At 38.4% G+C, this 273,666-nt stretch overlaps 3 protein-coding genes, 1 long non-coding RNA gene and 1 pseudogene across 18 annotated transcripts; 2 read left to right on the top strand and 3 right to left on the bottom strand.

Moving 5' to 3' along the window:
• Positions 1–7,558: 7,558 nt before the first annotated feature.
• Positions 7,559–47,171, bottom strand: SAMD13 (sterile alpha motif domain containing 13). 5 transcript variants are annotated; one of them, XM_034437102.3, is made up of 5 exons: positions 39,892–39,961; positions 38,782–38,834; positions 35,501–35,585; positions 29,818–29,929; positions 7,559–8,763 (listed from the first exon to the last, which is right to left on the bottom strand). In XM_034437102.3, the coding sequence occupies exons 2-5, from the start codon at positions 38,810–38,812 to the stop codon at positions 8,620–8,622; spliced, it is 372 nt and encodes a 123-aa protein (XP_034292993.1). In that variant the 5' UTR covers positions 38,813–38,834; positions 39,892–39,961; the 3' UTR covers positions 7,559–8,619. The 5 variants fall into 5 exon arrangements, with proteins under 5 accessions (XP_034292993.1, XP_034292992.1, XP_034292996.1 ...); XM_034437101.3 differs by lacking the exon at positions 39,892–39,961 and adding an exon at positions 39,564–39,659; XM_034437105.3 differs by lacking the exons at positions 38,782–38,834; positions 39,892–39,961 and adding an exon at positions 47,021–47,171.
• Positions 8,675–24,712, bottom strand: LOC148114639 (dnaJ homolog subfamily B member 6 pseudogene; annotated as a pseudogene). The gene is made up of 2 exons (XR_015733138.1): positions 23,722–24,712; positions 8,675–8,763 (listed from the first exon to the last, which is right to left on the bottom strand). The product of XR_015733138.1 is annotated as a dnaJ homolog subfamily B member 6 pseudogene (transcript).
• Positions 24,962–41,604, top strand: LOC117677130 (uncharacterized). Its single transcript, XR_015733139.1, has 5 exons — positions 24,962–25,074; positions 33,108–33,190; positions 36,543–36,638; positions 39,887–40,026; positions 41,427–41,604. It is a non-coding gene; the product is annotated as an uncharacterized LOC117677130 (long non-coding RNA).
• Positions 47,172–59,546: 12,375 nt separating the features above from the next.
• PRKACB (protein kinase cAMP-activated catalytic subunit beta) lies at positions 59,547–138,561 on the bottom strand. Of its 3 annotated transcripts, none has more exons than XM_034437097.3 (10): positions 137,860–138,561; positions 81,023–81,084; positions 78,492–78,620; positions 75,489–75,587; positions 73,620–73,702; positions 71,313–71,439; positions 70,462–70,557; positions 69,635–69,757; positions 64,814–64,978; positions 59,547–62,614 (listed from the first exon to the last, which is right to left on the bottom strand). In XM_034437097.3, the coding sequence occupies exons 1-10, from the start codon at positions 137,903–137,905 to the stop codon at positions 62,489–62,491; spliced, it is 1,056 nt and encodes a 351-aa protein (XP_034292988.1). In that variant the 5' UTR covers positions 137,906–138,561; the 3' UTR covers positions 59,547–62,488. The 3 variants fall into 3 exon arrangements, with proteins under 3 accessions (XP_034292988.1, XP_034292987.1, XP_034292990.1); XM_034437096.3 differs by lacking the exon at positions 137,860–138,561 and adding an exon at positions 118,291–119,915; XM_034437099.3 differs by lacking the exon at positions 137,860–138,561 and adding an exon at positions 93,157–93,294.
• Positions 138,562–148,504: 9,943 nt separating this feature from the next.
• Positions 148,505–235,691, top strand: TTLL7 (tubulin tyrosine ligase like 7). Of its 8 annotated transcripts, none has more exons than XM_087889879.1 (23): positions 148,505–148,624; positions 151,229–151,325; positions 162,762–162,854; positions 167,471–167,636; positions 168,386–168,517; positions 170,117–170,238; positions 172,839–172,906; positions 178,573–178,731; positions 179,558–179,774; positions 180,596–180,760; positions 181,219–181,377; positions 191,932–192,026; positions 193,514–193,661; positions 193,763–193,836; positions 198,398–198,533; positions 200,120–200,206; positions 209,718–209,907; positions 211,430–211,695; positions 214,891–215,019; positions 219,275–219,355; positions 223,791–223,951; positions 224,731–224,904; positions 233,705–235,691. In XM_087889879.1, exons 4-23 carry the CDS (start codon positions 167,612–167,614, stop codon positions 233,817–233,819), a joined length of 2,703 nt encoding a protein of 900 aa, XP_087746005.1. In that variant the 5' UTR covers positions 148,505–148,624; positions 151,229–151,325; positions 162,762–162,854; positions 167,471–167,611; the 3' UTR covers positions 233,820–235,691. The 8 variants fall into 8 exon arrangements, with proteins under 8 accessions (XP_087746005.1, XP_087746007.1, XP_087746003.1 ...); XM_087889881.1 differs by having other exon boundaries at positions 148,522–148,624; positions 167,541–167,636; XM_087889877.1 differs by having other exon boundaries at positions 148,522–148,624; positions 168,383–168,517.
• The last annotated feature ends 37,975 nt before the right edge of the window (positions 235,692–273,666 follow it).

Below are 273,666 nucleotides of genomic sequence, written 5' to 3'. Positions count from 1 at the left end.
CCCAGCTGAGTTCCCTGAAAGCCTCTGCCGATCAGGGAACTCAGCTTGGGTCATCAGAGCATTTAAAAGAAAAAAAAAACTTTTCTTCTTTTAAATGCCTTTGATGAGCAGCGCGATCATCAGAGGCTTTTTTTTAATTTTTAAAAGCATTTTTTCAACCAAAGTTGTAGAAAAAATGTTTTTAAAAGTAAAAAAAAGCCTCTGATGATTGTGCGGCTCAGCTGGGCATGGGGGGGTGGCGGGGATTTTTGCTACCGATTCTCCGATCCAGTCCGAACTGGGAGCATTTCACTCCTGGTCTGGATCCAATTTAGTAACATTGCAGAATTTCTATATCAATTAACCAGGGCTCATCAAGTAAACAGATGTGCTATATGGGAAGCACCATTAGCTACTTTCAAATGATTATTACTGAGTTTATCTTCACTGATTTTGAAAAGATGAAGAAAACAATACGTTAAGATCCCATTACTTTCCTGAATTGACTAGCGCCAGAGATCTAAATTTCTCCTGCCCGTTTAATAAATTCTGTATCGCCTATGTAAGTTAAATTAGACTAACAATGTTAAAAGAAGCAGAAGACTTGCAGTTTTGCATATTGTAAATGTTATATAGTGTCAAAAGTTCAGAAAATGCCTACCTTAAGGTTGCTGGATCTCTCTCTCTCACACACACACCCTGGACAAAAGAGGCCTTTCCAGATCTCCTCTCTGGACTCTCCCCTTCTCTAGACTTTCCTCTCTGGATCCTTCAAGGCCTCTGGGGCCTCAGAAAATTGTGTGAGAATGCTTGCATGATTTTTGTGTGCCTCAGAAGCTATGAGAAAGCAAGGCCATGTGGCTTCCAGAGGGTCTGGAGACCTGGTGTATCACCACAAATGTCTTTTATAGGTTCGCCATCACTATCATAGTATAACTATGACTGTTGACGGACTGACACTCAAGTAGTACAAATGTGATTTTCATGCATTTTACTTTCGTAACCAAACCAGGGAATGCATGTGAGAAAGTAAATAGCTATGCATTTACATAATCATAAAACATACTCAAACTACCACCTAGCTCCACTCAAAATATATGGCTGCTAAACATTGACATACAATTTACTCAAAAAAATAAAATGAGTTGATTCCATATTAATTTTTATAAAATATATATTAATTCAATTAAACAGAAGATTTCAGAAGATCTAATTCCAGATGGAAGGAGTCAGATGAAAAAAACTATTTTTACAATATTAACTGTAGACCATGTTTTTAACAAGGCTTCTGATATTTCATGATTGTACATAAGATTCAATTTATTTACTTGCATAAAGTTTCCTACAAGCAATAGTCTTAAATATATTATAGGCAGACACCTATACATTCAATAGAGAAATTCTGGGTGGCAACCTGAACTTTTAAAATCAAATTTGAAACTGATTGCCAGACTACCTGTCAAAACACTTTAGTAGCTTGCCATATCATTTAGAAACAATTTGTTCAATCACCTTCCGCAATTTGTGCTCGGCAGATAGATAATAATCTATCATCAGATTTGTACTTCTTCAGGTTTATAAAATTACAATCCAACATGTTCTACTGTCAAAGCTAGAGGCTATTCAAGGAAACCTGTAACATGATAGGTTAGCCACGCTTGTCTCTGCAGCTTTCCTTGTCTTGTACTAGTTTATCTTTAAACAATAATATATCAACAACAAATCTGAGATAAACTTTCTTTAATCTGCTTTCAAAAATAAAATAAAATTCTAGGAACTGTTTGTAAACCACCCAGAGTCATCTTATCAGTAAATTGGGAGGCATAGAAATTTAATAAATAAATAAATAAAACCCTTTTTCATTTTAGATTTCATCCTTTGTAGTAGGATTGCTTGGAAAAAAGTTATCAAGGATTTCAGTCTTTCAGAACAGGCCTTTTCATCATAGGCAATATTGAACAAATTTATTTAAATGTTTTCGTTTACCATTCCTTTACTTATTAAGGTATAAGTAGTTTTCAAGTTTCACTTGCTTTCTATGGCCTGTTCTTTAGAGCTAAGCATTCTAAACTGGAAGAAATGAAAATGTCTATAGCAATGGGTAAAAAATTTCTAGGGGCCTCCTCTGTAACAAGTCTTTTCTTCATTTACAAATCTCAGAACAGCAGGAATATTTACCAACACCTTTAATACCTGCTTTTTTTGGGAAATATATATTAATGTTGCATTCTTATGAAATGGGAGAGTTTGATTAATGTGACCTATTGGGGAAAAAAAACTTGTTGGCCACATTACAATTTGGGGACACACCCACTCTAAAAGAAAATCTACATATTACTATTAAAAAGTATGAAAATGGCCTTATCAACAACAAGGTTTTTAATAAGAAAGCCCAGAAGATTCTCCAAAATATGAGTTAATTAATATCAAATAGCATCATCATCATCCTTTCTGTTGTTCAAAATTTGACTGCATAATTTAATCTGTTTACTTTTTTATTCTATCCTATCTTTCAACTAGAGAATTACTAGAATTAATATTAGAATGTCTCAAATGTCTTGTTTCGTTACTATCAGTTTTTGGTTCTAAGGTTTCTAAATTTCTAGTTCTTTTATGGGTGAATAAAGAGCAAAGACAAAAACAAATTGAATCTGTTTATTCAATTAAATATGAAACTCTGTAAGTATCAAAACATAAACATATTCTAGAGTCATACAATTCCTTATCTTGCAGATGAAAGCAACAGAGTTGAGATGATGAATTTAGTCTATGGCATTGATATATGAAAGCCAAGAGTTTATAATATTATTTCAGAGTAGTAGTTTGGCTGCCTAAGATTATTAATTTGTTATGTTCACACTCATGCACTAACTAGGATGTGCCACAGGGGGCAAACTAGCTCCGCAACCCAGAGAAGCCAACAGCATTCCGCAAGTGTGTCAGCATCATCCGGAACTTTTTCCTCTGCCTTTTGTTTCATATTCAGGCCAGTCTGGCACTGGTTGTTTTTTTGCTTCTGCTGTTAGTCCCGTCTGAGTGGTACCTTAAACTTCTTAAATCTGAGTTTCCAGGTGTGCCTTGTGAAGAGGAGTGGGGTGCTCTCCTCCCGAGTCATCGGGTCAGCCTGTGCTGTTCCTGCCTTCTCTCCACTCTCCACGCTCAGGGATCAGGAGAGGGCAGTCCTTGTTTATTGCCTGAGCTCCGTCGCTTATGTCCCCTGCTTGCCTTCTCTCGGTCATCCTGCCCCCGTTCCTCCCTGCTAACAAGCTGTCACAATCCTGAAGGGCCCTGGGCTGACTTGGCACACTCCTCCCCACATTCCTCTGAAGCCACTGAAGTTGTCCCCTCAATCTCTCTGTCGGCTCCAGCTCTGGCTTGTCTTCGTCTGTAGATTCAGACTCCGACGGGGGCATGACAGGACACTAGGAGAAAACATTTATGAACTGCATTTGCTCTGGTTTTCCTCTCAGTCCTTGATTTATCCTCATCAAAATCCTATGATATAACTTGGGCTGTTTGTATATATGAATATTATCACTTCAAAGTCATTGCGTAGTGTTATAGCTGATTAGAAATCTGAATCTTGGTTATCCAAATCACGGCCAATCTTCTAACCACTACTCCATTCTCTTCTTTTTAATTCCTTTCTCTCACGATTGCTGTTGGATCTAAGGTAATAGAACAGCATAGCTCTATTCATACAATCATAAAATGGTTAGTGAATTAAACCACTTCTATTTTCATGCAATTATCTTGAGTTACAAGCTAGTCAAATAAGTTTGTTCACACAATTCCTTAAGGACAAAATACAGCGGCCAAAGAAAAATGAATTGAGCTCAGCAGTGTCTACAAATGTAACCCATTTCTGCAATTTGTAACCGCCTTGAAAGAGTCGGTGGTGAGGCCCCTCCTCAGGAAGCTTGCTCTGGAACCGGCTGTTTTGGCTAACTATCGTCCGGTCTCCAACCTTCCCTTCTTGGCGAAGGTTGTTGAGAGTGTGGTGGCGCGACAGCTTCCTGGGTACCTGGATGAAGCTGTCTATCTGGATCCACTCCAGTCCGGCTTCAGGCCTGGGCACAGCACAGAAACGGCATTGGTCGCATTGGTGGATGATCTCTGGAGGGCTCGGGATAGGGGTTGTTCCTCTATCCTGGTCCTGTTAGATCTCTCAGCGGCTTTTGATACCATCGACCATGGTATCCTGCTGTGCTGGTTGGAGGGGTTGGGAGTGGGGGGCACCGTCTTGCGGTGATTCTCCTCCTATCTCTCCGACTGGTCTCAGTCAGTGTTGGCAGGGGGGCAGAGGTCGACCCCGAGGCGCCTTGTTTGTGGGGTGCCTCAGGGGTTGGTCCTCTCGCCCCTTCTGTTCAACATTTATGTGAAGCCGCTGGGTGAGATCATCTGTGGCTTTGGGGTGGAGTTCCATCAGTACGCTGATGACACTCAGCTGTACATCTCCACCCCAGGCCATCCCAACGATGCTCTTGAAGTGATGTCCCGGTGCCTGGAGGCCGTGCGGATCTGGATGGGGAGTAACAGGCTTCGTCTCAACCCTTCCAAGACCGAGTGGCTGTGGCTTCCGGCGTCCCGATATAGCCAGCTGGTGCCATCGCTATTGGGGGCGAGTTATTGGCCCCCACGGATAGGGCTCGCAACTTGGGCGTCCTCCTGGATGCACGGCTGTCTTTAGAAGAGCATATGATGGCCGTGGCCAGGGGGGGGGTTTATCAGGTCCGCCTGATTTGCCAGTTGCGTCCCTTTCTGGATCGGGACTCCTTACGCACAGTCACTCAGGTACTTGTCACTTCCCGCCTGGACTACTGCAATGCTCTCTACATAGGGCTCCCCTTGAGGAGCACCCGGAGGCTCCAACAGGTGCAGAATGCGGCCGCGCGGGGGATTATGGGAGCCAGGGGGCGCTCCCATGTGACACCTCTCCTGCGTGAGCTGCATTGGCTTCCAGTTGTCTTCCGGGTGCGCTTCAAGGTGTTGGTTACCACCTTTAAAGTCCTCCATGGCATAGGACCTGGGTATTTGCAGGACCGCCTTCTGCCGCCGATAGCCTCCCACCGACCAGTACTTGCCCACAGAGAGGGACTCCTCAGGGTGCCGTCAGCTAGGCAATGTCGGCTGGCAACCCCCAGAGGGAGGGCCTTCTCTGTGGCAGCTCCTGCCCTCTGGAACGATTTGCCCCCAGAGATACGAAGGATATCGGATCTCCGGGTCTTTTGCCGTGCCCTGAAAACTTTTCTTTTCCATCAAGCAGGGCTGGCGTGAACCACCCCCCCCTTTTTAGTCTTTTTAGTTTTTTAGTTTTAAATTGTCATGGGGTTTTAAATTGAACTGTTTTAAATTGGGCCAGTTATATAATTCTTTTAACAATTTTAAATTTTGTATCTGCATGTGTTTTAGCTCTGGCTGTTCACCGCCTTGAGTCCACTAGGAGAAGGGCAGTATACAAATTGAAATAAATAAATTTCCCCTCAAAACAGATTTGGAAAGAGATAGGAGCTGTGCCATTTGCTCATCCCATTTGGAATGCCCTTTCTGGGTCACTGGGAATCTTCTACCTCTTTTAAAGAAAAGTTTGGAGGAAATTCTATTTGATTTGAAATAACAAAAGTCAGATTTAGGGTTAAGAAAGACCTTGCCCCTCTCCTCTCCAGCTGCCACCTATGAAAAATAGGAGTGGGGTGTACAGACGTGCACAAAACTTTTTATATTCTCTCATTTGCTTAAACGCCAATTAATTTAATTTGCTTGCTGCTTGTATGTACACTGAGACCTTATGCACCGGAAACAAATTCCTTGTGTGTCTAATCACACTTGGCCAATAAAGAATTATATTCTATTTTGAAATGTTGAAACTAAATATGAATATGGTACACTATATCATTGTATTGTACATATAGTTCTCCTGTATGTACAAAATATCATGCAAAGACAAAATAAAGGCAAGATTCTCTTTAAAAAGTACATCAGCTAAACATCTTTATTTCCATGATTGTCACACAGATTTTCTTTCTACAGTCTGCTCATCTTCTTTTCCTTTCTTTTCAACTCTTCCTCTCACCCCCAATTCCCATGAATTTTTCTCTCTTTTCTTACAAGGAATTCTCCAGTGTATCCTTGTTGTGCTTCAATAGTGTGCAAGTGATCTGCTACCCCATGGCAAATCCAACTGGGCCTCCTAAGGCTGAAGATTTCTCACATATTCTTGTTTTGTGGCATTAGCACAGATATTTTTCACTCCTCACAGATGACAATGGAGCAAGCAGATTGCTCTCTGCTGCCAAAATTGCTTTCCTTAGCTATTAAATGGATATAAATTAGATTGAATTCAACAGAATTTAGACAGAGTTCAGTTAGCAGCTTTCCTTTGGTGTATCTTTATAACATGATGGAACTTGCAACATTCTTGTCCAGTGAGTCTTTAATTTTATTTAAAGCAGACTTTGTTGTGTCATCTCTAAGCTTTGGTGAGGAACTGCCTGACATGCTCAAATAACTTAGTCATTTTTTATCGTAAGCTGCTGAAATATTCCATTAAGTCAGCAGTTACAAGTAAAAATAAAAAGTAATTCAGGGCTAACATTGCGCTTAAGCAGTACATTCAATTAATGTGTAAGAATCATGTTTAACTTATAATTTCTTCTTGCATTTCTTATGATATCTCAAGCCTTTATCTTTGAAAAGTGGCACATAGAGCCAGAGGCTAAAATCTGCTGAGGTAAAGATAAAAGGATGAGATAATAACAATTGTTATCACAAATTGCTATTCACCAATACTGTAAGACAATTTCGCCATGAAAGAAATTTGCAGGGGTTAGGCAGGAAGTTTTTACATTTTCACATGGTGACATAATTCTAGATAATACATTTTTATTGATTTAGAAATGATCTCACATTTTATGCCTCTCTGGCTTATAGGGGGGGGGGGAATCAAAAGCCATCTAACACAAAATGCAATTAGGAATACATAGGTCTAAAATTTAGCAAAATGTGTGAACGTCACATGCTGTTGAGTATTCAAATGTCTACAACTTGCAAAGTTATATGGTCATGTCAGTAAGATAAATTGCTTACCCTTTGAACTGATTCTGTATATTATTAGTAGTATCTGGGTGTTCTAGACAAGCTCTGATATTTTCAGATAGCTCAAAAAGCTAAAAGGTAGCTTCAGGTAGCTCAAAAATACTGTTTCTCATAATAAATGTAACCACGATCAGAATAAAACTAAACGACTTTTGATGACTGGCAGGGAGCAGATTATTAATCTTCTTGGTAATGAAAAACCAAATAGGATGGAATAACTACAAAATGAAGTCAATGAAAGAGACAGGCCTGGAGATTGTATTTATAATTTCTGCCTTTTCTTAAAGTTGTTTTCTTTTCTAGATTTCCCAAAGTAAAAAATACTCCTAAGTGGAAATAAATAAATTCTTGCATGTATTCTTAAAAGAACAGAAGTCCTATCAGCTCAGCTGAGTCTATTATTAACATGAAAGACACTCAGTAGAAGACAAGATTCTTCACAAGAAAGTCAAAAAACAAACTGAATCAGAACATAGGTAATATCTTTGTTGATGCAAAATATCTGTAATTAAAATCAAGAACTGGTTGAAACAGTTTGAAACTACAGGTCTTCCCTTAGCAGGGTTTCACAGTTGTAAGATAGCATTCTTTAGTTTTTCAGAAATAGATATTTGGCTCATGAATCAAATTACATATCAATATAATTCTTTATCACACCACAAACTGTAGTATGTAAAAATATGCAGGGATTTACATTTTTTACACAACTGTAACAAAACTTTTAACATATAAATTATAAATTAGAACATGAATTTTGTTTCACAAAGCAGTACAAACATTCTCTAAAATTTCCTTCACAGAACACCCTTTCAAGTTCAACAAAAAACTTACAAAAAAAACCCTTTACACCCTCTGTATGTAGCTTTTGCCCTTCCCAAAAGGTTCAAAGACATAGGTTGCACAACTTTAAAACATTAGTCTATGAACAAACATTAGTAAGATAAAAATAGGTGCTCCCTCTGGAAAAAAAAAGTTATTTTGGCAAATTCAAAACTTGCTGCTAATGTTATGAAAGAATTGTGATTTTTACAGAACTTCTAGAAGTGTCTCTTGGTCATCTAACACTTTCCCGATTTCCTTTCCAAATTAGGAACAATTAATTTGAAATAAAAGGGATCTGTGCAAAGATATAACAGCGCTTTAGTGGGCCTTGTGCAACAACAGAGGTGGTCATCCTTCTGTTTTAAGCAATAGTTTAAAAAAATCAAGTGTATCCATTTTAAATACTTCTGTTTCCAGTTACCATTTTGTGACTCCACAGAGTTACTAAAAAGAAGCATACTGAACTGATCTTTTGCTTGAATAATGAGAAATTCTACACCCTACCAGTTCATTTATTAAACAGCATATTGCTAAAGTTATCCAATAGGATATGTATAAATATAAATATATATTTATTTCAGTGCCATTTGGTTTAATTTCATTATGCACACATACAGGTTTTGTGTTGTTATTTTGTTTTTAATAAAGTTCCAGTGCCAAAAACCAATGCTGCTTGTTTATTTTGAAGAGCAGGAAGAAAACACGGTCCAGTTTGAAAATCCACTATAGTGAACTGTTCTTCAGATGCTGTGTCTGTAGAGGCTTTACATGATATTCATAGATCTTCAGTGCAGGCCCCAATTTTAATGAAAGTCCAGTGAGTACATCGTTCCTTGTCATCAACAGTAAAGACTTCCCATCAATTTCCTAAAACAAAAATGAATAAAAGCTTAAAACAATCTAGAAATGGAGAATAGGTTCAACAGCCCTTTTATTGTTTGTTTTTAAAGGTACTTGGAACGTGGGACATTTTTTTAGGTTTATCAATAGTTCTTGTTTTAATGAAAAGGACTGTAATTATTGAATCTAAAGCTTCTGTGATGGCTAGGGAGAATTTGAGGCATTTAGTAACCATCCTGACTTCTTATCCTGAGAAATACTTAATCAGGTTCATTGGTCCAACTAGCAGCCACCGTGCAGGGTTTCAGGACAAACCCACATGAACACAATTGAGCCCAAAATTTCTGTTGCTAAGAAAGACAGTTGTTAAGTGAGTTTTGCCCAGAGGTGAAATGCTCCTGGTTCGGACCGGATCGCCCAATCCGGTAGCGATCGTGGTGGGTGGTTCAGAGAACCGGTAGCGATCGTGGCGCGAGGCTCTGCCCACCCGCCCAGTTGTTGTTACTTCCTGATTTTAACCAGGAAGTAATGTGTTTTGTACCCTCTGTGCATCCGCAGAAAGTTTTGCTTTTTTGCTTTTAAAAATAAAAAAAAAAGGCTCTGACAATCACAGCTGTGCCTCGTGGTTGTCAGCGCCTTTTTTTTAACCTTTTAAAAGCAATTTTTTTACAACCTATTTGGCCAAATAGGTTGTAAAAAAAAATGCTTTTAAAGGGTAAAAAAAAAGGCTCTGACAATCCCAGCTGTGATGCGCAATCATCACAGCCTTTTTTTATCTTTCAAAAGCATTTTTTTACAACCTATTCGGCCAAATAGGTTGTAAAAAAATGCTTTTAAAAATAAAAAAAAAGATCGCATGCCACAGCTGATCACCCCCCCCCGCGCGCGCTGTTCTACTTACCCCATGCCTCCTTTTGGCGTGCACTGTGCCCGCGCGCATCTTGCATTTGGCGCACGGCACATATGTGTAGCCAGCGAACCGGTAGTAAACCGGTTCAGATTTCACTACTGGTTTTGCCCCATTTTATGACCTTTCTTGCCACAGTTGTTAACTGAAAACACTGCAGTTGTTAAATTAGTAATGTGGTTGTTAAGTGAATCTGGCATTCCCACTGACTTTGCTTGTATTAAGAACACAAAAAGGTGATCTTATGACCTTGGGACACTACAACCATCATAAATATGAACCAGTTGCCAAGCATCTGAATTTTGATCACATGATGATGGGGATGCTGCAATGATCATAAGCGTAAAAACCGGTTATCTGAAAAATTTCTTATAAGGAAGACAGACAGCTAAGGGAACTTAGAAAGGCTTAAAGTAAAGAAAGGCTGTTGACACTCAGAGGAAAATAAAAGAAAACTGATGTAAATAAAAGAAAAAGAAGAACAATGGTATACTTTCTAACAATTTTATAATTAAGTGCTCAGTTGGAATATTGTTAGTATTTCTTTTTAAAGAGAAACATTTTATATCTTACATCTTCATACAATGATTTTCTTAAAATTGTTCACCTACCCGCGAGTTAATGAAAGAATAAAATGTCCACCAACTCAAAATACTATGACAGCAGGAAAAGAAACAGCTAAGAGATGTGATAAGAATTCTTATCATTTTGGTCCCATATTTGGTAGTAAAATATTGTATGATATTTACTCACCTATAAACTTCTGTCCAAACACACTGAGTTCCCCTATAATGCCCAAATTATGCATAAAAGACAAATCCTAGCATAAATAAAGTTTGATTACAATTTGTTGTTTCCCAAGGGAAAAAAGTCCTAACTGACCTTTAAAAATGTACAATACTACTGGTTTCTTTGTTTTAATTTAAGAAAAAACATTTTAAAAAATTCTTAAAAAACAAATAAAGTCTTGTCAGTCCTCCTGGGTAAACTAGACATGGAACCAGATGAGCTAAATCTACTTTATTAGAAGGCTACATTAATTTGTAATTCTGAAAGTACAAACTTCCTGCCTGCTACTTTTAACTCCTAGATCCATTAGGGCAGGTTCTTTCTTCGACTGTTAACTGATTGCAGTCCTCTTTTGTCTAATGATTTCCTAAGCAGCATCTCTTCTCCTTTTTCCTCAAGGTTAGTCATGTATTCCATTACAAATCCTTACCAGACTTCCAGCAATGTGGGCTCTCAGCAGAGATTCCGGCTTCTTTCAGCACTTACCCGTGTTGGACCAGATCTTATTTTCTTTTGGGTCCCAAAATAAGCACTAGGGCTTATTTTCAGAGGGTGTCTTAATTTTTTTCCCCATGTACAGGAGGATCACTTCTGCTTGCTCATGGTGGGACAGGATGTGTGGTGTGCCAGTGCCATTGCCATGAGGTAGGGAAATGGAGCTGCCCCATGTGCCCTGTATTGCCTTACCTCAGGGCCTCTGCAGCCAGGCCACCAATGCCCTGACACCTGCCTCGCCTCATGGCCACGGCACCAGCAGCCTCGTCCAGCAGGCTCCCACAATGCATTGGTACCACAGCTACGATGTGAGGCAGTGAAGTTGCCCCGTTCACCCCGTCACCTTCCTCGCTTCACGTCACCATCACACAACTCAGCCTCCTGCTCTGTTGTGGCCATGATCAAGCAGAAGAAGTGCGCCAGTGGCCACTTGGGCTCCTTCTGCACGTATGTTCTGACTTGGCTCCCAAACAGGACAAACCCTCTTTAGTTAATTAAACGTTCCCTTTATTAGGAATGCCAGTAGCCCTGGCAAAAAGTCTTTCTGTCAGGGTTCCAAGTAACACCCCCAACCAAGTAAGACTCTGAGGCAAGTTGACACTCTTTCTCTCACACACAGGTTAACATGTCTTTCAGTGCCTGTGGAAAGCAGAGCTCGCTCCCTTTCCCCCTGAAATGGCCCCACACACCAGGAGTCTCTCTCTCTGTGTGTGCTCACACAAGAAGTCCTGGAAGGTGCGCTCGCTTTTTTCCAGCAGCAGACACACACACTCAGAAGGCATGCCCGACTCTCAGCGCCACCAATTCAAAGGAAAGAGTTTGATAAGTCCCAGACAGGATTCAGAAGTCAGTGGCTGACCAAGAAAAATGAATAGTTGTCTGCCACACCTATTCATCTCTGCCACCTGCCTTTATCCCCAGAGCCAGGATGGGGCTTAGCTTGTAGTAGTGGCTCTTCCTTCCCAAGGATTGGCTTATAGATTCCCACTGCTCTCCTCTCCTCTGCCTTCTGTGCATCCGCACATCAGGCGCTGGACTCAGCTGTTCCTCCTCTTCCTCATCAGCCACCTCTAGACCTGGGGGCTGTGGCCTCTCCATCTGAGGGCTAATGGATGGCCCAGGCTCTACATCGGTCTCTATCTCTGACAGCTCCTTTCCCTCTTCCCGCTTGGAGCTCTCAGATTGCCTTGACACTGGTCCTGACTCCCACGCCTCCTCCTCATCTGATTCAGCTCCTGGAGGGGCCAGCAGCTGACGGGCCACAACAACATGGTTGCTGGTGCTGCCTCTGCAAGGCAGGTGTCAGGGCATAGATGGTCAGACTGCAGGGGCCCTGAGGTAAGTCGGTGTGGAGTGCATGGGGCAGCTCCACCACCCCACCTTGCCTCATGGCCACCGCACCACGAGCAACCAGACGGAATAGGGAGGCTGCCAGCTGAACGGGTTCAGTAGCACTTATTTTGGGGGTAGGGCTTATATTAGACACACATGTAAAAAACCATGTTAGGTCTTATTTTCAGGATAGGTCTTATTTTCAGGGAAATGGGGTATTTGGGATGAATGACTATGAACCTCTGCAAATCTGCAGTCACACGATCATTTCAGAAAGTTCAAAAGAGCAAGAGCAAGCAGTCTATGGAGAAAATATGACATAATTCTAAAGTGTAGCATTTTTCCTATTAATTGAATATAATGAAATAGAGCCCTATTATATGTGTTGCATACACGTAATCTCATTTAGTGTCTGCAATTGGGGCTGTCTGAACAGTAATTAAATGAAAAAAATCACATGACCATGACTGTGCTTATAATTTTATTTCAGCTTTCCTTTACGTCACAGTATTGGAAAGTTACAACTCCAAAGAACTGAGGGAATCCAAATAGTGAGGAGGGTTTCTGGAACCTGTCTCATGCAAAACCTGGGTAAAAGGGCAACTTTTAAAACCCTTTTCCCCCATTGTCCACTTTTTGGAATGCTTACTCTGGTGTTGGGATAATTAGCAGTAAGAGAATTAATGTTTGTACTTAGATTCATTGGAGAGGAAGGGATTAAAAAAGACTAAGCTGGTATAATTAGGCGTGTCAAATTTTTCAGCTTTCCAAACATTAGGGGTGCTCAAAAGTTGTGATATGCCTTGGGGATTGTAAAGAAATTTTGGTTACTTTAATATAATTCAGACATGCTTGGTAAATAACTACATAATTATCATAACTTTTCACACCAGCAATTCCCAAGCAAACAATTCAGACCAGCAATTCCCCAGTACCATCAAAGAAGAACATTATTCTGTGTGCAGTGAGCTAGGTAGAAGATATCTTTATCATTTCACTCCAGAGAAAGGCTCAAAAACAGGAAAACCTGCTCAAGTGAATGCAGATAATCTTGCATATTTCATGAAGAAGAAAGGCACTTACAAATGTTAATACTGGCTGTGAAGGTGGTGCCATGCACTGGGTAGCGGTCAAGCCAGAGCATGCACTCTGTTGAAGCTGATTGACTGGTCTGAAGGTGTATATGAAACACCTTTGACATGAAAACTGACTACAGCAGAAATAAAGAAGTTTATTGACGAACCAATGCAAGTACCACAGTGGCCCTGTCATGCCCAATCAGTAGAGAGATGTGTGAAACAGGTCATAGAGGCAGCAAGCAGAGTATATACACATGAAAAACGTGAAGGTTATATCAGAGGCCAAGAAGTAAGTCGGCAACTGGTCGAAGAACGAATCAAAACAAGACTTGAAACTCACAAACATTTTTGTAACTCAGATAATTGCTTTCTGATGTTAGTTTATGATTGCATGGCTTATTTTTTGCTTAGCTACTGTAGATAAGATTAATGCAGAAAAAAACTTTAATTTTTGTAGCACAAGATATAATTTTGAGAACATAAAGTTAACAGTATTTGTGGGGCATATGATCAGACAAGGATTTACCATACCAAGCTAAACGTTGTGCCATTGCAAAAAATACAGATTTGAATTATTGGTATAAAAGCACCTACAGTATTTTTAGAACCCCATCACCTCACTGAAAAATATCTGCAAAAATTAATTTTCACCCCTTTAAATGACACACCCTACCAATGGTACATAATGGGCAATACACACAGAAAGGAATGCGCTAACAACGACTGTTTGCCCAACATGCTTGCCATGAGCTACTTAGGAGTTGAAAGAAAGCCTTTAGTGTGAAACTAATTAAGGTCTTGTTCATTTTAGGCAGCAGCTGTAAGCCGACAGGAAGATTCTAATCAAAGTAATTAAAGTGACAAAGCTGAGCTTTTTAATTTGTGGTTTGCACTTTTTAGGGACATTCTGTGCTGCGGAGAAAAGCTGCTCAGGAACAGATAGGTTATTCAAGCAATCTCTTCATTCTGTGGGTGTCAGGCCTCAAGAATGATATGTGGAGTTACCTCTACGTAGTTTCTTTATTCTTCTTCACTATAGACATAATCTTGCCAAACCAAAGTAACTATCTGAATAACTATATACTCTGGGAACTGTTAGGGAGGAGCCATTTTAACCCTCTTCCTGTTGACCAAATTTTCCAAAAGCTCCACTGTCTCTTTGTCCTTTGGGAAGCAGCTCCCCCCTCTCCTGGGAATCCAGATCACATTCCACTACATTGGGGTAGGAGAGGGTCAGGAAAAAAAAGGTCAGGCACAAAATGTGTACTTATTGACCGTAATTGCAAACACATGACACAGAGAGCGATCTTGCAAAGGATGTAATTGCGGACATTGTTTGCAAAGTTATCACATTGTTAAACAAGGATTATCTGCATTCAGAAATCAAGTATGGGCCTGTACTGTTCCTAAATTAAAGATATGCCATCCAGTTTGTATTGACTCTTAGCAACCATAAAGATAAACAGGATAATCTGTTCCAACATGGCCTTTTCAGACTCCCAATGTGAGTCACTAATTGAATTCATCTATTTGGCTGCTGGTGGTTGCCTTCTCTTCCCTTCTACCTCTCCCAGCATTAGGATAACTGTGCCTTCACACAAAGTGCCAAGCTCTAGTACCAGTGTCTTGAATTAGAACTCTGGATTGATTTGCTCTTCGATTCATGATTTTGGCTGCCCACAATATTCTCAGCAGAAGATTAATCAATTTCACATAGTCTACTTTTGTTTGCCTTCTAATCCCTTTCCCGCCCTTTGGAATGCTCCCTACAATGCTGGGATAATTAACTAGAAACAAATTAATGTATTTACTTTCATTGAATTACAGGAAGGAAAGAATTAGAAGAGAGTAAACAGGCACAGAATGGGGAATACACCAGGCTGTTTATGTAGCATGCTCAGGGCTGCCCACTGTGTGCCTGTCTACTCTCTTGACTTATTCTCCAATTTCTCTACTCTGCAGGGTTAGCAAAAGGGGGGAATGGCAGGTCAGGCACAGGACAATGTATACTGACTGGCAATCACATGATTAAGGAATGCTGCAAATGTTGTAAATGCAGGTATTAGTTATAAAGTTATTTTTTCAGCATTGTCATAACTTCAAATAGTCACTGAACAAAGCAGTCAGTAAGCAAGGACTACCTCTACAATAATTCTTTGTTGTTTTGTAGTGATTGTCTGTATTTCTGCAGCCAAATATGACAATCCTAATTCATGGTAATTCCATATTACAGTCATCCTCAATGCAATGCCTTGAGAAATTTTGGATCTAGAACTCCTAAAATTTTCACTCACGTATGTGGTTAGCAATTCCAAACATCTGGAAATGATCAGATTTCAAAGGACTTCTGCAGTTTATCAGATTCAACAGGCATAGGTCTTAGCAAGAATCATAAAGTCTGACTAATAAAGCTAAGCTATGAAATTGGGTGTGTCAAAGATTAATCACTGGCCAATTTCTGTCCTGAAATTCCATTTAGCTAATATTTATTGTAAACAATTAGGAAAAAGTAACACCAAAACATTTTAACCAAATCTTAAACTTTTCGCTATAAAGCGACCAAAATGTTATCGATAGATTTGTGGAATATTTCCAATTAACTGTATTGGCAGCATGTGCTAGGTTATGACAAAATCATGTACATGAAAGGTAATATTGACAAACTAGACCAGTGATGGCTAACCTTTTTGCCATCACATGCCAGGAGGGGTGTCGGGGGGGTGGGGGTGTCGTGCGCACGTGTTCCCACACTCATAATTCTATGCGCCCCACCCCCGTGACTGCCCCCCGCTTTTCCCGCTCCTGACATGTGATGGCCCGTTAGGCCCGTTTTTCTTTCTCAGCTGGCTCCAAAGCCTTTCTAGGAGTCTGGGGAGGGCGAAAATGGCTTTCCCCACCCCCCCAGAGGCTCCTCTGGAGGCCAAAAATGGCCTGCTTGCCACCGGAAGTTTCCTGCCTCCGGAAGGCCTCGGGGGAGGGGGAGTGGGGAAGGCCGTTTTCGCCCTCCCCAGACTCCTAGAAAGGCTCTGGAGCCAGGTGAGAGAGAAAAAAGGGCCTTCCGCACACGCATACACACACACACAAGGCCTTCCAGATGCAGGAAACAGCCTGTTTCCCTACTTCTGGTGGGCTCAGAATGCCCGAAATTCAGTTGGCCAGCACGCACATGCACGTCGGAGCTGAGCTCGCGTGCCCACTGATATGGCTATGCGTGCCACAGGTGCCATAGGTTTGCCATCACGGAACTAGACCCACACTTATTTATTTATTTATTTACCTACTTACTTATTACATTTAAGTGGTCATCCATCTCACAAGAAGCGACTCTGGGCAGTGTAAAACAGTCAATAAAATAATATGTATAAATGTAACATGTCAGTTAAGAGACCTGCCTACTATAAGCTCGGATCTTTCAGACTGCTGAACAAATAGAAAGTCATAAACAAGTAAACTAATTATGTAACTATATAAAGAGAAATTGAAAACCCATATATTTATTTGTAATGAGTTTAGGTTAGGGCTCTTAAAACTCCTGCAAGAAGTGCTCCAACAAAGATAAACATTTTCAAACAAATGTCACTAAAAATGCCACATTACAATACTAAACACTCCAGTATAATAGTGAAGGGACATAGTAATAATAGAATAGTTAGAATTAGTGGGACATAATAGTAGAGTCAGTAGAATTGGTTTGACTTGCTGTTTTGCTTCTGTAAGAATTGCTTTGCTAAGAACTAGAATTGCCTCTGCCATTTGCTTCTACCAGTGATCTCACCTCTGTGTTATCTTGTTTTTCTGTACCACTCTGCGCCTGGTGGCTATCTCAAGAAGCAGGGTTGCTAGGTGCTCAGATCCCCTGCTCCTTTTCCTTGCTGCACAGCCAATGCAGGGCTACAAGGAGGGCATGGGCCAGGGGGCCAGAACTGGGTACTAAGGTGATGTCTCTGAGGGTATAAAAAGACGCCATACCTTCCCCAAGGGGTGGCTATTCCTCACATACATTGTATCTGTATGTTCTGGATATAGTCCCACCCATATTTTGTTTTTGGCCATAAATAAAATCTGTTTCTTTTTGCAAGCCTGGTCTTGAGTCTCTCTCTTTGGCATTCTAGTGACTCAAGTACATTTTGGGACCTTACAATAGTAAAGGTTCCAGTGATTTTAAGCATTTGAATATTTAAGCAAGAGCATATATTTACAATGTGTTTTTATAACAAGTTCATACAATAAACTAAATTTAACAAAATGATTAAAGGTTTTGCAGATATAGGCAATAAGCTAAATATGGAAGATATGCATGAACATTTTGCCCACATATGCAAGTTATCTGATACTTCCTTCCCCCCCACCTGTTTTTTTACTTCCTTCATGGCACAAGCAATAGGAAGCTCCTAATTAACCAATTTCCTGTTTTTTTCTAAATTGGGGAACTATACCTAGAGTTTCAGAGAACTCTAGGATATTAAACCAGTTTGAAACTTGTTTAAAATGCCAAGTTGTTCCAAAGCTGGTAAGATATTTCCTGGTGAATGAAACAGGAAACAATATTTAATTGTTATCTGGAGGCCTTCTTGTGTGTTTTATATTATAAAGGGTGAAACAAAACAATACATGTAGTAAAAGGGATAATTTAGACATACTGAGTATGTCACAATATACACAAATACAGATGCCATAATTGGGACAATAAAAATTGTTCATGTCATTTAAGGAAAAACATTGAGGAACAGATCTTACTTAGGATAAGTTATATCCAAACTCTGATACAGTGTCATGATCATGGAAGTAATAGTCTGTTCTATTCTGCACTGATCAGACCACATCTGGAATACTGTGTCCAGTTCTGATCATAATACAAAAAGGAGGCTGAGCAACTAGAAAGAGTGCAGAGAAAAGCAACAAAGTTTGTAAGGGGTCTGGAGGCTAAATCTTATGAAGAGCGGTGAAAGGAACTTGGTCTGTTTAGTTTAAAAAGAAGGCTAAGGCTAAGTTTTCTAATATATGAAGGGATGTCACAGGGAAGAGGGAGTAGATTTACTCTCCCTAACACTTGAGGGCAGAACAAGAACCAGTGGGTGGAATCTTTATAGTGAGAGATCCAAACCTGAACTAAGGAGTAATTTCCTGACCGTGAGAACTATTAGACAAAGGAACAGCTGGCCTGCTGAATTTATAGATACCCCAACACTGAAAGATTTCAAGAAAAGATCAGGCAGCTATTGGTCCAGAAAGGTATAGAACTCCCGCCCAGTGCAGGAGCTTGGACTGGAATCTTCCAAGGTCCCTTCCTGCCCTATGATTCCATGATATACTTCATCTAGTAGATGACATCTACCATTTTCTATGTGCTAAAAGATTAGGAAAAGATTCTTATAAGTTCTTCTTACATCAATCATTCTAATGAAATAGAATTCATTACTCACGAAGTTGGAAGGTAATGTCCCTGGTTCCTACATCTGATATCATTTACACCAACTCATTTCGTTCATATAACAAACAATAACCCTTTTAGGTGCATGCTTGCATGCTACATATGCAATAGTCTTGGTTGTTAGAATTGAGCAACAGAATGAGCAGATGCCTATCCATGGGTTACATGCAGTAGAAAAGTAGAGTGTGTTATGTGGACTAATCCAGTGGCCTCCAACCTTTTGGGCACCAGGGACCAGTTCCATGGAGAAAGGTTTTTCAGAGGACCAGAGGGGGCATAACCCTAAACCTGCATTGCGCGGATGGAGCTTCGTTTGTTTCCATGGCCCAGTTGCTGGCATGCCATGGACTGCCATGGACTCCTGGTCCATGGACCGGGAGTTAGGACCCCTGGACTAATCTGCATTTAGTTGCTAGGGTGATATCCTTGCTTACCATTTAATGCTCGTCATTGCTGGGTGACTCAATGTGATTCAATACTTTGTTTCTGGACCACATTCACTATTTGATCAATCTCCTATGTCAGGAAAGGGAATTCTTACATACATTTAATCTTTTCACCATCAATTGTTATTTTGACATGTCCATTCCTCAGTGGTCATGAGCTTGGTTTTTTTGATGTTCAGAAGGCGGCCAAATTTCTTGCTTTCCTTTTTAATCCTTTTTATCAGATGTTTTAGGCCTTATTTGTTTTTCTATTTGGTTTGAGAGGAGAGTTGTTTTTTTCAGCTTATTGTTGATGTTCCTCCAGTCATCAACAATATTTCTGCATACGGGCTGAATAAAATGGATGGAAGAATGCAACCGAGCCACACTTTTTTTTATCTTGAACTAACTAATGTCTCCATATGATGTTCACACAATAGCTTCCTGATTTATGTATAGTGACTGCACCAACCTAACCAGATATGTTGGCACACCCAGGTCTTCAAGGGACTTTCACAGCTTGTCTTGATTAACCTAATGAAAGGCTTTCTTGTATTCAATAAAGCAAATGTAGATGTTCTTTTGATATTGAGATTTTTAATGATAGATTTGCAATATAATCACAAGTGTCTATGACCCCTGCTAAAACCAGTTTGGTCATCTGATAATCCCCTTTCAATGGCTAGTGTCAGACATTGTTGTATGATCTTAAGTAGAATTTAAGTAGAATTGGAGCAACTTTTGGAGTTGCCCTTTCTGGCCATGGAATGAACACTTATCCTTTCTAATTCTGTAGTCATGTGTTCATTTTCTATATTTTTTTGACCCACAGCTGTGATGGTTGAGAGTGGTACAGGCCTCAGTAATTCTGTGGAAATGGTATCAACGCTGGGACCTTAGTGTTTGGCAGCTGGCTCATTGCCCACAGAACTTCTTCCTGAAGAATCACTGGTTCTATTTCCCTTTCCTTATCATCCTGAGGATGCCGGGCCTCTTTGTTACTGGAATTCAGCTTTTCTGTATGTTCTCACCATCTATTCTTGGCACCTTGTTGGTCAGACAGTTCTTTCCTTTACTTGCTTTTGATGTGCTTTTATGATCAGTAAATGGTATTTGCATCTTTTTGATTTGTACACGTGGAATTCTGGTATAGCTCTTCATGCAGTCCTTTCTTACATGTTCCTTAGTTTGCTTATGAAACATCTACAAGAAAACCATCAGGCTCAGAGAGCCTCAAAGACCTTATATCTCTTCTTACTGTTTGCAATGCTAGTCCCAGTAAACTTTGTTGTTTTACCTTGCTGCTCTTTGGAAATTCGTATTCAATCTCCTTGCTTGCTCCCATTGGCCTGCTCTTTGGTTGCTTTTCTTTGCTCAGCTATTCTGAAGGTTTCATCTGACAGCCACTTGCGCTTTTTCTCTAGCTTCTTGTATGGTATGTGTTCAAACTGTTGCTTCAATGATGGTCAATTGAATTTCTTGTCACGGTTCATCTGGCATCTTCTCAGAAGTTGTCCAGCAGTTCAAACTTATTTTTTACTTCAGTTGCATAGGGATTTTGGAGATGTCTAAATGTTTTGCTAGTATGGTCTTTTTGATATTGCATAATTTCACTCTGATCTTAGCCACCAACAATTCATGATCTAAACTGCAACTGGCACCCAGATATAACTTGACAGCCAGGACTGAACTGGACCATTGATGTATGAATAGAATAGAGTTGATCTGATTATGGTGCAGTTTATTTGGTATTGTTCAAGCGTATAAGCAACACCTGTGCTGATTGAACCAAGCTCCCAACTTTTGCACTGAAAGCATCCAGTGTGTAAACAATGTCTTTTTGGGGCACTTGTTTTAGCACTTTTCTTGGCTGACATACAAGCTCTGTTTCAAGCTCCATTGCACCAGTTGCTGGGGCATAACTTGGACAATTGTGATGTTGAATGGCATAGATTCGGATAGTCATAATATGATAATTAATCATCAAGAAACTTTCCATTGCTTAGGCAAATTCCATTCCATTTATAACTTATATATAATGATTTTCTCAGAATGGAAATATCTGTTGTCTATCCTGTGCCACTCATTGATGCCAACCTGGTCAGCTCCCACTGGATAACGAATTTACCTTGGACATTCCACATTGCTATCCAATGTATATAACTTTGTTTAATTCAAATATTTTTCACTATAAAGTGTATTTATTAAATTTTATACACAGGGCTTATAAACCAGCCCTTTCTGCTAACTCTGAGTGGCATACAATTCCCTAATACACATTGGGGATTAAAACTGACTAGTTTGAAAAATAGTAATTAGAAATATTTCTTTCTATTATTGTTAATGTTTTTATTGTGAATGAATATTGTGAATAAAAACATCAACAATAATAATAAAAAAAAACCAATCTCAAAACTGAGAGGCTATTACAATACACCAGTTACTCTGGCTTGGTAGAAAGTTTTCTCAGTTTCCTAAATACTAGAAGGAAGGCTTGATCCACATCGGGAGGAGTGGTATTCCAGAGCAAAATGGCAACCGAAAAGGCATGGTTAGTGTGGTCCCAGGAGGTGACAGTCTGTTTCTGAGGAGACATAGTGGCTTTGACCTACTGGATCTTATCATGTGAGCAGAAGTTATTGGCAGAAGGAGGTCTGAGTTTGAGCTATAGTCTCAAGAAGGGCTATAGGTCCTGAAGCACCCCCAAATTGCAGGCCAACTGCATCCAAGGGTATAAATCTTATTCAGAGTTAACAATGGAATTTCACTGAAATTAGCAGTCCTTCAAACTCACAGCCACTCTACTCTGTATGTTCGGACTGAGTTCCATCATGTTCCTCCAGCCACCATCCTCTCCAATTTAAAACCAATAGCTCACCACCTAACCATTCTGCTGATCACTAGGTCAATAGAGGGACCTCCTTTCTACAGGTAGTCCACAGCTAACATGGTAATTGGGATCAGGAACTCTTGTCACTAAATGGTCATAGTGGAATGTCACGTGACTTTGCTGACTTACAATGGCAGTTCTGGCAGTTTTTGTTGCAGTTGTTAAATGAATCCTGTGTGGCCCTTAAGCATGACATCGTACCACACACAAATTGCCACCTGCAACCTTTTGCCAGCTTCTCCACTGACTTTACTTGTCAGAGGTCCAGCAGTGAATGTCACAAATGGTGACAATGTGATGCAGCCAGTGCTGAAATTGTGCAATCATGTGACTGCAGGGATGCTGCAATGGCCACAATTTTGAGGACTGATTGTAAGTCTTCTTGTTCAACACCATTGTAACTCCAACTAATCACTGACTAGTTCTTGTTAACCAAGAACTACCTGATTTATCTATTCTCCTGTCTGTCCCCACTTTCACCAAGGTCCAAATGGGAAGAGTTCAATTCACTCCCTCTATAGCTTTATACCCTTCCCTCTTCCAATTTTTTTTAGTCTTCTTTTCTTGTCATATCTGTACATTATCTAGCCTTCCAAACACAGCATAATTTCTCTAGTAAAGTAATCCTCATCATGCAGTGCTTGGAGAAAACCACAATTAGCTGTTTTCCAGGCACAGATTAGTATTCTGGGAAGCAGGAACGTGAGTCTCTCTAACCCTGGGCTCTTGTCAGCAATTTTAAAAATGATATATGCTCTGGCAGATACAGTCAGCCACAGCTATATTGGGGCTTACTCAACAAAGGCCTGACTCTCAATGTTTGCTGTTGATGATCTTATTTTAGGCCCAATCTGGCACAGAATGGTTAAAATCAATCCAGTCCAATTCCTCTACAGTTTTTCCCAACCCTTGGAAAATATAATCTGCTCTGTCTAAAACACCCACCACCAGCAGCTACAAGGCTCAGACAGGCTGCCTCTAATATTGTTTGGACAGTGCTAAGGCAAATCCAGCTCATCTCTACTTTTTCTTTTTGTCTGATCTAAATTCTTGTATGCTGTCTCACTACCTCCAAGGAGCCTTGACACCAACACAGCCAGGACAAGGTTGGCATTTCAGGCAAAGTTGACCTTTTCTCCATCTTCTGAACAAGTTCCACTCTCTCCTCAATCTCAGCTTCTTAATCTTAAACCACTTTATGGTACCGTTGCAACATCATTTCTGACTACTCAACCACTTTGATTAATGTTCACACTTTATAATAAATTATTTTTTCTTTTTCTTTTTATGTTTTTTAGATTTTTTGTTTTTATGTTTTCTAACTGGTAGAATTTTAATTTTATTTCTGTTTTTTTTTTTCCTTTCTAAATTTTCTGTACCCCATCCATCCTTATGCTGGGCCAAAATAAAGGTAGATCGAGTGATCAATCATGATGTTTCATATAGTCCACATAATTTAAAAGTCACCAAGTTTGGAAAAGACTGTTCTAAAAGGTAACTGGCATAATTCCCAAATGTTAGTGTATGGCACAATAAGCGAGCGCCCCAGATCCTGGGAAGAAATGTATGTCAATCTGCCCACATGCAAAATAGAGCATATGTTTTAAAATAATTTCCAGCACAGCAGCTGTCCTTACCTGGAATAGCCTGAAAACACTTCAGTGACAGATGGGTTCTTCGTCTTTTTCAACACGTTCTTTGCCATTTACTATCGTTCTCTTTGTGATGATTTTCTTGCCACCCACAATTTTGCTGGTTGTGATGATGGAACGGAATTTGCCAGTTTTGCCCCTGTTTAGAGATGTGATGGAGGAGCGGGAGCAGCTCCCTGGGATGTTAGAACCAAAGGATGTGAAACCAGTTCCTACAATGGGGGAGACACCCGTGATAGAAACCGAAAAGCTCCTGTCAGTTTTGCTTCTACATCTGCGGGGATTTAGCCGAAGCCCAGAAAAGTCTTCAAACAGATTGTCAAAGATATCTTGAGAAAAGGAATCCATACCCATCTGTATGTTCAGCTCTGGTCCGAAGAAGCTGAATTCAGGGTCCGCCTGCCTTGTCCTACGCCCTTTGTCCCCATGGCCACTCCTCTGCACATTTCCAACTCTACCTTGTCCTCCTGCAGGTTTTTTTTCATTTAACTTCTTTTTGCTGGATTGATCGTAGGCATCTCGTTTTTTAGTATCAGATAAGACTTCATACGCTTTAGAGATTTCTACAAATTTCTTTTCAGCTGCTTCTTGGTTTCCTGGATTCTTATCAGGATGTACTTTTAAGGCCAACTGTCGGTAGGCCTTTTTAATATCATCTGCAGATGCACTTCTTGATACTCCCAAAACCTCATAATAATTTACCATCTTCTTCAAATGTTGATCACAACAGGCTGGTCTGAGACAAGTAACTGAACAAAGTCTAGAGGCCTTTTTGGAGCTCTGTCAGTCTCACAGTTGAAGTGTAAAATACATTTGAAAGCAAACAAAAGAAACATACACTCAGAAACCCCTGAGCCATAATACTGTTAAATATGTATCATGTCAGGGCTTTTGGTAATCTTAACTGGGATAATAACCAATCAGCTCAAGAGAAGGAAACTGTTGATTTCAAAATTATTCAAACTGTTCCCTGTAAAAGATTGTGACATCATCACTAGATAAGCTAAATAACGGTTAGATTTTGTTCATTTGCATACTGCAGCCCCATTGGCCCTGGGGTGGCTTTAATTTATTCTACATGCAAATCAAATACAAGATATGAAAAGGTCCATATTACTTCACAAACTCATTCCAGCTTATTACCAAAACCTACAAAACTGTAAATATCAAGCAGAGGTACAGCATTTTGGCAACTGACTTGGTAATTTTAGTGAACGGCACATCTGCAGATAATTTTAATCACAATTTGAAATTTCATCTCCATAGTCTCTTTTTTACACTGGCATGAAAATTTGAAGTTGAATGGGGCACAGATATTAACTGAAAGGAATATTTCAGGTATAAATAGTTTTTGCCTTTTTTTTGGATTGGCTTATGTTTCCATTTTGTGCAAAAAACCTTTCCGTTTGCTGATTTTCTCTTTATATTTGAATGCCTAACTTTAGCTGACTGTGTATTTAAAAATTAAATGACATCTGAAGAAAACAATTAAGCATATATGCCATTTTAAATAAATATCCTGAATTTACATCTCTTGATCCCATTTCCTACATAGCCTCTTTCAAGTGCCATTTTAGTAAGATGATGTCATGCTTTCTAAGTCTGTTTCTAGAGGACAATGTTTGTCCTCAGAGATATTTACTTTAAGCAGTTTAGTGGAGGGCAGATCAATATTGCCTACCCATATCAGCCCTGTCACTCCTAAAGGTACATAATGGCCATATTTTATGTAACTTTAATAGCCAAACATTGCAAGAACTCTATGATCTCCTGTCTATGGAGATTCTCAATCATCCAAGTCATAGTTGTCCCAGATGCTTTTATAAAAGATAACTGGACTTTCTTGGGTTTTTTCCTTGAAAATATTTTGCTTCTCATCCAAGTAGCTTCTTCAGTTCTCCGAATACCATGTTCTAAATTTTATCAGTTGAAATTTAATCAGTCAGAAGAGTTTTTTTAAAAAAAAATAAAAATAAAAATGGATATTATAATTTTCAAAAGATTCTAATATAGGAAGAAACACTTCATTAAAAATGGATTTTTTTTATCAATCACAGAAGACAACAATTGATTTAATTACTGCAAGAGAGGTGCACTAAATACACTCAACCCCAATAATGTAATTCTGGGCAGTACACATCTGAAACTTCACTGATCTGTTCTGCAAAAAGAAAATCCTCAAATAGAGTCAGGGTAGTAGAATGGTAAAGGTATTTACAAGTAAAAAATAATAAAATCCACATAAAAATCCATACAAAAATAAAGTTAAAAAGACAACACCCCTCCCCCCCCAAGTGTGGATCTTCATGCTAGCTGACAGAGCCAAGCCTTAGTTCTTCTGCAAACCCAGCAAAGTGAGGGCCAACCTCACCTCATGGGACAACGTTCTCCATATACCTCATCTGTTAACATTTTGTAACTAATGAAGTCTGCAACATGAATCTCCTGTCTGGCCAGGTGAAATGAGTTTGACAAGGAGTCCCAGATTCTAGTCCAATTTCAGGTATGGAAACTTACTGGCTGCCTTTGGACCAGTCCACACCTAGAGTACTGCATCCAGTTTTGGTCACCACACTATAAAAAAAGATGTTGAGACTCTGGAAAAAGTGCAGAGGAGAGCAACCAGGATGATTAGGGGACTGGAGACTAAAACATATGAAGAACGGTTACAGGAACTGGGCATAGCTAATCTAGTAAAGAGAAGGACCAGGGGAGATATGACAGCAGTGTTCCAATATTTGAAGGGCTGCCACAGAGAGGAGGGGGTCAAGCTATTTTCCAAAGCACCTGAAGGCCAGACAAGGAATAATGGATGGAAATTGACAAAGGAAAGATTCAACCTAGAAATGAGGAGGAACTTTCTGACAGTGAGAACAATCAATCAATGGAACAGCTTGCCTTCGGAAGTTGTGGGAGCTTCATCACTTGAGACTTTCAAGAAGAGATTGGACTGCCATTTGTCAGAAATGGTGTAAGGTCTCCTGCTTGAGCGGGGGGGGGGCAGTTGGACTAAATGACCTATAAGCAGTGGTGGGATTCAAATAATTTAACAACCAGTTCTCTACCCTAATGATTTCTTCTAACAACCAGTTCACCAAACTGCTCAGAAAGTTAACAACCGGTTCTCCCGAAGGGGTGCGAATTGGCTGAATCCCACCACTGCCTATAAGATCCCTTCCAACTCTATTAATCTGTTAAATCAGACACTCTCTATCTGCCTAATCAACCTGACAGGGGTGTTGTGGAGAAAAAGCAGGAGGTGGGAACAGTATGTATGCCACCCTGAGCTGCTGACCAAAAGGAGGATTAGAAACGTAATAAATAACATAAAAGTCTTACTTTAAAAAGCCATTCAAAGGTGTTTTTAAAAAGCTGTCCTTTACACAAACAATGTCTTTCAACATGAGAAGTTTCAGTAACAATCTTTAAATGCAATATCAGCTGCTGAACTTCCTTCAATTTATGATATGCTAAAACAATGAATCAGGGATTGAACTGAACTGAAAGTAAGATACTCACAAGTGCAAAATGGGGGTTGTGCAGGCATTAGCAAGCATGATTTTCAATTATTTGTTTTAATCCAGCACTGCAGAAGCTGATGAAAATATTAGAATCCTACGCCTGGAACTGATCACAAAGCCAAAAAATGAATTGGTCATGATTTGGTGGGATCAGGACTATCTGCTGTGTGTGTGCGTGTGCACGTGCACGTGCGCGTGCAAGTGTGTTGTTCTCAAATAAATTAAGATGGTGCAAAGTCCTATCTCTCTTTTATCTGCATTGCATCTGCCCTGCCCCCCAACATCTGGGAAAGGGAACGATTCAAGCAATTGATTCTAATCATGCCAAAGCAGCCTTTTAAATGTTACTGCAGCAGCAATAGATGATACGATAGAAAAGTGACTCTTGTAATAATGTGTAAAAGACAAGAAAGGAAAAGAAGGACATATGAAATATCTAAAAACTGAAGGTTTGGTTGAAATATCTACAATTCCTTATCTTTGGAAAGTTGGTATCACAGAACAACAACCCCATTTGAACCCCAATTTATCTAGATGAAAAGGATCTTTGTTTTTTTAAAAATAATCTCGGTATTCATAGTCTCTGAAATTGATGTTTTCCCCATTTCTGTACTTAAAAGAACCATTTTCCTTATGGTTATGACCTTACCACCATCATTGTGCAATCCTATACAAAACCAGAGTCCTATCAAGGAGTTAAAGGGATTCTTTCCAAAATATGGACAAACTACATGGGCATTTAGCAGATAGCATCAAATATACAATTTTCCTATGGCTCTGGGATCCTGCTTCAAAACCTGGAGCTGATGCCAATTCTATTACTCATCCTGCTGTTTTCCCTGCTGAGTTTCTCTAGCAGTAAAATCTGAAGGGTACTTAAAAAAGAGCACTCAGTTAATAATGAGTACTGAGGAATAAATAAGTGGTGCTGCATTAACAGCTTTTCATTAGACAGCCATAGCACCTAGTGGCAATTACAGGTAGTCCTTGATTTACAACCATAATGGTGCCTGCACATTATGGTCCTAAATCATGACAGTCATAAAGCAAATCATCCACATGATCAACTGAATTTAATGAATTGTTTTTGTGACAGTCATTAAGCAAGTTCACGATCTTTAAATCCATTATTCACTGTGGTATGTTCATGCCAAAAACTGAGGTAAACAATGTTTTTCAGCAAAAACACTGTAAATTGCAGTCACGTGGCCACAGGATACTACAAAGAGCCATAAATGTGAGCTGGTTACCAAGCACCAATAATGTGGTCATGTGCCTGCACGCACACACACGCCCATTGGCTGATGGAATTTTGGAACTGAGTTGTATCTCTGAGGAATTGTTGCGGTCCGCCAGCGGCCTGCGGAGCTGGTAGCAGAGTCTGACAGTGAGGAGGCTGGGGAGGAACATGGCCAGTCCTGGAGTCTGGGGAAGGCTGGGACGAGGGCTCTGCGTCAGAGGCAGAGATGGGGCCAGGACCACCTGGGAGTTATGTGCGGACTCCGGAGCCTCCAGAGTCAAACATCAGTGAGGCAGAGGAACAGGGGGAGCCTGTTCCCAGTGTGCGCATGTGCAGAGCTGCCAGAAGGCAAGAACAGTTAAAATAAAAGGGTCGACTCGGGAGTAGGGCTTGGAGATGATAGGCCCCTCCCGTAAGACATAAAAGAGGAGCAAAGGCACGTGGGCCTTTGCAGGAAGCAACTGTTGTTCGTGCTGGCCGGTTTCAAGACTGCAGCTCTGTGTTGAATCTGTGTTCCCTGTGGCCTTGCAAAGTTAATTGCCAATTAGGTCTTGGCAGAGTGTCAAGGGAGATAAAGGTGGGTGTTTATCAGCCTTATCAGAAGAACTGTGGCAGACTTCTGTCGGACTCTTTACAACTATTTGGGACTCATCTGTTAATATAACAGATTGAGAATGAACAGTCTCTGAATGAGCAGAATTCATAGCTGTTGAAATAAAAAAAGGGGTTTTGGGACTCATTGTGTGCTTTTATTGTATCAGGAAGCCTAGGTCAGAACAGGAATCTGTCATAACTTTGAACAGTCACTAAATGATCAGTTGTAAGTCAAAGACTACTTGCATATAGTGAAAAACCTGTCACCACTTCCTGCTCCCTTTCATTCATTTCAGATGTGTTAGTGCCAACCTAAGGAAGCCTATCAAGGGAATGGAAGGCTACAGACATTGTCCTGGTAACATTGTGTAGGTGACTGACATTCCCATGCTCATTTTCTACCATGTAGCTCAATTTTAAACTGCCAAGCAATTCACTCTTAATTGCATTCCTTGAGTGCTTATTTTATTTACTTCTTGCATTATTGCTCTTTTCATTTATGAGTTCAGAGTACAGGCAGGGTGTGTGTGTGTTTCATTTTACTCTCATAACAAACCTGTGGTGTACATTGGTCTTAGCACAACTGGTCCAAGGTGACCCAATGTTATTAAGAAGAAATTTGAACCTGGATCTTTGCAATGCCAAAAATATGCCTGTAATTGTCCCTACTCTGAAATCTCCCAAGCTGGAAATTAAAAGTAAAAAGCTTTGTGCAAACAGATTTACCTGTTCTTGAAAAGCATTTGCTTGTTCTTCAAAGCCCACTGTTCTGAAATAATTCACCACATCTGTAACTGCCCAGTCAGCCGGATCAGGAGGTCTTCCATTCTCTACCAAGCTACGGAGTTTTAAGAAATTCAAACAAAAATGAATCTTTGGCATGGATGTACAAACTAGCACAAACTAGCTACTCAACTGCTCTCTCAAGAAAAAGAAAACCATCAGGGAAAACCATCTTACTTGATGATATAACCATCTTTTAAAGACCTTTTAAACCACCTGTGTGTCCACTTTCTCTGTATGTCCATTTAGAGTCCACTTTAAATCCTCTCTCCTCGAAAGCCTAAGCAGCCATTGTCAGTTTGGTATCTGTTTTGTGTGGTAGTATTATCTCTACAACACATGGCCTTCTTTCACCACTGGTCTGCTGATACCCTTTGTAGTACCCTCCAAAAAACTGCCTTGTAAAGATACGGCTTCCTGAGTGTCCTTCCATATCTTTTTAGGTACAATGAAGTACCATGCAGGTTGGCCAGAGAGATGGCATAAAAAGTCTCCAGGCAAAAATATTAGGGCTAACTGAGGTTTTGAGCCTGCCTTATTCCAAATCTAGCACTTAAACTGCCAGACACACGCACATGCATACACACAAAATATATGTAATTATAGGTAGAAAATATATATACTGGTAATTTTAATCCTATAAGCATGAAGTGGAAAAATTGTATCTTAGAGTAGGGTTCGTGTTAGGCCTGCCCTGAATTGAGTGAAGATAAACTTTTTTCCTCCATTAAGCAACAGTAAATGCCAAATGTTTGGGTGCACTGTCTCATATAACTCTCCCAAAGTCACGTAGTGATCTTCTTGTTTGAATTAAAATTTGCATTCTGCTCTTCCTTTTCCAAGTCTGCTTTCTTTTTCGCTATAACACTTCCTAGCAAATGTTGTCAAAACAGTATGGACTAATAAGGAGCCTATGGCAGTAGGCACACTTGCTTTCTTTATTGTAAATGCCAAAGAGCCCTTTTATTATTACTTTCCCCCAATAATGCAGTCTTATGCAGACTAAGCAACCTAATCAACGAAGAGCTCTGAATAAAGTTTAGCATTAAGCTGGACAGGACTAACTGCACCATTCCTGCCTCCAAAACAGAGATTGAGCATTGACCTTCACCTCATTCCTCAATTTAAGGAATATTTCCTCCAACATCTGCATGATTCAGAGCAGGGATGGATATGCAGACTCTGTGATAAACAATCAGGTATATTCCAGCTGAGTTCACAGCAACACAGTTGCTAAGTGAAACATCATGTGACTGTGATAGACTTAAGATGTCACTTTCCATTTGGTTGTTAGGTGAGACATCTGGTGTTTTTACTGCCAGCTCCTCTGTTGATGCTATCTATTGGACGCTAGTTGCAGAATAAGCAAAATAGAAATTACCTTTGCGCTTTTTATTTTTTCTGCTCTATTTTCTTTTAGTTTGTTTCTACTATTGCAATTACTATTTAGTTTGTTTCTACTATTACAATTACTGTATAACTTTTAATACAATTATTTTTTAAAGGAAATGGTTTTCAGAATTGCCAACCAAGTGATATGTAAGATTTCTTACTCTCTGCACTTGACTTCTGCACTTATGTATTCTGTTATCCCTATAGAAACATACACACATGCTTACACACATACCCAGTGCAATTTCCTCCCCCTTTTGCTATTTGCCCTTTCTCTGCTGTTCTGTGCAACAATCTTTTTTAAAATAGCTATTGCAACAGGAAGCTCACAAAGCTCACCTTGTAAGTCTTCAAACAGGAATGTGCTAGCACAAACATGGTAATAGCAATTGCCCAATTCCAGATGTGTACTCTGAGAATCATCTGCATGTCAGCTCTCTGTTAATCTAAAACTGACCCACGCAGATTCCATGGGTAAAAAGATTGTCGGTGTATTCCTATGCTAACTTGGTTCACACATGGGCATGAGACATAATTTTTAGCTCTCCAACAGCAATCACATTTGGATGCTAAAACCCAATTCTTTCAATGATCTTAGAGCCACCTCACCCAATGTAGTACCTACCACTTTGAATCCAGTATAGCCATAAGTTAGTAATAATAGGAATTGAAATCCTACACATTCAGAGAATATCTGGTTACATCAGGCTATTTTAGAAGTATGAAATTAAGTAGACCAACTTTATAAAAAGACCTTATATAGTGCTGGTGGAACATACTCTTAATTTACTGAACTTTATCCAAACTTCTTAGAATAATGTATTTTGACCCAACCTATATGCTAGGAGTATCCAAGATCACCCACCGCTTCGAGAATAATATAATAATTAGATAATCACATTTTACTTAAATATATGCCTTGGGTTGTGTCTATTTACTTGGTGATTGCTTTAATTTAATTCAATGAAATCTACTTTCGAGAAAATGTGTATCAGATTTGAATCCAACCAAATCACTACTTTTTAAGATTAGTTCTGCCATTACTATACAAAATGAGAAATACAGAGACCTTTAATTATAAGTGTAAGAGATTAAATGGGCTCTGTCTTTGAATAACAGTGCAATGATGCTATGTAATTGTCCCCCAAATTAGTTGTAAAATAAAATCTAAAATGAACCTGCATGGTATCTCTGTAGCAGAAACTAAATCTTAATTCTACACAATGTGGTGAATATACTATACATGGGAGGTAACCTGAAAATGTATTTATAAGGCTAACATGGTATAATATCAGGTTCCATCCAAGAATCCTACAGTTGAATACAGGCTCACATTTCTGTGCTATTTTGTTGCTACAGTGACACCTACTGGCAAGCAGTTTAAAATACACCTAAAGGAGGCCATGAATTCTTAAATTGATTTTTCACCTGCTTGAGGTTTCTCCAAATATATTGGACAGAATGGACAAAGTTGAACAGCTGAATTTATGTTGTTTACCCTGTCACCTAGTATCTGACACCATCAAGTCTTTCAAGGGGAAAGATAGCTTGATAGTATCAATTCCCCGCCTCAGGCGCTGCTTGGATTTTTCTCTAGCTTGATTGGATATTATGCACATGGTATGAAGAAAAAAAGATATGGAAGGTGGGAAGTGCACATTTTTTTAAAAAAATAAAAGCCTTTTGCATAGTTGAGAGATTGCAGGGTTTTTTTATTGCAGTACTCAAAACATGTAACCATTTGAGACAATCATGAAATTATTTTCGTTCTTTGTTATTTCAGATGTGTGAAAATTTATTTAATTTAACAAATTTTGACAACTGAATTTTTGTTTTTACAGTGGGAGTTGTACTGCAATTTATATGACACTATACCACAACTTATGTTTTCTGCTGCTGAGCTTGTGGATGGTTCTTCCAATTGGTAAGAATTCTTGCCCTTCTGGTATCAGAGTGATCAATATTCTTATCTGTTTTCACCACCCAAACCAGAGTTTCAACATTTTGTTCTTGGGGCCTACAACAAATATGGGCAGTTCTCGACATACGACCACAATTGAGCCCCAAAGCAAAACATTTGTTAACTGAATTCTGTCCCACGTTCTGTCCCATGTTCTTGCTACAGTTGTTAAGTGAATCATGCCTCCCCATTGACTTTGTTTGTAAGAAGGTCGCAAAAGGTGATCATATGATCCTTGGTCATGGCAAACTGTCATAAATATGAGTCAGTTGCCGAGCCTTGGAATTTTGATCACATCACCATGGGGATGTTGCAATGGTTGCAAGTTTGAAAAACGGTCATCAGTCACTTTTTTCAGTACCATTGTAACTATGAATAATCACTAAGTGAACTATTATAAGTCGAGGTCTACCTGTGCTGGGCCTTTCTTTCCTTTAATCCAACAGTAAATGTTCTCTGCCATTTTTGAATTAGCAGATATTAGCGGATATACTATATTGTCATGACACCTGTTGCCTGTTGCCAATGTCTGCCCTGCCTCTATCTGCATCTGTTCTGATTCACTGCCGATTAGTGGGGTGCTGATTTTATGCATGCATGCAGCATACGATAAGCAAAATGCTTGGCTGAATCACCCAGTTGTCATCCCTTATTTTATGCATCTCACAAGCTGGCAGAAAAACACACTTGCAAAGCATGGGAGCTATAACAAGAATGGGATGTGTCTGGTTGTCATGTCTAGGGTGACTTCCAGTGCTCCTTTTCCTATACCTCGTGCTGTCATTTTAAAAAAATCGTTCCCTCTATTACTTCAAACTGAGTTATTTTTTCATAGGGTTCCTGCACCCCTTTTCTTTATGTAAATAACAAATGCTGACTTTTAGCTTTCTCTGCACTCTTTTCTGCAGGCAATGGAAGGTGAAAATGGGGTTGACCCTATCATTCCATTGTTTCACTGTTGAACAGGTACGCTCTTCCTGTTCTGCTGACAAAGCAACCTTGTGTTACTGAACAATTTTGACAGATCACTACGACAGCACTGTATATTCAGCACCTTAGAGAAACCATAGTGAAATGGTGGCCAATGAGCCAGATCAAGGCCCAGTGAGGAGAGGAGTGTACCCAGATAAAGGGAAACTGGCCACATTTTGCTTCCACCTACTATCAGTCACCTGATTGTATTTATAAATTAATGAGAATCCATAACAAGTTTAAAACACTGAGATGGTCAGTGGATGTTCTTTGGCTTAAGAGGAAAGTGACTGCTTTCACACCATGATAGGTTCCCCTGTAACGGGAACATGACCAAAAAAACCCAGATGAAAATGGGGAAGTCCACTTCTTTAGCCACTGCAGCACTATCCAGCCACGTTATAGCTATTCAAGAGAGGAAACGATGGCAAAATCACCGAGATGCTCTTCTTTCATCCTCACAATTTTCAAAAAGCTATTAGCAGCAGGAGGAATGCCAGCTTTGAAGTCAGACATTTCCCTCTTACAACCACCACTAGATTTCATTTGATTGTGTTTACAAAGAAGGAAACAAATGCATACCATATAAATTAAAACTACAGATGAGGCAGACCATTAGCAATTATCTTTTATCTCCCTTTTGTGTGAAGAGGTAGTGAGAGGATTATTACTTGTTACTTGAGGACTGGCAACAGCTTAGAAGATACTTAAGTGATGTCATTATTAGTCACCTAGAGGGAACCTGGTGGGCTCATAGCAAACCTTATATGTTCTTAAGTGGTAGGTAGTCAGCATGAACTACTCCACCAATCTTTTTGTTTTATAACTGTTGATACCATCCATGATGCCCCTTAGTAAACAGGCTCTTTAAACACTTAGAAGAGTGTTTCTCAACCTTGGCAACTTGAAGACGTCTGGACTTCAACTCCTGGAATTCCCAAACCAGCATGCTAGTTGGGGAATTCTGAGAGTTAAAATCCATACATCTTCAAAGGTGAGAAACTCTGCCTTAGAAGATATACTTAAATATGCATCAAAAGGTTAGGATTACAATTGAGCCTAGACAGTGATGATATAAAATACTTTAAATCAAAGATATGCTTCAGACATGATGTCCGTAGTCCATCAAAGATTTCAAAGTCAGAACAAACTCCACTTGTACTGACTATATTGTGAAGTTAGCAAAATAACATTTTAGCAATCTTTCAAGATAAAACTACAGATGTATACCATTTTTGGTACCCAGAAAATTTAAACTTCAGCTTTGTAAATCAATATACAGCATTTAAGAGGACCACTTACTTTTCTTTGTCCAGAGATCCATTTTCCTTGTTTTCCATGTCAATGGACAGCATGGAGATGTCAATGGGATCTTTTATGTCAGGAACTAAATCAATAAAGAAAAAAGGTGCATATATTTACTAGCATTAGTAAATGTTGTATGTTACTAGCATTAGTAAATGTTGTAGAATGTATTAAACCTTGCTTTTCCTGAACTGTTTTTAAACAGAGAGAAAGAACAGACACAATAGATTGTCACACTGTGGAACTTTAAAACCAACTTCAACAGTTTAAAGAAAAGGTCTTTTAATAATCAACAAAAAGTTTCCAACAGGTTGCATATTAATATATTTAGCAAGGATTTTCTTGGCCAGAAAGACAGTGGAGAGGTTTCTGCAAGTTATTATCTTTTATCCATTCTCCATTTAGGAAATGCACAGGTGAAGGCAACAGGCACTCTAGACATGTCAACACCTCCATTTCCACATAACGTATTGGTATTTTTCTTTAAAGTTCATCTTCTTTTTCAACATTTGGCCCTCTATTTAAATTAGTGCTCTGGGGAACTGGATGGACTCTCCCAGGCAACAGGTCTGACAACAATACTGAGGAGATGGATAAAATATGGGCATTAATAGTAGACTTTGAAGTCTACTATTAATGACTTCAAAGAATAAGAATCTCTGCCTTCTTATTCTTGTAAGAATAAGAAGGCAGAGAAAGCATGCAGGGCATGCCTTCTGGAATTCTTTCCAACTGCTTAATAGCAACACCATGGGTTATGTAACCAGAGGATTGGGGGTGGGCTGAAGAACAAGGCAATCAATACTGTCACAAGTTGCTGCCCCTCTGCCTCCCTTATAGGGAATGTACTGAGTTGTTTTGTTGTTGTTTTTCTTTGCAGGTCCTGGTCAGATCGAGTCCATTTTCAAAGTCTGTTTTGCTCTGACTAGCTTCTCTCCCACATCACATTTGGTCTAACTCTATTTTTGGAGAGCTATCCTGATGACACACAGACATACAGTAGCTCTAATCCCCTGTATATATTTTCTTTCTAACCTAGACCTCTTCCAACAATGGCTTATTCCATTCCATCAACATTATATATACCGACAATCCCCTTTGGAGGATTGAAGATATAGTTATTTCAAGTTTACAGGTGAGATTAAGCACAATATTGTACTGATAATCAGTCTGAAATCACATATCTGAAAGATAACCTAATTGGAAAGATTGTTGTAGCCTTCCTTATTTGCCTTAATAATTTTTGTTCTCTTTTTCAGTATCTTTTCTAGCTCTGTCTTATCCTTTCCTAGGTTTGGTGCCATTACTGATTGGGCCTGCCAAGGAAAAATAGATTGGGACTAAGGTCTTTTCTACAAGAACCTTTCCAGATCCCATACATAGCATGTGATAAATTAAAATTTTTACGACAATACTTGCTGTATATATATAACAATCTAATCCAATAATACAATATAATGTGAAATTAATTTTTGTTGGTTCCTCCAGGTTAAGAAGTGGAAAATAATGGGGAGAATTTAGAAAAAAGTAGTGCTGCATTTTTAAAATTCTTTCAAACCTTTCTTCCCCACCCACATGCAAAAAGATATGATGTGTTTCCTAGTTTTTCATTCAAAGCGCTGCATAAATTGTTTAAAATGTGAGAGGTTGTATACAAAAATATTGTGCAAATATAATTAAGAAAAAAACTAAAACTTTTATTGCAAGAACAAGTAACATGAGAAGCTTATTTGAATACAGAAAATACTTCAGTTGTCCTACACAGAACGCAGTTACAGGACCTATAACACACTGCCATCCAGATTTGCTACAATACCTCTTATTTAGGGGGAAAACCCCAAGATAAATATAAGGTATTAAAATATGCAAAGAAAATAAGAGGATTGGCCTTACCAGATACGAAACTATATTTTGCTGCCCACTGTTAGGTTTAGATGAAAGAGTGGGTAGTGTATTGCAAGAGATAGGCAGCAATTGGTGTGTAAAGTCACTATTTTGAGATTTAGGTGGCATGGTTATCTATGGTTTCATAAAATTAATATAAATGTAGACTTTAAAAATCACTATGTCAGGCAGGCTATTCTTAGAATATGGAACAAATTTAAACTTAGATTTTTCTGAAAACACCTTTGTGGCGTTCAACACAAGAAGCATTTTATAGACGAGAAATAATAAATAAAAGTAAGTAGTTAACACAGCATGATGTATTAGAATTTTCTCAGGGGGACTGCAAAATGAAATCAAGAGATTTGATAACAGAATACTCTTGTCAATGATTTTCTTATGTACAACCGACAAAAAGGTTTCAAGTGAATAAATATTTTATGGTTTGGAACAGAAGTAAGACCGAGTTTGAAACAGAATTATATAATAATGATAAATGTTATTGCTAAATTGTATAAACTGTTGTTGAAATATGAGACAGAAGAACAAGGGAAAAATGAACAATAAAATTGGCTAAAAATTTGGCTATTTGGCTAAATTTTTCATTGGAATGGACCAATGGAAAAACATGAGGTTGAAAGGCCTGAAACTTAACATCAGGTAGGTTTTAAGGTTTTAACCTTAAAGAGCATTTTAATAAAATAAATAGTATTTCTCACCAGAGAAATTGTTTAGCATGTATAAAGGCATTTTGAGTCTTTCCTAGAAATGTGAAAAGGACAATTTATCATGCTTGAGACATGTAAAAAAAAATGAACCCAAAAAAAAAAAAAGATACAGATATATTAATTCAGAATATCTTGAAATCAGAGACTTTTCTGTCTAATCATACCTGTATTCGATGCAAAGGAAATTAGAAACTTCTATTTTTTTATTTGTTCTTTCTTTTCCTTTCTTTATTCTGTATTAGTTTGGGGTAGTTTTCATGTTCTCTTTTAATAAAATGTATATAAAAATACCTCTTATGTAGGGAAAGTATCTGTTTTCTTGGTGAACAGCATTCAAGATCAGGAAATTTAAATTATTTAAATTAATCTAAATTAATTTATTCAAGACTTTGGGTATAATTTGAACCTCAAGAGACTTTTATTTAATTAAGGTAGATGGATGTTTTCAAGCCATTTACTTCTGTGCCTTGAGCTTCAAGACCACGTTTGTTGTGTGTATGTGTGCGTGTCTATTCTATTAATTATTTTAAGTAATCCCACTGTTTTTCGTTTTCTTTTCCCAAGTAGCATACCTATTCTCTCCTTGATCATCTTCTTGCTCCAAGCATGATCAAAGAAAGCCATTTTTAGCATTCGTAAACAAGTCTCAGCTAAACTGGGCCTTACCTTTCCTACCATTATGTTTTGAATAATCCATTCTTCTTTGGTAATATTCCTACCTGTTTAAAAAGAGTCTTTTTTATTAATGAGTCCTTGGAGATACATCTGTTTTTCCCCTTTCCCCTTTACTAATTCTTGATATAACACAAGTATTTGAATCCTTAAAAGTGGGGGGGGGGTTTCCTATTTAATTTGGAACCATGGGTGCTTTTTAACTTTTTTTCCTGAACTTCTAAAAATCAGCTTTCGAACTACCCAATGAATTTATTCACCATTAATATTACAAATTCCCAAATGGCATGAACATTCCTCTCTCCCTACATATTGCTTATAGCTCCACTTTATCAATCACTGTATCCAAGTTGGTCAGGATTACGTTTTGGCAGACCTTGTTCTTTTCTCTAGCTGGGAGCTGAAGTTGTCAGCAAATTGACCCCAAAGCATATTGGATATTTTAATCCTAAAAGAGTTCCTTCCAGCAGTGTCAGTGTTGCACGAAAAATGCTATTACTATCATCTTGCTCATCACTGTCAAAGTTTAGAGGCTGCTGAGTTACGCATATACAGTACCAAGAGAAATATAATTAATGCAATTTCCCAATGACTTTTTCTTTAAGCAAATGCAGGAAGTTGCTAATTTAATAATTTGACTAGAGGCAAAGGAGTCAGTCCTGTGACAACAGCCAGTTCTATATTAATTCTTTTATCTGGCATTGTTATCACTCAGACCTGAAACATTATCATGATCAGCCTACGGCTCACTAGAGGTTCTTGTACTGTATTCTCACCTTTCTCTGATCTGATTGGTTGACAACTTCTGATTTTGACCTAAATTCAGTCGCTGTATCTGGTGGAACCTGGCCTATACTTTCTCCCTACAGTGCTTAGGCTTTAGTTTTGGACAATGGGAGCATAATTTTAAAATAGGGAAGAAGTAGGCAAAAGGTTTGATTTCACAGCACTGTGTTTGCAACTATTGTTCAGCCATTTTAGTGTCAAAACAGTGTTATCTGCAAGGATAGGATGGAAGGGGACAGAAATCTTTCCAGCATCTTTAAAGCCACAGAAAACTGGATTGCTTGACAAGTGATTCTCTTGTTCCTTTCTCCAGTTTACCTTCTGGAAGAACAGCAGGAAAAGAAGAGAAAGGAGACAGCAATCACAGCTCCAACATTTTTTAGCCTGTGCTGGCACGAAAAACAAAAATAGAGGAAGTATTTTCAGGCAAATAAGAGGAAAGGATCCAGAAAGGTGAATAGGTTTGTTTGTTCCTCTTGTCGGTAATTTTAGGGATGCCACAGCTTCATTAAGCCTGAGAAAATGTCGACTCTTGCCCTTGGACTGGGTGACATGTCTGAGGAAGTGTATTTCCCACACCTGTGAAAAAGGAATGCTGAAGCGATTCTAGAGAGCTTTGATACAGAACCATGTAATAATGGCAGGAATCTGAAGGGAGAAAATACCATATTATGGTTTAGACAGCCTTTTCCCAACTGGGAACTTGGAAATTGTCATTTGGAAACATCAGAAGATTTGATTTCTGAGGAAGGCCACTCTAGATTCTAGAATTAATTCTTTTAATGCCATCCTAACCTAGGGACTGCCTACCTGACAATATAGTATGGCTTTGCTTGAATTTCTCTGTCTTCCTTAGCCTAATACATCTTGCAGCATTGTATGTGTCTAGAAAGAAAGGGAAGATGGTAGCATGTAACATACACCAAAGACCTATTACACAGATGAGGGAAAAAACTTCATCTCTGTGGTGCCATAACGTATGATTAGATTTCATATATTAAAGGAAGGTCATTAGGAAGAGGTAATGATAAGAGCATGTCTACTAACAGTTTAATTGTATTGTTTTTCTATACCTGCATATTACTGGAGAGTTTGGTCTATTGGTTAAAGGCACCAGGTTAGTAAGCAGGAGACCATGAGTTCAAATCCTGCCCCAGCCATGAAAGCCTGCTGGGTGACTTTGAGCCACACTCTGACCTTCTCTCAGCCAACTCACCTCACAGAGTTGTTGCTGTGGGAAAAATAGGAGGAGGAAGGGGTATTAAGTATGTTTGCCACCTTGAGTTATTTATAAAAAATAAAAAAGTGGGATATAAATATATAAATAAAAATAAGGTGAATGATTTCTCTCCCTCACTAGAGATTTTCAAGCAGAGACCAGATATACCTACACCTATTGAAGTATACACTAATTCTACATTTTGGGGCACCAAGGAGCTATTTGCATAAGCTTACAAGTCTTTCTCCAAATTCTATGATTCTGTATTTTGTAACCATAACACATCTTAACACATATGTGTGTTCACTGTTTTCTTGGGAGCCAAAGAGAACAAGAACTGCATTTTTAAAAAATTAATCCTTCAACAAGAGGCAGGCACGAATTGGCTATTTAGGTAAACATGATTCAGAGGTTGTATTCAGGTCTTTCTTTTATGTAATGTCTTCATTTACTGTAAAACCTTTCCCAGCAAACAGAAAAGTGAAAGAAAATATTTCACTTGCTATGTGACTGTTTGAAGTAACAGAGTTGAGAAGGCAAGTTAAAAAATAGGGCAATTCTTGCACTTATAAATTAAAGGAAACCATGACAGCCTTTGTTGCGTTTTCAATAAAATTCCTCCTGTCTTTTTCAGAACAGCACACGAAGCTCCAAAAATCCAGGATTTGCTTATGTTTACGCAACCCAGGAGAGAAGTTTATTTTATCACTTTACACCCCAAGCCACTTTCTTTGGATTGTTTTTTTTTCTTTAACAGTAACCATAATGTTTGCTAGTAGGAAGATTCAATAAAAGCAAATGGCTTGAAGAGATTGAAAAGAGCAAAATAATATATTTTAATTTTATTCTGTAGAGAGAAGATATACAGATAACTTCCTTACAGATAATGCTCACTGACCAGATTATTTCAAACCGATTCACATTCACATACCCCTAAGGACTGTTATCTACGGCTGTATACACATTCCTCAACTGGTATCACATCAAAAAATTTATTCTCTTTATTCACTGTATTCAGTTGCATAAGAGTGAGATAGGAGTCAAGGGGAAAAACCATTTCTTTGAACATATGTAAGTAGAAAACTGAAGAACCAGTTTGATGTAGTGGTTAAAGTGAGTTCTAGTCTTCCTTTAGGCATGAAAGCCATCTAGAAGACTTTGGGCCAGTCATTCTCTCTTAGTTCAACCCATCTCATAGAGTTGTTGTTGTGGAGAAAACAGGACGCAGGAAAATTAAGTATCTATGATGCAAATTGACAAAAAATAAAGGCAAAACATTAACAAAATTAATAAATACATAAAGTAGGGTTTTTGTAGGGAGAGAAGTCCAAAACTTAAGATATGCTTGCTCCCATAGAAGCTTATCCATTTATTATTTACAAGTAATCTTCAATTACTGACTGCTCATTCAGGGACCATTCAAAGTTAAAACAGCTCTGAAAAAGGTTTATGACCAGTCCTCAAACTTGTAGCTGTTATAGGGTCCCTGACATCACAATTCAGATGTTTGGCAACATCATGCAGTCACATGATCACTATTTATTACCATCACAGCCAGCTTCTGAGAAGTCAATAGGAAAGCTGGCAGGAAGTTGCAAGTCATAGTCATGTGATGTTGCGCTTAATGACTCACAGTGATTCTCTTAATGACTGTACTGGAACTGATGTCAAAAATTTGGCACGGTCATGTGATGTTGCATTTTATGACTGCATTGCTCAGTGGTAGAATTCTTAGAACCAATTGCAGTCAGTAAGACTACTACTGCAGTCAGACTACTTATAATTTTTCCATCTTGTCTTCACTGTTGCCATATACCTTATGTGCGGAATGGGAAGGGCAATGTGAACTGGAGCTATTGACTCCATACTTCTGCAGCAGTACATACAGAAGTCAAGGGAAAAAGCATTACTCATTTTGCTTAGACACTAATTATCTGCACTTTAAGTGCAAGCAAGTAAGAAATATTTGTCAAGTGCCACATTAACTGTTCCATCATGTGTACACAGTTCTATAAGTTTGCATTTTAATTTGGTTTTCTGTGATCCTTAAGCATTCCCTAGGGTGTGCTTTAGTTTTTGTAAGAAAGAAATACAGGTGCTTGCCCAAACCATCAACAGTGTTGTTGAATGCTTATCACCGGTCAAGGTTCTAGCTTCCATCTGCTGTGATGCAAACTTTGTTGTGCATGGAAGTTACCTCCTTCTACAAAACCTTGTCATCACGGCTGGTGGAATATGAGACCACATGCAATCAAAAAGACCCAGCAAACTTTCTCCTGTGATCAGAATCCATGCCTGTAATGCTCTTAATCCACATAGGGTAATTTCTGAATTGAGGCCCTATATTCTTTTTCTCCGTATTTATTTATTTTTTCTCTCTCCAATTTTGAAATAGACTTCTGCAAATCTGGAAGTCACCCTAAACTTACTGATATCTTTTTTATGTACCAGAAGGGAGGGGGCAGAGGCAAGAGAGGAAGATTTGACTTCATTAAAATGTGCGTGCAATGTTTGACCACCAAAAATAGAAGGAGAGATGAAAGGAAAAATTGTAGGCATATGCTGAAAACTGTCTGTTTTAAAGGCACTAAATATCTGGAATCAAGAGTCCACTTGCTAAAAGAGGTTAGAATAGTTAAAAATTAAAGAAGCTGAAGTATAATATATCTGGACAGCATCTGTGGAGAGAAGGCTGATTTAGAATTTGCAATGGTAACAGCAATAATTTTTTCTCTTAAAGGGTTTCCTAAGCAGTAGTCGAAAACATCATTAAAAACACTCAACTTTTTAAAAGACAACTTTAAAAACTATTTAATCGACTGAATAACAAAGCTTTAAGACATAACACACGACTGTCTTTGCTTAAATTCTGTATTATTCTTCCTTACTACTTTGGATTCTATAGTAGGTTTGAGTGTTCAAAGTACTGTACCTGCATTTCTTTTTGGACAATCACTTCAAGGATACAAGGATTCATTACCTATTTGGGATTGGGAAAGCTGAGACCTCCTCTATGTAGCCCCCCGTTTGGTGTTGTGTGCACCCCCACCTTCCACAACTGAAAACACTGGGTAAAACTGGTTGTGTAGCACTCAGCAACTCTTCTGAGTCTCTTCTTGAATTGGGAAATGATTCTTCCCACTGGCCAATGAAGGAATGCTAAAAGCAACAGTTAGCAAGCACCTTGCATTTCCCCTATTATAGTCTATTTTTACAGTGCAGAAAAGTAGTTTAAAAAACCTGACCAGCTATTTGGGGAATGGTGGGGGGAATTAAATTGTCCTTTGCCACAATGTAAAAAAATAAAATCTCTTCCTAATAAAGTCCCAGTCTGTGGCCAAGGAAAAAGTCCTGCTAACCCCACCTGATAGTCTTTGGGCTACCCAGCTCCCTGGGACTGCAAAGTGGGATAAGAGATTATTTCTTCTCAAATTCCACAGAAAGTTTATGTCCAGGTGAAAATGATTTGCCAGATAGTTTCCCTGAGAGCAGTCAGGAAACTTATGGATTGAACAACAGACATCTCAATAGGTAATTTCCAGATTATATAACTTTCCTTCCTCAGCCACTATATGGGTACAAGAATAAAGGGGAAAAATGGGGAATTTATGAATGAAACAATGTTAAAAATGTCAGGACTCAGAATTGTCTGAAAGTCTTTTCTTTCTGATAAACTGGATTCTGCTTACACTGTACTTCAATAGTGGCAGCACTTAGCTGATTTTGACTGATTTCAAAAAGCTAAACAAGATTGGACATAGTAAGCATTGGATGGGAGACCACCAGGAAATCAGGAACGCATGGTTAGCCCTTAGATGGGAGACTATTAGGAAAATGGGCTTTACATTTGAGTGGAAAATCAAAACAATGTTCTGGTAGAAAGCAAAGCAAACAGGTTTCATGTTCCCAAGAAAACTATACAACTATGAAGTCACCAGGACTTGATTAGACAGACGTTATATTTTTACATTGTGACAAAGGACATATTTGAGACATGCCCCATTCCTCATCACATTTCAAAGTTGAGGTTTGTACTGAAAACAGAATTTAAGGATCAAGCCACAAGACATCTTGCAAATCTTGCTTGTAAAAATTCACATCTGTGTAGATACAACTATCAGTATTATAATCCTCATTCTTTTCCCCTATCCACCCACAAAGAAAGTATGTGCAATACAAAATAGCATCTTGAAGGTTGGCTGCATATGTGTTACACTTTGGCATATAAAGAGAATGCAATTCTTCCTCATGCAGTCTCAGTTTATTCATCCAGAGGTTGCTCAATTTTTAAAACTCTGCTCAGGGTTTTTGCTGAAAAAAAAATACTCTTAAATTGCTTGGAGATGGTTATCATTTGATTCAATTATTTACTGTTACTCTGTTCAGGAAGGTGCTACCCATAAAAGCACAAAAAGATGGGAAAGAAAAAGAAAAACTAACTTGGAGAGAATTTGAGGTCAACTGCCATGTTTGATGCTGTCCACCTTAGCCTATTTAATTTGAAAAACACAGATGTGTGAGAAATGAAGAATTTTATAGGTAGCTCTCCACCTGCAATGTCCAAACAATTGTCTTTCTCAGACCATCCTTGGCAATGTTGTAATGGTTGAAAGTGAAATTTAAAATGATAGCTTAAAGTTTTGCTGTTTAGGAATTATTTCATATATAATTTTCAGTCTTAAATTTACACACTAGTTTTAACAAAAAAGATGCAAAGCTTTGCATACCCTTCAAAATGTCAGAATCTGCTTTTGAAAGAAGAAAAACAACTTCCTAACCCATTCTGGACAAACTTAAGAGGGAAATAAAGCAGCATTTCAACTGGAATGCAAAACAGAACTGAAATAAACAAACCAAACACCTCACATTTTTTTTCCTTTGCAATGACTTTAAAAGACCCCAGTCCTCTCAAAGGTACCTGCTAATAAAAATGATAATGCAAATTACATTTTTCCCACATTAAGACTGCACTTTTTTGCTTGTTAATAAAGCTTCCCTCCAAGAAAAAAACATAAATACTGTAGCAAGCATTTAGGTTCATGAACGAAAAATCACTACTGATGTTTTCACAGCTCTCGGGCTGCATATATTTCTTTATCCCTTTGGGATCATCCTCAGTGCATCACTAAGTCTTGCTTTTCCAGTTTCGGATTGGTTAAATTTCCCTAAACACACACCAATATAAAACATGCCTTTTGAAAGCAGCTGCTTCAGGGCAACGCTCACAATTAACTAGATCAGGGACAAAGAAATGGGGGGAAGAATTAAAAGGAAGGAAAACATCCCATTCTAAAGACAGCAGCAGCAGAAGACTTCACTTACCTTTTCTCATATATACATACATATAAAGCCTGCAAAAATATTGCCTTCCTCCCAGCACAGCAGCAGCCACATGCCGAGTTCCAACTAGAACACCGAGCGGCCAATCAGAAGAAGCTGTCATGGAGGACGGCATGCTGGGAATCGTAGTCCAAAACTCCAGAATAGACCGTTTGGGAATAAATCGTATTTATAGACCCACCATTTTTGTGTTTGAGGACAGCGAGTGCCTCGGGCTGGATTAGGAGGTCGGAGTTACAATTCCGAAATATACCTCCTCGGGTGTAAACTCCACTGAAATCACAGCAGCATCTTTCCAATAAACGTGCGGAAGGACGGGATGTTAAAAAAATCAACAAATCCGTCCATCCTTCACTTACGATGCAGTCATATTTTAGAAGCACACATTTATAGAAGCCACGAAGTAAAACCCTTGCACAAGAAAGGAGGAAAAAAAAAATTAAGGCAAAGGATGGCGTGGGCGCGACAGTGAGAACTTAAATTATTTTTTCCCGAATTTAAACCTTTCGTCTTTAAGGACTGTCTTGTAAGGGAAAGGATTATTTTAATCCAGAAAGAGTGTGATTCGCAATTAATTGAGAGGCAGTATATGCACCAAATTTTCTTCCAGTATACCCACTACTTCTTCTAGTAGCACTAATATTATTGAAAAGAGATCAGTGTAGTTTATAACTGGGAATGAGCGGAAGTGCTGAGAATATGACATGAATTTGGTTGAATATATGTTAAAAACAAACAAACAACGGAGCAAAAAAGTCAAATGCATTAAGAAGCCAAGAAAATCGTTCCATTGAGGAACAGGAGTAATGACAAACTTATCCAACCTAAATGCTTTTTTTCTCTCTAGTTACACCATCAGCTAAATAAAGTTGGAATGATTTTTCTTACCTGGGTTCATAGATTTCAGAGTGATTGGAGTTGACTAATGTAGAATGAAGCTTTCTTCTTCAGAAAGGAAATGAAGAATTCCCCTCTTCCTTAAACCAGGAGTACACTATTCCACTTCCCTGGGATAATGCTGGTGTCCCAGAGCTGCTCTGCCGGAGTAGCCCAAAAGGGGTGTCATAAATCCTGATGGAACCAAACTTTGTTTCTATAAGCATCCTCTTTCCACCAATGAGCAGTCGATTGTCTCTGCAAAACTTACAAATGAGACAATGCAACAACAGGCCTTATTCCTAAAAGCTGCATTTGTACGCTGCATTTTAGCCTAACATTTTTTGCAAAAAGGTAATTTCTCCCTTGAGTCAAACCTGATACCTGATTAGATCAAGAGTCAAGTGCTTGATGTAACAATGTTGTGTTGTTTTCGTAGCAAGAGTAAGAGCGGTTTACTTTCTGTACAGTATTGTCTTTTTTTAAGATTACTTTCCACTTCTCAGACTAGCTAGCAGTGGTAAGTAGGTTACAGCAACACAGCAAACCAGCCTCATCTGAGTTGAAAAAAACCTAGTCAGTTTACTAGCCTGGTTGGAACTTAGATGCGATCTAGGAAATGAATGGGTTGTATAGTAGATCTGGAAATTGCAGAAAGTCTGTGGAAAGTAACAAGAAATAACATGGCTGTCTCAATTTAGTGGCAAGAATCAGTAGGGAAGGGGTTGATTTTATGAAAAGCCAGATCATGATTTGGTTTTATGATTCGGTGTTTTGCAAATCTAGAAAATGTTAAATGATGGATAAACATTCCAATGTGCTGTTTACCCAGCAGCCATGCAATCTATATTCATTGAACTACTTGCATATTTTGTGCATGGATGTTGGTTATCATATTCCTTGGCAGTGCACATCGAAATTAGAAAAGCAATTAAAATAAAATACATATTAAAACATAACTTTCTTGGCAATAGAGGTAGTAAAAAAAGTCTGTAAAGGTTACCTAAAGACTGGGTTCAGATATTTCAATACTGTACTTCATAATGTATGAATTGCAGCCCTGATAATTTATAAGCAATCACTGTCACTGAGTCCATCAACTTTGCTGCTGGTCATCCTTTTCTCTTTCCTTCCACCTTTCCCAGCATTAGAGCTTTCTCTAAACAGTTAGGTCTTTGCATAATAGTCAGTAAATGCTGATTAAATAATCTTGGTTTAGCATGGTTTGCAACAACTGCAGATTGAGGCAACATAAGCCTTTAAAAAGCTGAGTCAAATTAGGAAATGTTTAACTGCTCTAGAAAATAACTGTAATATCCAAGTGACTGCGGAAAAGCCCTTCTTTTTAGCAGAGCTAGGAAAAACACCAATCTGATGCTTTCCAGCTATGCGGTAATTAAAGCCCTGGTTAAGCAGATTTTACCACTATGGGTGCTCCATCAAACTTCATGTCCTCCATTTCTTTTAAACTCTGTTTCTAACTTTCCACTTCCGTAAGAAAATCTAGCCTTCTTTTTGATAATCCTTGATAAAATGTTCTGAGGTTTTGCTGAATGATCTTCATCCAAGATTTTTCTTTAGTCTTTCCATGCTTATTGGACCATCTCTATGCATGTTGACATTCAAACAGCAGAATAATGCAGAAGAATCCCACCCATAATTAAAATAACAAGGGGAAATGAGTTAATGCCTTCCAGTTTTACATCTCCCTTCTTGAGACCAATAGGGCAGCCTACATGGAGTAGACTAATGCTTTTCACAAGTGGAAATTCTTAGGCTTATACATAGCTAAACATGGCTTGCTTTAACTTTGATTGCTTGGTGTTCTATGGCATAAATCTATTCGTCTGCAATGCTATTTAGACGATATTCTAATTTTGTCTTCTACCCAGCAGCAGGCTTCCTCTGACCTGCAGCTTACTCTCCAGATTCTGGCTGCCCATGGCTTCTCCATTAACTTGGAGAAGAGCCATCTTGTCCCTACCACTCGTTTGCTCCATCTGGGGGCTCTGATTGATTCGGTGGAAGGGAGGGTCTACCTTTCGCGCAAGCAACAGGATAGTTTGAGGTCCCTGATGTCTAAGGTTGAACGGGCTAGAGCGGTGTCTCCCCTTGTATTATCTCAGCTCCTGAGCAAAATGATTTCCGCCATCTCCATAGTCCCCTGGGCCTACCCAACCATTGTGTTTTGTAAACCATATATTGTTTTTAATACTGTAGAAACTCGGTTATGTTTTACTTATTAAGCTGTCATGAAATATGTAGTGACTTAGGCACATTGTATGGACTCATTTCATTGTGATATATTTGCCTCCTTGAGTTGTATGGGGGAAAAGGCAGGATAAAAACCTTTAAAAAAAAAAAAAAACAGGGCTCCTACATTCTCTTCCTGTAGTCATTCTGCTTTCTTTCTCATTTGTTTCTATTTTTCTCCCATTCCTCCCCCATGTCCATTTCTGAAATGAAATCCAGCCAATCTCTTATTTATTACAGTCCTGAAGTCTAAAATATGTGTTTGTTCACTCATGATATGAAAGTATCAAAGAGAAGAGAAAGCTCCTTGAATCCTAGTATTCAGTATGTTCTACCAGGCAACAATGATGAGAAGATGAAGGGCAAAGTTGAATCTTTTCATCTATTTATCATGAATTTAAATATCTAAGGAATTGCTTCCTTGCATGGGAATTAGTTAAAAGTCTGGCTAAACCTCTATTATTATTTTTGTATTATTTCATATTATCTCTGAGAACTGGAAAACTTGTCTGATCCCTGAAGTAGGGCAAATATTGCTGCTGTCTTCAAAAAGAGAAAAAAAAGAGGCTCTACAGTTAATATGACATTGATACCCGAAAGGTTCCAGAACAAACCATAAAGAGATCAGTCTGTAACCACCCTGAAAAAAATACAGCAATTTTAAGAAGTTAGCATGGATTTGTCAACAGCAAATCTGCCAAATGAACCTTATTTTTATTCAGGTAGCTTTCTAAGAAGATTGTAGTAATGTAGAAATGACATATCTTGATATAGGTATACAAACATACAGTGATATGTTGCATGACATCCCGATTTAGCAAGCTAAATGTAGGCTGGATTGCAGGTTTCACAACTGACTCCAAAACTATATCACCAATCCTCTATTCTTCAAATTATTATTAATTATTAGATAAAGAGGTAAACAGAATACATTTGCAGATGATATACTATGGTGTATTTAATACTGAGATATTTGCCAGGGGGCAGGGGGATCAACCATATAAAAATGGTGGTGAGGGACAAGAATTATTGACACCGCATCTCTTTTTATGTCACAAATATCATACCCACATAAGAAGAGGTGGAGTTTTAATTACTTGTGTTCATTTGCTTCAGATCAGGTTGTCATGCAGTATTTCACCATTTGCTGAAATCAAGGTATATTATTTCTGCATTCCCAAAATCTACTAACAACGCTACCTGACCAAAAATGAGGTTAATTTGGCAGGTTTATTTTTGCTGAATTCATGTTAACTTCTTAAAATTATGCCCTTCATTTTAATGTATTGCAAATGCCCATATTTAACACCCTAAGAGTTAGAAATAATGTTCAAAATGATCATAAGAGGTTGGAGAAATAAGTAACAAAATGAGATTTATCAGGGAAAAAAAAGTTGTATATTTGGGGGGGGAAAAACCATTCGCATAAGTATAAAAGTTTCCTTAAAAGTGTTTTGACTACTACAATCTTACAAGATTTTAACCGGTTTGCAAAGATTATCAGCATATAAATGGAAATTATAAGCACCATAAATATCAACTTAATTAAGCATTATACATCTTGTACCAACAGTTTCACAGCAATCAGATCCCACAGAACTTTTGAACCAGTCATGTTTTTAAAGCTTCAGGAATATGATCAAAGTGAAAGCCAAGCTTGTTTCAAGGGGTAAAATATTCCAGAAGAGAAAAGCAACTTGCCCAGGAGTGGGCTGCTGGGGGTTTGCAGGGGTTCGGCAGAACCTCTAGCTAAGATTCTGTGCAGTTCAGACAACCCCCAAATCCCACTCCTGACTGGCTCCTCCCACCCCTCCCTTCCCTCCCAGGAGTCCTCACGTGGCCCATTTTGGATGCAGATAATGCAGGGTGTGCATGGAGGCTCGGGGAGGTGAAAAATGGGCCTACCAGAAGTTTGCAGCCTCCAGAGGGCCTCCGGAGCCAGGGGAGGCCATTTTCGCCTTCCTGGAGGGTCGAGGAAAGCCTCTGGAGCCCAGGAAGGGCAAAAACACCCCCCTGCCATGGTGCAGGAGGCTGACTAGGCCACGCCCACCATGGCCACACCCCTCACTAAAATTTTTGAAGCCCACCCCTGAACCTGCCTCCTGACAATGCTTGCTTTTGAGATCTTCCTATGTCACTTCTCAGTAGGTGAAAAGTTAAATAAATAACTTCAGTTATTGATGTATTTATTTATTTATTTAAGCAATTGATATAGTCACCCATCTCAGTACATATAGTCCTCGATTTACAACACTTTGTTTAGTGACCATTCAAAGTTACAATGACACTGAAAAAAAATGAGTTATTACCATTTTTCACATTGCAGCATCCCCATGGTCATGTGATTAAAATTCAGATGCTTGGCAACTAACTGATTCATATTTATGACGGTTGCAGTGTCCTGGGGTCCTGTGATCACTTTTTGCAACCTTCTGACAAGCAAAGTTAATGGGGAAGACAGAGTGTTAAGTGTTACCAACTTAACAACTCCAGTGATCCACTTAACAAGCGTGGCAAGAAAGGTTGTAAAATGTGGCCAAATTCACTTAACAAATGTTTCATTTAACAACAGAAAATTTGAGCTCAATTGTGGTCATAAGTCGAGGACTACCTGAGGATGAATCTGGGAAGCTCACAACATTTATATATTTAGGTATAGACACACACACTCCCACATAATGCACATGCACGTACACACACACATAAATATAAACAAATAAAATACATACATTAGCCAGATAATCATAAAAAAATCCCTCAACTCAGGCAGGAAATGGGCTCCATCACACACCCGGGGGCCCTGCATTTGACCACAGAACATTGTTGTCCATTCCCTTGGACTCGGCAGACAGAATCTGAGATTGGTAAAGTAAATATCAAAACCCTGAGCCATATTTTACATGTGATGACCATGTTGAATTGCATTTGGAAACATACTGGTAATCAGTGTATCTCCTGTAGAAGAAGACTGTGCAGTAAGTGAGTAACCTTAGCTCCTAGCATGGTGGTAATATTGTGGAAATGATTTCAGAATAGTAAATGGTTACAAACTGAATATGAATCAACTATGATGTAGTTATCAGAAGATAAATGTAATTTTAGGCTGAATCAGTAGAAATAGGATTTAAAATCAGGTCTTTGACTGGGCCTGGAAACCTATTGCTAATCCATGCAGGGACCTCTACACCATACCAATGAAACTGCTTCTTCTGCTCGATGGTCAAAATTGCCACATGTGGAACTGAGTGCAGTTTCCAAGCCATCTTCAAGGGCAACTCCATATGCATATAATGTGTGGAAGTAATCTAAATTTGCAAGTTTGCAAAAACACCTTAATCCAAAGAGTTTGTAATTTTCATACCAGCTAAAACTAGAGAACAGATCTTCTGAGTTTTGGCTTCCACCTATTGTTTGAGGTGGAGCTTTCAATCCAGGATGATCCCCAGCCAGAGACAACGTAGTATTGCCTTCAAGCTTGGCCAGTCATCTACAAATAGCAACTTTGTCTTGCAGGGACTTAGTTTGAATTTGTTTTGACCAGTCCCACAACTCATAACAGTAAGGATCCCTGACCATACAAAGGCCAAATCAGATCACCCATATTATGACTGAGAAAATTATCAAGAGAGCCTTTGCATGGACTTCTTCAGACTTGTATAATCTCACCACCTCTACTATAGTACACATAAAGCAGTGGTGGGTTTCAAATTTTTTTACTACCGGTTCTGTGGGTATGGCTTGGTGAGCGTGACAGGGGAAGGATACTGTAAAATCTCCATTCCTTCCCCACTCCAGAGGAAGGTTACTGTAAAATCCCCATTTCCTCCTGATCAGCTGGGACTCGGGAGGCAGAGAATAGATGGGGGCAGGGCCGGTCAGAGGTGATATTTACCGGTTCTCTGAACTACTCAAAATTTCCGCTACCGGTTCTCCAGAACTGGCCAGAAGCTGCTGAAACCCACTCTGATATAGAGGGTGAGTTGATCTACATCTTTTCAGGCTGGAGTATGCTGAAATATTCAATAAAACTATTTTCTCTGAAATGATGCAATTCTAAGTAGCTGGTAGATAGTTGTGAGTGGTCTCCTTCCCTAATTGTTTCCCTAATTCCCTAATTCATTCCACTTCCTAACTTCTACCCCTTCACAACTTTTCAGGGACTGATCTGATTCATATGGCCAGAGAAATATACATATCTTGAAGTAAAGTCACAGCTTGAGTCTAACACTAATTTATTTCCCTTTTGAATGGAGTGACCATGGTACGATTTTTGTGACTTCAGGAATAGAGTTGGATTTAGAGTTAAAGTAACCTTATTGTCATTTTAAATGGACACTAATCAGCATACATTAAAATGAAATTCCATTGCATACAGCTCTGAAAGGGTCACTACCTCCAATATACCCTATATAAAAAACATGATTAAATAAATAAATAAAATACATACATACATACATACATACATAAATTATGCATATACCCACATACCCACATATATGACACAGAGAAGCAACACAATCTAGTTTGAATGTATACATGTACATGGTGAGAAAAAATGAATCTTGCAAGTTTACCAGACGGATGGCATAGGGAACAAAGCTGTTACAGAAACTGGTAGTCCTGTTAGAAATACTTTGAAAACTCCTCCCGGGAGGAGCAACAGAAACAGATTGTAAAGTGGGTGTGTGGGGTCTCTAACAATGCTTTGAGCTCTAAGCACATAGCGCTTACAAGCAGTATCCTAAATAACAGGAAGCAAGCTTCCTATAATCTTCTCAGCTGTCCTTACCATTCTCTGTATGGACCTTCTATCTGAGGCACTGCTACCACCATACCAAACCAGTGATGCAGTTTGTTAAAATGATAATTGTTCAGCAGATGGGGCCCTGGTTGAATTGTGTCCTTTTCTTTCTTCTACTGTTAGGTGGAAGTCACCAACTTTCATGATCTCTGCATATTCTCAGCATTTTAAAGTCTGTCAAAGTGGATATGATCATAAACTGATTTGGAGGTACTATGTAGGCATTTGGGAACCAGAATGGGGTGGTTTGGAAATAATCTCACTTTTACTGATAACATTCATAGATAAGGAACAGTAGAAATCCTTTGAATTTGATGAAGAACAGTGAATAAATATTCTTGGCTTCTTGTTCTCTGTGCTTTGAGATTGGCAGATGGAAAAAAAAATATTAATGATCTTCAAACTATTTTTAAGGAATTGGGGAGAAGAACCAATTATATAGAAACACCATGACATATGATATTAAACCACGGCTATGGAAGTATTGAATTGTTATGCTTTTCATCTATATAGGGAATCTTAAGATTGAAGCCTGGAAGATATAAAGTCCAAAAATATCTTATCTTTCATAGATGATTTTGTCTAAACTGTGCTTATTACATTAGGAATTATGAAACTAAGCAAGAAAAAAAATCTAGAAAATCCTATGACTTGGATTTGTTAGATGTTTATAGGTCTTTGATATCAAGCATTTGCCCAGGATGTGAACATCTAGCCTACATAAAAAACTTACATGCTTCTGATTAAGACTTGCAAGTTTTCCCCCTTGCAATGATAGTATGACCTCCCCAGTTCCCTATTTTTCAAAAAGCTAATGTGGAAAAAAAATTATAGAAGGTTTTGAAAACAGTCCTTTAACGTTCGATTTGAACAAAAGAAGAAAGATAATTGGAAGTAAGATAGTGACACTGCATTGAGTGACTGTGCTTTTCAAACATATGCGTAATGAAGTAATATAAAAGGATTCCTAACTTTAGAGCAGAACTATCATAATGCTAATATTGTACAACAACCACAAGGTGGAACTACAGACCTGAATTCCTTCCATTCATTAGATGTCCAACTAGTAATGACAAGAACTGTAAACACATGATAGAAGAAATTTGAGTTGGGAGAAAAAAGTTCTAATATGATGTGTAATTAACAATTCCATACTACATTTGGAGGAAATGGTCAGTGAAATAAAATACCTTTTTGATCTGGCAGCCTTTGTCCTCTAGCTATGTTTTAAATTTATGCATTAATCCAGGATTCTCCCCCCCCCCAAAAAAAAATCTTTTCAGGCCATGGAATCTGTTAGTTAAAAAAAACAAATCCAGGACCCCAATCAAGAGGCAAAGTAATGAGTCTTCATGAGTACAAATGCTACCTGAGAATTTGAAGGTTCTGAATGTTAACTGATGAGCTCCACCCTTTCCATTCTACATTAGAAAAATTGCTATTTAAAAAAAAAAAAACTTTGTCTCTTATGGATACTCATCAAGTTCTTGAAGAACCCCAACACTGAACAGAACACAGTTTAAAAAACCCTACATTAAGCTACTTTGTACTAAATTCACATGAGTTCCCTCCAAAATATTGCAGAGGACTAAATTCATCCAAATCCTACTTCACATACCTAGAAATAAAACTTTTAAATAAATATGTGATTTTTAAATAAATACTCATTTTATTCTATATTTCTTTTAAATTATGTTTTTTTGTGGAGCAAAAAAGCTTTCGTGTGGAGTAACCATAATTTAAGTCTCTATTCTATGCATATTCCTTTAGAAAGATTTACTGCTGAGTAAGAGTAGCCTTACATAGCAAATAGTCCAAACTCTCCAGGGAAAGCAAAAGTTAGCAGCTCTTTGCTAGATTAGTAGACACTGAACATTAGTAGACAATCAGTTGTGGAGATTTCCTGGTTATAGTTTACAATAGAACTTTTGTTTAGAATTTCATTATGAGCAAAAATTAAATGTATGTGTTTTAGAAATTGCTCTGCTCCCATCCAAGCTCTTATAAAAATTATTTATTGCTAGATGGTACCTGGCATTATTTTTATTCCAACAGTGCTTGTTTCATTTCTTATTAGCTCAGTCTTTGTTCATAACTTCCTAGAATACAAAAAGGCTTTTTTGTTGTTAAGTGTAACACTTGCAGTTTGTTTAACTATTTATTCAAGTTCTAAATTTAGTTTTCTATAATTAGCAATGGTGATATCTGCAGGAGGCCCAGAAAACTCAAGTTGGTAGTCATGACTATGCTATTAAAGCCCCTTCTCTTTATAAAGCATGTAAACACATAGAAGAGGTGTAGGATACTTCTGTCATCTTGACTTTTTTGACTTCCCCTGTGGATGCTATTAATTAACGAAGATTAGTAACGAAGTTCCTGTTTCCTGAAGGGAAAGGGATTCTCACTTCTTTCACATGCTAATCTACTCACCTGTTTCTCTTTCTTTATCTTAGTCCTTTCTGTGATCTTAAGTTGGGGTGGTCGTGGGAGTGGGATAAATAGCTTGACTGTTGCTATGACAATGTGTGTGGGATTCAAGTTCTTGAAATACAAATCGGTATTCATCAAGAGATCTACTACTACTAATGTTTATGGCTGTCATGGATTTCTTTGTACATACATCACTCATTTTTATTGCATAGCAACCCTGAGAGATGACTCACGCCAGCCTTCTTGAGCATTATGTGAGATGGGATTGAACCAAGTTTTCCCTAATTCCAATTTGAATACCTCCAGGCTCTTCTGCCAACCCTGCCCTACACCAGTCTGACAAAACCACGATCCCTGAGGAAATTAACATTGCCAGAACTTGAACAAGACTTATTAAACCTTTATTATTTGAATAGAAGCTCCAGTCAAATATGGGGAATTCCCCGAGTTTTATATTGTTCCTGGCAGGTTTGTATTTTTAAATGTGTGTTTTATTATCATTCCTTCTGAATTATAGTTAAGGAAAAAGCAGTTAACCTTTCAAGGCACCATCCCTTTCCCAAAACTATACAGAATTAGGACAAAACAGTGGTCCAGCTTGTTTGGTTCTTCTCTTCCTAGATCTATAAAATAAATAATTAAAATCTCTACCTACCTATCTATAAAAATGTTGACAAGAAGTAGGAAGAAACAAGAGATCTAAATGATGAGAAGTTACTGCTGAAAGTGTCCCTTAAAAAATAACTAGATATACATGGCATCTCAGAAAGGCAATGTAATTCAAAGTGTAATTCAATGGTTGTAACTACACTGTACAAGGTCCACTAAATTCAGTAGGACCTGCTGATATGCAAACACATGCAGGGTTGCTTTGCATACCCATAAAGTCCTTCTAACATTTATGTAATTTAAATTAGGCACTATAGCAGATTATATCCGTATACACGTATATACAAGCAGAGAGAGCTTTATTTTAATGTTTCTACTTATTAGACAATAATCTTGTGTCTTGTCTTGTGATTATGTTAGGATACTTCCTGAATTTGCTAAAGTTAATCCTTAAGCAAACTCCCCAGAACTTCCTAGTTTGAAAACTAAGATTACTAAAATGAGATAAGAAACATTGATATATTATAGACATTTTGTTAACTGATCTCCTTGAGATATAGGCCCTAATATATTCTAAAAATCCGAGATGTTCTGAAAGAGATTCTGCTTAAGATTGGTATCAATTTGTCTTTGTCAAAACGCAATCTATCTAAGCTAAAATGAAATGGGACTATGGCTGTGAAGGTTGCTTAAAAGCAGACAAGCATGTATTTGCAGTACCATCAGTTACCACGATTCCAGCGCTTCTCTGCAGCTATTTCTTTTCTCCATAGTTTACTCTCCAGTCTCTATCCAATGATTGTTCTAGCCTGGGTACCTCACCATGCTCCTTAAATGCTAGCTGTTTTGTTCTAAATCTCATCTTATTCTTTACCAAGTCTAAGCTGCTAGCAGCAAGGTCAGACATAAATTTTGATTCCTTGTCATATGGTTTGCAAGCATTTCTTGGAAAGCTGTTAGGACCAAAGGAAAAGCCAAGGCAACAACAAACCATCTTTACCTTAACTGCTGATTACCATATTCTTCAGTCTATAAAACACCCCCCCCAAAAAAGTGGGTGGAAATGTCTGTGCATCTTATAGAGCAAATGTTGCCGAAGCCCTGCTCACCTTCCAGTCCCCACCCTTCAGCCTCTGCTTCCCAGCTATTTGCCTCCTTGCAGCAAACAGCCTGGTCAGCTTCATCACAGCCTGATTTAGCAAGAGCAACTGAATGGCGGTTGGATCATTCTCCTGGAATACTGCCAGGAGGATGATCCTGTTCCAGGCTGCGGGGATTGCCCCTCCTGCCCATCGCTGCTGTCGCCTATCGCCGCCTCCATGCACCCCATTTTCGGCCTCCGTGTGTCCCATTTTTGACCCATTCCAGGCGGCGGATATCACCGAAATGGGGCGCGTGGAGGCAAAAAATGGGGCGTGTGGAGGTGGCAATGGCGATCCCCGCAGCCTGGAACAGCTGATTGGCACTATTCCGGGAGGCCAATCCAACCACCAATCAACTGCTCGTGCTAAATCAGGCTGTGCTGAAGCTGACCAGGATGTTTGCTGTTTGCTACAAGGAGGCAAATTGCTGGGAGACAGAGGCAGGATCCCCCCCCCTTTTCCTCCCCAAAAGCTAGGTGCATCTTATGGTCTGAAGTGTCCTATACTGCGAAAATTACAAAAATTTTCATCCATCTGTGGGAGATTGTGGAATTCCAATCTTGTCAGATTTTTAGAAAGCTACTCCTTGGGGAAAAGTTTGACCCAAGTTGTTCTTCTAAGCTTTTTTATATTCTCAGAAAGTACTAACCTCCCTGTTGAGGCCTTTCATCCCACCCTAGGACTATCTTAAAATAATGTTGTCAACAAGCATGTTTCTAGTGTTATTTTCTCTCAAAAAACACACGTCAATTAAATGGCAAGTATGTTAGATTTCTTATGGTCTCAGAGATGTAATATAGACCATCTCTGTAGTCATAGAACATAATTAATCAGTTTGTACCATCGTTCTCCTTTTGGTAACATATTTCTGCTTTTGGAAGATGTGTGAATTATGCAGAAGACAATTGTAATAAGCCATGATTTTTGCATTTTAAATTTTATATACACCCACTTCCATACTTATACAAGTCCAGTACCAGTTTGGAAGATTACAAACCAATGTTTTTCAATCTTGGCAATTCTAAGAAATGTGGACTTCCTAGAGTTGCCAAGGTTGAGAAATACTGTTACAAACCAACATTTATATCTTTCCTTTAAAAAGGAATCCTGTACTAATAGGCATAGTTCTTAGAAATGTTAAAAGAAGAGATTATCTAGATAGGAATTAGGCCTAACATTATATGTCACCTGCAGTGTATTCCTCAAAATAAAACTCATTTTACAGAAAGCACATAAGCTTGACTGCCATGGCAAAGGAGAATGCACAATGGGATATACTACCTCATAAAAAAGCAGCACAGTCTTTATGCAGTGTTGTACATAATTTAATTTGCAGTTCTGTATATAAACTTTTACTGTATTGCACACTATTGTAACAAACTAATTATTTTCAAAGAAATCAGTAAATACTTAAAGGATTTTAAAAATAAGGGTTTTAATGCAGCTGACAAAAAAAGAGAAGCAATTTACTTAATGAGATACATTTTTTTATGTTGAAAATGAGAGTTACATACAGCTAGAGTACAGTTAAAAGATACCATACAGTCCAACACTTAATTCCTCAAATTGTGTAAAATTAACAAGTCTCTACTGTCAAATATACAGTATTTCATATGATGGAAAAGGTTTTTTTGTTTTTGAAATTAGACAGAGGCATCTTTATCTTCTTGTGGCTTTTGTATATTTAAAATGATAGGACCATTTAGCACAATGCCAAATGTGTACTTCAACACAGTCTTCTTGCTGCCCTCCAGATGTGTTGGACAGAAATCCCCTTACTTTTTCAGCATGTCCAGTGCTGGCAGGGAGTTATTGTTGACATATCTGGAAGACAGCATGCTGGAAAATGTGTTTTCATGCACTGTGAATAGCAACTTCCTTATATTTTGCCCAACCCCTTTCTAGTCAATCTATTACTCCCTTATTATGATTTATGTTTACTGTTTATTTCTGACAACTTAAAATATTTAAACAAGCATAAATCAAAAGAATGAAAAAGGTTTTTCAAAATTGTCCATCTAAAATTGAGAACTTAGGCATGCTAGAATCCATTCCATGGACATCCAGAATGAAGCCTCATATTTACACATACTTAAAAATTACCCAATTAAACTACTGGCTAAAATTCATACCAGAATTTTAAAAAAATGATCTGCAGCATTTATTAAAAATCCATGAACAAATTAATGAATTTATTGGATACAGCTAGCATACAACAGCATGTCCTCTGTCTAGATGAAATACAAAAAAAAGTAACCTTTTTCATACAAATAATTGTTTAATTTATTAATGTGACAATATATAACATAAAATTTGCTACTGCAGATTTTCATATGCTTGTCTTGCACATAGACAGACAGTAGTGGACAAAGATGGCAAACAACTAACAATGATTAGCAAAACTGCCTGACAACTTAAAGATGTTTAAAAGATTGTATGATTCATCTTATTCTAGACTGAAAAATGTCTACAGAGGTTTTCATTAAAGGAGTGTCACAGAGATTAAAAGGAAATAATGCCAATTATCTTACATGTATTGGCATTGTAGAGAACTCATTGATTACCTAGCACTTTAGATCAATTGGATAGAATAACCCTTCATTCTTGTAGACATGTAAATTGAACATAAAACATGAGTCTAAGTGTACTGATATGCCATCTTAAGAGAGGCCCTCTTGGGATAAATCAGAAAGTAAGTGCCTAACTAAAAACTGCATGGATACATTTAAAATGCACAAGGACATGTGCTGAGCTACTGATCATTAAACACTGAAACAGAAGTCTGAAAAAGTGCTGGAAGCAAGCACATGGCAGCAATATCCATACAGGTCAGTTGGTGAGATTATATGAAACTTAATTCAACCCAATCAATTCTTTGTGCAACCATAAATTTCATTTCACCAAAAGAAAAATATGTTAGAAATGAAGACACCACATCACAGATGGTGGCAGTTTCAAACGTTGTCTCTTTTCTATATGAATGAAGTGCTGCTGATAGAAACCATGATTGGAGCAGCATTCCATCCTTGAATTTACTAATATAGTATACCAGAATAAAAACTTGGCATTTGTTTCTTTTATTCTTCACAGCTAACAGAAATACCAGGTTTATCTAGCAACTTATCAATATTTTAATACTAAATTTTCAATTTGCTAAACCATTTATTCTCATAGCTAAAGAGATAAAAAAGATGCTTCCCCCCTTCAATAAAAAAAGGGTTGAAATGTGAAATACTTCAGGAGCCCCACTGACATTACTAAAAATCAGTCCTATCTCTTAACAATACTGACCAAATCTTTTACAAGTTCCAGGCTTTCAGGTGTTTAAAACCTATTTAAATAGTCAATTCTTTAGATGCACGTTACTAAACATGATTAAATATGGTCCAAAGCCCAGACTGGATAGAATTGTTCCTGCTTACTGAGACTGTGCTACTTATGGCACAGTATGCTTATAGCATATTAACTTACTGCCTAGGAAAATAACACAAACTATGAGGCAGGGAGAAGAACTGCCAGCAATGTAAAAAACCAAGGCACAGGGCTAGCTACTGTACCCTACACAAATTTTCCAATTTTGAAAATAGGTTTGGTCAGTCTCCAGGAAGAGATCCTTAAGTCAATTAGCATACGCTCATATAGTGATAAATACTACTTTCAAAATGCTAATGAAGTTGGCTAGGTTTAGATTGTGTTACCAAAGTAAACAAAAAAACAAAAACCACTAACTGGTTTTTATGAACCCTATGAACTGTAGCCTCACGCACAAAGATGGACACAGAAGGATTGGCCAGCACAAACTAGAAGCAACATTTATCTTCCACTTCAGTCTAACTTGTATTTAGCCCGAACACCTTCAGTTTCATTCATACACATACATTATTCAAAATAAAATGGAGCATTCTTGAGTAAAAGGCTACTTCATTTTAAAAAAGTGGGTCAGAGAAAAGAGGAGAAATTAACAATACACAGAAAACAAAGGAAACAATAGAAACCAAAAGGTAAATAGGAAAAGTGGTCTATATTCTGTGTAACAGCACAAACCGTGCTTGCTTAATTGTGCCTAGTTATAAGGGTTGGTGCAACCTGCACACATGGAAGATGGCAATAAAGACCTCAGTCAGCTTTGTGGAATGAAGTAACTAGGTAATTGTTTTGACATATGATGGTCTCAGCTCCACTTCATGAGTTAACAGAGTGCAAAGACCCCAATATGAGCCCTGATGTCCTCTTATCCTCCAAGTACTAAAAATCAGCAAATTCTTTTGCACATTTCTCTGTTAGAGAAACACGGATATCTTCTTCCTCATAATCATCAAAGTTGCTGGTATCTCCTGGGCCTCGACATTTTGGTATGAATGGAGCTTCTACCTGTATAATAAAAAAAGTATGAACGGTTGTTAATTGCTAATCTGAAAGAATTAAACACTAAGACTGTGGGAACTAAAAAAAAAAATAAAGCCTTCAAAAACAATCATTACAAGGACTATTTGATAGAATGAAAATACCCCAAAGAACAAATAGAAATACATTGTGTCACCCACTGTGTGAATCAAGCAGCTACACAGATCGGGAAACTGCCAAAATAACAAAATTAATGTAGCAAAATCGAGTCAAAATATAGTACAGAAAACTAGAACAAAACAAGGTCCAAAAGACTGAAAGAACTAAAGTGACATTTATCAGACACCCCTCTCCCAATCCTTCAAGAATGTATATATAGAAGAAAGAGGGTGGGTATTAAAGGACTGGAATACACAGAAAAGGTGGAATAACTGAACATTGCATAAAGACTTGAAAATCATAACTTTCAAAGCCAACAAATACAAAAGGAAAATCCAAGAAGCAAATGAAACAGAAATACATGGCCAAGAAGGATAAAGAATGCAGAATTTCTTGGATCATTTGAAAAATAATTTGTAGCATCTCAATAAGTCATATGATCTGTTACAATCAATCATTGTTTATTGATTATACTGTTGATATGCTGCATTCTTACACATTGTTTACAGCTGTGTTATACACAAAAAGTGATTTTTGTGAGTCTAAAATGGCCAACAAATCAGATTCAAATAAGATCTGCAGCAAAGACTGCTTTGTGAGGAAAAAACGAATATTTTTTCTGTATATTCCAGGCATTAATTTTAGAAAGCTTAAACACATTTAGCTTAGAATTTATTCATGTAAGACAATTACTATTAGAAACTCAGCCTTTTTATGAATGTATAGACTAATGCACGGGATTACTACAGAAATATAAAACCTCACAGACGTAAACACTACCTCATCAAACTTGCATCTGCACAAAATGGATCCTGATAATAAGATAAATAAGAGAAGCTAATTTAAATGTTGCCATATATGGTTTTGCCTTCCATGCAACCTATGGTATGCCCAATTGTTGACTCTAGGAGTTCATCAAAGTTGCCAAATATTGTAACCAAATATATTGTTACTGAACTAAATTGAAAGTAAATGAAATTTTGTTCACTCTAATCCTGTTTATTTGGGGATTGTGGCTCTCTATGCCTCATTCAAAGGCTAGGACTGTCCTGTGACTAAAAAAGAACAAAGTAAATGTGTACGCTTGGTCTAGTGTTAAGGATTAGCTATATAGTCAAATTTTCTTATAGTGCATTTCCAAAAAATAAAAAATAAATAAGCCAATTGCATAAACCATATTTTGACATGGGGTTTTCAAAGGTAATGCCAATTTATTTTTTTAAAAAATTGTACTTATTTGAGGCATAAGCATAAACACATTTCTGAAATATTTTAATATGTAATATATATAAAAAGAATGATTTGTGATAGAAGACTAATGAAATACATTCTGATATTCAGTAGAGAATACAAATAATAGAAAATCTTCCTTGAAATTAAATAATTAATACATTATTTATTACAGCTATGCTGTACTGTCACACTGCATAGCTCTGTAACTAGCTTCTTTTTATAAATTATTATGTTTCCGATTTGGCTTTTAAATAACGTTTTTGTAAAACAGCATGCCTATGAACCTTGAAACTATCATATGACTACTAGAAATGCTTACCGTACAAAAGCTCAAGAAATATAATTTCTCAAGATAATTTTAAGAAGAATTGTAAGTTAAGAAAGTTAAAGTTTCCCAAAATATTTTAGAGAAAGAATGATAATTTTTTTCATAGAAAATACTAGTAAATATTTCACTATTGCTTTGGTGAGAGTTCGATTAGGAATCATCTTTGTCTCTCAGATACTTAGGTGAAGAAGAATATCCAGTATCTGTATATGTGGAACAGTATTTCAGAGAAGTCAATAAAAGGAGAACACAGCTGTACTGAAAATCATTTGATATCAAGAAACAAGTGGAGATTTCTACAATTAAGAGAGGAAGGAATGGAACCCTTCTGTTTTTGAATAGAGTTTTGAATAGAGATTCTAATCTTATGGATTCTAAGGCCCAAAATACTTTGGAAATATCCTGTGTTTTAAAGGTAAAAGCAGGTATAGCAATTTTAAATAAGAAAGGACAGGGAAATTTTCATTTGCTGTCGCTAAATTCCTTTTAAAGAAACACAAACTTACCTTTCTCTGGTAAATGGCAATCCAATCTGTAGTGGCAAACCATTTGTGGTTTTTAATGTCATTTACTCCATTCTTGAGATTTCCATACCGCTTGGTCAAATCTACCTGAAGTAAATTTCTTAATAGATCCTTAAGATCTGAACTGAAATGCGATGGGAAACGTACCTACAAAATATATCCAATACATTTACTGTAGCAACATATATGTGCTGTTCTTTGAAAAGGATGACAGATGAGTTAGGGATATATGGTGTAAATCCAAATGCCAATATTGCATATTGTTATACTATTGAATATTTCCATTCACAGAGATAAAGCCTATCAAAATTCAAACAGATCCATGTTTTCTTTCAAAGATTTTGGGTAGTCCTCGAGTTACAACAGTTCATTTAATGACCAATCAAATGACATTGAAAAAAATGACGTATGCACCGTTTTTCACACGGCTGTTGCAGGTTCCCCATGGTCACATGATCAAAATTCAGATGTTTGGCAACTGGTTCATATTTATGATGGTTGCAGTGTCCTGGGGTCATGTGATCAGCTTTCGCGACTTTCTGACAAGCAAAGTCAGAAAGTTTTTTTTTACTGTTTTAAATGTGGTTTTGTATTCTGTAAGCCACCTTGAGTCGCCATGGGCGAATAGGCAGCAATATAAATTTAATAAAATAAAAAAAATAAAAAAAAATAAAAAAAATAAAGTCAATAGGGAATCCAGATTCACTTAGCAACCACGTTACTAACTTCACAAATGCAATGATTCACTTAACTGTGGCAAGAAGAGTCGTAAAATGAAGCAAAATTGATTTAACAAATGTTTCACTTAGCGACATAAATTTTGGGCTCAACTGTGGTCATAACTCAAGGACTATCTGTACATGGGTTTCCTAAGCTTTCCAATCGTTACATGGGCAATTTCTGAGCACCAGATAGGACAGAGTGGTTTTTTAAAGATGTCTGCTACTCCAGAGACAGATATTTGTGTGACATTCTATCAAAGCTGATTTGGCCAAGGGGTGGAGGGCGGGATAGCGAAAGAACTTTAATAGATTGATATTTTATTTTCCCAGATATTTAGTTCTATTACTGCTCCCTCCACCCCAAAATAAGCCCTATTTTGTGAGGGATTCTGGAGGAAGAATTATTCCACACTCTTCCAATTGGAAAAAGTTTTGCTGGTAAATATTCTATTTTTTGTCAGAAGAAACCCAGAGAGACACTACTAATATGAAATAATAGTTATCTTTACATCATTTACTATGTGCTTTGCCCTCAGCATGATTTCATGTAAAGAATCATGTGTTAAACCTTAGTCCCTTTTATTCACAGTAAACTTAAATCACTCACAGGAGTTCCTTTTGGTGTCACATAATGTTTATACACAATATAAACACATTAGGAACTCATAGTCATAAAAGGAATGTAGTTAAACAGAACACTACATACATAATTATAATCTATTCCTAACACTAACAAGTAACTGAACAGAAAAATTAAGACAGAACTTAATTCCAAATGAAACCTAATCTAGAATGCTGGTGGTGAAATGGTACAGGTAATACAACTGTATTCTGAAAGAAACACAAGACAAATTAATAACAATCAACGAAAGTTAGTTTTTAGAAACTGGAGAAAAATGTGAACGTCAAAGGGAAAAAGGAAGGAAATGTCAGAAATCAAGAACATAGAAAGCCACAAACAATCACACCCTCACTGACAGTACTGCATGTTTTCAAATGTTTGTTTTCTGTTCAAATCAATCAAGAGCCCCATGAAACAGTACTTCCATGAAGTCCTCTGTCCCACACAAAAGTGGAGAAGAAGGTTGCAAATAAATCAGTGGTGGGATTCAAAATTTTTTACTACCGGTCCTGTGGGCATGGCTTGGTAGGCATGGCAGGGGAAGGATACTGTAAAATCTCCATTCCCTCCCCACTCCAGGGGAAGGTTACTGCAAAATCCCCATTTCCTCCTGATCAGCTGGGACTCGGGAGGCAGAGAATATATGGAGGCAGGGCAAGTCAGAGGTGGTATTTACCAGTTCTCCAAACTACTCAAAATTTCCGCTACCAATTCTCCAGAACTGGTCAGAACCTGCTGAATACCACCTCTGAAATAAATGCACTATACCATACATGCAACGCGATTCAGAAAAAAAGTGCCACTGTTTTCAGCAAATCTAGCCACTGAAGTTAATATGACTCTTAAAGCAGTAGTGCTTCCTTTTTTTGTTTTGCTTTATTTTGTTTTCCAGGCTCACAGGGGGAAAAAAAATCAGATTAATTTAAGGAATATCATAGAAGGGCTACTTCAGTCACTCTTGTGTGAGTCAGAAGTTCTTCCCTATCATTCGCAAAGAATGTATTGTCCTTGTCCAAACTATCCAATAGCAAAAAGCAGATGCATCAAAATATGAGACACAATATTCCTTCTCTAACGTTATATGAACGGAAAGGCAGCAAATTCAAGGATCAGCAGACTGCTAGTGTCACTTCATCTCTCTCCCTGCCTCTGTATTCTTTCACTGAAATTGTACATATTCCAAAGCAAATACACATCATAGTTTGGACAATGATGTGTCTGTATCTATAAATATATAATTTTCTTCTTTAATTCCTATCTATGCCAAACAGATTCCTCTTCCAGCTTATATAAATTATTCTAATATATTATATTTTAGTTTACTTTTTCAGCTTACTATGGCATCTTCCCATACTTTACCCAAGAATTTAAAATAATATGATGGGTGATGATGTTGTTTAGCACCTCAATGAATCTAATATGTCCTTTATGTTCCACTGAAAATGTAGGAATTTTGGGCAAATCTGTAATTACATGAATACTGTAAATGTGGCCAGTAACTATTTCCGCCACTCTTTGCATCAGCCTTTTTTAATCTTGGCAATTTTAAGATGTGTGGACTTCAGCTCTCAGAATTCCCTAGCCACCATTACTGGTTGGGAAATTCTGAGAGTTGATGTCCACACATCTTAAAAGTTGCCAAAGTTGAGAAACAGTGCTTTACATGCTAAATTCATATAGTGAAGAGGACAGTCTATGTTTCCTGAGGCTTTGGTGTGACTTCCAAATCATTTCCAAATGTATACATGTAAACTAATACCATGTTTCTCCAAAAAGATGACCCACCTTGAAAAGAAGCCCTATCACGTTTTTGAGCGCATGCAATCAAATTAAGCCCCACCCACAAAATTAGCCCTAATTAAGATACTGCCCACCCCGGGTTGCAGGGGATGGGGTGAGGCACACAGGTAAAAAAATAAGCTAGGATGGGGATGGAGGGGTTGAGCTGCCCTACCTACCAGGCCTCGCAGACCCCGACACCTGCCTCACCTTCTGCGGTTGCTCGCGGCCACTCGCACACATCGCCCTGGCCTCTGTTTTGCTTTTAGATGCCTGCTGGAAGGCATCTGCAGCCAGTAACAGAGCTCTGGATCGATCTGGAGCTCTATTATCGGCTGCAGAGGGCTTTCTGGAAGGTATCTGAAGGCGAACCGGAGGCCGGAGCGACGCATGCGAGTGGCGGCAAGTGGCTGCAGAAGAAGTGGGCCAGCAGTTGGCTCCTGTTGGGCAGGGCTATCGGTGCCACTGTTGCGAGGTGAGTCAATAATTAGACCCTCCAAAAAGAAGGCGTAGCCATTTTTGGGGGGGGGGTCAAAAGAAAATAGGACCCGGCTTTCTTTTTGGAGAAACACGGTAGTTTTTAGTGTCTGCCTCTTCTTTACTTTTAAATAATGTATTTGAATATGACTGAACTCTTAAAATTATTTTTCACTAGAAATTATTTCTGATTAAATCTTGGAATATAATATTAATATATAATAATATGTACCTTATGTCATTTTATTTCCTTATCTGGTATTTTCACTTCAATTACATTTTTTGCTAAATCTGTGAACTATTTATAAAGTGGCCCCATTTTAAATTACTGTATAGCATTTCGTGAGCTATCAGACACATCACTAGAAGCTAAATCATAAGACTACCTTCCAATTTACTTCGGCCATGTCATGCATTCAAATTCATTGGAGAAGGCAATGATGCTGGGAATGGGTAATGAAACAAGAAAGATCAAGGAAGGAACATGTTGGCGTGAGAACATCAAATCTAATACCAAGTTGAACATCTAGCGATTAGGAGAAGCTGTGCATGGAGGGTAGCATTTATTGTCTATAAAGTCACCAAGATTCGGACATGACTAAATGGTTTAAAGAACAACATTATGTGAGCTAGACTAGGACAATCTTAAACTTGCATATTTTCATTTCCTTCTATTTTTGACACCTTCACAGATAAACATACACTCTGTTTCTTATTTTATTTCAAACACAGAGCAAGACAAAGAGACACATATATCTATCTATACAGAGCAAAAGACATAGCCAGTGACATAGAAAGGATGAAATCGAAAAATTCTCCCCGCCACTTGCTTTCAGGGGACTGAATGTAACAATTTAATTGACAATCATTTCTGACTGTTTTAAATCCTACTCTTTAGAGCTACCTTGTTTCCCCAAACATAAGACCCTGTCTTATATTTTTTTGAACCCTGAAATAAGCACTTGGCCTTATTGCCACTATTATTATCAGGGGATGTCTTATTTTGGGGGAAATATGATTCAAAAAATGCTAAAACATATGGATAGTCAACAATTAAGCAAAGTTAGTTAATTAAGGACAATTTGAATTTAGGGACAAATTAAAGGATAACTTTCAATTTTAGGGACAAATTTTATATTTTCTCTAACTTATTAATCAAGAGAAAAAAAATGTTGTGTGTGCTATTCTCATGAAAATGCTTACCTTTCCAGAAACAATTTTTTCATAAATCTGGATTGGTTGATCTGCAAAGAATGGAGGATATCCAGCTGCCATTTCATAAATTAACACTCCTAAGGCCCACCAATCCACTGCTTTATTGTAGCCCTGATGAAAAATACTGTGATTAGGTCTAATTATAATACCTCATCAAACTTTTAGTATTAAATAATTACACACACACATATAAGAATATAAATGCTTCATATTTTGATAGCATACATATAATTTTAAACGTTTTATTTTCATATTATTCAATAAATAGATGTTTGATGACATCTAGAACAAAAATAAATGATATATATATATCTCAGAATTATATTACAAAAAGCAAATGGAAGAGACTCTTCAACACAGCAAAGAAAATCAAAAGTTGTTTCTCAGTAACTTTTGTGTTTCTAAATTATACCGCTAGTTTTCTTGCATGTAAGTTTTGCAGTTCCACTGGTGAAGTGTAAGTCAAGAACTGCCCATACAGAAATTGACCCTGATGCTTCAAAGAGTCATAAAAACACTTTATTATACAGTGCTAAAATCATCCCAAGTAAAGACTCTTTACCATTTCCTGAAATTAAATGTGTTAAGACTTTAAGATGGCATGTTATAGAATACCAAGCAATATTTTGGCTTGAAGAATTTGACTAAATTATTAGATTCTACGTGAGAAAATATCATGACAATATTTAATAATTATTACCTAAGCCATGCATGAGTTTATTTGAAATTTTAGATGAAACTTCTTCCTAAGCATATTTAGAACAGTATTTTCCTTTCAGCAATGCTTAATGAACCTGTCAAGCATTTTCAAATACCTTGCTAAGAATTATTTCAGGTGCCAAATATTCTGGAGTCCCACATAACGTCCAGGTTCTTCCTTTTACTCTTTTTGCAAATCCGAAATCTGTGACCTAAGAGAACAGAAAGAATTATTATATTTCTCAAGGTTTATTTATAAATTAAAATAAAACCAAATTAATGATAATAATACACATAGGCATCAAGAGGTAATTAATCACAGAAACAGGTTTTTTTTGTATGTCATAATAGAAACAAAAGAATAGTAGTTTTAGGTGTATCTTTTTAATCAAACAAGGCATGATAGGTAACCAATTCATTCTTAGAAGCATTAAAAAGGAAGAATTAACGCCAAAGTATAAACCTCAGATATGCTATATTCAACACTAGGTAATATCTATAACATCATTAAGCTTTTGATTTTAAAAAGCAAATTTTTTTTCCAGGGCTGGGGAATCAGTTTTGGAGTCCCAAAATATTTGGCTGGATATTTTTTGGGGGGTGGGAGTGATATGAAAAGGTGAAAAAGGTGATTGACACATCTATTTTCCCCTAGCACTGAACAACAGTAACGGGAAACTTAAGCTGAAGGTTTTCAATTATATAAGCTCTTGTGCCTCCTGCATCACTTGGAAGCTGAAAGAATAAAACTGAAAGTATTGCCCCAATTGGAAAAAGCTATCCATTTTGATATAAACCAATTTGGATCAAATTCAGCATCTATTTTCTCCTGTTTTTGACAATATATATTTTAATTGATGAAACTGATTTGTAAAAAACTGATTTCCTTACAAAATACTCTCTAAGTATTCACCACATCTTGCTATAGATAACAAAATATTCATGTCTATAAATCTTTGTATCATACCTGAATATATCCTTGTTGATCAATTAAAAGATTTTCAGGTTTTAGATCTCTGTAGATGAGGTCTAATGAATGGAGGTACTCAAATGTTAGTACTATCTGAGCTGCATAAAATCGTGCATGTGGTTCACTGTAATCAATGAAAATATTAAGTTATTAAAACTAGTACATTTAACAGAAGTACCGTCATTATCTTTTAAATACAGTGGATACATGTATTTTTTAAATACAAAAATCTATGAACCGGTAGAAATATATGAGAAAATTTATGTTCTGTTCTACAATGATTGCAAAATGAATTCAAAAGTACATATATAATACAGGTTGTCCTTATTTAGCAACCACAATTGGGATTGACAACTCAGTCACTAAGTGAAGCAGTTGCTAAATCGCAAATCATATGACCATAACTTTGTTTTTCAGCTCTAAACTGACAAGAGTAATCAGTTTCATACCTTCTGCTTTTCTTTGCATCCTAGCCAGTCCCCCACCCTCTGGATTGGTCACCCCATGCTGGATAATTAATAAAAAAGGTATTAATTTTTGCAGTAGAAAGAAGGGGATCAAAGGAGAGTAATCACAGCAAAAGCTGAAAACAGTTGTCCTCACTGTGCCTGCTTATTATACTAATTTCTAATCCCATCGTCTCAAATCTCTCTGCTCTGCAAGGGAGGAGAGTTCAGCTAGGAGAGATTACCTACAGAAATTGCTGGGTGGGAACCTTCTTTTCTGAGATGCAAGAAGGAAAGAGGGGCTCTGGTAGTCATGTTGGGGGGGGGGTGTATGAGGGCACGGAAGAACCAAAGTGACCTGGCCATCGAAAGGGTGGGGTGGAGGTAGATGGGTCTCTATCTTTTTGTAATGAAGTATGTCACTAATCTTGGGGCTAGAAGGGAATAGATGCTGCCCAGGAAACAATAAAATAAGAGAGGCAGGAGCCCTCAATGGTTCGGTCAGAGAAACAAAACTTAGGATGGGCCCACCCTAATGAATCAAAACAATTAAAAGCAGCAATGAAAGTTTGTACTTTCAAACTTGGATGATTCTGTTAATGTAGCCTTAAATAACATAGAATTAATCTAGTTTTGTTTCCCGTTTGGTTCATCTGGGAGGGCTGAAATTTGCTTTGTAGATTCAGGTGGGGGTGATGTGTTTGGATAGGAGGGAATTGGCAAGGGGAGATGGGGGCTTCTGATTTGTGCATACTAGTCCAATATGGGTGCTGGAAGGTAGAGAGGAGGAAGTGAAGGACAGGAGTTCTCTGAGGGCTTGTTGCGTGCAGCTCCCAACTGGAGCACTGTAGTGAGGTGGCTTCCCTCATCTGCTACTCCTGTCCAGAATTTGTTTAGCCATGATAGAGACCAGGCACCCCTAGAAAGACACCATCAATTCCTGCGCATCTCTTCCTGGCTGGCCCTGGATCTGAAAAGACCCAAAGGGACACCTTCTCAGCCACATTTGATGTTCCAAGTCTGAAGACTCTGCCCCAGCATGCTTGCAAAGAGAAGGTGTCTGCAGGCAGTTTGCCAACTGCCCTTAGATTGTGCCGGTTTGGGACCTCAGGCAACCTTTTCCATTTTGATGGTAGCGGCAGAGGAAAGCTAACTGGCATGAAGGTCTCCTCATGGTTGCTGCTCAGCTAGGAGGAAAAGTTTAACTGACTGAATGGAGGGGACTGCAAAGGAACCAAGATTTGCTAAATGGCTGCAGAGTTGCCTTTTTCTCTGGGTAGCACCATCTGATTTTGGGGGATGGTCATCTTTCCCCTCCCTAATAGGGCACTCTGCCACAAGAAGCTCTGGATCAGAAGAGAATAAACAGGCACACAATGGGGATTACAGTGGCTGTTTGGCAAGCAGCTGCCAGGACTAACACATTGCTTTTGTTTTCTATGTGTGTTCTCGACTGTGTGCCATCTTACTTTCTTCTAATCTCGTCTCCAATCTCTCCACTGTGCAAGAGGAGAGAGGTAATAAAAACAGACCAGACCCATTGTATTGATCACAGGATTTGAGGGAAGCTGCCAATGTAATAAATGGTTGTCAATTGATCATAAAGTTATTTTTTCAGTACATCATAACATCAAACAGTTGTGGAATAAGTGGTCAGTCAAGGGAGGACTATCTGGATCAGATCCTATATATTTCAATATATAAAACTATTGTATACATGCCAAACCAAAACTTGTTTTTCAAAGCTATTTCAGAAAGTTTTCAAGTTTATGCTAAGTGAATACATCTTTTCCCATAAAGAAATCACTTAGGAATGACAGCATATACTTTCCCAAATAACTTATTTGTTTATTCTTACCTGAACCTTCCAATTCTTCTTAAATGTGAGAACATTTCCCCTCCAGGAACATATTCCATAACCATATATAAATTGGAATTGTCCTAAAATATAGAGAAGTATCGTTAATTGAAATTGTAAATACATTTCAAAGATCTAAATATATTTCTGGCAAACAAACAAAAAGTTTATTTAAGCACTCAATGTTCCTGAACACTGAAAGTGGGGGAAAAAAACAGCAGGGTGAAACAGAGAGTACCTGGCTGAATTAAAATTGACCAGCCTTACTCCATTATTCTCAACAGAAGAACACAAGGAGCAATAATGGCAGTAGTAAGTGTGCATGAGATTTTGGCAAAAAATTCTATACATAGAAAAACTTAATGGATTTTTCCTCACAACAATCTTATCATATAGAGTTTTTGTACACAACTATTGATAAGACAGATAGTCCTCATTTAACAACAACTCATTCAGTAACTGTATGAATGGTGCTGAATGAGTAGTATTTACAACTGGTCCTCATAACTGTGGCTGTCACAGTGCCCCTGTAGTCACATGACTGTGATTGCTGGCAACTGACTTGCAATTATTATGTCGTAGCATACTCTGGTTATGTGATTGCCATTTGGGACATTCCCTGTTGGCTTCCAAAGACAAACTCAATGCAGAAGCTGGCAGGTGTGCAAAAATGGCAACCAGGTGGCATCATAGTTAACAACAGTGCAGGGTTCACTTAATGATGACAGCTGGAAGTGCTGGCATCGTGATCATGTGATGTGCTTTATGACCACAGTGCTTAGTGATGGAAATTCTTGTTCCAACTACTGTTGTTAAGTGAGGACTACCTGTATGTAATTTTAATTTATACACGGTTACATTTAAACGTATGGCTGGAGAATTGAATTATTTTTTCTGATGCCATTCTTTGTTATATAACTGTACGCAATGAAAACTGTTCCATTTAAAAAAAAAATTAAGTCAATTGCTAATAGATTCCATTCAATGTTATCTCCCATGCCATAGCAAAATCCATGGTGATGGATTTTATAAGATATTTCTTTTAAATAAGCCATGGGGTTGTATTTTCCTTGCTTTCTATACCACTGTCAGGGCTACTTATGCTTTCTACTTCTATTTCTATTTATTTCTATCCTGCCTTCATTATTTTTACAAATATCTCAAGGCAGTGAACGTATCCAAAACACCCTCTTCTTCCTATTTCACCCAAACAATAATCTTGTGAGGTGAGCTGAGCTGAGATAGAGTGGCTGGCTCAAGGTCACCAAGTTGGATTTCATGGTTAAGGAGAACTAGAACTCACATCTCCCGGTTTTTAGCCTGGTGCCTTAACCACTGCACCAAACTGGCTCTATTAACTAGCTCTATTAACACCAACACCTGTTGTCATCTTACTACTTGAAACTGTATTTAATCTTAAACCCAATTTAAAAATATCAAAATAAAAATGGATTATAAACAAATATTAAGTTAATGAAGGCCATTAATTTATAGCAACTAGTTTGTCAGGAGCACTTAATTGATAATATCAGATTTGGACATCTAGCTAGCTAGATGCAACAGCACATTACTTTTCCACATTCTGGTTTACAAAGCTCATAGTTTTTATTTAAATAGTGATGTATGAATATGACCAAAGGGCTTACTTTATTTTATTAAACTGACTTGTTCAATCTGTAAAACTTGCAATCATATTAAATTAGTGAAGCATCTAACATGTAATTTTAACAAGTGAGCATTTTCAATCATCTTTGGACTCGTCTTATTTGGGAAATAAACTTCTATGAAAAACGCGGCACCCACTGGGCACTACAAGACAAATTATGCTAGAAAAAAGTAACTAGTGTTACTTTCTAATCCAATTATTACCTTAAAAGAATACTCCAGTCTTACAAGAAAAGGAAAGTTCACTGCTTGTAATATTCTTTTTTCATTCAACGTGTGTTCTATTTGCTTCAGTTTAACCACCTAAGAACAAAGTCCATTTTAGAAAGGATTCAAAACAAAACATTTAGTTAAAAATAGGAAAAAGATCAGTTCTAAAATCAGTTTGCATTTTATAAGTGGCTTAAAGCAGGGATCCCCAACCCCTAGGCCATGGACTGGTACCACTCCGTGGCCTGTTAGGAACTGAGCTGCACAGCTGGAGATGAGTGGCGGGTGAGTGAGCGAAGAACCCAACACCCCCCTCCCCCACTCTGTGGAAAAATTGTCTTCTGTGAAACCTGTCCCTGGTGCCAAAAAGGTTGGGGACCTCTGGCTTAATGAATAAAAGAACTGTATTCTATTTCATCTTTGGGTTCAGATTATACTGTACATAAGATGTATAACAAGTAATCTGAACAAATACAGTTTGTAGAATGCTTGCAACAAGTTACAGTGAGAGTTTTAGAAAGTTCATTTAATGCATATCATCTAAAATTTAAAAAAAAACCTCACACCCCCAAAGAACTTACAAAAAATGATGTATTTCATACTATTCTCTTAATTAAACTATAACATTTGATTATGGGAGTGTCTTCAAGGAGAAAGAGTAGATGGTGAAGATGATGAGGCTAATAATTTTTGAGAACTTGGTTAGAATCTGAATCACTGGAAAATACCCCCACAAAGAATAATTTCAACTCTAATGCTAATTACATGAGCAAACAACATTTGACGTAGGAAGAGAGTAGAAAGGCCTGATTCAGGCTAGACAAGATAAAGCAGTGTCTGGAAGCCCTACATCCCATGAATGCTGAATGACATCTTGATTTTGTTAGTTTTACAATTATTCCTTTGCTGAAATTTACATTTAACTTAACAGCTATCATACTCATTTTCTTCCATGTTTTTATAACATGAATTACAGAGACGTGTTTATTTTCTGCCATCAAATCAGTGTTGACTTCTGGAGATTACCTGGACAAATCCCTGCAGTTTTCTTGGCAGATTTTGGAAGTGGTTTGCCACTGCCTCTTCCTAGGGCTGAGAGAGAGTGCCTGGCCCAAGGTCACCTAACTTGATTTGTCTCTTAAACCAGGACTAGAACTCATGGTCTCCCAGTTTCTACCCTAGTGCCTTAACTAACAACTATCCCAAACTGGCACTTATCACAAAGGGATATTTTTCTGAAATAAAATTATTCTGTGGCAAATGAAATGTGAAAGTCAGTTAAACGACTGTCATTTATGTTAGGGTGGAAATGATATGACATGCACTTGCATCCAGTGCTATGACATAACCACACCATTTGTCTGTGTCATTCTGATATCAAGTGTCTGATTACTGCTGCTTGAAAAAAAATAATTTTCAATTAATGAAAAATTAAGTTTAAAAATGCAGCTGCTTTTGTAATTCAATAATACAGTAGCAGTAAATGCTGGAATTGAAGACATAAACATTACATGTTTTGAAACATTTAGTTACATTGTTTCAATATATTAACATAATGAAATTGGCTTGTTAAAGTGTTGCTGCTGCATGCCAACCCTTCTAACTTGTAACTGCCAACTACATGAAACTCTATTAAAATCCAATCTAAAAATACAATTTTCTTAAGAGAGAGCTCAGATTTAAGTGAACAGAAAAACTGCAGAATATTCATAAAACAAAAAGGATGTTGTGAATATAGATAAATGTTAGCATTGGTTTGGCTACACAATCTGACAATAGTTAATCAGCAACTAGCTCACTTCTTTTCAAATACTTACACTAAGGAGTATTCATTTGTTAAAAAACACAGATATACACACACACACACAAGGCAGACTTACACAAATATTATTCAGTCTAAACAGAGATGCTTTTAAATGATACGACATTACACAAAAGTTTATTGTTAAATATTACATTTTTTCTGAATATTCATTATTTCCTATATGCTATGTAAAAATGATTCCCCCTGCTAGGTGTTAAAACAAATCAAATACCTTGATCAAACTGTGCTGGGTAGGTGTCAGAAAAGGAGGAGCATCTTCTTTTCTTTTTAAAATCCTTTTCCTTTATTAAAATGATTCAAAGTACAAATTCTATTGCAACCAACATGCTAGCTTGAGCGTTGTTTAGGAACTGTACTGTCCAGATCAATGCCCTGTTCTGGCACCCCTACCTAGCATATCTACTCTGACACTGGGGTAAAAGTGAATTTCCATAGTAGCTAGGTTTGGATTTCCCTAATTCTCTTTCCGGGATCCGTAACAGCCTATTAACATTTGCACCATGGTTGTTATTGACCCTAAATATCAAAATCCTCTTTTATATTCCTTTCACCAACAAAAAAATCCCAACCTTAAAATACTACAAAATGAGAAAAAGGGCTTTAACTGTTACATGTCTCTATTACTATTTTAGAGGTGAAAATGTTGCAGAATAATACTATTTCTTCCATTAAATAATAACTTAATACTACTCATACTCATAACGGTATACCTGTTCACTGCACATATTAATAACGGTAAGTTATGTGCTGTAATAATAATAAGCACAACCTCAAGATTCATTTATAAAATGCCATATTTTTTCCATTCGCACTGTATATTTATTGCTTGTTCAGATTTATCTCAACTCTTCTCCTAAGTCATTTTTCAAACAGTAATTGAGCTACAACTGAACAAGGCACTTGACCAATGCTCTCTGTAAAATACAATCAATGGAGAACACTCAGCATGTGCTTTATATATCTCTAGAGCAGTCGGTATGCCATTCTTCCAACACAAAGCAAACTAGCAGGATTTGCACTGAGCTGAACTAGTGCAGAAAATAGCATTCAAGAGGCATGTGAACAACCCAAAAACAATGAAACTTTACCCCACCTGAACCACAGCTTGGCAAGGAAATATACATACATATCGGTGAATACAGAATTAAGTAAACTGTAATAAAAATACCAACTTTTTGTTTATCCAGTATCTTCATGGCATAATACTGTTCTGTAGATTTGTGTTTCACCAACATGACTCTGCCAAATGATCCAGTTCCAAGTGTTTTAAGCCTCTCGAAGTCATCTAACCCAGCAGTATTCTATATTAGTAAGAACAGATAAAATATCCAAGTGTAACAGGTTATTATAATAGTAATTTATTCAATTAAATATACATATAATTTATTAAGCAGGATAGCACCCGTTTCTACTGGAGAGAAAAGGTAACTTGGGAAACAGAACACCTGTTATGCTTGTAGAGGAACCTAGGATCAAGCTCTAAAACCTTTGGGTAGCACAGAAAGCCTTGCATGTGAAATTGTAAATAACCTATTCTCGGCGCCAATATTACTCAGAAACAGATAAAATATCCCAAGTACAAGAGGTGAATGAATAGATGAATGAACTATAAAGCAGTTCTTGTGTTTCCAAATGGGAACAGTAATCGGAAATAGCTAATATTTCTATCTCATGTATTGAAAAGGTATTGATTAAATGATGATATATTTTGTAAGTGCTGGAGCTCTGTCAAGTTTACTACTCACTCAGAAAGCGTCAGGGACAAGTTGCATAGAATAATATATTTATGTGTACTGAAGACATGAACCAGCTAAGTGTGAAAAGGAAGATGGAAACACTTGCTGTGGTTATGACAGGGGTGTCAAACTCAAGGCCCGCGGGCCGCATACAGCCTGCAGGATCTGGCACGTGGGGCTGCCCGCTTACATCTGGCACATGGGGCCGCCCTGGAAATAGCGAAGGACCGGCCCACAGTACTTCTGCCAGTGAAAACAAGCTCGGGAGGGCCGCGTGCAGCCCTCCCGAGCTCCGTTTTCACTGGGCAGAGGGCTGCAGGATGATCCCCCTACAGCCCTGTCTGGGTCACCACAGGTGCCCCCGACATGAGTGACATCGAACTGGCTACACCCACCTGGCCCCCCGAGGTCAAACACAATCTTGATTTGGCCCTCAATGAAATCGAGTTTGACACCCCTGGGTTATGAGCACTGAGGCTGTGAAGCACCCCCACCCTTGGAAACATTGCTGACCGAGGCCTCCTGGACTGTTAGTTGATGTGGTTGTTGATGGATGCTAGCTTGAGGGCAGGGTGAAAAAAGTGATGAGACCTGATTACATGCCATCAAGTAGTTTTTGCTCCTAGCAACTGCATATCGCTACTGCCCAATACAGGCACCTGCTTTAGCTGGCAGCTGGAGTGACATTCATATCTTGGGTGACCCTACTGGAAATATATGCTCATTCCTCATTCCCAGGAATGATGACGCAACACAGCAAGACTTGGATGGAATGGGTCCTGGGGTGCTCTTTTTTCGCCTGAAAAGGCTTGTCTTTCCTGAGGCTGCAGAGTGTTTTAGCAGGTCTGACTGAGTTCCCTATGGGCCAGGATGGGTTACTGAGTTCAATTTGTGTGTGTATTGTGGGAGACTATATATGTGTCCTTGGCCTGTGAAGGGATGCAAAGGGTGGGAATTGAGGCTGTAGACAGAACTACCTCAACAGTGATGGGCAGAAGGATATATGATGGGAATGGAGGGTGAGCCACAGTTGAGGATATTGGATCTGCTGTTTGAAAATGGTCCCTCTGTCCAGTCCTCAGTTTCTATGCTCAATGCATGGCTCCTGGATTCTTAGTGACCCTGGATTTCAGTTGTTGCTTTTGAAAGACAGATTGACATATAACAAATTTGCTCTCACACAACACATTATCTTGGAGGAGAGTGCAACTTTATATATCTTACCAAGACCTGGTTGGTCTCAGTGGAAAACGCATTCCACTCTTAGAAATGTAGCCATCTGGCTTTAATTACTGGGTTCTGCGGGGGTGGTGGGCTGGCTCTAGCTGTAATAATAAGATTTATTTTTATCCTCATTTGTGCCCCTTAATACTGGAGGGAATACAGATATATGCTTCAATTGGCAATGTGGCAAAGTTTTGCTTTTGCTTCAAATATTAATGATCATCATTTCAGAGGCAGATGTTATGCTATGCCATCATCAAACTGAAAACTTCAGTAGGACGGCAATGAACAGTTTAAGGATCCAAATATTTACCCATATGCTTATTCGCTTCTCTAGTGGATGGTATTTTATAGAAAGAGTTGAAATATATCAACTTGCCTCAACAAAGCACTAAAGTAAAGAGGTTTGAACAAATACGTTGGAACACTATGTGCTAGAGATAAAATAAAAATCTTGCCATACAATATATGTACTCAAATATTAATCAGCAAAAATGTTTATTTGCCCAAAGGTTTTACAGCAAACATGGATTGTGAATGAAACTGAGAATTGGCTTCAGGATGTGTGTAAAAAATAGACACATGAAATGGCAACAACTGTTATAATTTAGCACAATATCCATTGTTCTTCTTGGAGTTTATTAGTATAATGCAGTAGATTATTCATATAAAAGAGATTTTCTCTATTCCTGAATACCATAAATTAGAATAAATAACAAGTGACATTTAAATTACTTCTTTACCTGAGCAGGACTTTCCCATTTTCTTAAAAAATCTTCTTTGGCTTTGGCTAGAAATTCTTTCACTGAAATCAGAAAACAAAAAGAAAATTGTTGGGTTCAATTCACTACATAGCAGAACACTTCAAAATTATTTAAAGCTGTTTCAAGAAATGCTGAAAAAAATCCATAAATAAAAAGCAAAATTTCTATAGGAGTTCTAACAGCTCTCTAAAACTTATGAATTATAATATAAATTTTAGCACAATTTGCTTAAACTAATTTAAATCTAACAGGCACACAACTGTAACATACAAGCAGAACTGAATGTGATTCAGAACCCTCTTAGAGGAGGCTTTTTTTTTTTTTATTGGTTGATACTTCAAAAATAAGCAATTCTTGCTACAGTGCATTACTGTCACTTAATGGCTGTTTGCAAGCTAAGGAATCAAGTGCATAATAGCATTGCAGTATTGCAAGCAAAGGCAAACTAGGAGGTTACAAAATTGCACATTAGAAATGCCCACAGTCAGAGACTACCTTGAATTACTAATTTTGTATTTTAAGAAAGATCATGGCTGTATAAAATGTGCACAGATAATACGATAATTCAATATGATTTGTCTTTTAAAAAAGCCTTTAAATATGATTATTAACCAAACTGATAGATTATTTTGCATTTCTATATAAAGAGTACTTGATATCTCCAGGCAAAACACGTGATCGATTCTACTAATCTGGGACATTCAAATGAGTGGGAGGGGTAGGATAGGGACAATTCTATTTACACTTTTATAGGAAGTGGACAAGCTGTGGTAAAATGTTGATGAGGAAATATATATATATATGAAATGGAATGTTATTGTCTTTATGGTTGAGTGCTCATCTCTGCATTTACATGCATGGAATTTGCAGTTTGGGCTAAGGCGCTAATCAAAACTCTGCTAATATTTAGTCCTTCGTTAATGCTTCGACTCTACTTCTCCAAGAGACAGAGCAATCCTAGACCCAGACCACTTGCCAGAATATGCATATGGAAGAGAGATACATGGGTTAAAATAAATGGACAGGTGATCATGAAAAACCAGACTTTCAACTACATATCTGATTCTTCACTGTGATCTCTGTGCCTTACATAGCCTGCGTCCATTTAAAAGTATATGACTAAGTGGCTGTTTTACAGAGGCAGAATCTCTCTCTGGAACAGTTCTTTTGATGTACTATTCTCATGGAATGTCTCCAAAAATTTGGTAGCAGGTTGAGCTTTGCCAGTTGGTAGCTTAAGATAATGTTCTTTTCGAATCAGTTAGAAAAAAAACTGATACTTAAGATATCCATATCCTTTTGAGGCTCTGTGTAGCATATAAATATGAGGACCCAGACTGTTGGGGGCAATATGCTGACTCTGTAAACCGCTTAGAGAGGATTGTAAAGTACTATGAAGCGGTATGCAAGTCTAAGTGCTATTCCTATTGCTAAATAGTTGATTAAATAACACAATAATTTGTGTTCAATCTGAAAATCCAAGAATATTAAAACTATGCAAATAAGGGGAGACAAATAAGCAGAACTAAGGGACAAATTTTTGTGAAAATTAGTAACATTTTATATATGATATAAAGGTGAGGAAAGTGAGACACAAAATAACCTTGATAAAGAGGAAATTGATCAAACAGAAGTCAATCATGTTTACTGAGTGTGAACTGTTTACTTGTAATCTAGAAAAAATAGCTAAGGAGTTCTACTCTGGAGCTTTATCTGGAAGTGAGTGCTCTCGGTGGCTTTCTGTATCATTAGAGAAACTCTTATGCTATGCAATAGCTACATAAAACTGATAGGTTTGGTTATTTGGCAGTGAGCCTCTAAGCCACCAGGAGCACTTCCTTTGTCTATTTTCCTGCATCATCTACCAAGAAAACCAATGTTCTGAAACTCCCTATTTGAATGGATTCAGAAAACCAGTTTCATTCCAATGCATCTAGAGCTATAAGGCCATTCTGTGTCTGTATGCTGATGACATCTGGCTCAATTGCTATTTTCTTTCTGATTCTATGTAAATTATTAACATCCTTGAACATTGCCTAATCTGCACAAGGGAGAACAAACTAAAATTAAATCCAGAAAAGATCTTGGTAAGGAAAAAGTTGCACTGGGGTGAAGTCTCTCATGGGTGAGTTACACGACAAACTATTTTGTGTTAAATATAAATTTAAATTTATATAAGGGAGACTAGGATACATCTATTTCAAGCTATTTAGCTCTCATCAGCTAGCCATACCCTTCTGGGATTCGAACCTGTGCTTGCTTGCATATTAGGCAGATATATTAGCCACAGGTTCTCCTCACTTTGTCAGCTTGTGCTAGGGGAGATTAAATGGGTTTTCTATCGAAGCAACCTGGTCTACCCAAATATGGGAAGGAGCATACTGCTTCCTTTTCACCTTTTCGCCCCAATCCAGGAGCCTTCAGTCGCTTTCACAACAAACTATTTTGTGACCTGTGGCTTAGAGGTTAATATATCTGCCTAATATGCAAGCAAGCCCAGGTTTGCCTGAGGGCTCCTGGACTGGGGCTGAAAGGCGAAAAGGAAGCAGTATGCTCCACTTTCTAAGCGAGTTGTGCATTTTTTAGATTCCTGTCTTAAATAATTATCTACAGTAAAGAGACCTATTATCTGAGATGGAAATTTTGAAATATGGTAAATTAAATTCTTTGAAAAAAGTATGGGGCATGTTTTAAATCATTAAAAGAAATTGCACCTTTTCCAGGCTTGCAGAGTTATTTCTAAACTGTTCCCAACTGTCTCATATATGTACATTGACAGGCATTTTGTTCCATTTTCTATTTGGGAAGCAGCCTCTGAAGTAACTGTGCAAATCTTGAAAACTTTGCAGTTGTTTTTTCCCCCAATTTGTGGGAAAACGTGCTTTGTTCTTGATCCTGCATGCTGGGAATCACCTTTTTTGCTTATTTTGTACAGGGCTGTTAAATATCCCATAGACTAAATTGTTGGAAGTTTTAAGATCAAATACAGCATCTAAAGACTTTAATGGCTGATACTTGCCAATATACTGAGAACATTTTGAACATGGATTCTAGATACTAATTTGTATAGTGGTGGCCCCGGAGTGTGTGTTTAATGAACTATCTTTTAGAATATTATTTAATATTAGCAGCAGTTAATACTGCAACTATATAAGCTGTCAATGTGTTTCTGAACTAAATTTAGAGTTAGTGGTTTTACAATCTGCAGCATGCATGTTTTAGGAAATATTTTGTCCAACCTACATATTAAAATCATTTAATGAGTACTTCAAGTGGGCTTGTTTGACATTCCTTCATTTAAGATAGTAAAGTTTAATCTAAAGTTAAAGTTGTGCTGTTCTGAATAGTCTTTTAAGAGATATGACATGAAACTGCAAATAATTCTGCAAGTATTTAATTTTAAGTTTGCAACAACAAAGAACTAAACCCAATAAGAACAAATGATTTTAATATAGATGACTTTCAAGGCATGCCTTTAAAAGTTTCAAATTATGCCTTCTTTTACTTGTGCCTATTATTATTTTTAGATTTCACTTTGCATTTCTATATTTGAAAAGAGTGGAAAGGTAAATACTAACTCTTTGAAATTAGGAATTTAGGAACAATTTAGTCTAACATCAAATTATTAAAATGCTTCAACCAAAATCAGAAAATAGTTATGTCATTTTATTAATTGGTATTAGCTACTTATTTAAAAAGGGGGTATCATGTAAAATCCATAGCCTTCTTAAGTGTAAAGATAATTCCATTATGAATTTTCTATCTAGTGCACATTTCATGTTTTTCCCCCAAAATTTACTATAAACTTCATAATATTTTTCTAAAAATTAGGATAACTGTAATTTCCCCATTTAATAATTTTGTAATGTAGTCAATGACTCTGGGTTCTAATGAAAAAAATGACCATACCAAAGATTTCTAAAGTTTTCGCCAAGGATTTGCAGAAGTATTCACCCACACAGATGTGAAGAAAAGAAAGAAGAAAGAGAAAAAGGATTTACACATCTTCCACATATAATATATAAAAACTAGATTAATTCTTATCATGTTCTTGTCTCCATTCCTTTCTTTCCTAGGAATAGATACCAAAATACCCCAGCCCTCCCATATGTTGCCAAAGTGGACAAGGCAACAACAAATGGAATTTCTGTAAAAAAGACAAACAATTTTTACATCATGTGCTACAGAAATTACCTCTAATAGCTTTATAAGGAATCTGAACAACCAGATTCAAGCACACTAATATCAAAATCGATTTATATGAAAAGCTCAGAAAAAAACACTATAACATTCACAGAATGGTGGTGCAGACTGGATAGACTTAACATTCTCTTTTTGCCCACTGCATAAATAGGAATAAATGCTAGGTGAAATTTCAAAGCTGCCAAGCAACATGGGTGCGTGGGAGAGAACTTCACATTCTGTGCAGAATTCACAGAAATTACACACATATCTGATCAGGCAGCTCATATTTTGAAATGAAAAAGTAGCCTGCCTTTCAGCAGTTCAAGTTGGTGGGTGGAATTAAACAACATTCAAGTAGTATGCAATCATGATCATTCCCCCCACACCCCCTTATATTGCATTCTGTCTTAAAATATTACCCCACATGCCACCACAAGATGTATACTAGGTAGTGAAAAGGATAGGTTCAACATATGATCTTTATATACATGAATACTAGACCAAGTAAAGTAGGCAACTGCTAAAAATACAGTCTTCTATTTCTATATGATTAAATGATGCAATACTCCTAGCTGAAACAGTTAAGCAGACAATTCCAAAACTATTCACTCCTCCAATGTTTTATTTACTTTCACTCAATTTACTATATGCACAGGTAGAAATAAAACAATGCAAATAAAGTTAAGTATCAGCTAAATCACCAGAATAAAATTAGTTCATTCCTATTTAATATGCAAGAAAAGGTAGTTTAGTTAAAAAAAAAAAAAGCATTCTTTGCCCTGTGCAGAAATAAAGATATGTAAGATGGTAGTAGGATGCTGAATAAATTATTTGCTGCACCAAGGAACTTAATGGAAAATGATACTTTATGCCAAACACAATGGAAACATGAAGAAAAGTCTTCAAATGTAAATTACACTGTTATTGATGATAGCTTTTTTCCCCTTTCAAATGTTTGGGGTAAATATCAAAGCAAATGTATAAATCTCATTTTACAATTAAGAGAGAATATCTTGAACAACAGCTCTTGTACCAGCATTAATTTCCAATTGTGCCATTTTTATATTTACAGTGTAAATACAATATATATATGAAGATGTATGTATCCCTGCATCATTATCTTCACGGGAGTGTGATGGCTCAGTGGTTAAAGACACTGGGCTTGTCAACTGGAAAGCTGCAGCCCAGGTTCAAGGCCCAAGCGTGATGAGATGAACTCCTGTTACTTGCCCCAGCTCCTGCTAACCTAGCAGTTCAAAAGCATGCAATGTGAGTAGATAAATAGGTACCAATTTGGTGGGAAGGTAACAGCATTCCATGTGCCTTGGAATATTGTCATACAGACCATATAACCACGGAAGCGTCTTCAGACAATGCTGGCTTCCTCGGCTAAGAAATAGAGATGAGCACTGTCCCCTGGAATCAGACATGACTGGGACAGGAGAAACCTTTACTTTTACATATCCCTACTTTCACTATCTTCACTGGTCTGAATCACTGTATCTCCAAACTCAATTTTTGAAGCTGATTCATTTTAAGTTCACTGTAAAGCATCCTTAGAAATTATTGGGTTTACTAATTATTCTAAAAGCTACTTAGATATCTTTCAATGTTTGAGGAATTGTTTTCAGCTTTTTTCCCCCTGAAGTATTTTTTTCTGTTAGCTTTTCAGATGCTCTTTCATATACAGGTAATACCCAGCTTACAACAGTTCATTTAAAAGTCTGTTGAGATTCTCAATTTTTGGGACAACCATGAGCTGGATGACTGAGGATCTTTACAGACTTTTAGCTATGCAATTTGAGATGAACATCCTTCAAATGGTGTAAGATTATGAACAGTTTTTTTAAAAAAAATATTGCAGACTACAGGAACCATTAGCATTACTCAGGTGACCCTGAGGGCAGATAAACCTCCAAATGCTTCAACAACCCTCAGAAAGGATGCAAATGACCAGCTGTCTGCAAGGAATATAAATCCTTCCATTCCCCACTATCCAATCAGAGCTTAAGAAGCTTCTTAGATGAAAAGTGAAACGTCTTCAAAGAAAAAACAAGGAAGTCCAGTTGCCTCCTGAAAAAAGCACCGTTTGGGCCAACAGTTCATTTAGTGACTGAAGTTACGACAACAATGAAAAAAGTGACTTACGAGGTTTTTTTCACACTTACAACTGTTGTAGCATTCCCAGTCACGTGATCAAAATTCAAATACTTGGCAACTGACTCATATTTATGACAGCTGCAATGTCCAGGGGACATGTTTGTGACCTTCTGACAAGCAAAGTTAATGGGGAAGCTAGATTCACTTAACAGCCTTGCTCCTAACCTAACAACTGCAGAGATTCACTTAACAATTGTGGCAAGGAACATTGTAAAATGGAGCAAAATTCACTTAACAACTGTCTTGCTTAACAGAAATTTTGGGCTCAATTGTGGTTGTAAGTTGAAGACTACTAAATGCATGAAATATACTGATTTTTCTCAAATTGAAAAAAATCAGTATATTGCACATCAACTTTTTAATATTCTATATTTGACGCCAATATTTCATATTGCTGCTCTGCCTGTTCCTGGATATGTTGAACGTATTGCACTTCAATTCACCAATTACACTAATTTCTCAGGTGTTCAATTTACTTATTTCATTTCCATGTTCATAAGGACTGTATTTCCTTAGTTCATGCTTTTCACATTCAATGTTAGGATTTAATGTGACTTGTAGAACACTAATTCATCTTTCAATTCTGTCCCCATCAATGTTTGACTTTGGTCTGTCTACATCATTACTCAGAAGTTTACTTGTGAACTACTACATTGCTTCCTAATAGTCAGAGGAACATTGTCCACATAAAGATCTCATAGTCGACTTTTGTAATGCTAAAGCTATATCCATATGGTTTTCTAGACAACTATACAAATGGTACTGGTATCTCCTTCTGAGTTTGATCTCTCAGGCTACTGCCTAGTCTCATTCTTGCCAGGTCCTACTTGCTCTAACCCCTGTTCAAGAATACTCTTTGCTCTGTCCATCATGTTTTGATCTTCCCAATAAGCATGACCTCACTAAGAGCTACGAGTCCTGTCAACCTCATTTTCAGCATCACCAGCATTATCAGCTTCTCCTATTTAATCCAGTTAAAATTATAAAATTTATCATCATTAATCTTGAGAGGTTTTTGTGACAGACCAATTATTCCATTTTTCCAAAGCATACAAGGCAGGGGTGTCAAACTCATGGCCAGCCGAGTGCATCACATGCTGGCCACTCCCACCTGTTTTAGTGAAGGGAAAAAGTCACAATACGTCATGTGACGTGACACTGCAAGTTTGAAACCCCTGATAAAATAATTAAACTGAACAAGTTTGGAACAAAAATGTACAGCAATTCTGCCTAAAAAGAAGCTATTTTTAAACAATGAGGAGCACCTTGTTATGCACAGTGCTCGCCTAGTGACCAAAATTGGGACTGGCAACTCCATTAATAAGTGCCACTACAACTAACGATTTTACTTCTATGTTCTGCATTAACTCTTGCTTGTCAGAAGCCAATTGTGAAGCAATTGAATGGTGACCACTTGACTGTGGGATACTGTAATATCCAAACTTAATTCGTAGCTCGAATTTGATCCTTCATGATAAAAATGACCCAGAACTGCAGATCATCTTAGAGATGGCTGAGTTTTTTGTTTTTGTTTTACATTGTGTGTATTGCAGCATGCAGAGAGAGTGATAACTGCACAACTGGTTTCTATAACATGGGAATAAAAGAAAACAGCTATGCCAAGATTTACAGACACATGATTATTATAGCCACTTAAAGATGAACTGCTGCAGGTATTTATTATCAGTCTTGGAGTTTGATAATAATTAGTTGCCATTAAAATAAATTTGTGTAGGAAGATTTGTCTACTTATTCTGCAGGAACCTGTCATGGCCCCCTAGGAGCCCGATTCAGAGGAGGAGTTGGAACCAGGACTGTCTGACAGAGATGGCACATCTCCCTTGGCATGTGTGGAGAGACCCAGGGACTGAGGAGGATACCACCTCAGGCCCTTCAGGCATTGGAAGAAATGGTCAACTTGGCAAAGAGCTGCCTGCCTTCACTGACACAGGGAAGGATCAGCTGCTGACAAGCATTGGTACTGACAGGGAGCAGATCACCTCAGATGAGGAAAAGATGCCTTTCCCACTTGATCCAAGGCCACAGAGAGGGGAGTGTAGGCAAGCTCAGAGAAGGGCTGGAAGGCTACTTGGAAGGAGGTTGTCCCATCCCTCCTCACAAGGAACACCTGGAATGGACAGACTTAAGGAGAAATCATGGGGGAGTTAGTCTTTGCCAGGAACAGTTGTTTTGGATCCAATTGTTTTGGATTACTCTCTCTCGGTTTTGACTTGTGTCTTTTGCCTTGCTTCAAGGACTACCGTTGGTCTTGCTTTATGGACTGCTTTTGCCCTTTGCTCTGCTTTACCTCCAGAACTGTCTTTGCCTTGTATCTTGTCCTGAGGACTGCCATTTGTCTTATGCCTGGACTTTCCCTTGTGGACTTTCCTGGTAATATATGGGCTATTGTTTGGAGACTAAGGGTGGCTGCCTTCAGGGTAGTGTTGGGTGGAGCCTTACTGATAATTGGCGAGCCATTTGCTGCACACTTATTGAGAGCAATAAAGCCTCTCTAAAGCAGGGGTGTCAAACTCATGGCCCATATGTATTACACGCTGGCCACGCCCACCCCCGATTTAGCAAAGGGCGGAAAACTTGTGATATGTCACATGACAACATGACACCACGAGTTTGACATCCCTGCCCTAAAGGCTTGCCTTGACCACCTAGGTCATAACAGAACCTAAACTTAATTGTTGTTACAAAAGCCACTCCTACTTGACAATAGGACAATTACTTGATCCTTTAAGAGCATTCACCTACAAACTGATAATCCATGTAATTGCATTAAATATCAGTGGTTGTCTACATACTACATGATTTTACGCGACATCTCCACTTCCAGCCTATTACCTCAATTCTATGTGTCAGCAACATTCAATCTACAATGTCTTAGTCAGCCCTGCATGATGATGGCTTTAGTCTTCCTAGCCACCAGAGCAGGAGTGAGTGAGCAGGATGAAAATTATAGTATATCTAGTCACTTTTGAAACAACGGTTACATTGGGAAGATATGGCTTGTCATAATGCCAGATAAATATGAAAAGAACAATTACAGTTCACAATCACAGTTAAGAGTAGAAAGTTTTATTTCTTGAACTGCAATTTTTATTATTTATATTATTTATCTCCATGGCCTAGAAGATTAATTTTAATATATAAATATTAAAACTAAATAAATAACTTGTATTATACAAATCTTTTGTATTAACTTTCAATTTTTGGATTGTTGTATTTCAACTTTTAAATGCCATGCTTCTGACTGCAGTTTGGATTCATAATCTAGCAATGGGACATCTTCCAGCTCTGCTCCAAAGTACACCATAGATAAAAAGATGGACTACATTATGGGCCTTTAGATTGTGTCCTGTGCTCTAGATATATAAAAAAAAGTTTGGCCAGGTGAAATAGATAGGGTTAAAATTCAAACTAAATTTATTTTACAGTGAAATATAACTACAATTATATTAAATTTACAAATCCATTTAGCATGATTATTCTCCAGCATTCAATAATTTAACTTTATCACATTAAACATTATAATACAGTGGTAATTTTTAATGGGGCCTTGGGGATTGCATTCAAGGATTTCAGGGAGCAGCACATAGCTCTGAGTTTTCAGGCTGTCAAAGATTAATATGCTGTGTTTTAATCCTCCAAATCCAGGCAGGGTTTATAAGCTACCTTTTTCTTCTCCAATGTATTCCAATTACTTTGGTAGCATATTGCTTCATTACTAATACTCCAGAGGATAGTGACGATCTGAAAAAAAAACCCCAACTGAATGCAGACCACAGTGGAAACAAGAGAATAAATATTATAGGAAAATATGCATCTCATTAGTTAATTTAAGATCTTTAATTCTGACTTTTTCCCATCTGTTTTCTTGAAGTCTATAGGGAGGTATAAAAGAAAGTAAATATATCACATTCTTCAGATGAATAAAATTTTCTTTAATGCCAGATACCTAAAGACAGAATAGTACAGGACCATAATGGTACCAATCAACATGAAATCTTGTTCTCAACACCATTCTTAATCAGAACTCTGGTTTATGAACTTTGGAACAGAATCTTCTGATGACTATAAACAACTATACTGAGACTGTTGAAGGTAAGCTTAGACTTTCTTTTTTCAAAATGAGATTGGTCTTCATCAGATCTTGTTCTTCTAATAAAAAATAAGAACATTATATCTGGCTTGATTGTAATATTCTTGGTCTTCATGAATTGGTACAATATCTCAGCATAATGTGTGCATGGGGGGTATAAACACAAAATAATAAAAATACATATAGTTTTAAATTGTGTGATCACTCCTAGATTTTGCCTAGGATATCAAATACAAATTCAAATATACATTTGCTAGATTCTATCTATATACAGTATGTTCTATTAATATATATATATATATTCATCTGTAAGTACTTTGATTGGAAACAAAATAGGGACACATGTTCATACAATCGACAAATATTTCAGCTGATGTTATGGCTAAAGCTAATTCTGCAAGCATCCAGTGTGAACTCTTATGGATACCTTCAAATATTAAAAGCATAACATTTTAAATACAGTATAACATTCCATTATACACATAGCAACTGATCCAGAGGAAGAATAAACATGTGGGTTACTGATTCTAAATGTTATGCACTATGTTGAGGCAAACCGTATGTAAGACACCACCACAATGGAGAAGAATATAGAAAAAGTATCACAATCCTTTAGTATAATCTCTTATTTAGGAGAGAGGAAATTCAAGGGAAGATAGCCTACACTCCATATGGACCACGTTTTTGCAATCTGTGTGGCAGCTGCATAGTCAGTTACCATGACTAAATTAGATAGTTGTACAAGTCAGAACTCCTTTATGCATATCTACTATGAGCCTCATAAGACTATATTTAGTCAATATATTTTTAAATTCAACCCTGCAAGTAAGTATTTTTCAGTTCTATTCTATATTGACCCCCCACCCAAGGTAGCTAAAAATAAATAGCTTTCCTATTCAAGCTGTGTTTTGAGACTGCTGAGGTACTTACAATTTTATATAAAATCTTTTAGAAGTTATTTTTCTGAAAGTAGAGAAGCAGAGATCTTTGCTAAAATAAGGTCAAACATAAATTTCTATCTAAATTCTAAAATAATTATTATACACATCATAATTTTATTCTTAATTTTCCAATTCCATTAAATTTATGACAATACTTTGCTTCAGCCTATTACAGTACATGCTTGATATCAAAATCAAGTTTTCTTGTCAGAAATGATAACAAAAATCTGTTTGGCAAGCTAATCAGTCCATCTGACCATTACTTCACATATTAGTTTCAATTGCCAACTAAGAAAAGTCCTTAGCCAATCATGAAACAAATTACTTACTTAAATACTATGTAGAAATGTATATGACATTAAACATGCCAGTAAACCGAAATAAAAGGTTATTTGCACTAACTCTAAAATTACCAAACTTTAATTACATACTGTATATTAAAAGCAATCTACAAAAAATAAGCTAATTACATTATCTTTCACATCCTATGTAATGCTTTTATAATAAGAAATGCTTCTTTTCAATGGCTTGTACAATATTAAATAATTTGGTACCAACTGACTGAAAACAGCAACTCTCTATTATTCAAATTATAGAAAGGAAAAATGCTCATGACAAATGTGCAATGGCACGACAATAATTTTACAGATTTATTTTTTAAAGAAATGCAGTTCAATTAATAATCTAAACATAAGTGCAAAAATGAATCAACTTACCATTCATATTGAAAGATTAGTTTTCAGAAACATATTGCTATAAAATTTATCCGTTAAATTAGTTTTTAGTCTCTACAGTAGATGCAATGGAACCCATATACACAGCCACTAGAACTGGAAGACAAACAAATCCAGGGAGCTTGCTTTCATGCAGGCAGTTTAAAATATCCAATAAAAAATAACAGCAAAGTAGACTGATATTCAAACAGGAATGTTCATTAACTATTTTCTTTTGAATGGATGTTACCTATACAACATAAAAATAATGTAAAATGGCTGAGAGAAAAAAAGGAAATGTCAGGATGTTTTAAGATGCTCTCAATTATAGCAAGCACTGCTAGTTTCCATAGCAACCATAGAGGAGAATTATCCGTCTGCTTGTACCCAACCAGTAGCTTTCTCTAAAGCTTTAATTTATTCACACAGAAAATATCTCATTTTATATATATAAGCTTCAATATATCTCTGGAGGCAAACAACTCAGAATTTTCTAGTTGAAGCTCTATACTACTACATCAAATATCCCACACCATAACTTATTCTATTATAATGTATTGTTCTTTCTATTATACAATATTAACCAGCTTCACCACATTTCTTAAGTTTCTAGTATAGTAGTGTTTGCAGGACACCTGTGACCCAGATACCACAAATGATGTTTAAACAGTTTCTTGTCCTCCCTAAGGATTTAGATTTTACCTTTTATACCCAGGACAAGCCATGCTGGGTTACATGCACATTTTCAAAGTGTTATGCATTCTGGTTAACCTAATTTAAGCTTGCAGGAAGGACAGAAGACTATACTCACTGTGTGTGAAACATGTTTCATTGAGAATTTGGACTAGATTACCTTTCTCCATGTATTCAGCAATTTTATGTGGTGGATGGCAATATGGTGATGTATTTTGCCGTTTATTGGTATAAGTGGTATATTGAAAGGATATGTACTAAAATTTTGTAATGCCTATGTTCATAGGTATTTTTTCTAATTTCTACAAAAGATTGCCTTTTGGTGGGCACTTATGAATTTAGTAGTTTTGTCTGTCATTTCTTAAATGTACATGTTTGTATGATTTCAGGAATGTAATTTATTAGTTATCAATGATTTTTGGAAACTTTTAGATTTAGATTTAGATTTTATTGAACTTCTATACCGCCCTTCTCCCAAAGGACTCAGGGCGGTGTACAGCCATATTAAAACACATATAAACCACAAAATTTAAGAACAATTTAAAAACAAATATATAAAATTTGGCCCCTCGAAATTAAAAACTAACAAACAATCAATTTAAAAATTCCTATTAGGCCAGCCTGGCTTGTTGGAATAAAAGAGTCTTCAGGGCGCGGAGAAAGGTACGCAGGTAGGGGATCATACGAACCTCTAGGGGCAGCTCATTCCAGAGGGCTGGTGCCCCCACAGAGAAGGCTCTCCCCCTGGGTGTCGCCAGTTGACATTGTTTGGCCGACGGCACCCCGAGGAGCCGCTCTCTGTGGAAGCATATTGGCCGGTGGGAGACTATCTGCGGCAGAAGGCGATCTCGTATATACCCCGGTCCTAAGCCATGGAGCGCTTTAAAGGTGGTAACCAACACCTTGAATCGCACCCGGAAGACCACCGGGAGCCAGTGCAGCTCGCACAGGAGAGGTGTTACATGGGTGCGCCATGTCGCTCCCATAATTACCCGCGCAGCCGCATTCTGGACCAGTTGGAGCCTCCGAGTTCTCTTCAAGGGGAGCCCCATGTAGAGAGCGTTACAGTAGTCCTGACGGGACGTGACAAGGGCATAAGTGACCGTGCGCAGGGCATCCCGGTCCAGAAAGGGACGCAACTGGCGTATCAGGCGAACCTGATAAAAAGCTCCCCTGGCCACGGCCGCCATATGATCTTCCAAAGACAGCCGTGCATCCAGGAGGACACCCAAGTTGCGAGCCCTCTCTGAGGGGGCCAAGATCTCGCCCCCAATAATCAGTGATGGAACCAGCTGACTATACCGGGACGCCGGGAGCCACAGCCACTCGGTCTTGGAAGGGTTGAGTCTGAGCTTGTTTCTCCCCATCCAGATCCGCACGGCCTCCAGGCATCGGGACATCACGTCAAGGGCATCATTGGGATGGTCCGCGGTGAAGATGTACAGCTGGGTGTCATCAGCGTACGGTGGAACTTCACCCCAAAACCACGGATGATCTCACCCAGCGGTTTCACATAAATGTTGAAAAGAAGGGGCGAGAGGACTGACCCTTGCAGCACCCCACAAACAAGGTGCCTCCAGGTCGACCTCTGTCCCCCTGCCAACACAAATTGCATATGGTCGGAGAGGAAGGAGGAGAACCACCGCAAAATGGTGCCCCCACTCCCAACCCCTCCAATCGTCGCAGCATGATACCATGGTCGATGGTATCAAAAGCCGTTGAGAGGTCTAATAGGACCAGGACAGAGGAACAGCCACTGTGCCGAGCCCTCCAGAGATCATCAACCAATGCGACCAATACAGCCGGGTCCAGGGAGGGCTTCTTGAGGAGGGGCTTCACCCCCTTCAAACTTTTGGATACTTTGAGACAAAAGTGTAGCTTATCATACTGGGAAATCATTTATTTTCTGTAACTTGATATTTATACATAAGTATTTTGTGATAGTACACAGGAGTCATTGAAATACTGAAATATATCCACGAGGTTGACACAACTGGTTCCATGTTAAATCTTTTTTCATGTGTAACTATTTACAAAACCAGGTTATTGATACTACTCACTTTAGAACAGTGGTCACCAACTGATGGTCCATGAGAAAATTTTGGTGTCAGCGGCGCACCCAGGTGGAGGAGCTGCTCCGGGATAAGCAATGGCCAGTCCTGTGACTAGAGCTCTGGAATATGAGACTGGCCAGGCAGCTCATGGTGGGGCTGTAAATCTCTGCTGTAAAGGGAGGTTCGTGCAATTTGCAACTTTGCAGCCAGCCCTCGCCAGCCGGAATGAGGTAATGGTGCAAGGGGGGTGGCGGTGCAGGCAGGCTGAAGCAACGGGTGGCAGCAACCCCGGGCTGTTTCTTCCCCCTGCTGTAAGCTTCCTGTTGGCTGAACTACCAGTGGCTGTCCCCACCCCTCGCCCTCACTTCCCAATCACTCCTCGCCTGGCAAGGGAAAGGGAGGGGGGATGGAGATTCGCTTCATATTCCAGAGCAGGAGTGAAGCTTCATCTCTTGCTGGATCTTGTGGCCGTTTCTTCTGGCCCTTGTTGGTGCTCCATGCACCTAGGTCTCTCGGGGGAGACGCTTGAATGGCGTGAATGAGTTTTTAATGTTTTTAATTTTTAAATGTTTTTATAATGATTTTTTAAAATGTATTGTGAGCTGCCCTGAGTCTTTGGAGAGGGGCGGCATATAAATTGAATTAATTAAATTAAATTAAATTGACTTCCTCTCAGCCCCAAGACACTGGCTGGCCCATGAGATGAGAGAGGGAAAGAGAATCACAGAGAGAATCAGAATGAGAGAATGAGAAACAGTGGGAGAGAGGGGGGGGGAGAGAAAGAGAAAGAATGAAAGAGAATGAGAGAAAGAATGAAAGAGACAGAGAGAATGAAAGAGAGAGAATGAGAAAGAGGGGGAGAGAAAGAGACAGAGTGAAAGAGAAAATCAGAGAGAGAATCAGAGAGAATGAGAATCAGAATGATAGAGGAGCAGAATGAAAGAGAAAGAGAGAATGAGAGAGAAAGACAGAATGAGAGAATGAGAGAGAGAGAAAGAAACAATGAAAGAGAGAATGAGAGACAGAGAATCAGAGAGAATGAGAGACAGAATGAAAGAAAGAGACAGAATCAGAGAGAGAATGAGAGAGACAGAGAATGAAAGAGAAAGAGACAGAGAATGAAAGAGAGAAAGAGGCAGAATGAAAGAGAGAAGAGACAGAGAGAATCAGAGAGAGAAAGAGATACAGAGAATGAAAGAGAATGAAAGAGAGAAAGAGGCAGAATGAAAGAGAGAGAGAACGAGAGAGAAAGAAAGAGACAGAGAGGGAATCAGAGAGAGAATGAGTGGGAGAGAAAGAGAGGGGGGGAGAGAAAGAGAAAAGTAGAGAGAAAGAGAGAGGGGGAGAGAGAGAGAGAGAGGAGGGAGAGTGCCTGAAGGACTCCATCCTGTCACTGGGAGTCCAGGCGCTTCAGCAAGCGGCACACTGGATTCGTATTAGTGGCCCATGGGATTTAAAATTATGAACTTGATGGTCCCTGAGGTCCAAAAGGTTGGGGACCCCTGCTTTAGAACATTCACACAGCTAATTCAAACAAACCCAATGTGATTTACAACATGATTTATATTATGCCATTCTTTTAGATAATCAGATAAAATGTGATGATATACCAATGTAATAGCTACAAAATCCCCCATTTTTTTTTTGCCAAGCAGTTTATAAGAAATCCATAATTTGGCCAGATTTTGAGATTCCAAAGCATCTGACTTACATCACTGTGTTGTTATGTTAATCTTGATTAGAATTTAACTATAAAAACTATACTATACTGATGGCTTTAAACTAAGGTTTACAGACATCAGTATAGTATGCAGTGGGCTGAATCATTCATCATATTAAACCATAATGTGCTTTGTTTCATATTTGTTTAGCATGAAGTATGAAATCAGTCAGTAAGCTTAACTGTAAATAAGAAAAACTATGTATGAAGGCATGTCTATGAACCTGAAAATTTAAACTGAGCATCAACGTAACAACTTTTGGTATGGTTTTGCTAAACGAAGTAAATTGTACAAAACCCCTACTTTTCTAAACCTAGATAAATTTAAATAATGTATCTTTCTATCATGTCAAAATGGAAAACAGCAAAAACAAATGTGTTTGTTAATTGGTTTTGTAAATCAAACACTGTAGCTCTGAAAATCTCCCTAAACAACTACAGTACTGTATACCAGCAGCCCCCAACCTTTTGGACACCAGGGACCATTTCTGTGGAGAGTTTTTTCCACGAACTGAAGGGGACATGGTTTCATGTGCTGCCAGCATCCCGCAGTTGGGGCTTCACTTGTTTGCACGGCTTGGTTTCTGCATGCCACAGACTGGTGCCGGTCCACAGATTGGGAGTTAGGAACCCCTGTTGTATAAATTGGATGTTTAGAAGGATAATTAATGGGGAAATATTGTTCCTAAGAGACTATGTTTGAACTCTCATAGAATAAATAAAAGATTATGTGAGTACATCACTTTAGGGTGGAAAGATTTGAACTTCTGCTTTTATTACTAACCACAACATGTTAACCCACAGACAAACAGCTTCCTCTTTGAGAGTTTATATATGTGCACCAACACATGAGGTGTAAGAAATTTTGCAAAGAGAATATGCCAAGCAATGTCTTAAAAGATTCTACAATATATAATGTTCACCATCTAATATAGATCTTTTCCCTTTTTCTGTCAAAAATGTTTTTAAAGTTTAATTCAAGCATTTTTTTCTTACTGAGCTCCAACATTTTTGATAGTATGTGTTCCAGTACTCCATGAAACAGATGGATGGTAGTGTGGTAGCAAAACGAGAAACGCATTTCAGATCAAAATAAGAGTTTATGTATTTTTTTGTCATTGTTTCTAATGATATGGGATAGATGAGGTGAGGGATTAACAGGCTGGGAAAAAAAGGAACCTATATAAACTTTTGTTATTGTTCTGCTGTAGATGAGCATGGCATGTTTTGAAATATCTGATATTAAAGCCCTCTGAGGAAAAACCAGGAGATGCCTTTTCTGTACTTAGATTTTTATGTTACCCACATGATAATATAACATGTTAACCCTAAGGCTTAAGTAGACTTTCTAGGAAGCAATGTATAATTCAGTTGCATATTCCCAAGAATAACCTGTTAACGCTGTGTGACTTTCAACTCATGAATAATGATTTCAGACAAAAATTAAAATATGATTTATGTACAAACTTCAAAAATGGCTTCTGAATGCATTTGTATCCAGCTGAAAACAATTCTAAACTGCAATTTTTATTTATTTCTATATAGTTAAATCCTTAAATTACAGTTTTAAAATAGATTCAAACATAATTATTCTGAAATCACCCATTCAAATCCTCTTAAAAGATTGTAGTACACATAGTCCTTGCTTAATATCTCATTTAGCAAATGCCTGAAGTTCTGATATGTAAAAATAGCTAGTTTTGAGATGAATCAAATCTCACATTTACAACTGTCGGAGTATCTTGTGGTCATGTGTTGACTATTTGTGTGCTTTCTGATCATCTTGTTGTGACAAGCAGAGTTAATGGAGAATGTGAAAGTAAAATTGTAAGTCCCAATCATGTGATTTTTCACTTAACGATTGCAGTGACATCCTTAACAACCAAATGGAAAGTCATGTTGTAAGTCTATTATGGTCATCTCATTTTCCGCTTAGCAACTGCAATGCTTAGCGCTAAAGCTACAGGTTTCTATAGTGGTTGCTAAGCAATGACTACCTGATTGCATATAAACTCTGAATTACTGCTCTGTATTATCACACAAATTATGTATTTTAATCTCAAAAGGGGGTTGGCAAACTTCAACCTACAATTTGAATACTACCTGCTTGTAAGTCTACTTATTATTTGTAAGCTGCCCAGAGTCACCTTATAGGGGAGATGACTAGTATAAAAAATTAACGAATAAATAAAAATAAGTACTAGACCCGTGATGGTGAATCTATGGCACGCGTGCCACAGGTGGCACACGGAGACATATCTTTGGGCACCCGAGCATTTCCTTAGCTCAGCTTCAGCGCGCATGTGTGTGCCGGCCAGCTGATTTTCGGGCCTTCCAGTCCCACCGGAAGTTGGGAAACGCACCATTTCCGGCCTCCGGAGGGCCTTCGGGGGGGCTGGGAAAGACCATTTTTACCCACCCCCGACTCCAAGAAAGCTCTAGAGCCTGGGGAGGGCAAAAAATGAGCCTACCGGGCCATCACGTGCCAAAAGCGGAGGGAGCACGGTGGGGTTGCACATACATGCATGGGGTGGCGGGGTGCATTGGTGTGGGCACATGTGTGCGTTATCCCCTCACGCTCCCCACGCTTTTGGCACGTGACAGCAAAAAGGTTAGCCATCACTGTACTAGACCATCCCATCCTGTTTGCTAGACCCCAAATAAGATCCCCCCCTCACTTTTTCTAAATTTTGGAGAAGACAGTGAATGACTGCTTCACAAAGAAGAAAGCAGAAGAACACAGGGAGAAACTAGAAGCAGTTAAAAATAGTCAGAGCCTTCATGTCTAGCTAGCTATCAATCCTGAAGCTCTGCTCTAATCTGTATCCAACTTGCTATGTAGGGGATGAAATAAATGTAATTTATGTTTTCCCCAAACTGAAGAGGTTTTGAGAATAATACTGTAATAAATCACATAGTTTTTCAGTTCAACAATCCAAAATCATGGTTATTAGTAATGCCACCTTCTGCAGGAGGTGAATCAGCATGGTAGTCATCAGCTTAAAGGTCTTTGGCATTAAAGTAAAAGGAGAGGCCAGAAGCAATGTAGATGCAAGAAGATAGAGATGTGTGCTTAGCTAAAAAAAAGAGAAGTCCTACCAATGAAGGAAAAAAGAGGAATTAGTTGCAAGAATGAAGATGGAGCCTAGCCTTACTCTTTCAAATGTATCAACACATGATGGATCTGATTTGTATGAGATTGGATTGCTATTTCTGGATGAAGTCCTAAAAGCATTTCTCTTTGGTTATGCTGAAAGCCCTTGTGGAAGGCTTCTGAGGAATAAACATATCCTCCTTTACCTCATCCCCAGTCTTTGTGAATCAAATCCTCAAAGTTTTAAGGTAGACAGAATCAAGGTCAGAAGATTTATCTTGACAGATGGAAAGAAAGTTAGATTAACATCATAGGTAAAACAGAACAACAAGGAGAACTATAGCTGCTAAAAGATTCTGAAGAATTCAATGTGCCTCCGGTTATTAATACTTTGCCCTTTTTCTATATAAGCGCAGAACACTATTGATGGCAGATACTATAATTAAGAACAGTATCCCCTTTCATTTTATTCTATAAAAGTTCTAACTGTGGTGTTGATGGTACAAAAACCTATTTATTATGACGACCCGAGCTTCATTACAAATCATTTTCAGTTGTTTATTTTGTTTCTATTTTGACTAAGTTTCTGTGCTATATTTTGTACATATTTCACCTAATCATGTTACTTTAAGTGTTAGTATCTTTACCACAAAATGTAGGCTAAAGATCCAGAAGGAACTTGACAAATTGGGCGTTGGTCTTACCTGATACGCCCTTTCTCTGTATAGGGGTGGATCGGCAGTCAGGCATGGGTTAACTCTCTGTCTGTGAGGACCATGATGCAGACGACGTGTCTTCTGTAATGAGAAAGAATGAGAATTCACCCTCCCCGACACCCCAGGGACAACTACGCTAGTTGGGGCTGACTGCCGTTCCCCCCTATACAGAGAAAGGGCGTATCAGGTAAGACCAACGCCCATTCTCTTGCTCGGTGGGAACGCAGTCAGGCACATACCAAAGCTTGGTATCCTATCGGGCGGGAGCTTGGGACATACCAAAGCTTGATATCCTATCGGGCGGGAGCAGTCGGACCACATAGACTACCTTCAGAATGAACTCCTTGTAAAACTCTCCTGCCAAAGGCAGCATCCACCGCTGCATAGGAGTCCAAACGATAATGGCGAATAAACAGAGTCGGGGAGGACCAGGTAGTGGCTTTGCACACCTCACCCAAGGGAGCCTGGGTGGTCCAGGCCGCTGAGGTGGCCGCACTCCTTGTAGAATGGGCTGTGATGTTGTGAGGAACAGGCAAGGACTGAACCTCATAGGCCGTGGAAATGGTGGCTGGGATCCAACACCCCAAGGCTGGAGCTATTACTGTGGAACCCATGGATGCCGGGAGGAAGGCCACGAAAAGGGCCTCGGTTCACCAAAAGGAGGTCGTGCGAGAGAGGTAAATTTTAAGAGCCCTCCGGACATCCAACGTATGCCAAGCCCTTTCCAAATGCATCGGGGAGGGGCAAAAATTGGGGAGCACAAGCTCTTGTGATCTGTGGAAGAGAGATCTTCCACAAGAAGAAGGTGGTATCCAACCTTAACACAACCTTGTCTTTGTGGAAGATGCAGAGGTCCTTACAAAAAGATAGAACTGCCATCTCAGAAATGTGGCGGGCCAAAGTGACTGCAACAAGAAAGGCCACCTTAAAGGAGAGGAATCGAAGACCTACCTCTCGAAGTGGTTGAAAGGGAGCTAAAGTCAAGGCTGACAAGACCTTGCTAAGGTCCCAGCTAGGAAAACGATGTACGACGGGAGGACGTAGGTTGGTAGCGCCCCTCAAAAAATCACGGATTAGAGGATCCTTTGAGATCAAGTCCGGAGAGTCACCTTTCAGGGTGGAAGAGATGGCAACCACCTGCCGGCGGAGAGTGTTGGGAGCCAGGCCGGCATCCAGGCTTGCCTGCAAGAAGTCCAATACCTGAGGTATGGAGGTGGAAGTAGGAGCAAGGCCCTGGTGTCTGCACCAGGAGGCGAAAACCCGCCAAGTAGCATTGTAGATGCGGGTAGTAGAAGCCCTGCGCGCTGCCTGTATTGTTGTAATAACTAGGGAGGAAACCTTGGCCCTTTTTAGGAGGCACCGCTCAACCTCCAGGTGGTTAACTGATACCATTGGGGCTCCAGATGACGTAATGCTCCCTGGACGAGGACAATCCTGTCGTCGGGAATCCTCCAGGGCCGTGTCACGGACAGGGACACTAAGTTCACAAACCAAGGTCGCTGGGGCCAATGGGGAGCAAGAAGAATCAGTTCCGCCTTCTCTTCCAACAGTTTCCTAATGACCCTGGGTAGCAGAGGGAAGGCATAAAGAAGGAGACCCTGGGGCCACGGACTGAGCAAGGCTTCCACAGCTTCCGCACCCAGTCGGGAATCTGGCATAGAATCTCGGAACCTGATGATTGTCCTGTGAGGCAAAGAGGTCAATCGATGGGAGGCTGAAGCGGTTTGATATCTCTTTGAACAATAGCGGGGAAAGGCTCCATTCTGCCTGGTCGACAGGAGCCCGGCTGAGGGAATCGGCTCAAACATTTGACACTCCCGAAATGTGGGCAGCTGTCAAGGAAGCCAGGTGAGCCTCGGCCCAAAGTCCCAAGCGAAGAGCCTCCTGCATGAGGGCTCTTGAACGTGTTCCTCCCATCCTGTTTACGTGATCCTTGGCAGAAACATTGTCCATCAGGACTAGCACGTCCTGACCGAGGACCAGGTCTCTGAAGCTCTGTAGTGCAAGGTGGATAGCCTGGAGCTCCAACCAATTGATATTCTGTCTCAGATCCAGCTGAGACCAGTGCCCCTGAGCCATATGGAGCCCAAGATGGGCTCCCCATCCGTAGAGGCTGGCGTCAGTAGTGAGGACTAGCCATTGGGGGGTCCGGAACTTGCTGCCCTTGAAAATAGCGCTGGTTGTCCACCAGGTCAGGGAGTCAGTGACTGCTTGAGGCAGTGGGACAATCTGTAAGGATGTGCTCCTGCAAGCCCATTGGAACAGGAGAAGGAACCACTGCAGGTCCCTGCTGTGAAGATGAGACCAAGGAATGATGCCAAAGGAGGATACCATCTTTCCCAGGAGCCTGGAAAATCCCATGAGGGAGGCAGAACGCTCCGATCGGAAAAGTCCTGCCAGCTCCCGGAGGCTGAACTGGCATTCTGGGGAGAAAAAAAACTTCTGATGTTAACAGTATCTATCAAAGCCCCCAGATGCATTAAGCGAGTGGAAGGCATCAAGTGGCTTTTAGACCAATTGATTGAAAATCCATGATCCTGCAATATCTGAATAGCTGTACCTAGGTCTCATTGAGCCTGGGAGGCTGATTGGGACATAATGAGAATGTCATCTAAATAGAACTGAATTCGAATAGGCAGGGAACAAATGTGACCAATTAGGGAGGCCATAATCTTAGTAACACCCTGGGGGCTGAGGATAACCCAAGGGTAGGGCCTGATAATGGTAATGACTACCTCTGTAAAAAAAGCGCAGGGATTTACGATGGGCAGGGAGAATGGGAATGTGTAAATATGCCTCAGTCAAGTAGAGTGAGGAGAGGAAATCGCCTGGCCGGATACTTTCCAGAATTATATGGAGGGATTGCATTTTGAACCGGTGATAAACAATATGCCGGTTCAAGGATTTAAGATCTAGAATAGCCCTCCATCCCCCCCCCGGCCTTCCGGACTAGGAACAGATGGGAATAAAAACCTTGTCTGTGTTAGTCCGGCAGAATCAGCTGGATAGCTGATTCCACCAAAACACGCTGGTCCTGAGAGATAGGACAATGAACAAAGAGGCGCGGGGGAATGGAGCAAAACTCGAGGGAGAGGCCCTGCCTAACTGTCCTCCGAACGTAAGCGTCAGAGGTCGTAGCATCCCATTGACTAGCAAGAAGTGCCAAACGACCACCAACGCCGGAGTCCGGAGCACGACTACTTAAACCTCCAGAAAGGATGGCCTCTCCCACCCCTGAAGGATTTCCTGGGAGGGAATCTGGAACCCTGCCTGACCTGACCCTCCTGATGTAGACCCCCTCTGGTTGAAAAGAAACGCTCGGCTCGTTAATGATGGGATCCGCCATCTGAACCCCGAAAGGGTTGAGGACGAAAAAGGTTCTGATGTCAAAATTCTGTGTGTCGCGAAACAGAAGGGAAGATCTTATGTCCGTCTCTGGTCTCTATGAGAATGGGATCAAGAGAAGCTCCAAACAGCTTGTTTCTGACTTAAGGCGAGGAGGCGAGACGCCATTTGTTTCGTACATTGGCTTGCCACTGTCTGAGCCAAAGGAGCCTACGAAATGTGACAGAGGAGCCAATGGCCTTAGCTGCAAACCGGGAGGTGTGGAGGGTAGTGTCGGCAGAAAACTCAATTGCCGCTCAAATTTTATTGATGTCCTGGTGGGACCTCAAATCACTGGCAGGAAGCTTCTCCTGGAGCTGTTGAAGCTAAAGGATGGATGCTCTATTGAAAAAAGATGCGGCCGATGCTGCCTTAACCGACCAGGCTGCCGCCTAGTGTCCCTTGATTAGAGTGCATTCTGCTCTTTTATCTTCAAGGCGTAAGGATTCCTCCGGAGGGCCCGTCAAATGGGAAGAAGATGATAGTGCTATGACCAGAGAATCTACGGTAGGAACCTGCAATAGATGAGAAAAATCCGGAGCCAGATTGAAAAGGCATTTGTCAAGTCCATAAGGGATAGGGCCAGATCCCAGAAGAGTCCATTGGTGAAAGACTACATCTGAAAACAACTTAGGCGCTGGAACTGTTTCCGTCTGCATAGCTGGTTCTTCAAACAAAGTGGAAGTGGGATGCCCTGCAGAAGATGGATCCGCCTCAGGGGGGAAATGCCAAACGTGTTGTGGTTTGAGCCTTGAATAGTAAAGAACGGAAAAGCTGGGGCCTGAAAAGGCCGATAAAGGAAGGTTGGTTGGGTTCCGTCATCATCCGACAACTCAGGATCCAGAGGGATTTCTCCTTCCTCAGAGAGGGAAGCTTGGCTGGCGGAACCAGGGAAGCGATCTCGATCCCAACCCGCCGTGGATTCCTCTAGGTCCTGAGACCCTTAGGAATGACTGAGGCACTCAACATAAGAAAAAACCTCCGAAGACACCCTTTGCTGTAGGACCTGGGCAATGCCCTGACAAATGGCATCCAAAATCAAAGCTGCCACAGCTGGAGAGTCATGGGAAACCACCTGTGAAGAAGGCAGCATCGCTGAAGTCGCGGGTTTGAAGGAGACTGAAGAGTCTGCGTGAACTTCTGCAATAATAGTCTGTGCTGGGGTGGGTTGCTCAGAGGATAGAGGAGCAAATAACAAGGCCGCATCTGCGGGTGGCACTAACTCCGAGGGCTGGCCCATCCAGAGACAATGATGCCCCAGTATGCCCTTGTGATGTGGAAGATTGACCTGCAAGGGTAGAAATAGGAGACGGCTGGGTAAAAGAATCAACCACCCGAGGGTGGAGGAGCCTTCTTTTTGGCCTTCTGCTGGGCCTTATGGATTGCCCGTTCAATGGCCTTATGCCTCCTCTCTTTGGCTTTTGAAGCCTTGGAAGCCTTGGAAGGCTTAGTGTGCCTTCCAAATGTGCCAGAGGGGGTGACATGTGCCCCCAGGATCGTTTATTATGAGGGGCTATGCCAGAGGTGCCCTCACTAGGGTCGTTGTCAATTGGCCTCTTCCCCTTGGTAGATGCCACACGGGCTGACTTGGAAACGATGGCATCTGCCATTTTGAATTTCCCAACTGCGGCCCCGTTAGAAATGAAATTAACAGATCCCCTCAGCGGGTTTCCAGCCCGCTACTCACTGCGCTGCGTAGGTGTACTTGCAGCCTTGCTTAGGGCTTCCTTCGATGTGAGAAAAATGCTCAGCTAGACAAAACGAACTGTCATTCGAGCCACCAGTCACTAGCCTTCCGGCAATAGTGCAAATAAGAAAATGGCACGGAATGGATCATCACGCTAATTGAGGCTGCTGAGCAAAGGCTCTAAACGCAGCTACCTCTACCCATTGCTGATGGTCTGCCTCGGAGAGTGCATCGGGAGGACTCATTAGCACTGCCAGGCGGAGCCGCCAACTGGCAGTCCGATGCCACCACGTGGCCCTCAGCAGAGTAAGGCAAAGGCCTTTCACACTGGGAGACAATGTCCACCGATGTTAGGGAGAACAAATGCCTATTAAACTCTAAAGGAGCAAAAGAGGTTGAAGAATAGTATCTCTAGCAGAGAGATGCAACAGACACGTCTGTCCAAGCAAGACCAAGTTGATAAACTAGAAGGCACAGGAAGAGGTGGGACTAAAAGATAAGCAGACTCGGTCCTAATGACTAAAAGACAGAGAGTTAACCCATGCCTGACTGCCGTTCCCACCGAGCAGGAGAATAGGACATTGAGCCCTATTTATCAAAGTAAAATTCAATGGTGAGAAAAGTAAGGTTTTTCCTCTTAGGCAAGAAAAACTATATGTACAGGTACAGAATAGTTGGTACCTGTGGCTCAATAGTAATAACTGTGAGAGGGATCTAGGAGTCCTAGTGGAGAACCACTTAAATATGAGCCAGCAGTGTGCTGCAGCCACCAAAAAAACCAACTCAGTCCTAGATTGCATTAATAGCAGGACAGAATCAAGATCACGTGAAGTGTTAGTACCACTTTATAATGACTTGGTAAGACCATACTGTATCCAATTTTGGTCACCATGATATAAAAAAGGATGTTGAGATTCTGGAAAGAGTACAGAAAAGAACAACAAAGATGATTAAGGGGCTGGAGGCTAAAACATATGAAGAATGGTTCCAGGAATTGGGTATGTCTAGTCCAGTGAAAAGAAGGACTAGGGGTGACATGATAGCACTGTTCCAAAATTTGAGGGGCTGCCAAAAAGGGGGCCAACCTATTCTCCAAAGCACCTGAAGGCAGGACAAGAAGCCATACTGGAAACTAATCAAAGAGAGGTCCAAACTAGAACTAAGAAGAAATTTCCTGACAGTGAGAACAATTAATCAGTGGAACTGCTTGCGTCCAGAAGTTGTGGGTGCTCCATCACTGGAGATTTTTAAGAAGATATTGGACAGCCATTTGTCTGAAATGATATAGGGTTTCCTGCTTGAGCAGGGGTTGGATTAGAAGACCTCAAAGGTCCCTTCTAACTCTATTATTCTGTTAAGAGGTTTACAGAATTTCTAAATTATGAAATGGGCGATCTCCTTGGTGCTGATAATGATGCAACAGAAACCTCAGGATTTCTGTCAGCAGTGATGGATTCAGTGATCTGTCCAAGAGATGAAGGCTCACCAACCAAGTTTTTGAACATCCTAGGAAGCTAAGGGGAAGATGAGCAGGTTGCAGCAGTCTTGGTATCTCCTACTTTTAAAGCTTGTGAGACCATTTGAGAATGGTCTGTAAATAAAAACACCTGAGGTGAACTTGTTTAGTAAAAGCCTTGCATGATCTTCATTAAGGCAAAAGGACAAATAATTCTAGGGACTTTTAAGAGTTGGGAGAAAAATGAAGAAATTAAGAGCAGGAAAAAAAAAACTACCGTATTTTTCGGAGTATAAGATGCACCGGACTATAAGACGTACCTACCTTTTTTGGTGAGGAAAACAAGAAAAAGAAATCTGCCTCTGCCTCCCAGCAATTTTGCCTCATTGCAGCAAACAGACTGCTTTACTTTCATTTTCATTTTTAGCATAGCTTGATTAGCACAAGGGAAAAAAAAAAACTGCTCCACCAATTTACCTCCTTGCAGCAAGCAGCAGTGGCCTGCTGAGAGTCAGGAGGCCGATCCAATCAACTTGTGCTAATCAGGCTGTGCTGAAGCTGAAAGGAGCTGTTTCTTCTTGCTGTTTGCGCCAAGGAGGTAACTGCTGGGAGGCAAAGGCCAAAGGGTGGGGGCCAGTGGGTAGGCGGGGCTACATTCAATGTATAAGACGCACCTAAGTTTTCACCCCCTTTTAGGGGGGGAAAAGGTGCATCTTATACTCTGTAAAATACAGAGAAAAATAGAAGAAAAACAGGCTCCAATAGGTATCTAACACCCAGAAGCTGATGAAACAAACAGCTGTGAGCAATATAGTTTAATTCTATTAAATTTCTAAAATTTCTTTTTCCACTTTTCTTCTTAAATTAATTCATACTTAAAGTATATTAGTTTTTGACTTGCTTAGATTGTATTCATTGGTTTTATTGTGATTTCTCTCTCTTAAGATACATGTGTCAAACTTGCGGCGTCACACTGCCGTCACGTGAGGTATCACAATGTTCCCTTCGCAGAGCTGGGGTGGATGTGGCCTGCACAACTTGAAGGAGACTTTACCTTTTATATCAATAAACTTTAATTTGCAATTGTTAGGAAAAGCTGCATTGGTTGAAATTTTTGCCTATGAAAACTTTGTATGAGAACAAATGTATATAATGTGATATTATAGGATTCTCTGGTACTCTTATATTCTAAAGAAGTTAACTGTTTTGGTGCCAAGTGCCCAAAGTGTGTGAACGCGAATGCATGCGTGTGCCCAAACCCCTAAAATGCAATGCGATCACCCCCCGTGCATGCGCCTCGCCAACCCCGCGCATGCACCTCGGCACCCCCACACCCCATTTTGGGCCAAAACATTGTGGGCAGCTACTTCCAGCCTTTGTTGGTGTAGCTGGGCATGACTCCGCCCCGAGACACTGGCTTGGCACCACCTCTTTGCTGGCACGAACGGCCTGCCACCACAGCCTCTTTGCTGGTGCGAACGGAGCCGCAGCCTCTTTACTGGTGTGAACAACCTGCAGCTGCAGCCTCTTTGCTGGCACAAACGGCCTGCAGCTGCTGCCTCTTTACCAGTGTGAAGGGCCTGCAGCCACTGCCTCTTTGCTGGCACGAAGGGCCTGCAGCCAGTGCTTCTTTGCAGGCGCGAGCCCCCCCCCGGCCGTTTTGGGCCTGGAAAGCCTCCTGCACCAACCTGGAAGGCAGAATGGGGCGTGGGGGGGGGCATGCGTGCCATAGGTTCGTCATCATAGTTCTAAAGCATATAAATAGATTAGTGCAGATAAAAATTCCAATTGTCATGAATTTAATAATCCCTTGTTTTCTGAAAGCAGGGTGGAGGCAGAATTTTATATGACTAACATTAAGACTATTTTTCTATTATGGGAGTAGAAATTTCCTCTTTATGCCAATTGCAACTCTTTTTTTAAAAAAAAATTGAACCTAGCTAGATAATTTGAACCAAATTATCTAATCTTTCTTTTCCATAAATAGAAAGGCTGAGAGTTGATCAATTTCATGAAGCAACCTAATCTGGAATTTTAAAAAAATCCTTCCAGGAATGCATCAACATGCTATATCCAATGGTCTTCATAAATAGATCAATTCCAAATTAGGGGAAATATAATTTAACATTTCATCCCAAGAATCTGGTTCATCAAAGTATCAATACCCAACTAAGTAGAAACACACCAACACCTTCGTTTTTTAAAAATACCTAAGCAGAATCAACAAAACAATAATTTCAAAGTATGCTGAAGCTATATTCATTTTTACTATAAATAAATCCTAATCCTCTGTATGCTTCTATAATTAGTGTATTGCAAATTGGGAAATATTAGATTTATTCCAGTTTATTGTATGTATGTATGTATGTATGTATGTATGTATTTATTTTTTATTTATTTTTTATTATTTATTTATTTATTTATTTATTTTTTATTTTTTATTTATTTAAATTTATATACCGCCCTTCTCCCGAAGGACTCAGGGTGGTGAACAGCCAAAGGTAAACTTTACACAGAATACAAAAATTTAAGAACAGTTTAAAAAACATATTAAACAATTTTGGCCCAACAATTAAAATACCCCCTTTAAAATTAAAATTAAGCAATTGGAGACGTTAGGCCAGCCCGGCTTGTTGAAATAAAAAAAGTCTTGAGGGCCCGGCGGAAAGTACATAAATCCGGAATCCTCCGTATCTCCAGGGGGAGCTCGCTCCAGAGGGCAGGTGCTCCCACAGAGAAAGCTCTCCCCCTGGGGGTCGCCAGTCGACATTGTTTGACCGACGGCACCCTGAGGAGCCCCTCTCTGTGGGAGCGTACTGGCCGGTTGGAGGCTCTCGGTGGCAGAAGGCAGTCTCGTAGGTACCTAGGTCCTAAGCCATGGAGCGTTCTAAAGGTGGTCACCAACACCTTGAATTGCACCCGGAGGATCACCAGAAGCTAGTGCAGCTCGCGCAGGAGAGGTGTTACATGGGAGCGCCATGACGCTCCTACAATCACCTGTGCAGCCACATTCTGGACCAGTTGGAGCCTCCGGGTGCTCTTCAAGGGGAGCCCCATGTAGAGAGCATTTGGTAAATGTACCTATTTACCAAAGTGTCATACCATTTCCTCAAATTTGATAGACTTTTGATAATCATTGAAAAAAACCATGACACCTCTGTAGAGCAATGAACTATATGCAATTCCTGCTCCTAAATACCATGAAAGTTACACACCTACGTTTACATCAAACTAAATACTGAGGAAGCTAATAGGCATTCTTAACAAGTATGTCTCCTTTTAATTACACTGCAAATAATTCCATTAATAATTATTCAAGTAGAAGAATTAGACTAATTCGTTTTTATCCAATATATAAATTTTACTAGATATCCCTTTTGAAATAAAGAGTTCAAGTTGCCCCATTTTGAAGGCTTTTCTTTTGCATCTAAATTAAGCTAATATGGCTGCTATATTATTATGAGAATAAATCTTCTCCCAAGTTTGGAAGTTCATTAAAAGAATGCAGTCACAGTTTTAATCTAGAAGTGTAGAAGATATTTGATACTATTAAAACAATGACATTCAGAAAGGCACATGCATTAGACATTTCCATTGATGTTATTAAAAATATAAGGATAGTTTGCCTGTTCTTGGAGATATATCATGACTGTTTTAATAAAAGGACATTGCTTTTATTGTGCAATGAGACCTAAATAATACTATATGGAAAGCAGGAAAGTATCCAATATACTGTTAAATGTCAATGCTATGATTTAGACAACCACTTTGCATGAATATTACCATCATTAATTCATCCAGCACAATGTACTTTTATGAAAGGATACCAATCCTCTAATAATATAGATCATTAGTTATAATAACATTCTATTCTCTTTTAAACATTAATAGGTATTCATTTGGAGAACATAAACCTGAATAAAATTCCATATACTGAGAATTAATGTAGTTATACCTCTGGAAATTATCACTGAAGTCTCTTGTAAGCATTATATTATTTGTTTCAATGCTAAACCAGCGGTTTATCAGTGTCCCCCCCATCCCATTTGTTGGCTTAATATATTTTAATAAATGTTCAGTACACAATAAATATAATTCATTGAACTCTTATGTTCCCAAATATGCTTTTTATTATTTTAAAAAACTTTCTACAACATTAACTTTCTTCCCCCTTCTTCTAAAAAGTGCAATTGCTTTATCATGTATCGATAGGGTAGGGCAGGGTAGGGTAGGGTGAGGTGGGGTGGGTAGGGTAAGGTAAGGTAAGGTAAGGTAAGGTAAGGTAGGGTAGAATAGAATAGAATAGAATAGAATAGAATTCTTTATTGGCCAAATGTGATTGCACACACAAGGAATTTGTCTCCGGTGCATAAATACTTTAAATGCAACCAAAATATCTCACATTTGCCAATCCTATATTTATTTGATCCCAGGGTATGATATCTGACATCTCTATATTTATAACTATGTAACTGCTTCAAAAACCAACTCAGTCAGAATTTCTGAGATCTACATTCTGCATTCCTGCTCCATAGCCTATACATTTCTTTGTATACATCTTGGCTTGGCCTTTGCTTTAGAGAGTCTGTATGAAACTCTGTTGTTTTAGGTGCTGAAACAAGTATTCGATGGCAAATTCCTGGCCCAGTTTAACCTGGTTGATAAATATACTTTCTCTTGAAATGAGCTAATAGTTTCTGATCTGGCTTGCAGCAATCTCTCCAACCTCAGCTTTATCAATTTTGCCTCCAGGAAACAGACTAAGCAGAGTTTGACTCAGACCTACAAAGTAATAGATCTAAACTTACCACTATAGAGACCACGCTGTTACTCTTTATGCTATCCGTAAATATCTTCATATCATCCTTTCCACCCACACAGAAAGGCATTCATATTAGCAAGGTCTGATATCTAACCTTAAAGGCGACAAAGGGAATTTTGTTCAATATCTGCAAATAAGAATGCCTGTGAATATGCTCAGATGCAGAGGTTGGAGACAGTTGCACATATTCTGTTCAGTTGTTTCTTATGCCATTTCTCCATAGCAACAACATATAATTGCTCATCCTCGACAAGACAATTTCAAAACATGTATTTTTATGGCATGCTTGTCATTCGTTCCATTCTAATTCTTCTTTGTAGATTATAGCTCTTTTCATATACTTCATATACGTTTCATATACTATATTCTTTACTAAACATTACTAAATTTGTGTTTAATTCTTCATTCTTTCACCTTTCTCTTGATATTAGCATTTTTAAAATATTTTTATATTGACTTTTGAAACAATTCAGAAATCACCTGTTAGTAGTCCGTCAGCCCTCCCAAATAAAGCAGATAGGAAGCACAAGGAAACACATTAGTCCAATTAGATGGACCAATTTTACTTTATTGTAAGGCAACATTAACAAAATCCTGCAAGTCTGAAGGCATAAACTTCCCACAGCTTAATTGCTTAAGCAATTAGGCCTAGTCTTTCCTAAATTTGAGAGAACACTGAAGAAGTGGATTATCTGGACTCCTTTCAGTTGGGATTCAGGCCTCGGTATGTGATTGAAATGCCATTGGTTACATTTATGGATAACCTCTGGAGCTGGTGTGGTAATAGTACATCTTTCCTTGTTCTTTTTGAATTCTCAGCAGCATTCATATACTTCTGGATGGGCTTTGGGGATTACAAATGGGTGGCAATGTGCTGTGTTAATTTTCTTTCTTTCTTCAAGGGTGGCTTCAGTCAGTCATGATAATGGTACAGAAGTCAATCCTCAGCCCCTGTTTTGAGGAAAAGGTGGCAGCTGTGGTTGGGAAGGCTTGTATGCAGTTTTGTGTTGAGCTCTAATTGCACCTGTTCCTGGATCAAGAAACTTCGTTCACAATCACTTATGCATTAGTCACCTTTCAATGCATTACTGCAATGTGCTTTATGTGTGAAGAACATCCAGAAGCTGCAACTGATTCAAAAAGCAATACTGCAGCTAGTTATCCATAGTTCTCAATCAGTGCACATTACATCTCTGCTCCACAAGATTCATTGGCTGTCAGTGTGCTTCTCAGTTAAGTTCAATGTGCTGGTTACCTATAAAATCCTTTATGACACGAGACCAGGTTATTTGGGACTGCCTTTCCTAGATTGTGTTTACTTATTCCAGCAGATCTGGCAGCAGAGGTATGCTTGGATCCTGTCTATTAAGGTGAGCTATATAGTGGGATTCAGGATGACAGCCATTTCTATTCTTTGGAACATCATTCTGCTAAATTTCAGATTAGACCCAATTGTGGTGGCATTTCATAAAGCTCTGAAAACTGGTACTATAACTGGCCATGGGAGTTTGGATGTATGACAGAGCCTGTGGGATGCTTGTGATTTTTTAACCTTGTTGCTAATTTCTATTTATTGTTTTGATAGCATGTTCTTTTGACTGGTGTCTGAGTTATAATGTTGAGATAAATGGCCATATACATTTATTAACATAAATAAAGTAAGTCCAAGAGATTCCCAAAGTACAAAATCTGCATCTAGGCCTCAACATCTTCCAGATTACTGGAAGAGGACTTCAACAAAATTATCGGCATGATCCAGGGTGACAATATACAATTCAATATTGTAAGCTCTGAACAAAATGATATCAGTGGCTAAAGTGCTGTTAAAGTAAAGCCAGTTGCCTGCAATTACTGCAAGTTCAAATCTCACCAGGCTCAAGGTTGACTCAGCCTTCCATCCTTTCGAGGTAGGTAAAATGAGGACCCGGATTGTGGGGGCAATAAGCTGACTTTGTGTAAAAAGAACACCGCTAAGAGGGGCCCGAAAGCCCTACTAAGCAGGTATATACAAAAGTATGAAGGCTATTGCTTAGCGCATTGTAAGCCGTCCTGAGTCTCCGGACAAGGGTGGCATATAAATCGAACCAATAAATAAATAAATAAATATCCAATAGCTTCAAGTAGATCTTAAAAGACTGAATCTTCCATCACCCCTCAAGAGTGCAGTCACCAAGTTAAACCCTCCTCTCCCATAACCATTAATTGGGCTAATTCACTATGGAAAGAGTGGAAGCACTGTAAGAAAATATGCCTCCAATATCCTATCACAAAAGCCAAGGGAAAGAAAAAAAATCATGCATGTTGTCTAATTGCTCAAGTCACTGGAAACTAAAGTAGAGGTATTCAAGACTCCTTATCTGTTGCTGTAATGGGCAGAAGGAATAAACTTGAGGAAGAGGGTGAAGACCCACAACCAAGGCAATGGCTAGATAAGAGAAATCCAAGTCTAGGCAAGAACTGTAACCCGAGAAAGTGTCTTGGGCAAAATCGTCCCTAGTTCTCATGAAGATAAAGGAAAGGAAGAGCATTCAGACTTGCAAGACTCTATTACTATAGCCTTACAATAAAAATAGTATTAGCCTGCATGATTTTGATTTCCTATTCTTGTCTTCCTTGGAGGGTTGGAAATTGCTTCCTAACAATTCATAAATTAGAAACCAATAGCAAACACTGTAGATAGACAAATAGACAGAAACATTCTAGATAGACAAATGAGAAGTACTCCTTCTAACAAAGCACTGTTTTCATTTGCAGGTTAATTTCTATTACTTTAACAGCTTAAGCTAGCAGAAAAAACAGGGCATGAACAAAAACAAATGATGCTCGTTATAATAGGTGGAGAAGAAGGCAGGGTCACCACCAATTCTGATAGCACAAATCAGTGCTCAGCTGTCATCACCTAGACTCTAAATTTAGTACATATTCCCCCCTTTCAAAATAAGAATTATTATTATTACATCTAAAACAATGCACAGAGGGAAAGGTCAATATTTGGAAAACTGTTATGAAGCAGTCTTTTAGTCCCACTTCAAAAACAAAAACCCCTTATGAATAAATATTTCTCAACACATTATTTTTTAAATGTTTTACCACTTACAACTGAAGCAAGTCTGATATTATGAATGCAGAACTGTTCTTGAATCCATATTTCCTTGTTTCAACAAGCTACAGTGTTAAAGTGGGTCAGCTGACTCACAAGTATATAATTACTTATTTAAACAAAAAAATAATTGGTTCAAAGTTTAAACTCTTAAATCCAAAATAACACATTTTCTCACTGCAGAAAGGCAGACGCTATCAACTAAAAACAGTCAGAGATTCATATTGTGAAAAAGCAGAAGGTATTAACTAGGATTGCAATAAAACCATTCTTTATTGTACATGTCAACTCAGAATTCTGCAACACAGATGATTATGAACTGAACAAATAAAAAGCCCAATAAAAATGCAACCTCTCTAATGATTTCCAAGTTAATCCCAGATTCGTAACATAAATCTGGGTTTTTAGATTGGTTCTGTGTTTTCCATTCAGAGCATACATAATGGAATATAGATTTTCTTAAGTTATAAAGATGAACCCAGGCTCATGATTGCAATTGTTTCCGATAGCATAAAATAAGTAACACTATATTGACATTGGAAGCGACTTCCGTCAATATTATAAGATTGATTTAATAAATGTTCATGTTATAAATTATAGATCAATTACTGCTGGAATCCATATAGAAGGCCAGAATTTTTTCAATGAATTTGTTTTACAGAATTTAGGGAGTCTTTTTATTAGTTGTTCCCCAAATCTCTTGAGCCATCAATATTTGGATAGCAGCCCATGGATTTTAAGTACATATATAATTACTTATCTCTCTTTGTGTGTAAAACATATAAATACAAATCTAAGAACATGCTAAAATGTCAATTTTCATCTTAAACATCCTCCTCTTAAGACTATTGTGTTTCAACAACAAAGGACCAAGTAGAATATTCTACAATAAAGTCCAAAATATAATTTGCTCATATATTAATTAAAATTAAAACTAATTACATCTGCTATATTTAAATAGGTACATATAGTACATATGGCACCAGGATAAAGAAACCACTGCATATTGGTATATAACTAATATTATAATATTACATCATATAGGTAATTTAACATATGAAAAAATGAAAGCAACTGTATATCTGTGCCCTTAAAATAAGTGCTACTTTGAATAATAGATTGAAGAATTTTGTATGACAGAAGCAGCTTTTTAAAAATCCCGACTTTTATGTATAAAAGATCTTGTCTGAAAATATGAGGGAACTCTTGATTGTTCCATATGCAAGTTCACAGAAACATATGTGTAAATATTTTATTTATTTATTAAATGTATATGCCTCCCCTCACACCGATAAGGCTACTCTGAGTGGCTATAAGGTAACTTAATATTGAACATGCTAGTAAATATTTTAAAATTAGCAGACTACACATTTGTCAATATTAACTTAATTACTTTATGGAAAAATAGGCGGCACATAATTTTTTAATAACAACAATAACAACAATAATACAATAGGAAGAAGAGAAAGAACCAGCAAAGATAGCAAAATATAAAGACCTGCAAATAGAAATAGAATGACTATGGCAAAAGCAAGCAAATGTAATAGGGCCTTGGATACAATCCTAAAACAACTGAAGCACCACTTGAACACCATCAACACTGACAAATTCACTATCAGTCAATTGCAAAAGGCAGCTTTACTCGGAACAGCTTACATCCTGCAACAATATCTGTAACACCATCAAACATCCACACCTGCCTATCCCAGGTTCTTGGAAAGGACTCGATAGGTAGACAAAAATTAGAGCATAGTAGTCTCATCATTTGGAAAAGTAAGTCAACATTACATTTTCAGTTTGGTTTTATGAAGTTGTGGAACCTCCCTATCCATTTTCCAGCCTCAGTCACTAAACACACCCTTGCTCACGTATCCCAAACATGGTTAGCAACTTCGTGATTGCAAATTATATATGTAGCATGCAGAAACAACACAGACATCCAAGAATTTCTAGTACTTTTAGAAGATATATTTTCAGTTCTAATGTCTTTATGTACTAGCCATCTTCCTCCACATTCTATCAGTCTATGTACCTGAGACCCCCCATCTATCATCACCAGATGCCTTTCTTGGCTGTCTGATAACATCTGGCACATCGTATTCTCCTCTTTCATTTGTAGGTATGACAACAGTTAATAATTTTATTCTAGCATTTTTGCTTTAAAAGACCTACTTTAAATAATGAAAAAATACATATTTAAGCAGACAGAACAGCCTGCGTGGCAATAAATCAACAAAAGAAAACTGGCTGATAGTATATGATGAAAGCCACTGCTGAAGAAAAAGAGCCACAGCCCTGAATCAACTTGCCAATCATTTAGTTTAGCAGTTTAGCTCTCAGCATTTTCCTTTATTTAGTAGGTAATATTGGAAAGCCTGCAGTTTCAAACCAAGGAACCTAAACACACTTACTTGATTTTTCCCACAGTGCAGTCAGTTCAGACATGTCCGAAGATCCATTTTCTGCCGTTACTTTCAATTCACTTACAGAACCCTTGGAGTGCCTATGAAAAAGTCTGTTTGCAAACCCTTCTAGCCTCTGCAAAGCATTAGCTGTCCCAGTACTTGGGTTGCCCTGTGACTCCCTTTGGGTGGCCATTTTTATGCATATAAGATGTAAGTTAAAAGCAAATTCTAATTCTGAATTTAAGAACTGAACACGGAAGCTAAAGACTATGAATGTGTCACACTTCCTGTATGCAGTGAGCTAAACCACAATAGTTTTCTGTTTCCTGTTAATATAAAACCAAACTTCAAGGGCTATTCTCAGCAAAAGCCTCTACATGCCAGTTGAAGATGATGACTAGTAAAATAGTTGTCCTGTTTCTTGTTAATTTTCTCTTTCCAAGTAAGAATAATAGAACAAGTCCATGAGTGCTAAATGTAAAAGTGTGACTGAAAATTAGATCATGAAAGCGTGTGTCACTATACACACATGCAGTAAGTAAGAAAATCTAAATTCTGGACAATTTATTGAGAATGGAGAAATTTTCAAAAAATATTTGAATAACAATTTCTATAGTACGGCAACATCAAGGAAAGCATCTAAAAGCAACTGCAAGTCATATTTACCTTTCTAAAATGGATTTGCAGGTTGCAGAGTATGTACACAGATAGTAGTTACAGTGCAAAACCCTTGGCAGATCTCCTTCCTTGTTTCTAAAGAGTTATGCTGTTGAGCTCTGCACTGTGTCATTGTTGATAGAGAATATCTATGGTTTATAATTTATCTCACTTTTCACATTTATCCAGGTGCTTTACAATTGTTAGGAATGAACAGATAGCAGTCAGAGAAAGAACAAGCATTCCTGGCATGAGAATTTACAATTCTGAAAAAAATACTTTTTATTTCATACACTCATGTTTTTTTAAAACCTTAAATCTATAACAATACTAACCTTAATAAGGTTTGTATGAGTACAAAAACAATCCAAGAAAAAACAACACCCCACATATACACTACACATAGCTTTAAAATATAGTGTTATGCCTTATTTCAAAGCTATTTATGCTCTTAATGATGTTAGGCAATACTCTATGCATGTTAGTTTCTACACTGTTCTGAATGCGTAAATTGGTATTCAAAATTCTGTTGATATCTATTAGGGCTGTACCTGCTCTAAAAAATTTAATAGAAATCACTTCATACTGCACACAAAGGTAAGCACAGTTCCTTTTTGCTATTCATGAAAATAAGACTCATCTTTTTATAGGCTAAAAATGTAGCTGCTTTAAGAATACATGAATTTTAATGAGTCAACTCCTTAAAGTGGTAGTATTCTTTTTCAGTTGCTTGAAAGCAGACTACTTGAATGAACAGGTACTCTTTTAGCACAAGGTCTGCTGGTACACTTATTATCCACTCATTCCAAATTATGCTTTTTATTTATCCACTCATATAGTACCCATCAGCAATTCCTTAATGCTGGTATATCTTTTACAAGGACTTCATAACTGCCCTCCATAATTAGTGTGTGATTCTGGGATATGAATGCATTTGGTTTAAAGAGGTGTCAGTGAATATTATATGCACACAAAAGCACATAGTGCATAGTTCTCCTACAGATGCAATTGATGTAAAAGAAGAATAGCACTGGTCCATTTGTCTAGGTTCCTTCTTAATTTTGCTCACTGCCTATGGTTCCATAGATATTAGAATGAAAAAAAATGACTTTAAGAAATATGTAAAGCAGGAGTGTCAAACTGGTGGCCTGCAGGCCGGATGTGTGACAACACAGGCTACGCCCACCCTGGCTGTGCAAAGGCAAAAAACATTGCAATACATCACGTGACGCGATCATGTTTGACACCCGTGATGTAAAGTCACTTTCAATATCTCCTTAATTGCCTCAAAAACTCTTGCCACCAATATTTTAATAGTTTTTATATTTGATGTTTGCTACCTAGTGTTACTTGTTGAAAAGAGCAGCTAATGAAATTGAATGAATGAGTGAGTGAACGAATAAATGAATACATAAATAAATCTGAATTTCTATTACAGAGATATGGGAATTTATGGAAAGGAAACCTAGAAGCAAGATAGAACTGGTGTTGATGCTTTTGAACTATGGCATTAGAGAAGAATACCATAGAGAATACCTTTTTAGAATTAGTATGGAGATCACAAAGAGAACAACAAATAAATGAATCATTGAACATATCAATCCAGAATTGTCACCTGAGGCCCAAATGACTCAATTTAACACACTTCAGAAACATATGAAGACCAAGCTCTCTGAAGAAGTCTATAATACTGGGAAAGGTGGATGGAAAGAGAAAATGCGGAGGATCAGTAAAAAAGAGACTGAATAACAACAGTGGTGGGTGTAATGCTGGAAGATCTGAAAGACCAGGCTAGGCACAAATCATCATATAGAAAATCTATGTGGTCAAGAGTTGACGCTGACTTGATGGCACACAATCAAACTGTAACAAACTGTTACAGTTATACATTAACTGTATACATTAACTGTAGTGGCACTGCTTCACATATAAGATCAAAACTTTACTATGGTTGAGATCCAAACAAATACTTCAGTTGTTATCCAGGTGCACATGTCCATTCATGTCTATTCACATTAGTTACTGAAAATAAAAGAACTTTTGAAACAAGGGAGACTTCAAAAGTTGCCTACAGAATTACATGGGGAGGGGAGGGTCTTAGGAAGAGCAATATAGTATCTTAATAATTATGTTGAAATGCTTGGGTTCCTGATAACTACAGCAGCTGAAATACAATGCATGAAGCTTAAAATCAGTCAAGGACTGAGATTTATTGATATTCTTAAGACTTTCTAAAAAGATGTTTAGTAAGCCTTTCTTTAGCTGACAATCTAAAAAAAAAAAAGAGGCAACAGCAGTTCTATAAATAACAATGCTAAGAGGAAGTTGTTGCCATGACAGCCCTGATCACATTTCTATTTTAAATTCAGAAGATAACTACTGGCACCTATTGTTGAAACATTAAAACGCAGCCAAAAGGGGCACACGTTAAACTAGTAAATATTTTTATAGCAAAGGGACAAATTCTACTTCAAAATGATATACTAAATACTAGTATAAATATTAGTCTCCGATTTAAAATAATACTTATATAAAATGAAAGCAGTCCAATTTTTGGATTTTTTCCATTCCTACTTGTATGGAAACATGTTAAATAATAAACTAAAATAATGCAGTGTATATAAATAAAATATACATCTTAAATAATCCAATGGTTATAAATGTATTAGAAATATTTCTAAATATTTCTAAAATTTATTAATGTAAGTATTAATATTAATAATATATAAGAACCTGTTTTGTCTAGTGGTTAAGGCACAGACTAGAAACCTTGACACCATGGTTTCACAGTCCCATCTTAGCCTTGAAAGTTGGCTGGGTGACTTTGGGCCAGGCGCACTCTCAGCTCAACCCACCTCACAGGTTTGTTGTTATGAGAAAATATGAGTGTTGGGTATGTTCGCTGCCTTGAGTTATTTATAAAAATAACAAGGGAGAATAAAAATAATACATTTCTATCCCACTTTGCTCCAAGCTTCTAAAATGGATAGCAGTAAGACAGTAAATATTGTCACCAGTATTTTTTTTTAATATATAATTGATAACTCAGTTTCTCAACCCAGCAATGTAATCATCTCTGATGAATGGCTATTATTGGATTATAATTTTCTTTATCTCTGGAACAGTAGAGAGAAGGACAATTGGAGCTTATTTATTATCTGGAGGGAATTGTTTGGTGGTGTTTCTGTTAATTACCCAGATCCTTTCAAAAGGCAGATAATTACTCAGAGCCTTTCAAAAGACAGACAGCAAATAAATAAATAGATAAATAAATAATCAATTTCAGTGTCTTCTGGCATGGGCAACATTTGTGGAAACCATTGAAGGAGGACAACATCTTTCCTCCAACTTCATTCACATTCAGTGATAATTAGGTGCCTGCTTTTAGAAGAAAGAGGGACCTGGAAAAGCAAATATTATTTAATGGAAATTGAGGGCTGTATGGCGGGAAACCTTAGGGATTGGATTTGCTTAATGGCCAGTTTGGGGAATCTAGGGAGGGAGGGGGAGGGAGGGAGGGAGGGAGGGGAGAGGCCCTAGTAGTGCCTCTTATTATTATACAGGCTCTTAAAGGGATAACAGCCAAAAACCTTGCTGACTCATTCCTATCATTACATCATCGTAGCAGCTGGTCACTACCCTGACATTTTTACTAGGAAACTAGCCTTTCTAAAGGGCAGCAGAAAGTACTGAGGGAGTCCAATCAGTCTGATTGAGCATAGAACACTGGGGTTTCTTATCTTACTACTATGCTGTGACTCCCATATTAGGGCTGTCCTTGGACTGTGCTGTGAGGAAGCTTCTATTCTTTAGTCTAGGTAGGCTTGCAGAAGTTTTGTCTGGGGACAGAGACAGTCAATTTTGGGTCTGATAGGATTAGACGAAGAGATGAACTGGATGTAATACTGGTAATGTCAAATGATGGGGTTGGTGGTGGTGGTGAAGGGTGTAGTCTCCATTTTGTTAGATTTATTTTCTCCACTACATAGCATGCATATAAATAAATAAACTTCTAAAAGCTGCTGGTAGTATTCTCTCCAAATCGTGATAGATGAAAGTTAGAGACAGCTCTTTTTTCCTTACTGTGCTACAAGCTGGCACAAATTTTGCCTTGCACAGTAAAGCTAAATGAAAGCATTTCAATAATTAAATCAAGGAAACTTAATATATGGTATACACATAGTAGTGGGACTTGAGGTTGTTTAACTTTTTAATGCAATACAGTAAACTATTAATAAACTTAGAATAGTTTTTTCTTTTTGTACATGCTTTAGGAAAACTATCTTATAGAAACTTTAGATCCCTACCATTAACCATGATATTCCATTTAAATGCGCAGCATGATTGTTTGGAAACAGTGAACAGGCTTTCAGCATACTTGAGATTCAAGTGTCAGAAAAGTTCTGCTTTTGCTTGTAATGCAGCAGCAATGGCTGCAGTGGGAGTCCAAGCAGGTCAATCTGACTGGCACATATATGCAAAAGAGGTGGAGTTTGCAATATGGCACTGCACTCATCATTTTGACAAAAGTAAGTATAATCCTGCAGATGCCTTTATTGTTCAGTGTATACTGTATGTGATGCTAGTGTCCTTTTCCAGCCATAACATGCCATGAAGTGTAAATATAGTTTGAGATAGCTTAATTTGGGGTTATTCTGTATTTGAATGACCAGCTTAACCTTTATCAAAATGTGGTCTGATGGTTTGGAATTTGCACCTTTCCAATTGCAGAGGAGCCAGTAACTACTTTTGGAGCACTAGTCAATAAATGAATCCTAAATATTTTATTGGCCAATAAAATCCTTTAAAAGGGTTGAAAATTTGAACTTCAAGTTGATTATTTAAATATAACTATCCGAGAAAGCCTTTGGCAACCATAAAACTAAAGCACAAATTTAACTAGCCTATTACACTGGTGTTTAAAACTTTACAAACCCATTTGGATTGTCAGTATTTCTACATAAAGATAACCTAAAACATTGACTTGTCCTCTAACAAGTTCTAAAACTAGATAAAGGGAACCGAATTATATAAATGAGCCACAAAATTATACTTGCTCATTTATTTATGGAAAATGATCCAAGTTACATATTTATATTTTCAAAGTTAATGTTTTAGAATTTATTCAAACACGTAAGTCTAAAATTAATGTCACCCCCATTTTATTTTCTGTGAATTCATCAATTCAAAAGCAGCCAAAAGTCCTGCTTATGAATCGCTAAGTATAGGAATAAAGAATTTTAGACTGCCAAGAATATAAAATACTGCAAATCTACAGATTATACCAATATACCAAGAAAGTTTAGCAAAATGTTCTCAGTCTGGCACTCCTCAAATATGTTTTCAGTTTTAGGAATTATAGCCTAATATCTTTTGAGGATGGCTGCTTGGAGGTTGCTCCAAATTGAATATTGTGCATAAATAACGTGTTTCCCTGAAACTAAGACCAGGTATTATTTTCTTTTGATCCCCGAAAAAATGGCTAGGGCTTCTTTTCAGGAGGGTCTTCTTTTTTTCTCATGTACTGGTATCAGGTGGGGGGAAGGGGGGGCAAGCGGTCCTTTGTGCCAGCTTCCGGAAGGGTCGCAGCAGGCCATCCCACGAAACAGTTGCTTTGCGGGTGCTGCTCAGGCCATCTTCAGCAAATGTGATAACCCCCCCCCCACCTGCAGATCGTCCTTTCAAAGAGGAGTTTCACCACGATGAAGAGGCGGCTGGAGGCAGTGTTTGCGTCGGGTTGGGCTTTCTCCTGCCTGTTCTCCTTTTCTCAGTCTATGCTGCCTTACGCAGAGCTGATAAGAGAGCTGCAGCACCCGCCAGGTGCTGCAGCATTGAATAGGCATGCAGGCCAGCACTCAGCAACCCAAAGGCGGCAGCGGGTGAGGCAGCACAGGCAGCACAGCTCCACCCACAACGCCAGCAGCATGGGGCTTGCTGCAGCCGAGAAGTGTCCCAACAGAAGCTGGGCCAGCAGGCAGGGTGGGTGAGAAGCTCTCTGCCAGTCAGGCACTGAAGCTCCGCCACTGCCACTGCCACTGGGGATGGGGTGTGGGGGAGAGAGAGAGATCCGATCCAACATCGAAGGGCTGGCAATGTTCTTTCTCTCTCTCTCTCTCTCTCTCTCTCTCTCTCTCTCTCTCTCTCTCTCTCTCTCTCTCTCTCTCTCTCTTTCTCACACACACACACACACACACACACACGTCCTTCACACACACACCTCTTCCTCCTCCAAGGCAGCCACATCCCTTCACTAAACTGCTTTGCAGCTCCGTTCTCCACTGCACGTTCAGAGCAAGAAGTCTGTGGAACTATGGTAAAAAAAATAGTTCAGACCTTCCAACTTCTCATGAAAAAAATCTTGCGAAGTTGTGTGTGTGAGGGACCTCTGTGTATGTTTGTGTGTGTGTGTGTGTGTGTGTGTGTGTGTGTGTGTGAGAGAGAGAGAGAGAGAGAGAGAGAGAGAGAGAGCACATTGCTGCCAGCCCTCCGAGGTTGGTTCATATACACACACACACACACAGACACACACACACCCCTCCAGTGGAAGTGGAAGCGCTTCAGTGCCTGGCTGGTGGGGAGCTTCTCACCCACCCTGCCTGCTGGCCCAGACACTTCTTGGCTGTTGTAGGCCCCATGCTGCTGGCATTGTGGGTGGAGCTGTGCTGCCTGTGCCGCCTCGCCCGCTGCCACTTTTGGGCTGCTGAGCACCAGCCTGCATGCCTACTCGGTGCTGCAGGCACCTGGCGGGTGCTGCAGCTCTATCAGCTCTGCATGGGGCAGCACAGACTGAGAAAAGGATAGGCAGGAGAAAGCCCAACCCGACACAAACACTGCCTCCAGCCGCCTCTTCGTTGTGGTGAAACTCCTCTTTGAAAGGACGATCTGCAGAGGGGGAGATTACCACATTTGTTGAAGACGGCCTGAGCGGCACCCGCGAAGTAACTGTTTCGTGGATGGTGGGATGGCCTGCTGCGACCCTTCGGGAAGCTGGCACAAAGGGCCACTTGCCCCCTCTTCCCCCCGCCTGATACCGGTACATGGGGAAAAAAGAAGACCCTCCTGAAAAGAAGCCCTAGCCATTTTTTCGGGGGGGTCAAAAGAAAATAAGACCTGGTCTTATTTTCAGGGAAACACGTTATTTATACACAATATTCAATATGGAGACATGCAGCCACGTATGGCAGGACGCTCGAGTTGCGAACAACCCAGGGATTTGGGTGGCATTTAAGTGGCCGGGATGCCTGCAGGATCTATGGCTTCCAAGGCAGGTGAGGCCCAAAGAGGAGGCGCTGTGAGGGAGCCCTTTTTTCACGTTGATCAGACAGGGATCACCCACGCAGAGGCCATGCCTCGGGGCTTCACCCTGAGCAGGCGCTGAGTGGAGGCGGGGGTGGGCCAGTCCCCTTACTCGGTTGCCCTCCGCCATTTCTCATCGTGTGTGTGTGTGTGTGTGTGTGTGTGTGTGTGAGAGAGAGAGAGAGAGAGAGAGAGAAACGGCAGAGAGGAAACCCTTTCAAACAGTGTTGCCTGCAATTCTTGTTACTCCCCTCCGTTGTCTCTCATTCTCTCTCTCACACACACAGAGACATTTGATCCCTTGAAAGAGACAGGCTGGGCTTTGCTTCTATCATAGGCACGTGCTTCCCACAATCTTCCACAATTACCTGTCCTTTTCTCAAGCAGCATCAGCTGGGTAGAGGCGGGGGAGGGAGCCAATTCTGATGGGTCACATGGCTTTCTGCCTCATCGTAGCAGCAGCCTAAGGAACACCCAAGCTCCAGGCCTGGCGGAGCGCAAACTGTGGTTGGCGCCTGCTCCATAGCCACAAGATGAGCTGCAGAACAGAGGGGTCCTCGGCTGCAAGGTTGCCTGGCACCGTGGGCAGGGCTGGGGCTAGCAAGAGTGCGCTGGAAACATCTCCAGGCACCCAGAGAGACAGAACTCCTGGCCTTCTCTGGATCAACTGATCCGCGGCTCAGCAGCCATGAGGTGACCAGGGAAGGGAATGGCTACCTCCTGTGCTAGCCACACCTACCCCCTTCACTAGGGCTTATTTTTGGGATAGGACGTATATTAGGCCCACCCCCTAAAAAATCAGGCTAGGGCTTATTTTCAGGGTAGATCATATTTTCGGGGAAACACGGTAGTACAAATGTAAAATTAAGCATTCTATTCAAAGTACTTATATAACAATGTTAACTTATCTGTAACCCATTAGTGATATCAGAGGAGCTTTGAAAAAGAATCTGTAGTATTCAAACATGACAAACATAAAAGTAACTTTAGTGGAACTGCATCCAATCTGAACTTGCCAATAGCAAAGAGGTAGTTTTCAGCAGTTCCCTCTGTCATTAATATATTTGATCCATGCTATTCTTGGTTGGTTAAGGCATCAAAGGAATGGACATATGGGTAGATTCTTGCAGTACTGTAGTAAATGCTTCTTTGAGAGATGGGATGGCACAGCCTGTTTTCAAGAGACCTTCCTTGGAACCAGCTGAAATGGACAATTTCTATCCAATCTCCAATCTTCCCTTTTTAGGGAAAGTTATTGAGAAGACAGTCAGACAGACTCCAACTTCAGAGGTCCCTGGAAAAAGCAGACAATCTGGATCATCTCCAACTAGGATTTAGACTGGGGTACAGTATTGAGATAGTATGTGTGGTGCTTATTGATGGCCTGTGGCCAGCTCAGGATGGGGATGGTGTATTCATCCTGGCTCTCTGATTTCTCGGAAGCCTTGCATACCATCAATCATGGTATTATTCGGGACCAGTATGGAAAAGGGTCAGTTGGTAGCTTTGAAAAAGACTAGGAATTATGTGTGACATACTCACCATACACACACTTTTGAGGTGGGAAATTATACTATGGACTCCTCATTCCTCGTTCCTTTCTTCCTCTGCGTCTACTCCCCAATGGTACCAAATGGGATAGTGAGAATGTACGGTAGCATGTAAATGCACTAAAGTTTAAATATTCTATTTGGGTAGAAGGGTAATAAGCCCTGCAATACTTTTTTTTCTACAAGGAGAGGATGGACAATATCTGTATTGTCCACATCAATAACTTGGATGAAACTCTCTGAACTGAATTAAATAGGCGTCCAAGCACCTACCAATGCTGATATGAATTCTTTTCACCCAAAGAATCTTCCCCCACTGTGCAATAACTAATGTAGCTATATATATTTTCACCACCACTATGTTCACTATTTAACTTTACAAATATACATACCACATTCACATAATATAATTCACAGAATTACGTCACTGAAGTAATTACTATATTTCTAGGCACTCGGTATCCATTTTTATATATTATGCAAGCTTGTTTATAAACTTTTCAGTGTAACTGTTATAATCTCAAACTAGAAGTACAAAATACAGTTAAGAGCACAATATTTTATTATTTTAAACTCAGAAGAAAGGCAGTAAGGCTTAGCATTACAAAATTGAAATTCAAAATTATATTTTTTCCATAATCCTGAAACATGTTTAATACTTTTAAAACTTTTTACTTAGTACAGAAAAACTTTTTACCAGAAATGAAATCTATGAAGTAAGGATTTAACACAGAGAACTTTCTCTTTGGTTTTTTTTTTAAACAAATCTATACCACTATCTAGAATGTCCAAGAATATATATATGCCAAATCAAGGATTAATGAATAAAATCTTTGGGGGTACTAAAACAGAGGAAAAAAGCTACTTATAACACGATAAAAATTTACAGAGCTATTATGATTAGAAAATGGCAGTGACACAGGAAAATATGTACTAAGAATTAGTAATTGCTAAAGACAAATAAGTATTGCATTGTGCAGACTTATAAAGATATATGCTTGTCTGATTAGACAATAAACCAAGAAAATTAATTTTCTTTCATGTTGGTAAATATATCAAAACAATTAACATTCATAATTTTTAGGTACATGTGATGCTAATAATGTAGTATCAAACTATTTTTGAAAAGCTAATTTAAATTATTTTAAATATGGCTAATGCCATCTCACACTAATTTGACAGTTAACTTACTGTATTTCAAATTTATACACAACTTCACATTCTATCAATTTTTAACCTTTCAAAAATACCGTACGACTAATTATTTTACTGCAAAGTTTGCTTCACGTCTGCATTTCTATATTATTTCTCACACTACAATGGTGAAAAACATGAAGAAACATTTTTAAAGAGACAATTTTATTAGAACACAATTCATGGAACTTTAATGTTTACAAAAAATGTTACTATAACACTGCTTAATAAATGAGGTTAAAAAATTAGCACTAATAAGAATATACTGTGTACTGAACTCTTTCAGAATAGCTAATATTAAAAATTAACAATGTATCAGTACAGGTAGTCCTTGACTTACAACCACTTGTTTAGTGGCTGTTCAAAGTTATGGCACAGAAAAAAGTGATTTATGAACAGTTCTCAAACTTACGACCACTGCAGTGGCCTAATGGTCATATGATAAAAATTTGATTGCTTGGTAAGTAGCATGTATTTATGATGGTTGCACTATATTGGGGTCATGTGATTGCTATTTATGATCTTCGTAACTGGCTTCCAATAAACAAAGTCAGTGTGGGAAGCTGGATTTGCTTAACGTCCATGTGAGTCATTGAACAACTACAGTGATTTGCTTAACAACTGTGATAAAAAAATAGGCCCAACTTACTTAACAACAGGCTTGCTTAGCAATGAAAATTCTGGTCCCAACTGCAGTCGTAAGTTGAGGACTACCTGTATTTCAACATTGTTTGATGATTACATATTTAATAGCAGAAAAAAATAATAATCAGAGTACTTACTTAGTTATTAGTAATCAAATATTTGCAGGCAGTTTCACTATTTTGGTGGAACACAATTTCATTAGATTGAAAAATAATATTTTGTAATTAAAAATTAGAGATCTTTAGCTGTTTGCCATGATACTAATGGCATCAGGTAGGGTTCTGTTCTGTGCTAGGTATCATTCCTGTTTTTTAAAAAAACTTCCTTTCAACTACAGTATATTCATAAAATCTACACTTTATTAGGATACCTTACGATACTAAGCAGTAACTTTTAAGCAGTTCAGATAATATACCTTTAAATGTTGCATTAGAATTATCACATGCTAGAACACTCTAAATATGAATTAAAGAAATGTAACTAGATTAAAATGTTCTGAATCACTACATTATTATATATAGTTTTAGTATATAAACTAAAAATCTTGTATTAAAAATCTTGTTTGTATTTGACTATCATATCATAGTCATTTTAGTAAGTTCTGTGTTAGAACAAGAGCCTACCCATTTAAATTCAGGAATGTTACAATAAGGTTTAAAACATTCCATTATTATGTGTCTTTATATAATAACCAAAAATAGAAAAATCAATTGAAAGGAATAGAAATTATTCATGAATTTTAAAGTGAAATTGCTTTGGCTATTTCTTACAAATAAGCAAACAATGACCCCCCCCCCCAATATGAAACACAAATTAGGAATACTCAAAGTACATTCAAAATCAACTGGATAAAATTGCTAATATTCATAAGTAAATTATTTATAACTTTAAAATGCAATGCTGATTAAATGTGGCTCATCTCCCAATTTAAGACATATCCAGAAAGTTCATATACATCATTCCCACTAGGTATGTATAGAATGGAATAGACCTGAGAACTCTGGAATATTCAACTTCTACTTTGGAAAATACTAACTCTGCCACTTGGGGATGGTATAGTGGTTTTCCATTTTCTAAACTAGAACCATTTTAACATTCCAGACAAATGGACGCCACACATCTATGATTAAATTACTTCTATGTTACAATAAAGTAACATTGTAGCAGGTACTTGCAATAAGATATAACCTATTACAGCAAAAAGCATCTGCCATAGTTTCTGAAAGAAGTCTCTATTTCTTATTTTTAGATCCTGAGCCATTGAGAATACCATGCTTGAAATACCATACTATAACTTAAAAGACAAATGTCTGTGTCTCTACTACATTGCTGCTGGGCATTAAAATCAAGTTCAGTAATAATACAGAACTCTATGAATTAAACTTCAAAATATGCAAGTAACATATTCTTAAAAACATTTCATCACCTACAAAAAAACCTTAATTGCATACAATTACGTTTAAATCAAAACATATCTGTCTACATCAAGGGTGGGTTCTAAATTTTTTTACTACCGGTTCTGTGGGCATGGCTTATTTTGTGGGCGTGGCTTGGTGGGGGTAATGTGACTGGGTGGGCGTGGCCAAGTTTTTTAAAAAAAAACCTTAAGAAGTTGCAGAAGAAAAATGCTTTTAGAAGCCTCTGACGATCCCAGCTGAGCTGCGCGATCATCAGAGGCTTTTTTACAAAAACTTCTAAAAGCATTTTTTCGGCAGAAAATGTTGTAGAAAAAATGCTTTTAAAAGTTTTTTTTAAAAAAGCCTCTGATGAGGTGGGTGGGGTAAACGAGCGGCGGCTGGGCCGGGGACCGGTTAGGGGGCATGGCCAGCCAATGTTATTACCGGTTCTCCGAACTACTACAAATTTTTACTACCGGTTCTTGCGAACCGGGAACAACCCACCACTGGTCTACATGGGAACAACATCCAACTTACAGTGGCCTTTTTTTATCTGTAATACCAATATTGGCAGTTGCTATAAAGTATTTATAGTAAATATTTACTGTATCTGTGATTCTGGGTTTGTTTTTTATTACTTTAAGCATGTACAATACTGCAAATAAACTTCTGCATACTTTTTATCTCCCAAGGTCTCATTATCCAGTTACGAAGCTAGAATGAAAGATCCATAAAAGAGATCCACTTGTATGTATGTTTAGATTAGAGCAAGTTACTTAACCAATATGAAGAATGAGTTACAATTCTGAGGGTGAGCACACTTGCCACTAGTTATGAAAAGTGCCATACCTTTGTAAAAATATTTCCAATTGCTCTATTTACAATTTATGACGCTTTAAGGCAAACTAAGGCTAACATGTTTCTGCATAACTCTTCTTAAAAATACAAATTTCTGTATACAATGGTTTTGTGGTTAACTAGGGAATGATATAAATCTTGGCCCCTGAGATTTAAGTGTTTTTGATCTAATTTTGAAAGTTTTCTATGAGTGATCACTTCAAATTTCTAGTAAGAGCCAACTATTCTTTCTGAGGTAGCCTATATAGAATAGTGAGCACAAACACAAAGGATGTATGTTTCTGGCTCTATCTCTATATCCGGAGGAAAGCTTATCCTTGAGAGATAGAAGTTCTGAAACCACAGAACTCATCTTCAGATTAAAATACAAGTAATCCTCAATTTACGACCACAATTGAGCTCAAAATTTATGTTTTTAACATCATTTGTTAAGTGAATTTTGTCCCATTTTACAACCTTTCTTGCCACAGTTAAGTGAATTACTGCAGTTGTTAAATTAGTAATCCGGTTGTTAAGTGAATCTGGCTTCCCCATTGACTTTGCTTATCAGAAGGTCAAAAAAGGAGATCACGTGACCCTGGAACATAGCAACAGACATAAATATGAACCAGTTGCCAAGCATCTGAAATTTGATCATATAATCATGGGGATGCTGCAATGGTGATAACTGTGAAAAACAGTTGTAAGTTCCATTTTTCAGTGCTGTTGTAACTTTGAACGGTCACTAAATGAACTGTTGTAAATCGAGGATTATCTGTATTGCCAGTTGCAAGAAAGTCTCATTCAATTTAATAGAACCAATTAAACACTTATATTATGCTCTGTTTAAATTTTTACATTGAAATTCACACCCTGTCAAAATGGTAGAGCAGAAACTATAAACATAAAATAAATACCCAGCATTTGCAAAAAGCCAAAGTAACATATGATCAATATTATGAAGAACTTTGGCTCCTGAAAATCATCCTTATAATTTGCTCATGCAGTTAAAACGCATGTGTGTAATTGCCTTTGGAACATAGGCATTTCTGTTTCCGTAGGTATACATATTACAATAAGTAGCATAATTTTGTGATAATAAAGATAATCTGAAGCAATATCCTGTGATGCAAAAGGTTCAGATGTAAATTGTTTTTATTCCTTAAGCTTTAGATATTTACTTGTAGTTCAGTATATTTCAGCGTAAATGAAACAAACTAACAACAAATACCTGCTGCCAGAAACAAGGATTTGTTTTCCAACCCAAGGTTTAAGTGTGGTAAAACAACTTAGTTTACCTCCCTCACTACATACATAACCTTTTATTTCTGATTTCTGAATAAAACACACTTGAGTTTGCATAATACAGTGAGCCTAAATTATGGTTTATAAAACGTTAGAACTGCTTTCATACAACATGCTAGGAAAAAATAAACCATCTGTATTATGGCTTAGTCCATGATACAACTATTTCTTGATCAAACTGCCCAGTGAAATAAATATTAATGCTTTATTCAAATTATCTGAATTAAAGACATTGGTACAAAATTATATTAAGATAAAATGAAATATATTCTGTGAATTAAATTTCAAATGTTAGAGTAGTAAGGAAAACTTTCCCAAGTACAAATTGCAAAACAAGTGCAATTCAAATTATATTTATTTCTTTAATTTCTAGAGCTACCCATTAACTTACAACTGTTAGTTTACCCAGAATTAAAGTATTAAGGTTATAAACAGTAAACAACATTGGGAGCGTAACACTCAGAATTCGAAGGAATCAGACTGGAAACACACCAGACCAGGGAAATCTGGTTTAAGCTTCAGAAATCTATCTATAACGATTTTTGCTTCATTTCCTCAAATAATGCACATTTGTTATTACTGTAGTTAGCTCACAGTTCATCAATGTAAAGGTAAATTACCAGTGGTAAGAGCAATACAGGTAGTCCTCCACTTACAATAGTTCGTTTAGTGACCATTCAAAGTTACAATGGCACTGAAAAAAGTGACTTATGACTGTTACAATCTTTCCAGCATCCCCATGATCATGTGATCAAAATTCAGATGCTTGGCAACTGGTTCATACTTATGACTGTTGCTATGTCCCGAGGTGATGTGATCACCTTTTGTAACCTTCTGACAAGCATAGTCAACAGGGAAACTAGATTCACTTAACAACCGGGTTACTAACTTAACAACTGCAGTGATTCATTTAACAAATGTCATAAGAAAATGGGGATAAACTCACTTAACAATGTTTTACTTAACAATAGAAATTTTCGACTCAATTGTGGTCATAAGTCGAGGACTATGTGTACATTTATCCAGCAACATTCATTCTTAGATTTTTTTCAGTCTTGTGGAGTTTATAGTTTTACTGATAAAACTTCAATAATGAACATAATTCTGATTATGAATTGGATAATTCATAATCAGAATTATGATTCCAACACAAGAATGCATTTTTAAAATTTATAATATTAAATGGCGTTAATTTTCATGAACCGAATTTCCTTAAATCATGAAACCACCAATATTTCAATGTTTTATGTAATGCTCTAAGTACCAAAATCTTAAAGGGAATCCCAATTCCCTATTGGTTGATAGGTACATTAAATTAAAGAGTTTTTATACTTTTTTGAAAGTATACATTATTTCTTAGCACTAAAGGTATTTTAGCTTTGAGTTCTGCCTTCCTAAAAGTTATTAGATCACAAAAGTTTGTACAATATTATTTTATTTGATTGATACATTCTAGATTTGTTAATATTTATAAATTATAAATATAAATTACGCAAATTCAATATTTTAAACAACAAAAGTTGCACTGTTTCAATCAACTGACTGAATCATTTAGAAATAGTTCCTTGCCAGTCTAGAGTTTTTAAAATCTCATTTTCATACAGCATATTTAGTTACAGTTACTATCATTTTATGTTATTAGCATGCACAAAACATTATCAGCCTGCAGATACTACGCTTTCACATTTCTTTAAAAAAACATCTAAAACTGGTCCTTGACAGATTATTTCAATGCTACTGTGGGCTTCACAGTTAATTAAACCAATGAGTATTGTGCACATTCATGAAGTCACCAGGAGCTAAACTTGATTCAAAGGAGAAGTTGCCTTATTGCACTCATTCCCTCTTCCCACCGTCATGTCATCATCCAACACTTCAAGTTTGTTAAGCCAGAATTTCTTATTGTGGACTACTTTAGTAAACATGTAGGTTTTTTAAAAACAGGTGGCAATGCTGTATAATAGAAATCACAGATCCTAGGCCAAAGCTTTATTAGGTCAATCTAACCACCCTCTATCAAAAAATAAATCACATAAAGAAGATATATTACTATTCCACAATTTTTATTATATAATCCTAAAAAAGTTCTTCACTAGAATTTTCTTCTCAAACAACGCACTGCCTTATTTTGCATTCAAAGTCCCAACAGGATCAGAAAACAATGCAACAAAGGCAAAGCCATCATGGCTTTGGAATGGTCAAAATTGCTTATAAATGCATATAGCTATTGAACACCATAATCGATGCTGCCATATAACAGCAAATGTAGGACACAGCCAAATACTTGGCTATTTTTAATTATATGCATACAGTGTAAAAAGATGACCGATTTACAGACTTTGAAATCCTGGAAAACCAACTTTTGCACTGTAAATTGGTAATCAGAGTTTCAGTTTAGAGAAATGAAAAGCGCTCAGACGAGATTATAGAATTTGTTCAAAATGCTTCAAGGCAGGGAATCACAAAATTGTACACCAAATACATTGATTCCAGAGTGAAAAAAACAAGAATCCCTCATTGGATAGAAATGAATACCCAAAATTTACTATTCTGTACCTAAAGCATACTGTGGTGTAGGAGGTCTGTCTTTAGAAGTCAGGTTTTGTCTTACAAAAGCAGACCTCAAACTCTTGGAATGCTAACTAGGGATAACAGAACTGTAAAACAACACATCTGAGAAGTAAAAGACTGAAAGAGGATCTGAATGTAAGAACCCAGCAATCTGTCTCTTTTAAGCCCTTCAACGTACAGCTTACATTCAGCAGAAGCAAAACAAAGCTGGAAAAAGTAAAGCATTGGAAACAAGATTAAGACATTGTCTACATAAATAGCCCTCTGCACCCACAGCTCATTTGGGACATCATTAATGTACCACTCACAAGAAGTACTATGGCAAGAAAGGAAAGTTTCAACAACAGTTGCAAGGGAAATCCTTTCCTCAGGTATAAAATCCAAAATGAGTGGGTTTTTTTTTTTCAAATGTCAGGCTCACCTGATTCATCACACCAGGTATTCACAAACCAAGAAAACTATTCTCCATATTATTATTTAAATAAGAACACAATAATTCATTATAATACAATGTTCTTAACCATTGACATCTGAATCTTGAGATGTTCCTCTAAGGAGGACTAAGGCTGTGATATTATATAAACTTATTTGTGAGCAAATTTAATTGAATTCAGTGGACTTTATTTTATAAATATAAAGTGGATTATGGTATTAAACGTATTTCACTCATTCTTCATTTTTCAAATAACAAGAAAGCCAACAGTGGCATAATATTTATTATTCAGCCAGAGATTTAATTTTGTTTGAAAGACTCATAGCTTCCTCCAATTAAAACCTTATTAAATTGATAAGTTTATAAAGCAAACTGTCCGACATTATTTGCCAGACTATGTAGCTAATCAAAATAAACTGCTATTTAAAAATGACTCCAAGCAAGTTAAAATGAAAGAGCCAGTCTGGCATTACTGTTAAGACACCAAGCTAAAAACATGAAAGCATTGAGTTCTTGTCCCACCTTAGCCATGAAAGCCAGCTGGGTGACCTTGGGCCAGTCACTTTCTCTCAGCAAAACTCACATCAGAGTTATTGTTGTGGGGAAAATAGGAGGACGAAGATGTGATGGATATGTTCTCCATCTGAATTATTTATAAAAATAATAATGGTGGGGATACAAATAAATAAATAAAACAAAAACAGTACATAAATAAAAGCAATCAATATGGTTATTATTAGTACAGCACAAGACAAAAATATAGTTTGCTTCCTTCTGATGGGTTAAAAGACTAATCCAAATATTAATAAAGGATCGTTGGGGCATCTGCTTTTCCTTCGCTTATTAAAACTTCGGGTGATCCAAGTTTTATTACTAGAACTCTGCCTTGAAGTAGAAACCAATTAACATTCCCCCCCCCCGCCCTGTCGAGACATACAAAACTTTAAACCTTTCTACACGATCAACGTGCTTGAAGCTTTCTTTACTTTGCAGATACTGGGACTAATCTTTTCTCCGTAGCAAAGGATTTTATCATGAGAAAAGGATCTGGGGCTGTTACCTGAGGAGAAACACAGGGGAGCCGACAAATCAGTGCACGGTTCATATTGTTATGTTACGCGCGTTTTCTTCGTCAGGCAGGTTTGTATGACATAAAGCTTTCTCTGGAAAGTCTATAGATTTTCGGGACCAAAAAAGGGAAAAACAGCGAAGGGGAACGAGAGAACCTTCCCCCCCCCCCAACCGGCTCTAATTCAGTCTTCCTTCACCGGAGCACCTTGATTACAGCGAGCCTGGAAGCGCAGTCCACTTCATGGAGGGGGGGGGGTTTGCCTTCGTGCCCTCTCCGCCAGTGGCTCTATGAGACACGGGTTAATCCGCTCACCTACGAGACCCCCGGCTCCTAACGCAAAGCAGGCCCCGCAGGCCAAGAAAAAGAGGACCGAAGACGCTCTCCCGAAGCACAGCCTCCACCTCCAGGCCTGCTGCCCGGGGCAAAGGAGAGGGGTTTGCCACTGCCGCAACCCGCCAAGCTAGGCCGCAGGGCCTGCCGTTGGTCGTCCCGGCGCACCTCGGTGAAGCGGCGGCGGGGCGGAGGGTGAGAGAAGAGAGGAGAGAAAAGAGAGCTGCCTGCCTGCTTTCCACGGAGAAAGAAACTCGCCTTCGCGTCCCCCCCTCCGGCCTCACTCACCGCTCTCAATCTCGTTGCCCTTCTTGGCGGTGGCGGCGTTCCCCATGGCCGGACCGGGGCGAGCAAGAGAGGTCGGGCTGCGCCGTCCGTCCAAAGGGAAGGGCGGGAATCCCGAGTTGCGTGTCGAGCGGCGCTTCGCTTGGCTTGGAGCGGACCGGCCCCTTCCCTCCCCTCCCCTCCCCTCCGCACTTGGCTTTCCCCCGCTACAGCCTTCCTCTTCCTCCTCTCCGCTCCGCTCCGAGTCTTTGGAAGTGGGGGCGGGGGCGGTCTGACCGGCGGCCTGAGGAGCGAGGAGGCGGCAGCGAGAGCGCTTGGCTGGTTTGTCCGCTTGCCGCCGTCCCTCCCTCGCTCCCTCCCCAACTCACACACGACGGAAATGACGGCCTCCGAAGCGCCTCCTCCTTCTTCGGAGTCGGAGTCCTTACCTCCGTGCCCGACGCCCGCAAAAAAAAACCGTCCGGGGCGCCTCGGCCGAAGGGGGTGTGTGGTGTGTCCCCCTCAGGAAAGCTTCTGAGGCGTTTGCCTAAACTGCCCGGCGGGAACTGAATAATTCTAGTCGTGTTTTGGTCCCTTCCCCGAATGAGGTGGGAAAGCAGGTGCCGTCGCTTACAGACAGAAACCTCTCCGGCTGCTCGGCATATTATGCACTCGATGACAGACCCCGGTTTTGCTCTGGCTGGAAATAGTCGCCACCTACCAATCGGTTCGGTACCTCACGCCGCGGCTACTTTTACTTTAGGCGTGTTTGAAAATAAAGTAGCCGGTTTATTGTTGCATTTAGGCTTACTCGGGAATGAGTCCCAGAGTCTGCTCTGAAGTAATGGGGGGGGAGGGGTCGGGGGTCGGAATGTAGCGCTAAATATCTCTGCTGAGGAGAAAATGATCGTTTTCGCCGCTCTGCGACTTCACAATAAATGAGCTCAGGTTGCCGCTGTCCGTGCGCTTATCTTCTGCGTGCGTGGAAATAATTTTCAGAGAAACTTTTTATGAGAGAACGCGCGTTGATTTGGGTTGAGCGGCTGCATTCTTGCGTCGCCGTCTATCAGTGGTGGGTTTCAAATTTTTTTTACTACCGGTTCTATGGGTGTGGCTTGGTGGGCGTGGCAGGGGAAGGATACTGTAAAATCTCCATTCCGTCCCCAATCCAGGGGAAGGTTATTGCAAAATCCCCATTTCCTACCAATCAGCTGGGGCTCGGGAGGCAGGGAATAGATGGGGGCGGGGCCAGTCAGAATTTTTACTCCCGGTGCTACCGATTCTCCAGAACTGGTCAGAACCTGCTGAAACCCACCTCTGCTGCCTATACTTGAAATAGAGACCCAAAGGTGCTTTTTTTTTTTCTCAAGAGGCAACTGGGCTTTCTTGGTTTTCCTTTGAAGAGTTTTGCTTCTCATCCAAGAAGCCTCTTCAGCTCTGATTGGGGAGCTGAAGAAGCTTCTTGGATGAGAAGCGAAACATCTTTAAAAAAAAAAAACCAAGAAAGTCCAGTTGCCTCTTGAAAAAAAGCATCTTTGGGACAACCATGACCTGGATGACTGAGAATTTCCATAGACATTGGAAATAGAGACATGAACAGAATGAGGACAAAAATACATGCTGGCTAGACATTCAATGTCTATGTGAGAATAAATGTTCAGCCAGCTAGATTTGATTTATTGATTTGATTTATATTCTACTTTTTATTCTGGTATTTAAGAGTTCTCATCTACCGGTATTTTTTCCCACAACAGTCCTGTAAGGTGGGCTGGGCTGGGCTGAGAAAGAGTGAGTTCCTGTGCCTGAAGATGGACTTGAACCTTGGTTTCCCTACACCTGATCAGCGCAGTAGGTCACTCTGGTGAAATGCACCTTAAGATAAGGACACATTTGGGAGTCTTACGGAGTTCACATGGGATTGCTGCCTTTTAGGCTGAAACACTAGTGATGGCATTTTTACTAACAATGCTACTTTCAGATAGACTACCTAAATGTGGAAGATGTTTTCAAGTAATAATTTTCAAATGTAAGAAGTATGTTCCATTCTTTTTGTCAATTCCAGCTAAAATGCTCTAATTCTAATAATCAATAATCTATATCCATCCTCCCACATCTAATCCTGGGTATATTTTTATAGGACCAAATACCATAATTCAGTCTCTTAGGGGCTTATTTTCCAGTGTGATGCTATCAATTTACTAGTTAGAATCAGAACTAGTATTCTGATAAGAGAAGGCCAACTTGATTCCTTCTGTTGTGAAAGGGGGGGGGGATCTGCTGAGACTTTGTCTCATCCTTTCTGACCATGTTCAAGGCTAAACTCCTGCGGATTCTTTTCTGTTTGGAGAATTAAAGAGTGGTGCACTTTGGCCTCAGCTGAGAAGCCAAAGATAACCAATTGTTATTGAAGAAAAAAAGTATCAAGACTATTTCAAACTGGAGGAGATGTGTTACTTTGTTTTTAAGCATGGGAACATGCTCTACATGTAACTTTCGAGAGCTGCTGAGTACAGTAACTGTGATTGCAGAAGATGTACAAGTCAGAGACATATGATCCAGGTACTGATCCAGTATTGTAATGCTTTCTGTTGGACCTGGCAACACACACTAATGCTAACTGAATGAGGGAAAATACAATGCCTTCTTTCTTGAGCTGTGCCTGGTATCCCATTGACTATTGTGCAGTGAGTACTTCTGAAGCTTCATAGTATAGCCTCCTTTCTGACTGACCAGTTGTAGCCATGGTTAGGCCCTGCAGTCAGTGCTTCAGACTTATGTTTTATGGCTACCAGCATGTTTTGTAATGGAGTGCCTACTATCTCATTTTGCTGGGGGATGTACAGCTTATGAATGATTAATAACCATTCAAATTACAACTTCAGCAGCATCCCACAGTTATGTGATCACCATCTGCATGCTTCACAACCAGATTTTGACAAGCAGAATCAATGGAGAAGCTGGCAGTAAAATCTTAAGTCCAGTGAGATGGTTTTTTTTGCAGGGGGCATTGTAGCCAAAATGGCAGGGAATAAGCAGTTGGGGGGAGTTGAAGGGGAGGTAGCTCCTTCCCTTGGAAGAATTGAAGTTTGGGGCTGGCTGGGACCAAGTTGGGAATGGTTTGGATTGAGGTGGATCCTCAGCTGTTGACTGGTGGGATTCGGTTGGCAATGTGGAGTGTGGGCATTGCATTCACTAAGCAATGCAATGCAGTCAACTGACATTGCACTTTATAATCACATCCTTTAGTAATGGAAATTCTAGTTCCAATTGTGGTCATAAATTGAGGACTACAGTACCTGAATTTATGGATAGACTTTTTTTTTTAATTTGATTTATATGCCGCCCTTCTCCGAAGACTCAGGACGGCTTACAATGTGCTCAGCAGGTTATCAGAACCATCTGGAAAACAACAATTCAATTCCTCTACCAATAAGTCCTAGTGTACCACAGATTTAATCTCCACGTCCCCTTTAAAATGTTCATGGTAACATAACTTAATTAATAAATTAAGTAATGAAAACATTTTAATGTCATTTTTAGAAGTTTAATAAAATTAGGAATCTCAGCCGGCATTCAACATTTACAGGATTGGATTTTTTTGGCACATTATATTTGTAGTATTTTTGTTTCTTCCAGCTTTAAACTGAAGTTCTTCACAAATTATAAAATGTATCCCAAATATTCCAATGAATGTGAAACATGTTATCCTTTCTTTTATTCTTTGAAAAATAATATCCATCTTTTAGCTTCAATACTTGCAAAAGACTTTTAAAAGTAATACTTTTATGTGAAAACAGAAGTCTTTACTCAGCAATATCCAAGAATATATTTTACCATCAAATTTGTAAGTTTTGTGAAGAGATAAAAATTAAATGTATCATACACATTATCTAGAAGAATGTTAGCAACCAGTGCTTCTCTGCATGATGCACTGATTTATGATTACAGTTTTTATTTCACCAAGTAACAAATTCAAGTAAGAGCCAAGTATCACTAGGGCATTGTCTGTGCATATATAAGTCATATATTTGAGACAGATAGCTTTACAAATTAAAGTAATAAACCAATCGGTTTTCCAATAAAAAATCATTTAATAAAACAAGAAGAAAGGGGGAAAAACCATGTTCATAATATCAGAAGCTTTTGAGATGGTTCTCAATTCGTTTGAAAAAGTAGTTCTTTCACACCTCCATTGTCGATGAATAAAATGTAGGCAGGCAACAGACAAAATTGTGGTACATATTTTTGAACTGTGAAAAAAGAAGCATAATATATCTGACCAGGTGCTAAATACAAGATTTTACAGAAGTACTGAAAAGTGAAAAACCTAATACATTTTTCATTTTTAGCTTCATGCTCAGCATTAGTTGTTTTCAGCAAGCAAGATATCAAAAGAGATTCTCTTGTATTATCATTTTCTTGCTTAACAATTAGAAATGATACTTCCTAAGATGCCCACTTGTCCCACTTCGGTCAGTACTTGATTTTTTTTTAAATAAAATGCAAATCCAGATATTTCCACTTTTAGTCAGTTGAACAGCAAAAATTCCTTTGGTTTGTCTTTCAAAGTATTGTGATTAGAATGTCACTCGAAAAACTAGATCTCATGCATTAATACTAAGAATGAGTCTTATACTATACATTGAAAATTGTCAGTCATATTTTGTTTCCATGGTAGTGAAATTATACTTCATATAATTGGTATTGAATGCTCGTGTTTAGGCTGCAGCCATATTTTAATGCAGCCATATTATATTAATGAAAAAGTATATTAAAATATTTTTATTATGACACCAATAAATTCAACAGTTTACAGGCGCTGCTTTGCAATTTAATATTGCTGCTAGGTATACATCATTGTCTGTTTCAAAACTAACTTCACTAGAAAAAATCCTAATCACTCCCAAATATTCATAAGAAGGCTAGAAAAATCAAGAATGTCTTTTTATAATGTACTGTAGCTTCTCTGTTAAACAGACAATTGCAACTACATGATGAAAATAAATTACCATTCATGGCAAAGTATACCATCTACCAATCTGCTAACAACCTTCCCATCAGTCTGCTTTGTCATAATCTTTCCACTGCACACCCACCTATACTTGCAACATTTCACTCGCTCCTTTTTATCAACTCACCCAATCAGAGGTGGGTTTCATCAGGTTCTGACCAGTTCTGGAGAACTGGTAGTGGAAATTTTGAGTACTTCGGAGAACCGGTAAATAATCACCTTTGACTGGCCCTGCCCCCATTTATTCTCTGCCTCCTGAATCCCAGTTGATCAGGAGGAAATGGAGATTTTGCAGTAACCTTCCCCTACCACACCTACCAAGCCATGCCATGTCCACCAAGCCATGCCACGTCCACCAAGCCACACCTACAGAACCGGTAGCAAAAATATTTGAAACCCACCACTGCACCCAACCCTTATTTCACCATATCACCAATATTCACAATATCTTATTTTTTCCCTTTCTATCAATCTGCCCATCATGATATCCTGGTTGCGTAGCCACTAATCTTCATAGTGCTTCCCTGCCTCCTTTCAACTCATCCCTACCACATACTGTTTTCTTCAAACTCACTGGATTTTTCAGTTGAAAAATACTATATATTATTAATCTAAAGTTTCTAAAAATTTCATACATTCATGGCTCAATTAGAATTTTTTCATGTCTTCCCCAGAGGGAGCATATCTCTTAGCTGGGAAACTCCTGTTGTATGCTATTCCAGCTCTTTTCCAATTCCTGATTCTTATATTTATACTATGGTCCCACAAGAGACCTATCAGATGGGTGGGAGGAGTTTTTCAAAATATTCAGACTGTGAACTTTTCTATGGAAATCAGACCCTCAAATTACTCATATTTTTGGCATGCCATATTCTGCAAACTTTTTACTCTTCACCCACCCATCCTGGTTTTTCTGTCTTCCTGGTGTAACATCATGCTATTAAGGACATTAGTAATTTAATTTTAGCTATGTTCTTCAAAAATACATATTCTTTGCACTTTCTTCTACTTGATCCCAATTCAGTAATTTTAATTAATAGTTCTAACTTCAGAATTTTAAATATTTCATCTGGCCAACAATAGCAACATTTTCTTTTCTTCCAGTATTCTTTCTTGTTTTCTCTATGAAGATGAAGAAACAGTACTATTACTACTTTTCTTTAATTTATTTTAAATCCCTAACATTATGCTTAAGGACACTCCTACTGGTCCTAAATGCCATAGTCTCTACCCCACTTATTTCCTGAAAAAAATAATTAAAAATAACAATAATAATTGGTAGTTGTGCTGAAAAGCAAAGTCTGAGAATCACCATTTCCAAGGAAGAACTCCATAAATATTATTAGGAAGTAAAATGACAGGTGATTAAGGACTAATATTGTATTTGGTAATACACCAAACTCCTCCCCCCCTCAAAAAACCCCAAACCAATAAGGTGGAGGGAACAGGGAATGATGGTGGTTGGAGTGGGGAAGAATTGCCAGACAGTTTGACTTATAATGAATGGATGTTTCAGCCTGTAATTTTCTGTAAGTGCATACAACTCTTTCTCATGATACTTTGGGAACCACTGTAGTAAATGGTAATGATTATATTCATATGTAACATAGAGCTTTACCTAGACTTTGTTTTTTTCTAAAATAAGATATTTGGTCCTTACAACCAGTCTCACTGTAGCATAATTTGTATACAATTGCATTTTTTATTTGTAATAAAAAGTGTACTCTTTCTACAGACAAAAATCAGCATAAACATTGGTAATGTTAACTACTTACAGTATTTAGACTGAGAAATGTAACTATGTTATGTTCATTCACCACACTATGGCTTGAATTATCTTTTTGTGCCTTCAAACCGGTGCTGACTCCTAGTAATTGTCTGGCTAAGTCTCGCCATTTTCTTGGCAAGATTTCAGAAGAGGTTGCCCATTAAAAACATCAGAATTATTCAGGAAGTTCACTATTTTACCTATCCTATGAGGGAGAACCAAAATCTGAATGGACATGCCTGTTAGATATGGACCTGGTTGATTATAAAATTCAGTGATTTCCTTTTCAGAAAAACTGCTCAGTGACAAACTTCACATTGCCTATTGCTGAGGAAGGAAATAAATTCTTCCTGGCATATACTACAGGATAATCTACTGGAGACAGAGTTAAAATCAATGAGCTAAGCATGTAAATGATCTCTGGTTTTATACCAATTAGTCTCAATTAACAGGAGAAAAATACCAGTTTTCATTTGGTCAGACCAATCTGAAAATATTATGCTACACTAGAGTATTTCTTGTTTTCAGATGCTTCACATTAGAAAAGGTATACTGTGCGATAATGGCTGAGAACATTCATATTATGCTTTATTTTAGACAATATCATTAATTCAAGTAAACAAAGTAGCAGCTCTCCCTCACCTAACCTTCAAATATAACACAACTAGAAAGAAGAACAAGAAGGGTTCAGTTTGTTCTGAGACACTCAGAAATCATCTTTAGCCACAGCCTAGACATATAAATCAACCTCTCACAAATGGCAATGAGAAAGAAAAGACTCAACAAATAATTGGATGGATCCAGATGAGAGAGTAAATTATTTAGATTGAAAAAGGTTGGCTTAAGGTCAGAAGCTTCTAAGTTTCTGTTGGACTTTCCATGTTGGGGCTGTGTTACAGAGTGTGTGATTGGGACAAGCCCTGTTTTTTCACACCAGGACTGGTTAATTACTCGAGATACATTACCGTGATGTTTGCATAGTTCCTACCTTAGCCAAATGCCTGCTGTATCAGAAGGTAAAAGCTGTCATATAAAAATCCAAATGCAGAATAAAAATGAAAGACGTACTCATTGCTGAATCCTGATTAGTGTTCAGAGCTCAGGGATTGTGCTGGCAGAAATTCCTATATGCAATGAGGATACTCAACTTTATTGCAAATATACCTTCAGCCCATTACATACACTTGCCATTTTGACCATACAATCGAGTCATGGGCAATACAAATAACTCAATAGCTGTAGAATAAAAATACTTCTACAATACTTCTTAAGGCAATGGATTCAGATCCTTCCATGCCACATTTGATCTTCCTGCATCAAGAAATGAAGACAAAAGTAAAAGCACATAACAACTGCTATGATGTAGTCTCAGACTAGTACAAACATTGATGGAAACATTCCTTTCCTGTTAATATAACGTATTGAAATTAGAGCAACTTACTATAGTTAAGGAGACACACAAATGAATGCACAAATATTTTAAGCATTGCTAACTGAAATATACTCAAAAGAAATTATATGAAACTCAAGTTCAAGGACAGGATGTTCCCAAGTATCTGTTGATAGATGAAGAATCTGCATGGCTTCATAATCCAGCAACAATATAAAGGTTTTCTTTGGGATCAGAGAGCATGCATAGAATGGCCTTCAGGGAGTGGAGCAAATAGCCAAAGGCAAGAGTTTCAGAAATCCTGCCAAGGAAACAATCCCTCAGTCTGAAATTCATCCAGCTACATACATCCATTTATTCCTTACTGGCAAATAGTGGGAAAAGACTAAAGCACCAACATGAAGAAAGCATACAAAAATCTAACAATTGGAATAGCACTTACACCATGGGAAGCCTTTTCTCCTAAACAACCTGAGGAACCATTTACTATTGCACTCACTCTACCTCCACTGTATATCATTATGAAATAAGCATTTGGGATGCTGAAAATGCATTCCTGTTGTCTATAAAAGATTGGAGAGTAAGAGGAATTTGATAAGTTTACAAGAGAAGGCAGCCAAAGTCATGATGATATGTACCTACACCTCTAACACAGCCTTGAGTATGAGTCTGCTTATCATGTCTGCAAGTCAAGAGCAAATACAGAAGGCTGTCATAGATTTACATACTCTTCTCTCTGAAATAGTTATTTTTCACTGGTTTTTATCAAGTATCCTTAGTACTTTGAACAGGATTAGGCAGGCGATCATTGGCATCTCATCATCATATTGGCTAGTTCCAACTGTTTTGAATTTTCCAAACTGTTTACAAAAATAGCACTATAAAAATACATTGCAGCAATCCGAACTAGAACACACAGAATTTATTCTCTTTTGAGATTAACATAGAGATTCATAGGGTTCCCCCCCACAGTTTTGACTTAATCTGTTATGTGAACCTACTGAATTATAGCTTATTTAATACATCATTTTTAATGTAACAAGGGATATCAAATTGATTGTTTCATTAGCAGATTGCTAATGATTTGCTTCCTATATAGAATCTGCTTTTAGAACAGATACTGGATAAGACCTAATGGTGGGTGGGTGGGTGGGTGAAATGAAGCTAATGTGGAGCCTGGTATATCTGAGTGTTAGGAACAATAGTTTTTTTTTAAAATAAACTTAAGCTTTCATTGATCTAAAATTGATTTTGAAAGGTTCATAAATACATACCTTTAAGGACCTGGTTTTTTAAAGATGTAAGTAAAATAATGGTTAATTTCAATTCAATTTGGAAGCAAGTATGGTCAAGTTGTTAAATAATTATTTATTTGCATGGTCATCCTGTGCCTGATCTTATGGTTGCTTTAACAAGGTCCTAATCTTGCAATCCTAAACATGTTTACTTACAAGCAAATCCTATTGAGCTTATTGTTAAATATAAGGTTGCAGCTTTGGTATTTAAAGAACAGGAACACTTTTGCTTTCAGTCCCTTATGACTCTGCTTGGCAGTCTTTATAACTCGAGTAGACTTCTGAGCAGGTGGAGGATTGTGTTCACAAACAGAATATGTCAGAGGCTGTGTTCAACGGGGCCTTTGTCCTTATATGACCTCACATGAACTAATGCTAGTCTTCAGGCTTGCAGAATTTATTTTGCTTTTTTTAAAAAAAAAAAAATATAGTACTGAGCCCTGTACTTGTTGCCTGGTACAGAACTGTTGTATTATTACAACAGGATTACTGTTGATTATTTTAAACACGGTTTGTTCAATGTATCTGGTTTTTTACTTTATTTGCACAACACATTGAACCATAAACTAGTCACACAGAGTATGTTCACATAATATGCTTGGCTAGATTGTGATTCCACATTTCATGACTCTATACTCTAAATGAGTTCTGAAATCAAGAAATCTTTTTAAATACCAGTACTGAACCAAATTAACTATTCTTCCACCCAAAAATCCTTAACTAGCTATTCCAAGATCTTGTCAATTCAACAGAATCATCTGTGATCAGGAATGATTTATTACCCCTATCATTAAGCCATTAAGAGAACTGTATCCGTCAATCTGTTGAAATCTCCTCCCCCACAATATTCAGTTTTATCCACTGCCATCCTCTCCCCCACAAATAATAAATGTATTATACATTCCTCACTAGAGGAAACTGATCTTATATTTTTAAATGCATACAAGGAAGAAGGTGACATTATGGTTATTTTAAAAAGATACTGAAATCATATTTCATCATTCATGTTATATATAGAGAAAATATTTCCTCCTAAGCCAACATGAGAGAAGAAAAAGAAAAGGAACGGAAATGTGTTTCTTTATTTTCCCATCAGCTGGGAAATTCCTATAATACTTCTTTAAGATTGTGTGAGTTAAGCAATATTTGGTGAAGATCATACAGTATATAGCCTTGAAGTGGGTCCCTTTAAATCTCTATGTTCTGTTTGGTTGCCTAGGACAACTTTTGTAAACACTAGTGAACCTACATGTGGCCTTTGAAAAAGCTGGGAACTGAGTCTGATGGGAAAGGCTAGGTCATTTCAGAGCAGTTGGAATCAGACTGTGAGTATTTATGTAGAAGGGAAGGTAGTGAGGCTTTGATGCTTTCATATGCTTACTTCGTACTTTTGGAGTTTACTTTTCCAGTAATCAATGAACAATTCAATATACAGTATAGTGAATTTATTGCTATGTAATTTCTACTAAATATAGTACTGGAAACAAGGTATTACTTTTGAAAGCATTAGGAATCTCCTAGCATAGGAAAAGATTGTCTCTTTGTCAAGGGTGTAGATTTCCGATAAGTGTATATAGATACAACATCAGAGCCTCTTTACATAGTCTTTTATTTTTTTCATCAATTTACATAAAAACAAATAAACTGATGTTTTCAATATTTTGAAAGTTGATGTGTTGCCATTCGTAATTTAAATCATGCAGCTAAGATACTACGGACACTTTAAGATGAAGAACATTGTTAGGAAGAAGTATTCAGAACTGCTATTTCCAGAAAAAATCCTTCACATTTCTCAAAATAATTTATGTACTGTTGAAGTGTTGGCATTTGTACATGAAATTAATCAGTAAACTGAATTTTTTTGAAATCAGCTTTAGTTTATTACCATATGTATTTCCCCAAAGTTCTGTATTTTGGATGTAGTTTATTTAGCTTGTCATATATAAATATAAATACTAGCTATTTTTCTTTTTAAAATTTACATCAAGTATGCCCTGTTGCTCATTTTCTTTTTAATTTGACTTTGGAATTGCTGGCTTGTGAATTTTGAAATACTAAGTATTAAAGGCAATATAGGAGATGGAACAGAAATTAAAATATCGTATGTCGATGATGCAGAATAATTCATAGGCATGCCAGAGCATTGTTCTAATTCTTATTTCGTTAAAAAGAGAGTTCTGTATACGTTTAGGAATTCAATCTTGTATACTTTTGGGCATCAATTGAAACTGCAATGATTGGTTAGAATAAAACATGCACAATTCAGCTCCTCTTTCAGTTAACTTGAAATGTTATTATTTGAGTTTACTGAATTCATGGCAGGTATTGGGATCCATGTGTATTTTATATAAATTTAAATTCCTTTGCTCAGCATTCATTCATTCATCCATTCATCCATCCATCCATCCATCCATCCATTCATTCATTCATTCATTCATTCATTCATTCATTCATTCATTGTGTATGATTTCCTGATCACCATGAAACTCTAGATGGCTAACAGAGGATTTCAATTTTTTTTAAAAAACCCAACAAATCCCCTAAAACATCCTTAATAACACATTGTATTGGACACAACACACTTTCTCACAGGTCTTTCTAAAGCCTGGTAATGTCAGGTTCATATGAATTTAGGGGGAAATATTCCCTTTGGCAGGTGCAGATGCATTAACTATGTCTAGACCTAAAATCTGACCGAAAGAATTCTGGATAATCTGCTTCCTCCAGACACTCTGATTATCTTCTCAATCCTCTTTCCAAAAAATGGAAGGCTAGGACTGGTCAGAGGTTATGCAAAATCAATGCTATGTCTCTTGAGGAGGGGATGGATTACTGCCTCCTTAAAAGAAAGCAGAATGTGCCCCTCATTCAAGGATGAATTCACCATCATTTGGACTCAACCACATCTTGCCTCTTAGGAGGTCTTAACTAACCAAAAAGAACATGAGCTTATAAATAGATGGTTATACCCCCAAACCCAAGGACCTAGCCTATTGCTTCAAAACTAGCAGGCTGAACTATCTCCCTGATAATCAAGCCAAACTACACTGCAGTCAACTCTGAAGGGGATGCAATTTTTCACAGTAGACCAGAACAATTTTATTCATCAGATATCTTGAGCTTTAGAGCTGTTTCAGATGTCCCCCGATCCCTTTTTCCCCTAAAAGGATTAGTCATCTGAAATAAGGCCGTCAGTTGGCAACTTGTGGATGTAATGACAATGGAAAAATAGTTGCTTAATTAACTTTTGCATATTCACTCTTGTATTCACTCTTCATCTTTCTCCGATGGCACTCTATGGATTTCTTCTATGTCATCTTCCAGGGTTCCTCTCAGAACCAGGGCATCTCTAGGGATCTACAAGCAGGGAGAGGCCACATAGGGGGAAACTAAAGTCATTGTCACTCTCTCATTCTAATTAATGACTAATGCCATAATCAAACTGTGGATTACAGCTACAGGATTCTCCCCAAACTCCCTATGAAGGAGGGAGACCATTAGACCGTCACAAGAAATAGACGTTAATATCCTTCAAATTCTGATTATGTAGCAACTACTCCATGATATAAACCACTTCAGATACATAGATAGATACATAGATAGATAGATAGATAGATAGATAGATAGATAGATGATAGATAGATAGATAGATAGATAGATGATAGATAGATAGATATCCTTGAGAATAGTTGATCCCTGATGACCTGATTCAGGTCCATAGTTGCCTTTTGCACCCAAGGAAAGCAGTTTGAAGTCTCCCAATATCATACACCATGTCTGGGAAACTATACCATCGACGTAATCAGAGTTGAGCTGCTGAAGGAATAAACCACTACACAGCAAGGAGGTAAGTATATCAGCAATAAACCAATAATCTGCTTCCTAGAGACCAACTATACAAACTGGGTCTCACATCTGCTTATCTGCAGAACAGCATCTCTGAAAGCCACAAGAACCTCCTGAATGACAATAGCCATTCCACCACCCTGCCCTGGAATCACAACTGGTGCCAGTCCTGAAACTCAGGTAGGACACTTCTAAAAGGGGAATTATTACAATATCTGAAACTCTGTATTTGTAAAAATCTTGGAAGAAATCATGAGATTCCCAAACAGATAACTTATTTTTAGAAGACGTTCAAGGATCTAAATGAAATTATTGCTAATTGTTATAATACTTTTGGAATAATGGGATTTGCTGTCTTGTTTCTGCCAACCAATGGAAGGTTCTTTTAGAAACTAGTTTATTTTGCTCTAAATGTTGCATATATGCACTGCCCTATCCATAAAGGACATTTAAGACTTACAGATGGAGGTGCAATTCAAAATTTTTAATGTTAATTCATTTGATTTGGATTCACTCGGTTACTGTCCTATTTGAGACTGAAATGTACAAGGCTGTTGCAATTATACTGATTGTTGCTTATCAAACATTTATCTCTTCTTCTTGCCCATAAAACCAATTGTTGCTTTGTTTCTAGCATTTGTGGCAGAACCATACAGTGGTTAGTGCTAAGAAGAAATGATTGACCCAAGGTTACCCTGCTGACTTCTGTGCCTAAGGATGGACTAGAACCTGGGCTTCTCTGCTCTTAGTTCAACACCTTAACTACTATATCAGACTGATTCTCCTTGTACAGTATACATATCAGCACTTTGAATGCATTACATGTACAAGGAATTATTCATGGTTCATATGTGATATAATCAAAATGATAAAATATTGAAATATATGTTTATATCTGAGGTAGTAGCTTGCTGATATGGGTTTTCCCAACATTTGGATTAGTCATTTTGCAGGTGGAAAGAGAACGCATAAATAGATGTTGACTAATTTTACTCACTTTTTTCTGGAGTTGCTTTGTTCATGATACAAATTCTAGGCCTTTTTATTTTTAGTTATTGTGTGTATATATAGATATATATAATTTGGCATTTAAGAAATTAGACTAGTTCAGTTTCAGAGAAACAGAAATGCTAGTCCATTCTCACATATGGAAGTTCACTTGGTAAGGCAGTCATTCGCTGTCAGTCCAATCTATTTTACAAAGTTATTGTTGTAAGAAAAAAAATAGGAACAGCTAGTGTTGTGTATGGTTCCTTAAGTTCCTGAATCAAAAATAGGTTATAAATATAAAAAAATAGTATTATAAGCACTACTGTTTAATTAAGTACATATAAACCAGGAAATTAAAACCTATCATTGTTTATAGTAATACATTAGAGGAGAATTCTCTATAAACTCACTAGTAGGGCGGAGGAAGTTTTCCAAATTAATTTTTTATCTTTCGGTTCTTCACATGAAGTTGTTTTTAATATTCAGCAGCAAATCACTTTATGGAGGATGTAAGAGTGATAATAAACATATATATGTAAGCCAATTTGATGTGGTGGTTAAGGTGCTATCATGGAAACCAGGAGGCCATCTGAATGACTTTGGATAAGTCACTCTTTTGCCAGCCCATTTCACCTCACAGGGTTGTTGTGGGGAAAATAATGTAGAAGGAGGAAGGAATATTGGGTGTGTTCACCACCTTAAGTTATTTATAAAAATAATAAAGGTGGAATTTTAAGAAATCAAATATATAAATATAATACGATTTGTGACTTTGGCTCTTTAGTAACCAAGTTGTGTGAATGTAGCCCACAGAATTGAGCAAATCTAGAAAATGGGTTTGAGGAAACCATACTTAAATTAATCATAGGTAGGCAAACTCAGAATCACTTTGTGTAGTGGTTAACCCAAGGCTACAAACTGGGAGATTGTGAATTTTTGTTCCACACTAGATACAAAAGCCATCTGCGTGATTTTTGCCCAATCACTCTCTTTTAGCCCTAGAAAGCAGACAATGGAAAACTTCTTCTGAAAAAATCACACCAAGAAAATTTCAGAGACTAGTCCAGGCAGTTGCCAGGAATAAAAAACTGACTCAAAGACAGATGTGAATGCACACACAAAGCAAACTTAGTTATTGCCTTAAAATGGATTTTTTCTCGTTCTGTTGCTTTTGCTTTCATATGAATATTAGGTACTTTACTATTGATAGATTATTTACAGGAAGCAAGAGACAGAGCTATGAATGGGCTGACTCAATTAAAAAATCTTAAGTTTTTTATAATCATATTGATAGTTTTTCCATGTGTATGCAGGACAGAGAGAGAAAGCATTAGCTATGTAAAAATGTAAGTTATACAACAAAACATTTTACTGCTTGGGCCTATAAGTATATACCATAAACCAAATGGCATTCTCAGTGGCCCTGAGCTTGGTTTTTCAATACTGTTTTTTAATACTGTTTTTAAAATTCGATACTGTTTTTAAATTGTGAAAAACAAAATATATATTGAGGTATGTAGGATGGAAAGTGAATAAATACAACTATAGGGGTGCATGTCAGACAATAAAGGATTTTTTCCCACATAGGCAGGAATCATTTTCAATTCATTTAAAAAATATTTTGCACAAGATTATAAATTAACAAAATGGTGGAGCTGTATACTATTTCTACAGTAAAGAAGGCTTTATTATCAGAGGGAAAATTCACTAGAGATTTCCATTCTGAATAATTCATTAAGTGCATATGGATCCTCCTTCTTGTCGATTGCAAGATATGTATTTCATAACATCTGGAGTCATGGGCTCTAATTTTTCCACTTAAAATTACACTTAAAGAGAATTATCAAGCCAACATTAATGATTTTTTTAATAAAGTAATGTCAATAACTTTGATTATTCAGTATTACATGTTGTATAATAATTAGGAACATGCTTCTTCATCATGTTTATCTCACAGGACTCACTGTGTGTGGGGGCAGCTATATAAACTTGTTTAATAAATAAATATAGGGGTTTTTGCATCAATGAAGAGTCAAGACCAGAGAATATGATTCCTGTATGGTCTGGGTTTAATTTATTGTTTAAAAATAGAATCACGATTTGAACAAATTGAAGAAAGTCATATAATATCCCCCCCCCCATCTCGCTATCTATTTATACACATACATCCAACTATTCACATTTAATAGACCTTTATACACTGTTATACATATTTAAGAATACTTTTGATCTTTTTAGGTATTTTGCTTTGTTATCTTATTTTCAGTTTAAATTTAGTATTGGGTTATTTAGTAGTTTTATGTACCATTTCTATTTCTTATTTTCTATTATACATACAGTACATATACATACACTAAGATTAGGTGCTTATTGTGTATAATTTTTATGATAAAATAGTATAGCATTTGCTATTTAGTTTTAGAAAGTATTACATATGCTTATATATATTTGTGCCTTTGAGTCAATCTTTGATTCCTGATGACTGCCTAGAAAAGTCCATGCAAGTTTCTTGGCAAGATTTTTGGAAGGGGCTTGCCACTGTTTTCTTCCAAGGGCTGAGAGAGTGACTGCCTAAGTTCGCCCAACTGGCTTGTGCCTGAAGAGGAACTATTGCTCATGGTCTTCTGGTCTGTAGCTAGGTGCCTTAACCACTATCCCAAAGTAGACCTCTTAATTTATTTAGAAAACATACATTTTCAATAGTGTCATTTTAATTAATAGCACTTTCATTTTAATAGCATTAACAGCTGATTGGGGGGGTGGAATTTAGGTAGCAAATGTTTGGACTTCATGTTATACTGCAGGAAAGATTATAGGCAGAAGTCAATTTAATCCTGAGCATACTCTTAGCCACCAGGGTTCAAAAAAAATCCAAAACTTGGTACCTAGATGAATAAGGAAAACAAATCTGATCTCTTGAACTTTTTCTTATAACTGATTTTGTTTTTACATCTTATTAAAAAAAGTAAAGGCTCTATAAAGAGAAGGAAATATATTATTTGCAATGTAGAAAGCATATGCTTGCCTAAGCACTCAGCTCCTGGCCCTTGGGGATAATTTTTCACCAACCACGAGTGAGCAAAACGTTGCTTGTGAATCTAATCTAGTTTCCAAGGCTATGAATCTAATCTAGCTTTAGGAAATGTTATGTTTTCTAAATAAATGAAGAGGGCCACTTTGGTAAAGGAATGCCGCCCTTCGAATAGGAGCGCGCGCGATTACATAGGAGAGAGAGAGAGAGAGAGAAGGTGGGAAACAGGTAACACCTGCAACCTCTCTGCTGCTTGAGCGCCGATCCCATTAAAATCGATGGGATCTATTCATGACGGAATCTTCCTGGGGGATCAGGCAGAGCAAATCTAAACGTGGTTTATCCCAATGGCAACTTTGCTGGAGGAGGCTCACCTCTCCAGTCACCGCACTCAAACCCATTTGCATCGCCCCCTGCTTAAAGCCGCTCGAGGGAGCCGAGGCGAGGCGGAGCTTTCCACTTTCCCAACAGAAGAGGGGGGGACGCGGTAAGAAGAGAAGCCTCTTCCTTCAGGCCGTGCTTCAGGTCTGGTTCACTACTCCACGGGGGGACCTCCCCCCTCATCTGCGGTTACCACATGGAGCACGTGAAAGCCCCAAAGCCGCCTTTAACTGTAACTGCTCACGTCGTGCAGTCAGCTTGCCCTCCCCCTTTTTAGATGGTGAGTGGATTGCTCCGGCCTCTCGGCTTTGCTGCAGCGCCCTCCGGTTCAGTATTTTGGTGGCCTCTGGCGAGCATTAGAGCAGAAAGTGCTGCCGGAGAAGGACCGGCTGGAAGGCGATCCGCGGAAGAGGGTCGTTCATTGGACTGGGCTGTCGACGTCCTGTAGCCGAGAGGAGCCTGTTGGAACATCACACGACCCCGCAGAAAGCCACATCCTCGGATGGGGGGGCGGTACTGGCTGCTTGCAGGTAATTTCTGGACGTGATTTTGCCATCCTCTTGTCTCCAACCTGTATGTGTGTGTGTGTGTGTGGGGGGGGGGAAGCAGCTAGCCAGTGCATCTTATTCCACAGTAAAGCAGAGAGATGCTTTGGCAGCTTTCTAGCTTCACACATACACACACACAAAGGTGGTGGGGTGAAATTGATGCTGCACCACTGGGAGGGAGGGTGTCATATGAGGATGAGAGGATGGTGGAGGCAGCTGCTGCTGCTGCTAGTGATTCAGCATCGTTCCTTGCAAAAAGGAGTTGAAATGCAAAGGCTTTCCTTTTGGTTGCCCATACCAATGAGGATCTCCAGACTTTCAGTGAAGAGCTGGACCTTCAGAGGCAGTGGTCACTTCTGGCATGTTGCCAAGGATGGTGTTCATAGACTCCTTTTCCAGCTGCTGTGGTGGTGGGGGGTACACACATACACACGATGACTTCTGTTTTTGTTTCCTACTTTCAAGAGCTTTTGGTTCCAACTCCTCTCCAAGATATTATTGGACTAATGGAATAAATATGTATTCATGTGAAATGAAAAGAAGGACGTTATCTTGGAACATTCCCTGTCGTTCTAAAAGTCACTTGACCCCCAATTACAGGAATGGGAGCCCATCTGAAGTACATTCAGGCCTAGATGTGATAATATGACTGATAAATTTGGGTTGATTCTGTAATCCAAGAGAAAGGATATCAGATCAGTATGAAGGCACTTAGCTTCAGTGCAGTGGTTTAGAATATAAAATGGAAAGCGTCATTCTGGCATGGGCATCTGTGTAATGGAAAGTTAATGTAAAATATTTTATATGTATAAGAAACGACAATGTGACAGATAGGTTTCAGTGATTGTATACTTTCTCCTCTTCTGTTTGATAGATAAATCATATGCAAAACTCAGAAAACGATGTAGGATAAATACATACCCTAGAGTCACTGACCTGAAAGAATAAAAAAAAAATCATATATAAAAGACTGTCTTTTGTTGAGAAAAATCTTTCTCTGTATAAATCCTTCTCTGAATAAATTGATTCATCTTAAAAATGATTCTTATGAGGATCATAGAGCTAGAAGGAGCACATCTAACCCCAGGCTCAAGATAGGAAGCTAGAATGAACTAATCAACCCTCCACAAATACATCCACTATAAGGGAGTCTATCACCTCTCTAATTTATTCCAATATTAAACTTCTGTTTTTGTTAGGAAATTATGTCTAATATTCAGTCAGATCTGCTTTCCTGTAACTTGCCCATGTTTCTATGTCCTGCATTCAAGGACAAGAGAAAGCAGATCTTGACTTCTTTAGGATATCTTTTCACTTCGTGAATCTATTGTATCCCTGCTTCATTACAGTTAGATAATGGATGAGAAATTCTGTGCAAATGTGAAGTATATCGGACGTGTAAAAACTGTGTAGATGAAAAAGTTGTTAAAATGCCCTCCATCTCTGAGTTCCTGGTCAGTCAGTGTAATGAAGCAGGTGAAATAATTCTTTAGAGGACAAATGGGTTAATTATCAGCAAATGACTTCTACATTGTGAGTGGAGGAGTATCAGCTGATTATGTAGCAGGATGTTATTTTAAGAGGTGGGAAATTTAGGGCAGAGATGTGCTATTTTAAAAACACTGTGAAAAAAAAGTTATTTTCAGAAGGCTTTATGGAGCATTACATTTAGAGAAAATTACTAGATTGAATATTTAAAGTATGAATATCCTTTTTCTCCTTTTTGCTCAAAAACTGCTGCTTCTGAGCTGTGTTCAGCTTCTTAGGGAAACAAAAAGATAATCTTTATTTTCTGACATTCACTGTATAGTCCTTAATACGTTGGGATTGAATTTATAATAAGGATATCACATTTGGACTGCCAGCATTCAAATGTATATGTATCTTCTTGCTACCAAATAGGGATTGTATGGATTTTTGTGGCCAAGCTCTATTCTTAGTTTTTAGTTTTGAAACATGCTGAATTCAGATAATGTGCTTTGAAAAGACAAAATAATTGCTTGGTTGATCTTTAGTCTGTACAGCATGTAATTTCTGAAGTATTTGTTTTGTTTATCCTTACAATAGCTATGAACAGAAGATTAAAAACATACAAGCAGCAAGGTTAATTGTGATTTTCTGAACAAATAATGAAGCAGACTGCGTTGAAGTTGATTCCATTTCTTTCAGGTCATCTCTCCCTTGATAATTTTCATGTTTCCCTGGTCATAATTTGTCTTTTAAAGCACATATTGGGCAGAGATAGAAAATCTGTAGGCTCCCTAATGAAATTCAGCACCTTAGTGTCTATGTCTAGTGGATGTTGTCAGTTGTCAGCAATATCTGAAAATACACAGATTTACAGTAGTCCTTGATTTATGACCACAATTGACCCCAAAATTTCTGTTGCTAAGACAATTGTTAAGTTAGTTTTTGCCCCATTTTACAACCTTGCTTGCCACAGTTGCTGAGTGAATTACTGCAATTGTTAAGTTAGCAATAGGGTTGTTAAGTGAATCTGGCTTCCCTATTGACTTTGTTTGTAAGAAGGTCACATAATGTGATCACATGACCTTGAAACATTGCAAGTGTCATAAACACATGCCAGTTGCCAACGGTCCGAATTTTGTTCCTGTGACCACAGAGATGATGCAACGGTCATAAATTTAAAAATGGTCGTGTCATTTTTTTCAATGCCGTTGTAACTTTGAACGATCACTGAACAAATGGTTGTAAGTTGAGGACTACCTGTATTGCTGTGTAATACGTGGATCGAAGTATTTGTGAATACTGATGTTTATGGGATTATTTTGTTTGTGATGGTTGTGATCTTTCTGTTGCACGTGTACTTCTTTCAGTTTCAAGGGTCTTACCCTTTGAGCTGAAGAGAGAAAATATGCTTTGCTACTTCCATTTAAGGACAGGTATTCTTTCAAGTAATTGTTTAATATATAGAATGCTTGAGAGAGGAAACTGTCCTGTATATACGGTTCCAATTATACAACTAAACCAAACTATACTCACTTGAAAGAATTATGTATTCTTCCTTGTTTTTCTTTAACCTCGATATTAACTGTGTATTCTTTTCTATTTTTCTCATTCCCTTTCTTTGTTGTTTTCATGTGTGCGTCTATTTGATTGTAAGCCCTTGAGACAAGAGCTCCCCCTTTTTTTGTAAAGCATCATGTACATAATAGGTATCCTCCCACAATTAAAAAACAACATGTGTTCCTCAGGGGAGAAAGCAAGAAAAGGCACTCAGCTGAAAATAACTGAGAAAACTTCTATGGTGTACCTATTCCAAATGTAATTTCTTAAGTCCACCATATTTTAGCTGAAGATTTTCTCAGAAACTTTTTTTTTTTGTATTTACCATTATAAAATAGCTTTGAAGCTAAAGGCTACTTTTCTGTTTAAGCCAGTCTGTTTGTTGTTCCTTGCTCTGAGCTTGTTCTGATGGTGACCTTTGACTTCTTACACTGAAAAAACTTCTTAAATATGCTTCTCCTGTGTTAGTGCTTTTTCCCCTTATTTCATTTACTAATTGATTTTGATGCTTCAATAAGAAAAAAAGTCCATATAATTGATTGCCCATAATGGAATCAGATTCATGTGTGAATATATCCTTACAGCAGAGTGATTTTGTTAGTGTCTTGTTGACGTGGATCTATGTCATTATTCCTGCCTCCTTAACTGTTGCTTGCTGAGGATCACATTGGTATGAAAATGAATTGAAATTAACAATTGATCCATTTCTCCCCCCTTTACTTACTTGTCAGGCTTTTATCATGCAACTAGCCTGCTTTATTTCCTGAATTTAATCAAGGGAAGGGTCTAGATTCCCTTCCTCTGTGTTTGTAAACTTGCACATTTTCTCAGAAGTCTTATAGTTTGCCTATTGAAACTTAATTAAAGAGGTAAAGATGGAATTGGAAAGCTCTGCAGTGGTTCTTAAGCAATAATGGTAAGAGGCCTCCATCTGGTGGTAGTCTTTGTCTAAGGTTGCTTTTCTTCATTTTCATCCTACACCATCTTTTCTGAAGTTCAGCAATTTCAGCAAAACAACAGTGATGTCTTGTTTGTTCCAGACCTTGAAATGGATTTCAGGACAGTTAATACTTGTCCTAAAATTCCGTTTAATTTAGATCCTGTCCTTTTTCTATGTTCATGTGGCTTTCAACATGAATTATATTGAGAAAGAGTATTGGGGTTTGAGGAAATTATGAATAAAATTTAATACCGATTTTCATGTTAGTGAGGTTCTGAATATTATATTGCTTACAACTAAGATGCTTTGGAAAGCGAGAAAGAACATTTTCAAAGTAATTTAGTTACTAACAGATATCATCATAGACCAATGAAGAATGGAGATTAAGTTTTACTTGTATTTTTAAAAAGCAAATAGTCTTTATTGATGCTCTTTCCAGAGGCATGTACGTATTACTATAAATAGTCAGAGAAGGAAAGAATAGTCTCTTCCTGAGATATATCGTGACAAATGTAATTACAGTAATAAAGCATACTTAACTAAACGCTGGGATTATGGGAAATGTCTAAGCTTTTTTATGGATTGTTAACCATAACATGAATCAGGATTCTAGGCTGTAAAGATTATAATACAGCTTTTGAGCTGATTTGCAGCTAAAGAAATAAATTATAATTTCTAGTCTACACCTTAGACTAGCAAATTGCAGAACATTCATGGTTTCTTTAGTCATTCCTGCTGGCAGCAAGTCAACAAAGTGATGGTGCTATACATTATCAGGTCACAATTTTTGGTACTTCTAGCAAATGTGGTCTATGTGTCATGTCTTCTAGAAATTGCTACTCTGGTCCTGCCTTAGGCATGAAAAACTGCTGGGTAACTTTGGCCAATCATCTCAACCTAACTCAAGTTCCTTGTGTGTCCAATCACACTTGGCCAATAAAGAATTCTATTCTATTCTCATCTCACAGGGGGAATGATAGAACCTCAATTTCACTAGAACACAGTCCATGCAGCATTCCAGAAAAAAAAAAACCATGGCATCTGATTTCATAATTACTGAATTCATAGCCTCCAAGATCTTGTTTGGTTTCATCTTTGTTAGGCCTTGGCTTATTATCTATTTCCAAGGACAAAGTAAGCTAGTCAGTAGTTACGTACTCTTGTTGTTGAAGTTATTTGATCAACACGACTAGAGCAAGTGAGTCAACCACAATAATTATATTTTTTACACTATCTGCTAATGGTAATTAAAAACATGCAAACCTTTGTTGAAAGAACCAGATTAACATTCTAAAATTTAGTAGATTGGTTTATATTGAATATGAAGGCAAACAAGCCATTGTTTTAGAAACATATGAAAAATGCATTATTGAAACCTCTACCCAGTTGATCCTGATACTGTGTGTACCCCAGGACTTTCTTTTAGATCTCCTCATGAGACCATCAACATGGAGATCAGTAGTTTTGCTTATCTAGTAACATCTAGTAATATCATGCTATGCAACCCTGCTTCCATTTTCTGGTCTCATTTATTTTTAACTGCTTGGGTACAGAGAAAAGAGAATGTAACAACACAAAGATTGTGTATATATTTTATAAAAATAGTCTGTAGTTCCTTTTTTGGCAACCACAACTGATAAAATCTCATGTCCAAATAGATTTTGTTGACAGCAGAGAAATTTGCATTGGCGAATTTCCTGAATCCTGAAAACTTTTATTAATCAACAGATTAGTTACATGAATATCGCTAAACTCGGTTACATGAATATTAATTAACAACTCAAGTTATGCAAATATTGCACAGGTATATTATCTAGAATGCATCTGAAGGCATTGTTTTGAATGTATTATTGGGCAAAATATTGGACTATTGGGCAAAACCTTTTTAGCAGGTAAAAAAAGAATGAGAGCGTAGATTGGTTTAGGCATTACAGGAAATATTTGTTTATTTGTAATCTCTAAATGTGACTCAGTTAATAAATTTATTTGTTTGGAATTGTGAAATCATAGATTGACCTGATTTGGGAAATATGCATTTATTAAAGCATTTATACCTTGCTTTTATGTCTCCAAAGTGAGTGAAAGAATCCCTGTTCTCAGGCATATACACTACAAAAATATAACCCTGTAGATGACCTTGATAGAAATATGCAAGAACCCAATTATTTATATACTTATATAGCCTGCCTTTATTATTTTTATAAATAATTCAAGGTGGTGAACATACTTAATACTCTTTTCTCCTCCCTGCCCCTGAGAACAACTCTGGGAGTTAAGTTGGGCTGAGGGAGAATAATTGGCCCAAGGTTACCCAGCAGGCTTTCATGCCTAAAACAGAACTACAACTCTCAATCTCCTGGTTTTTAGGACAGTACCTTCCTCACTACACCAAACTCCCATTACCTAAGCAAAGGGGGCTAACATTCCTTAAATCCTGGGAAACAGAAATCTTTAGAGTGGCTCAGACAGATGTCTCTCTGATTCACAGAGTTATAAGATTCTGCTTACAGACTTGTAAGATTCTGCTATTACATCCAATCTCAATAAAACGTCCTCTCAATCTTTCTGTGGAGTGGATTACCTAGTCTGGTCTACTTTGTGGGAGTGAAAAATATAGAAGAAGAAAAAATGCATGGGCACCAGTTGTGATGGAATTTCCCCATTCCCAGTGTATTGAATTTTACTACTCTTTCTTACAGGATAGCTGGCTCTGATGGGCTTGGTAAGAACAGAAGAAGGGCAATTCTTCAGCCTTTCCTGGTGCTTCTCTTCCTTGTAGGACATTTAGTCCTGTAAGTAAATGAAGATATACTTTGTGACCCATTTCCCCATCTTTTTTATCACTCCTTTCTGTTCTCATTGCATTTGAACCTCAACCAATAATGCCTCATGTTAATTAGCATTCAACTATCTCCAAACTGGGAAAATATAGTAGTTGCTGACATGGTGCTTAATGGGACTGTGGAGGCAGAGGACAGAATGACAAATTATAGGTGAAGCCAGGGAAATTGTAGGGTGGCAAATATTTTCAGTTTTTATATCCTTCTCTCTTGCAAAGCTTGAAAGATACTTAAGCTATATATTTTAATAACTTTGTTTTTTAATTAAAGATAAAAAATATTCCCACATAAACATTGGAATCCTCCAGTTAACTTTCATGTTCACTTTTTATATAGGAATATGGCCCCTTGTTTCTTTTATCTGGCCAACAGGTTAATTTTCTACAACTAAAGTTGAGACTTTCCTTAGTCATTGATTTTACAATGCATTGCCAAGGCATTAAGCCCATTCTCTGGCAAGGGGTTCCTCAGAACATTCTCAAAATATTCTGTGGTAGTATCATCCAATATTGAAGCAACGAAGTTGTGTTCAGATCACTCCTGAGGATGGTGCTAAAGAGTGAAGATACTTCTTTGCAAGTGGAGAACTTGGCTTGTTAAACAAAAAAGAAAGCTGTTTTTACCTTTCATCTGAAGAAATGAATATCCTTCAGTTGCTTCACTGAGGTTCTCTTAGGTTGTTTGAAGCGACATAAAGGAGATGTCAAGCCACTACCAAGCCAATTGTTGCAGTCCCGAGAGGGTCTTACTGCCACCATTCCCCTTGCTTCCCAGCTCTAGCAGCAGCTACCACTTCATTCCTAAGAAGCCTCCTTGCCACTTTGATGACAATTAGAATTCGTCCTTGTGCCCCGGTCAGGTGCTTCATTTGATTTGTGGCAGTGTTTCTCAACCTGAGCAATTTTAAGGTGTGTGATCTTCAATTCCCACAATATTCCAGCCAGCATGATCTATGGGATTCATCCTCTTCCAAGGGTGACTGCAAAAGAGTGTGTGTCTGTCTTTGTTTGTGAAAAAGTACAGATGGGAGTCACAACTGGGCCATCAAAGTTCGTCTTTTTAGGTGGGGTACATTCTGTGGTCAGGTTCACCATCTTGACACTTTTTTACACATTCTCTCCATAGATGCCCCTCAGGCAGGGAGAGGGCAATTTGACCCTTGTCTTCTCAGCAGCCAGCTGGTAAACAAAGAAGGAATTTGTGCAGCTTTCACACCCTACCATGAGACAGCAGCTGCTTCTCATAAATTGCATTTATTTCTAATCCAGTCATTATCTTAGTCATGTGAACTGATGCTCCACATCTCCCACTCTTTTCAGCCCACTGTCTCTGAAGCTTTTCAGCGGGCCAACTTGTAACTCACCAGGCCTGCCTAGTGCTAAGCTTCCTCTCATTGGCCATGCATTCTTGTTCATAGTTGTTAGGAGTAAAAGCCCACAGTGTCCCTAGTGTAGGTAGTCTTCATTTAAATGACTACCTCATTTAGTGACCATACATAGTTCCCCCAGTGACAAAAATGTAACTTTGCAACCAATCCTCACATTTAAGACCTTTGTAGGGCTGCAAACAAAGGAAAGCTGAAGGAAGTGAACACTTTGTTTAATTACTGAGCTGCTAGTCCCAGTTGTCACTAAACAAGGATTACTGTACCATTCTTGCAAGAAATGCCCATCTGGGTTCAATCCCAAATTGGGAGAAAGACATTGGAAAGAGAACTTTTGAATTTAAGCCAAATGCATTTACATTTTCTTATGACATTATTAGGCAGAAAAGATAAAAACCACTATATTGACTGTTATCTTAGACCCAAATCCTGAACTTTTAATAATTTAAAATGAGACATGTAAGTATATCATGGTTGTCTTTAAGGCTAAAGAAAAAAAATTATATCCATTTAAGGGAGATGGGGGATCAGAAAAAACATGAAATTATATTGCACATATCAAGTTACAACCTACAATTAGTTCCTTAATCTTTCACAAAGAAAATCAACCACCAGATGACACTTAGAAACTCAAGCATTGTATTCTCCATCCTATTCTGATGTTTGTTTTGAAGCAACATCCAACCTTTTGTTCTCTAAATTAGTCACTGCAATTTGGTATTTATCTAAAATTATATGGGCTAAGTACATATTTTAACAATAGCACAGAACAGCCATATTTGTCCATTCTCAAAGGAACCTACATGGTTTAAAAAAGGAGGAACAATTTCCCACCAAAGCATTTTAGAATAACTCTCAACCTCAAACAAAATATTGCCCTTTTATTCAAATGTGTATAATAACCACAATAAGTGCTTTCATTTGTACGCCTTGAATTAATTAACTCACATTGACCCATGTAGACTGGATATCATCTTTGCTATCGCCCCTACCTCTTTCAGTTAAACAGTAGTGACAAATTAGAATGATAGGGCATGGAAGAATTGGGGTCTGGGACAGAAGAAATAAAAACTCGGAGGAGCACCATTGGTTTGCACAATAGGAGCTTTGAGAAGTCACTGAATGAATGGTTATAAGTCGAGGACTATCTATAGATAAAGGAAGAGATACTCATCTGTAACTTTCTGTGGAGTGAAGAGTTATTAAATTTATATTTGTTGTAATGAGGGTTGGAAATCATTCCTTTATATAATTTTATTTTTCTTTATCATATTCTTTTTTCTTTTTCATTTTTTTTTTACTTTTTATTGGTTCTTGCTACTCTTTGCATTAGATTTTTTTTTTTACTATTGTAATCAAAATCTTTCATTTTAAAAAAATGCATAAAAGAGAAAGAGAGACTTTCAGGCTGCTGTCTCCCTTCACACACTATTTCTTGATGCATCATGACTAAAATTAGCTTGGGTATCTTAATCCATGCTGCATATCCCAAATCTGAAAGTGTGGTTACTAGAACAGAAACAAACTCTAAGCAGAATTAAAATCATTTTTTAAAGAATCTGCATACTTGCTTATACTAATTTAGAAGAAGTATATAAGGGTCAAGAGAGCAAAAGATTTATACAGTCTGGAAAGAAACCAGAATAGGAATACTAAAAAGTTAAATCCTTAGGAGATGGGGAAAAACTATACTCGAGATATAAAGGATGTTCGAGATGATCTAGCAAATTTGTAGAAAATTACAAATTCTGTCAATCAGCAAATGCCACATTATCTCTTCCTTTGAGAAGAAAAATTGGACAAGGTTCATGTTTAAAATGAGATGCACTTAGAATATATTTGTGGTTAAAGTGGTTTCCCCCCCCCAAATCTTTATTTATTGGGGGTTTCCTTTTTTCTTCATATGTAATGAGTTGTTCATTTTTATTTTATATATGTTTGTTGAAAATTTTGAAGGAAAAAAAAAGAGGAGGCCATGTCCCAAAATGGTTGCTTCCCTCACACACATACAAAAACGTCTTATGGTAATTATATCTTGTATGCCTTTGAGAAACCTAATATTTTGCCTCTAATTAGGCTTCCCTGACTTCCTCCTTCTGACTTTCTAGTCCTTTGCAATTGTTCCAAGCCAGGAAGGACCATTTGTCTTCTCGCTGTGTTTAAAAATACAGAAGGGAATCAAAACACAAAGCCTAGAAAAAAAGTAGCCCCCTAACCAGACCCCTTCTCCCACCCACAGACATTATGAACAGCTGCTCTTTCCACTCAGGGTGCAAGGGCTGTTTTGTGCTTAACTGGACATTTCTTGTGCTGCTTGGTGGCTGCTGATTAGGGCAGTCCCAGATCCAAGTAAACAAATTATTACATTGCTAGATCACTTTTCTTCTTACTTTCTCCTTAAGCATGAGTTACAGGCAAGGATGGTGTAGGAGGTTAGCACCCACTCCTCTCTTAGGAAAATGAAATATTCTAGGAAATATTATAAAAGGCAGAATATTATCTTTTCTGTAAAGGAGAAACATGTTTCAAAGGCAAACTCAGGGCCTCAGCTCCCTCCCCCCCCCATTCCCCAGCAGATACTTTGGTGCCAACCTATCTACAAGACAGGGCCAGCTTATCTACAAAACATAAGATAGGGCCCTCAGGGCATGATAGGATTAGCCCTCACTCAAGATCCAAACCAGGACAAAGCCATTAAGCCATAATAGGAATTGCCCAAAGTCCCTTCATTACAATATCACCCAGCAAGATTCAACCAGACCTGGGACTTAAAATAACCTACAAAGTTACCCCTGCATGGCCCCATGGGAGTCTGACAACCAATCAGAATACATTTCTTACAGAGGAACAGGAAACTCCAAGGCGGGGCCCAAGAGAGAGTATAAATCTTTCTCCCTCTCTCAGCCATGTGCTCATTTTGCCCAGTACCCCCCAAAAAACATGTGGTCCTGTCCACCATTAAGCCATCTTTCCAAGCAGTCTCCATGTTCCCCTGATTAGACTCTCTACATAAGGTTGTGTCAGAGTTTACTACAAATGAGATAAATAAATTAAAAAAATTATTCTTCATCAGCTCCTTCATCAAATGTTAAGATGTCTTTCAAAGAAATTTTCTGAAAATCTGAATGCTGAAAACTGATCTGCAAAGATTGCTTAATTGGTACATTTTTCTACTTAAATACAGGCACCTGTGGGGGTTTTCCCCCCTTAAATCTGGGTTTTGCTTCAATCTTAAACTGAAATGGTATGAAAAGAAGATTGGCTTGGAAAGCCTCTTAAATTCCTTGACTGTGTGTAGCTCTCCGATTACAGCATCCCAGAGATAATGCCATCCTTGCCTAATGAGGGAGGTAAGCTACCATATTAGAGAAACCTTATACTTTGGGTTTAACAAGCAACTTATGGGCAGTTCAGATATTATGTATTCTATTCAACCCTGGCAATACCACATGCATGATTAGATAATGGACCTCCAGGTATAATTGCATTATGGGTCATTCTGCTTCTCTATTTTTTTAAAAAAGACACATTTGGTGGGGGCACAGCAAAGGATTTTAAGTACTGATCAAGCTACTTCCATATTGGGACCATGCAGTGTTGGTATTCTCTATATAACAACTGCTTTGGACACAAAGAAATGTAGTCATAGAACTTGACTGGTTCATTAAAACAACTGCATCTGCTTTCAGGTTCATTTAGCTGCAGCAGAAACCCAAGGAACAGGTGCTGTTTTAATGATTTCCAAGCAAGAGTTGCTTTTGTACTCCCTGTCATTTTAAAATATCACTCTTGAAATAAATCTGAAACATTATACCACATTACCGGTATATGTTTAGGCAGGAGTGTATGTTTTACACCACAGAAGATCATGTGGTGGTTTGCTAGGATTGAGATGATTGTAAATTATGTTAGTGGTGTGTAAATACATTGTCACTTTAAATTGACATTTTATAATTGGTATTTCAAAAGTTTGTAACCACTTGTTTAGCTTTGCTATGTTTTTAAGATCATGCAATAAAATGATTTTCTGTATATTTTCAATTTGCTGAAAAAAGAGTATAATGATGATTTACTATATCCTCCCCTTTTTTTTAAGCAGATAACCAAGGAACCACTTCTTTGACTTTGAGTTCAGGCCTATCATTCCAAAGCTCAATAAGGAGAAAAGTCAGAGAGAAGAAAAAACATGCAACCATTACTGCGAATCTTGCTGGCACAAAATATGAAATTGGTAGCAAACTACATATTCTACTTAATTTACATTTAATCCTATGGTCAAAATAAAGAAAGGTGGATGGAGAAAGGAAAGTTTCATAGCCAAAAAAAGCTTTACATGTCAAAATATTACATATCAGGATGTTGATGTATTTTTGCGTTCTTCCTTGAGAAAGATCAGAGACGCCTGCTTGGACTTTCATTCAGACTGTGATCACCTGTATGCCTCCATTACCATACAGTGACACATTCAGAAATTTTAGCCATAGATTAATGTTAAAAGTTAATCTCTACATTTTAATCCAATCATAAGTGAGTGGTAACTACTTAAAAAATCTTATTTTGTGGAGTGTTTGGTGCTTTCTCAGTTTGGGTGTTTGCTTGCAGATGTTCCATTACTTGACTAGGCAATATTATCAGTGCTAGTGGGTGTGGGGTTTATATACAATAGCTTGTTGTGTCAATGTCAGTGGGGGTGTGGTTTTCTCCTTGGTAGTTCCTTGATTAGGCTGTTGTTTTCTGTTACCATAGTCAGATAATGAAATGTTTGCAAGCAAACAACCAAGCACAAAGAACACCAAGGACTTCACAGTTCAATCCTGAGCTATATGTATTCTCTTTATTAAAATCCTACCCTTCTGCTAGAAAGTTGCATATTTATTAGGAAATATTTTTTGTCTTGGTAAATTGTTCTAGCAGCTAATCCTAAAGGTGCATTTCATCTCCATAGACATCTAGCAGTTAATATTTTTCAATATTATAATGCATTAAGCTCAGTGTGGTCATTCAATTTCACATTAATTTTACACATGAATTACAAAAGAGAGCACATTGTTATTAAACTGGAGCTTAGCATTTCAGCTAGGGAAAATCTGTTTTTAATTGGGAGGATTATGATGTCTTGTTATAGTTTGTCTAGTCAATACCATATTCTTGCTATTATTATCATTTAGAGTGAAAGTATCATTATGAGATACTTCATTATTTAGAAGACTTTTATACAAAATGTGTCAGGATTTCTTGGTTTGTTTTTTGTTTCACTTTAAGTCTCAATGTTAATCATTAGGGGGTTCTTGAATATTTTCTACTATTCTTCCAACATTATGCTTTTGCTTATCTATAGCTGTAATCACTTAGATTTTGTCTGATTTTTCAGTTGGCATAAACAAAGAAAAGTACAAATATTGCTTGTTAACACAAAGCAATTAACCAAGAAGAGAATGAATTATATCTTATATCTTCCATTATGTAAATTTAGTTAGAAAAGCGACAACTTAGAAACATTTATAAAGTGAATTCTTGTCGGAGTCAACATATTCCTACAGTTTCAAGTAAAAATCAATCAGAGGTTTTTAGTAGATTATTTTGAAAGCTAAAAGGTCTTAAGATTCCTTTTTTCAGAGTTGTACCTTTGAACAGTCACTAAACAAATGTTTGTAAGTTGAGAACTACCTGTATTCATATTGTGGGCTGAATAATGTGAGTAATTTTAATAATGTTGTGTGCTAATATTATCTGCTATACTTCTAAATCTGGAAAATTAAGGTTAGGTCTCTGCATATTGACAAATTTAATTGTTTATGTTGATTTTCATGTACCTATTTCTGTCTTGTAGTCCGGGTAGCAATAGAAGAAATTGGATTTGTGAAGACTCGGGATGATGACGAGACCGCAAACCTTATCTGGAGTGACTGTGCTGTGCAGCAAGAAAAAATTGCAGATCTCCAGAACTACCAGGTAAAAACCGGGAAGCACTGAGGCATTGATTAAAGTAGTAAACTGTTATATGTCCAGGATTTTTCTTAGTAATTCAGGTCAATTAATCCTGGTTCAAAATTGGAAGCAAACTATTTTCAACATATACATTTGGCAGAAGTAGGATCAAGGTATGGTTCAGAGTTCCAGGCAAAGATTCTAGTATCTATAGCTTAGACCAGGGTGTCAAACTAAGGCCCGTGGGCCGAATAGATCTGGCTTGCGGGGCCACCCTGGAAACAATGGACTGGCCCGTGGTGCCTCTGCCAGCAAAAATGGAGCTCGGGAGGGCCACATGCTCCATTTTTGCTGGCAGAGGGTTGCAGGAGGCCGTCCTACCTGAAAACAGCTCACGAGCACCCTGCAACCCCCCCCCCCCCCCCGAGCTCCGTTTTTGCTGGTAGAAGGTTGCAGGAGGCTGTCCCAGCCAAAAATGGAGCTTGGGAGACTGTTTTCACTGGCAGAGCTCTCAGGCCACCACAGGTGCCCCTGACATGAGTGACGTCAAGCTGGCCATGCCCACTCTGCTGAAGCCCACCTCGGCCCCCTGAGGTAAAACATAACCCTGATACGGCCCTCAATAAAATTGAGTTTGACACCCCTGGCTTAGACGATTGTCAACCCTTTGAAATAGACTAGGTTGGGAAACAGACAACACAAGAAATATTAATATTTTATTGATATAGGTTGTTGATATAGGTTAACCGAATTTTAACCTTACAGCTTTTCATTGTCCCTACTTCTTATACTAAAGAAAGTCAAGGTATGGTTATATTGACTTTTTTTCTTATCCCTTCCTGTTTTCCCAGGCAAGTTCATGTTTTTATAACCACTGTTATGTATCTTTTTCAAAATTACCTCTATACCCCTCTACAGCAGCAGAGGCCTATCATATTTCTAGCAGAAATCAAATTACATGGACAGTCACAATTGGAACTGAGTTCTACACATGGGTCAATTTAGAACAGGGCAGTGGTGGGATTCAGCCAGTTCACACCACTTTGAGAGAAATGGTTGTTAACTTTCTGAGCAGTTTGGTGAACTGGTTGTTGGAAGAAATCATTAGGGCAGAGAATCAGTTGTTAAATTAAATCCCACCACTGAAACAGGGTATTACAGATGTTGTTTCACTGTGGACTTGACTTCTGGTATTTTTATGGACATGGATATGTTTTCTTGGCAATGGTTCAAGAATGGTTTGTCCTTGTCTTCTTCTAGGATAGTGTCTGAGTGAATGTGTGTTATTTTCACTGTCTAGTCCACAGCCCTAATATTACCCTCATCAAGTGATCAGACTGTACTTAGTTGGTTTGAGATAACCAATTTTAGCTCGGTACTGCCATCTACCAGGACAAAGGTAAAGACACCATCAATAGAGTTTGCTGGAGACTTACGCAGATTTATGCAAAAATCTCTTGGCTATATTGATTAGATGTGCTAGACTACCTTAGAGTAATAGTTTAGTCCTGAACAGATCATTACTGTCAAGGAGATGTTCCAAGTTGTCTGGTACTTCTCTCTTTGTTATTCGGTTCTCAGCGTAGTAACCTTGCCAATTTGTATACTATTCAGAATCATAAATTTTGAGTTGGGCAGCCTTATAAATCCCATACGTAAATAAAGTATTCTTATATGTTGTATGAGGCCTCAAGCAAACCAATGATTCTTCAGGGTTACACTTACTAGCTACATTATCTAGTTTTTGTTCCTTTTCTTGTTTGGATGGGGGACTCGTACCAGTAAAATATGCGAACAAAAGCACTTGCTATGTTAGTGTAGTGCAATATTCTTACTTCCTTTGCATTTCTCCCCCATCCCCCCACTCCAAATCTGATTTTTTTTTTAATAGTAAGAAACAACCATTGTGTTCCTAATTGATAGTTTGTTCAGGATTTCAGTGATCTGGGACCAAATTCCTAAACTGAGAGAAAAAGAGAAAGATTGTATTATATTAATCACCTTCTATGTAAGATTGCTAAGAAGCCCATACAGGTAGTCCTTGCTTAGCGGCCACAATTTGGACTGGCAAGTCTGCCGTTAAGCACCGCAGTAGCTAAGTAGAAGATTGTGTGACCATGGTGGGTTTATGGTGTCACTTCCCATATAGTCATTAAACACGACATCACATGATAATGACTTTGCAATTTTACTTTCACATTCTCTAACTGCTTGTTGGAAGCTGTTTGTGAAGCACAAGAATGTCAATCACATGACTGTGGGATACTGATGACTACAAATGCACGCTGCTTGCAAAGCACCCAAAGCACGATCAAAAGACTGCTATACTGCAACGGTCATAAATGTGAGGACTGGACGCAAAGCTGTTTTTTAAATGATTGTAATTTCGAATAGTTGCTAAATGAGAAAGTTGGTTAGCAAGCATTACCTGTACATATTTCTGGTCAACACACTATCTACTAAATGTCAGAAGCTTCAGAACATATTTAGTAATATTATCTTGCACTTACAGTTGACTGAAGATGAGTTGACTCATCTTCAGCTTTAATATGTATCAGCTTTGTATCAGAAATTTCTATCTAATGTGTGTCTTCTGTTTTGTTTTTGTTTTTGTTTTTAACCAGAGAATCAACCATTTTCCTGGAATGGGGGAAATCTGTAGGAAGGACTTCTTGGCACGAAACATGACTAAGTAATTTGCTTTCTTTTTCTTTTTTTTTAATAATGGAGAACAGTTGGTTACAATGCAGGTTAAGAAGTTTAAATATAGCTATTAGTTTATTTTACTGGATATCCAAGTACTCATTAGTAGTTCCTGAATGTCATCCAGTTCCTAAAGTCCAAAATAAGCTGGTCCTTTACCAGTCTTTGGTGGTTCTTCCAAAGAGCTATGAAGGATGGAACTATCAATAGCTACAGGGCAGCCATGTGTCCTGCAGCTGCCATAAGTGATATTTGATGTGAGTTCAGGGGCAACTACAACAAGAACATTGCATGCTTTATGCCTGGGGTGGGGAACGATGGCCCTTTTATGACTTGTGGACTTCAGCTCCCAGAATTCCTGAGCCAGTCATGCTGGCTCAGGAATTCTGGGAGTTGAAATCCACAAGTCATAAAGGGGGCCATGGTTTCCCACTTCTGCTTTATGCCTTAAACTTCTTGAAGGCTTCCAATTAGCCTGCATGCCAAACAAGATGGCTTTTTGGCCTGATCCAGGAAAAGTTACTTTTTAATTGAGTTTGATTATGTTTTCTTTGTGTTTGTTCATAAGCAACAGAAAAATGTTTCAAATTGGAAAAATTGGGAAAAAAAGTTTTCTTGTAAGAAATTCTTCAAATATGTCTATCTTGTAAACATGCAATCTATATTTATATACATTTAATTTGAATACTTAATTTGATTTTTTACTTTATGCTGAGATATACTTTATGCTAGATAACACCCAACAATTAAATTTACAAGCATAAAAATAGTTATCATGAGATAATGCCTTGTTGTTGTTTTTTTTACCAAGGTAGCAGAGAAGGTTTTTTTACCAAGGTAGTGGAGAAGTATAATTCGAAACTCAGAAAGCTGCTTTATACTGATCTGAGTTATAATCATGTTGGTGTGCATGTATGTTTGTGCGTGTGATAAAACTCTTAATTCTCAAATTTTGTGACTTTTTTAAAAAATAGTAATAATAAATAGATTAGGATTAGTAGAGGTTAACACATCTATTTGAAACATTACTTTAAAAACAAAATCAAACTGAAAATCAGCAATTTTGCCAGCCAGTTTGGTCTAGTGGTTTAGGCACCAGGCTAGAAACCAGGAGTCTGTGAGTTCTATTCCCGCTCTTAGGCGTGAAAGTTGGCCTGGTGACTTTGGGTCAATCACTTTTGCTCACCCTGACGCACCTCACACGATTGTTTGTGGAGAGAAAATAGGAGGAGAAAGGAGTATTAGGTATGTTTGCTTCCTTGAGCTATTTATAATAAATAATAAAGGTGGGATAAAAATAAATACTTTTCAGTGGTGTGATCTCAGGAGCTTTGGGCATGGCAGAATGGTACAGAAATGATCTGGCTAGTCATACAACCCATTGCCTGTGGCTTTCCCTTTTCTATCCTAAAACGTATAGTATAATAAGAGGGAAGCATTCATATCAATACTTTCAGTGCTCAGTAAGCAGAAAAAAATGTTCTGACATTTACCACTTTACTGTAGTTGTCATTTCAAAAAGAGCTTGAACAAATTAATTGAGCATTACTAATGCTTTAAACCAAGGGAAGACAAGCCTGCACGAATGCTTCTTTGTTTGATACTTGAACTGTATGTTTTCCAGATTCCTGGAAAAACAGAAGGGGCTCTGTAGAATGGGCTTCTTTTCTCTTCTTTTCTCCCTTTCATCAATTAGGCCACTTTTGTAGCTTAATGGGATTTCCTCCCTCTTTTCTAAATAGAGAGCAGATTTAGTTGTATGAAGAAAGCATCCCATAACAGTTTCCCCATGGAAAAACTAGCTCACTCTTCCCCAAAATAGCACCTTTCAAATTTGTTCGTATATCTCTGAGCATTCTCAGCTGATATCCCAAGAACAGATCATGGGAGATATAATTCTATATATCCAGAGGGCATCAGATTAGAGAAGACCTAGTCTTGACTTTCAATACCAACCTTCAGAGTTACAGGTAGTCCTCGACTTACGACCACAACCGAACCCAACATTTCTGTTGTTAAGTGAGACATTTCAACATAAATAAGTTTTGTCCCATTTTATGACTTTTCTTGGTGCAGTTATTAAGTGAATCACTGCAGTTGTTAAGTTAGTAAGAAGGTTGTTAAGTGAATCTGGCTTCCCCATTGAATTTGCTTGTCAGAAGGTCGCAAAAGGTGATCACATGACCCCTGGACACTGCAACCATCATAAATATGAACCAATTGCAAGCATCTAAGGTGTTTTTCCCCCCAAGTTTTAGAAAGCTTTTATTAAATATAAAAAATTCAATGTCTACATAAACTGTGTGCTGTCTGAGTACAGTTATTTTTGAGAAATAGTAAACATAATAAAAACAATAATATTCATAACATTAATATTGATCACATAATAATAGTAGTATTTGCTTATCCATTTCAGTGGACCTTTCTTATGTAGTTAATTAATCATTCTCTTATGCTTCTACGTTTCTAACTTCTGTTTCTGCTAGTTAGCCATTGATAAAACAAATCCCATGTTCAGTTTCTTCCTTCTCCTTAATTTTAAGTGTTAATCTAGCCATTTCTGCACATTCTAGTATTTTCTTAAATTACATTTTCCTCAGCAGGGATCTCTTCATCTCTTTCCACTGTTGTGCAAACACAATTCTAGCTGCTGTTAACACGTGTAAAATTAAATACGTATTCCCTTTATTGTATTTTTCTGGTAAAATAATTTCTGGTTTTAGATCTACCATTTAGCTTTACCATTTACCATTTTTTCTAGCCATGTATGTATTTTTGTCCAATACTTTTTTGCCTTTGGGCGTGTCCACTACATATGATAATACGAATCTGGTGTCTGATTACATTTCCAATATTTAGCGGACATCTTTGCCAGTCTTGCTGGCAAAAAGTCCTGCTGAAAAGTGCCATCTATAAAACATTTTATATAGATTTTCTTTATATACAGTTGACATTGTTAGTTTATAATTCTTATCCCACAATTTCTACCATTTATCTAACTCTGTAGTATAACCAAAATTTTTAGCCCATACTATCATTGTTTCCTTCACTTCTCTTCTTCTATTTTAATGCTCAATAAGTAGCTATAAATTTTTTTGATTAGTTTTTCATCTATCCCTATGAGTATCTGGTCTAGTTCTGTTGATTCTTTATAAAAGCCATTTTAAATGAAAAAGGGGAACATAAAACTAAGCAAGAACTGAATAGTCAAGGGATTGATTTAGCATGGTGGCCACATATGCAAATACAATCAAGATATGAGGAAGATGCTAAAATTTATGGTTTTTACCAAGCATCTGAGTTTTGATCATGTGCCCATGGAGATGCTGCAATGGTTGTAAGTGTGAAAAGGTCACAAGTCACTTTTTTCAGTCCTGTTGTAACTTTGAATGGTCACTAAATGAACTGATGTAATTCGAGGACTACCTGTACTGAAGTGTTTAGCAAACAAGGCATGTTGTTCATCACTTTTGACCAGTAAGAAGTTTCTATCATGTCAAATACAGTACACATTTTTCAGACATTTAGGCTCCAAGTCATCTAATAACAGAATCAATTGGTGGGATGAAGATATGAGCTTAATCTTAGCTTGAATATACTTGTGACATTAAGAATATGGGTAGTCCTTGAACTTGCAACTGTCCAAAGTTCTGACAGACTTATGGGTGGGGTGGGAAGGTGACTTAGGATCTAGAGTCAAAGTTTTGATAGCCATTTATTTATTTATTATTTATTGGTTCGATTTATATGCCGCCCTTCTCCAGAGACTCAGGGCGGCTTACAATGCGTTAAGCAATAGCCTTCATACTTTTGTATATACCTGTTTAGTAGGGCTTTCGGGCCCCGCAAGTGGTGTTCTTTTTTATACAAAGTCAGTTTATTGCCCCCACAATCCGGGTCCTCATTTTACCTACCTCGGAAGGATGGAAGGCTGAGTCAACCTTGAGCCTGGTGAGATTTGAATTTGCAGTAATTGCAGGCAGCTGGCAGCTAAGTGCTACTTAACAGCACTTTAGTCCGCTGCACCACCAAGGCTCTTATTTCCCCCCTCATGGTCACATGACTGCACTTTGGAGGCTTGACATTTAGGCTGCATTTATGGCTATTTGCAGCATCTTGTGATCACACAACTGCATTTTATGATGGTTTTGCGAAAAATGGCATTTCCTTCAATTTTTTCGCAAAACTGTACCCATAACAACCACTGGTTCACTTAACAACCTAATGACCACCATAAAAAAAAGATTGTAAAATTGGGTCTGTTATGTGACCAACCGTTTTACGACTGTCACCAGTTACCACCATGATGAACAGGCTCCGTTACAGTCATAACTTGAGAACTACCTGTATCCCCAAAAAATAAAATAATAATCACTGTGTGTAATTAAGCAAAGCAATTCTGCAATCCTGAATCACAGTGCTGGCATTACTTGGGATCTATAATAACTGTAAGCACAATTATAAAAATTGCCATGATGGTTGTGGGTTTTTCTGTTTTCATTTTGAAGTGTTCTTTTCACAATTAGCTAGTTGCTTTTGTAACAGGCTTTCTATTGTACACAGACCCTGACACTCTTGGCTCCAATCCTGGATCTGCAGATGGCCATTTTTGCAAGTTTTGTACCCACATAAACGATTAGTAATTGTATACAATCTCTCAGCCAAATTAAAAGAATGACAGGAAAGTTGTTATGGTTCTCTTCTTGTTTTGCTTTGCTTTCTATTTATTGTAAAATGACGAATATAATAGCAGTACCTGACTTGAATCAACATTTCTTTATTACAACCTTTGGGGATATGAAGATCTTTATCTGTCATTTCTGTGGTAATTCTTATAACAATTTTCTTATATTTTTCCGCTTCCTTTAAAAGAAGGGAGTACAAATAAATTGTAAGCAATTTAATGTGCACTTTTGTTCCTAAACGTTTCATCTCAGTTGATGGGAAAGATTCTGAATGTGAAAGTAACATTTTGAACAAAAAAAAAATTATGCAGATTTACTGAAGTAATGAAACACACAGAAATTCAGATCTTACAATGGTAATATGTACTGTTGGATAGCCTTAATTTTGGCACCTGCCCTGTTGAGTTATGGTTTCCAATAAAGCATTACAGTGGCAATCCAAACTATATTTGGGAATAAATGCCCTTAAACTACAGGTAGTCCTCAATTTACAATCATTAGTGTGGTGACCAAAGTTACAACGGTATGAAAAAAGTGTCTTATGGCTGTTTTTCACACTTACCACCTTTGCAGTATCCCCCATGGTCATGTGATCAAAATTCAGATGCTTGGCAGCTGACTCATATTTACGACCGTTGCAGTATTCCGGGGTCGTGTCATCTTTTGTGACCTTTTCACAAGCAACATCAATGGGAATGCCCGATTCACAACCACTGTGTTACTAACTTAACAACAGCATCAAGAACGGTTGTAAAATGGGACCAAACTCCCTAACAACATCTCACTTAGCAACAGAAATTTTGGGCTCAGTTGTGATCGTAAGTCGAGGACTACCTATATAACATTCTAAATATACAATATATGAATATGTTTTTCTTTGTCCAGTTTGCTGCTGCTAAACCCTGAATTAAATCAGATTGAAACCACAGATAATGAAAATGCACTGTTTTTTTGGTTCTGTTTTTTTCAGAATGATCAAATCTCAGCCACAGGAATATAGTTTCATTCCTCGGACGTGGATTTTTCCAGCAGAATTTACCCAGTTCCAGAACTATGTAAAAGAACTTAAAAGAAAGCGCCGACAGAAAACGTTCATAGTCAAACCAGCTAATGGGGCCATGGGACATGGGTAGGTGCAGTGCTAATCCAGTTCTTCCACATGAGTACTCTTCTTTATAGTAGTGGAATTATAATTAGATATTGACTTTCTAAAAATGCTTTCATTAATAACAAGGACAGTAAGCAGGCTATTGTTACTATACTGGCAACAAACATTTCCTTCCAAATAGTGGACTGGATTTGTTAGTAGTCCATGCTTGACAACACTAATTGGGACTGGAAATTCTATCCTTAAGGGATGTGGCCATAAATAAAAAAACCTAAGCGACTGTGTCACTTATTGACAGTAGCTTTGACAGTCCCAGTGCTGTCATTAAGCAAGGACCACAAGCACACCACATGACCACAAATTCCAATTTCCTGTTGGATTCCCCATTGATTTTGCTTATGGAAAGTTGGCAGGGAAAGTCATTAATCACGATCACCTGACTGCAGGTGATTGTAAAATCTGTAAGTACAAGATACGGTTGTAATTATCACTCATTCAGCATTGTTGTAAGTTTGAGCAGTTGCTGAATGAGTAATAATTAAGTGAGGAATACCTGTAATAATCTGTTTATTATTTATTTATTAAAAAGTTTTATGTAACTGCCCAACGCACAGCACAGCATAGCATAATGTGACACAATAATTATAGCTGAAAGGTATTCAAATATTTCGTAAACTATACAGTATAATAGATTTGATGTACGTGCCTAAGAAGTAGGCTTAATAGACCTGGCTTAAAACAAGTGAAACCAGTATCTTACTACGTATTTAAGGGACATTATTTTTTTTAAAATAAACAATTAGCCAAAATGAAAAGCCTTCAGTTTTTCTTTTTTGCCTTTTATCAGGATCTCCCTTGTCAGAAATGCAGAAAAACTTCATTCCCAGGACCACCTCATAGTTCAAGAATACCTTGACAAGCCCTTCCTTATGGAAGGTTACAAATTTGATTTAAGGGTATACATTTTAGTAACGTCATGTGATCCACTTAAAATATTTTTATATCATGATGGATTAGTGAGAATGGGCACAGAAAAATATCATCCACCCAATGAATCAAATCTGGTAAGTAAAGGTTTGGGCGAATAAAAATAGTACAACAACATATGCTTAGGCAAACCTACAGTATATATTGTAATAGAAAACAGCTAAGTATTGATTGCAAGAGAAATTGTTTTGGAATGATTATATTTGGCTTTGTTTTTAATTTCTGTTGAGTTGAGAGTCAGAAGAATACAATGGTTGAGGGTATCAAAAACTGCTGAGAGGCCTAAAACAGCCACAACCTTCATCAATAACCAACTTGGATGTGTGACCAGTGCCATCTTGGTTCCATGTTCAGTCCTAAGCACTGATTTAAAAAGGGTCCAGCAAATTCATTTCCTTTAGAATTCTCCATGGAATTATGTTTAGCCTGTGATCCTGGAGACAATATACAGATTTCATGACAACAGTAGATAGATTTATTCTTCATCAGTTTATTCATTTTACCAATTTTTATGCCAGCAAATTTGAATAGTTTAGTTTGGCATTAAGTTTTTCCTTTTGTCTATCCTGAATTTCCAACCTTGGTATTTCATTAAATAAAATTAGATAAATAAACAAATAAATTAAATAATAAACAACAAATAAATTAGGTAAATACTATTCTGTATCAAGGAAAAAACTACAAGGTTGATCCTCCCCCCCATATCGATCATATTTTTAATTCCTTTGTTGTATTCCATATTATTTAACCTTTTAAAAACTAAATAATAAAAAAGTATCTTTTCTGCAATGTAAAAACTGCTTCATTACCATCATCTTCATTAAGTCTCTCTTTAAATAGAACTGTAAACTCTTTCTCTACTTGTCCCTCAGAAATCACATTCTGATTTCTGTTTCAGAGCCAATTGTATATGCATCTGACCAACTACTCTGTGAATAAGCATAATGAGCATTTTGAACGGGATGAAACAGAAGATAAAGGCAGTAAGCGCTCTATAAAGTGGTTTACTGAGTTTCTGCAAACAAATCACCTTGACGTTTCCAAATTCTGGAATGATATTTCAGTAAGAGAAAACTAATATGCAATAGCTGTTCTGTGTTTGGTCATCATAGTGGTAATGCTCTGTACTGTTCTTCTTGGACCAGGACGTAATATGGATTTTGATGCATGCATCTGAAGTCCTTATTTAAATTTTTTAATACGGTGAAATTACTAAAAGACAGACTTGTTATGTGTAGAATCTTGTCATTATGTCAAAGAGGGGAAATGGGCAAAGTACCAGATACCCCCCCACCCCCCGGAAACTGAATAATGTTCTGAACAAATTATTAGAATCCTTTCGCAGGCCTGATTAGATCCTAAATATTATTTCCCCTGGAATGTTTGTCATTTAGAGCACAGCCAACAATCAATTCTTATTTTGTCTATCATATCTGGCTGTTTAATGGAATGTTTTTCTGTAAAAGTCAAACACAATAATGATGCTACTCTGCTGTCCTTACCTTTTACACAATCTCCCAGGAGTTAGTGGTGAAGACACTTATAGTAGCAGAGCCACATGTCCTTCATGCTTATCGTATGTGTAGACCAGGGCAATCTCCTGGAAGTGACAGCGTTTGCTTTGAAGTTCTGGGATTTGATATTCTGCTGGACAAGAAACTCAAGCCATGGCTACTAGAGGTGAGCAGCTTTACAATAATTTCAATAAGTGTATCAAGGTTTAAAAAAATCACAACTGGTTTGCCACTCAGTACCATTGTTGAATTAAAAATCAGATGTTCCTATCTAACAGTTAGAAGTGAGCATGATGGCTCAGCAGTTAAAGATGCTGAGCTTGTCCGCTGAAAAGCAGACAGCCCGGATTTGAAAGTTGAGCATCATGTGAGCTCCCATTACTTGTCCTAGCTCCTGCCAACCTAGCAGTTCTTGAAAGCATGCAAGTATGAGTAGATAAATAGGTACCACTTCGGTGGGAAAGTAACAATATTCCATGTGCCTAGTTATGCTGGCCACATGACCACGTAATGTGGTCTTTGGACAACACTTGGTCCCTCAGAAATGAAGATGAGCTTGTTCTGACCTATGCTTCCTGAGTTAGTAAAACACACAAGTAGTCCCAAAAACCTCTTTTATTTTAACAGCTGTGAATTCTGTTCATTCGCAGATGAGTCCCAAATAGTTGTAAAGAGTCCTTCGGGATAAGGCTGATAATCACCCACCTTTATCTCCCTTGACACACTGCCAAAGACCTAATTGGCAAAGCCACACGGAGTCCAGAATCAAACAGAGCTTCAGACTTTAAACTGCACAAAATTAACAACGTTGCTTCCTGCAAAGGCCCATGTGCCTTTGCTCCTCTTTTAAGTCTTATGGGAGGGGCCAATCATCTTTAAGTCCTACTCCCGAGTCGTCACTTTTGTTTTAACTGTTCTTGCCTTCTGGCAGCTCTGTGCATGCACACACTGAGAACAGGCTCCCCCTGTACCTCTGCCTCGCTGAGGTCCGACTCTGGAGGCTCTGGAGGCAGCACGTACCTTCCAGATGGCCCTTTCTCTGCCATCATTTGATGCAGAGCCCTCATCCGAGCCTTCCCCAGACTCCAGGACTGCCCCTTATTCCTCTCCAACCTCCTCACTGTCCGACTCTGCTGCCAGCTCTGCAGGCCGCCGGTGGACCACAACAGAGCTCTGCCCCTTAGAGTCGGACATGACTGGACAGGAGAAACTTTTACCTTTATCTAACCACTGGTTTATATATTACACATTAAAAAATAGAATTAAGAGGATGACTTGAAGTGAGCTGTGCAATCAAATATGGCTCCTGAAAATGCGTACTCTGTACACAGACACACCAGTATAGGAACATGTATGTATGCATATCCTATAATACAATATTTTGTTATGTGGTGGTTAAAGGCCCTGATCTAGAGGCTGGGAGACCATGATTTCCACTCCTGGTTGACTTTGAGCCAGTCATCTTCATTTATCCCTAGGGAGAAGGCAGAGCTTCATCCTGCGGTGGAGTAATTTGGGATGATACTCATTATAATGATTATGATGACACCAGTTATTTATCTATTCTGTGATTAACTAGCAGCTTTTTAGATCAAGGCTGATATTTTTAGAAATGTACCATAAAAATATTCTCAGATGAAACATGATAAGGACAATATTAGTTACATGTTTGAACCATGAATCAGGACCTCTTTTCTCCAGCTAGGCTCACATAGTTTTTCCTCTAGCAGAAACTTGTATGTCATCTTACAAGTATTTTACACCATCTAGTGGATAAAACATGAAATGCTGTGTTCTAAATAAAGTAAACTTGTCTATTTTGTTTCATCTTTAATTTGTCTGGATAATGTATTAGCATTTACAATCAACAATATATGAATAGAGAGAGAGCTATATTGTAAGGAGTTCCATGTTGAACAGAACTTGTTTCTTCATGTTACGGTCAGGTACTTATTCAACTGCCTTTAAATTCCAAGAAATTTAAATAATGTAAATAAGTTAAAGATAAGTTACTGAATATACAGTAGAGGTGACAAATAGATTTAAGGAATTAGATCTGATAGACAGAGTGCCTGAAGAACTATGGATGGAGGTTCGCAACATTGTATAGGGGCTAGTCCTGGAGGCTGGGGTAGGCTGGATGAGGACTCTGCGTCAGAGGCAGAGATGGGGCCAGGGCCATCGGGGAGTGATGTGTGGACTCCGAGCCTCCAGAGGCTGACAGTAGAGAGGCAGAGGAACAAGAGGAGCCTGTTCCTAGTGCACGTATGAGAAGAGCTGCCAGAAGGCAAGAGCAGCTACAGCAAAGAGGACGATTCGGGAGTAGGGCCAAGAGATGATTGGCCCCTCCCATAAGGCTTAAAAGACCAGCAACAGCTCTTGGGCTCTTTGTCAGAAAACAACGTTGATAGACTTGTTCTTGTCTTGCTGCACTTATCTCTGGTGGTTGTCTTCTGCTTCTGAACTTTTGCCAAGAGAAGCCTTTGGCAGTTTGCCTAATTATACCAAGGTTGGTGATTAGACTGAAGAATTTGTGTTCTGAAGAATTTGTTTTAATTTAGTTTGGACTACGCTGAGAATGAGTCAATTCTCAGCTGTTCTAATAAAGTCTGTTTGTTTTGGAACTGTTTGCGTCTAATACTACCTACTTGGCCCTGGGTCACAACAACCATCCCAAAGAAAAAGAAATGGAAGAAAGCAAAATGGCTGTCAGAGGAAGCTTTGCAAATAGCTGAGGAAAGAAGGGAAGCGAAAGGCAAGGGAGAAAAAGAAAGATACACCCAGTTGAATGCAGAATTCCAGGGAATAGCTAGAAGAGATAAGAATACCTTCTTAAATGAACAGTGCAAAGAAATAGAAGAAAACAATAGAATAGGGAGGACCAGAGATCTCTTCAAGAAAATTGGAGATATGAAGGGAATGTTTCATGCAAAAATGGGCATGATAAAGGACCAAAATGGCAGGGACCGAACAGAGGCAGAAGAGATTAAGAAGAGGTGACTAAAGAACTATAAAAGAACGAGCTTAACATCCCTGATAACCACGATGGGGTAGTGACTGACCTTGAGCCAGACATCCTAGAATGTGAAGTCAAATGGGCCTTAGGAAACTGAGCAACAACAAAGCTAGTGGAGGAGACAGTATTCCAGTTGAGCTATTCAAAATCTTAAAAGACGATGCAATAAAAGTGCTATACTCAATTTGCCAGCAAATTTGGAAAACTCAACAGTGGCCACAGGATTGGAAAAGGTCAGTTTACATTCCAATTCCAAAGAAAGGCAATGCCAAAGAATGTTCAAACTATCACACCATTGCACTCATTTCACATGCTACTAAGGTTATGCTTAAAATCCTACAAGCTAGGCTCCTGCAGTATATGGATCGAGAACTACTAGAAGTACAGGCAGGATTTCGAAGAGGCAAAGGAACTAGAGATCAAATTGCCAACATACGCTAGATCATAGAGAAAGCTAGGGAGTTCCAGAAAAACATCTACTTCATTGACTATGCTAAAGCCTTTGGTTGTGTGGATCACAACAAATTGTGGCAAGTTCTTAAAGAGATGGGAGTAACAGACCATCTTATTTGTCTCTTGAGAAACTGTATGCGGGTCAAGAAGCAACAGTGAGTTTAGTTTAGTTTAGTTTTATTTGATTTATATACCGCCCTACTCCCGAAGGACTCAGGGCGATGAACAGCCATAGGATAAAAAACATAAATACAAAATTTAAAACTGAATAAAATCGAATTAAACAATTTGGCCGAAGACAGATTTAAAACACCCCAATAAATTAAAAATGAATTAAAATTTACGTTTTAAAAAGGGAAAAAACGGAAACAGTTAGGCCAAGCCAGCCTGATGGAATAAAAAGGTCTTGAGAGCGCGGCGGAAGGTGCGTAGATCCAGGATCCTCCGTATCTCCAGGAGGAGCTCATTCCAGATAGTAGGTGCCCCCACAGAGAAGGCTCTCCCCCTGGGGGCCGCCAGTCGACATTGTTTGGCCGACGGCACCCGGAGGAGCCCCTCTCTATGAGAGCGTACCGGCCGGTGGGAGGCTACTGGTGGCAGCAGGTGGTCCAGTAAGTAACCAGGTCCTAAGCAATGGAGCGATCTAAAGGTGGTAACCAAGACCTTGAAGCGCACACGGAAGACCACCGGGAGCCAGTGCAGCTCACGCAGGAGAGATGTTACATGGTAACGCCATGTCGCTCCCGTAAGCACCCGCGTGGCCGCACTCTGCGCCAGTTGGAGCCTCCGGGTGCACCTCAAGGGGAGCCCCATGTAGAGAGCATTGCAGTAGCCAGGCAGGAAGTGACGAGGGCATGAGTGACCGTGCGTAAGGAGTCCTGATCCAGAAAGGGATGCAACTGGCGAATCAGGCGAACCTGATGAAAAATCCTCCCGGTCACGGCCATCAAGTGCTCTTCTAAAGACAGCTGTGAATCCAGGAGGACGCCCAAGTTGCGAGCCCTCTCCGTGTGGGCCAGCGATTCGCCTCCAATAGTCAGTGATGGCACCAACTGACTATATCGGGACGTCGGAAACCATAGCCACTCGGTCTTGGATGGGTTGAGCCTGAGCCTGTTTCTCCCCATCCAGATCCGCACGGCCTCCAGGCACCGGGACATCACTTCAAGGGCATCGTTGGGGTGGTCCGGGGTGGAGATGTACAGCTGAGTATCATCAGCGTACTGATGGTACTTCACCCCGAAACCACGGATGATCTCACCCAGCGGCTTTACATAAATGCTGAACAGAAGGGGCGAGAGTACCCCACATATGAGGCGCCTTGGAGTCAACCTCTGCCCCCCTGCCAACACAGACTGCAACCGGTCGGAGAGAAAGGAGGAGAACCACTGCAACACAGTGCCCTCCACCCCTAACTCTTCCAACCGGTGCAGCATGATACCATGGTCGATGGTATCAAAAGCTGCTGAGAGATGTAATAGGACCAGGACAGAGGAGCAACCTCTGTCCCGAGCCCTCCAGAGATCATCAACCAACGCGACCAATGCCGTTTACGTGCTGTACCCAGGCCTGAAGCCCGACTGGAACGGATCCAGATACACTGTTTCATCCAGGTGCTGGGGGAGCTGTCGCGCAACCACACTCTCAACAACCTTTGCCACAAAGCGAAGGTTGGAGACCGGACGATAATTAGAGAACACTGCCGGGTCCAGGGAAGGCTTCTTAAAGAGAGGCCTCACCACCGCCTCTTTCAAGGCGGCGGTGAAGTCACCCTCACTCAATGAAGCATTTATAATCCCCTGGAGCCAGCCTCGAGTCACCTCCCGAGAAGCCAGCACTAACCAGGAGGGACACGGGTCCAATAAACATGTGGTCGTGTTCAGTCTACCCAGAATCCTGTCCACATCGTCAGGAGTCACAGGATCAAACTCATCCCAGATAACATTCTCAAGACCTGCCTCAGTCCTCCCCCCTGAAACTACCCAGTCGGAGTCCAGAGCTTCCCGAATCTGAGTGATTTTGTCATGCAGATACTGTACAAAGTCCTCGGCTCTACCCTCCAACTACCCTTCCATGTCCAGGGAGAACTGGACATGGAACCACTGATTGGTTCAAAATTGGGAAAGGAGTCCGACAAGGCTGTATACTGTTATCCTGCCTATTTAACTTATATGCAGAGCAAATCATGAGAAAGGCAGGGCTAGATGAATCGAAAGTTGGAATTAAGATTGCCAGGAGAAATATCAACAACCTCAGATATGCAGATGATACCACTCTAATGGCAGAAAGCGAAGAGGAACTAAAGAGCCTCTTGATGCGGGTGAAGAAGGAGAGTGCAAAAGTTGGCTTGAAACTCAACACTAAGAAAAATAAGATCATGGCATCTAGTCCTTTCAATTCCTAGCAAATAGATGGGGAAGAAATAGAGGTAGTGACAGATTTTATTTTCCTGGGCTCCAAGATCACCACAGATGGGGATTGCAGCCAAGAAATTAAAAGACACTTGCTCCTGGGGAGGAAAGCTATGGCAAATCTAGCATACTAAAAAGCAGAGACATCACCTTGCCAACAAAAGTGTGTATAGTCAAGGCTATGGTTTTCCCAGTTGCAATGTATGGCTGTGAAAGAAAGGCTGAGCACCAAAGAATTGACGCCTTTGAACTATGGTGCTGGAGAAGACTCCTGCAAGTCCCTTGGACTGCAAGGCAAACAAACAAGTCAGTCCTAGAGGAGATAAAACCTGACTGCTCCTTAGAAGGTCAGATCCTGAAGATGAAACTGAAATACTTTGGCCACTTAATGAGAAGAAAGTACTCACTGGAGAAGAGCCTAATCCTGGGAAAGATTGTGGGCAAAAGAAGAGGACGACAGAGAATGAGGTGGCTGGATGGAGTCACTGAAGCAGTAGGCGTGAGCTTAAATGGACTCCAGAGGACAGTAGAGGACAAGAAGGCCTGCAGGAACGTTGTCCATGGGGTCGCGATGGGTTGGAGATGACTTCGCAACTAACAACAACAAAGTTACAGATAGATTAATGTGCTTGAAAATAGTTCTCCATCAGATGTGTTGATCACTACTTTCAGGATCTCTAGTCAATGTTGAATACAGGATTAAGGGATCTGCAGCAGTAGTGGGTTTCAAATTTCGGCGCTACCAGTTCGCTATGGGTAGCGTGGGTTCGTGTGCACTCACTTTGTGAGTGTGTAGTGCTTCTGTGCATGCGCAGAACGTTTTTGATGACGTCTGGGCGGGTGGGGGGAGTCTCCCGCCGCCGCCACTACCAGTTTGCCTGAACCGGGGTGAACTGGGAGCAACCCACCACTGATCTGCAATTTTAATACATCTCAATAACAACTGTAAAGCTGCATAGTTGGTAGTTGGTAACAATTGTAAAACTGCATAGTTCATTCATTCATTCATTCATTCATTCATTCATTCATTCATTCATATTAATTTATATGCCACCCATCTCACTCTGCAAAACAACTCTGACAGCAGAATATATTGTGTTGTACTCTGTGTTGATAATCTGAGTTTTCCAGACTGCAGATGTTTGCAGTTAAGTGAAGCCAGTAAAGAAGAATATACAAACGTAACATTCATTGATTAAGAATTTGTTTTGGGGTCCAGTTTAAAATACTAGTTTTGATTTTAAATGCCTAAACGATTAAAACTATCTTAATAAATCCTTTCATACTTTTCCTGTTCTCAGGATCTAAGCTAAGGGAGGGGAAACTGTTACACCCCAATATTGCTGGCCTACAACTCTGAACAGTTATAGGCAATACAATCAATAGAGCGATACTTTAGCAAAGTATACTAAAAATATTTTTAGAATAACAATGTAGCAAATTTTGGCTTATCCCCAACTGTGGGAGATAAGTTTTTAAGCAGCTTAGTATTTGTGAGAATTGAGGGTTGTGGCTTAAGATCTTTCTTCCTGTTGGTTAGAGAGGAGAGTGCATTGTAATTATTATTTTCTGTCAGAATACATATTTGGATTGCAGAAACATATGAACATGATGTTAAGCAACAAAAGCACAAGATCAAAAGTAGACAACTTCTAGGTTTTGTGAAGCATTTTGTCTAGTTTTTGATACCTACTATAATCAGGGGAATCCAAATTCAAAAATCAAAATATAACAGCTTTTTTGCTATTTGAGAAAATGCCACTAGCAAAACATTATTTGTGTGACTGCTGGCTTCGTATTGCAAGAGGAAGATAATTTCCAACCTCACATAAATGTACTGATTGCTATAGTCCCCAAGATATTGAACAGGACCTAATCCATCATTGTGGTGTACTCATTGAGTAGCAGCATTATTATCTGTAGTCCGCTGCATAAATAATTGATTGGTCTGTTACTAATTCTATCAAATTTTATTGATTTGCTGTTGAAATAGGCTACCATACAGTATATATGATAGCTTACATTCAGTGATTTTAAATAGCATGGAGTTCAGATTTATTCCATGAAATATTCTATATCATGGATGAGGAATCTGTGGTTCACCATATGTTATTACACTACAGTTTCAAATATCCCTCACAACTGGCCACGATGCCTGAGCTCCTAGATATAGCATTGGAGTGCTATTAAGTGCAGAAAATCAAGACTCCAGGCAGTTCAACGATGTATTTGATACTTTCTTCCGGCTCAGCTTGGTCATCTTCTAAAAGGGCCATGAATTCCCAACTGTGATCCTATTGGGAAGAACAGTGAAATGTAACTAATTCTATATTTTTGAACCTTACTCAATTTTTTTTTGTTAGAAGGAATAATATCCTCATATATCACCTTTTTTCTACAAAGCATAATAAGCTTCTGTATATACATATATTCCTATACTTTTCAGATTTGTTTTGGTTTTAGAATAGAATAGAGATAGAAATAGAAATAGAAAGAATAGAATAGAATAGAATAGAATAGAATAGAATAGAATAGAATAGAATAGAATTCTTTATTGGCCAAGTGTGATTGGACACACAAGGAATTGGTCTTTGGTGCATATGCTCTCAGTGTACATAAAGAAAAAATAAAATATATTTATCAAGAATCATAAGATACAACACTTAGTGATAGTCATAGGATTCCCTTTTTGACTCGTGCGATATACAGGTCCTCAATGGAAGGCAGGTTGGTAGCGATTGTTTATTCTGCAGTTCTAATTATCCGTTGAAGTCTATGTCTGTCTTGTTTGGTTGCAGAGCCAAACCAGACAGTTATAGAGATGCAGATGGCAGACTCAGTAATTCCTCTGTAGAACAGAATCAGCAGATCTTTGGGCAGTTTGAGCTTTCTGAGCTGGCGCAGAAAGAAAATTCTTTGTTGTGCTTTTTTGATGATGTTTTTGATGTTAGGTGTCCATTTTAGACACCTAACATCAGAGATATGGTAGAACCTAGAAACTTGAAGGACTGTACTGTTGATATTGTGTTGTCTAGTATTGTAAGATGTGGTAGTATAGAAGGGTTTCTCCTAAAATCTACCACCATTGCTACAGTTTTGAGTGTATTTAGTTCAAGATTGTTCTCGTTGCACCACAAGGCTAGTTGTTTAACCTCCCTTCTGTGTGCAGATTCATTGTTGTCTCAAATGAGACCAATCATTGTTATATCATTGCAAACTTCAGTACTTTAACAGAGGTATCTTTTGAGATGCAATCATTGGTGTATAGAGAGAATTCGAGAGGGGGCTCCTGTGCTAATTGTACAGGTATCTGATTTCACCTGTTGCTTTCTGTCTGTTAGGAAACTTATGATCAATTTACAAGTGTGGTCAGGTACAGCCAGCTGATTTAGTTTAGTTAGAAGAATATCTGGAATGATGGTATTGAATGCTGAGCTGAAGTCTACAAAGAGGACCCTTGCATAGGTCTTTAGAGATTCAAAATGTTGTAAGATGTAGTGCAGAGTCATATTAACAGCAGCATCTATCGATCTATTTGCTCGGTAGGCAAATTGCAAGGGGTCTAACAGCGGATTGGTGTTGGTTTTCAGGTGGGCCAGCACTAGCCTTTCAAAGGTCTTCATAACTACAGATGTTAGAGCAACAGGTCTGAAGTCATTCAGTTCCTTGATGAAGGGTTTCTTCGGCACTGGGATGATAGTAGGGTGTTTGAAGCAAAAAGGAACATAGCACATCTCTAGAGATTTATTAAAGATGCGGTTGAAGATGGGGGCACAAGCTTTTAAGCAAGAAGGAGTTATTTTGTCTGGGCCCGATGTGTTTCCTGGCTTTTGTCTGTGAAATAGGCCTTGCACCTCATTCTCTGTATTTATCAGAGGTGATGGGCCCAATGGAATGGGGTAGGTTGTAGGAGGCTTGGCTGATGTTAGTGTGTCTGAGATGGGGATTGTGGAGATGGGTGGCAGTAGTTTTCTCTCAAACCTACAGTAAAACACATTTTAATAGCTTTACATTATTAGTTTTATGTAAAAATTAAAAGTTAATACAAATCATTAAACATTTTGAAATATGAATTAAAATGTGTTACACTGCACAGTGCAAACATTTACTCTTTCTCCACTTGTGATTGAGTGTTCATACTCCAATTATAATAGCAAATAGGTAAATAATACAGGCAAAGTAAACACATTTTAAATGTAACTCATTATTTTGGATATATCATATGCCATAAAATTTATAGCATTTGTGTAAATCTTACCTGCTTTATAAATAAGAGGATTTTTTTTCAGATAGAAAAATATGCTTACCGTATTTTTTGGAGTATAAGATGCACTTCCCCCCAAAAGAGGGTGAAAATTTGGGTGTGTCTTATACACCGAATGTAGCCCCGCCCACTCACTGGCTGCCACCCTTTGGCCTCTGCCTCCCAGTAATTTATCTCCTTGCAGCAAAAACAGCCTGTTTCATTTTCAGCACAGCCTGATTAGCACAAGCAGCTGATTGTTGGTTGGATCGTCCTCCTGATCCTCAGCTGTTTCAGGCTGCAGGGATTGCCATTGCCTATTGCAGCGGGCCTCCGCTGTTTGCTGCAAGGAGGCAAATTGCTGGGAGGCAGAGGCAGATTTTTTTTCTTGTTTTCCTCCCCCAAAAATGTAGGTGCATCGTATAGTCTGGAGCATCTTATACTCTGAAAAATACGGTACTTGCTACATTTGCAAGTAAGGATCTTGAAAATTTGGTCTGTGATGCATGCATATGTGTCAGTGATGGAAAGTTTTGTACATACTATGATTTATTATTTAACATTCCTAAAAATGTTCTTTCCCCCCCATTTTCTCAGATTAATCGAGCCCCCAGTTTTGGTACTGACCAGAAAATTGATTATGATGTGAAAAAGGGTGTCCTTTTGAATGCATTACAGCTTCTCAACATCAGGTAAATATGCATAGGCCAGTTGTCATTATTTATTTTGGTTATAAAAGAAAAAGAGCTACCATTTACCCGACCTTCGCTCTTTCCGCCGTGGGCTGAAAACTTGGCTATTTCACCTGGCCGCCTTGGACTGAAGGGGGTTTTAATCTGGGTTTTATTGAATTTCTTAATTTTAACTTGGACTTTTGTTTTAATGGTTTGTCTGTTCTGTTTTAATTGTTGTGAGCCGCCCTGAGTCCTGTGGAGATAGGGCGGCATACAAGTCCCAACAAATAAATAAATAAATAAATAAATATTTTCCAAAAATTGTTGTCATATGATTTAAGTTAAATCATATTTAATCCGAATATAATACAATCTTTGTCATTATTGGAAAAGAGTAAATTAAATCTTAGTTTGATCCAAGAACTATACTGGTCTGGCCAGATTTTTTATGAAGTAGTTTCTTGAGGCAGAAGAAAGACGTAATCTGATTGGATTAAGAAGATTACAATGAGACTGGTACTACTGTATATCTATGGATATTATTTTGTGTCATGTGAAAATGCCTAGAACCATATGATTTCTTTTTAAACAGCTTATTATAAATGAGGCTTCTGAGGACATTATGTATTCCTCTGATCTAGTTGATGGTAGGAATTCCAATATCTTGTTTGGTACCGTCTGTCCAGGGCAGTGGTGAAATCCAATTTTTTTTACTACCGGTTCTGTGGGCATGGCTTGGTGGGCATGGTGTGGCTTGGTGGGCGTGGCTTGGTGGGCATGGCAAGGGAAGGATACTGCAAAATCTCTATTCCCACCCCACTTGAGGGGAAGGATACTGCAAAATCTTCATTCCCACCCCACTCTAGGGTCAGCCAGAGGTGGCATTTGCTGGTTCTCCGAACTACTCAAAATTTCCGCTACCGGTTCTCCAGAACCTGTCAGAACCTGCTGGATTTTGCCCCTGGTCCAGGGTCTTTAGGAGGAATTAGTTGTTCATGTATTACCAGGTGAAGCATCTGAAAGCAGCAGAGTCTGGCAATTGCCAGGTGTTCACCACCCTTTCAGGGCCTGACATTAATAACCAACTGAGGAGGATTGTTTCTGAGGAGAACCTTTTTCTGAGAGTTCATTGTTTGGCTAACAGAGATAGCTCCCATCTGCTTTCTCCTAGGGAAGAGCAGTTGTAGTAGTAGCAACTTCTATTTCCCCTCTATTGCTGCTTGTCAGTACCAAGCACTCATTGGCTTGCCAGTGAAGTTGGATGAAAACAAAAAGGTTGTCTTGGAATAGCTGCCATGTAGCAAAAGGAAGAAAATGGCCGACCTGCAATCATGGCAAACTTTTTGTGCTTTTCCATCTGGGAGGTTGGTAGGTATGGGAAAAAAGTGATCTTGCCAGTCATTAGCAAATAAAGATAGCCCTGGACTCTGACATCATTGTGCCAGAAAAGCTGAAAATCCCACTTGGTTGGCTTTTGTTGATCTTTTCCAGTATTTTCTTTTCAGGACAAGCGATAAAAGAAAAAATTTAGCCAAGCAAAAAGCAGAAGCTCAGAAGAGGCTGTACGGCCAAGGGTCAATGAAAAGGCTGTCACCTATATCCTCTGACTGGGAAAAGCAACGGCGTTCCCTAGAAAGGAGGAGAGAAGAACTGGTAATTTAAAACATCTATGTATATATAAATGAAGGAGCCATGTTTTCTACCTTTTTCTCTAGTGGTATGTTCAGTCATTTCCACATGTTCTTGGCTTCCAGAAAGAGAGACTTGCACAAGTACGCAGGCAGATCTCCAAAGAAGAGCATGAAAACAGGCACATGGGAAATTATAGGTAACTATGTAATCCCTAGTTTCCTAATTCAAAGTATATCTTGGATTCATTTGATTTAGAATGGAATTCACTTTGCTTGTATCATGCTTGCGTAAAGGTGCTTTTTTCTTGAATGATGAAATGGGCTAATACTAATAGACCTTAGGATGGGTGTAGGCTATGTGTTCTTAAAATATTATTGCTAACCACATGATGAATCATGGTTCTATAGTTCTCAGAGACATTTCAGAGATATATATTCAGAGGGAATGCTTTCCTGGCTAAAATGGAAGTTTAGTATAAAGATAGATGTAGTATGAAATCAAAGCCATAACGAAGCCAACTTTCTTAAACAACATGTTCCCCAATTGATCTCGGATTATAACAGCAAGATCTTAATGAGTTTTTCATTCTGTTAAACTTTAAGACAGATTTTGAGGTATGTCGCTATCAGCCTAAGTTCTTTTGATAGTTTACAGAAGAATGTCCTGTCATGCATCAGGAATTCCTTAAAAATCATGATAGCTCTTTTTAAAAATGAGATACAGAAATGTGTTTCTTCTGAAAGGAATATCAAAATGCAGCATAAGGAAAGATAAAAAATAGAGAACTAATTTTAAGAGCTTTATAATGTGTTTTACTGGCATGTAGCAGCAGAATTGAGTGATGCGGTGGCTCAGTGGTTAAGATGCTGAGCTTGTTGATCGAAAGATCGGCAGTTCAGCCGTTTGAATCTCTAGTGCCACGTAATGGGGTGAGCTCCCGTTACTTGTCCCAGCTTCTGCCAACCTAGCAGTTCGAAAGCACGTAAAAAATGCAAGTAGAAAAATAGGGACCACCTTTGGTGGGAAGGTAACAGTGTTCCGTGTGCCTTTGGTGTTGAGTCATACTGGCCACATGACGATGGAGATGTCTTCGGACAGCGCTGGCTCTTTGGCTTTGAAACAGAGATGAGCACCGTCCCCTAGAGTTGGGAACGATAGCACATATGTGTGAGGGGAACTTTTACCTTTACCTTAGCAGCAAAATACCTGGTGCCTGATTGCTCCCCAATTAAAAAGGAAAAAAACCCTGAAATCTAATAAAATTTTAGATAAAATTGATCGCATCCTGTTGCATAAGGTGTTCATTATAGTGTTTTTGGAAGCTTTTTGTTAGAACTTCTCCTTTGATATAATGTTAAATATTTTTATTACTATGTTTTATTTGATATTTCATTTGGGTGATATTTGTGTGTTTTAAGAAAGCCTTGGGAAAACCAGGTTTTGAAAGATGACATATACTAATATCAATAGCACTTAAACTTATATACCACTTCACAGTGCTTCACAGCCCTCTCTGAGTCAGCATATTGCCCCCAACAATCTGGATCCTCATTTTATTGACCTCAGAAGGCTGGAAGGTAGAGTCAGCCTTGAGCCCATCAGGATTGAACTCTGAACTGTGGTCAGAGTTAGCATACAATACTATTTTCCAACCACTGTGCCACATTTTAATTAAAGTATCCTTATGTGTCTGCTGCTAGAAATTAGGTCTTGGTGTGACTATAAGGAATTTAATCGACTTTCAGAATTGTTTAGGGGGTTTAATTTTTCTTGATTAGTTTGGGCAACTAATAGATATAGTTTATAGGAAGGATTCAGCTCCCTAGCCCTGGGAAGCTTTTCACTTTATACCATTGAAATCTAGTAATGTTCTTATTTTATTTTTAAATATTTTGATCACAAAAGAAACAAAAAAAGACTGAAAATGTGAATCCTTTCTCTTTCAACTTTCATTATTAATTCTTGGTCACAAAAGCATTGTTGAATCATCCTTAGCAGTACTATTGAGGAATAATTTCCCTCTTTATTCTAACACTGCCAAATAATAGCCTCAATATGTGTAAAATTTGTAATACTGCATGTAGCTTACTCTGTAATGTGTTTTGAAACATACCATCACAGGGAAAAGTTGTATGTTGGAAAGAACTTCCTTTTCTCAAACAAAGCATCCATTGCATATTGCCATTACATATAGCAGATTTAGTGAGATTCCAAAGTAGTTGCAATACTTTGTGTATTTATCTATGCAGCAGCTTTAATTCTGGTGTATTCCAGAATTTGTAAATGGCAGAAGGAGGCATCTGTCCTGAAGTCTGGAACATTTTTGTGTATGTGTCATCCAGCAGTCCATAATAGCCGCGCTGGATATTAATAAATTGTAATCTGTGTGGTCGGAGTGGAACAGGGAGCAGTCATTTCAGCTGAATAGAAAGGAGGAAATGGGTTATAATTGATAGTTGTTATCGGAAAGAAAGTAGTGGGTGACTAATGCAATTTTTGTGGTTTTTGTAATGTCCTTCTCAAACTCACTCTCTCTGTCTCTGAATTATGAATGCAATATATAATGTTTCGTGTCTCATGCAAACCTGGTTGACATTACAGTGAGTATTTGAACACTTAAGCTTATTATTTGTATAAAGACAAGCTTTATTCCTATTTTCCTTTTTTAGTTGCAGTGTCTCCTTTCTCCAGTGAAAATACAGTAGATTTTAAGTAGAATAAGTGTTTTCACAGTCTGTGTTTTGCTTAAATATATTACCAAATCCGTGTTCTCCTTGAAAAATCTCGGTGGCTTAGCTCTATGCATAAACCAATGCAATGTAATACATACATATATATATTTGTTTTCGTAGATTTTCATGGGTACAGGTATGCAAGTCTTGGTGTATTCGGATCTTCTCCCGTGTAATAAATATTTGACCGTTACAGGGAGGAGTCATAAAATGAGGGTGTGGCTGACTGAGGAGGCCTTATAAGACCGAAATAGATCTATCTTACTCTCCCTTAAGTCTTACAGTAGACAGCATAATGCTGCTTAAATGTCTGATAAAGCCTAGAAAATAGTGATTTGGGATGTCACTTAACTATGGCAATACAAACATCTTGATTTACGTAGGAAAAACCCTGGCTAGAACAGTAATGCGCATATATATATATATATATATATATATATATATATATATATTCTCAGGTTTTCGCGGGTGTTTGTATGTAGGTCTTTGGTTATTCGGGTCTTCTCCCACGTAAAATTGGAAGTGTCTTGGCGACGTTTCGACGAAGTCTCATTCGTCATCTTCAGGCTGGTGTTCTCAGCTTCGTGCTTCCAGGAGCAATGTGAGATCGCAGCTGTCTCTTCCTTTTAACTGCTAGTGGGGGTGTGAGCTGATTGGGTGGGAACTTGGCTGTGTTCTGATTGGGTGGAGGTGTGTTCTGATTGGTTAGGGGCTTGGCTGTGCTCTGATTGGATGGGGGGTTGGTTGTGCTCTGATTGGCTGGGGGGGTGTTCTGTTTGGGTGGGGGCTTGGTTGTGCTCAGCTTAGTCTGAGTTGCAGGGGAATTTGAGCTGGTGAGCTGCGTTGTTGTTGTTTGGCTTCGTGTTTGTGGCCGTGAGAGCTCTTCATGGTGGGTGTCAGTCTGCTTCATGTATGGATTGGAGGGGTTTAAAGTGGCTAATGATGCAGCTGCGGTCTGGCTTCTGGTCCTTGGTCGTGGCTCATTATCAGTGTGGGTTTGAGTCTGCTTTCTGCGTGGATGTGTGGTGGTGACATCCTGTGTGGCTCTCGTGAGTGTGGGTCTGGTGTCATTCGATGACATGATATTGACTTTAAAAAGACCAGAACTATCGCCAAAACTGAACACTTTAACAACAGAATAATCAGAGAAGCCATCGAGATAGAAAAACGCCCACACAGCATGAACAAACGAGACGATACCTCCCGCCTACCAGCCATTTGGAAACCTGCCCTTATTGACAAACGAGTCCCTAACACGACGAATGACACCAGACCCACACTCACGAGAGCCACACAGGATGTCACCACCACACATCCACGCAGAAAGCAGACTCAAACCCACACTGATAATGAGCCACGACCAAGGACCAGAAGCCAGACCGCAGCTGCATCATTAGCCACTTTAAACCCCTCCAATCCATACATGAAGCAGACTGACACCCACCATGAAGAGCTCTCACGGCCACAAACACGAAGCCAAACAACAACAACGCAGCTCACCAGCTCAAATCCCCCTGCAACTCAGACTAAGCTGAGCACAACCAAGCCCCCACCCAAACAGAACACCCCCCCAGCCAATCAGAGCACAACCAACCCCCCATCCAATCAGAGCACAGCCAAGCCCCTAACCAATCAGAACACACCTCCACCCAATCAGAACACAGCCAAGTTCCCACTCAATCAGCTCACACCCCCACTAGCAGTTAAAAGGAAGAGACAGCTGCGATCTCACATTGCTCCTGGAAGCACGAAGCCGAGAACACCAGCCTGAAGATGACGAATGAGACTTCGTCGAAACGTCGCCAAAACACTTCCAATTTTACGTGGGAGAAGACCCGAATAACCAAAGACCTACATATATATATATATATATATATATATATATATATATATATATATATGTATGTATGTATGTACAATATATATATTGTTTAACTTCATTTTAATTAAGCATGTATACAGGATAACAGGTTGTGGAATTGTTTGCATCTCATAGATTTTTCCTTTCTTTTATTTATATTGTAGACGTATTTACCCTCCCGATGATAAATTTCTACTTGAAAAATATGAAGGTTTGTTAGCCACAGCTTTTCAAACATTTCTTGCTGGGAGGGCAGCTTCACTTCAACGGGAAATGAACAACCCTTTGAAAAGGATGAAGGTATCAGTAGTGCTGCTATTGACTTAATGGTTTCAAATAATTGTATTCCTATGTGGAAATACTAAAATGTTTAGATTCTTTTTTCTTCTCATCCAATTTGTAGTACTGTCGAACAGTTGTGTTTATACGGCAGTGAAACCAACATTGTTGATTTATACATTTTACTAATAATTCAAACATAGCTTGATGAAAAAAAGTACAATTTTCCGGTTTCATAGCATTTGCTTACTTTTAAATGTTTGTTTAAAAACCAGAATGGCTGAATCCATACGTCAAGGATTCATAAACCATGTGTTATGTCTTTGCATGTTGCATCCAATTATGGTTTGTCCCCCATACGCTTTTTCTGGCTATTCATCTATCAAGTTTGCAAATAGCACCCTGAAAGAGAAAAACATGTCATATTACTTCAGCCTTTCCAGGGAGAAGATCTGATAGATGTTGCCTGGTTTTGAAACCTCAAGCAGCTTTTTAAAGAAATGCTAAACTGCTTGTTCATTTCATGCTTGTTTCAAATGGCCTTTACATGGACAGCTGTGCTGGAATTCCTATGTAGTGATCTTAGCTGTGGTTAGGTAGTACCATCTTGTCTTCTCATTGTGGAATGTTAATGTTCATAGACTCAGAGATCAATAAATGTATAGGACTGCCGTGGATTAAGTTATTGTGTTCAACTGCTTAATTCCTGACTAGTTTAGCTTTTGGGCACCTATCAATAAAATATGCCAAAAGCAATTATATAGGAGTTAAATAAAAAGTGACGCCTTCGCCTCCATAACTCAATTTAAATAGGGATAATTTAATAAAGAAAACAGACAATAATTCTTGAACTGAGCTCTTTTGTTACTTGTATTTACTTCTCCACATAATCACCACCATTCACTCCACACTTCTGCCAACAGTGGACAATCATCACAAAAGAACTCCACACTTTGTCTCTTCAACCAGGTCCTGATAGTCCTTTCTGCCTCTTCGTTTGAGTCAAACAGATGCCCACTAAGGTATTCCTTCAATTTTGAGAAAAGGTGGAAGTTGCACAGAACCAAGTCTGGACTCTTATGACGGATGAAATAAGAGGTGAGATCCAACTTTGCAATTGCCTCTTGTCATGGCTCATGAGGTATAAGGTCTCGTGTTGTCACCTTGCGGCAACATTTCTTTCTTGTGCTTCCAAACTCCGTGTAATTGTTGTTTCAGAGGGATAGAGGTGGAAGAGATGGAAAGGACTGTCAGGACCTGGCTGAAGAGATTAAAGTGTGGAGTTCTTTTGTGACAGCTGTAACTCATTTGGACATCATTGGCAAAGTATGTAGCGAATGGTGGTGATTATGGGAAGAAGTAAATACAAATAGCCAAATAAATTAAAATGGAAAATAACCCTTGAAGCTATTAAAATAGCCCTATTTAAACTGGAGGTGGAGGCATAGTTTTTCTTTCAACCATTGTAATTACCTCAACAAGAATAATTGCAAGTTTCCATTGACATTGTTTTTAATATAAGGGGGGGGGAGGGCGTTTTTCACAACATACTAAATGTTGTGTGCATTCTGACTTGTTCACATTTATTCAACAATACATCTTTTCAGGAAGAAGACATATTGGATCTTCTGGAACAGTGTGAACTTGATGATGAGAAACTAATGGGAAAATCTGTCAGATCACGTGGACCAAAGGTATTTATTGAATGGAAATAAATGACATTTATATTTTTAAATGAAGTGCATCTGGTTCATCTAAATTCTGAGCTGAATTAGGCTGTTTTGGATCAGTTCTGTGTGCCACATTCCCAAACTGAATTTCATCTGAAACAACCAGAAACTGATTGCCGCTGTCATAAAATTTCATGAGCAATTTAACATTCTGGAAGATTACAAAATGATATTTCATTTGCCAAAGAGGTTACTGTGCTTTCATGTTGCTAGAAGCTAGGCAGAAGCAGAGAGAATGAGAAGGGAACCAGTTGAGTGATTGACAGCCATGACTGACAAGTCTACCTTTCAATTCAACCATTAATCAGCAGCCCTTCGGTCATACTAGTTTGCTACATGCTGTTCCCCACTCTTTATAGTGGTTTTTCAGCCATGCTGTCACACTTTAAAGAGCTTTCCTGTGGTGTTAGTGAAGTGTATGTGTGCAGTTAATTTTCTGTCTTCCCATCCTGAAAATCAACGTTGATGGCACTTAATGTAAAAGGCTATAAACCACTCTTTTTACAATTTGTCAGGCTTCTTAGGAAAGGGTGACTCTGTATTGTTGGTTATCACAGAATTAGACCACCAAACAAGTTTCTATTTCTTCTCAGTTTTATAAAGGGGATCGGATCCATGGTAAAATTTCTTCTGAGGTTGTTTGTTTGCTAACAGATGTTTCATTACCCAACTGGGTAACATCATTGCACTGATGATGTTAGCTAGTTGGGTATTGCAAAGTCTGCAAACAAACAACCAAGTTCTGAGAACACTAAGGATTCCACAGGTCAACCTAAGCTATATAGTATATATTCTCTAAGATACCTTGTGTCTGAAATTTGGCAGGGTCCTCCTTATAGAAGGGACAGTGTGTTTGCAACTTTTATCTAATTCTGATAACACTGAAAAAGGTACAGGTTCTTTTAAAAACATCAGTATGTGAAGAAACATAGTCACCTCAAACCTTTCCTCCTCAATGCATTTGTTTATAGGAATGCCCACAAAGGGCTATTATTTCTACAAACATTATCCTGCTTTATTATAATTAAAAATAATAATCATTTGTCAGTGTGTATAAGAGTTCATGATTACGATAGACATGGCCACAGGTCAGCCATTGGGGACAGTTGGAATAGGACATGGCAACAAGGTCAGCCAATGTATAGGCATAGCAACTAAGTCAGCCAATGAGGGCTGTTTGGGAGCTGAAACAGCTTGGCACTTGGCGTGGCTTAGGTTAACTGATATGTATAAATATAAGTTAAGTACTCCTATTATTGTCCTTCCTTCTATTAACTGCTTCTGTGATTATGCTTCTGATTCTGAGAACTGCTCTTGGTATTGTACATATGTGTGATGTGTTATTATGTATATAAGGAAGTTTCTTATTTAATGAATCCTGCTGCATCAGTTATCTGTGCTTTCTGGATTTGATTTTCTGCAACAAACTGACATTATTATTGTTGTTGTTGTTGTTGTTGTTGTTGTTGTTGTTGTTGTTATAAAAAGTTAAAAGGTTATTGCTGTTTGTTCATTTCCAGGCTACTAAGTTTGAGGCACAAAGCTTTGTTCTACAAAGCTCACTTTGGAATAGCTTGCTTTCCTGCCATTTGAAATATTGGGTAGCATCTGTGCTTTAGTCAACATTCAAAGGGAGAGATGCCTTTTTTTTTTTAATCACATGGGCAAAAGGCTTCCTCAATAAAGAGAAAGTCTTGTTCCTTTAAAAGAAAAAGAGAGAAGTCCAAGGACAAAACATGACAAAAAAGAAGAAGTTCTGCCTGAGTTGGGAAATAAAGCAGCAGTGTACGATCTTCCCAACAGTTTTGATGGAGCTGGAATTACACTGGGGGATATCCAGGGAAAAGAAATAGAGGATTTTGCTATAAGATTCAGGTTGTTTCTGTAGAAATAGGAGAATACTTTTAGTCAAGAATCTGCAAAAGAGGTGAAAGTGAAGGGTATGAAAGTCACCTCCAGAAGGCCATCCCAAATTGTGTAAGCTGTTCCTTTATCACAAATTGGCTCAGAAAGAAGACCAGGCAAGGTGTCCCCTGGAAGGTGAGTGGTTACAGCAATATTGGGCAAGCACCAACACCAGAGCAGAAAGTGAAGCCAGGTTGTGTAGATCCAGTGGGCTTCTTGAGAAGAAGGTTTGTTGAAACCTCCACACTTTCAATCAGTGGGTCCTGCCTCCATGTTGCTATAGGGTGCCAGAGATGGGATCAAGAACAGTGGAGGGCAGCCTTGAGTAATACCAAAATTACGTAATAATATCTGTTGTTTTTTCTTTCTTTGAAGAATGTTGTTTTTACCTGACTGGAATATTACCTCCCCCACTTCTTCTGTTTACATTCTTTATAGCCGGAATATTAAAAAGATTGATGGGTTATTTGCATTCTTAGCTTCTGGATTTGACTCAGTAGCTAGGTTAGTATTAGCTACTCTTAACAGAACCATTAGGGGGCAGAACTACTCTATGCCAGTGTTTGTTAACCTTGACAACTTAAGCTGACTGGGCTTCAGTTTGTGTGTGTCCACACATCTTAAAATTGCCAAAGTTGAAAAACACTACTCTATGCTATTGGGAAAACATATTTGCTTATCCAAGCATCAGTCAACATTTTAAGGGATAGCGAGTGAGATTCCAAGTTTGTGGTGCCAGAAGTCTCTTACGGGATCTATCAACTCACTGAAGTTTAGCAAATTAGAATTCCAAGCCCAGGTAGAATTAGAAATAATAGAACTAAAATAAAGAAGGAGGAGAATCATAACAAAATGAATGTAGAGAAGAACTTAAAAAAAATGGAGCTGGAAAAAAAGAAACATTGAAACTATAAAAAGAAGAAAAGGAATGTCCCTAATAAATAGAAAAGAAGAGGTGAAGAGCAGGGTTCTCTGAATCTAATATTTTTGTAGGAAAGTAGACATTTTCAGAAAAGGAGGGGAAAATCCAAACTGCTTCCTGAACAATTTTTAAATGATTTGTCTTATCTACAAAATTAGGAAAATTTGGTATATTCAGTTTTTTTTAGAGAACTAGTTCTCTATTTTTAGTGGTCTATGAAATGACTTGGAATGACATGGATAACTATACAATATTCAGGACTGCAGCAAATTCCTGGTTAGGACACACTTGGTAAAGGCATCTTCGTCTTACTCAATCTTCCCCCACAACTTTAAAAGAATGTACAATAGTTGGCAAGATCATGTGGAAGCCAACATGATTCGATGTCACAGAATTAGCACAATTTGTATAATTCGTGGCCCAAGGACTGACCACCTCTATGATCTTGTTTCCTAATGGGACTCAAGGCCCTAGAAGCAGTAGGAAAGATGGTCCAGAAGCTGATTAGTCAAGTCCTCTGGGAGCCAAAAATATCATTCAATGTGACTATCTCAAGATGTTTCTAAAATGAGAAGAATCTCGGCTAATTAGATTAACCCAGGGTCGATAGCATGTTTAAGTCCAGCTACATCATATCAAAAACAACTTTATAATATCCGGCATCACTCAACCTACAACCAGGAGGTAAGTTTCCTAATAGGCTAGCTTTCAAGTGTTTTAAATTCAGGTCACCTCAAAAGGGATTGTTCCTTAGTGAAGGTTCAAGAAAACCAAACTGAACCTTGGACCTACAAGCTAAAGAAACCTCTCAGAATAAGTCTCCTTAAATTCTCTGTGGGGATTTCATTTATACCCATGAGTTGAGTAAAAGTGATAATAGTTAGGCATCCACTAATGGCTTAGAAAGATACAGGAGGCATGATCTCCATTATACATAATTCACTCATCAGGGACTCACACATGGTCAAGTATCACGATTGCACATGCTGTGTGCTAAAGGCCAAGCTGAAAATCCTCTTATCAAACTACTTATTCAGTGGAACAGCCAGAAAGAAGAATGGGTATTTTGCATATTCCTATGCCATGCAGTCTGGAGGCATATTTCTTTCCTCAGCAAGAAAGAAAGACAGAATCGGCAAAGAAGGACCTCTTAAACCTAACAGCAAAGAATTCTCCAGAACTTGAAACTAGAAGACACAAACGGAGCAGAGAAGTTTTGGTTAACCAAGTTAGGTGGATACATAGTCCCATCTACTCAAAATCTGATCAATCAGTTAGGTAGCATGGAAATAGACGGTTTGAAAGGAAAATAATATACAAAGATGCCAGGAGCACTCCTCAGAGACAACAGAAAAGAAAACAAGAAAAGGCCATGACAAGTACACAAAGCTGTCCCAGACACAGCCACCATTGCTCTTCCAACTGGAGTTTGACTCTAGGACAGGGGTCTCCAACCTTGGCAACTTTAAGCCTGGCGGACTTCAACTCCCAAAATTCCCCAGCCAGCGAAGCTCCGGAGACCCCTGCTCTAGGAGGATCTTCAGATTAAGAACCAGCTTTGCATAGCAGACTAGAATTTATCATGGCTCCATCCTTCCACAAAGCTTAGAATTCCATCTTCATCAAAAGGAAATGACTTTTGTGTCAGTACTACAGTGCAATTATATTAACACTGTTTATATTGTAATACAGTGAAGCTGAAGTTGGGGACTATAAAACTTGAGAATGCAACAGGATTGTAGACATAGGCAGGCAAGAAGGTTTATGTCAGAACTGTTGTCCGAGATTGCATTATACTTGGACAATAAATAATAAAATACTAATTTCTTTTTAATGTAATAAAAGACATGCCAAAACTGCACTGACTGCAAACAAAACCTTCCTTCCTTCCTTCCTTCCTTCCTTCCTTCCTTCCTTCCTTCCTTCCTTCCTTCCTTCCTTCCTCCCTCCCTCCCTCCCTCCCTCCCTCCCTCCCTCCCTCCCTCCGAAACTAGTACTGTAGTTTGTGTCCTCTAGAGGGCATACTATACTTTATAACTGGAAATTCTTCATAGTCATTCACATTGGTTTAATACTTTTATGCTTGCTAATACCACGCTTCTTGTAGTTACAGTATTGGATATTCATTCACAAAATGGCATATGCATGCCTCATGCATATTACCTCTTTCATCCTCTGGAAGATTTCTTAAGGCAGTTTTGTATAATTCTGACTTGGTTGCTTCTGTGTCAGGTGAAAGAAAGAGGGGACTGTGTCACTTCAAATGTGAAAAAATTGGATCTTTTGTGTGTTGAATTACATCCCCCCCCCATCTATCACAATATCATGACCTAAATTTAGTCATCTGATCCATGGAATGATGAGAGTTGTAGACCAGAGCTAGGAAAAACTGCCATTAGCCACACAGTTCCAGTCTCATAATAACAAACCGTACTTTATGAAAACGGTTGCTAAACCTTCCGTTTCCATGACTGCCACGTGGAATTTTGTTTATGTAACAACAATGACCACACCTCACTGAAAAAATATCCAATTAGCATTTTGCTATGTTGTCTTATAGCTTGAGTTTGTACATAGGTTTAAACCAAATACTGTATATCATCTAGATCAGGGATGTCAAACTCGTGGCCCATGGGCCGGATGCGTCACATGCTGGCCACATCCATGCCCGATTTAGCAAAGTGGGAAAAAGTCACGATACGTAACATAACTCCATCTTGATGATGCAAATTTAATATCTCTGATCTAAATTCAAGTGACCATGACCAAACAAACCCATGGTTTAACAGAATTCTAGACCCAGTGTTCTTTAATAACTATCAAGAAATATAAGTTTGCTGACATCAGGAAAAAAAATAAATACAATATCAGATTCCTCAAATATCTCTAATTTTGACTTGGGTAGTTTGGACAGACTAACTATGGTGGAGAGTAAGATGAGTTTGAAGGCCCCTTGTATGGGAGATGGAAACTAGCAAAGAGGTGACTCGTTATCTCATTGGTCCACCAGTTTCACTAAGGTCAAGGGATAATGAGGGCTGCAGTCCAAAATCTCTAGAGGACATCTGATAGTCTTCATCTGTCTCCCCACTTCCTTCTCCTATGAGAAGATACATAGAAATTCACAGTCACTGCTTGCTTAGCCCATTAGATGACAGTAACTATTGATTCACAGCAATCCTTTCAGTAAATTTAGTCCCACTGAAAAACGGGGCATTTAGATACCTTTAACGATGAATTGCCTTATAGCCCTTTGAGATGCCAGTTTAATGACAGCCCTGTGGAATACAAAGGACTGCAGGGTATATCCTAATCCTCTTCTGTACGTGTGGCACAGCATTGGAAGATGAATTAGCTACTTCTTTGTGTCAAGTGACCTACTTTTCATTTAAGTTTTTATTTGCCTCTGTTCTGATAATTCCTAGCCCTCAGCTGGTAAAAAGATTAAGTCTCAATCTCAGCTGAGGATGGTATTGGAGGCAGATTGCAACAAATGATACCATCCGCTGTCCCCTGTATGAAAGAAGTGACCTTGTTTATTGGTGTGGCTGTTTTTCTGACTTTGTCCTGTCCTTTCCTTTCCTTTCCTTTCCTTCTCCCTTCCCCCTTCCCCCTTCCCCCTCCCCTTCCCTTCCCTGAGATTACAGTGAGATTTCCTGAGCAAATTCTGTTTCCGTTGCATACAGATTTATCCCCCAACTATGAAATATTGTTTTTTGTTTGTTTTCTAATTAGTTCCAAATCTGTATTGTAGTAGCTTGTGTTGGATCATTACACTAATGAGCATGAATCAAGAGTAAAATAATAATAATAAAGCTTTGTGGCAGGTTTGGGAAATGTATAATTTCCATTTGAAATAGTTGTAGTGAATTTTTTTTTCTTTCACCATTATTTGCCAAAGTTTTAAAACAGGAGTATACTTGAACATATGGGGTCCTTGATTATGACTATTTGTTCTGTTTTGTGTTCACAGTATTTTTTCTTTGTTTTCAATGTCTCACAATTTGTAAACCACCCACAGTCGCTAGGAGTGGAGTATCATATTAATTTAATAAATTATTATTAGCAAAACTTCTGATTCTATTTTTTCTGCTGTTGTTAGTGTTCATATGTAGCTTAAGTCTCTAAATGCTTCAATGCATTTAAAAATAATACATCACTGCGATACTTGATGGGGTAAGCAGTCATTGTAAGCTCTGGGCCTATTCATACATGCTTATCTCTGTAGATAAATACTGTATGGTGGAAAAAGTTGGAGCAATCAACTGGGATTCTAAAAGTCTATGGAGATTCTCAGTCATCCAGCTCATGGTTGTCCCAAAGTTGCTTTTTCACTCATTGAGGCCACTTGGAGGTTTATCTGTGCCTCAGAGTCACCTGAATAATGCAAATGGGTGCGGAGCCTTTTTGTAGGGCAGAAAACAGCCTGTAGCCAAGAAGGCTTCACACCTATTTGCACTACTCAGGTGACCCTGAGGACACAGATAATCCTCCAAGTGGCCTCAATGACTCTCTAAAAGAATGCAAATGACCAGCTGTCTGCAAGGAATATAATCCTTTCATTCCCCACCATCCACTCAAAGCTAAAAGCTTCTTGGGTGAGAAGCTAAAAGTCTTGAAAGAAAAAACAAGAAAACCTAGTTTCCTCCTGAAAAAGCACCTTTGGAACAACCAACTGGGATTGAAGTAATTGCCAAATCAAAGGCAAGCAATTGTGACATTCTATATTAGGAATTTATTGTATGTATGTATGTATAAAATCCCAAATCTTATATAGCTTCCCTCCAATTAATTTCTTTATTGGGGGGAGTCATATAATTGCTTCATTTCTGGGTAAAATTGCATGTTGCTTAAATATATAGTTAGCTTTTTTAATATAAGCAAAGATGAGAAAGCTGATCTAATATGAATATGCCTGGGATTTTAACTTTTTGGCCATGCTAATTCCACCAATATATGCATTGATAGAAGATCCAATAAAGTGAATTTCTTTTTTGTTTCATGAGAGAATACATTTTTTATATGTTGAAATCCCCACCTTAAATTTGTGTTTTTTTCCATTATTAAGTAAATCCCCTGATTATAATAAAGATTTTCTTTATATTTCTTTGCCGGCGTTAGTCAAAGTAGACAGCACTGATAGCTTTGTCTAGGTGTAAAATAGTTTGATATATTTTAATGACCCTTCTTCTCTGACACTAATTTATATCTATTTTTTTGGTGAATGACCTGTGTCAAGGAAATTATTTCATGATGGAATTTATTTTCTATTAACGTTGATATCATCTAACATAGCAATGAATCATGAGATTCCAGCTTCCAGTGTGATTTGATATCTCCTTATGTTACTGATGTACTGATAATATATTTGAAAGTAGGAAGGAATTTTTGTAGTGACAATTATGTTGTGGGTGATCTCTGATAGGAAGTCTGTCAAAAGCTTCACTTCGAATGTTGGGAAATTTTAAATTAGATAGTTTTAAATTAAAATATTAGCTTTTTCACTGAGTATCTGTTGAAAAGCTTCAATATGGTAGCATTAAAATATTGAAAGTAGGCCTCCCTGTGTTTGAGAAAACACCCTGAATCATTTATATATACAAATATATATATATATTTGTGCTACTTTAATTAGTTGTTTCCAAAATGCCCAATATGGATAGGTTTTTAAAATAAGAATATTGCACTGTGCTGTTTTCCTTCAGATAAATTTCAAGCACTTTCTTGAGAGTTGTATACCACAGAGAATTTCAGAGAGCATAGCTTTCATTTCCTGAAATCCCTTCTCCTGGATTCTTAAAGGCCTAGGATCCTTTTTCTGTTTTGCATCTGTTCATCTTACACACAGATCTTGGGAATTTAAAGGTCTTTAAAATAGGTTTAATGGTGCTGTTTTATGATCAGGCTTCTCCAAAGTAGTGTTCCTTCAGATATGTTCAATTTCAAGTCTCAGAATTCACTTCTGTTCTAGGAGTTGGTTCAATATGTCTTTGAGCTTCCAAGCTGTGGATGTAAAAAATTGTAACTGTCTTTTACTTACCAATGTATTGTGTTCTGGAATGTTGTAAAAGCTAAGCTCAGATTGACACATGATAATACCTATATATGATATATATAAAGATTTGACTCTAGTAAGGTGAAGGTAAAGGTTCCCGTCGCACATATGTGCTAGTCATTCCTAACTCTAGGGGACGGTGCTCATCTCTGTTTCAAAGCCGAAGAGCCAGTGCTGTCCAAAGACGTCTCCGTGGTCATGTGGCCGGCATGACTAAATGCCAAAGGTGCACGGAACACTGTTACCTTCCCACCAAAGGTGGTCCCTATTTTTGTACTTGCATTTTTCATGTGCTTCCGAACTGCTAGGTTGGCAGAAGTTGAGACAAGTAACGGGAGCTCACCCTGTTATGCGGCACTAGGGATTCAAATGGCTGAACTGCCGACCTTTCGATCAATAGGCTCAGCCTCTAAGTCACTGAGCCTCCGCGTCCCCTCTAGTAGTACTCTAGTAGGCAAACCTTATTGCAGTCAGCGGAACTGATCTAAGCTCTTATATTTTGCATCTTAAAATTTCTCGCACATTCTGAATCAGGTTGAATTGATAAAAATGAAGGCTGAGGTTTAATACGTTTTTCTTCTTTTCTCTTGCAGCCTCTGTATTCAATGCCAGAAAGTGCACAATTCATGAAAAAGAACAAGAATGACAGCAGTGGCAGTAGTCATGAAAGCAGCAGTGACATCTCTGAATGGGAAGAGGAAGCTGAGAAAGAAGATGAAAATGGGAAGAAAGAAAAAAATGTCACATTTGATCTCGAAGATAGAAAATTAATAGAGCGATCCAGTAAGTTATATGAATGGAATTGATTAATTTTTATATTAATATCCTTTTTTTAAAAAGGAGATTTGCTGGTCATTTAAGTTTATAAGACCACTTGATTGAGAATGTTTTCTAAATGTGCAAACATATGTGATATCTTGAAATACTTCAGAAATTAATTAATACATACTCTGTTGTTATGGGGAGGCAGAAAATTTTTGGTATAATAAGAATTAAAGCACATTCCAATTTTTTTTTAAAAAAACCCACTCATTCCCCACATTCCTGTCGATTGTTTTTCTCAGTCCTCATAATTTAACAGCAAGGAGACCATAACTACAATCCATCCCATTTGGCTCTATTGGCTGGGATTGTTGTGAGTTAATTCAGCATCCTTAGTCTGAACTGAACAAATAGGGCAGGCAATTGGACTAAAAAATTTGGTGGAGTAATAATATTTGATAATGAGTGAAATGCAGGAAAAGAGAATCCAAATGAAGCTCTCACGGCATTGAAGTCTGTATTATACATGGCATAACAGAAAGCTCCACTGATTATAATTCAGGAGATGTTGAATTATACCATAACATGCACAATTAACTGAGGGAAGATTTTGAAAGAGATTATGGGTGGTTTTGTTATTAGGTCTCTTTTGATAGCTATCTAAAGTGTTAACACCTGTGTGTGTGTGTGAGAGAGAGAGAGGCAGTATGTGCAGGGTGGTGATACAAAGCAGTGGTGGGTTGCTACTGGTTCGTCCCAGATCAGGCAAACCAGTAGCGGCGGCAGTGGGAGACTCTGCCCACCGCCTGGACGCTTCTGCACATGTGCAGAAGCATTGCTTGCGCACATGCATGTACGTCTACAAGCAAACTGGTAGCGACGGGTTTTGAATCCTATCCCTGATACAAAGGACAGGATTTATCTTTCTTGAATTTAATTCTCTTTCTTGAATTTAATGTGTGAGTGTGTGTTTGTGTGTGTGTGTGTGTGTGTGTGTGTTTATAGTATATTTTAAGCCTATTTAACAGCAAAAGACCGGCCCACAGTACCTCTGCCAGCGAAAACGGAGCTCGTGAGAGCCACGTGAGAGCCGTCTGAGGCCCTCATGAGCTCCATTTTTGCTGGCAGAGGGTTGCAGGAGGCCGTCGCAGCCGAAAATGGCAAAGTGCTCGGGCCACCACAGGTACCACCGACACGAGTGATGTCGAGCTGGCCACGCCCACCCCTGGCCATGCCCACCCTGGCCCCCTGAAGTCAAACACAACCCTGATGCGGCCCTTACTGAAATCGAGTTTGACACTCCTGCCCTATCAGTTTTGCATACGTGCATGGTAAAAGTCCAGAGTAGTGGAAAATAAGAGACAGAATATATGAGGAAAGGTATTTAGAGGCCACTTGCAACATTGGATTGAAAAGTCAAAAAAATCCACACAAAATTCAGAATATATTCTGAGCAGATGCATGCAAGTTTGGAGGTTGTTGTTTTTTTTAATCTATAATTGTGATTTGGGAGAGGACTTGAAACTTTTGTATTCATTTCCAGGCAGAATGCACTGGAAGCAGCCACTGAAAAAAGTCCCATCTTATGTATCTGCTGCCTCCTCGACTAGTCCTATCCGGCGTTCTGTAAGCTGCCCTCGATCCATTTCAGCTTTGGCTATGCAAATGCAAGCTGACAAACGCCCTTTCACAGCCAAACCAGTAATGCATTTCTCTCGGTCATCACTCGCGAGCAGGTCACACTCTTTAAACAGAGGTTCATCTACTATCAAAGTGTCTCACACTGCCAACCAAGGTTCTGTATCTGGGGTAAGTTAGCAAAGCATGCCTGTTTTGTAATAACAAATATTTAATGAAGTGTTCAGGAGTTGGGGGAGATGAAGAGCAACGAGATTAATATTTTACCATCCATTTTGCTATCCAAACCATTTTTTAAAATTTTTTTTGTTTTTACAAAAAATTAACCAGTTGCACTTGTGGCCAGAGGAAATAAAGGTGGCTTAGGCATTTTATTCTACACAACAACCTTGTTCTAAATGAAATTTTTTGCTTCAGATTGGAAAATGAAAAAGTTTTACAGGAACTGCACATTTGGATAATCAGAAGATTCGGAATCATTAGGAAAAAATAAAACCTAGAGGGAAGTTTTTTGCAGAAACTCCTGGGGGTGGGAATTGCTGTCTTTATTTTATCAGATGAGTAAGGATTATTTGGTTTAGTTTTTCTTTAGTTTTTCTTTTACATGTATATCTATATTTTAAAAAGAATTCTTGCTGTCCATGGTAATAATTCATGTTCCATCCCTGAAAGTTTTTAAGAAGAGATTGGACAGCGATTTGTCCTGAATGGTATAGGGCAGTGATGGCTAACCTTTTTGCCATCGCATGCCAAAATTGGGAGGGAGCACTGGGGGGTCATGCGCATGCGTGCCCACACCCATAATCCAATGCCATTTGCGCCCTGCCACCCTGTGCATGCACATGAGACCCCTTGGCACATGCATACATGACCCCCCCCCGCGCCCCATTTTGGGCCTAGCAAGCCTCCCTGAAGCCTCCGGAGGCCAGAAACAGCCCATTTCCCGACTTTTGGTGGGCCTGGTAGGCCTGTTTTTTGCCCTCCCCAGGGTCCAGAGGCTTTCTTGGAGCCTGGGGAGGGTGAAAACTGCCTTACCTACCACCCGGAGGCCCTCTAGAGGCTGAAAATGCCCTCCCAGAGCCTCCACGCGAGCCCTGTACTTACCTGGCATCCAAAACAGTCTGCGTGGAAACTCCTGGGAGGGGAGGGGCAGCCAAAAATTAGCTGGCCGGTACGCACATGTGCACTGGAGCTAAGCTAGGGCAATGGCTCGCGTGTCCGCAGATATGGCTCCGCGTGCCATAGGTTCGCCATCACGGGTATAGGGTCTCCTCAGTGAGCAGAGGGTTGGGCTAGAAGACCTTCAGGGTCCCTTCCAACTCTGATATTCTGTTACTCTAATAGCATGGATTCCTAGAAACTTTCCCACAGAGTTCCTATGATTATGTTTGGTTCATTAACATTTTCAACCTATTTCTGTACATCTGGATGGGGAGGAACAGGCTTCGGCTCAACCCTTCCAAGACCGAGTGGCTGTGGATGCCGGCGTCCCGGTATAACCAACTGGTGCCATCGCTGGCTATTGAGGGCGAGTCACTGACCCCCACAGAGGGGGCTCGCAACTTGGGCGTCCTCCTGGACACACGGCTGTCTTTAGAAGAGCATATGACGGCCGTGGCCAGGGGGGCTTTTTATCAGGTTCGCCTGATACGCCAGTTGCGCCCCTTTCTGGATCGGGACTCCTTGTGCACAGTCACTCATGCCTTGGTTACGTCACGCCTGGACTACTGCAATGCTCTCTACATGGGGCTCCCCCTGAGGAGCACCCGGAGGCTCCAGCTGGTGCAGAATGCGGCCGCGTGGGTGATTATGGGAGCGACGTGGCGCTCCCACGTAACACCTCTCCTGCGCGAGCTGCATTGGCTCCCGGTGGTCTTCCGGGTGCGCTTTAAGGTGTTGGTTCTCATCTTTAAAGCGCTCCATGGCTTAGGGCCAGGGTATTTGCGAGACCGCCTGCTGCTACCGATAACCTCCCACCGGCCAATACGCTCTCACAGAGAGGGCATCCTTGGGGTGCCTTCGGTCAGGCAATGTCGGCTGGCGGCCCCCAGGGGGCGAGCCTTCTCTGTGGGGGCACCCGCCCTGTAGAATGAGCTGCCTCCTGGAATACGATTGATCCCGGACCTCCGGACCTTCCGTAAAGCCCTGAAGACGTTTTTATTTCATCAAGCCGGCCTAGCCTAAATGGTTTTTAATTGGGATTTTAAATTTTATGGATTTGGGGTTTTAAATTGGGTAGCCAGTGATTTAATTCTTTTTAATTGTCTTAACTTTTGCATTTGTATGTTTTTTAATTTTGGCTGTTCACCGCCCTGAGCCCCTTCTGGGAGAAGGGCAGTATACAAATTAAATTAATAAATAAATAAATAAATAATATGTTTAAATATAATATGTTTAAATAGCACTTTATTCCACAATTCATAGGGCCTTATGCCATGCAGGAGTCATGTTGATATAGTGGGTCTTCATTTTCTTCTCTTACCCTCTTTCTGCCTTTCAGATCATGCTCTAGAGGGTTCCTAAACACAATAGAGAAAATTTGCACAGAGGAGGAGTTTGCAAGGAAAAGAAGCTATCCATTTACTTAAAAAAAAAAAAAAAACCCTTTCGCCGTGCCCTCAAAACGTTTTTATTCCAACAAGCTGGGCTGGCCTAATTTTTTAAACTTTTTTAATTTTTTAAAATTTTAAAACGGATATTTTATTTGAATAGCTGGGCCAAATTATTTAATATGCTTTTAAATCATTTTTAAATTTTATATTTTTGTGCTTTTACTTTTGGCTGTACACCGCCCTGAGTCCTTCGGGAGAAGAGCGGTATATAAATTGGAATAATAAATAAATAATAAATTAAAAAACCGTTCATAAGTCACGTTTTCCATGCTGTTGTAACTTTGAAAAGTCACTAAATGAATGGTTGTAAGTCGAGGACTACTTATACCAGCCCAGGAGGCTATTTTGAATGTACCATAAAAACAGGATAAATATGGCTTCTTAGCTTATTAAATTTTCTTCTTGACTGTATAAGGGTACTGTAGCCTTCCTTATTAATTAATCAATCTACATTTGTAAAATAAAGCTCCATAAGAATATATGGACTGCCTCTATGGATAAGCAGCACTAGGTCAAACTGGCTTCCATGGCTGCAATACCTCCACGAGGTCATAAATTAAAGTCTTGTGTTGTATTTATCTCCATTGTAGGAATAATGTTATTGTCAAGGAAGTTATTGTCTAGATATATTAAAGAGCTACCTGTTAATTCGATTTCACATGGAAAGAACTGACAAACACTGAATGGTTTTGCAGTCACTGGCACTGAAACAGAATTTTTCAGCTATCTCATACCTTTTGTCCTGACTTGGCAGGGTGAAATGCAGCCGGGAACAATGGAGCAGGAAGAATTATTGACAAAGGAAACTTTAGCCATTTTCAATGACATGAAGATACGATACCCAGGGAAAACAAACGAAGAAGCAGATCTAATTATTGAAGATGTAAGTAGCGTAGAAGAACATTGTCACTAAGGCAAACTTTAGTTGCAAGATGAGGTGGGGGGGCGTTGCCGAAACCTGCTTAGCAGTAGTAGCTGCTACACCATGTTTTTGCAGTGATAACTGAGCGATAAACAGGATGGGAAAGTGATAGACAAAATATTCTCACAGAAAACTTCCTCGGAGAAATCAGAGGTGTTGATTGATTTGATAACAGCATTTTTATCCCATTCAACTGCCAAAATGATTTATATGTAATCAGTAAACAAGGTACATTCTGCCTGCAGGCATATACCGTCTAAAAACCTGACACACTACAAAGTATGTGTGTGTTGGGGGTGGGGGGAGGGGGGAAGTGTAGGAATAAAAAAAGAAAAGTCTCTGGCACTCACTTATCAAGATAAACAGTAGTTCTTGCCATGAAGAACTGGAATGGAAGCAGTTTAGGGACAGAAAAAGCCCCTTGAATCTTGTTTTCAGCACCAAGTTGCATACTTTTTCTTAGCTCTCTTGGATAAAACCAAATGGGAGGCTTGTTTTTCTGAAATCAGTCCAGCACAAGTACAGACAGTTCTCGACTTACGACCATAATTGAGCCCCAAAATTTCCGTTGCTAAGCTAGACATTTGTTAAGTGAGTTTTTCTCCATTTTACAACCTTTCTTGCCACAGTTGCCGCAGTTGCTAAATTAGTAACACGATAGTTAAGTAAATCTGGCCTCCCCATTGATTTTGCTGGTCAGAAGGTCACAAAAGGTGATCACAGGATACCAGGACACTACAACTGTCATAACTGTCAGTCAATTGCCAGGAATCTGAATTTTCATCACCTGACCATGGGGATGCTGCAACGGTCGTAGGCGTGAAAAATGGTCATAAGTCACTTTTTTTCAATGCTGCTGTAACTTTGAACGGTCACTAAATGAAATGTTGTAAATTGAGGACTACCTGTATTCCAATCTGTAAACAGTGTAGATCATGGGTGTCCATGCATGTGCCTCATTAAATGCAGAAGAATTGTTTTAGGCCAGATATAAAATATATAATATAGTTAATGATATATAAATCCCGTAATATTTAAAGTTTTATCATCTTGTGGGACTGCATTACTTGCTGTCCAGGGCCAGTGGGTTGGACATGCCTGGTGTAGATGAAATACGGATGACTTTTCTACCTGACTTGAGTTTTTCTAAATTCATGAAATATTTGGGATCTGGCAATGGAAACGATTATTTTCTCTTGGACAAATTATTGTCAATATATAGTATGTAACTTGGCTTGTTTGTCTGAGCTATATAATTTTTGCAAACTAACAGCTTACATATTGGGTTAGGGTTAGGTTTACACAGCTTACATGTTGGGGAAGCTTCAGTATAAACTAGTCAGGTACCATTCAGAAAATAATGGACTACAACTATCTATCTTCTCAACTATTGCATGTCTTTGTTATAGCAGATTTGCAGATCAAAAACCTATGCCACAATCAACTGATTATTCTTTAAGATGACACAGAATCCTTTATGTATGTTCCATAGCTACTACACCGGACTGCTTTTCAATTAATAGCAACTTTTGGAAAGATTAGATCTTTATTGCTTTTTTTTTTTTTTTTTGGTGTGGGTGGGGAAAAAGGCATCGGAATATAATTTTTTTTTTTTAAAAAAATTGATTTATATGCCGCCCTTCTCCGGAGACTCAGGGCGGCTTACAATGCGTTAAGCAATAGCCTTTATACTTTTGTATATTTATACAAAGTCAGCTTATTGCCCCCACAAACTGGGTCCTCATTTTACCTACCTTAGAAAGGATGGAAAGCTGAGTCAACCTTGAGCCTGGTGAGATTCGAACTTACAGTAATTGCAGGCAGCTGGTGTTAATCACAATGCTTTTAATCTGCTGAGCCACCAGGCCCTTTATTTAAACAATTTAAATTGTTGGAAGTTTCCATCCTTGGTGGAGGGAGGAGAATATGAAACTTCTTTATTTTCACATGTAAATTATCATCAATATTGTTAGTCTTTCAGCATATTCCTTTTAAAATAACATATTTGTGCCATCTAGTGGCACAACTGGAAGAGTACTCAGCAGAATTACCTATAGCACAGTGTTTTAAAATAATGTTTATGTTGCAAATAAATGCTTTAACATCATGCTATGTTTCCAAAATCTTGCATTCCTATACCTGTTTACAAAAACGTCAGCTGTAAAACAAAACAAATACAAAGAACACTTAAGAAATTTCCATTTGAGCATTAGCAGATTCAGAAGCAATGGGATTTTTTTTGAATTACTAATTCCTAAATAGAAATATGCAGTTTAGAGCAATGTTTAGAAGAGGAGTGGGCATCTTCAGTCTATTTAAAAATGAGCCATGAGATAACCAGGTTTTTTGATGATATTTAAACTGTTCATGGTAGCAAATTCAAAATGGGATTGCAAAGAGCTCCAAAGAATCGGGTGCATAAGTCTCAAAATGACAAATGATGTAGAGTAAATAATGTAAGTGCAAAATATTGGGGTAAAATATTTGAAACTTTACCCCTACATTATTGTTACATATTAATGATATTAATAAATGTTCTATTAATAAAGTATCAACATAGCATGCAAGCATTCTATAAAAAGGAAATTCCATGCCTCAAATCATTAGAAAAAGAATTACTGTATTTTTTTTTTAATCCAGCAACACTCTTAAAACAATTTGGAATGCAAGATATAGTTTTATGACCAACCCTCAGCGATGACACAGTAGAATGAAAACAAAATTTAAAAAATTCTAATCAAAATTATTATGAGATGAGATCTGCTGAGAGGGGAGATACAGTTTAACTATACTAATTCATGGAAGGAAAATATGCATAAGTAGAAGGAGGTTTTTCCCCTTTTTTCAGTGTTAGAACTTGGAATCATTTTTAAAATTAAATGTGGAGGCATTCAAGCCTAATAAAAGAGAAATGATTTTTTTTATTTTTACATAATCTAGGCAAAATGGCTATCAAATATAGAAGTAGTCTTCAATTTAAATGGTATTTAAAGGATACTAGGCACCTTCATGGAGAATCCAGCTATTAATATTGGTGGCTATAGCCTGAATCACAGATAGCACATCTTAAATGTCATCTATTAAAGGGCAATAGTAAAAGAAGAAGATTGCTTTCCTGAATATGTTTGTGAGTTTCTTTTTTTTTAAAAAGAGTTTACAGAAAGAAAAAAAAAAGAAAAATTTTTTACAAGTATTTCCCCAACCCCCCTCCCTTCCTTACCCCCCCCCCCCCATCCATGTTTGTGAGTTTCTTGAATGCATATGATTGGCCAGAGTGAGCCCTTGACCTGATCCAGGAAGGTAATGTTTTTACATTAGATATACTTATCTGGCAGGTGAGATACCTTGATCACATTAGATACCTCCAGCTGCAAACACCACCTCTCTGAGATGTATGTGTTGTGGCAGTGCTGGCAGCAGATTCGGACAGTGAGTAGGTTGGGGAAGGAACATGGGTTAGTCCTGGAGTCTGAGGAAGGCTCGGATGAGGGCTCTGAGTTGGAGGCAGAGAGGGGGCCAAGGCCATCTGGTAGTTATTTGTTGCCTCCTGAGCCTCCGGAGTCTGAGATCAGCGAGGCAGAAGAACAGTGGGTCCCTGTTCCCAGTGTGTGCATGCACAGTGGTGCCAGAAGACAAGAGCAATTAAGAAAACAGGGTCGACTTGGCAGTAAGGCTTGGAGATGATTGGCCCCTCCCATAAGACATAAAAGAGGAGCGAACGGGACGTGAGCTTTTGCAGGAAGCAATTAGTTCATCTGGTTGGTCCAAGCTTTGGAAAGTTCTGTTTGACTCTGTGCTAAATTTGGCCTTGCCCTATATTTGGCAATTAGTTCTCTGGCAGCATTCCAAGGGAGATGAGGTGGGTGTTTATATACATTCCCCTGAAAGACTGTTTGTGAAGCCTTTCTGACTGTGAATGACAATAATTCACAGCTGTATGAATAAAAGAGATTTGCTGGGACTAAGATTGTGTTTATGTTTTAATTTGCAGGCAGTCCTCATATTTGTGCAGTAATGATTATAATGTTTTTAGTCTGGCATAATGGGCAATGTTTGTTTTCACAAGAGCAGACTAGGCGAGAAGCAAATTCAGTTGCATTTGACATGTGACAGTAGAAGAAATGAATGAGTGAAAGAATGAATAATATGCATAGTTAATTAATTAGAAACTACCTCTTTCTTCTTTCTAACTTTAATTCTTTTCTCTTTAATATAGATAATGGATAACTGGAAATACCATAAATCAAAAGTGGCATCGTATTGGTTAATAAAATTGGACTCTGTAAAACAGCGAAAGGTAAGAAGCAACTTCTTTTCACTCTAGATTAGCCATGTGAACTATTATTATTATTAGTCATTTAGTCATTAGTCATATTAGTCATTTGCTGTGTTAAGTCCTGCTAATACTGTACCTTTAAATTCAGGAGTCCTCCATATTTTTAAGAATGAGTATCAGGGAGTCAGTCAGTCAGTCAGTCAGTCAGTCAGTCAGTCAGTCAGTCAGTCAGTCAGACAAACAGACCTACTGACTGACTAACGTTTCTCCATTTCATCTGAGCAGGTGACAGATTCCAGAGTAACTGTATTGCCACCTAAGCAGAGCAAGAGAATTGCACTTTCAAAATAATAAAATGGCGGAACATGCTATCCAGAGAAATGTCTCTGTTTTCTGTTTATCTTTGTGTTTAGCAGTAATTGTAATACTGTGGAGCATTATTTGTGGTGTTAATAAATTGCATATTAAAATAAGAGCAGCCCTAATAGGAAAAACATATTTTGTTCAAATCAATATAAATAATTTAATAATGAAATCCATCATCTTGACAATTGATTTAATCTAAATCCAAAGTTTTTACATCACAATGTAAGTCTAGGTAAAGTAACTGCACCATCAGGTTGCTCAAAAGCAAGCATATCAAGACACAACATTAAGGACAAAATGCACTTCCACAATGCGTTTTGCACTCTGAACAGTTGGTGCACAATTACACTATTGATCAATTGGCACAGATAATATTTTGGTGCAGTTGTCAGTCCTGTGTAGCTGATTCTTATTTCAAATGACATTTTCTCCTCTATGATGTCTCCTCTTGTTTGCTTGCAACTTCCTCTTCCTTATTGAAGTGTCTTCTTCATATATGTATCTATATTCAGGTGTGCAAGCATCATCCTTTTATAATTAGAACTTGGCTATGATCCAATTACTTATGCTGCCTTAAAAATCCCCACGGTGAGGGAAGGGAGGAGGAAGGACTGATGTAAAGCTGTTCTTTTGCACACATCTCTTTATACTTCTCCATTGGTAGATCATTTCCTTCCACTTTCTTCTCCTTCCTTCTCTTGGAGAAGGAAAGTGAAGTATTCAAGCTATTGCCACCTAAACATCAGTGGTGGGTTGCCCCCGGTTCGGACCGGTTCTATAGAACCAGTAGTAAAACTGGCAGGAGGCTCCGCCCACTGACCATGACGTCATCAGAAGCGATCTGCGCATGCGCAGAAGCGTGCGTGCGTGCGTGATCCCATTGCGAACCAGTAGTAAAGGTAAGTAGAACCCACCCCTGCTAAACATGTACCAGCATGGAATGTCACTATCCCTACAGTCTCCAGAATTAACATGTCAAAAAATAAGGAATATTTGTGCTGTTTCATTTTTCCTTAACTACTTGTTCCTACAATTGTGCTTCAAACTAGTCCCACGCTTGAAACCATTCCAACTTATATTTTCCTGTAGATGTTTAAGGAGACCCCATAAGGAGATTAAGGAGACCCCATAAAAAAATCATCATATTTCACCAGCTTTCATCTACTGATTTGAGTGATATTTCAAATACATTGGTTAGGTCAGGATGACATACACTATTAGATCGCTGTGTAGAAAGTGTGTTCTTTTGGAGAAAATATGCCTGATACTGGGAGAATGAATGTTATCTGAAGTACTATTAACTTCTTAACTTCTTTTGGCAAGGAGACAGTTCTACAGGCTTCCCTGTATTTAAACCTAATCTTGTTTTTAAGATTATCTTTGACACTGACATTGCAGTTTGCATTGTGCACTCAGACAGTGTGTGAGTACACACTGTGACACTATTGGAAAAATCAATGCTTTTTATAGGAGCAAGGGCAAGTGCTTAAAAAAAAGGAAAGAAAATCAAAGAGAAAGTGGCAGTATAAAAAATATATTTTTGCAAGATATCGGTTAAGGACAATATATGGCAATTATGACAAATCAGAAGTACAAACCAATATTTTGGTATATATCCATTTTAAGGATTAAGTTAATGGAAAAGTTGTGTCTGTGGCCAGACTTACTCTGCCGTACAAAAAGTTGGCAGATAAGATAGAAGGGGTTTTGGTAGCCATATCATGTGTGGGGGTTGGTCAGGGGTGGGTTCTACTCACCTTTACTTTGGGTTTGCAATGGGGCCGTGCGCACGTGCTTGCTTCACTCGCATGCACGCACGCTCTTCTGCGCATGCACAGAAGTGTTCTGATGATGTCAGGGTCAGTGGGCGGAGCCTCCCTCCGGTTTTACTACCAGTTCTATAGAACTGGTTCAAACTGGGCGCAACCCACCCCTGGGGTTGGTATAGAAACTTGTTTCTGAACCTGCTTCCATTGTATTAGATTTGTGATCATAATTGTTATGATTACATTATCTTGACTTGACGATTTATAGCCACATTCAAAGAAGAGTATATTTTTGGAACATGCTATCAATAGATTAGCGGAAGAGGTATTTGAGGTTTTGCAGTTCTTACCCAATACAAAACATGTCTGCAAAACCATGCAGTCGCTATAGGCAACACAAAACATCTCTGCAAATAGAAAAATGTTTTTTTGTCCCTGTAAGTCTTAAGTCTAAATTCAGTTTTACTGCATTGTGTATAAAATTACCTGTGGTTTCCAGGCATTTGTGCACCCTGGTATGTCCATCCTTCCGCTTTGTGCAGAATTTCTAGTCCAGGCATCCTTAAATAAATTTTCTTTAAACCCAGCTTTTATTTTAATGCATAGCCAATTAGCCTTAAAGCCACAAAATAGTTTCTGCAATGCTCTTATATTTACAGTTCCACATTTGATGTTGGGTGGAACATATTGGTCCAGTATAAAGTCTATGAATCTCTAACATTCATTTACAGAAAATTGGAATTGATAAGTTAATTGCAGCAAGACGTGGGTCTATGATGTCTAGTCAATGCTGAAAGGAATTGAAATAAGGTCATTACTGTCCTAAAGGAGAAGGACTTGGTTTCATGTGACCAGTTTTGATTTCTCTTCCAAGGCTCTGTATATATCTCCATCAGTGAGGTCTGCATCTAAGTGGCCACATGGCCCTTTAATGGGCCTGTCATATATCATTTAATTATAGAAATCAGCCTTTCAGATATTACATTACTGAGTGGTAAAGTACAGTACATATCCACCAAAAAAGAAGAAATACTTCAAATAGACTAACCGTGACTGGATCCAGGAGGGCAATAAAATTACCTATTTTGTTCAAATACATAAAAATACGGTACATAAATAGAAGACAAATTAAAGCTTCCATAAGAACAATTGCAGGTCTATTTTTTTAAAAAAGAAAAATTGATAACAGTAATGTCTCACTATGAGCCAGAAACAGTTATAAATAAGTCTAGTCGAATTAAACAAGAATAGTATCGGTTTCTATTTGAGATATCATATTGGCCATGCCTGTACTGCCATAATTTACTGGCTTCCTGTGTAATCAGATGAAAGAATTTACCCTCAAACCATCTGCAAGATATTTAGAAAACAATGAGAATTGTAGATGCTTTGTGTTTGAGAGCATTAACTTAGAGCTTAACTAGCTTGGATATGATTTTAGGTAGAAAAATAGAATGTACGAATAGTGTTAGCCTTATAGGAAATCAAAGGTGAATATTGAAGCACAGAAATGTCAGGGACTGTCTTTTTTTTCAGCAGGTTGAATTCAGCATTTGCTCATGTTTGGAATACTAGTGCCACGAAAATGTATTAATCAGAACATTGAAATTAGATCACTTTAATTTGTTTCCCCTTTTCTACATGTCAGGCAGTTTTTCTCAGTTTGAGGCACTGATGTACTGATTCAAAAACTTCTTCATTGTCATTATCATGATCATTTGAAACACTGTTCTGGAGGTCATCTCATGACATCAAAGATTTATAGCCAATCAATACTGCGTTTAGCTGGCTTGGGTTGCAAACGGGAAGAATAGGTTTCCTTTGAATTCAACCTTTATCAGAAAATGCTACATCTTGACAATCATGGTAAATGGAGTCAAATTTTGTAAATCTGGAAGCCTCCTAATAGCAGTTGTTTTATACCTCTGAAAATAGTCCTGTTTTATGAAAGAGAAGATAAATTAAACTTTAAATAAATAAATAAAAACTACCTAAATTTCAAGAAGTTGCCTCCTCCTTTCCTTTTATATTTCCTTTTATATTTCTGTTGTGGTTGTAGCGGTAGGCATTGCCTTATACCTAATAAATAATTTAGATTTGTTTAGAGTCACCTTGAACAGTGTATGGACGTAATAAATGATTAAATAAAATGTTTTTGATTAATATATTTGATGTAATATGCAATAAGTGAAGTGCTAAAAGTGTATTGCCTTTTTTTTACAAAATTGGTCCATCCTAGAACCTGTGAGGTAATTTTCAAGTTGCTCTCTAAACTGTTCCTTAAGTTTTCTTTATTTATTTTGTCAATGTAATCTTTTTTGTAGGTTTTAGATATTGTGAAAGTCAGTATTCGCTCTGTCCTGAAGCATATCTGGAGAGTTTCAGATGTGGAATGTTTACATTTATACCGACTTTTTAACCGTGTGTTTAATCGCCTGCTCTGGAGCCACGGCCAAGGCCTGTGGAACTGTTTCTGTAATTCAGGGTAAGAGTATATACACTCACAAAAGACAGACATGGAAATTGTTTTTCTTGAATAAAAACAAGGCTCTTTCTCGTTTGCAACTTTATTTTCCTCATAGTTAATTTAGTAATACTGTTTACTTATTTAGACTTTCTTAAAAATATTCATTTCTCTGTTTCTATATTTTATATTCTGAGTGTTGGTAAGATTATGGATGCAGGACTTTTTAATCAAGACAGAATTGCTCAAAGTCGTAGGCATGTTCTTTTGGGAAGTAGTGGTTTGAACTGAAATTTTTACACAAACACATACACAGACTTTTTGCTGCTTTGATCATTTGCTCAGCTCTCGTGTTCCCTAATCATCTGGTGGTCCATGGGCAACAGTCATCCTGGCAGGAGCTGCTCTGGAGTCAAGAGCAGAAATAGCTCCTATGTCTCCTGAATTACTTTGTGCTCCTTCCAGAGCCCATCTTGACAATGTTGCTGGATTTCAAGGGCACAGTTGCTGGGGATAAAGAAGAATACAATTCCCATCCCAAAACTCTGTTCTCCTCAAAAACAGTTCTACCACAGATACTCTGACTAGTGTGGCCTTTGAAATACAAAGGCTGAATTATTAATTTGTATTTTCCTATTTCCCACCAACTGTGAGTGAAACAGTACCAGCTCTTTACTGTAAACTAACAAGGTCATACATTAATTCACTTCCTTCTCTGTAGCTAAATTTCTCACGTAAAGATTTCAGATTGTCATTTGTGGCGGAAAAGCATGAGGTCATGTCTGTTTCCATGCCAACAGGAGCTCTTGGGAGACAATATTCAGTAAAAGCACAGAAGCCGTGACTGCCGATCAACTCCAGTGTTGCCAACGAATAGTTGAACTTTGTAAACAGTGCCTGCTAGTGGTTTACAAATACTCGTCTGATGTTAGAGGGACCATCTCTGGAATGAATTCTGATTGGGACGACACAAGGTATGCATGATGCTGAATTTTACATTTTGCGGTCTGATGTTAAATGCAATTTAGGGATGCAAGGGCATGATTAGGCTTCCATACTGTTGGATTTTGTTGCAGAATTTCAGTTGATACTAAACTTTAAATTAAAAGTTTAATTTAACTTTTAGTGTTTCGTTCCAGGGTAGTAACTCCAATCCAGCAGTTTACATGTGTTTAAACTGATTCTTGTGAGAGCCAGTTTGGTGTAGTGGTTAAGGCATCAGGCTAGAAACTGGGAGATTGTGAGTTCAGTTCTGCCTGCCTTAATCACAAAGCCAGCTGGGTGAACTTGGGCCAGTGACTTTTCTCTCATCCCTAGAAAGGAGGCAGTGGCAAGCAACTTCGGAAAACCTTGCCAAGGAAATCACAGGGATTTGTCCAGGCAATCTCCCATTATTGCACACCACTGAATGGAAGGACACCCACCCCAACCCCTTGATTCATATATATGCAATTTCTAGCTTCTGATTGTTGCCTAGACATTTTAGTGCAGAAACATAATCACTTTCTCCCCTTTGTTTTCCAAGACTTTGTAATGTAAAATATCTGAGGGGCACCAAGTTGGTGCATGTTAATATAATGAATATGAAATCCCAATCGAATAGATTGGTGTAGCATGGATGTAAATCTATACAAATCCTTTTTGGGTCATCTTTTTAATAAGTAGGAGAAGAGATCTATTAGAACTTTTCTCAATTTTGAGCTAATTTTTAAAAAGCTTGCACTGAGTGATCTGGAACAGTTTGACAAAGATTTCTTCAAATAGTAATAGTGTTCAGAATAATTTTCCATCAGCCTCCCAATTCAGTTTTGAATGCTTTAGAAAGTATAGTACAAGTTCTTTGCTCAAGACATCTTGGTTGATTGATTAGCATATGGATATTGATGTCCGGGGCAGTCAAAGAGATGTAAGGTCACACTGTACTTCTAAAAGAACAATAAACTTTACAAAATGGTTCCTTAGACTAAAATTTTATTATAATTGTCTAATTCTCTGAAGACAATATCAGCTTCACAACCCAAAGTCATTTTTTCTGTTAAATGATTATTTGGGCAAATTTAAGAGCAACAACAACAACCAAGGGCTTTATCTGCAGCGATTCTGATTTAACTTATAGAATTTGTTGCTATACATTGTAGTAGTAGCCATAAATTTTAATAATCCAGCTGTGGTATACCCTTCCATTTATTTTTGGCCATTGCTCATAATGATTGAGAACTTATAGGCCAGGCCTACCCCTGCTATATATTGAGTAGTTGAGAATTATAAGAATGTTATGATAAACTTAATAATCCATGCCATTTACAAGAAATTAAAAGTGTTTTCTCCAAAGCATGTAATGTGCCATTATTAGAAATGATTCTAGGCTAGCTGGAATATTATTTTAATTCAACAGACCTTTCAAAAAGGAGCAAAATTAAGCATAGGTATTATTTGTTTTAGAAATATAAACCCAATATAAATTACCTATAGAATTTCCTTACCATAGGGCCATAGTAATCAGGATGTGGTGCACCTTCGACATAGCCATGACATAGAAATACCACACAGCTCTGATTCTCTCTTACTTCATTCTGAAATAATTTTATTTGTGGTAAAAGCCTGTGCTACATCCCCAAAATTCAACATGTTAGTGATCCTGCCTGCCTTACGCCATTATGTTGGAACATATATATATATGACAAAAATTGAAATACATTTCCAGAGGTTAGTCTCTGCATAACTTTAAAAAAAAAAGGTAATAGTGTAATAAAAAATGGCAACATTGGATTGGATAATCCAGGTTCAAGTCTTCCTCTGACTAAGAATTTTGAGTCAGGCCTTTTTCTCTCTCAGCTCTTCAGTTTGACAGGCCTATAGTAGAGGAGAAAAGATAAAAAGAAATGAGATGCCATGTTAACCAATTTGAACTTCTAAGAGAAAGGCAAGATGTAAATGGAAAGTAATAGACATATGCAAAAATGTTCTGAATTCAACTCTTTTGAGCCCAAAATCATTCCAGAAATCTCTGAAATATACCAGTTTAATATACCAGTGTGGGCCTTAAACCTGTTTAATGTTCAAAAGCGCATTTTAAATTGAACACAGTTTAAATTCAGAATGTTTGTTCTATCTTTTTAATGTAGTAATTTTAATGCACAATAGTTATGCAATAGCCTTTGTCAGGAAAAAAAAAAGCAAGCTTCAGCCATTTGACAACTTTGAGAAAGAGGGTGATGATTGCTGGCAGGTGTCTCTATGGCTGAGAACTCCATGATGTTGCAGAAAATTTGCAGTAAATCTACTCCCTTTAAAGATCCACTCTGACTTCTTTCTTTTTGTTTCCTTCTTATAACTGGCGTTTCTTGGAAATGCTCCAGTCCTTAATTTCCAGTTCTGAAGTGTGTAATTTCTTTCCAGCAATTAACCACCAGACATTTGTTCATCAGCATTTCCTTTGGAAAGAACTGAAAATGTATACTCTCCGATTCAAAGCTCATATGAAATTATCATCAGGAACCTTCTTCTTCTTGTTTCCTCCAAGGAAAGTGCAGAATCTTCTTAATACCCTAATCAAATCTGCTTTTCAAATAAGATAAGGGAAGGTTCAAATCCTTTGAATTCTTTTTTTTTTCTGTCTCCTTTTCCATACACAACATGGTTCCAAAGAAAATTACCACCTCAGGTTGAGTAATTTGAAATAATCAGAACCAGATTTTGATGGGGAAACATCTCAAAGACGAACAATACTGCTGAGAAGCAATATAATTCAGGGCCAGCATCTTCAGTTAAGAAGACCTTAGTAGCAAGGCTGGGAAAAAAAATCTCTAATCTGGTTAGAGAGCTGTTATAAGGTAGGGTTGTAGTCCAACCGGTCTGGAAGGCGCCATTTATTTATTTGTTAGATTTACAGATCTGCCTTTTCTCTAGGAGTTCTGGGTAGCTACATGAACTCTCCCTTCATTTTATCCTCACAATAGCAATTCTAAGGAGGTAGGTTGAAAACTCCCAGGGAGTTTTCATGGCTGAGAGTAGACTTGAACCTGGACCTTTCTGATTCTCATGACACACCGCACTTGCTTTCACATCATACTGACTTGCCAAGTTAGAGAAAGTTGGGTTCTACATAAAGTGCTTTGACATCTTGATTCTTGAAACAAAGATTCTTGAAACATCTGTGACTAACTGTAGAGCATTTAAAGCTTAGGAAGATTTTATCAAAATGCTGCTCTTTATATTTCAAGTTGTCCTCACTTAATGACTGCAGTTGGGAGCAGCAACTCTGTTGCTAAGCAATATGGATGTTAAGTGAAACCTTACATGGCCATGCCAGACTTACCACCTCCGTTTCACTGCAGTTGTTAAGCAAATCATCCACAATCATGAAGTGCCACACCCTGTGACCACAAATTGCAACTTATCACTGGCTTTTCTTTTGGTGTTGCTTGTTGGAAGCTGTGAAGTTAGTCAATGGCAGTCATGTAATTGTGAAACATTGCAACACTCATAAGTTCGAGGACCAGTCATAAAGCTACTTTATCAGCGCTGTTGTAATTTGAACCATCATTTAAAAAGGCAGTCGTTAATGAAGAGCTACCTATAATTCTAATTTTTATATTTTAAATAGGTAATGCATCATAGCAATTGCTATGCTCAGAGAATTGCCTTTTGTAAAAATAAAAATAGTATAGATTTCTTCTCTGCAGTGTAGTTGTTATCTTTTTGTAGTTTATTCTCCTATCCTGTCTGAACTGAAAGTATTTAATAAAGTAGACTTCAAATCCTTTTCACAGGAGTTCTCGTCCAACTTTCCTGGCTGGATCCATGTTTTCTTTTCCCCCTAGTCCGTAATCAATTCAATTGAAATCCATTTTTATTTATTTACAGGATTTAAATGGGCGCCTATTTCATACAAAGACTCTAGGCAGTTCACAACAATCTGTAATTAAAAACATACCTTTCCTCCCAGGTGCCAGACTAGACAACCTCAGAGTTTATCCCCCCCCCACATTCTAGCCTGGTGCTTGGGGGACCAGCCAGGTCTCCCAGATGGGCTGAAAGGGTAGCAATTCCTCTGAACTCTAGTGGGAGGCTGTTCCAAAATATTGGGGCAGCCACTGAGAAGACATCCCTCTGAGGTTTCATCAGATGGCAACATTTAAGGGAGAGGATCGGGAAACACCCCCCACCCCCAAATCTAATCTAGGCAGAAACCTTTAGCTAGAGGTAGTCCTGCAAGTAACCTGGTTCTGTGTCATGTAGGGCTTTAAAGGTAATAACCAGCACTTGAATTGCAACTGAAAGCCAGTGCAATTCATGCAGGAGTGGGGTTACTTGAGTGTATCATAGGGTAGGGGTCCCCAACCCATGGTTTGTGGATTGGTACTGGGCCATGGCATGCCAGAAACTGTCCTCCTGTCTGCGGAAAAACTTCTTTCCACGGTGTTAAGGATATTGTTGTGTTACCAACCAGCAGAGTAAGTGCACAGAGAAACAGTACTGAGAGCAATGAATACAATACATACAAACTGGTTTAACAAAGCTTTTACTTTGTAGTGAAAAACAATTGCATAGTCTTTTAGTCAATCCAAGTCTTTAGCCATTCAAATCAATCCGAAGTTACAGATATCTTCTTATCAGACAAACAGTAGTTGGTAATAAACATCAATACAACACTGGTAACAAATCATGATGGTAGCATATCCATCCACGTCTTCACATACGACAGTAACAGTTCCAACCAACAAGTCAAGCAGCAAGTCAAGCAATGATGAGAGCATGTCCAACAATGACTATAGCTCGGCTTCCTTCTTATATACAGTTTACACTAGTAATTATCCAGTTAAGATAAGTGAAGTCAGCAGTGCAATGACTCAACAGTACAATTATGATAATTGCAGTCAGCAGTTAGTCAGCAGTCATTAGTCATTACAATGACTCAGCAGTACAATTACTCAGCATTACATTTAAAGTTACAGAATACATTTAAAGTGATAGACCACATATATTGCCTGGACAACTTGTTAGACTTATACCATATCCTAACACACGGAACCGGTCCCTGGTGCCCAAAAGGTTGGGGGGCGCTGCCACAAGGTACTGAATGCTGCTGCATTCTGCATCAGTTGCAGATTCTGATGGTCTTCAAGCCCCATGTAGAGTACATTGCAGTAATCCAAACAGGAGTTGACTAAGGCATGGATAACTGTGAGCAGGGCTTCCCATTTGGACTACTGCAATGTATTTGACACATTAGCAAAGGCAAACTTAATTTTGCAAGTGATTATTGTATATTTAGAAGAAATAGTAGCTGCAGCTTCTGGACAGAACCCGTAGAGTAATGCATTACAGGTAGTCCTTGACTTAAGGCCATAGTTGGGCCTGAAACTGCTGCTCTAAAACAAGGTAGTTGTTAAGTGAATTGTGCCAAACTATTTGATCTTTTTTGCTGTGTTTGTTAGGTGAATCAATATGGTTGTTAAGTGAATCATGCAATGGTCAAGCAATTTCGGCTTCCCCATTGACTTTGCTTGTTGGAAGTCAGCTAGGAAAGTTGCAAAAGGTTACCATGAGACCCCTAGATGGTGCAATCCATATAAATACATACCCTTTGACAAGTGCCTTGATCACATGATTCTGTGGATGTGCAGCAGTCACAGGTGCACAACTCAGTTGTAAGTGTGAGGACTGGATAATTTTCAGCATCTTCATAACTAAGACAGTTGCTAAAAATGTTCTTAAGTCGAGGACTAACTATACATATATTTAGTAGATGCTGCTTTGGCAGGGCAGAACATATATAGAATAGTAAGGTGTCCCTGTGGATTTTACTCTGTTAGTTGTTGCCAACTATAGGGGGTAGCACTCATCTCCGTTTCAAGGACATTGAGCCAGCACTGTCAAAAGGCAATTGTGCGGTCATGTGGCCAGCACAATGTCATGGTTTGCTGTTACCTTCTCACCAAAGTGGTACCTATTTATCTACTCACATTTGCATGCTTTCGAACTGCTAGATTGGCAGGAGTTAAGATGAGGACGGGAGCTCATCCCATTGTGTGGTGCTCGGGTCTCGAACCTGGGCTGCTGATTTTCCAGCTGAGAAGCCCAGTGTCTTAATCACTGAGCCACTGCGCCACATACATAGAATAGTATCTACATGGAATTAATTCTCCTAAACTGAATGGAAGTTTAACCTGTCATTGAGCCAATGATTTTTTTATTTTAAAAGTGCTAAAGTGGAGAATATACACTGCTCAAAAAAATAAAGGGAACACAAGCAGAAGACATTCGAGATCTGAATGAATGAAATAGCCTTATTAAATACTTTGTTCGTTACATACAGTAGTTTTGTGTTCCCTTTAGTTGTTTGAGCAGTGTATAAACTACTGTATGTAAAGAACAAAGTATTTAATAAGGCTATTCCATTCATTCAGATCTCAGATGTCTTCTGCTTGTGTTCCCTTTATTTTTTTGAGCAGTATATTTAGCACTCTTGGTTTGTTAATTTAGAAGCATGAAGACTTTAAGGAGGCATTTCTAATACCTTCATTAATAACCATCTTTGATTTCTGTAAGTTACATATATTTGCTTAGTAGAATTTGCTGGAAGCAGAGTGTTTTTTTAAAAGACTCTAGAATTCTTTAAAGCAATAGGTGACGATGTCCAGTTCTTTGCTATAACTGAGTATTAGATACTCAGTCACATGCGTCATGTAACTTAAAGCCAAATGTAAAAAGCATTTGGCAGGGCAGTGAGTTACTCCAAAACAAACAAACAAACAAACACAAACAAACAAACAAACAAACAAACTACACATAGCTAGTATTTTATCTTTGTTCATTGATGATCTAACATGAATCAACTTTGACCAAAGATCTTTGTTGCTTTTCATGATTTACTTTACAGAGAATTATTTGAGTATAGCTTGCATATTCACATTAAGTACTGTAAATACCACTTACACAGTTGAGCTAACCACTATTGCCTGTCAAAATGTCCAGGAATTTCTCTTCATTTCTGAGTGATAAAATGACATAGTAAAGACTTTTATGACTTAGAAGTGTCTTTAAAAAATACTCCACTCCTTCTCCTTCTCTTCCCTTGCCCTTCACAAAAAGCTGCTTTTCTCACTTCTTTCTTTAACTTATTTATTTTCCCCCTGAACTGTTCAAAACCTATAATTAATGTGTCCTTTCTACTGTGGACATATTTAATGATCTTTGCATGCAGCCTTAGGGCATGAATTCTGCCATTTTACACACTTCATTGGATTTGATCTGGGAGGAAAGGAACCTGAAATATAGGCATCGTTCCGCTAAAACAGGTCTTTGTTTGCAGCTCTTTCACAGGAAGCCTTTCATAACAACAACCTGGCTTTAGCATATGCTCTCATGGCATTTAATCATTGTGACTCTTACAGCACGGTGCTTAGAATTCATCATCCCATGATGTAACGTTTTCTAAACTGTGTGCTCTATTATGTGCACTAGTTCTAGCATAATACATTACTTGTAACGTAGCTTCCACTTAGGGTAGGTGTTATATTTATACGTTTGTAGAGCATCTAATATTTGCAAGCAATTATAGAGCGTTAGTAATGGGAAATAAATTAAAGGGCGATTATTAGACAATTTATGATAAATGATTGTAGGTTTTTATTCAAGTTCTGTTTCTGCTGGTGTTGCCACCGATTTAAGTATATAAATCAAGAGAGTCATTGATGAATGGCGAATGAGCGATTTGCTAAAATCATGATAATGAGGTGGTGGCTATATCACAACTTCATTAAGTAATGGTATGGTTTAGTCTAATACAGCAAAATTTGGTATTGATGTTTTTGGGTCAGAGTTTATGCAGGCAATAATGTAATAATAATAACAAAGCAACACAAAATGATTTACCCCTAAATTCTATGTCCTCCCTCACGCTGACCCTGTCATAATTTGGGATAAGCAGCATAAAGGCCAGACAGAATATGCACGTCCTTTTTAAAGAAAATAATGAGGAACAAAACAATAGAAAAACTATTGAGGTTGGAAGGCTTTTATTCTTAAATGGCTCACGTTTTACTTGCTTTTAAATCTTAAATGTTCTGTAGGCATGTGATGGGTGAGGAAAAGAAGTGTTATGATGACATGTGACGTGTGTGTATGTAACTGGTAGTACCACACTGCATGCATGGTGCACTTAGCACAATAGTGTGCTAAGCATTAAATATATATATATTTTCCACAGAAACCATAATTTCTGGCCTGAACACCAGGGAGAAACATGAATTCCAGATAATATCTGTAAAGAAGTTTGGTTTGTTTGATGTACTTTCAAATATTATATTTAACGTTGAAACTCCCCAATTTGGGAAGCATTTCCAAAGTACATAATTTATGTAAAAGGGCAATATTATTTAACGGAGTAAGCCTGATTGGGGTAGATTGTAGGGGTGATACCGAAATATAATTTTGTCATATTTTATTTATCCATATATTGAATTATTATATTTTATTCCAATTTCATTTTAAATTGTATTTTATCCAATTTGATTTTAAACTGTTTTTATCAGATTTTAGTAATAATTTGTATCTGGAACTCTGCACTTTGATATGGCCCAAGGGCTAATCAATAAAGTAACCTAACTAACTAACTATTATATTGATACTTGGTTGGTTATATTATGATTGAATCGTACAAGTGTATGTCCCTCTTCCTTATAGATTATTTATTGATGAATACTTGTTTGGCTGAATTGAAGACATCTGTTTAATTCTTATGCCTTTGTCTTTTAAACCCTTTTCTAGGTATTTACTACCAGGACCATTGCAATTCATCATGAAACCCTCCACTGGTTTTGGGGGTAGCTCATCTGGAATGACTCGCTCGGTTTTGTTTACATCTAAATATGACCATTCATGAAACTAAAAGGAACGTTATATTAATGGGCAATTCGCTTTATTTTTCTCCTCAAGTACAAATGTGTGATGGAACTGAACATAGATATTGTTATATATTTATTACCATATATAAGATGTAGCTCAAAAATCTGCTGTAAACGCATAACATTTCTCAGAAATATAATAAACCTTATTAAACTGTTTACAGAGGTACGTGAATGTCCACATTTGCTAGATGACTAAATAAATTTGTATTAAAAATGATACTTTTGCTGCAGAGGCACAGAGGGCACAATCCTATACTGGAGATCTCTCAGCTGAGGGGCTGTAGACTTTAGTAGACGCCCTGCTATCTGGTGAAATACCAGTTATGTTGCAATATTAACTCATGTGCTACTAGAGCTCTCTGCAGGCAGAGATGTTCTCTTAATGAAGATAATCTTTACAGAAAGGGTAGAGCCTAGCAGAGATAGGAGCTGAATAGAGGAGAATCAACCTTGGTCAAATCCCATACTACTACAATCTGTTGGACATATTCCCACAGAAGGTGCGGTTTTTCTCTAGGTCCAGATTTGTTACGTTCTCTCCCATTAAATTTAATGGGAGAGGGGAAATCCATGAGTGCATTGGTTGTCTTGCCTTTGTTGCCTATATCTGGGACATAGTGTGGCTCAAAACCCAATTATAGCAAATCATCACCGTGTATAAAGGCACAATCAATAGGTTAACCACCGTTGTGATGAAAGAGTATGTAACTTGGGGGGGTCTATATTTGATCTCATGTTGCACACATTTTAGAGGGCACAAGACTGAACATTGGGAAACAAGAAAAAAGCATTATGCAGAAGCAACCCTTTATGAAATACTCAAAGCAGATTGCCAACACTTCTCTGCCCACACTCCTAACTGGCGTTTTGCTTTGAGACATTAAACAGACTGTCAACAATCAACTTTGTTTCTGTGATGAGGAGATGGCAGGGCAGAGTCCCTCATTCAAAGAAGTAAAGGAGGAAGAAACCCAGACTACAAAGTATAATTCTGTGGTTCATTCCCCATTTATCCAAGGTAAAATGGGCAAGGTTGGCCACCAGATTACTAAAAGGAGGAATTAGTATACAATTGCCAACAGTCTCTTCCTGGAATATTTCAAGGCTCCACAGCAATATACTTGGGAATGGGAATACTGCATTGATAGCCAAGTGAATTAGAACATCTCAATAGAGAAGCTAATGTCTCAAGGAAAAACCCATAGACCCCAAACAAGGGATTTAAATGAAGGGAAAGAATTAAGAAAAAGGTGGTATGTGGCCATTTTGAATGTCCTAACCCTAATTTATACTCTTCCACATTGTAGGTCAGTGGACAGTTTACAGGGACTATTCTATTGGTGTAATGTCTCCAGGATTCCATCCTTAGCATCATCTGCGTATAGGATTGCTTTGCCCAACAAAACTGACCTTGCAGGTCCTGTTACAATTCTAACTTATTTTATAGGCAGAATGTCTTTAGATCTGAACTATTTATGTAAAGCTTATTTTTGTTTTTTGTTTGTTTTGTTTTGTTTTCCTTCTCTTGTAGGGAGCAATGTGCCATTGGGATTAGATGACAAGGCTTAGGGGAATAAAGATAGTAAACTCCTAAGTATGTTATTTCTGTTTCACAGTTAAAGACACTTGTATAAACGCCGAAGCCTAATGTACCTTTGGGCATATTTTTAACTGAAGAGAAGGATAAGAAATGTGCAATTTTTATTTTTCAGTAAGGGCATGCTGAGACCTCTTAGTTAAGTGAAGTCAATCCTCTGGGTAAATTATTCAAGACCATCCGTCTGATCCATAGCTTCTAGCTGGAGCGTTGTAATATTATTACTACTAATAAAAAACACGGGCAGCGAGCATTTGTATTGGCTCTTTTATTTGTGTGTATGTCTGTGCGTTCGCTTGTATATGTGTTGAGCTGCTTGCTTTCTTCAAGAAGATAATTTAGTTTCCAAGAAAAAGTATTGTACTTTCTTTCTACCATGTGATTGACAGTACAAATATTTTAAAATCCTTAGGATACTATCATATCCCTTTCAAATATTATATAATACACATTTGTAATAAGATACACTTCTGAGTGATGAAGTGGATCCCAGGAACTATAAACAATATTCTATGGATTTTAATGGGAAGCGTTCATTTCTCAGAAGGAAGGGGGGAAAAGTGTGCCACTGCCAAAGCAACCGTTACGTTACCAAATAAATTTATTTTTATTTATTAATCCAATTTAGCCTGCTTTTCTTCAAAAGCATTCTCAAAAAGAGCAAATCCAAAATCGTAAGTGGAACGGAGAAAGCCCCAATGGCTTCCTGCATTTGGGATGTCATCCAGTCTCAAGTACAATAGTGGGATAGTGGCAGATGGATTATTGATCAATAGCACAATGAAGGGAGAAAGTTCCATCAGCCACTTGCCTGAACATGTGGAAACTAGAAAGCGAGTAGATAAGAAGGGCAGCTATATAGTTTGCTTGGAGGGCCAAAGCTTAGAGGTCAAAATGAGTAGGATCAGATGAGCATATGCTGGCAGTCTTCTACTCAGTTTGAACCTTTCCATGTTTAGTTAAAGGAAGTGTAGTCATCTTAAATATAGCTTAAATATAGCTTAGTCAATCATATTTCCCTGTCCTTGACCCCCATGGGGTTTAAGTATCTTGCCACTTGAAAAGTTTTTAGAAACTTGAAAAATTATGCCCTTTTTTTTTTTGCAAACCATTGTCTGGATAAAATTCTTATTCTCAGTAAGAATTTTGAGGGTCCTCTCCCTCTCTTATGGTCAATATGATTGTTGTTAACTTGTATCTTAGTGTTTTCCAGATATACAGTACATAGCCATAAAATAAAAAATGCGAGTTTGCTTTATTCATATTACATTTCTAAAAAAGAAGAAAGAAAAGCTCTTTTGAGATGAATTCAATACACAACGTTCAAAATAACAGGCAAAGGGTGAAAAACTGAAGAGAGTCAAAATTAAATGCAGAGCTAAAGATGTCGCCTACAAATGCTACTTGGGAAACAATAGAAAAACTTTCTCAGATCAGATAGCACATTCCCATTCAAATACACAGTATTGTCAAACTAAGACAAATGCTGGCTAACAGTTATGAACATTTAGGAATCTAAAGTGTATGCTCAGCAATTTTGGCATCAAATGAGACCTTTAAAAGGAAGGAAGAGCTAAATAAATGTGTTAATTCTGGAACGGTTGTAAACAAGCTTTATAAAAGTCCTACAGTTGAATACACATCACTCTGAATATTTTAATTGGTTTACTTCCTTATTAATGGACTAATAATTTAAGATAAGAGGTCTAAGAAATTTTGGGATTTATAGCTGAGTTTTAAGAGGCAAACCAGGAGAAGGCCTGGAGGTCCTCCAGATCTGGGCTGCAAAAAAGCTGGAAACCGCTAGGTGGCAGCAGAGAGAAAGAGCTTTTTGTAGCTTGTTACTTCCTTCTGGGTGCCATGAGATTTTTACAGCCTGGATCTGTGACTCTATTCTGTGAGTTGTTCCAGAATGCATAGGGAGACACAGCTGCCATTTTATTAGCGCACATCATCTTTTCCCTCCTAACAATTGTCAAGAAGGCACCCGTGAAACAACAACTAGTTCTAACATTAGGATTTGGGGCAATCAAAGAAAATATCTGTAGCACAGGATTGAACTGTGGAGTCCGTGGTGCTCTCTGAACTTGGTTGTTTGGCTGAAGATGTTTCATTATCGGCTAGGCAGGGGTGAAATCCAGCAGGTTCTGACAGGTTCTGGAGAACCGGTAGCAGAAATTTTGAGCAGTTCAGAGAACCAGTAGTGGAAATTTTGAGTAGTTCGGAGAACAGGCAAATGTCTACCTCTGGCTGGCCCCAGAGTGGGGTGGGAATGGAGATTTTGCAATATCCTCTCAGGAGTGGGGAGGGAATGGAGATTTTGCAGTATCCTTCCTTCAGGAGTGGGGTGAGAATGGAAATTTTGCAGTATCCTTCCCCTGCCACGCCCACCAAGCCACGCCCACCAAGCCACACCATGCCCACCAAGCCACACCACGCCCACCAAGCCACGCCCACAGAACCGGTAGTAAAAAAAATTGGATTTCACCACTGCGGCTAGGTAACATCATCAGTGCACAAACTATTGTGCACAAGTATTAATAATGTCATTTAGTCGGATAGTGAAACATCCACAACCTAACAACCAGGCTAAGAGAACAGCAAGGACCCTACAGTTTGGAGCAATCCAGTATTGGGTGTGAGAAAGAGTCACATCCTGACCTTCCAATATGGCACCCCCAAATCAAGGTAATGTTGGGAAGAACTGAAGCCATAACTATTTCTTCTTGTCAAGCAAATATTGGAGGATTCCCTACAATGAAGCATCACACAATATACGCAGCCCTTGTCCCCTCTGCCTGTTCTACGTTTTTGCTGACACTGAGGCTGAAGGTATTGTTAAGGCCACTTTGTTTCCAATCCCCAGAGGCTTCCCTTTCAGTACTGGGTTGCAAATAATGAGAATATGCTTGAAATGTCAGCCTCATATGTAATTAACACATACCCTGACAGGCTTTTGCATGTGATAGATTTAGAGAGGAAGAAAGAGAGGGAAGGCTTATTTCAATTATTCAGTTATACATAAAGTAATAAAACACAGAAAAATCATACCACAGCCGCCTTCTGTTGCACAAATCATTGTTGTTGCTCTTGATGGTACAAATGTTTGCCTTCCAATTAAACATGCAGGCAAATGTGATCTATTTCTTACTAACACACATCTTCTCTAAGAGCCTATAAGGGCATAAAGGGACAGCTCTGCATGTCATTAAAGTCAATAAAATTGAATGGCTTTTGGAGTGTGCTGGTTACAAGGTAGTCTCTTTCCAAAGGCTGCTTACATATTTTTCATTGTGTATTCTACATAATGACAACACCCAGAAGTCTTAATTTAATGAAAGATTATGTTATCAGCGTTGTTGTTTTTTTAACTTCAACTTTCAATTTGGCAGATAAAATAGGAACTGGAAATATACTAGCAGCCCATTCTGTAGTACTATAAGTCCTCTACTAATAGGGATTTCACTATATTTTAGGAATTACTTAAAGCCTATTTTTTATTGGGAAACAGGAAACACGTTTCATATCAATCTGAGTATACTGATGGATGTCATGGATTGCGATGATTAGAGCCAAAAACGCTCAGTTTTGGAAGTAAATGGCTATCTTGTAGATTATGCAGAGTATGTAGAGCATTCCATAATCCAACATTTTGGCACTGAAGTAATTTCAGGATATAGGATGACAGCTGAATTTTCCTGGACAGAAGAAGCTAATCAGATTTCTTTTTGGCTGGAACCGTGATTAAGCCACAAGTTTGTTGGGATGATCTGATTCTATACATTTCTATCTTTGATGTATAACTCATAATTTCCAGCTGTTACCTCACTTCCAATTATTTCCTGTTGTTGTGGCCCGCCAGCGGCCTGCACGGATCATGGCTGATCCCAACGAAGAGGAGGCTGGTGTGGTGTCGTGCCAGCAGCCTGCGCAGCCAGCACTCGCGTCGGACAGCGAGGAGGCTGAAGAGGATGTGGTGCCAGAGGCAGAAACTCAGCCAGGGCCTTCAGAACCTCCAGAGGCTCCTTCAAGTGGAGAGAGCAAAGTGGAGGAGCCTCTCCTCAATGCTCAAGCACGCAGGGCTGCCAAAAGGCAGGAGTGGCTACTCAGGAGGAGGAGGTCTCCTTGAGAGTAAGGCTTGAGGATAATTGGCCACTCCCTTAGCCTATTTAAGTCACACACCGTTAATAAGTTTCTTGCTAGAAGCAACTCGTATTTATTATCAGAGTATTTTGGTTTATCATATCTTGTTTTCTGGGCTGGTTGCCAACCTTTGCCGGTCTTGTTTATTCTTGCTACTTAATAAATTCGATAAGGACCGTTGGTGTGTGTCAATATCCTCAGAAATCCGGAGCTGGGGCAGAACACCTGTGACAGTGGTCTTACCTTTGTTGAATAATCTCTGAAGAATTTATAAACCTGTTCAAATTGTAATGCATTTTGGATCATTCCACAGTGCAGCCTTAATCTACCTTAAATCATTAACTAGATAGTTTATTAGGAAAAAAAAAATGAGATTGGAACATCTGCAAACAAAGCAGTTTCCACATTTAAAATGTCTAGAATAACTTTCTCTGACATGAAACCCTTCATATTATGAATCGTGGTGGTGCAGTGGTTAGAATGCAATAATTCTGCCGACTGCCAGCAGTTTGATTCTCACTAACTCAAGGTTGATTTAGTCTACCGTCCTTCTGAGGTTGGTAAAATAGGACTCAGATTGTAGGGGGCAATATGCTGACTTTGTAAACTGCTTAGAGAGGGCTGTAAAGCACTGTGAAGCAGTATAGAAGTCTAAGTGCTATTGCTATTGCTATATTTATTTGGCTGCAATTTCCACCTTCTCCAAACCATAGCTGGCAAAGGATAGTCCAACATTTTGAGAATGTTCTAGCTAAGAGATGATGTTCCATCACAGTTGTTCTTCTCAAAAAAATATGGCAGCTATTTGTTGAGTCCCTTCTTTCCTTCTTTCCTCCCTCCCTCCATTTTTTCCTCCCTGCCTACAATTCAATTATATCTCTAGATCTCATTTTAACACAAATAGTTTATTTTACTCAGAACATGTTGCCACTTGTCTTTTCAAAGAAGCACGCCTTACACTTTCTTTTTAACAAAATGAACATTTACTTCCATTTGCATTGGATGCAACCAGTTTAAAAAGCTTAGGTCTCGCGTGGTTAAGAATGCATGCCACAAAATACATTCCAAAGCATCCAACTTGTTTGTGAGCAAATCTTTGCAGCCACATTTGCTGAAATTGCTACCTTCCCTGTATCTACACTTTTATGAGGTAATTCTAAAGATGAAAGCAACAAATCACCTCTGAAGTTGCCATTACATAGTATTGCTCTTCAAACCGCTTTGGTGAACCTGTGAAAATTATTGTTAGCTAACTTGATGAAATCCTGTTTCATCAGAAGGTGTTGAATGGGTTTAAGGCTGCCATATAAAGCTAGTGGGTTGTTATGAAAGCTGTTGTGATGGTTGCGGTAAAACATTGGACCAAGCATAGTTAGGTCCAGTGGTGGGTTGCCCCCGGTTCGCACCGGTTCTATAGAACTGGTAGTAAAACCGGCGGGAGGCCCCGCCCACTGACCCCAATGTCATCAAAACGCTTCTGCGCATGTGCAGAAGAGCGTGCATGCGTGCGGCCCCGCTGCAAACCGGTAGTAAAGGTAAGTAGAACCCACCCCTGGTCAGGTCCTGCAGAATCATTGTAATGCTAACACCAACCAGTTGGTAATGTTTAGGAAAAGATGGATTTAACAAGATAAAAGCAGAGAGGAAATAGAGATCATGTGCCTGCTAGAAGCAGTGATCATTTCAACATTGCTTCTTGGTAGCAAAGGAAATACTAATCTCATTACGTGATGGTAAAATAAAGCAGAGAAATTCCTGGCTGTGCAGGTGTTACTGAGCTTCAGGATCCATAATCTATCAGAGCCCATTCCAGCTTTCTGTTAAAACTGCAGCTCAAGTCTCAAATCCAGTCAGGTTTATGATGATGATGATCAAAGATCAGCATATCAAAGAACTAAAGCCAGAAAACTAAAATTAATAAAATGAAATAAATAAAAATGAGTGCAGCTGGGAAAATTTCTCAGGTTGGCACTAATTGTTGCTACATTTTCATTGCAGTCCCACTGAATTTGTCTACTGAGTTGGTGATCGCATAGTTAGAATCTAAAAGAAGATTAGTGAAGTGCCACACTGTCTTTCCTGAGAGGTTGGGAAGCAGGGGTAGCGCGTAATCTTTCAACAGATCCCTATAAAAACTGCAGTAAATACTTTCCATACTGGAAGGCTTCTATTTCTCTAGGGTCAAAGGGCAAGTGTGTGAATGGAGTTCTGGTGAACCTACCCTGTGGTATTGCAGATAGAAGCCCACTGTGTTTGGTTTAAAAATAAAATCCTTCCTCAATCTGGGAAAAGTTGATATATGAAAGACACCGTAGCTTGTATTAGCAAGTGCTGTTGCTATCAGGATTCTGCTGTTCTGGGAAGGGATGCTAATGTTAGCTTGATATTCGATATAATTCAACTTTTGAAGGACTGTTTTTTTTTAATCTGGTCAAAACTGGAAGATAAAAACAAGTATATAGCTAACCCAGAGCACATCCATCTCTGATTACTGCTCATATCCATGGTGAGGAGTGATCACCCTTTTGAAGGAGCAAAACCAAGCCATGCAGAAGAATATATCATATCTATGGAGATTTTCAGCCATCCTGGTCATGGTTGTCCCAAAGGTGTTTTTTCAAAAGGCAACTGGACTTTCTTTGTTTTTGCTTGAAGACGTTTCACTTCTCATCCAAGAAGCTTCTTCAGTTTTGATGGAAGGAGCTTCTTCAGTCAGAATATATATCATATCCAGTGGTGGGTTCTACTTACCTTTACTACTGGTTCGCATCGTGCCCACATGCGCAGATCAATTCTGATGACGTCTGGGTCAGTGGGCAGAGCCTCCCGCTGGTTTCTTGTGAACTGGTCTGAACCGGGGACAACCCACCATTGATCATATCTAACAACCATGCCCTATGTAGGGTGTTTCCATCTTGAGATTCAGTTCTGCACTGGGGACATCCTCGGAGCCACAATTATGGGCCTTCAAATTTTTGTTCAAGGGTGGGTTTTTTTCCATATAAGGTCCTTCCTGTATTCTGTATAAAAACTGGGCAAAGATTGTAGCTTCAAACAATGTTACAGCTGCCAGTATTAATTCCTTTCCTGAAGGGTAAAGGAATAACTTAATCATCATTGAAGATTTTAAAGCATCCGTTTGGTTTTATTTCTATTTATTGTCAAATTGCTCTGCTTTGATTTTCTTGCAAATACCAGCACTTTTGATTTTTGGTAATTTAAGACCATCTTATTTACTTTGCTGAATTGAATTATAGGCTTAAAGTCCAGTCAGAGTGCACAAAGCGACTGCTGTATCATCCATACAGAAGAGAAGAAGGAACCAAACAAATAGTGGCACAGAAATCTACTTCTGATTTTGCAGACATCTGGCATTAAGTACAGATTATGATTTGTGAAGGAGTAACAAGGATGGAGTGCAGGAGGAGGTGTATCTCAAGCAGAATAAAGCAGCATTTTTCATGGAAGCTGTCCAGAAGATATGCAACATATGAATAGAGGAAGAAAGAGCAGGTTATGGGTAACAATGGATCACATTGATGATAATGGGTTTTTAAAAGTTAAGTGCTACCACATCTAGATTGCAAAAAATTCAGATCATCCAACAATAAACAGATGGGCTAAATAATCTTTCTTTGCTGACATCTAGCAGCTGTCAAGGTTTTTGCAGATAAGATGGTATTTGCATTAAAAGTAGGATATGATCAATTCTTGAAAAGGCTGTTTAGCTACTTGAAGGTTTGGATTCTGAAGTTCTATTTCTTTAAATATAAATTATACACACACACACACACACACACACACACACACACACACTGTACATATATATGTGTGTGTGTACATATACATACATACATACGCACACACATACATACACACATATGTTTTTCTCTATTCATCCCTTTTATTAGCTGTTTTCCAGATGCTAAAAGCAGATGTTGATGAACAATATTTTCCAGTTGTGTGATATCTGAAGAGGCCTAAAGCACACCAGACTTTGTTGACGTTCTTGTTTTATAAAGCTGAAAAAGCACTGCGTCCTGAATAGAAAGGAGCAGCTGAAAAAGAGTTTTGCATGAATTACATAGCCCAGCAGGTTAAAAGCTTTCACTAAAAGATGTTCTCTCCAGATTGTACGAACACCTTTGCCTTCAAAACATGTGCAGAACAGAGATATAAAACTGAGATAGATGTGCTAAAATTTGTCTAAACATCTATTCTGGAGATGTGAAAACATGACCAGTGTGGCAATGCCTTTAGATAAATCTGTGATGCAGACACAACTGGGATACTACCTCTGATCACATCATCTGAGAAAGAAATGACAGAGCTGGGGAAAAAAATGTCAATAAAAAACACATATGATGATCAGCTTGCTAGAGGAATTCTCCCATGAGTCAAAGGTAAAGTAACTAGCTTTGTTTTTTTTGTTTGATTCGGGGTGGGGTGGGGGAATACACTAGGTGAGAGGCAATACTTGATGACAGACACTGATAAAGTTATGCATAGGGTGGAGAAAATGTAGATGTGACAGCATTCGTGTCAGACTTCAGAAGTATCAAACTGTTTACTATATTTAAAGATTAGATTATTGCAAGATGCTCCAAACCAGCATTCTTTAAAGTGAGCTTGCACCAGCTCCTAAAACTTCTCAGTTCTTATGGCCATTGCTGACAATTCTACAACTTGAAGGCCCTACATCCAAAGGGATCTAAACTGATGAGAGGACTATTGTTGAAGAATACACCGCAAGACTGTTCAGATTTTGCATACTTATGGGATCATATTAGACCAGTATAAAGAAACCATTTCCCTCCAGATTTTCTACATCTCCTACTATCCCTTGATACTGAACATACCTAGAGCTACCAGCTCTGGGCTGCAGAAATTTGGACGATCACTAGGTGACATCAGAGAGTTAGGATTTTCTATTTTTTTTGTTGTTGTTCCCATCTAGTGATGATTCAGATTTTTGCAGCTCAAATCTTGTAGTCATAATCATGCTGCTCTGGGTTGATTGGAGTTGATAAAAAATTAATCTAAGAGAATCAAGTTGTTTATTATATATTGTATAATCCCTGCAATGTCTATCCCTGCTATTAGTTAATTGTAAACATTTTACACAATATAGATAATCCTTACTTATCCAGTGCCTCCTTTAGTGTCTGTTCAAACTTACAGTGGTGTAAAAAATAGCTTTGCGAAATCCTAAAATTTATGACTGTTGCAGTGTCCTGTGGTGGTTGCAATCACTATTCACGTGCTTTACAACCAGTTTCCATCACTAACAGAGAAAATGGAAGTAACATTGCAAGTTGCAATCACATAATGTCTCACTTAACAACCAAATGGAAAATAATGTGGTAAGCTTATATTTTCTACTTAGTGACTGTGGCACTTAGCAATGAAGTTGCTAGTCCCAATTGTGGTCCTTAACTGAGGACTACCTGCATTATTGATCTTGTCCTGATGCATCATTTCTTTCCATAAGAACAGAAGACGATTGTTTGGATTGGCTTAAATTTCTATTTAATGAAACATTTTGTACTTAAAAATGGCCAGGGAAATGGCCATGCATAGAATTAATACTACAACTCAACAAGCATACAGTTAATATTACATGCATACAATTAATACTACAAGCTATTGAACACTTGACATACAGAGGCTTTCTGCCTCCATCAATGAAGGAAGTTACATTTAAGATTCAGTTTTTGCAAACTGACTTTTCTTGAATCACTTCCTATTGCATACACAATTTATTGCAAGGCTCACAATGGTTTAGGGTGAAGAGATTTTAGGACATGCTCCATGTTTGATCCAGAATCAGATCTGAAAAATGGTGGGATAGTCCATGAAGAACAAGCATAACAACGTCAAACACATACACACCAATAAAAGGGGAGAAGAGTTAGTCATGGGAGCTTGAACTCTTCCTTCCCTCATTTTGTTTTGTTTTGTCACTTCTCAGTCTATAGTGGAGGGAATATTTACTATTACAGATAGATCAGAGGAACAAATGACAAGATGGGCTATTAGCTTATATAGATCATGGTAAATTCTTATTCTATAGATTGCAAGCTGGTAAATGTAATGTAAAAATGAATAAACTTGAAACTTTATAAATAAATTATAGAGATGGGTGAAGAGTGGGGAAGGCAGTTTATCAGACAAATGCAAAGTTGATCATTTTCAGATTGATTGTCCAGTAAATAGTCTGAATACTTAAGATTCTTAATACTCCACTGAACCTTATTTAAAATTTGACACTGCAATTAAAAGCATCCATCTCGAATAAAGCTCAGCTAATTTTCTTTTGGGCTTTTATAGCCTAAGTGCAGATTTTTCTTGCTATTTAAACTACAAGATAAGGGGAAGGGAATCATCATATTTTAATTACCAGTAAATTCCTATCAGACTGGAAATGAATAACACATCGATTGTCAACATGCTAACTCGAAAGAAAGTGCCATAGACTTCATTCAAAGTTGCTTCAACATAAGTGTGTTCAGGAGCGAAGTCTCAAGGTCAACAGCAATAGAGTTGTCTCCATATGAGACAGCTAACAGAAATCAAAGTGAGTATAAAGGCTGAATATTAATGCTTACATTTAATTAAAAGATTAAGCTCACTAGCTTAATACTTCTGTTTCGGCCCCTGTAGTGAAGGTTTATGAAGAACATTTTCCTCTTGTTTTCTTTGCATCCATAAAATCCCAGCTGAATTGAAAAGATCATATGGCTGCCAATGGAATCTCTCATGAGAGGTTCAGAGGGAGAAGGATCTGAAAAATTAAACTTCTGCTCTCCAGGCAGGATATTCCCAGTCCATTTCTGTATTTTTATTTTGGAGTTAACAAAAAAATGAAAGAAAGGTAGGTACACTCTGTATAATTAACACAAGTTATACTTATTCATCTGTGGCTGTTCTCTTTAGAAGCAATCAGGGTTTAGCTGGAAGCTACAATCTTGCTATTAGGAATGTACAAGGCTGTGTAACAATTTGACCAGAATTCCTCAGACTCATTGATCGAATTTACCTATTGTGTTAAAGCATTATCTGACTTGTTTATATAACTATATTGGATAAATACAGCCATTCTGGTTTGAACAGACTAGCAAAACTCAGTATAGTGCATGAACCCAAAATCTTTGGATTGTGTGCCAGTTATGCCCATTCTTGGACTGAGAGGCTTTGCTCCTGGTCACTGATGACCTTTCGTCTGCATCAGCAGAAGGGGCTGTATATGAGGTTGACCTTGAAAAGCATTTGAAAGCTTCAGCTGGTGCAGAATGTAACTACATAGTTAATAAATGTTGTCTGTTGTTCGGCACATGTAAGACTCTACTGCGTGAGCTGCATTGGTTGTTTCTAGGTGTAATTCAAGATGCTGGTTGCCACCTTTAATGTTCTCCATGGCTTGAGACTGGGTTACCTGAGGAAGTGTCTCCTCCCAATTGTTTCTGCCCATTCAGCAGGTTGGACATGTTATGGGTCCCATCAATCAAGAAATGTCAGCTGGTAGAAACTAGGAAATGTACCTTCATTCCTGTATCTGTCCTCTGGAATATCTTCCTTTTAGAGATTAGGATGACCCAGACCTGTTGGCCTTTTGTAAAGCCTTGAAGACCTAGCTAGGTATCTGGGCCTTGGACCTTGAGTGTGTGAATGGCTCCATTGCCTGGCAATATTGATATCTATATTGTAATTGTTTTTCATTGTTTTATGATTGTACTCCACCCAGACTCACTGGTCTGCAATGGGTAGCTATAGAAATTAAATAAATAAAATATACAAAACATTGAAGATTGAAGCATTCTGTGTGTAGGTCTGAATGTTCTTGAGAGTAGAAGTCTCATCTAAACAGTGACTACTGAAGCTGGTTTTATAACTATAACTGAAAGGATTTATTTACTAAAAGGTAAAAAAAAAAGTATTACAAGAACAGAATCAAAGAATATGTGCTCTGCATGTACCATATGTGCCTGGAAAAAAAGCAAAGGGAAGGACATCAGATCATCAACCACTTAGACAAAGAACAATCAAAGTGATGGACAAAGACAGGACAGATAGTAATCTTTAGCTATCTATCTTCTACAACTGCTTTGTGGTAATTAGGTCATGAGATGCTGAAAAGTCACTGCCTTTGGATTTGGACTTCCAACCTGGATTCAATAAATCATGATATAAAAACCTAAATGTGAACCCTGTCAATATCACAAGTGCCAATAGCCTATGAAGAAAAGCAAGTAACCAGTTTTATGATGTAGTTCCCTGTTAAGTGGGAAAAGACATGCTTGGACACAAATGGGGTGGCAGCTACAGACAACTAGAAAGAAGAAAATGATGAGAATATATGGACCTTTTGACGGAAGAGTAGATTAGTCCTAGAGTTTTAAGTAATTATTGATAGTGCACTTCTATGCATGTTGATTGATGATTTCAATGGAATGTACTAGACAGAAATACAATCTAAAATTTGAATGGTGTCTAATATTTAAAATAATACCAGGCTCTAAATCTAAAGCTTCCCCAATTCAGGGATAGAGAGATAGAGCTACGTACAATAACCCCCAAGGCCCTAGCTCTTTGTCAGAAATTACAGGTGTTATTGACATGGAACACAAAGAGTACTTGTCATGTTTCCCATTAAAAAAACATTTATTCTTCTTAATTTAGGTCTGAGACAAAGCTTTCATTGGGTTTTTATGATTTATAGGAAATAGTGACTTGATCAGATGAAAGGAGAGCAAATGAAAATTAATTAAGTCAGTGTCTGTTATAGTACGTAGATTAAACAAATGTCAAACACTGATTATGGACATTCCCACAGGAGTGCGATCTGATCTAATCACTCTGTGGCATAATCACTTTTCTTTTGTTTTTGCAAACTAATGGGATTAAAAGTATTGTAGCTACATCAAGTCATTTTTTTCTTTCTTTCTCTAGTCCCACTTTGCTTCCCATCTAGCCTGCTGGTTAACATCTAGTTCTAGAAAACTCCAAAGCTTGTTCACCATATTATATTTTGGTTATTCATAAAAAGCTTGTTTTATCAATACATCATCTAAACAGCATGCATAAAAGCTGATTAAATGTTATTAAATAGATTATAGAGTCCATTTTATCATCCACTAAGAACTATAGACTTGTAATACAGCGTGCAGCGTAGAAGAGCACAAGAAAAGAAATTAAGGAGTGATATTATTCTGCCCCATTGCCTCTATGACACGTCTTTAGATCCTTTAATTTATTCTGTCTAGCACAGATTGTATATCATATGGCTGTGAACAACCCATGTCTTCAATCTTAATCTCTAGAGATTAGTTAACTCTTGGAGCAACCTGATTTTATCTCACTAGGTAGATCATACCAGGAAACCAACTCCACAAATAGATTAGAACTACTTTGATTGAAACTGGCTATAATAACAGAAGCTTGTAAGTCTGATCGTGTAGTACCTTTTCCTCCTTCTTATCTCCAATAAATCAGGGAAGTGTGTGTCTGAGCCACTTCTAAAAATTATTGTATATACCAGTGGATAAGCCTATCCACGGGGTAAGATGATCCTCAAAACTTTTGTATATTTTGTATATTTTAATTCTCACAATTGGCTTATCCATAGTTGCACATTTTTCATGGTATTTTGGTTAAAAGTTTTAGCATCAGGTTATCCACAGTTGGGCTTGCAAGTATATATGGAGTGTAGGACTACTTTAAAAATGCTGAAGGAAAAATCTATCTATCTATCTATCTATCTATCTATCTATCTATCTATCTATCTATCTATCTACCTATCTAGATAAAGTGGACCCAGTTTTTGGTACCCAAAATTCTTGATTTATCCATGAGTATATCTTGTTTTCCAGGCTTAAAAATGTTTCAGCTCCCTTTGTCTAGATGAAACATATTTCTATCAAAGGTCATCTTCCTTACTCTGTATGCAGAGTATCTGGCTGGTTTCAGGCATCCTGAAAATTCTCCATTTTAAAGTTGTGATCACAGTATCAATAGCTGTTTCTGTCAGCAAAGTATAATTTTTAATATCTCTTCATTCTTGATATTTGCTTGCAATTTACCAACCCATTAAATCATCTAATATCTGTATCAATGACCTAACATCAGTATTCCCAATAGATACATAAATTGAAATTTTTTAGACTGAACCCATTATAAGCAATAAAACCTACTTTGGAGTCTAAGAAAATATAATGGAATCCTGTGAGCTGAGCCTTTCTGAATAGTGAGATTCCTGGTTTCAGATCCAAATTTTCATGATTTCAGAATAAGTGTGCAAAACTTGTGCAGTGGGCATTGTCTTCAAGTCTTCCCAAAATCCATTGAAAAGAAGACTAGGAAGAGCAGGAATTCACATCAAGCTTGGAAAGTAAAGATTTAACCTTTAATCACAAAACATTCCCTCAGGACCTGAATGAAGGCCCAATCACATATGTGTTTAGTTTGTGTTTCCTGCTAGGAAGCAACTCTACCTAATCCGGTACTCTGCTCATTTACAGAATAGGAATTCTAGCTGTTGAATGCCAATTTATTTGTGTAAAGGCCCACAGATCTGATATGCTGGGACTCCAATTTATTTATTCTGCTCAGCTGATTCTGTTAACAAGAAGAAGCCACAGGAGGGCTTGATTTGAAATATGAAGGCATTCATCTTTTACTGTCAGGTCTTATTGTCTTTCAGATTTGTATAGTTGCGACCCTTTTTCAAGCTGAAAGCTTGACAAGCCTTTGGCAATGCCTCCCTCTCTCAGTTTTGCAGTTCCAGTCAAACAAACAAACAAACAAACAAACAAACAAACAAACAAACAAACAAACACCCCCCAAAGTGAAAAGGGAGGGAGAGAAGAAAGAAGGAATCCACTTCCAACTATCTAGGAGGTTAAATAACTTCCTATCATAGCCATGTGGCTGTTTAGCTCAGTCTATCACAGATTATGTGGGAATATTTTATCAGAATGTCTTGGAAGAAAGCCAGTGGATTGAATGTTGATGTTGAATGAGTGAATTGATGTTAAAAAAATACATTTGGCTGAGATCCAAAGCACAATCCACTGGCCCAGTGGAATTTTGAAATTTGAATATCTGACCCCACTTCATATTCGTAAATGCCCCTTTCATTCACAGCTGTTTATCATGTGGCATTTTCCTGAGGTATCTGTTTCAGAAACGAATAAACAGCTCAAACAAAGTCTGCAGTGTTTCTACATTTTCGGTCTTCATTTCATGATTTTTTAGACCCTGGCGCATGTCCTAGTTATAACTGCAGTTATTTTAATAATTTTTTTATTTGGCCTACATTTTGGATTAGCGCAAACAACTGCCCCACTGCAGATAATTCACATTTGGGATTAGGCAGGAATTTATGCATTGATTTTGGTGTCTGCATTGTGTTTTAAATGCCCCTTCTTGCATTTTAAAATACACACGCAACTTTGACTCAATGCTGTATTTTTAAAAAGGTTTGACATATATTTCTTTTCCACTGACCTATAGAGAAGATAATTTCCTCATTGATTATTCTTGTGTGGAAATGATTTCCCCCTGTGTTACTTATATTACCATATTTCTTCTTCTCTGTCAATAACATTAAAACCTTAATCTTCTTGCATCAGTTGTCATCTCTCCCTCTCTCTGTCTCTGTCTCTCTCTCTCTCTCCCTAGCTTTTCATTCTGACATTTGAATGAAACAGCTCCAGCTGTTTCTATTATTACCACATATATAACATCCTTTGGTCCCAACAAAAAAAATGCACCCTTGTTTTGATTCCTTTCCACTGTCTGTTGTTAAGGAAAACATGGAACAATTAATTAAAATGGCTGTATTCCTGCCCCAGAGGTCTTGTGCTGTTTATAAATTATCCCACAATGCTGTCAGCATTCATGGCTTCTGCGACAATCATTTGACTGAAATATGGCTCAATTAATCTCTCTCTCTCTCTCCATAATTTATACATAATAATTAATTCATTTTAAAATTTCAAGCACCAGGATCATCACATTGAGGCATAACAACTTCAAGTGAGTCCCGGGGCACAGGGTGTCTTTAGAATACTAAGCAGTAGAAGAGACAGACATTGGGGCGATGGAGAATTGTGAAGGAAGCTTCTCCAGCTGAGCCACAAGAAGTCTTCCTGGTTTTGCGATAGGCCTACTGAACTTGTGCTGAAGGATACAAGTGCTTGGGATCCAACTGTATTTCACCCATGCAGCTTGTTTTTAGAGATGCATTAGGTTCCAGATGTGCCCAGCCAAGAAAACTGGGAAATGTAACCCTCCAAAACATCTGGAGATTGATATGTTGGAAAAAACCGATTGCTGAAATTAAATGTAAGTATATTTAAGTAAGTATGTTTCCTAGATGGGCTTTAGGATTATGATGAAAGTAATGTTGCGCCAAAGCTCTGACTCCTTCAGATATGTGTTTGAGGACATGAGAGATGTACAAAATAAAATGCCATCATGACACATGTGCCAAAGGGACTGTGATTACGTTGCAATATTTCCACTCTGATTTCATCACTCCAACCCCTTTAATCTCTCCCCAATCCCAGGGATTTCATTGCCTTATGGTGTCTATGTTCATTGAGTGAATCTCCTCCCAGTTGGTGTTCTCTAGATCTGTTGGATTTCAGTAGTCAAATTGTCCCAGATCAGTGATGGGTTGCCCCCGGTTCACACCGGTTCTATAGAACCGGTAGTAAAACTGGTGGGAGGCTCCGCCCACTGGCCCCAACATCAAAATGCTTCTGCGCATGTGCAGAAGAGCGTGCGAGCAAAGCGAGCACCTGCGCGCAGCCCCGTTGCGAACTGGTAGTAAAGGTAAGTAGAACCCACCCCTGTCCCAGATGGTATGCATAATAGGCTGTGAGAATAACCTTGAGGAACAGGAAGAAGAGTCACATAGAAGGCAAAAGTCAGATAAGAGAAATCTGAATCCAAAGCTGGAATGTGATTTGAGAAAGACCCTGCCTAATTCTTGTAAATGTAAAGGAAAAGCACGTTCAGTCCTTCAAGATTCTGTTACTCTAAACTTACAGTAAAAATAGTATTAGCGTTCATAAATTTGGCTCCCAGATCTGAACTACCTTAAAGGACTGACAATACGGCTGCATTAAACTTTTATTTATATCCTATCTTTCATTCAGTAGCTCAAGGTAACATACATAGAGCCATTAGTCTATTCCCCCCATATCATATTGGGGCTTATTTGGCTTCAACATGTGGGTTGCAAGATTAGGCTGGCCATGGAATGATGCTGGACAGTCTGGATTTTATAAAGTTTGCTCTTGTTCATCTCCATCCTCTGATGGAAACATCATTTGTCTGCCTTTTTTATGTTTCTGACTTTTCTCCCATCATCGCATGAGACACTAATTGAACAGTAGGTTTAACAGATCTAATCTGAAAAAGTTTGGATGCTCATTGGATGGAAGGAAGAAAAGAATTAGTTTTCTATGTGTGTCTGCTAACGTTTAATGAATGCTTGGGTTTTGCAGTCAACATTTGGTAAGCCTAATTTTTTTTTAAAAAGCCAAAATTCCAGTTTTTGTGTGTGTGTGTGTGTGTGTGTTTATATGATTGAGGAGAGAGAGATTTTATGGCTTTGTCCGGGCTACTTTGGATGCAACACACTTATTAATTATGTGGGGGAACATCCAGACAGAAATTTGATCCTCTACCTCTAAAGTCCCCTAAATAGGAGTCCTTTAAAGTGAGATTTCCATTCGGGAAGTGGGGGAAAAAGATATCATTTTTGACTGTTCTACTATGCCAACCAAACCAAGCCAGACATCAACCAACCTCAAACAGAAAAGGTAATGCAGAGAAGTCTCTAAGTAAACCTTGTGTCTTTTGGTTCTATAGGCATGACTTTTTTTTTTAAAAAAAGGTAATATAAAGGAACTTTCAGAAGCGTAAATCTCCCACATGGTATATCTCATGCTAGCAACTCAGCATGTTAGTAACCTCATTCTGCTTCAGATATAACTCTAGGCCTGAGGGATTGCCTTGAAGCTATCTGCCTTTTTTATGTCTCTGAGTGCCAGCAATAACCTATAATTTGATAGTTGAGGATTTAAGGTTGTGTTATTTCATAGACCATTTCAAATTTGCATATTTTGAGATATTGCTGCCATAAAGTGGATGAGCCTTCCGTGCTTTGCCTTTAAGGCATATCTTAACTGCAGACCTAAACTGGTTTAATAGTCATTCCCTCACTGCAGGGTACCTGAGAACCTGCTGTTGTATGATCAAGGAGCTAAGGAGCTCTTGCAGAGACTTCTCACAATTTCCAAGATTCAGGGGAGGGGGGAGCAATCATACTGGTTAAATTGATACCAGCCTAATATATATTTGCAGTGCAGGTATGCTTTAGGCAGCTAGGTAGAATCTCTTGCTCTTATTATCTCAGGCATTTTGAGTACGTCTATCAATTGCACAGAGGAAATGCCTTGATCTCCGTTATTTCAGTAACTCCAAAATTGTGTGAACTCATTATTTCCTCAGAAGTTATTTAGTGAACTGTATGGACAGGCTGAAGGTCATTTAGCTCACTATGAATTTCAACCACACTATAGTATAGTTCGGAAATGATACAGACTAACAGAACAAGGAGAATTATGATACAGTTTTATTTTGACAGCAGAAGCAGGGGCAGCATGCTTAAACAGCTGGCAATAGCCAGGAAAGAACCCCATGGTAACCCCCTAAAACTGAGGCTCAGGGAAAAAGCAAGGTCTTGGAAGGAGCGAGTTTATACATCTATACTCAGCCATCGTGCTGAGAAACACCTTATAATTTACAGTGTATGGTATTTGGAACAGTTTGATTTAAGTGGCACATTTTGCCTTGGCCAAATTGTTCTTGTTTATAGAGCACACAGTATTTTCTTTCATGCAAGTTCTTCTCTTCTCTTCTCTTCTCTTCTCTTCTCTTCTCTTCTCTTCTCTTCTCTTCTCTTCTCTTCTCTTCTCTTCTCTTCTCTTCTCTTCCCTCTCTCCCCTCCCCTCAAAATATGCATATATTTAGGGGAAAGAGGACAGGAAGAGGGGAGGAAAAAACATAAAGGGATGAAACAATACAATAAGTTTTACAATAGAGGAGGCGTCCATTTGTCTGAGTTGTTCTGCTAGTGTTTGTGCATTTCTGGCTGCGGCGTGTGTATGCATGTTTGTGTGTATATGAGAGGAAGAAAGAGAACAATCTTGGCTGTCTTCCTAAAACTAAAATGAATTAGCAGACTTTTTTTTTTTTTTGCAAAGAACAAAACAAAGAAAAAGAGCTTCAGATTTTAAAAGTTTAGAAACGGAAAGAATGAGGCGAAGGAAAGCTTACTGTTTGGAATGGGAACTGTCATCCCTCTATTAAACTATAAATGCTAGGTGAGTTGGCAGAGAGTGAATGAAAAGAAACAAAAGGTTAGCATTCCATTAGAGAGAGAGGCTGGATCAGTACTGTGTTTTCACCAAGAGAGAGCAATCTAAGCTCATTGTAGAAACCTAAGTGTTTGCAGCCATTTCCAAGTGTACACAGGGAGATACTGTTCTCTGTTTTGTACAGCTTATTATTTTTACTTCTGGGTTTGATGGATGTGCTGCAATTATTAGTTAGGTTTATAGCTGCTGCTGATGTATGTTTTATGGATCACATATTAGTCTTTTAGCATTTTTAATCCACAATATCTTTTCATTCATTATGCTCTTGTTTAAGATACCTTTTATGTGTTTGCCGAAACAGTATAAGGGGGGGGGTCTATCAAAAACAACAATGCAAACATGCATACAAATATATACGCCTCTCTGTCACCCAAATCTATCAGTGGATTTACTTCAGGTAACACGAGTCCTTTATTTCTTTTTTCCCCCTTCCATTTGATTTCATTTTGTAAAGATACCAGTTGCCTTTCGCTTGGAAAGAATTCATACTCCTGTAACAGGAATATTGAGGATTCAAGAAGACAGTGATTTTAATTTCAAATCAACATGGCCCAGAATTGGCCCAATTACTGTGACTCTGTGTCACGTATCTTTAGTAACATCGAAGCTTGAATTCACAAGAAAAAAAGTGGTTGGTTAGTTATAAGAAGAATCTTATCGATCAAATGAGTGGTTCTTATCTGCCAAAGTGGTCACCCAAGTGCCTTTAGAAGTCAAAAAAAGTGTTATGATTTCTATTCTTGGCCCTATAATGGGTATTCTTAGAAGTAATATGGCATTGCTGGCTAACGCCAATTCACATTTGCCAATTTTCCTTCCTAAAGCCATCTAGACCAGGGATCCCTAACTCCTGGGTCATGAAACAATACTGGTCCACAGCCCTTTGGAAACCGGGCCATGCAAACAGCAGGCAAGTGCGTGAAGCTTCATTTTCACATGTGCAGGATCTAGGTTGCATGTGCAAAACCCTCCCCTCCCCTCCCCTCTCCAAAGCCACTGCCAGTCCATGGAGCCAAAAAGTTTGGGGACCCCTGATCTAGACTGAGCCTTGATAACTATTTATCTGAAAAGAAACCTCTGTATACTCAGTGAGATTTTCTTTTGAGTAGACATATGAGACTTCTGCTGCTAATTTGTAGGTGGAAATTCCATAACAGTGTTAAGCATAGTATGAAATACTTTGCTTGATGATTTCAGTTCTTCTGCTCTCAGTTTCACCGTCAGCTTTGGAAGCCATATTAGCCCCGGAAGCTTCCACACTGCCATCTTCTCATGTGTGGGAAAGTAGGAGGGGGGATTTAGCAGAGGGAATGTATTTAGACAAAATAGCATTCTTCCTTTCGGTCAAGGTCAGGACAATCCTGCATCTGGAGAAGGAGTGGTTGGAGTGATGTCTCGAGATGGGACAGACAGTGATTGGAGCATGTGATCGACTGAGGAGTGAGGGGAGGGTTTTGGGGTTTTTGATTTACTGAGGGAAAACCTGGAACTCTCAGATTCGGGTTTTCCCAGATGTGCCAGTATACCTACTCTAATAAATGGAACTTTGAGAAAATGCTTGCTTCAGAGTTTTTAACTGGAGTTTTAATTGGGGTTTTCTGGAACGCTGACATTCACCTGAACACATGGATTTTACTTAGAAGAAAGTAATTTGCATCTGTGCATCTGTGGGGGAGAAAAATTTTCTATTTTTGTTTCACAAGATACACAATTTTTATTTACCATTTTATATACTCCTCTTAAAATTCTGGGCCTTTTGCCATACTGTGATATCTACTAGTTTGGAAAGTTGCTATGCTTTCAGTCCCCAACATATGATATTTCGCTTTTAAGCAATACAAGAACTTCCTGAGAAGTAACCACGGGAGACCAGCCACCATAACCCTTTTAAAAAGGTGATCAGGACTCGAAACCTAATTGGTTTAGGATGAAAGCTGACACATCTGCTTTTGTTTTAATTAATTAGAGGACTGTATGTATGCCTTGATAGAGAAAATAAATAGGGAACAAGGAAGTCATGTGTTTATTTTTCAGCATGTTAGGGCTTCACGTTACTTTCCTAGAGTTTCTTATTCCCACTAATGGGGGTTCTATTTTTTTTTTTTTTACTTTGCATTCCAGGCACAACTTAGACTCTGCTCACATTAGACTGTAAACAAATAAGCCTTATTTCCCTGTAAACATCAGTTCTTATAGTACTGCATGTCTTGTAATTAATCCAAATAAAACTGGATAGCTAGCTGCCTGCTGCACAGGAATAGTACATATACTTTGACCCTTTTCCAATGTAATGGAATGTGGAAAAAGACTTTGGGAGCCAGGGCAAAAAGATGTTGCCGAGGGAATGGTGAGATAAGAGAGAGAGTAGCCCACCGCTGGACAGTGGATGGGACAAGAGACTTCTTGTGAAGGAGATGGCAGACTATTTGTACTTTGAGACTTGCAAGGTTGATGTCTGTCTTGCCAAGAAGATCAGGCAGGAAGCACAACCAGATAAGCTTATTTTGTTGTCATTAGTTGCGAAGTTGTGTCCGACTTATCGCGACCCTATGGACAACGTTCCTCCAGGCCTTCCTGTCCTCTACCATCCTCTGGAGTCCATTTAAGCTCACGCCTACTGCTTCAGTGACTCCATCCAGCCACCTCATTCTCTGTCATCCCATTCTTCTTTTGCCCTCAATCTTTCCCAACATTAGGCTCTTCTCCAGTGAGTTCTTCCTTCTCATTAGGTGGCCAAAGTATTTGAGTTTCATCTTCAGGATCTGGACTTCTAAAGAGCAGTCAGAGTTGATCTCCTCTAGGACTGACCGGTTTGATCGCCTTGCAGTCCAAGGGACTCGCAGGAGTCTTCTCCAGCACCATAGTTCCAAGGCCTCAATTCTTTGGCACTCAGCCTTTCTTATGGTCCAACTTTCACAGCCATACATTGCAACTGGGAAAACCATAGCCTTGACTATACATTCTTTTGTTGGCAGGGTGATGTCTCTGCTTTTTTAGTATGGTTATTTTACATTATGGTAAAACTACATTTCAAGTCTGAAAGTACCAATCTTCCCACTGTCTCATTTACAGCTGAGAAACTAGGCATGGTCTTTTCTGAGCCTCTTGCTCCACCCACTATCCAGCTGAGGACTGTACCCTCTCTTATCTGACTATTCTCTAGCCAGGGTCCTTTAGGCCCACCTTTCAAGGCCTTCCCACAAATCGTTACAAATAGTGGTGAGGCTCCAGTTTTGTAAATCGTCAGCAAACTGTATTTAGCGAACTAATGCCGAGGAAGCCCTCGACATACGACCACAACTGAGTCCAAAATTTGAATAAGACATTTGTGAAGTGAGTTTTGCCCCGTTTTACAACCTTTCTTGTCATGGTTGTTAAGTGAATTGCTGCATCGATAAGTTAGTAACCCGGTTGTTAAGCGAATCTGGCTTCCCCATTGACTTTGCTTGTCAAAAGGTTGCAAAAGATGATCACATGACCCTGGGACACAACAATGGTCATAAGTATGAACCAGTTGCCAAGCATCTGAATTTTGATCACATGATCATGGGGATGCTACAAAGGTCGTAGCTGTGAAAAATGGTCATAGGTCACTTTTTCAGTGCTATCACTAAATGAACTGTTGTAAGTCGAGGACCAGCTGTACTTTTGTCTTGGTGTTAGTATTATACTGGTTGACCTTACCTATGCTGCTAGATTTATGAGTATATTTAGAAGGAATGCAAAAGGAAAAAAGACTAACTTTAGGGGAACAGAGATTCAAGGAGAATTAACTTACTTGTAATATCTTAACACAGATATTATTCTGTAAGATTGGCTACTACTGCTAGTTATCATGTTATCTTGTAACTGTATGGAGTCCTGTATAGATCAGAGGTGGGTTTCAGCAGTTTCTGACCAGTTCTGGAGAACTGGTAGCGGAAATTTTGAGTAGTTCGGAGAACCAGTAAATACCACCTCTGATTGGCCCCGCCCCATCTGTTCTCTGCCTCCCGAATCCCAGCTGATCGGGAGGAAATGGGATTTTGCAGTAACCTTCCCCTGGAGTGGGGTGGGAATGGAGATTTTACAGTATCCTTCCCCTGCTACACCCACCAAGCCACACCCACAGAACCGGTAATAAAAGAAATTGAAACCCACCACTGGTATAGATGTCTTTGTTACTTGTGAAGTTCCAGACTTATAGAAAGAAAACTAACTATTCAGGGTAATCCTTATCATTATTAAGCCAAAGACTGGCCCCTTTGCACCCACCAGGCCCCAAGACTTTTCCCCAAACTCCCCAAAATTAAAAACTATCCAACTTATCAATTTTGGCACCCTTATTGCCTGCCTTGTACTTTGTGTACCAATCTGTACTCAGAAATGCAGAAGGCAAACTTGGCTCAACTGTATAGTAAAAATAGTTTTCATCTGCTAACCTAAGCCTACTTTGGCTCATGGGATGATGGAGACCTCAGCTTATCCTTTACCCCAGGTAGCATGATGTCTTGAGTTGATATGCCTTGAGCTGATTAAGTAAAGTGACAATATTTAGAGACATGCACTTTTTATAACAATACTTGAAACAAAACAAAACAAAACAAAACAAAACAAAACAAAACAAAACAAAACAAAACAAAACCGGAGCAGAAGGCAGGCACAAAACAATCTACTGTATAGATTCCAAATTCCAAATTTTCCTTTCCCCTTCATATAACTCAGAAAATAATTTCATGTCAAAGTATAGTTGTTGCTAATATAATAGCACTTGAATGGTGACAAATTGCAAAATCCAATTTTGGCAACAACTAACCTGCCTTAAAATTCTCTGGGTGGTCTCTCAGCATTCCCAGACCCTGCAGCTCACTATTCTTTATTCCAAAATACTACATCATCTCCTATAAGCTGAAACAATGTAGTCTTTCTTCTGTTTGTTTTTTTTTAAAGAGAGAGCTGGTGAATCTTTCTTTGTGTCTATATTTTATGTGAAGAAATTGTTGTCTATAAAATCCTTTCTAGGAGTGCCGTCCTTAGAAATATTAATTGTAGCATTATTATTCCTAGCAAGCAGAGCTGGTTTGCAAGTCTATGATTGCCAAAAGTAAGAAGATATTGATGATTTCTTATCCTGTTATGATAGCAGTCATCTAATTAACCTTTAAAGAAGAAGAAAAAAAAGTAGGCAAATTTATTTGTTGTTATAGCTTTTCCCATGTTTCTTAAGAAGCTCAAGATGCTGTATAATCTTTGCTTCTGCCGTTTTAATTTTACAGGGACTGTGTGATGCAGTCTCCAAAAATGACCAAAATCACTGGTGCTCTGAGAGGGAACTTGAAATGAATTGTTGCAATCTTGTATTGTAATTATTGAAACATCCTGGTTGAGTTTCATGAGGCAAAACAAATATGACAGCTATGAAGGGACTTGGTTGATGACAATATCTCAAGTCCTGTTTACCTCATAGGTACGGTTGGCCACTTCAGTGAGAAGGGCTCATTCACACATCTTGCCAGTGTCCCAGTGCAAGCAGGGCCCAACTATTTTTTTTTTTTTTAACGGAGAGCATTTTGCCATCCTCAAAATGCCTCTCAAACTCCGTTCGTTCTATGGTGCTTTATATAAACAGAATTTCTAATAGGCAGAGTACAGTCATCATGTGCTTTACTGCTCAACTAGTTAACTGTAATAGGAAACAGGAAACTCTACTCAGAACAAAAGAGCATAGAGTATATACCATAGATCCAAATGTGTAAATACTGCTATCTACTGGCTGAATACCATTATAGTTGTTGCATAGAAATACATTCTAACAATGAATCCAACACTGCCAGACTTTCAAGATTGATGGAGGGAGGCCAGGTCAGGAAATAGACACCACCAGGTGTAGTTGCAGAAGCTTGGAAGCCTGCTAGAGTTTTTCTCTGCCCACTCTTAGGCCAAACAGAATCAAGGTGATGTGACAGTGATTTTCTTTCTCAGCCTTTCCCCTTTCCCAAGACTGGGTTGGCTCTTGAATTCATAAATCAAGATGATTGTGTCAAGTGTGGGGGAAGTCAAGAGATTCAGGCAGTTCAAATAAGCATAAAGATTTATTGCAAGCTTAAGCTCTCTACAAAAATCTGATCAATTGGTAGTCAAGGGAAATGAGCGGGAGATAAGAGAGGCATTCAAGGTAAGCTGGATTTAGATCTCTTGCAGGCGTGCAGGGACTCATGATACGTTTGGCCCCTCCTTCAGGCACAACCTGGTCATCTCCTGCATCTTGTCCACATTCTTTTATGCTAATCAACCAATGAAAGGACAAAATGATAAAAAAAATGGAGGAGTAACCGTCCCCCCTCTTTAATTAGTGAACTAGTGTAAAAGTGTTACAGTAAAACAGCAGAGCAAAGAAACATAATAGAGAAACTGGCAAAACGTATGCCCATGCTGCCAGCCCTTCTTGCAACACAAGGGATAGCCAGAAAGGACAAGAAGGAAACATTCTAAAGTTTCCCACAAGACCAGAAAACCTTTGTTTAAAACAGAAGGCGATTTATGGAAAAGTTTGGTAAATGGAAAATGCATGTCTTCAAAAAACTACCCACAGAAAGGAACACGGAGGGTTCTTGCGGTGTTAGCTTGAATAGGAACAAGGAAAAGGAAGGAAAATCTACTGATTGGGGCTGTGGGAGGGGGAGTCTAATGTCTGGACAGAATACCTGACTGTCATCACTGCCAAAGTGGAAGAACAGATTTAAATTGGGATGGCAATTTCATTATTTCCATCAGGGTTCAGCTTGGAAAACAAGCAGCTTAAGGCTGCTTTGCAGAAGAGCTTTCAGGCAAGTCAAAATACACCCTACAAACTCTGTGGGGAAAGCTCTGTTTGGAAAGGCAGTGTGCAGTTTTAAACCATCAGATGCTGAACAAACATATCATATACAGAATTCTCTGCTTCATTTGGTTAAAATCAGACTTCTAATCCTCAGGGTCTCAAAAATGTGCTTGGAACTATGTGGCAAGGCTTGACAACATCTGCAAGGTTAGAAATTTATTAAAAAGAGGATTCTGGTGACAACAGGGAAGAGTCGGGGCCTCTCATGACTCATAGTCTCCAACAATTAGCGGAAGCAGAAGAAAGTTTGCAAAGAGACACAACTGCTGAATAACCATATAAATGTGTGTGTCTTAACTTGAATAATCTATATAGGCTGCAGAATTCAGGTTTCTTAATATTTCTATCCCTGAGCACACATTTTTCTTATTATTTAGTCTGTTTTCTACTAGACAAACACTTTCAGACACAACACACATACACACAGTATAGACACACAAAATATTTCAGTGTTGCCACCATCACCCATGCTAACACTTTATGAGTAACTCCCTTTGAGTTACCTTGAGCTGCAAGGAAAAAACAAAGCGAGGGTTTTACATTGGATGAATCTCAGCCCCATTTAGTTGCAACAACAACAAGATCTCTGTAAAAATGATGAAGCTCCGGGACAGGAATTATCGGTGCCGAGTAAGTTGCCTGTAGCCAGACACTGCAAACTGCAAGATCCCAGGTGATGTATGGGGGCAGGTGCTTGTTGGCTTCCTTAGGAGGATTTTAATAAAGCCACAGCTTGGTGATGGTGCCTAGAGTCATTCCTGCCACCTGTCTTCTTCCTGGCAAAGCCTGAACAGTAGATCCACAAATACTACACCTTTTGCTCAGGAGTCGGGATGACTCGAATGCCCTTTATTGCAAACTCAGAGCTGTTGCCATGAACGGTCAGAAATACATGTGCTTGGCATGCCAAAGTCCAGCAGCATTTTTTTTTTTTGCTTGACTGTGAAAGCTTTCAGAGGATTAATGGACAGGCAAAGCCATTTGCGCACATTACTGCAAATATAATGTGAATTACAATCTCATCTTTCATCTTGCCTCTTTATATTTGGTCATGATCCTCCTAGTTCTCTAAGTCAAAGCTGTCGGTGACCTCGCTTCTTAAATTCTGGTGATAACACACAATCAGCTCCCTAAACTATGCATATGCACATATTGTGTTCTCAGAAATCCTCGGTCAGAGTCCCACCCGCTTTCTAGCCATCGCTGTGCTCTTTTGACTGACGAAGAAAATGCCTCAATCTTTACTGAGTAGGGGAAAATAGCTTTAACTCCATGCAGCTTCGTGTGCATTTCATTCAGATTGGTACTCAGAAATATCCCACTTCATTCAGGAGCTGCACAGATTGATAAGGCCCAAAGCTTGCTTACATAACTATCTGCCAGATGGGCCTTTATTCCTAATCCCCATTAATCTCCCGAAAGCCCTTTGATAGTGGACCTCTTAAAAGGCCACACTGGAAGTCATGCTGCTCTTTTATTTAGCCATTTGCTCCTATGTTCAAAAACTTAGTTGAGTAATTTCATGTCCATTTAAAGAGATATAGCCTGATTAAAAGCAAAGGATTACCCCAGTGAGTAATCAGTCTGGATGGCATGAGATGTTATAAACAGCTGCTTGAACTGACCCGGCTCTTGTAATATCAAACAATGCTACCTATTCATTCCTATCCCTCCAAGCTCAGCTGACACAAATATCTGCTGGTTTTGTTGCTCAACATGTTTCATAAACTGCAAAGTTGAGCTTGTTAGCTTTTATTAAACTAAAGCGATTCAATTTATGAAGATTTTACTGAACCAGGATTAGAAATTTATAATATTAATACAGTAAATATCCAGATATGTGTGTGAAAAGTGCAAAGCATATCATAATATAAGCTCCACCCACCCCCTTTGAACATGCAACCAGTATTAGTTCATGTACAAAAGGGACTTGCACTGCAATACTCCATCCACTTTTTGTTAATTTTGACCAATTCCTATGGTTGCTACTGGATCTGTCTTCTTTACCTTTACTTTTAATACTCCAAACTCTCTACATTGTTGTAAATTCTTGATAAGAGTTTTGGAAGTAAGCTATTCTGTATTGGAACTTGACTTTTGCCATGTAGCAGAGGTGGGTTTCAGCAGGTTCTGACCAGTTCTGGAGAACCGGTAGCAGAAATTTTGAATAGTTCGGAGAACCGGTAGTAAAAATTCTGACTGTCCCCGCCCCCATCTATTCTCTGCCTCCCAAGTCCCAGCTGATTGGGAGGAAATGGGGATTTTGCAGTAACCTTCCCCTGGATTGGGGAGGGAATGGAGATTTTACAGTATCCTTTCCCTAGAATGAGGTGGGAATGGAAATTTTACAGTATCCTTCCCCTGCCATGCCCACCAAGCCATGCCCATCAAGCCACACCCACAGAACCGGTAGTAAAATTTTTTTGAAACCCACCACGGATCCCAACCCCATTCTACCCAATGCTTGTGGGAAGAGTCAGGTTAGAAAGGAGATTATTTCAGGAAATACATGGCATATATAGGCAAAGAGTAACACCTAATTTACTACTTCCTGTCAGGAAGAGAGTTTATAAGCAAATGCCCATATTTACATGTCTGAGACCAAAGGCAGCAGGAAGTGATTTGAGATTAATAATCTCATTTAACAAAAAGCAAGCAGAATGATAGACAGAGAGACGATGCAGCATAAACCCTAATCCATAATATACACTCTTGTATCTCCTGTGGGCAGTAGATTGTGACATAGTGCCAGACTCAGTGCCATAATGTAGGATGTTCTTGTTTGTTGCTCCCCTCTTTCCATTCCGTATAATCTCCGTTCCTCCTTGTTGCTTTAGGTTTCTTCTCAGCTGGCTGGGCAGAAACTAATGAAACAAATACACAAGAGTCCAAGAACTTCTGAAGTGCAATTTATTGAGGGAAAGTGAAGAAGCCATTACAAATCAATTGCAGCAAGTGCTGAGTGACAAATATAAATCCTAGTTATAATAATCAGTGCCTTGCATTTTTTTCTCCTGCCCACTCTGAGTAAAGGGCTAGAAGACGTTCTTGTCTGGGAAGGACCTATAGTTTCCATCTGTTCTTTTTTTAAATAACAGTCTGATTTTTAAAAAAATGTATGACTATGGGACAACTAATTTCACAGTTGTTTCACCTTTTTTCTTCTTCTCTTGTATATCTTGTGGATCTGTGAGAGAACTGGTGTTAGTTTTCTCAAAAGGAAGGGATAATGGTGGATGGAATTATATAGGATCTTATAATAATGATACAAATTACTATATCATGAGAAGAAATGGTAATGTGACAGAAGAGAGAATTTTGATCATGCACCATTTTATAGCCCGTTGTGGCACCCTAATCACTTTATACCAACATCTCTAGATGGTAAACCATCAATATTTTCATACTAGAAAGAGGAACATGGAAACCAGCCATCCCTCACCAGTAACCAGGGTTGGAGTCTAAAATTTTTTACTACCGGTTCTGTGGGCATGGCTTATTTTGTGGGCATGGTTTGATGGTCATGTGACAATTCTTTAGGATTTAGCAGAAGTACTGGTCTACCAGGTTTTGAACTGCTTGCAGAGCTGTACCGGTCTACCCATTTGTTCTTGGAGCATTCCGGTCTACCCATTTGTTTTTGGAGGCACAGGTCTACCCATTTGTTTTTGGAGCCACCGGTCTACTCATTTGTTTTTGGAGGCACCAGTCTACCCATTTGTTTTTGGAGGCACTGGTCTACTCATTTGTTTTTGGAGGCACCGGTCAATCCATTTGTTTTTCGAGCGCACTGGTCTACCACCACACTGCCTTTTAACACTGATCAGCTGTAGGGCGGCCCTTTGAAGCCCCGCGGCAAGAGTTTAAACAGTTTTTTTCCTTCTAGCCGATCAGCTGGGACTCGGGAGGCAGCGAATAAATTGGGGGCGGGGCCAAATAAAAGGTAAGAATAACGCGGGGGGAGAGCTGGAGGCCCCAGCTCCCGAACAAGGAGAACCGGTTCAGTGATGTCATATCGTCACCGCTACCAGCTCAGCCAAACCAGGCCGAACCAGGAGGAACCCACCACTGCCAGTTACCAAGGGGCTTCTGGGACAGTTTAGGCTGAATAAATGTTGGGCAATCCCCCGGTTTAGTTCCTAGGCCACATCAATATTGAAACAGGAACACTTTAATCATTTTTTATCTCCATCCATCCATTTATAATTGAAATTTGTAAGACACCCAACTCCCAATGACTGGGGTGACATATAATTTTAAACAGTGTGTTAATTAAAATCGTAATAAAAATGGCTAAAATGTCGGAGAACTGACAACCTCATCCATATTCACCTCATACCATTCAGGTGCCCTCCTTTCTTTCCTCCAGCCCAGAGCCTGGGAAAAAAGCCAGGTCTTCAAAGCTCTTAAAGAGTTACGGAGTGCTTCAAATTCAAAAATCAGAGGATGCTACACAAAATGCCAGTGGCACTCACATAGCACCTGTCCTTAAGCTAAGTCTGTTCCAGGGATCATGTGGCTCACTGCTGCACCTGTAGCACCACTTCAGGAAATGGCACCTTCCTTTTAAGAAGTTGCAGATATATGCAATATGCACATCCTTACACTCTCCAAAAGACCTTTCTGTCTCCAAATCTGAATCACCACAAAGCTCTCATATTTAATGCATTGACAAAGAAACAAATCCAGAATGGATTAGTTTAAGACTCAAGCACTAATTTGTTTTCGCTTTCTTGGAAGTTATGAAGTTTTTCAATTTTAATTTTTGCAAGTGGTCCTGAATTGTTTGTTCCTTTTCTTTTTCTAAAAGAAAGCGCATATTTTTCTCCCTTAATCAACTAAGAGCTTTCTTAGACTTTCCCCCCCTGTTCTCTTTGTGTTGTCATTTAGAAGTTGTTTCAAAAACAGGAGACCGCTGAGGCATCACTTAACGAGATTAGAAAAGATCTTACTGAAATGCTCTCCTGGACCAGAAATCCAATAGCTGTCTGTCTGATAATATAAAACACATTTTCATTTTTGGCAGGGACATGGTAACTGATCTTGCCAGGACACTGGCCACTTTCCCGCAGCATTCAGGATCGGGCGCTTTTGAAAAAAATAATTCTATAATGCTGATTTCTTTGGCAGACAGCATATCTAAATGATTCTTAGTTCTACTGAAAACGAAAGTTGATTGTATAAACAGAAACCACCAACATAGGAGTATCAAATAATGTGATTGGGTTGACAAGTGGGGCATCAGGACAGGACAGGACAGGATAGGATAGAATAGAATAGAATAGAATAGAATAGAATAGAATAGAATAGAATAGAATAGAATAGAATAGAACTGTAAAACACCTTGGAGATTTTCTAGTCTAGCTCCCTTCTCAACCAGGAGAATCTATACTATTTCAGACAAGTGACTGTCTAGTCTCTTTTTAAAAACCTCCAGTGATGGAGCACCCATGATTTCTGAAGGCAAGGTGTTCAATAAACTCAACTCAACTCAACTCAACTCAACTCAACTCAACTCAACTCAATTCAATCCAATCAAGATTAAATCCAGGGTTTTCAGCCTATAAATTTTTACCATGGGGTAAGGCACTCCTGTTTGTATGAAATAAAAGGAGAAACGTATATGAAACAACAATTTAATGTATTGATGTTATATGAGAACATTCTCTACATTTGCTGTGATTAAAAACCCTGCTGTTTGTTGCATACATAATTTGTGCAACCCAGGCAAACCAGATATAGGGAATATGACACATAGTGAGTCCCTTTCTCTGCTGTCCTGTCAATCACAGTAACAAGCATTTAGCTATTACCCTTTGGTATTCAGCCTAGATAATTCTCTTAGTCGGTCCAGGATTTCTACATTGTCCAATATCTTTTCAAGAATTTTTGAAAAGGGAGAGAATGCAAAGAATTATCATATTCTCTTCCCCTTTTCATAGTTGTTGTTCTTAAAAAGCTGTTAGTTTCGGTGGAGTCAGGTTTATTGAGATGTTTTTTGGAAAATTGTTGGAGTAAGGACAAAATTTGTCCTCATCTCTTGAAACAAAGAATTATTGTTCAGGATAGGAATGTACTGTAGTTCTATCCCCACCTTTCCTCTTATGATGGTCACAGCCATTTTACTCTAATTTTCCATGTACGTGGCAGTTTGTGTCATGGAAGAAAGTAAATAAAAGTTTATAACATTGCCCATTTGGACAGTAAGACACAAATTACCCATCTAAAAGTCAAATTAAATCACAATGTATGCTAAATATTTCTAACTCGTTCTCAATTGGACCCTGAAATCTTTTTTCTCCTATCCTGCTTCCAATTCTACCTCTATAGGAAGCCTTACTTTTCACTGTTCTGAAAACGAAGACATTTCATGTTTCTCTATGCTTTCATTGTTTGACTTGCTTAACCTATGTGCTCTGAGGAGTGTTCAGAATTCAACCACAATAATTAAGTTGTAGCTTTTAAAGCACACAGAACTGGACTTATTGAAGAGTCCTCAAGCACAAGGAACCTTTTCTGCTGTCTTGTTTAATCTGACAATGATTGCTTGATTATACAGTGTTGTGTGATTAGGTGATCAGAAACTAAAAGAACTGGTCCCTTTGTGCTATTGTCGTGTGGAAGGGTTGAAATCTTAATAATAATAACACTTTCTCTGCAAAGAAGCTGAAGAAACAGTGGACCACCTAATTAGCCGCTGCATGAAGATCACACAGACTGATTACAGACAATGGCATGACAAAGTAGCAACAATGGTACAAGAAATACCATTAGCCTGTGATCAAGGACTGGCAGGACCACAAAATACCGTATTTTTCAGAGTATAAGACACACCTTTCCCCCCCCTAAAAGTCGGTGAAAATTTAGGTGCATCTTATACACTGAATGTAGCCCCTTCCACCCACTGGCCCCAACCCTTTGGCCTCTGTCTCCCAGCAGTTACTTCCTTACAGCAAACAGCAAGAAAAAACAGCTCCTTTCAGCTTCAGCACAGCCTAATTATCAGAAGTTGATTGGATCGGCCTCCTGACTCTCAGCTGTTTTGCTCTCAGCTGTTTTATGAAGACCTCTGCTGCTTGCTACAAGGAAGAAAATTGCTGGAGCAGATTTCCCCCCCCCTTGTGCTAATCAAGCTATGCTGAAAACGAAAATGAAAGTAAAGCAGGCTGTTTGCTGCAATGAGGCAAAATTGCTCAGAGGCAGAGGCAGAAGGAGATTTCTTTTTCTTCTTTTCCTCACCAAGAAAGGTAGGTGCATCTTATACTCTGAAAGATATGGTAGGCAAAGTAATAGAAAATGAAGAAGCTAAATTTTTTCTGGGACTTTAGAATTCAAACAGTATCAGCCACATAGCGCCCCAGACTTTCTTATTGCTGATAAAAAACACACAGAAAAAAAGTCTAGATAGTGGCAGTGACTGGAGATAGCAGAATAGAAGAAAAAGAACAGGGGAAAATCACAAAATGACATGCAAAGAGAAGGAAAATGACATTGGCAAAAGAAAGCAAAAATAATACCAATAGTAATAGGCATCTTGGGTGCCAAAATCTTTCATCTGCCATCTGTCATCTGCATTGACAAAGTCACCAACAGTCAGTTGAAAAAGACTTCTTTACTTAGAATGGGTTACATCCTGCAACAATACCTTTAATATCAACAATACCTTTAATACCAACATTTGATAGGTCGATAAAATCATCTGGCTGACTATACAATTAATTTCTACTCGTTTTCTATACAACCAACCAATTAGTTATGTGTCACCGCTCTCCATTCATTCCAAATTTGCTCCGTCTCCTTTATGAACAGGATGAAATTGAAGTAGATGAAATGTTAGCTACAGCATTAGTTGAGAATGCAACTCCCAGAGTTTCCAACCAATTTGGCTAGGATGATTGGGAATTTGAGGAAATACAGTCTCAGAATATCTAGAGAAGAGCAAGCTGGAGAAGAATTTTACAGGGCATCATAATCTATTATGAACATTCCTTTGCACATAAAATTTGAAACTTGTCTGAAATTTGGCATGAGTATTTCATACTGTAGGGGCTACTGTCACTGCAATTTTCATCAAATGTTGTTCCCCAGCCAATAAAAGTACATTTTAAAAAAATAGTAAAGAAACACAGCTCAGAGACTGCCTGAATCAATTTAAATGACATTAGACAGACTTTTTTTTCATCATAAAGATCTATTTTACCTACAAATTTTGTCCTTCTTTGATGGACAAACAAGCAAAAGTTATCACTGCTTGTGGTTTTTGAATGTTAGACAATGAGATGGCCAAAGTTTCACATTTGGGCATCAGACTGGATCAAATATTTTGTGGTTTGGTCTGGAACAAAGTGGGCAACATCTAAAACTCTGGATCTACTTCAATCTTGTTGTCTGCATACACCTTTTATTTTTAACATCACTTAAAATTTATATATTTATAAAATTCTCTTTCAAGAGATCAGTTTAATGCAACCCTGCCCCACAAGTAGTGGTTTAATTTAATGCATTCTGTGCTACACTTAATTTTGTTCATATGCTTTGTTCCCTCACGAAGGCACATTCCCCCCATGGCAAATACTTACATATATTCCTTAGTTTTGTTCTTTCTTGACCAACAGGATCAAAAGTTAAGTCTTTCACTATGGGGCATTGACTTGATGCTTAAGACAGCAGGTATATTGAACTCAGAGCCTGTAGAACAGCGGTTCTCAACCTGGGGGTCGCGACCCCTTTGGGGGTCGAACGGCCATTTCCCAGGGGTCGCCAAAGCCCTCTCTCGCCCCCCCCACGCCTTCACTCACCCTCACCCTCTGCCGGATCGCCCGGTCGCCGTTCGTTTACCCCACCCACTCCCAATCTGTTGCTGCCTCCGGAGTCCCAGCTGATGGCTAGAGGGGAAAAAAACTTTAAATTCTTGCCGGGGGGGCTTCAAAGAGCCGCCCTACTCTCAGCTGTTTTGCGGAGGGCTCTGTTGCTAGCTAGCTGCAGAGAGGTAAATTCCTGGAGCAGATTTTTTCCCCCCTAGCTATGCTGAGAAAGGGAAATTGAAAGTAAGCAGGGTCTTGGCTGCAACGTGACAAAATGAGGCAGAGAGATTTCTTTTTCCTCACCAAAAAAGGTAGGTGCAAACTGCAAACAACGGGAAATTTAGGGCAAGAGGAGGTTCAAGATTTTAAAACACAGAAGAAAAAAAGCTCTATTTAACTAGGGAATTGTAATAATTGAGATACTATTAATTGTATATTGTGTTGAAAGCAGAAATGGTTAAGTTGTGGTTTGGAGGAATATATGGCGGAAATTATTTGGTTTATTATTATTGGTAAATATAATTAATTGATTTGTAAGAAATTGGATTGCATGGAAATAATTGGAATATTCATGTTCATATTGATTAATATACAAAAAAGGTAGCTATATAACTAATTGATTTATATTAAAATGTTGAATTTGTATTAAACAACTGTATTACATAATTAACCAATGTGAGGATGGATATAAAAATAGATGACAATGGGAAGGGGTATAATATAGAATAGAAGGGGAAAATTGAATTTGATTAAGATTAGAGATGAGGATGAAGGGTAATATTGGTTTTTTAAAAATAGATGAGGAATAAATATGGTAAAAAGGAAATATAAAAATTGTAAATTTAATTGAAATGACTAAATACTGTGTTGGAAGAAATATCCTTCTGGGTTCTGCTCCAAGTGGGGAAAAAGACACTGGAAACATGGAGACTGCTTGGAAAGATGGTTTAATGGTGGACAGGATCACATGGCTTGATGGGGCCCATTGTGTTAGTTTCTGTTGCTATTGTGTTGCAAATGTCCTTTGACAAAGGATTGAGTTTCGGCCTCTGGCCCATTAACAAAGAGTGGGGGGCAGGAAGGTGGGAGTTGCTTTGTCTGTAAAATATGCTTCTCCATTTCTCATACAGGAAAACATAATATTCTGCCTTTTTAATATTTCCCAAAATATTTCATTCTTCTAGGAAAGGGGTGGGTGCTAACCTCCTACAACTGTTTAAATTTGTGAACCGGCCAAATACTCTGTTCAAAGAAAATACGTTGTATGTTTGTATGTGTGTTTCTAATTATTGCTATTTATTGCTATTTGTTCTCTTTTATTCTTTAAAGTTTAACAATTCATTCTTTATCTTAATATCTTAATATTTGTTTGGGGTTGGCTTTCTTCCCTTTCATCTTTTTTATTGTACAGCAATCTTTCTCCTCAAACCTAATACCTCTCTCTTTTCTTTTCTTCTTACTTTCTCTTCCTCCCCTTCTTCTCCTCCCTACTTCCTCTTCCTTTCTCCTTCTCCTCCTCTCTTCCTCCCTCTCTTACCCTCACTCCTACTCTAATTTCCCTTCCCTTCCTTCATCCCTCTCTATTGCTGTATCCTTTTATGCATATGGACTACTCAAAGGCTGAAAAAGTTATTTTTGACTGGTCCTTGCACTTTTGACCAGTCCTCGAATTTACGACTGTCCTCACATTTTACGTTTTTTGCCCTATCTTATACCATGTTGAAGAGAAGCAGTTGTGAAATGAGTGACATGGTTGTTAAGAATGCTGCACAGGCATAAATGTGAGGATAGTCATAAGTGTGCGGACCAGTCAAAAGTGCGAGGACCTGTCAGAAATGACTTTTTTCAGCCCTCTGAGTAGTCCCTATATATATAGCCATGGCCACCCGGTCACATGACCAGCTAGCCATGCCCACCCACTCACATGACCTCCAAGCCACACCCACAAAATAAGCCACACCCACAGAACCGGTAGTAAAAAAATTTAGAACCCACCCCTGGTTTGGGGTCACCACAACATGAGGAACTGTATTAAAGGGTCGCGGCATTAGGAAGGTTGAGAACCACTGCTGTAGAAGGTGTTCCTGTAGAGCTCCTTCGATATTCATAATTCTGCTCCTCAAGAATACAGCTAAGTAAAAACCTCTCTTTGGTGCTTTCGAAAGAAGGACATTTATGGAATGAGGAATAATCCCAGAAGAGAACATGGCTGAGGGATCTGATCTCCCCTTATGTTACTTGGAGGACAAATGAATAGTTGAGGGTGTGAGTGCCTAAGTGTTAAGACTAATATGTTCAAGTCAGGGTTGCTGGCAGATAACAACACGCTGTGTGAATGTGGAAAGATGCAGATGCAGAAGTGTTTTTTCTATCAGGGCAACCTGGTCTAACCAAAATATGGAAAGGCACATATTGCTTCCCTTTTGCCTTTCAGCCCCAATCCGGGAGTCTTCACAGGCAGTCGCTTTCATGACAAACTATTTTGTGTTACATTTATATTTACCGTTAAACTTATATTTACTGACAAAAAATTCATCAGTAAATATAAATTTAACATGCAGGTGCAGATTTTGGCCCATTTGTTGATCCGTATTTACCACTAGTAGAATGCACTGAAAATGATTTTGTTCTGGTCAATGATAAAGCCAAAATGGTGGCCTCATTTTGGCAATTTAAGGTTTGATTTCAAAATCAACCTTAAATTTTAAACCTTAAATCAAACCTTAAATATTTATTTGAAACAAACAAACAAACAAACAAACAAACAAACAAACAAACAGGACATTCACCCACCCATCTATATCATTTGATAGCTTCAAAAATTTAGGACTTTTTGGGAGGGGTTGTCATTATGGGAGATCACAGTTGCACCCTGGCTCTGAAAGGATCCAGAAATAAAGAGAGAGTCATGCAAAATTCATACATTTGCAGTAGGGCGCTCAGAACTGATTAGCAATTGAGAAATCT

This window comes from Pantherophis guttatus, chromosome 3 (genome assembly GCF_059756535.1).
Source record: "Pantherophis guttatus breed Tessera chromosome 3, ASM5975653v1, whole genome shotgun sequence".
Classification (NCBI taxonomy): Eukaryota; Metazoa; Chordata; class Lepidosauria; order Squamata; family Colubridae; genus Pantherophis; species Pantherophis guttatus.
This window is presented reverse-complemented; position numbering and strand designations above follow the sequence as displayed.

What these genes read in the sequence shown, in the direction of transcription:
- SAMD13 (XM_034437102.3), bottom strand. Translation starts at nt 38,812, where the DNA reads ATGGATTATTCAAAACATAATGGTAGGAAAG. An exon ending in GGATCTCTGGACAAAGAAAA is followed by an intron (nt 29,930 to 35,500) that starts GTAAGTGGTCCT and finishes AAAACTCCGTAG; the next exon opens with CTTGGTAGAGAATGGAAGAC. An exon ending in CAAATGCTTTTCAAGAACAG is followed by an intron (nt 8,764 to 29,817) that starts GTAAATCTGTTT and finishes TTTTTGTTTTAG; the next exon opens with GAAATTGATGGGAAGTCTTT.
- TTLL7 (XM_087889877.1), top strand. Translation starts at nt 167,612, where the DNA reads ATGCCATCCTTGCCTAATGAGGGAG. An exon ending in TGGCACAAAATATGAAATTG is followed by an intron (nt 168,518 to 170,116) that starts GTAGCAAACTAC and finishes TCTGTCTTGTAG; the next exon opens with TCCGGGTAGCAATAGAAGAA. An exon ending in ACCCTTTGAAAAGGATGAAG is followed by an intron (nt 198,534 to 200,119) that starts GTATCAGTAGTG and finishes ACATCTTTTCAG; the next exon opens with GAAGAAGACATATTGGATCT.
- PRKACB (XM_034437096.3), bottom strand. Translation starts at nt 118,477, where the DNA reads ATGGCCACCCAAAGGGAGTCACAGGGCAACCCAAGTACTGGGACAGCT. An exon ending in GACTGGAGTATTCTTTTAAG is followed by an intron (nt 73,703 to 75,488) that starts GTAATAATTGGA and finishes TCTATATTTTAG; the next exon opens with GACAATTCCAATTTATATAT. An exon ending in AGAAGAATTGGAAGGTTCAG is followed by an intron (nt 71,440 to 73,619) that starts GTAAGAATAAAC and finishes CATTGATTACAG; the next exon opens with TGAACCACATGCACGATTTT.